This window comes from Manis javanica, chromosome 17 (genome assembly GCF_040802235.1).
Source record: "Manis javanica isolate MJ-LG chromosome 17, MJ_LKY, whole genome shotgun sequence".
Lineage (NCBI taxonomy): Eukaryota > Metazoa > Chordata > Mammalia > Pholidota > Manidae > Manis > Manis javanica.
In genome coordinates, this window is record NC_133172.1 from 1,106,327 (window position 1) to 1,362,599 (window position 256,273).

Consider the following 256,273-nt stretch of genomic DNA (forward strand, 5'->3'; position numbering starts at 1 on the left):
GTGACACTTTAACTTCTTCTTTGCCAATCTAGATTCCTTGTATTTCTTTGTTTTGTCTAATTGCTGTGGCTAGAACCTCCAGTACTATGTTGAATAACAGTGGAGACAGTGGGCATCCCTCTCTTGTTGCTGATCTCAGAGGAAAAGCTTTCAGCTTCTTGCTGTTCAGTACGATGTTGGCAGTGGGTTTATCATATATGGCCTTTATTATGTTGAAGTACTTGCCCTCCATACCCATTTTGCTGAGAGTTGTTGAATTTTGTCAAGTGCTTTTTCAACATGTATGGAGATGATCATGTGGTTTTTGTCCTTTTTGTTGATGTGGTGGATGATGTTGATGGATTTTCGATTGTTGTAGCATCCTTGCATCCCTGGGATGAATCCCACTTGGTCATTGAAGGGTCTCCACCAGTAAGATGGCAAACTTCTGGCTTCTCTTCGGGGTCCTCAGTTCCCGCCGGCGCCTCCTGAAGCCCAATCACCTCTCGCCCCCCTCCCAATCCCAGCACCTAGCCAACAGCCAACAGCCCCGTAGAAGTGACACCTCAATCAATTCATGCCCCTTCCTATATAACCCAGCACCTTTCCCTAATAAAGCGGAACTCTCCGGTGAATTGCTGCTATGTGTCGCTCCTTTCCTTTCAGTCATGGTGTATGATCGTTTGATATATTTTTGAATTCGGTTTGCTAATATTTTATTGAGTGTTTTTGCATCTACATTCATCAGGGACATTGGTCTGTAAGTTTCTTTTTTGGTGGGGTCTTTGCCTGGTTTTGGTATTAGGGTGATGTTGGCTTCATAGAATGAGTTTAGGAGTATTCCCTCCTCTTCTGTTTTTTGGAAAACCTTAAGGAGAATAGGTATTATGTCTTCACTGTATGTTTGATAAAATTCCGAGGTAAATCCGTCTGGCCACGCGGTTTTGTTCTTGGGTAGTTTTTTGATTACCGTTTCAATTTCTTTGCTCATAATTGGTTTGTTTAACTTTTGTGTTTCTTCCTTGGTCAGTCTTGGAAGGTTGTATTTTTCTGGGAAGTTGTTCATTTCTTCTGGGTTTTCCAGCTTGTTGGCATATAGGTTTTCATAGTCTTTAATCATTCTTTGTATTTCTGTGGAATCTGTCGTGACTTTTCCATTCTCATTTCTCATTCTGTTGATGTGTGTTGATTCTCCTTTTCTCTTAATAAGTTTGGCTAGACGCTTACTATTTTGTTTATTTTCTCAAAGAACCAGCTCTTGGTTTCATTGATTTTTTCTGTTGTTGTTTTTTTTTTTTTTTTTTTTTTTGAGAGGGCATCTCTCATATTTATTGATCAAATGGTTGTTAACAACAATAAAATTCAGTATAGGGGGGTCAACGCTCAATGTACAACCATTAATCCATCTCAAGCCTAATTCTTGTCAGTCTCCAATCTTCTGAAGCATAACAAACACGTTCTTACGTGGTGAACGAATTCTTACATAGTGAATAAATTCTTACATGGTGAACAGTACAAGGGCATTCATCACAGAAACTTTCGGTTTTGATCATGCATTATGACCTATAAACAATCAGGTCAAATATGAATATTCGTTTGATTTTTGTACTTGATTTATATGTTGATCCCACATTTCTCCTATTATTATTATTATTTTTATTTTTAATAAAATGCTGAAGTGGTAGGTAGATGCAAGATAAAGGTAGAAAACATAGTTTAGTGCTGTAAGAGGGCACATGTAGATGATCAGATGATCAGGTGTGTGCCTATGGACTAAGTATTAATCCAGGCTAGACAAGGGCAGCAAGACATCCACGGATGCAGAAGATTTCTCTCAAAGCAGGGGGGGTGAGGTTCTGAGCCTCACCTCTGTTGATCCCCAAATTCTCATCTGATGGCCCCCCTGCGACTGTGCCTGTCTTAGGTTGTTCCTCCCTTGAGGAATCTTACCCGTCTCTGGCTAATCAGTCATCTTCCGGGACCATACAGGGAAATGTAAAGTTGGTAAGTGAGAGAGAAGCCATATTGTTTGCAAAGGTTAGCTTTTTACTTCTTTGCAGATTTATGCCCTGTGGCTTCTATGCCCAGCACTTGTCTCGAGGTATCTTTACCACCTGGAGGAATTATGATACTCGGTAAATTTGATATGAGGCACGAATTCTATTTAAGGGTTGTAATTAGGAAGGAAGAAGAAAAGCTATAGATGTAGCATATGAAGGAAACATGGGAGGATTGATTATTTCTTTGACATATCTTCTTGTATAGTACCTTAAGTATGTATAGGTTTTAAACTACTAACTAATTAGCACACACATATTAACATAATAAGAATACGGTGACATAAACAAAGCAAATCTATAATTACCATCCATCTCCAGTGAAGCCAAGAAAACCATTTAGGCACCCTAGGCATTTGTGAAAATTTGTCTATGATATGATGTATATTGTCCAACTGTACTTGAACCATCAGACAAATTAAAGCAGCCCATTTCTGGGATCTGTTCACATCCCATATGTTCTTTTAACCATAGATAGTCTATAGTCATGAGATTTTGGAGCGCTACAACTTGCACCCCTCCCAACTCCTGGTTGAGTTCCAACAGTACAGATCCGGTCAAATTCGTTGTCTCACTGTATGCACATGCCAGCCTAGACATCTCCCTCCTCATTCCAATGGCAAGTCCAGGAGACGGTGGGCTGGATGCAGCCACAACCGCAGCATCGTCCGGATCCCTGTGGAGGCTTTTTGATGATCATCCCCCGGCACAAGTCCTCCAGAGAGTGCTGATGCCGGAAGCTCCTCCTCATATCGTATCTTAGTTCATTTTCTGGGTATCCAAGCTAGGCCTTGATCTTCTGCATAGAAACAAACAGACCCTTTGCCCACACTTTGACATGCCCTCTATACCACTGTGCAGAACTCATTGGAGGTCAGCACACAGTAACTGCTTTTTTTTTTTTTTTTTTTTAATTAAGAGAAAGGAATATTATCAGAAAAGAGTACCTCCATAGCTGATCATCTGACACCCTTTAAGTGATCAACATTAAGGATATTTAAAGCATGCGTTGATCTTTGATTTACCAATAGTTTTATCCTGTTAAGGAGTAATCCCCCTTTTCTTTCTTTCTTTTTTTTTTTTTTAAATTTTTAATCTACACTTACATGAAGAATACTATGTTTACTATGCTCTCCCCTATATCAGGTCCCCCCTAACAACCACATTACGGTTACTGTCCATCAGCTTAGCAAAATGTTGTAAAGTCACTACTTGTCCTCTCTGTGTTGTGCAGCCCACCCTCCGCTTTCTCCCTCCCCCCCATGCATGCTAATCTTAATACCCCACTTCTTCTTCCCCTCCCTTATCCCTCCCTGCCCACCCATCCTCCCCAGTTCCTTTCCCTTTGGTACCTGTTAGTCCATTTTTGGGTTCTGTAATTCCATTGCTGTTTCGTTCCTTCAGTTTTTCCTTTGTTCCTATACTCCTCAGATGAGTGAAATCATTTGGTATTTCTCTTTCTCCGCTTGGCTTATTTCACTGAGCATAATACTCTCCAGCTCCATCCATGTTGCTGCAAATGGTTGGATTTTTCCACTTCTTATGGCTGAGTAGTATTCCATTGTGTATATGTACCACATCTTCTTTATCCATTCATCTACCGATGGACATTTAGGTTGCTTCCAATTCTTGGCTATTGTAAATAGTGCTGCGATAAACATAGGAGTGCATGTGTCTTTCTCAAACTTGATTGCTGCATTCTTACGGTAAATTCCTAGGAGTGGAATTCCTGGGTCAAATGGTAGGTCTGTTTTGAGCATTTTGATGCACCTCCATACTGCTTTCCACAATGGTTGAACTAATTTACATTCCCACCAGCAGTGTAGGAGGGTTCCCCTTTCTCCACAGCCTCGCCAACATTTGTTGTTGTTTGTCTTTTGGATGGCAGCTATCCTTACTGGTGTGAGGTGATACCTCATTGTAGTTTTAATTTGCATTTCTCTGATAATTAGAGATGTGGAGCATCTTTTCATGTGTCTCTTGGCCATCTGTATTTCTTTTTTGGAGAACTGTCTGTTCAGTTCCTCTGCCCATTTTTTTATTGGGTTATTTGTTTTTCGTTTGTTGAGGCGTGTGAGCTCTTTATATATTCTGGACGTCAAGCCTTTATCAGATGTGTCATTTTCAAATATATTCTCCCATACTGTAGGGTTCCTTTTTGTTCTATTGATAGTGTCTTTCGCTGTACAGAAGCTTTCCAGCTTAATGTAGTCCCACTTGCTCATTTTTGCTGTTGTTTTCCTTGCCCGGGGACATATGTTCAAGAAGAGATCACTCATGTTTATGTCTAAGAGGTTTTTGCCTATGTTTATTTCCAAGAGTTTAATGGTTTCAAGACTTACATTCAGGTCTTTGATCCATTTTGAGTTTACCTTTGTATATGGGGTTAGACAATGGTCCAGTTTCATTCTCCTACAAGTAGCTGTTCCGTTTTGCCAGCACCATCTGTTGAAGAGACTGTCATTTTGCCATTGTATGTCCATGGCTCCTTTATCAAATATTAATTGACCATATATGTTTGGGTTAATTTCTGGGGTCTCTAATGTGTTCCACTTGTCTGTGGCTCTGTTCTTGTGCCAGAACCAAATTGTCTTGATTACTATGGCTTTGTAGTAGAGCTTGAAGTTGGGGAGTGAGATCCCCCCTACTTTATTCTTCTTTTTCAGGATTGCTTTGGCTATTTGGGGTCTTTGGTGTTTCCATATGAATTTTTGAATTATTTGTTCCAATTCATTGAAGAATGTTGCTGGTAATTTGAGAGGGATTGCATCAAATCTGTATATTGCTTTGGGCAGGATGGCCATTTTGACGATATTAATTCTTCCTAGCCATGAGCATGGGATGAGTTTCCATTTATTAGTGTCCCCTTTAATTTCTCTTAAGAGGGACTTGTAGTTTTCAGAGTATAAGTCTTTCACCTCTTTGGTTAGGTTTATTCCTAGGTATTTTACTCTTTTTGATGCAATGGTGAATGGAATTGTTTTCTTGATTTCTCTTTGTATTGATTTGTTGTTAGTGTATAGGAAAGCTACAGATTTCTGTGTGTTAATTTTGTATCCTGCAACTTTGCTGTATTCCGATATCAGTTCTAGTAGTTTTGGAGTGGAGTCTTTAGGGTTTTTTATGTACAGTATCATATCATCTGCAAATAGTGACAGTTTAACTTCTTCTTTACCAATCTGGATTCCTTGTATTTCTTTGTTTTGTCTGATTGCCATGGCTAGGACCTCCAGTACTATGTTAAATAACAGTGGGGAGAGTGGGCATCCCTGTCTGGTTCCCGATCTCAGAGGAAATGCTTTCAGCTTCTCGCTCTTCAGTATAATGCTGGCTGTGGGTTTATCATATATGGCCTTTATTATGTTGAGGTACTTGCCCTCTATTCCCATTTTGCTGAGAGTTTTTATCATGAATGAATGTTGAATTTTGTCAAATGCTTTTTCAGCATCTATGGAGATGATCATGTGATTTTTCCCTTTCTTTTTGTTGATGTGGTGGATGATGTTGATGGATTTTTGAATGTTGTACCATCCTTGCATCCCTGGGATGAACCCCACTTGGTCATGGTGTATGATCCTTTTGATATACTGTTGAATTCTGTTTGCTAATATTTTATTGAGTATTTTTGCATCTACATTCATCAGGGATATTGGTCTGTAATTTTCTTTTTTGGTGGGGTCTTTGCCTGGTTTTGGTATTAGGGTGATGTTGGCCTCATATAATGAGTGTGGGAGTATTCCCTCTTCTTCTATTTTGTGGAACACTTTAAGGAGAATGGGTATTATGTCTTCTCTGTGTGTCTGATAAAATTCCGAGGTAAATCTGTCCGGCCCCAGGGTTTTGTTCTTGGGTAGTTTTTTGATTACTGTTTCAATTTCTTTGCTCATAATTGGTTTGTTTAACTTTTGTGTTTCTTCCTTGGTCAGTCTTGGGAGGTTGTATTTTTCTAGGAAGTTGTCCATTTCTTCTAGGTTTTCCAGCTTGTTGGCATATAGGTTTTCATAGTAGTCTTTAATAATTCTTTATATTTCTGTGGAGTCTGTCGTGATTTTTCCATTCTCATTTCTGATTATGTTGATTTGTGTTGACTCTCTTTTTCTCTTAATAAGTTGGGCTAGAGGCTTATCTATTTTGTTTATTTTCTCAAAGAACCAGCTCTTGGTTTCTTTGATTTTTGCTAGTGTTTTATTCTTCTCAATTTTGTTTATTTCTTCTCTGATCTTTTTATGTCCCTCCTTCTGCTGACTTTAGGCCTCATTTGTTGTTCTTTTTCCAGTTTTAATAATTGTGATGTTAGACTATTCATTTGGGATTGTTCTTCCTTCTTCAACTGTGCTTGGATTGCTATATACTTTCCTCTTAAGACTGCTTTCTCTGCATCCCACAGAAGTTGGGGCTTAGTGTTGTTGTTATTTGTTTCTGTATATTCCTTGATCTCTATTTTGATTTGTTCATTGATCCATTGATTATTTTGTAGCATGTTGTTAAGACTCCATGTGTTTGTGAGCCTTTTTGTTTTCTTTGTAGAATTTATTTCTTCTTTCATACCTTTGTGGTCTGAAAAATTGGTTGGTAGAATTTTAATATTTTGGAATTTACTGAGGCTGTTTTTGTGAGCTAGTATGTGGTCTATTCTGGAGAATGTTCCATGTGCACTTGAGAAGAATGTATATCCTGTTGCTTTTGGATGTAGAGTTCTATAGATGTCTATTAGGTCCATCTGTTCTAGTGTGTTGTTCAGTGCCTGTGTGTCCTTACTTATTTTCTGCCCGGTGGATCTATCCTTTGGGGTGAGTGGTGTGTTGAAGTCTCCTACAATGAATGCATTGCAGTCTATTTCCCTCTTTAGTTCTGTTAGTATTTATTTCACATATGCTGGTGCTCCTGTATTGGGTGCATATATATTTAGAATGGTTATATCCTCTTGTTGGACTGAGCCCTTTATCATTATGTAGTATCCTTCTTTATCTCTTGTTACTTTATTTGTTTTGAAGTCTATTTTGTTTGATATTAGTACTGCAACCCCTGCTTTCTTCTCACTGTTGTTTGCCTGAAATATGTTTTTCCATCCCTTGACTTTTAGTCTATGCTTATCTTTGGGTTTAAGGTGAGTTTCTTGTAAGCAGCATATAGATGGGTCTTGCTTTTTCATCCATTCTATTACTCTATGTCTTTTGATTGGTGCATTAAGTCCATTTACATTTAGGGTGACTATTGAGAGATATGTACTTATTGCCATTGCAGGCTTTAGATTTGTGGTTACCAAAGGTTCAAGGTTAGCTTCTTTAGTATCTTACTGCCTAACTTAGCTCGCTTGTTGAGCTGTTATATACACTGTCTGGAGATTCTTTTCTTCTCTCCCTTATTATTCCTCCTCCTCCATTCTTCATATGTTGTGTGTTTTGTTCTGTGCTCTTTTTAGGGGTGCTCCCATCTAGAGCAGTCCCTGTAGGATGCCCTGTAGAGGGGGTTTGTGGGAAGCAAATTCCCTCAGCTTTTGCTTGTCTGGGAATTGTTTAGTCCCGCCATCATATTTAAATGATAGTCGTGCTGGATACAGTATCCTTGGTTCAATGCCCTTCTGTTTCATTGCATTAAGTATATCATGCCATTCTCTTCTGGACTGTAGGGTTTCTGTTGAGAAGTCTGATGTTAGTCTGATGGGTTTTCCTTTATAGGTGACCTTTTTCTCTCTAGCTGCCTTTAAAACTCTTTCCTTGTCCTTGATCCTTGCCATTTTAATTATTATGTGTCTTGGTGTTGTCCTCCTTGGATCCTTTCTGTTGGGAGTTCTGTGTAATTCCATGGTCTGTTCGATTATTTCCTCCCCCAGTTCGGGGAAATTTTCAGCAATTATTTCTTCAAAGAGACTTTCTATCCCGTTTCCTCTTTCTTCCTCTTCTGGTATCCCTATAATACGAATATTATTCCTTTTGTATTGGTCACATATTTCTCTTAGTTTTGTTTCATTCCTGGAGATCCTTTTATCTCTCTCTATGTCAGCTTCTATACGTTCCTGTTCTCTGGCTTCTATTCCTTCAATGGCCTCTTGCATCTTATCCATTCTGCTTATAAATCCTTCCAGGAATTGTTTCACTTCTGTGATCTCCTTCCTGACATCTGTGATTTCCCTCCGGACTTCATCCCACTGCTCTTGCATTTTTCTCTGCATCTCATCCCACTGCTCTTGCATTTTTCTCTGCATCTCATGCCATTGCTCTTGCATTTTTCTCTGCATCTCTGTCAGCATGTTCATGATTTTTATTTTGAATTCTTTTTCAGGAGGACTAGTTAGGTCTGTCTCCCTCTCAGGTGTTGTCTCTGTGATCTTTGTCTGCCTGTAGTTTTGCCTTTTCATGGTGATAGAGATAGTTTGCAGAGCTGGTACAAGTGACCGCTGGAAGAGCTTCCCTTCTTGTTGGTTTGTGGCCTTTTCCTGGGAGAATAGCGACCTCTAGTGGCTTGTGCTGGGCAGCTGTGTGCAGACAGGGCTTCTGCTTCCTGCCCTGTTGCTTTGGGGTTTATCTCCGCTGTTGCTGTGGGCTTGGCCTGGCTGGGGCTGTTCCTCCAAAATGGTGGAGCCCCGTTGGAGGGGGAGCGGCCGGGAGGCTATTTATCTCCATAAGGGGCCTCTGTGCTCCCTGCTGCCCAGGGGGTTAGAGTGCTCAGAGATCCCCAGATTCCCTGCCTCTGGTCTAAGTGACCTGTCCTGCCCCTTTAAGACTTCCAAAAAGCACTCTCCAAACCAAAACAACAACAGCAACAATGAGAGAGGGAACAGAAAGGAAAAAAAAAAAGGAAAAACACGCGATTTTTTTTTTTTTTTTTTTTTTGTCCTCAGGCGCTGGTCCCAGGCACCCGCTCACCGGTCCCGCCGCCCTGCCTCCCTAGCACCGGGGTCCCTGTCCCTTTAACGCTTCCAAAAAGCACTCGCCAAAAAGAGAGAAAAAAAGGGGAAAAACGCGCGATTTCCTCCGTCCTCAGGTGCCGTTCTTAGGCACCCGCCCACCGGTCCCACAGGGAAAAACTCGCGATATTCTTTGTCCTCAGGAGCCAGTCCCAGGCACCCGCTCACCAGTCCCGCAGGGAAAAACGTGGGATATTCTTTGTCCTCAGGCACCGGTCCCAGGCACCCGCTCACCAGTCCCGCCACCCTGCCTCCCTAGCACCGGGGTCCCTGTTCCTTTTAGGCTTCCAAAAAGCACTCGCAAAAAAGGGGAAAAACGGGCGATTTCCTCTGTCCTCAAGTGCCAGTCTCAGGCACCCGCCCCCCGGTCCCGCAGGGAAAAACATGGGATATTCTTTGTCGTCAAGCGCTGGTCCCAGGCACCCGCTCACCAGTCCCACCACCCTGCCTCCCTGGCACCGGGGTCCCTGTCCCTTTAAGGCTTCCAAAAAGCGCTCGCCAAAAAGAGAAAAAAAAGGGGGGAAAACGCGCGATTTCCTCCATCCTCAGGCGCCGGTCTCAGGCACCCGCCCGCTGGTCCCGCAGGGAGAAACGCAGGATATTCTTTGTCCTCAGGCGCCGGTCCCAGGCACCTGCTCACCGGTCCCGCCACCCTGCCTCCCTAGCAACGGGGGCCCGTCCCTTTAAGGCTTCCAAAAAGCACTCGCCGAAAAAAAAACCGCACCGGTTTCTTTCCACTCGCCGGGAGCCGGGGGCAGGGGCACTCGGGTCCCGCCGGGCCGGGGCTTGTATCTTACCCCCTTCGCAAGGCGCTGGGTTCTTGCAGGTGTTGATGTGGTCTGGATGTTGTCCTGTGTCCTGTGGTCTCTATTTTAGGAAGATTTTTCTTTGGTATATTTTCATAGCTCTATGTGTTTTTGGGAGGAGATTTCCACTGCTCTACTCACGCCGCCATCCTGGCTCCACCCCCTACTCTGTCTTTTGATTAGTGCTTTCAGTCCATTTACATTTAGGGTGATTATTGAAAGATATATACTTTTGCCATTGCAAGCTTTAGGTTCATAGTTACCAAAGGTTCAAGGTTAGCTTCTTTACTATCTTACTGTCTAACTTGACTCGCTTGTTGAGCTAATATAAACACTGTCTGGAGATTCTTTTCTTCTCTCCCTTCTTTTTCCTCCTCCCCCATTTTTCATATGTTGGGTGTTTTGTTCTGTGATCTTTTTAGGAGTACTCCCATTAAGGGCAGTCCCTCTAAGATACCGTGTAGAGGTGGTTTGTGGGAGGTAAATTCCCTCAGTTTTAACCATTTTTTAGTGGAGTCTTTAGCATTTTCTATATAGTGTCCTGTCACCTGCAAAAAGTGCCCATTTTACTCTTTCCTTTCCAATTTGTATGCCTTTTATTTCTTTTTCTTGACTAATTGCTCTGGCTAGGTCTTCTAATTCTACATTGAATAAAAGTGATGAGAGTGAGCATCTTTATCTTATTCCTGATCTGAGAGGAAAGGCCTTCAGCTTCTCCAGAGCAAGTTTGTCCCCATAGTTGCCAGTACAGTGAGAACTGCAAACCCACTGGTCTGTGAGGCTAGCTTGAGCAACAGGGTGACAGGGTAGTACCTGTGTGGTACCCCATGATTCACCTTATGGCAAAGAACACTTTAAGACAGCAGAGAGAAACTAACTCAAAAGATAGCCAAAATGTGTGAAAATGAGTAGCCTGATCCCCCAAGGATCCCAAACAACTAGGAACCAATAACAAAGCAGGTATCAACCTGAGAATGAAAAGCCATGAATCTCAACCTAAAGCATAGTTTAGACAAGTGCTGATTGCCACATCTTTGGGGACTTGACTTGCCCTTAACAGCAATGTACAAGGGACTTCTGTGTGTACCACACCTGGCGGAGGCTGGTGTCTGTGATGACAGGCAATGCAGACCATATCTCAGTGGGACTTCCACGATAGATTGTAACATGGCTTGTACAGTTAGCACTTCCAGTTTATTTTGTTCATATGTCCATTGAACGTTGATCAGAGAGACAGAGGCTCAACAGAAGTATGAGCTGATTGATCATAGACAGTGTGGAAGTTTCCTACAACCTCTCCTAATAGTATTTTACCTCCTTAATCTAAATTTCTCTGTAAAAATTAGTTTTCACTTCCTTTGATACTGGTTGAGGAAATTATACATCTCTCATGCTTAATTGTTTATGTTGCTCTATATCTGTCCCGTCATTTTCAACATTAAATGAATAGTTGCATGTCACACAAAGACCTTGAAAAGGATTCTTACCACATTTAATTATTTACTCTTCTGGAAGTTCATCACCAAATTTACACTTGCATTTTGGCATTTTTGTATTGAGTGTACACAAAAAGTAGATAATAGCAACTTCAGCAAGAAAAGAAAATATTGCCTTTTCAATCTCCAGAAGCACAGGAGGTTATCACAACTGCCCGTTCTTCAGGGTGACCTCTGAGGTCACAGGCCTCTGGCAACAGGCAAAAAATGTAGACCACAGTGCAGTCCTCCCTAGGAGGCCTTGGTAGCGACACAAACTAGGTAAAAACTGGAGCCCTCCATATTTGGCCGTCATCCTGTCCCTTCTGAGGCACCCAACATTTGGATCCCCATTAAAGCTGTTTATTGTTCAGGTTGGCAGCCTTATTACTTTTTCAAGTTACCCCAAACAGTTTAGAGAATTTCTAGGATTAAAACTGCCCAAAGACCATTATTATTGCACAAAGCAGTGCCATGTGTAGCAGGCGTTTGGTGACTTGGAAGATGGAAAACCCCATCACAAGCACTACCTGAGACAACTGTGTCTCTAAGAGTCAGTGCTTTTCTGCAAGCCGCCAGCAGAACCCAGACAGTGTTCTCAGAGGTAACACAGGGTCAGGTCCCTGCCCTAACTTGTCAGAGAGAAAGGACAAGACCCCACAAGAGCTCAGGATTCCCATGACTTCCTCCAACCAATGGGAGGGCACAAAGGTCAGCTTTGCTGAGCACACTAGGATGGTGACCAACACATAGTGTGTGGACCTGCCAGGTAATAGAGATAAAACAGCCTCTGTCACAGAAACTAACAGTATAAACCTGGCAAAGACCCTGGGTAGGTTACACATGCTCCCTACATCATTGAAATTTATGGAGATACTCAAGTGTGTGGTATCCAGATATAAGATTCAAGGAGGTGTGTCGGTCCCGGTTTCTGACCCGCAGGTATATATAGCTGAAAAAATTTCTTTAGCCCAGAGGAGAGGTAAACTGGAGTGCTGTCAGTTTTTATGGTGGCAGGAACGCCTAGTACTGCAAATGCTTGTCAAAGATGAGTAATAACATGATGAGATCATTTGCCTGTTAAAGCTGTGGCCCATGAAGTAGAAGAATAAGTGTCAATGGAAACATGATCATGTTTAAGAGCTCCAAATTCAGCAACAATAGTAACATCCACTTCCCATAGGGCATTAGAACGTGTTCCCCTGGGAACGGTGACAGCTTGTGAGGAGAATTAATTTGAGAACAGGTTGGACAAGAATTCGAGCTATTTTGAGCTTCAGATTCTGTGAAGAAAATCATTTCTGTAAGGTGAAGGAGGGAGCATGAGTCAGGTCGTGATAGCGTTGAGCTGGTGAGTAATTAACTAAAGAAAAAGCTTGTCTACTTTATCATTACAGTATGATAAAGGACCTGGTACATTAGAATGTGATCATGTATGCGTGATGAAAAAGGATGTAGACATTGATGGATACATGCCTGTAATTGAGAAAATAAAGTCTTAATAAGAGGTTGCACGGTGCCCAATGTCACGGTTTCTAATAGAGGAATGGAAAAGGTGGCATAAGCAGACTCAGTGCCAATGTTAAGAGGACGTGGAAAATCTTGCAGAGCTTCCAATACAGCATATAACTCATTTTGCTGTGCACAAGTGAAAGACGTTTGAAAAGTTTTTCACAAACCAGAACAAGTTGTATAGGCTGCTTTAAAAGATTTTGTACTATCTGTAAAAACAGGTAACAGTATTTAATAATGGATTAGGAGAAGTGTTTTGAGGAAGGATCCATTGATGATGCTGAAACAAGGAAAATAATTTACTCTTAGGGTAATGACAGTCAATATTTCCTAAAAAATCAGAAAGTGCAATTTGCCAATGAGTATTTTCTTGAAATATTTGCATAATAGTTTGTTTAGATAATGGAAGCATAATGGAGTGAGGGTCTTGACCAATCATCTATTTTACTTAGCCTCTGTCATCCTTTCAGGATAATGGAGGCCAGTTTGTCAATGTAAGATTGTAAGGAGGGTTTAGGTTGATATTACAAAAATATCCATTTTAACCAACCGTCACATTGACAGAGCAATCCTGTGGGAGAATGGGGAGTAAAGTAAATTAATAAGAGTAAGGGTTTGTAAAAGTCAGTTTTTGATAATCCAGCCTTTTGAGTGTGCTGTTCTATCCACTTGAGTTCTTCCTCAGCTTTTGAGGTTAAGTCTCTAGGACTATTAAGATCTGGGGGTCCTTTTAAGGAATTGAAAAGATGTTGTAATTTATAAGTAGGAATTCCTAATAATGGTCAGATCCAATTGATCTCCTAAGAGCTTTTGAAAATCATTTAAAGTTTTAAGATTATCTCTCCTTATTTGAATTTTTTGAGGGATTATTGAATTTTCCTCAATTTTATTCCCCAAATAATTCATTGGGTATTGTATTTGTATTCTATCTGGGATTATTTATAATCACCATTGTTTTAATCCAGTTTGTTTCACTGAGAATAATGTTGAGAGATAAAAGTTTAGGCAGGGCTATAAGAATATCATCCATATAATGAATGATATAAGCTGAGGGCCATTTATCCCGTATAGGCTGAAGAGCCCTGTTTAAGTTTACTAAATGGTAAGGCAGGCTTTCCAGCTGCTTGTATTTTTCCCCAGGCTTCTAGGCAACACAGACGTACTTGTGTTACTGCCGTGTCATCGTACCCAGCTTGTGTTTCTAACTGAAGCCAATCTCCTTGTCCTGCTAGTTGTTCAGCAGGTATAAGAACTGGAGGATTGGCATGCTGATTTCTCAAAGCTTGTGCTCATACCACCACATTTTAAATTGGAAAAATTCAGAACTCTAGACAAGTACGAGCCAATAAATCCTAATTGTGAGGAATCATCCTTCCGGGTTCTGCCAACCCCAAGGGACCCACAACATATGGAGAATTAGTACCATAAGAGGAAATAGCCTGTTTAAAGTCTTTCAATGTCTTGTAAGGAATAGGTGTGTAAAGTGCTTTGACCCCTCCTGGTGGAATATCAGGATCCTCACCTGGCCCCAAAGGAGTTAAATTAACTGGTGCTACTAAGGGTGTCAGGTGAGCATCTATATCACCCTCCCACTGGGCTTTACGTACTCCTGCCGCGAAGGCAGACGCAGCAGGAACAGAGGCTGCGGATTTTTCAGAAGAGGAACGAATAGAACTCTCATCGTCAGTCTCTGAAGAAGAGGAAGAGGAGGACGAGGAGTCAGACGCATGTGGGGATGAAGATCGCTTCCTTGATTTCACCACATCATCCAAGAGTTCTCACACTCGTGTGTGTCTGACTTGGTTTCAGACGGCGGGTAGTTTGCAAAGGCTGCAAGGCGAGTGATCAGATCACATAAACAGCGGACAGGCACAGGGATAACATCCCCTTCTGTGAGCCTTTTTAAAGCCTCTTAATACATTATCCCAATCAGCTTGTGTAAGGGTCCCCTGTGGTGGCAACCAGTGACAATACTTTCTAATATATTTATGAAGTTGAGCAAAGGCCTTTTTAGAAGTTTTCACTCCTGATGCTTTTAGGAGGGCACGCAGTAATTTTAAACAATCCTCCAGTTTAGCTGCTTCAGTTTCATTTTGGCCCATTATAGGGTCCCTGACGTCTCAATCCTGCCCCGACGCGTGTTTTCTTGGGAGCCTTAAGGGATCCACTATCGTTGGAGCTTTCCCCGCTCTGTGTTTTAAGGGGTGCCTGGAGTGGAGCTTCCCCACTCTGAGTTTCAACAGTCCCTGTTTGGGCGCCACTTGTCAGTCCCTCCCTGCTTCTGACCTGCAGATAAGGGAGGAGACGCTATGAGTTATTGAAGACCTGAAAGGACCAGAAAGGGGACTGAGGCGTAACAGCACAAGAGTGGTGCTGAGAGGGCACCTCTCATATTTATTGATCAAATGGTTGTTAACAATGATAAAATTCTGCATAGGGATCTCAATGCACAATCATCAAATCCAACTCTCAACAGTCTCCAATCTTCTGAAGCAGTGCGAACAAATTCTTACATAGGGAACAATGCAAGGGCACTCATACCACAGAAACTGTTTCTGTTTTGACCATGAATCATGGACTATAAAAAATCAAGTCAGATATAAGTATGCATATGACTTTTATACTTTATATGTGAATCCCACACAGGTGGCTTCTCACATCGGTTTTTCCCCAACAGTTACACTTAATACGGAAAGAGCAAATTCTCTATGAGTATCTAAGGCCTTTTCCAGTGCGAATTTTTGGTGTTGACAGGTCACATTTGCAGCTCAAGGATTTCCCACATTTACTGCAAGTGAGCTCTCCTGTGTTGAAGGAGGGCAGAACTCCGGCTAAAGGACTTACCACATTCATTGCACTGATAAGGCCTTTCTCCAGTGTGAACTGTCCTGTGTTGTATGAGGTGGGTTTTGTGCCTAAAGAATTTCCCACATTCACCACACTCATAAGGCCTTGCTCCAGTGTGTATTCTTTGGTGTTTAACAAGGGCAGAGTTCTGACTGAAAGATTTCCCACATTCAACACACTTATAAGGCCTTTCTCCAGTGTGAACTGTCCTGTGTTGAATGAGGTGGCTTTTCCAGCTAAAGAATTTTCCACATTCACCACACTCATAAGGCATTTCTCCAGTGTGAACTCTTCTGTGTTCAGTGAGGGAGTTTTTGCAGCTAAAGAATTTCCCACAGTCACCGCACTCATATGGCCTTTCTCCAGTGTGAACTCTCCTGTGTTGTGTGAGGCACGATTTGCGGCTAAAGAATTTCCCACATTCACCACACTCATAGGGCCTTTCTCCAGTGTGAACTGTCCTGTGTTGAATGAGAGACTTTTTGTGACGGAAGAATTTCCCACATTCACCACACTCATAAGGCCTTTCTCCAGTGTGAACTCTCCTGTGTCGAGTGAGGCAGGATTTGCGGCTAAAGAATTTCCCACATTCACCACACTCATAAGGCCTTTCTCCAGTGTGAACTGTCCTGTGTCGAATGAGGTGGCTTTTCCAGCTAAAGAATTTCCCACAGTCACCACACTCATATGGCCTTGCTCCAGTGTGAACTTCCTGGTGCTGAATAAGTTTGTATTTGCAGCTGAAGGCCTTTCCACAGTTGCTACATTCATCAAGACCATCTCCAGTGCAGACTCTCTGGTGGTGAAGTGTGTGAGGGTTGCTAAATACTTTCCTCCATTCAACCCACTTGTTACAACCTTTCCCACTGTTAAAGGACTCCCTATGCTTGATGCTGCCATGTGGTTTCTCACCATTGGGAGTGGCCCGGTGCTGCAGAAGGCCTGATAGAGCTGAGAAGTCCATTCCACCCTCCCCACAAGTGAAGGGCTTCCCCGACACATGGAATCTGCAGCTTGTCACAAGTGAGGCCCTCTCCATGTGTGCTTTGAAGATTTTCTCTCCACTGTCCCACTTTTGGTACTGGCAAAGGTTTGCACTGAACCATAAGCCTCTACATGTCCCACCCAAGTATGGTTTCTGTCCAGGATATGTTGCTTGGAGCTCAGTCAGGTGTAAAATCTCTTTCAAGACTGGGACACACTTCTCACAAGGATGGGTCTTCTCAGTCAATGGACCTGCCATGGAAGTCCTGGCATCTTCTACAGGAACACTCTGCTCAGAAGGTACCTCATCCTTTGCTCCACACCAACAACCTGAAGGCAGAGAAATGCTAATACGGTAAAGGTTAACACCAGTGGGAGGGAGAAGTCAACAAAAATGTGTGTGCCGTACACATACATTTAAATCAAAGAACGAATCCATGGGAATGTTTTCAAGGGCAGCAATCTGAAGGGAGGGCCGCTTTGCAGTAGAGGGCCTGTAAAGATCACAGAATAAGGGAGACGTTCTGGGATACAGGGCACACAAATATGGGTGTCACACAGGGAGCAAAGGCATGATGACTGACTCACTGCCTAACAACAGCCTTCAGCAGGGACCTTGTCAGCCAGGGACATGGCCATGCTATGCAGAAAGATGGCTGTGTCCAGGCACAGGGAAATACACTCAGAACTGAGTACATGGTGTTCAAGGAGTACTTAAAAATATGTGCATACAACACTCTGTGTGTGGATCACTGTGGGAGAACTGCAGACTGTACAGTACACAGGATAAGCGATACACGGAGGTCAGAAGCGTGGGGACAGCCAGGGACTGGAAGTCACAGTTGAAAGGACAAATTACGAAAATGTCAATGCTGCACAAGAAAGTGATGTGGCCAGTGGCACTTGCACCAAAACACTGGTGGACACATGGCAGGGCCCTGGCATGATGTGAACACAGCTATGATGTCATGCCCTCCCTCAGCTGGCATGCACCAGGGCCAGGCCTCCTGACACCATCTTGGCATGTCCACTCTGTGAAGTAACCAGGGCTCGCCCTGCACATTCAGCTGTGTGAGTAAATGGGACCTGAATGAAGCAAGTCCTCAGGGAAAGACAACACAGGTTAGTGGCCAGCACAGACCCAGAGCAACTCTGGAATCAGTAGAACACAGAAAGGAAAGACCTACTACAGTAAAATCTCAAAGTGCCGTCTTTCAAGAAAAGCCCACAGTGACCACGACATTGCTTTCAATTCCTAACACATGCAGTCAGGAGGAAATCCTTTAAGTTCTCATCCCAATAAAAAATTTTTTAACTCTGTACAGTGATGAATGTTAACGATTTACTGTGGTGAGGATTGTACAATATACACAAATATGGAATCGCTATGTTGTACACCTGAAACTAATACGATGTTATATGTCTCAATTAAAGGTCAACTTTAAAAAAAAAAAAGGAGGCAGAACATGGGGCAGAAGGTTCCAGGGATCTGGACAGTCACCTTGCCAGGGAGAAGGCAAGCTAGGGGACATCCATTAGGCTGCCTGCCAGACTGGGGACTCCCAGATCCTCGGCTGTGCACCTTGCAGGTGGTAGGGCTGCTTGAGGGGTGCACACAGCTTCGTGCTGGCAAACGTACCACATATTCCAAGGGAGTGGGGGAACTCAGCACAGACCATGGTCTGGCTGTGGAAAGGACAGAGCTGCCTCTGAGACGGGGAGGGACCAGTTAAGGACACTGGGAGGAATATGAAGGCCTTACCCAGGGACGCTGTAAGTGCAAAGATCTCCAGCATCACGTCGTGGTATAGGAACCGCTGTGCCTCATCAAGGAGGCCCCACTCCTCCTGGGAGAAGTAAATGGCCACGTCCTCAAAGGTCACAGAGCCCTGCGATAATGGGGACAGTTCACTCCATGATCAACTTTTCTCCTAGGACCCCAAGTTCACCCACTCATTCATTTGCCCTCTGCCCACCCTTCTCATTTCCCCATCTCAGAGGAGACATCAGGGCCTGGCACCACTGAAAAGCAGTCTCCTTCTGGGCCCGGCCTGCAGGGACATACTCCCTCCGGCCAGGCAGTCCTACTGCCTCCCACGTCATGCCTCTCAGACAGAGCCAGTGGGGCGGGCTCACACTTCACCCTTATATCCTCAATGCCACAGCACTCAGGCTGCCAGTTCACATCTCCCGGCCTGAACATCACTCTACCAATGTCTGTCTCATGGTTACTGCCTCTTCCCTGCCCTGCACCAAACGCACTGCCCTGTCCCTCCTACGTCAAACAGGACCTGGTAGCACCCCAGACCGCCAATGGTCCCCCTGGCCGTGGCAGTGCAGCGTGCCGCTCTAAAGGCTTCCTGCCGTGGCTCTAGTACTCGCCTCCACCTCAGCCTCCAGAAACACTTGTGGATCTCATACAACCAAGACCTTTTCCCACTTTTACTGCACTTGACCTCTCACCAGTCACAGCCTTCCTCTCTTCCTCACCCTCATTCCAAAAGCCAGTCCCAGAGGCTTTGCAGACCAGGTTCAGTTCTCCAGATGCCCATGTGTGCTGCTTAACTAACCCTCCTGCCTGACTCAAATTCCTGACACAACAAAATCTTGGTGGGCCCCCACCTCCTCCCCCAGCCACGAATAAGCAGGATGACTGACCTGTCATCTTGCCTCAGTTACTCCTATATAAGCCTCTACCTCTGTGTCACCAGCGCGCAATGCTCAGAAGCCTCAGCCACCTGCCAGATCACCCTTTCTTCCACGCTGTTCCCAGTGCCACTTCTCTCCTCTGTCTGTCATGTCTATCACCTCCACCAGGTGCCCAAGCATGAGACCCAACCTTCAGACTTCCTGGTCTGCTATTAACATCATCAGGATTATTCCACTAAATGTGACCCACAGTGCTGTGGATTGAATGTATGCATCCCCCTAAAATGCCAACGTTGAAGCCCTACTTCCGAGTACGATGTTATTTGGAGGTGGGGCCTCTGGGAAGTAATCAGGTTTAGATTAGGTCATAAGGGTGTGACCCTTAGGAGCAAAGGAAGACATCTGCTCATTCCACTTTGCTGGACCAAGGAAAGGCTATGTGAGGTTAAGGTGAGAAGGCAGGCATCTGTAAGACAGGAAGAGAGCCCCTAACCAGGAAACAAATCTCCCAGTGCTTCGATCTTGGACTTCCCAGAATTTTGCTTAGGTGGCCTGAGCTTAGACACACCGCTCCACCCTGGTCCGCAAACTATCCACCAATGTTTCATACCTGTGTGGCCAGCTACCCACTCTACTAATTTGTTCTTCAAAACATCTCACACACTCAACACATTGAAAACATCACTTATATCCTGAGCAAAAATTAATCATACTACAGGCTTCCACATCCCAGCTGATGGAGCTTCCATCTGTCCAATCATTGAACTTTTCCAAAAACCTTAGTCATCCCTGACTTCTCTCTTACCTTCTTAATGAGAAAATACAAGATCTACTAAGACAGGGAAAAAAAAAAGAATGATACAGAATTCAACCTTCTCTCCGACTTCCAATCCCAACAGGCCCACAGCGTCCACACCCTCTGGGCTGCCACAGTGGCCTCCTCCCGGGTCTTCCTGCCATTCTCCTCATACCTGCTGTCCGCTGTCCATGCTGCAGCCACAGGAAGCCTGGGAAGAGCTGGTCAGATCACCTCCCTCCTCTGCTCCAAAGCATTCCCGAGACCAGCAGAACACACACCAAGCTCTGAGGGAGCCACCCCAGTACTGAGTCCTGCCCCACTGTTCTGTGCTCATATGAGAAAGGGAGGGAAGGTTCCTTTGAACCGGCTCAGTCTCCCCCTCACGCACCTGCACACAGGCATGTGTACCCGGGGCATCCTCGCCCCACACCGCATTCCGCTGGCTGTCAGCAAGAGGGACCACTCTATGAAACCCTGACCCTGCCTGCGGACCTTGAGATTAGGATCTGCTCAGGGTCCCCAGGCCCAAGGCCTGGAAGGGTAAGAGTCCCAGGACACCACAGTTACAGAGTTCAAGAGCAGGATCAGGACCAGTACGTTCTGGAACACGCTGCAGGGTCCCAGTGCCGCTGTACTGGTAATAATCAGCGTGAAGAGGGACGTTCTGAGAGACGGGCGATCGTGAAACGCACCACGGGCTCCGGGCTTCCCCATTCCCTTGCCCACGCCTGGAGCCAGGCTCACCTTGGATGTGTGCCTCGTCTCCGCGTCTCGGTCCTCGGTGCGGACTTTTATTAGCTGTGTGGCACTGTACAAGGACTAAATACCCCTGTGCCTCTTATTATTTCCCCTTCCAGTCTGTTCCTCTGTGCGGCTTTTGATAAACCTTCAGAAGACCAGGTCAGCCGAGGCCTTTTCTGTTCACCACTCTCGATGGCTCCCAGCCGCCTTAAGAGGCTAGCCTGCCATTCCAGGCGCCACTCCCTCTCAGTTCTCTGTCCCCTAAGACGCACGACTGATCCCAGGTTTCCCGAGTGCCCCCGCCCGTAACCGGCCCCACGCGCCGTCCCAGCTGCGCTCAGAACAGGAGCCCCGCCCACGCGCGCCTTTCGTCCCGGGCCGGGGCCTGGGCGGCGGGCCGTGAGCAGGGAATCGCACTCGGGGCCCGAGGGTCACGGTCAGGGAGGCCCGGGGACGGGTAGGTACCTGAGGCGGGCCCCTCGGCGCAGCCGCCGCCATCGGACTCTGTGGGAGCAGCGGGGCCGCGCGCTGAGCACAGGAGGCGACCGGGGCGCAGCACGCGCGATCCCGGCCCTGCCGCGGGGCCCGCGGGCGACGTCGCCGGGCCTCACACTCGCCTCCCTGCGGCGGGGACCGCGCCTCTTCTCCCACCTTCCAACCCCGACAAGAGGCACAGCGTCAGTCACCCAGCGCACAGACCCAAACGCAACCAAAACGACCGCCCCGGGGAGGACGCCGGAAGCCCTTTCCGGACGCTAGGCGTCCCCCCGGAACTGCCCACCTCCGGAGCTTTCATTGGCTCACCACAACGGCGCCCAGCGCAGGCCCCTCTGGGTAATGTAGTTCTCATCTTTCTCCCAGCCTGCAAGTACGGCGCCCCTCACCCTGACCTGCAGGGTGAAAGGGCGCTGTAAGAGGTGCTGGGAGGCCGTGCTCCTATTCTCCAAGGGCAGGGGAAAGGCTTGGCTCCCCCTTAAGGCAGGTGCTCTGAGATTTGTGAGAAGTGTTGGCAACTGGTCACCCTGAAAGGACAAACCGGGTCCGATTCCATTTTCTTCTGTGCCCTCCGTCTTGAGTAATTAAGGCCCCGACATGACCCCTTTTCGGGAAGGTTCCCCACACCCGAGAAAGTTCTCATGCCCAAGAAAGTTTCTACGCAAACCTCCCCGACCAGTCAGCCAGGACACACAGCCTCCCCATCCAATCAGCTAGAGCCACGACCGTCACGCCACCAACTGCCCCTAGACCCCTATAAAAGCTTTGTGCTTTCGAAACTTGCACTCTCTGGCATCTCGCCGCTGTGTCCGTGCAGATAGGAGACTGAGCTCGAGTTAGCTCGAATAAAGGCTCTTTACTTTTGCATCGGACTCGGCTCCCTAGCAGTCTTTGGGGATCGCGAATCCTGGGCATATTTGGGGGCTCATCCGGGATCCCCAAGACCCAGAGGGACCCCGACCCGGAGAGTCTGGCAACAGTTGGTATTTGTTCGTTCCCTGTGTGTTTTGTGTGCCCGCTTCCTGTCTGTGCGTGAGCTCATTTGTGGAATCCTGGTACTGCCCGAAGCGGTCTATGTGGATGCACAGGTGGACCACGGGCTGGGGGCGCTGGAGGATTCGGAAGACGTTCAGATCTTACCTGGAGGGACGTGGAATCCCCTCAAAGGTCTGGGACGAGGCGGGTCGCTGCCTCCGGTCGGCGTGAGGCCCGTCGTGTAGGTTTCGGTTTTGCTTCCACGGAGTTGGAAGACTGCTTTCAAGGGCCCTCTGTTTGTCTGTTTCTGTGTTTTTCTGTTTTGTTTTGTGAATGTACTGGACGAACTTTATGGGACAGGCTCAGACCACTCCCCTAAGTATTATGATTGATCATTTAAAAGAAGTCAGGAGCACGTCTGGAAAAGGGAATGATTGTCGAATTCTCTATTCTCAGTTTCCACTGACACAACTATATGTTTTTCCATTTTGACCTCTTGATGTGATGTTTCTGCTTTATAGGCTTCCTAATATTAATAAACTCTGATCATGGTTAAAAAAAAAAAAGTCAGGAGAAGAGCTAGTAACCTCAGTGTAGAGGTCCGGATGGGTCGGTGGCGGACTTTTTGTTCTAGCCAGTAGCCAGCTTTAAATGTGGGATGGCCGCCAGAGGGAACCTTATCATTAAGTCTCAATCTATATGTTTGTGTGTCTAAGTGTGTAAATGAAAATATTTTTCTACCTCCAGGTCGCATTAATAAAAGCTGATTTAAAGAGAAGCGCTTGTAAAAATTGGGCATTCTAAAACTTCCAGAAAATTCTAATAAAAAATATTAAGCATTAATGCTAATTTAAGTTGAACTGAAACAAACGTCCTTATGGTTATCAGCTGCCTATGTTTACCTAAAGTCATTTAAGTTGATGTTATCTGCTAAATCTTTCAAGAATAAAATGCTTAGAGGCTTGACTTTGTCTAATATTTGTAAGAAAAATTTTAGCCAAAATAAGGAGGCGAAGAGAGGCAACAAAGGGCCTGGTAGTTTATTTGAGCGCCTCTCCCTGGTGATGTTGCGCCGTCTGAAACACAGGCCAGGGGAGACACGCCAGGTCAGGGAGGTGGGGGCTTATAAGGGGCTAGGAGGGGGAGGAGCGGGCAAGCGATCCTAGGGGGCGTGGAGAGGTATGATTGGCTAAAGGTGACATAATAAGACAACTAGAAACTTTTTTCCTTCCAAGAGGGAGGAGGCTGACATCCGAGTCTTAGTTGGCACATCAGAAGGATGGAATTCAGGAAGAGCTGTCCCCTTTCCGTATAAGGCACAGACCTTGGGGTCTGGTCTGCTCTCCCCCTATGGCATCTTGCTATTGTGTTTTCATGTCCTTGTTTTTCCTTCCTCCAGCCTAACAATATTCAGTAAAGGTTTTGTGGGTAATCCAGCATAGTTGTTAAGAATGTCTAAACTAAGTGTAGCAAGTGAACATCTTGATAGTAATTGTGTGTTAGTGTGTATACCTACCTACAGCCTGAACATCTATGTCATAACCTAAAACCTTAAAGTTTTGCTAAGTTAAGAAGATAGACTTTGTGCTTAGTGAGAGATTGTGCTGTAAAGCTCATGGTTACAGAAATTATAAAATGTGTTCATAAATTTGTCAATCTAAAGAATATTAGCTTAACGTTTACAATAACCTACTCAGTGTTCACTAAAAATTAAAGTTCCCAATGGTTTTAAGGTCTAATTAAAGCTACTTAAAGAAGAAAACATCTATACTTTCTGAAAAAGATGTGTGTTTTAATAAGAGAAAGTATAAAGAATGGAAATTCTTTTTGTTGAGGATAAAAGAAGGTAATTGTTCTAAAGTACAGCTGTTTATTTAGAGGGAGAACTCTAAATGTAAAAAGAAGGTTGCAGAAAGTTTGAGGAAAATTGATATAGTCATGCTATGTGAAATTAAAGCAAATAAGTCTCAATATCAAGTACAGAGCAAAAGTAGAATTCTTAGTTAAAAGAACAAAAATTTATTAGTCAACCATTAATGTTGAAAGATTACAAAGGGTTTTCTAATGTTTTTATCAAAAGTTTCTCATGCTTAAGATCTCAGTGAGTTGTCTGAGTATTTAAGATAATGAGATCTTAATATTAAAAAGACTAAAAGCTAAACTTTGCTAACTTTTCCTTATTTGCCTTTGAAATATTATGTTGTCATTCCAGTTAAATAAATAAGTATTGCTTCATGGCAACCTATAATCCTATTTAAGCAAGTGCCAAAAAAAAAAAAAATCAAATCCAAAAGGTACTTTTACCTTAAGTTAACTCTGATATTTTCCAGAGGGCCACTGGGACATGTCAGAAGAATTTTTTCTCATTGGAGAAAGTACTTGGCTAATTTGGCTTATTCATCTGATATATATTTACCTGTAAAGCACTGTCAAAGGGAATGATGCTAAACTTTATCACTGAATGTTTTATGTTACAGAAATATCCAAATTTTCTTATGTCAACTGTCTTATAGTACGCTCTCATCAGGTCTTTAACCATTGTTATTCGTAAGTCTTTTGTTATTTATAGTCACTTTTATTACTCTTAAGCTAGTAACTAGATTTCAGCAGAACAGGTATTAATTACATAGGATTAAGTAAACTAAGGAAGATGATTTTATGGCTTTTTGTTTCAAATGTTGTTGATAAAGTGTTTTAAGCTTTTTTCTTGTAAGCTGACAACAGTTTATTAAATGACTATCTTTATAAGCAGAATTGAAACTTTATCTTTCTGTCTACCTGATCCCTCCAGAATTTAAAAACCCTCAGTGACTATTTTTATATATTTCATGGCAGTATGTTTATTTGCATAAGTTCAATAAGAATCTGCGTTCCTTGTAAGAGGACCAATTGAAAACACAGGTTATATTACCAAGACTTTGACTGGAATGTTATACCTGAGAGACACATGCATAAACTCAGATATGAACAGCTTCAAGGAACTAAGGCTGACTTTATAAAGCCAACAAAGCCCCTTGGAAGAACTGGCCTGGTATCTTGCTTACAATGTTCACAGCAGCCTTACCACGTGAGTAAGGAAGGTGACTTCCTGGCAGGTGCAGGAACCTCAGGATGTCTTGGGGACCTCGAGAAGAGAGGAATTCACCCAGATCTACAGGTACTGCAGGCAAAACCTGATGACAAGTCTGGCTTGGCTGTCTGGCCTCAAGAGGCCTTTAAAAGTTCAATCTGAAATTCCTTACAAAAAGTTCCAGCAAAGCCCATTTAAAAGAGCCTATGTAATCAATTGCTCTTCTTGCTGCATTTATGCAAATAATTAAGCCAAGTGTTAATTATTTTCTTAATCTGGTTACTTCTAATAAAAATGAGGGTGATTTTAGAGAAAAGTATTGTTTCAATAATGCACTCTTATCCATAGTAAATCCTAATACTAGTCATTGGGACATAAACTAGATCCAGAATTCTAGCTTCTTCAAAATATCTGGCTATGATTTCCTAGAAGTTTTAGTTTTCTCCTGTCATTTCAATTAAAGTTTTACTATCTCTAGTTCTCATCTTCAACCATGCATTCTTAATCTCATCAAGTTTGTCCTTCCAGAACAGAAAATTCAACTCCAGATGTTGCTACTTAACCTAGTAACACGATTTCTTCTCTCGCCTAGAAACCAAAAAAAAAAAAAAAAAAAAAAAAAATGCAAATAGTAATAGAAATGGAACCTAGAGTAGAAGTACCCATCTTCCGAGGCCCTCTCTAACAACCACTGATGGAGACCTTACTGCGTCCCCTCTCAGCATGAAGCAGCCAGAGCAGCCGTCATCCCCTTTTTCTAGCAGCAGCTAGGGTCTCCATCTGTAGAGGGGGGAATGAGACAGGGACCGTGAGTGTAGACAGAACAGGGTGAGGGCCTCCAGAAAAAGCAAGGCAGGATATTTGCAGTCAGCAATGTAACTACATGCTAGGAAACGCCCCCCACTAAAACTATGTTGAACATTAAGCTCTAGAATCATTCTTCAGCAAGATCAGTTAATATTCCCCAGATAAAGAAGAGTAGCGCATGTTTTATTATTCAAATCATTTGTGATCCTGTATAAGATTCACTTTAGCATACTAAAAGGACCAAGCCTCTGTGCTGTCTTCCCTCCTTCAGATCTGATGAGGTAATTTTGCAAACTGAACAGCTAATTTAGCTGCAGACCGAGCTGTAGACGGTGTAGTGAAAGGCAGGATTCTTTAGCAAATAGGCAATATAATACCTCAGCCCACCTTAAGAGCTGAGCAGGCAGCCTTTTCATACGTTCCCAGACCAAAACACCAGTATCCCAGAGAAAAGTCAAGGCAGGACAAGACCTCAAATCCCTTACTCTCTCAAGCTCCACCCTCCTTCAATATGCAGATGATCTGTGACCTCTCGCCATCCTACTCCTGTTACTGACCCTCCGGCCCTGTATCATCAACAGGCTAGTCCAGTTTATCAGAGGCCGCCTAAGGGCTCTCTAACTGATAGTCCTCCGTGCTCAATACAAGCCCCTAGTAACAGAAGAAAGCCAAATAGCAATGCAGCCGGTCCCATGATTGGGCCTGTAAGCAACATGGCAAGGGAGGAATGAAAGAGCAAACCGGGACTGACTCCATTTTGTTCTGTGCCCTCCAGCGTGAGTAACTATGTCCCCGACATGACGCCTTTCTGGGAAAGATCCAGAGCCCAACAAAGTAACCATGCAAAGCTCCCCGACCAATCAGCCAAGACCTACAGCTTCGCCAGCCAATCAACTAGAACCATGACCATCACCCCACCAACTGCCCCTAGACCCCTATAAAACCTTTGTGCTTTTGAAACTCGCACTCTCTCTGGCATCTTGCCACTACGTCAGTGGAGATAGGAAATTGAGCTCAAGCTAGCTCAAATAAAGGCTCTTTGCTTTTGCATCGGACTCAGCTCCCTAGCAGTCTTTGGGGATCATGAACTCTGGGCATAACAACCCAAGGTTTTAGAGACATGATTTCAGACTTTGAAGTTTAGCAAGATTCCGGAGTCTAAACGTATTATTTCAGTTGCTGCCAATGATTATAGAGCCAAAAGCATATGTCATTCCATGGAATCATTCAAATATAAAATGTACCCACTCTTAGCTGGGACCTAATAAACATTTTCCTCTTCTCTTCCAGTGTAGCCCAAGATGTTAGAATCAGCTTTGTGAATTTCAGTATGTTGGGTAAAGAACAAAAGAAAAAGATGCCACACTGGGGCACGAGAGAGATGATAGAAAAGGGATGGTAGACTGCTCTAAGGCAGGAAGACAAAAGCGGAGCTCCGTTCCTGGTTCCTGCCTGTATAGCCACTGATTGTGTCCAACTCAGTGAGAAACAATGGTTTATAGTATTTCTTACTCCATATCCTTATATGCATTCCATTCCTTTGAGGAATCTGACAACTCTTTAAAAGAAGAGCCATTCAAGGAGGAAGTTAAACTGTCCCTGTTTGAAGATGACATGATATTGTACATAAAAACCTGAAAGAATCCACTCCAAAACTACTAGACCTAATATCTGAATTCAGCAAAGTTGCAGTATACAAAATTAATACACAGAAATCTGTGGCATTCCTACACACTAACAATCAACTAGCAGAGAGAGAAATCAGGAAAACAATTCCATTCACAATTGCATTAAAAAAAACACCTAGGAATTAATCTACAAAAAGGAGGTGAAAGACCTATCCTCTGAAAACTACAAGACACTCATGGGAGAAATTAAAGAAGATACCAATAAATGGAAACACATCCTGTGCTCATGGATAGGAAGAATTAATATTGTCAAAATGGCTATCCTGCCTAAAGCAATCTACAGATTCAATGCACAGCATTCTTCAATGAAGTAGAGTAAGTTGTCCTAAAATTCATATGGAACCACAAAAGACCTCAAGTAGCCAAAGCAATCCTAAGAAGGAAAAATAAAGCAAGGGAAATTACGCTCCTCAACTTCAAGCTCTACTACAAAAGCCACAGTAATCAAGAAAATTTGGTACTGGCACAAAAACACCCATAGACCAATGGAACAGACTGGAGAGCCCTGATATAAACCCAACCATATATGGTCAATTAACATATGATAAAGGAACCATGGACATACAATGGGAAAATGACAGCCTCTTCAACAGCTGGTGTTGGCAAAACTGGACAGGTATGCACAAGAGAATAAAACTGCATTATTGTTTAACCCCATAAACAAAAATAAACTAGAAATGGATTAAAGACTTGAATGTAAGTCATGAAACCATAAAGCTCTTAGAAGACAACATAGGCAAACATCTCCTGAATATAAGCATGAGCAACTTTTTCCTGGACCCATCTCCTCAAGAAAGGGAAACAAAAGCATAAACGAACTCATGGGACTACACCAAACTAAAAAGTTTTTGTACGGCAAAGGACATCATCAACAAAACAAAAAGGCATCCTACAGTATGGGAGGATATATTTGTAAATGATGTATCCAACAATGGCTTAACATCCAAAATATATAAAGAACTTACACACCTCAGCACCCAAAAAGCAAATAACCTGATTAACAAATGGGCAGAGGATCTGAACAGACACTTCTCCAAAGAAGAAATTCGGATGGCCAACAGGCACATGAAAAGATGCTCCATATCACTAATCATCAGGGAAATGCAAATTAAAACCACAATGAGGTATCACCTCACACCAGCAAGGATGGCCATCATCGAAAAGACTAAAAACAACAAACGTTGGTGAGGATGTGGAAAAAGGGGAACCATCCTACACTGCTGGTGGGAATGTAAGCTATTTCAACCATTGTGGAAAGCAAAATGGAGGTTCTTCAAAAAACTGAAAATAGAAATACCATTTGACCCGGGAATCCCACTCCTTGGAATATACCCAAAGAATACAACTTCTCAGATTCAAAAAGACAGATGCACCCCTATGTTCATCGCAGTACTTTTTACAATAGCCAAGAAATGGAAGCAACCCAGTTGTCCATCTGTAGATGAATGGATAAAGAAGTGGTACATATACACCATGGAATACTATTCAGCCATAAGAAAGAAACAAATCTACCATCTGCAACAACATGGATGGAGCTAGAGGGTATTATGCTCAGTGAAATAAGCCAGGCGGAGAAAGACAAATGCCAAATGATTTCCCTCATTTGTGGAGTATAACAACGAAGCAAAACTGAAGGAACAAAGTGGCAGCAGACTCAGAGACTCCAAGAATGAACTAGTGGTTACCAAAGGGGAGGGGTGTGGGAGGGCAGGTGGGGAGGGAGGGAGAAGGGAACTGAGGGGTATTATGTTTAGTGCACATGGTGTGGGGGATCACGGGGAGAACAGTGTAGCACACAGAAGGGACATAGTGGATCTCTGGCATCTTGCTGCACTGATGGACAGTGACTGCATTGGGATATGGGTGGGGACTTCATAATATGGGTGAATGTAGTAACCACATTGTTTTTTCATGTGAAATCTTCATAAGAGTGTATATCAATCATACCTTAATAAAAATTTTTAAAAAAAGGTAAGAAAAGAGCCAGTAATCAAAAGTCATTTTGGAATAGGAGAGTGTCTATAGTGTTCGCCTGTGCAAAGTGGACGACTGGAACCCTGAGATAAAGGTTTGGAACAAAAAGATCTCAACCATTTGATGGGAAGTGATAGTCATGGCAACTGAATTGCAGGGATAGACCATCTCTGTAGCGGGGAGTTTGTATCTTAGAAAAACATATGAAAATCAATGACAGCTGTTAATAATTATTACATAGTAATTCAAAGATAGTGGCTGGAGAGCTCTGGGAAAACATAAGGGTAAAAAAAATAAGTTAAAAATCTCAGGGAAAATTGAACAGGACATGCTGGAGTCTAGGAACAGAGAGGATTATGTAAGCAACGGCTATGCTGAAAGTTTGGCCACTCAGGATTATATCCTATAAATTTTGATTTTTTAAATTAATGAAAACATTGATTAATGTTTGTAGGTGTAGTTAAAAAGGACTTTTTAAGGTACAATAGCAAAAAGAAAGAAAATAGATGTGGATCTGTTTATTCAATTCTTTAATAAATATTCAATGAGCGGTGAGTTTCACGCACTACTGTAAGTGCATGAGACAAGTCAGGATATAAGAAAGACAAATCTACAAGTCTTAGAGTAAGGAAAACAGTAAATAGGAAAGAAGTGCTAAATTCAACGTAGACTATAGTAGGTAAGACGGAACAGAAGCTGCGGACGCCTCCTAGAGCCCCAGGATGAAGGTAAGCCAGGGTCTCGGGAGAGAATGCAGCGGGTACCCACCCTGCCCCAAGGGGTCCAGGCTGCTTCCTGCTGCCCCGTGATGCCCCGAGGCTATTGCGGCAGGTGTGCGGCAAAGGGCCGGCACCGGGGCCCTCCAGGCCCGGGGCTCACGCCTGCAGCTTCATCCGCACCCGGGGACCCGTCGGGGGCACCGAGCCCTGGGGTGTCCGCGGGCGGTGGGCTGGACGCGGGCCGGGCTGTGGTGGGCGCGGAGCAGGACCCCGTAACTTCCTGGGTCGCTGCAACGCATGGGCTGGGGACCTGCTCGCAACCCGGCGTGCCGGACCTCGGGGCGCCCTGGGTACCGGCGGGGGACGTCCCTGGGGGCCAGGGTGAGAGGCGTGGCTCGGCACCTCGCCGGGGGAGGGCAGCGCGGGCTCAGGGCCCGCGGCTGGGGATTCAGCCCGGCGGCGCGATCATGGAGGCCCGGTCGAGGTGCCGCGGCCTCCGGAACCCAGGGGCCTGCGGGCGCAGACCGGCCGCCTCCCTCCCCGCGGTGCCCAGTCCGCACTGTCCCCCATTACCCGCGGGCGCGGATCTCAGAGGCTCTGCTGCCCCGAAGCCAGTCGGCTCGCGGAGGACAGGAACGATCCAGGGTCCCTCGGGAAAAGGGGAGCAGTGGGACCCGGCGCTTTCGTCAGATTCTGGGCTTGACGGTCCGATGGAAAAGCACCCCGAGGGCGCCCTGCTACCCCTCGGTGAGGCCTCGCTGGGGCGTCCACGGCCCGACCCGGCTCTTCAGGGAGGGGCGCCCCGCTGGCGCTCGGGTTCTGGTACCGCCGCGCTGTGCCCCCTGCACGACCTGAGTCCGTTCCAGGCGCCCCACACGTGCGCTCTCGTCCCTGGGCGCGCCTCGCCCCGCCGTCGCCCCGCTGCTCTCAGCCGACACCCTGGTGTCCCCGTGCAGACTGCGGAGGCTGCTTCCGTGCCCGTATCCCACGACCTTTGGGGCCCACGCAGGGATTCCAGCCTCAGGTTCAGCCCCGGGCTCTGCATACGTGGAAGTGCAGAGAACAGCTGAACCCTCAAAGCTGCTTTAAGGTAGAAAGAAAAGCGTTTAAAGCCGGGGAGACCCTTCCAGGAGGAGAATTACTTGAGTTCGGGAAATTATCGTGTCAGGTGAATAAGACAGGAGGATGACCCCCAAATGATAGACTCTGGTCATACTACCCTGTCCCGGCCCGCGGGACGAATGTGGAGTGTGCCGGAGACACCTGCAGAAATGAGACAAGCCAGGGACACAAAGAATGACCAGCAAGACAGGATGTCTGATCAAGCTGGCAAAGTTTATTGTTTACAGGCTCAATTTATACAAGTAGCAAGTAAGGGGTGGGTCAGGAGATAATTGGACTTTAGGTGGCGCTGGCGGGGAGGTGTTTTCACACATCCTCAAGGTGTCCCTATTTTCAGAGTGAGGAGTCTTGGCTCATCTTCAAGGACAAGATATGTTCTTGTGAGCAGATAACTTCCAAGGACTGCACCGGTTGCTCTCAAGCTTGTGCTTTCCCATGCTGCGTTCAGACGTGGGGGAAGGGACACAGACCCGGCTCCCAACATCTCCCCCGTTTTTCTTATATTAAAACAGCCAGCCTAGCTCTGGCTGGGTCAAGGCCTGTGCCTGTCTTAGTTTAGAGGTCTTATACCTGGCCTCTGTTTCCAGGAGCTTGCCTCCTTTCGGAGTCGGCCTGGCATATTGTTCTTGCAGGTATATCCTCTTAATTACCCGACATTGACTACCCGTCTAGTTGCTGTTGTCTTAAGGCTGGGTTTTGTTTTTTGCAGGGTCTTTAATTTGTCACTTGGCTCTATCCTGTCTTCAGCTTCCCACATCTCCTCCTCTTCTTTTATAGGGCCCAGCTGGTGTGGCTGGGTCGAGGACTGTGCCTGTCTTAGGTTGCATGGTCAGGGACTACTCCTTACCCGTCATGGGGTCACAGCCCTCATGGCGGCTGTGCCCTGTCTTAGGTTGGTAGTAGTCTGCGCACATCGTCGCAGCCTTGTGGTGGCCGAGCACGATGGGATGGTGTGCGACCATGTCTTACCCGTCACTGACTACTAGCCTCGACTGGGGTGACGAAGGCCTTGGTGACAGGTTTGGGTGGCAGCACCAAACGTTTTTGGCTTTGGCTATCGTCACTTCTATGGTCGCTGAAAGAAGGAGGAGGAGGCCTCTTGATCGTCATCGTTACAGGCGAGCCTCGTAGTGGACTTGAATGGGTTTACTGACGAGGGTGTCAATTTGCTTTTTTATGAAGTTTGTTAAATGTTTGAGAGCCCAAGGGCCAAAAGACAAGAGCAATATTAATCCTATAAGGGGGCAGAGATCGGGCTGTATAACGTTTGGCCACCAGACGTCTGGTGAGGTTTGAGAGCGGGACCAGACAACGTCTCCTCTTTCAGACAGCACTGTCCAGGTGTAGTTCCAGGGGAAGTGCCGGGGCTTCATGGGTGGTGGTGCTGGCTGATGACTCAGAACTGCAGTCGTGATCAGGAGAACGAGGATTGTTGGCGACTGCATCTTGTCCGATGATGATGAATATTTCTCTACTTCCTGAAAGGCAAGGAAAAACTGTTCTCAGGGAAGATTCTCCTCCCTGGAATGTATTGGGTTATTATTAATGTGTTTTGAAGGGGTATTAATGGGTTTGACAAGGCGCTCAGGTAACCATCGAGGTCCATTTCCCTGTGTATCATATACACAGGCTTGGCCTCTACCCCAGATAAGAACTGGGTCGGGACCATGCCATTTAAAGGTTAGAGGATCTTTCCATAAGACTTCTGCAAATAGGTTTTTTGTCTCTTGGTGCCACAACCTGTCGGCAGCAGACCTGTTGTGGTTGTCTATTTGTAAAAAGTTAAGCGTGAATAGTGCATGATTAAGGAGGTTTCTTGGGGAGCCTTTTATAGGGTAAACAGTGTTGGTCTTCAGCTTATTAATTGTATTCTTTAGTGTCTGATGCGCTCGTTCGATTATTCCTTGCCCTTGGGGGTTGTAAGGGATACCTGTGATATGCTTGATTTGGAATTGATGGCAGAAATTTTGAAATGCTTGTGAAGTGTATCCAGGCCCATTATCTGTTTTAATAGTTTGAGGTTTACCAATCACAGTAATGCATTGGAGAACATGGGCTATGACATTTTTAGTGGCTTCACCACTATGGATGGTGGCAAATATAAAACCACTGTAGGTATCAATAGTTACATGAGTGTATTTAAGAGTTCCAAATTCAGGGATATGGGTGACATCTATTTGCCAGATTTCATTAGGGAGTAGGCCTCTCGGATTAACAACTAAATGAGGGAGGGGCAGTAAGGTTACACACCCTGGGCAGTCTTTAACAATTTGCCTAGCTTGTTCTCTGGTGAGTTTAAATAAAAAGTCGGAGAGTGTGAGCATTCACGTGGTGAAGAGCATGGTATTGACTAGCTTTGGTGACTGCATCGGTTGTAATGGAATATGTGAAGCGGGTATTTTTGTCTGCGAGGGCATTGCCTTGGGAAAGGGAACTAGGAAGGTCGGTGTGGGCTCGCAGATGTCCGATATAGAAAGGGGCTTGTGTGAGTAATATAAAGGTTTGGAGTTGTTGGAAGAGGGAAACAGCGTTGGTAGAGGGTTTAATATAAGGGACTATTTCTAGAATAGGAACTGAGTATGCTATGTAGGCACTGTCGGTATACAGATTAAAAGGGATTTGGCTCAACATTTTAAAAACTTGTAAGATAGCAAATAGTTCTACAAGTTGAGCTGATTTAAAGGGTGACTGAATACTGTAACTCTGTGAGTTTATAACATAGGCAGCAGTGCCAGAGGAGGAGCCATCAGAAAAAACAAGAGAGGCATTATCTAAAGGAGTGGATGAGGTTATTTTTGGAAAAATAAAGGGATGTAGTCGTGAGAATTGAAGGAGTTTATGTGAGGGACAGTGATTATGGGTTTTACCTTGGAAAGAAGCAAGGGATATAATCCAGTCATCCACATTCTGGGACAGCCAATCTGTTTGTTCTTTTGTATAAGGAATGATAAGCTGATCAGGGTCTCTGCCAAAATGCTGGCGGCTTTTTTTCTCTGCCTATTTTTATAATCTTTGCAACTAGGGAGGGGTATGTGATAAGAACTTTAGGTGGGGAGGAGGGCAAATGGATCCATAACAAAGGATTGTTTTGCCATAAAACTCCAGTGGGGGTGTGTGGCGTATTACAGATGATGAGAGCGAAGGGCCTGTCATAGGATAGGAACGTAGTGTGTTGTTGTTGTATAGCTGTTTCAACAATGTTTAAAGTTTCTTTTGCCTGGGTGGACAGTTTCCGAGGGGATGAGGGATTGGGGTCTCCTTGTAGTATATCAAAAAGAGGTTTTAACTCTCCAGTGGTTAGTTTAAGATAGGGTCTGAGCCAATTAATGTCTCCCAAGAACTTTTGGAAATCATTCAGTGTTTGTAAGTGTGATGTTTTTAATTGGATCTTCTGGGTAGTGATTTTGTTTGAGGTTAATTCAAAGCCAAGATAATAATAGGGATCTGTTAATTGAATTTTATTTGGAGCAATTTGGAGACCGAAAAAGTGAGACGGGTGGTCAATTCTTGGCTACATTTTGAGACTTCAGAGTTGGATGCTCCAGCCAGGAGGATATCATCCGTATAATGAATGATACAGATGGAAGGCCACTGGGGTCTGAGGGGATCTATGGCTTGGGCTACAAATTTTTGACACAGTGTGGGGCTGTTTGCCATACCTTGAGGGAGTACTTTCCACTGGTAGCGATGCATTGGCCCTTTAAAATTGGTGATGGGAATACTAAACGCGAAGCGTTCTCTATCTTGGGGATGGAGTGGAATGGTAAAGAAACAATCTTTAAGATCAATAATGATCTTGAAGTAATTAGCTGGGATGGCTATAGGAGAGGGGAGACCGGGTTGAAGGGCTCCCATCGAGAACATGGTTTTGTTGATTTCTCTGAGGTCTTGGAGGAGTCTCCAAGTTCCTAATTTCTTTTTAATTACAAATATAGGAGTGTTCCAAGGAGAGGTGGTGGGTTCTAAATGTCCAGCAGCTAATTGTTCCTGTACTAACTTGTTGGCTGCCGTAAGTTTTTCTTGAGTTAAAGGCCATTGATCTACCCAGACAGGAGAGTCTGATTTCCATTTTATTTTGTCTGCATGGGGTACAGGAAAGTCAATGGCCCTCACGGAAAATTTTCATTCCCTACTCCTAAACGGTCATTCTTGGGTAAGACAGTAAGAGGTTCTTTTATACCTTGGCTATTTTTTCCTAGGCCCTGGCCGGGCAGATAGCCTTGGTTAAGCATTTGTCGGGTGATTATATCATTCGGGCTAGCCATGACAAGTTTTAATTGTGATAAAATGTCACGTCCCCATAAATTGATGGGTAATCCAGCTACTATATAAGGTTGGACTTGTCCTGAGTTTCCTTCTTTATCTTTCCAGATTAAAATCTTAGAACTTTGTTTGGGGTTAGTGGATTGACCAATGCCTTTGAGATGGGTTACAGACGTACTGCAGGGCCAACTAGGAGGCCACTGTTGGGCTGACATCACTGTAGCGTCTGCTCCTGTATCAACTAATCCTTCAAAGGATTTGCCATCTAATTGTAGGGTTAGCAACGGCCTGTCGGCGGTGATTTGTTGTACCCAACAGGCATCAGAAGAGCCAAAAGCAGCATTTGGTCTGGAGCTCGTATTACAACTTTTACATGTTGACTCTAACGGGAGTGGCAGGAGTTGGGCTATTCGCTCTCCCTTAGATACGGATATTGGGCCCATTGGAGCAGAGGCTAGGAGGGTGATTTGTCCTGCATAATCGTTATCAACAACTCCTGGTATAATATGGAGGCCAACTAATGCAGGGCTTTTTCGTCCTAGAGTTAGACCAAAGGTGCTGGAGGGTAAGGGCCCATAGGTTTCTGTAGGGAGCAGCTGGATACCTTGGTCGGGTATTAATATTGTGTTGGTGGCGGAACAGAGGTCCAATCTTTTGCTTCTTGGGGTGACACAGGAGGGAGAACTGATGTCTGCGCAGGGAAGACTCGCTGTTGTTGGGCTTGGGGAACGAACCTGATAGCCCCTTGGTTCGTGCTCGGTGATGGGGCCAGGGGCTGGCCCCTCTGGGAGTTTCCCTGGAGCGGTGGGAGGGGTGTGCCTTCAATAGTTGTCCTGGAACGGCATTCTTTAGCCCAATGTAAACCGCGCCGGCATCGAGGGCAAACAGTTTTGGGGGGGGTGCTAAGTAGGTGAGACTGGATCCCTGTCGGACACTGGCGGGCAAAGTGTCCTGATTGCTTGCAATTAAAGCAAGTTTTTTGTTTATTGTTATCTATTTTAATGTCTTTTAGTGCCATTCCTATGGCTAATCCAATTGCATGAGAGGTACCTATGCCTGAGCAAAGTTTAATATAATCAGAGAGACTGCCTGAACGGTGAGGTCTTATGGTTGCTTGACAGGTCGGGTTAGCATTTTCATAAGCTAGGTGTTTAACAAAGGCACTTTCTGTTTCTCCTCCCCCGACTAGTCGCTCAGCAGCGTCTGTCAGGCGACTAATGAAGTCGCTGTAAGGCTGGTCAGGACCTTGGTGGATTTTTGCTAGGGAGGTAGTAGCGGAGCCTTTAGGAGGGAGGCGCCGCCAGGCTTTAAGGGCTGCGTTTTGGATTTGAGCTAAAAGGCCTGGGGGGAAGGCTGCTTGGGCTTCATTTGTTTCATAGGGGCTTCGCCCGAGCAGTTTATCTCTTGTCCATGCGCGTGAAGTTTTACTTTCACTATTGCGCTGCGCAATCTCACGGCAATTTTCTACAAAGTCAGTGCGCCATAAAACATACTCTCCTCCTGACAAGGCGGCTCGAGCTAGGGAAAGCCAGTCATTAGGAGTCAACCACCGGTCACTCAGGCTTTCAATTAAGGCTAATGTAAAAGGAGCTGTGGGGCCATAATTGGTAACAGCTTTTTTTTAAGTCTTTTAAGTGTTTAAGGTTAAGGCGGCGGTATTTCTGGGCTTTAGCTGGTTTTTCTATACCATCACCAGACTCTTCATTGTCTGAGGGCTCTCCCTCAGAACTCTGTTCTTGGTTTGGAATATCTGGGTCTTGGGAGTCTGGGGCGTTCTCGTCCTCGCTCTCCTCTCTGACTTTGGGGGGGGGGCGGTTTCTGGGCGGCGACCGCGGGTGAGCGGGCAATCACGAGTGATTGGGAAGGCTAGGATTGGGCTTTTAGGTTTCACTTTCTTTATGGGTTTGTTGGGGAGTGAGGGAGTCTGCATGGGGTTTAATGATGTTAGTTCGGCGTCAAGGGCTTTAATCTCTTTAATGAGCTGAACATGTTCACGTTTTTGTTGCAAAATGTCTTTAAGTGAAGAAACTTCTTTGGTTAGAGAAATTTTTGCTTGTCGGATGGGGTCAATTGAAAGGGGGAATTTGTGAAATGACTCTAGATCAGGGATTTGAAATATAGGAGCACGTAGAGGGGAAATAGATTTATATGGAGGGGGTCTGAAGCTATTATTAGAGGCACTATAAAGGGCTGGCGCCTTAAGGCGCCAGGGGTCTTCATTTGCATGATAGTGGACGGCTTGTTCTTCTAAGGACTCTTCATTGTTTATGTTTAAATGATTTGTTTGGTGTCTTAAAGACGTGAGTGAAGGATAGATATTTGGGATTTTAGGAGGATCAGGTTTATCGTGAGTGTCTGGAGATTTTATACTAGGTTGAGGTTTAGGAGATTCTTTAATAGGAGCGGTGGGGTCTTCAGAGATATCTACGGATACTGAAGGACAGACAGAGGGTGGTCGGGAGTTTTCCTTAAGGGCTATTTCTCCTGTTTTAATTATATCTTTAATGTCAGGATCTTGAGAATGAACCTCAAGCATGTCGTGAATAAGGTTCCAGTAAGAAAATGCTGAAACAGGGACTTTTTCAGGGCCAAAGGCCTGATAAAAGTCTTGGAGGGCATCACCAACTCTTTTCCAACATTTATGATTGATAGTGCCTTTGAGGGGAAACCAGGGGCAAGTCTCATGAATAAAGGAAAAAAATTGTCTAAGTTCTTTTCTTTTAACCCTTACTCCTCATGTCCTGAGGGACTCCTTGAGTCTGCTAAGAAATACCTCGTGGGAGTTCAGTGAGTTGCCCATTCGGACGGCTGGGATTTCAACTCTATGTAACTTGGAATTATACTAATGCAGCCGCAACCACGCCAATGTTCTGAACTACTGGAGGCACTCTCATCAGCTCAGGCGAGCCCTTGCTTACGTAGGACAGTCGGCAAGTATAATCCGCTTGCACGGACCCTCTAGGGCAGGGACTCTGTAGTCAGAGTCCCTTGTGCAGGCCCTAGAGGTGAACGACCAAGAGCCCAAAATAAGCACAAGGTTTTCAGAGAGGAACAACCAGAGAACAAAACAAGGAATAAATCGCGGCAGCAAACTAGAGGGAGGGGATCAGTGAGAACTCACAGGAGGTATTTAAGATGCTTGCTTGGGTGATGCGTCTACTCACCTCTCCGGGATCTGTATTACGGACGGGTGATCCGCAGTGATCCTCAACGCAGAGTCCACATCAGGTCAATACCTGTGTGATGACTCAGAAGAATGCCTGGCCAGGGCTTCCGAGCAGACGTTTCAGCAGGAGTCCCAGGGCCCCACGTTGGGCGCCAGTTGTCCCGGCCCGCGGGACGAACGTGGAGTGTGCCAGAGACGCCTGCAGAAATGAGACAAGCCAGGGACACAAAGAATGACCAGCAAGACAGGATGTCTGATCAAGCTGGCAAAGTTTATTGTTTACAGGCTCAATTTATACAAGTAGCAAGTAAGGGGTGGGTCAGGAGATAATTGGACCTTAGGTGGTGCTGGCGGGGAGGTGTTTTCACACATCCTCAAGGTGTCCCTATTTTCAGAGTGAGGAGTCTTGGCTCATCTTCAAGGACAAGATATGTTCTTGTGAGCAGATAACTTCCAAGGACTGCACCGGTTGCTCTCAAGCTTGTGCTTTCCCATGCTGCGTTCAGACGTGGGGGAAGGGACACAGACCCGGCTCCCAACACTACCCGGTCCCTCTGTGTCAAATTGCACGTGTCTGCTTCCTGCTGGAGATCTATTTTGCTATGTGCAGTCACTCACTGGAAGAAAGCCGGGTTCCCTGACCTCATCTGGGGGATGGAAGAGAGCGAGGCGGGAAGATGTGGGCCGCAAGCCTGAGTGGGATGGGCAGTGGGGAAGAGGAGCCAGGGAGCTTCTGGAGACCCAGGGAGCTTCACCGACTCTGGGATCCATCCACCTGGAGGCACCGGGGCAGAGCTCCACGGTCTGGGGGACACTGAGGAGGGAGCTGGTGCCTGGGGAGGACAAGAGGGGTTTACATGGGGCCTCAGTCCTGAGGTGTCTTGATGTGACGGTGCCCTGGTCTGAGGCATCCCTCTGCAGAGAAGCACCAAGCAGCTGCCTAAGACCAGTTGGCTGAGAATCCTGTCTGGGGCCTCAGCTTGCGTCCAGTGAGAAGTGCGAGGGTATAAAGGCAAAGGAGGAAGGAGTCCCCAAGGATGCCCACCCCCAGCTGAGTGAGGAAGATAAGCCCCGTTTCCCACTTGGCAGGAGCCGTCACGCCGGTTCTAAACGTTGGAGCCAGAGGAAGGGCAGCTCAGCAAACAAAAGGAAACATGTGATAAACTGAGGTACATCCAGGCGATGGCACGTGATCCGGGGCTAAACTGAACTGAGCTGTCAAGCCACGAACAAAGACACGGAGGAAACTTAAATGCATGTTCCCGAGTGAAAGAAGCCAATCAGCAAAGACTGCATGCTGCACGCGTCCACCCACATGGCATTCAGGAAAAGGCAAAACTGTGGAGGCAATAATAAGATCGGTGACTGCAAGGACTGTGGAGTCTGGGGAGGGAACGGACAGGCACAGCAAAGAGAGGCTTTAGGGCAGGGGAAATGAATATGCTATGTGCTGCATAACATCACAGTGATTGATGCACATGACCCATTACCTGTTTGTCCACCCGCAGGGTTGGCCCCATGAAGAGTGAACCCTGACTGTGGACTTGGGTTACTGTGATGGATCAAGGCAGGTTCCTCCTTGTAAAAAGTGTGCCGTCTGGTGAGTGAGGTTGATAATGGGGGAGGCTATCATGTGCTCTACTGGATCATTATTGTGCAAAACATGGACACTAGCATGTGCTGGAGAGAAAAATGGAGCATTAAATAAAACCAAGTTATGAAATTGTTTAGTTCATTTGAGGGTGTTACGTTCTACGGAAAATGGAGAAGAAAGCAGAGCATAGATGAGGAAAAGTTTAGTGGGCAAGGAAGGGTTGGGACATTAAATAGGTGATTCTGTGTTAGACTCAGAGGGAAGGTGATACTTAAAAATATTTTAAAGCAGTAGTGGCAGGTTCGATTCTCCCTGTGAAATCTCTAGATGCTCCTGTTTTCTCTTGCCTCAGTGCGTCTGGGTGATAGATGGGACCCACACTAGGGGACACTAATGAGTCAGTGGGAGGCTGGGGACCTGTCTGTTCTCGCTCCACAAAAGGAGAATATTTCAATACTGGAGCAGTGGGTGTGGCACTGGTGTAGGTTTTTGTAGACACTCTTTACTCTTGGACGATCTTTTCCCAGCTGTTTCTTCATGATGAGGTCAAATTATATTAGATTATGTTTAAACCTCTATTAAATACTGTATGTGCTATTTCTCTTTCAGGTAAGGTAGATACATGGATTGGTATTTCTAATCTTTTATTTTAATGCAATTTCAATTTACAGAAAAGTCTCAAGTAATGGAAAGAGCAAGTTGCTGCGCTCCTTACCCAGGCTCGCACCCACCTGCTCCTACTCTTCCCTCTTCTGTTCCTTCCCTTAATTCTTTTCCAGCTTTATTGAGACGTAATTGACATGCAACTTTGTGTACGTCTAAGGTGCACAATAGATGGTTTGATGCAGGCATATATTGTGAAATGAATAAAGTAGGGCTAGTCAACACCTCCGTCTCCCCACATAATTACCTGTGTGTGCGTGTGTGTGTGTGTGCGTGTGTGTGTGTGTGCGTGTGTGTGCGTGTGTGCGTGTGTGTGTGTGTGTGTGTGTGGTGAAGACACTTCAGATCTACTGTCTTAGTAACATTCACATATATAATACAACATTGTTCACTAGTCCCCACGCTGTACGTTAGATCCCCAGAGCTTTTTACCTTAAAACTGGAAGTTTGTGCCCTTTGGCCATCATCTCCCCATTCCCCATCCCTCAATCGATGGCTATTAGAATTCTCCTGTTTCTATGAGTTCAGCTCTTTCAGATTCCACATTTAAGTGAGATTATTATACAGTGTTTGCCCTTCTGCGTCTGCCAGATTTAACTTTGCATAATGCCCTCAAGGTCCATCCATGGTGTTGCAAATGGAAGGATTTCCTTCTTTCTCGTGGTTGAAACGTTTCCTATTATATTGTACATAGAACTCACATCTTCTTATCTGCTCTTCCACACAGGGACACTGGTTCTTGGCTCCTGCAAATAAAGCTGCCATGAACAAGACAGTACAGACATCTCTTTAGGACCCTCATTTCACTTCTTTGGACTTGTGCCCAGAGGTGGGATTGCCGGATCGCACGGCACCTCTATTTCAAATTTTTTGAGGAACCTGCAGAGTGTTTCCCACAGTGGCTGCACCCATTTCCATTCACGCCAACAGTTCGTAAAGGTTCTCTTTTCCTTTATTCTGCTTGGTACATTCTGGTGTTACGACCTCTATTACATTTTTCGTTTCATTCATTGTATTCTTCAGCTGTAGGGTTAGTGTTTTCTACTTGTTTGTTTTCCCCACAATTTCCATCTCTTTGCTAAAATTTTCACTTTCTTCCTATATTCTTTTCCTGATTTCATTGAATTGTCTTTCTGTGTATTCTTATAGCTCGTTGAGATTCTTTAAAATAGCTATTTGTAATTTTTTACTGTGCAAATCACACATCTCTGTATCTTTGGGGTCACTTACTAGAAAATTACTGTGTTCCTTTGTGGTGTCATGTTTCCTCGATCTTTCACGTTCCTTGGGGTCTTGCGTTGTTGCCGTTGCCGTCTCTTTGGAGGAGAGGCTACCTCTTCCGGTCCTTACTGAGTGACTTTGGGAGGGAATACCTTCTGTCAGCCCTAATAGTCGTTCTAAGGCTTCCTCAGACCTCCTGTGGACATGCCTGCGCCACTCTTTTGCTCTCTCTTGAGGCAGAATTCCTATGTTCGGATGCCTTCTTTCCAGCCTTCACAGCCGGGCCAAGGTGCCAATGGCCTCCCCTCTGCTTTCCTAAGTGTGGTGCTAAACACTCATTTGCAGTCTCCAGGCCCACAGTCCCAGCAGTCTCTCTGCTGCACCCACTAGCACCTGCAGAAGCTCACTCTTTCCGCCATCATGAGCACAGCGCACAGCGTGCACAACAGCCTGGCCGCGCGTGAGGGTGTGTATGGGTGGGGCACATGGATTGCTGAAGGTGCCCACAGGCCAGGTGAGGGGTTCCATGGGCAAGCACCCCAGCAACTCATAAGTGGCCTTCCTGATGGAGTCCAGATGCAGTAGGACCCACATGTCTCAGACATGTTCTCCTCTGAGCCTGTGCGGCCCACAGCTCGGTGCTCTGGCTGGGCTGAGAGAAATGGGCCTCTGTGTGCAGGCCAAGACCCGCACTGCTGGGGAGCCAGGTGCTCATGCACATGCGCTCGCTGTCCACCTCGTGGTGCTGAGCTGTGCCGCCTTTGGGGAGGGGTGACACAAGTAAAGTCAAACTGTTCCCGTTACTCTCCCCATTGAGTCCAATCTCAGATGTTTCTCTCCAGCAGCCCACTGGACTCCTGGCCTTCCACAAAGACACTCCTCTCCACGAGTGTTTGTAAATCGGTATTTTCCAGGGGCTCCCAGACCAGAATTGAGTGAGCTGGAGCCGGTTCAGGGGTCACAGTGGGACTGAGTTCTGCAAGCCTCTTCCCCAAGGCACTGGTGGCCCAGACTCTGGTTCCCTTGGCATAGGGTGCCGGTGATAGGATCAGAGCCAAACCAGGCAGCTGTCGAGTCTCCAGGGGTGTCGAGCTGCGTGTGAGTCTGTGTCCAGGACCATGGCTAGTGGGTCAGCTGCCCAGGTGCAGGCCTGTCTCCCCGAAACCGTTGCCCTCATTCACTGGCTGCTCTGGTCTCACAGTCTCCTGCCTGGATCCCGCAGTACCCACAGAGGCACTTTTGTCCATGGCTGGATGCCAGATTGTTGTTGAGGAGGCAGATACGGTCATTCTGCTGTATTGCTGATGTCACCCCTTCCTTTCCACTTATTTGAGGTTCTCATCCATGAAAGATTGTGTAATTCTTTTTATTAGGGCCTCTTTTTTAGAGCAGTTTTAGGTTTATGCAAAACTGAGAGGAAGGTACAGACATTTCCGGTACACGGCCATCCAGCAAGTGGAGGCCTGACAGCAGAGTGCTACTTTCGTTACAGTAGATGAACAAAATCCACCACCAAAATTCGTAGTTCACACTAGGGCTCACTCTTGGTCTTGTATATATTGTAAGTTTGACAAATATATGACGACATGTGTCCCCCATTGTGGCATGATGACACCACAGGCTCCCTGCCCTACAGGTCCTCTTTGTCCCGCATCTGCATCCCTCCTTCCCTCCCAACTCCTAGCAGCCACTGAGGCTTTACTCTCTCCACAGTTAATGCATTTTTCAGACTGTCGTATAGTTGACAGTTTTGTTCTTTCGCTTATTAATACACACTTAAGGTTTCTCCATGCCTTTTCCTGGCTTAATAGCTCAGCAACGATTCCGTAAACCTCTCTCAAGTGCTTAGCCTTTGATCTCAGTCACTATCTAGCAGTGGGATCGCTGAATCACATGGTAGGTACATGTTAACTACAGAAGAAAGTCCAACCACTTTTGCAAATTGCATATACCAATTTTCACTCCCACCGGCACTGTCTGCCTGTTCTACTTTCTCCACGTTCTCAGCTTTTGCTACTGTCGGTTTTCTTTTTAATTTTATACCTTCTATGGGGATGTCAATATCACCTAGTGACTTTAATATGCGCTTTCATAATGAATAATGATGTTGAGCTTATGGTTCATTTGAATATGTTCTGTCATGAAGTGTCTATATCTTCTGCATTATTTATTGCATTGTGCGTGTTTTGCTTTCTTCATATATTCTGCATACAACTGAACTATCAAAACTAAGATTTGAAAATATTTTCTGCCAGGCTGTGGCTTAATTTTCTGTTGTGTTGAGTGTCTTTGGAAGAGAACAGTTTAAATTTTTGATAAAATCTAATGTATCTAATTTTCTATAGAGTGGGGGATTTGGGTCCTATCTGGAAAATAATTACCTAACCCTGATACAGAAAGAGGCTTCTCCTATTTTTTTTCATCGAATGTCTTATATTTTTAAGTCTTACATTAAATCTAGGATCCTTTTCATTTCTTCAGGGTGGGAGCCCTCCAACCCCCCCTCCTTTTTGTTCTTCAGGCATTATCGCCTGGGCATCACTGCAGCTCTACAGCCTGGAATGATCAATAACTTCAGTAATGTCAAGATGGCCAGAATCTCTGGTTTATGCAAACATTTTGATAGATCGAGCACAGGTACATAGATAAATAAGCACAAATACATACAATTTGGAAAGGGGGGCGGCAGAGGCATTCGGCCAGTCTTGCCCTCCTGCTTTGTAGCTATGGCCCATCTCTTTCTCCTTTCGGTTGTATTCTCTGTAAAACGTCTCTCACTTCCTTTCACTCAACACGCCGACCTGTACAGCCTCCCCTCCCAGGTTTCAGGACACAGGCTTGCGCTGTGTGATGGATAAAGGTGAGCTCCGCTCTGAGCAGACACCTGGGGTCCGTGGTGGTCAGCTGCTGCCGTGTGAACGTGCGCACTGGCTGCTGGTCGTTCGGGGCGGGTCCTGTCGTGGCAAATGGAGTCTCTAGTGATGTGTCTCTACGTTTCCACCGTCAGTGGAAGGCTGTGCACCATAGTCTTCGTTCAGACCAGTGAAAGCCACAATTATCTTTCATTCATGGAAATGAAAATCTTTTGTAAAAATGGATGTGGAACTAGCACTGCGGGGTTATGGAATTAAGGAGTAACCAGCATTGTTCATAGTTTCAAAAGATAAATGTTACCTTGACGAGACCAGGTTTTAAAAGTGCGTTGATAGTCATTGTCATACTGATCCGACACCTCAGTGTCAGTGAAATCTCACAGCAGACTTTCCATTTTGGACGGCCTTCTTGTCTTGTTGGTTTCATCTAGTAGGTCGTGTCCACTGAACCTCGTGAACGTGGGGTCTGGTGATCTCCACGCCTGAGGGGCAGGGAGGGGCGCGGGGACCCGGGCGGGTCCGACCAGGCGACGGCGAGGGAGGCCCCGGCGGTAACAGGTCCCGAGGGCGGCGGCTTCGACACCAGCCTGACGGCCGGCGGGAGGCCGGGAGCCCCGTCAGGAGCCGCCCCACGATCCGGGGGGGAGCGCGGGCCCGGGCTGCGGGTCCGCGTGTGCGGGGCGAGCGGAGGTTTCGTGCCACACGCGAGCTGGCGGGGGAGGGTCCGCAGGCCCGGCCGGGGCGCCGCGCAGGGCGCTTCTCCTCAGACGCGGCCCCGCCCTCGGCCCCGCCCCTCCCTCGTCTCCTCGCGGCGCCGCTCGCGCCACGTGACTCGGGAGGCGAGGAGTGTGCGTGCGGACGCTCTTCCGCCGCCGCCACCCCGTGCCCGCGCCCGCTGTCGGCGCGGCGCCTCCCCTCCCCGAGGAGACCTGCGCGGCCCCGCCGGCTCTCGGCTGCGCGGGACGCCCCTCCGGGACCCCGGGCCGGCCCCACGCAGCCGGGGCCTCGTGCCCGCCGCGCTTGCAAGCCCCACGTCCGGGGACCGGGGAGGGCCCGCCGCGGGGCACCGGCTCGCTCGCATAGAGCTGGGCGGGAACTCGGGCCCCGACGCCGGTGCGCGTGTCCCGCGCGTGCGGATGTCGCCCCGTCTCGCTGCAGGAACTCGGTCGCCCGCTGTGGCCCCCGGGGTGTCCGGTGACAGGCGCGGCGGGCGGGGCTGGACGCAAAGCCCCTCCGGGATTCCCTCGGCAGGCGGGTTTCATCCGATCACGCCTGTAAATGCGTCACCGACCCCCGACCCTGTAAGCGGGCGGGACCCTGGGCAGGCGCCGCGGAGGAGCCCAGAGCAGCGGCGAGCCGCCCAGCCGCCCAGCCCTCGGCCCAGGCTCACCCAGTTTGACTTCAGTCTTCTTGACGAGGTGAGTTTCCAGCACGGAAGGAATATTTGCAGTATTGTGCTTACATTTCGTGCGTGTGCATGCGTATGCGGGCCTAGTTATCAGGAGAAAGTTCCCAGGTACAAAGACACAGGGCTTTTTCCAGACGAGGGGTATGGTCTAGTGTGACAGCTGTCCTGACTCCACGGGTTTGACGCTGTGGACTCGGTAAAGATCTGGCCCATTCTCCCGCGGAAGTGTTCGTATGGCCCTGCTGTCTTGTTAGTTTTATGTTCTAGTGATTGATTTTTGTGGCATCTTGTATCTGTTGGCTCACGGGTGGGGCGGGGCGGAAGCTCAGATGTAAAACGCACAGCTCTCTGGGAGACCCTCCCCGGTGCCTACCGTGTGCTGGGGTCTGTTCAGCACTTACACATTAACTCTGAGCTCCAGGGACAACTCTGGGGACTGGGTATGTTTAGAGTCCTGTATCACAGGTGGAGACCTCATGGGTAGTTTGTCCAAGTCAAACAGCTGCTTCCATATTGGAACACTGGCGGCCTGATTTTGAATTCTAAGGTCATAACCATTGTGAGTACATGTCTACAAGTGTGACCCATGTGGTCTGTGCTCCTGGTGCCCAGATGGAGAAGAGGTCATAAGATCTACAGAAAAAAATGCAGGCCAGCGTACCAGCCGTAACCCCTCAGCTGGGGCTGGAGGGGTGAGGGCAGGCCCAGGCAAGGAGGGCTGCGTGGGATCAGGAAGGACTTAGTACTTTTCCTTGATGGCAAGGGAAAGTAAAATGGGGTGTGACCTGAGAACATTAGCAGCATATTAAGGTCATATGGTAGTTTGTAATACATGGATTAGGAGAAGGATGGAAGATATTCAGTTTTCTCCTGTGAGGTTCTTCGGCTCATCTATTGATAGGATTAAGGTGGTTATTCTGATCAGACTGTCAGATGAGGTTGACACTAAATGTGAAGTACCAACTAACAGAAATCTATCCCTTTTTTTGGTTCATGTAATACTCCCCCAATTCCTCATCCCTTTTGTTTTACATTATGAATTTTAAAAAAATGCAAGTCCTTGAATTATTAAACATGTAAAATTGAAAAGGACACAAAAATAGACAAAAAATGTATTCTATCCTTTTTATTGAGGCATAGTTGACATACATTATATTAGTTTTAGATATACAATATATTAATTAAATATTTGTGTATATTGCAAAGTGACACCCCAGTAAATCTAGTTAATGTCTGTTGCCAAACTTAGTCACGGAATTTTCTCCTTGCAATGATACCTTTTAAGATTTACTCTCAGTAACTTTCAGGAGCGTGCTTGGTACTATTATTATTATTTTTTATTTTAATACCATTAATTTACAATTACTTAAACAAAAACATGGTTACTAGACTCCCCCTATTATCAAGACCCCCCCACATACCCCACTACAGTCACTGTCCATCAGTGTAGTAAGATGCTATAGAATCATTACTTGTCTTCTGTGTATATACTACCTTTCCGGTGTCCCCACAACCCTGCTACATTATGTCTGCTAATCATAATGCCCCTTTTCCCCCCTTATTCCTCCCTTCCCACCCATGCTCCCCAGTCCATTTCCCTTTGGTAACTGTTAGTCCATTACTGGGTTCTGTGAGTCTGCTTCTGTTTTGTTCCTTCCGTTTTTTCTGTGTTCTTATACTCCACATATGAGTGAAATCATTTGGTACTTGTCTTTCTCTGCCTGGCTTATTTCACTGAGCATAGTACCCTCCAGCTCCATCCATGTTGTCACAAATGGTAGGATTTGTTTTCTTCTTATGGCTGAATAATATTCCATCGTGTATATATACCACATCTTTATCCATTCATCTACTGATGGACAGTTAGGTTGCTTCCATTTCTTGGCTATTGTAAGCAGTGCTGTGAAAACATGTGATAAACTGGCTGCTGCAGTCTTAGGGTAAATTCCTGGAAGTGGAATTCCTGGGTCAAATGGTATTTCTATTTTTAGTTTTTTGAGGAACCTCCATACTGCTTTCCACAATGGTTGAAGTTGTTTACATTCCCACCAGCAGTGTGGGAGGGTTCCCCTTTCTCCACATCCTCACAGCATTTGTTGTTACATGTCATTGTCTTTTTAATTTGTTTTTAAATCTCAATTCCCTAACGACATATGCTGAGCATCTTTTTATATTCTAGTAACATTGTCCTTTGCAGAACAGACATTTTAAATTTTAATCAACTCCAGCTTACCGAGTTTTTCTTCATAAATTGTGATTTTGGTGTTGTATCTCAAAATTTACCACTAACCCTGACGTCACCTAGATTTTCTCCTATATTATGTCCTACGGTTTTAATAGTTTTGTATTTTATATATTTAGGTCTGTGAACCATTTTGAATGTATTTTTGTGAAAAGTGTAAATTCTGTGTAGACATTCAGGTTTTTTACATGTGGCTCTTCAGTTTTTCTAGCATCATAGTTGAAAAGACTCATTTCTCCATTGAATTGCTTTTGTTCCTTTGTTAGTAATAAGTGGATGATATTTGTGTGGATCTATTTCCAGACTCTGAGTTTCAGTTTTTCTCATCTGTTGAGATGACCATGTGGTGTGTTTTGTTTTGTTTTGTTGTTTTGGGGGGGTATTTTGTTGTTAATCATGTATTCTTTTCATAGGATATGTTTTATGGATTTAAATTCAGATGTTAAATCAATCTTGCATTCCCAGGACAAATCCCACTTGCTTATGGTGTGTTATTCTTTATATATGTTGCAGAACCAGATTTTCTGATAATTTTAAATATATTTTCTATCTCTATAGATAAGGGTTAATTGGTCTGTAGTTTTCATGTGTTGTCTCTATCTTACTTTGAGATCCAAGGTATCCTGACCTCATAGGAGGAGTTGGGATATGTGCCTTCACCTTTATTTTCTGGTAGAATTTGTGAAGATTAGTGACATTTCTTATGCTGTATGTTTGATAGAATTCCGTATGGAAGGCATCTGGGCCCGGGGTTTCTTTGTGGGAAGATTATCAATCATTTAGTATAGTTCCTATATAATTTAGTATAGTTTCTCCTTATGTCAGTTTTAATAATGTGTGACTTTTAAGGAACTTGTACACTTCATCCGAATTGTTTAAATTTGGGCTCACAGTGTTTCATTATGACACTTTCAGCTTCTGTAGGGTCAGAAGGCATACTTCCCCTCCTCTTGGTCGGTCTTTCTGAGTTGTCAGTTTTGGTTTTTTTGGAAAGAACTAGCTTTCCATCAATTTGTATAGTTTTTCTGTTTCCTATTTCAATGAATTTAGCTCTAAGCTTTATAAATACAGGCTGTTTATTCACTGTCACATGCATTTGGCAGAGACACAAAGGAAGCAGATGGGAATGCTTTACAATGGAAGCAAGGTTCCAGGTATGCGCTGAATAGAATACTGGCACCGGGAGGCTGAGTGGAGGCGGGGATCCTTTGTGACTCATTAGGGTACATGTGTGGCATTCTCTCATCGGCCCTAAGTAGGCAGAAATTAAGAAAGGTACCAATAGTTAAGCCTGTAACTGCGAACTTCTTAAAACATATTGTAGAAAGCTGAATATAGGATATTTAGGGCATCCTGACAAAGTAAATACAGGCATCAGGGCCAAATCATTAAATACAGGACATGTTCTTGAATTGCAGCCAGGTCAAGGCAGGATAAAGGCAGAGAGGCAGGCTTTGGGACACATACCTTATTAGGATCTCTGGGTGAATGCTTTGTGGTTCCTGGACAGAGGCCAAATTGGTCAATTCAAACAAAAAAGGGGTTTTGGTAAGCCCCAAGGAGGTCTCATCTCAGGGGCAGGGACATAAGACATACAGATGCTGGCAAGTGGGGGAGATTGTTGATCACAGGGCCTTTGGGAATTCCTGTCAGGAACTTACATTTGCTCGTGTCTCTGCAGGCTGCTTTGTAGGGTGTGTGCTTCCATTAGGGGGCGAGTATCTGATTAATGGGCCCTGCAGGCTGCTTGGCCGAACAAAATGGATGCTGAGGCAGCAGTACCATTGAGTGACTTTAATGTCTTGGAACTGAGAGGCACAGCATACATACCACGGAATCCCACATGAAACCATGGCACATACAAGAAGGGGGTTGGAGAATGCCTTTGTCTAAAGAGCCAGGAGTACCTAGGTGGGGACATTCCCTATTGGGTGGAAGTGAATACGTATGTTAAGGTTTGTTCTTGGTGTGTTGGTAGCATGGGTTTTGCGGTGCTGTGAAAACTGACTTGCAAGATAAAGAAGTACACGTCTTCTTTGTTTTGGCCTTGTGATAAATACAAAGACATCTCTAAGAAAACTCGGAACAGTCCTGTATACACAGCATCTGGCAACCCTATTCCCGTGTGTCCCATGCACCTGCTGTTTTGCCAGAAACCCAATAGGTGCCCACTAAGCATTTCTTGGATCAGTGAATATTGCAGCACAGCTTCCCTATTCAGTTTCACCATTCTGGCAAGTGTTTGAAAGTATCACCTCCTGAATGTGGCCAAGGTTCCAACAGAGCCCCAGGTTCAGCTTCATTCTTTGATTTGATTCTTTGATTCTTTGAGTTTGATTCTCTCTCTCAAACTTCATTGAGATCTTGTTTTTTTTTTTTTTTTGCTATGTCACAGGTATGTTTCCCTAGAACTATTTCCACTACTTCCTTTGAATAACTACATAATCATTATTAATACCTTTCAGTAATTGCAATTTCACAAATAATTTCAACTCCCTGTGGAGACACTTACTGTAATTTTAGGTGAAATAACAAGTCACTTCCCAGGAAGAAGATAGGATAGTGAAAATACCCCACCTTTGCACTGGGGACACAGTGCTTCCCTTGTACACATGCTCTATGAAAAGACCACATGCTGTCCTAGCAGAAGGTGGCCGGTGATAAGTCATTTTCTTTACAGTTTCAGATTCTTTAAATAATGAAAATTATCTCAGATACGGAGTAATATTTGAATAAATGTATTGCTCACTGGGTTTAAACACAATCACTGACTATACAGCCAATAAAGTTTTTCTGGGAACCAGAGGCACAATTTCACCCTTTCTACCTACTTCTGTGCCTCCTGTCATCCCGCCTCCCATCTTCCCACCCATAGCTCAGTCTGAAGTCTTTTCTTTCTTGTCCTCGGCTAAATATACTGAACCTCATTAAAATGACCCTAGAGCGTCAGTCTGTGTATTTTAAATGTAACAACTGATAGCTACGAGTGGACTAACAGTCATTATGATAAGGTGTGACCCTTTGCATGTGTAGCCTTTGGGAACTTGCTGCCCTTCATAGAATCTGCAATAACAGGTTCCTAACCTTTTCCTAGACTACTTTCCAAGAAATCTGAGTATGTCCCCTGTAAGACAAGCAAAGCCTCGCGCTGTCTTTGGAGCCATGTAATTCCATTTCCCTGAACTCCGACCTTTGCCTGCCACGCAGAAAGTCACGCTGACGTAGGTCTGTTACGGCTGCAGCAGAAACTACAATATCCAGCAGTCTCTGCGGTGCGCAACGGTGAGTGCCTGAGCCAATGAAGGCTTAGGAGTAGAGGGTAGCTTCCGTACGTGCCCTGTGTGTGGGCGGGACTTCTGGCGGTCCTTCCCTTTGTCGCTTCGGTTTCTCCGGGGTCGTTCACGGTTCAGGGCTTCCGGAGCTTCGTGGCACCGCGGTGACGCGGCGGAAGCGCGCTGCGAGAGGCTCTGTCCCTTCCGCGCAGGGGCGGCTGTGAGGCTGGACGGAGCCTGTGCTGCCGACGCGGCGCCCTCGCTCCGCCCGGCCGCCCGCCGCTCTCGGCCGCGCTCTGCGCACTGGCCGGGGGCGGAGGCGGTGCCCACAAACCGGCCCAGGTGGGTGCCGCGCCCCCCGAGCCCTCGCCCTCCCGACGCCCTCCTCCGGGGTGCAGCGCGCACCGAGGCGCCCGCCGAGTTCGCGCAGGCAGGCCCGTGCCCGGCGTGGAGCTCGCCCTCGTGAGGGGCCCCCGGTCCAGCCGTTCGTCCCGGGGGCGGCCTGTGCGGAGGCTCCGGGAGACCTGAGCCCTGTCTCCGGGGACAGGGTCCGGAGGAGGCTCGCCTGCCGCGTCAGCCGGAGCAGCTGGACTCCGTGGGAGGTTGTGAAGGGACAGCGGTGGGCGAGGAAGTTTAAAGTGGGTAAAAACAAGTCGGGAGTGGAGGCCGGTGAGGTCCCGAGGAGGCCCCAGGAGAATTGGGTAGGGGCTGGACCAGGGTGGGGGCGGCAGAGGGGAGATATGAGGAGACTGGATTCCTGCTGCATAGCATACAGTTGTTAAGCAAAAGTAGGGAGCGAACCAGTGTCCCGAGTTGTTTCTTCCCTGAATTTCTAAGTCTGGAGATGGGGAAGACACAGCACAAGTAGCAGGTTTCAGGGGGAAGATTAAGATTATTGGATTTTGGACATGTTGATTCCGAGTTGTATTAAGATAGAGATGTCACAAGGTGGAGGCATCGTATATGTAGCCGAACATAAAGGGGTCTGGAATTTGAGGACGGGGACACGTTAGAGCTACCGGAGGGGTGGAGGATGTGGACCGAACCAGAGCACGGCCTGGGGATCAGTTTGAGGAGGGGGTCTTAGACTGCGATTCCCGATGGGCCGTGTGGTGAGGGCAGGGTGTGCGGGGCGGGCGTTGGCGGACCTGGGACGGGAGGGACTCTGGCCTGCGGCTCCGAGAGGGAGGCCCCTCTAGGGGCTGAGGAGCTTCACTTCAGTGCATCCTGCCGTGTGCGCTGGTGTAGATTCTCTGTAGGCTCTTCACTAGCCGACCCCAGGGCCATTCGCTATGGAACAAGGGAAAGAAAGGTCTGCCAGGCTGGTGGAGTTGTTGGGCCTAGACCACGGCACTGTGGCTTCACCTCCATCGTTGAGGGCAAAAGAGAGGGCTCAGTGCTTCAGTCAGGGACCCCCAACAAGCTCTTTATTGAGGATTACTTAGCAGTCAGGCCTGGCTGCTGGTGGACCAGTAGCTTACCTGCCTTCTGAGCCCCCTCTTTACTACCTTAACAAAGTACGAAAAATTTACTGATAAAGCACTAATTAACCACTATTCCTGAGAGTATGTACACACAGGTAAACAATGAGAAACGAGCCTGTTTGATAAGTTAAATTTGTGCGAACATTTCACAATTGATTTGACATTAATTGACCTCTTATTTGCTTATGATATAAAGTTTTCTATGTGACATCTTTTGAAGTCTTAAAAAGCAGTGAAAGTAAGCACCCCAAATTTTAAAATCCTACCATTTCATTTGCTCTGAAAATATATTCTAAACTGTTGATCCTATGACAGTGGTAGCCCATACATAGCCTGTATCTCTTATATTTGGTGCCAATATGAGCCCTGTGAGCTTGGAAGCACTCTTCTTATCTTCAGCATTTTTTTTCTTAGGCCCTGGAAGGCTTAGTCCTTCTCCCCTAGTCACCCAGTTGGTGACCTGAAAACAGAAAAAACAAGGCAGCATTGTTTTCTGAAGGAGCTGAGCTTAGATCATCAGGCTGAGATCACTTTGCTCCGGGCAAGGCACTTGTGGGGTCCAGCTCAGCTTGTAGGATCCTGCCACAGTTACCCATTTTTCTCATTGCTTCTCTCTTCCTACAGGGTCTCATGGCAGTGGCTGAAATGCTCGTGGACCCAGTACAGGTGAGTGGAGAGTGTCCCACCTTTCACCCATCCCAAATATCACCCCAGTGGTTTCTACACCCAGGTGTATATACCCTAAGGGAATGGCAGTGCCGTGGCACTTCTGCCCTTCTCTCTCTCTTGAGTCTGAAGACTGTGCTTTTACCAAGCCTAGGATTCTATGTTTAGTCTGAGGTTATATGTGGAACAGTTACTATTTCTGACAATGATGGAGTCAGTTATGGCGGGGAGTCCACGCCACAGGATTCAAATGTTCAGATGCTCGCAGGTGAGGCCTAGCTAGGATGTTCAGGGAGCTGCAGGTCTTTCACATCTGATGGGAATGGGGAGGCAGTGGGGAATAGGGCTGCACAGATATCAGGCCTTGAATGATAGCCTAGGTCCTGGGCCTCTAATCTGAGATTGGTGGGAGTTAAGGAAGGTTTGAAGCAGAAGAGGGTGCTGGGACCTCTGCTGCAGGGTGGGAGGAGGCAGCTGAGGGTAGGGAGTGTGGGAGGGATTTCTTGCAGTATTCCAGGTGAGTGTGAGGTGGCTGCCCACGAATGCTGGCTGTGGAGGTGGAGGACTGCTTGCCTTCTGGGTGTGTCTGCACAAAGCTGCCCACATTTAGTGATGCAGTGAGGGTGCGGGCTAGGGGACGAGATGGGAGTCAGGGACGGCTCAGGACTTTTGACCTTCCCTGGAAGGATGGGGGTTCTATCCGTTGAGATGGGGAGGTCAACCATAGAGGGAATACTTCAGAGGAAAGAGGAGGCGGTCAGGTTTGTCCTCGCACAGATGTTCCAGAGACTCCAAGGGGCAGTGTCTGGTGGGCCCTTTTACGCAGAGGCCCAGAGTTCCAGGGATGGATTCATGTCTGAGACAGCCACAATGTAGCTGCCGGTGTGCAGCTGACATGAAACTAGGTCAGGTTTCGGAGGCAGCATCTCTGAGCTATGGTGTCCATGTCATTGTAGGACAAAGTATGGGAATGAAGGCTCTCTTGAATGGGCACCTGGGTGGAGGTGTGGTTATCAGAGAGACCCGCTGATGCAGCAGAGGTCCATGTGTTTGCATGTGACAGTGGGTATAGGAGTGGGGAAATCTTTAGAAGCAACAGTGGATGTGAGATGGATGGAGACGGGGGAGATGGGATCAGTGACGAGACTCACCAGACCTCTGGTGGGGGGGAGGGTGTGGGTGGCGATGTCAGTGCAGCTGAGCTTCAAGTGAGGAGAGGCGAGGTTCTGGCTGCATAAGGAACGGCTAAGTGCAGGGCAGAGGGGCAGGGGCCAAGGGCATGTGAGGTCCTTGCAAAGGAAGGGAGGTCGAGGATGATGCAAGAAACAGCCCTGGGGGGAGGTCTTCAAGGCAGGGCTTGGGGCTGGCCATGGCACTAGAGTACTTTGGTATTCAGGGGCAGCATTGGGGCTGAATTAGGAGCCAGGGGCATTTGCCATGCACTGCCTGGATTCCAGGTGCAGAGTGGCCCATTGGGGATGAAGGAAATGACTGTGGGGAGGCTGGGTGGGTCTGTGGAGTTGTCACTGTGGAGGGGTTGGTGTTGTGAGGGAGGAGTGAGTGCAGGGGAGGGAGAGTGTGAATGCTTGTCTCTAGGTCTGGCCCTGGGTGCTTCAGGGAGAAGGAGTCTGAGTTTGCTTGTCTTGAGAGTGAAGATGAGGGGGGACCCCAGGGAAACTGGCAGGGAACGGATAAGGCCCTGCATGCTAGGCGCACAGCCTGTGGACACCCCACATATTTTATGCTGTGTGCTGGACACAGTGATCAGGAGAAACAGGCACCCAAGCCACCAGGACCTGGTAACTCTTCCACAGCAGGAAGTCAGGGAGCAGAATGAGCAGGGGGATGTATGGGGGAGGATTGAAGGTCCTGGAGAGAGAAGTGCATCAATGACTGTACCCATGCAATTCTAGTTTATGGAGGTGAGTGATGACGTGCAAAAGCCAATGATGTTGACAGGGTTTTATTACTTAGATTTCTGAGGAAATGTAACACAAGGCTGTGAGGGGAAGCACTGGATTTGGTTAGGAGGCATGACACGAGCCAAAGGAAACCTTAGGTCAGAACCTGTTTTGGACTTTCCAAGTGAGATGCAGAGAGGGTAGGAAGAAAGACTTCAGGATAGCTAGTGTGTATAATTCCAGTGTGCCTGCGGTATAGGAGCTGTCCCTTGTTGTCTGGCACCTGGCCCAGGGCTGGTTTAAGGCAGGAGAAACACTGACTGTGTGAGAGTTAAGGAGTGGTCCACACTCTGGGCTCTGTATTACAGCTGAGCAATTGCAGATGGCCATGTAAACATTCCATTTGTTTTGCCCTGTAATTAATGGATGGCAAATAGATAAATACAGAATTGAAGGAAACATAATTAAAACAAGAAGCTGTTCATGAACCAAACTGTTCCAATTTCGGCAGAGACATGTGGTCTTTGAGGACGTGGCCGTACATTTCTCCCAGGAGGAGTGGGGCCTCCTAGATGAAGCTCAGAGACTCCTGTTCCATCATGTGATGCTGGAGAACTTTGTCCTTTTGTGCTCCTTAGGTAAGGCCTACCCTCCTACCCCAGTACCCTAGGCTGGGCTCTGTCTCCCTGGGACACCTCTGACCATCCCACAGTGCAACCAGAGGTCCTATTTCCTTTCCTGGTTCCCTGGCATATATGTGTTGTTGGTGCCAGGGCTGGGCTGTGGCCACTGACTGCCTGACCCCAAGCAGCCCACCCCTGCTGCTCTGAGGCCTGGCAAGACAGGGCTCAGGAGTCAAATCTTGAACTTTACCTGAGAGATCCCTCAGACCTGGCCTGTCTGTGGTAGGGTCACTCAGTTTAGATGTTCGGAACCTCGATGCCTCAGGCCTTCCTTCTTCCTCTTGCTGACATTTTTTGGGGACTGCTTGTGCCAGGAATTTCAGGCACCCAACGTGGTTACTAATTTTGGGGACCACTGGGTTATTTCCATAGTCTCTCCTATGAAGTTCTTAAAATTTTAGAGTGTTGGATGTCCTGTGTTGTGTGGCCACTCCTTTTCCTATCTTGCTTAGGACTGGCCTCTTCCAGGTGCCACATTAGTGCTTACCTTGGGCCATGGGGAAGATCCTGGGTGCCTGCTAGTGTGGACATTCCTACATCAATTGTAAGAGACACTCTAAAGTACACGGCCCTGGTGCCAGGGGGATGGGAAAAGAAGTGATGTCAGAGCTGAGTACCTGTCCTTTGTCCACTATTGTGTGATTCCAGGACCAGTAGCCACACCTCATTTCTACCTTTCTTCCCCATTTTCATTTCTGCTCCGACTTCTAGTCCCCTTTCTGCCACAGTCAGTCCATACCTATGTGGGCTTCAGCTCTCCCATCCTGTTTCATTGCTCCCTTTGCAGTGTCCTCTGCCATTTGACTTACACTTAAGATGTCATGAGGTTGCCATATTCCTTATATAGTCCTTGAACTGCAGCATCTCTGTTGTACTCAGCTATTTCTAGGTCTGAACACGACCTTCTGCTGAGTGCTCATGAATCGCCAGCAGCCATGGCCCTGTTGAAAGCCGTTTGCAAAGGAGTGACTTACAGACCTTGCCTCTCCTCCCCACACAGTGCCTGCTATGTTCTGAACGTTTATGCCTCCCCAGAGTTCATATGTTATGAGCCTCATGTCCTAGCAGCCCTTATGAATGGGTCTAGTGCTCTTATAAGAGAGACCACACAGAGTTTCCTAGCCCCCTCCACTATGTGAGGACACAATGAAACTCTGCAACCTAAAGAGGGCCCTCACCAGACCATGCTTGGACCCTGATCTTGGACTTCAACCTCTAGAACTATAAGAAATGAATTTCTATTGTTTATAAGCCTCCCTGTCGATGGCATTTTGTTAGAGCAGCCTGAATGGATCAAGTACTCTTCCTTGAGTCCTTAACCATTATGGGAGCTTGCCAGGCTGAGCTCTGCACAGCAGGCCTTCCTCTCACTGGCTCTTGTCCCCAGTGTCTGTCTGCAGTCCTGTGGACTTCTTAGTGGGAATAATATCCCATGGACCTCTCACCGTGAAGTCAGCAGGCACTTCACCAGCATTTCTCTGCTTATAGGTTCTTTGCATGGAGCCCAGGATGGGGAGCTACCTTGTGAGCAAGGTAATTCTCTAGCAGTGCCACAGGTCAGGACTCCAAAGCCAGATCCATCCATCCTGGAGGCTCATCCCTGTGATACATCTAGCCCACTCTTGACAGACATTTTGCACCTGGATGAGCATGATGGAACACACCCTGAGCAGTACACTTGTGGGACAAACCTGCACCAGCACCAAAAGGAGCAGATCAGAGACAAACTTTGCAGAAGTGATGAGAGGAGGCCTTCATTTGTGATGAACAGCAGTGTTCACATGGCAGAGCATACTTTCATATGCAGAGAAGGTGAGAAGGACTTCCCAGCCAGCACAGGCCTTCTCCAGTGCCTGGGCACTCACAGTGAGTTTAAGCCACAAAGGGACGCCAAGTGCAGGGAGGCCTTTGGAACTGGAGAGAATGATTATATGTGTACTCAGTGTGGGAAAGCCTTCAGCCAAAAACAGATTCTTGTTCAGCACCAGAAAATCCACACTGGAGTAAGGCCTTATGAGTGTAGCAGATGTGGGATGGCCTTCATTAGAAAATTCCATCTTGTTCAGCACCAGAAAACCCACACTGGAGAAAGGCCTTTTAAGTGCAATGAATGTGGGAAATTCTTTAGGTACAACTCCACACTCATTAGTCACCAGAAAGTTCATACTGGGTTAAGCCCTTATGAGTGCAGCAAATGTGGGGAATTCTTTAAGTATAATGCCAACTTCATGAAACATCAGAGAATTCATAATGGGGAAAGGCCTTATGAGTGCAGAGAATGTGGGAAATTCTTTAGGTACAACTACAGACTAGTAAGACATGAGAGAGTTCACACAGGAGAAAGGCCTTATAAATGCAGTGAGTGTGGAAAATTTTTCAGGTACAGCTCCACATTCATTAGACATCAGAGAGTTCACACTGCAGAAAGGCCTTATGAGTGCAGTGAATGTGGAAAATTCTTTAGGTACAATTCTACACTAATTAAACACCAGAGAGTTCACACCGGAGAAAGGCCGTATGAGTGCAGTGAATGTGGGAAATTCTTTCGGTATACCTCCACGCTCATTAGACATCAAAGAGTTCATACTGTAGAAAGGCCTTATGAGTGCAGCTTATGTGGGGAATTCTTTAGGTACAAGTCCAAGCTTATTAAACATTGGCAGAATCACACTGGAGAAAGACCTTACGAATGCAGTGAATGTGGGAAATCCTTTAGGTACCACTGCAGACTCATTAGACATAAGAGAGTTCACACTGGAGAAAGGCCTTATGAGTGTAGCGCATGTGGGAAATTCTTTCGGTACAACTCCAACCTCATTAAACATTGGAGAAATCACACTGGAGAGAGGCCTTATGACTGCAGTGTATGTGGGAAAGCCTTTAGCCACAAACATATACTTGTTGAGCATCAGAAAATCCACACTGGAGAAAGACCTTACAAGTGCAACAAATGTCAGAAGGCCTTCGTTAGAAAGTCCCACCTGGTTCATCACCAGAAAATCCACAATGAAGATAAGCCTATGTTTACCACGAATATGGGGGATTCTTTGGGTGCAACTCCATCCTGTTAATTAGAGTTCACACTGGTAATGGCCTTATGAGTGCAGAGAATATGCTAAGTCCTTTACCACTCCAAACTCATTACACTGGAGAGAAGCCTTAGGTGTTCACACTGGAATAGGGCCTAAATGAGTACAGTGAGTATGGGTAATTGTTTGGCTACAGTTCCCCACTCATTAGACATGAGGAGGACCTCACATTGGAGGAAGGCCTTCTGAGTGCAGTAAGTGTAGGAAAGTCCTAAAATGTAACTTCGGCCCCACTACACATCAGAGATTTTACAGTGGAGAATGACCTTGTGAGTGCAGCAAATATGGGCACATGTTCAGCTAAAACTCTCATTCAGCACCAAAAAGTTCACACCAGAGAGAGTACTGCAAATGAGGAAAGACTTCAGCCAAAAGTTTGCTCTAACTTATCCCTGGGAACTACTGTAATGTAGTTTTTTAATTAAAAATTTTGCATTTTTAATTGTATAAAATACATGTTAACGAAGTTTATCCTCTACCATTAATTGTACAGTTTACTGTTAAAAATCCACATATTTAGTTAGAACATTTGTGCAACTAATCTCCAGAATTCTTTCCATCTTGCAAAATGAAAACGCTATGCCCAGTGAACAATAGCTCTTCCCACCCACCCCCAACCAACCTGGCAATCATGTTTTACAGTCTGTCTCTATAAAGTCTACACTTCTGGTACTTTATACAAGTGGAGTCATACAATATGTCTTTTTGTGTCTTTGTGACTGGCTTATTTCACTTCACATAATTTCCTCATTTTGAAGCATTTGCCAGCATTTCTTTTTTATATGAGAAGGGATCAGAGTTGACCCGCCTAAGATATGGGGTAGGGTGCATGATGAGTCTATACAGCTTTGCCAGACGTTAATGATATTTCTAGAGGAAGAAGAGATCTAGATTTTATATGGAATCTTTTCCTTAACAGCCTTATTGAAGTATAAAATACATTAAACTGCACTTACTAAAAGTGTAAAATACAGTTTCATATATGTGTGTACAGTGGTACCATCGCTAACATAATAAACATATTTATTGCCCCTATAGTTTCTCTTGGCCCCTTCCTGTTCTCCCTCTCCCAACCCTACCCAATTTGTCATCCCCAAGTAGATATTTAGTTACATTTTCTAGAATTTTATATAAATGGCATCTTACAGTTACTCTTGAATGGTTGTTTTCACTAAGCTCATACATATATTTATAGTGTTAGCCATCTTGTGTGTACAAAAGCATGGCATCAAATTAGAGTAAGCAAGGCTTTGTTATGTATTAGAACTGCATTGTTTATAAACAACAAAGGTGCTTTTGTGTTCTGACAATCACTCAGAAAAAGTTGTTTAAAGTGGGAAAGTGATATTTAAACTAAGTAACTTAAAGTTTCATATGAATTCATTATCAATAAAAAATTTTGAACCATCTGCCTCATGCATAAAGAACAAGGTTCTGTTCCAAATCTTTGCACCTATTGAGCTAATCATGTGGTGGAGTCCACCCCCTCCCCATTCTTTTACTTTTACTTTTATATATAGTGTATCCCATTAATTGATTTTCAGAGGTTAAACCTTGCATTCCTGGGACAAATCCCATTCATCATGATGTATAATCCTTTACATATATTGTTCCATCTGATTTTCTTATGTTTTTTAAAATGTATTTTGTGTATATATTGATGAGGGATAATTGCTCTGTAAGTTTCTTGTGATGTCTCAGTCTTTGATATCAGGAATTCTGACTTCATAAAATGTGTTGGGATTTGCTTTGTTTGGACGAGTTCGTGAAGGATTAGAGATACTTCTCTTTTACATATTTGTTAACAGTACCTTCATGAAGGAATCGGGGCCTGAAATTTTCCTGTAGGAAGATATTTTAAAATATTACTGAGCATAGTTATTATATAGGTTTTCTACTTCTTTAGTCATTTTGACAATTTATATCTTTCTGGGACTTTGTGCATTTCAACTAAGTTGTCTTATTTTGGGGGATAAAGATTGTTCATATTATTCTCTTATAATACTTTTAATTTCTATAGCATCACTTGTGTCTTCCTGTCATTCCTGATCTCTTGACTTCTTATTTTGTCATCCTACCTAAAGTTGTCGGTTTTATTGATTTTTTGGAAGAACCAACTTTTTGATCCATCAAATTTTATATAGTTTTGGTTTTTCAATGGTTTTATTCTAGTCTTTCTTAATTGCCTTTCCTTTTGCTCTGAGGTTATTTAGTTTCATTTTTCGGCTAGAAAGCCTAGGCTATTGAAATCTTTCTTCTTTTGCAATATAGCTGTTTAAATCTGTAATTTTCCCTCTAAGTACTTAGTATTGCTGGGTCGCATTGATTTTGATGTGTGGGATTTTTATTTTCACCCAGTTAAAAATTTATGTTTTAAACTTTCCTTGTAATTCTTTTACCCATAGGTTGTTTGGTAACTTGTCATCTAACAAGTCTCTTCCTATTGCATTTGCATGGCTGGTATCACAGATCAGGGAGGGATGTTGTTCAGTCAAAAGTCCTAGTGTTTCAGTTGAGGGCTGCAAGGTGGGGGAAATCTGTGAGCTATTTGAAAACCTACCACCTATTTGATATGTTTACTGTGAAAAGTGACAGGGCTTAATGATCTATTGTGCAGACTATCTCCTGAATTCTTTTCATCTTGCAAAACTGAAACTCTACCTATTAAAGAACATCTCCCATTACTCCCTAGAAACCACTGTCTATTCTACTTTCTGTCTCTATGGACTTGAGGACCTCATCTATGAGCAGTCATATAGATATAGGACAAGCTTACTTCACTTACCATGACTTCAAGGTTCATTCATGTTGTAGCATATGTACAAATTTCCTTTCTTAAGGCTCAGTAATATTCCATTGTAAATATATGTCACATTTTCTTTATCCACTCATCCATCAGTAGACACTTGGGGTGCTTCCATATTTTGGCTACTGTGCATAATGTTACTATGAACATGGGTGTAGAATTGTCTTCAGTTTCAAGCTGCTCTCAGTTTGTGGAGGGGAGGGTTTATACCCAGAAGTGGAATTGCTGAATCATATGTAATTGTATCTTTAAAATTCAGGACCCACCATACTCTTCTCCATAGCAGCTGCTGCATTTTACCTACCTACCAGTATGCACCAGGTTCCAATTTCTCTACATCCTTGCCAACACTTCTTATTTTCTGTTTTCCTGATAGTAGCCACTCTTGTCCAATTGATTTTTCTTGGAAATGTCTCAGGTACAACTTTAAGTAGACTGTAATTTTCTAGTCTTTTTCGAACCTCAGGATTATTTTGGAAGAGGGATCCTGTAGTAACCTTTCCCAATCAGTACAGCCAGCTTTTGCCATTCAGGATCTAGCATTTGAGGTTCCTACCAACATATATAAAAGTTCTGTAACATGTAACTCTGGGTCATAAGCACCCTAAAAACATAAATTCCTCTATAAATATTTGTTGTGTTTATTTGGGTAAAGGGAAATCTTTAGTTACACCTGTTAATTCAACCTGGATCTAAAGCTTGAACTCTACAGTTGCCAGTGAAGGGTGGCAGAATACACCATTGCAAAAAATGTCACTTTGGCATAAGGATTATTTTAGACAGAAACTCAAAAGATGCAATTGAAAAGAAGCAGATGTAAAAAAATCTGCCCTCCCCCTTTTTGCCTAAAAGCAGGACAAGATATTGTAAAGGTGTCTCCCCCCCAACCAACCAGGAAGAACAGAAGTTAATCTCCAACAACCCAGCGGAGGAATCTTCATAACAAATTTACTAACTAGCCCTTATCATCTGTTAGTTCCTCTATATAGTTGTATCTGTCCATCCACAATTCAGCACCCTAGAAACTCAACGTGCTTCCCATTGTCTTGTCACTTCTTTGAGCAATTAAGGTGTTATGTAACCCCATGTTCTAACCACCCTTTGGAGTTACTCATTGCTGAGTGTTCCCCGGGGTATTCATGATGCACATGTTTATAGATCTGTTTGTTTTTCACTGGTTAGTTTGTCTTTTATCAGTACAGGGCCCTAGCAAAGAACCTCATAGAGGGAAAATGCCTATTTTCTTCCATTGTACCTACATTCCTGGCTCATGTATGGGATGCATCTTTAGAAAGAATGGCACTGTGAGATTTTAAGAGATGTTGGGAAAAAATAGGGGGTCTGTAAAAAAGGGAAGAATGAAGAGATGTGCAAGGAGAGAATTCAGAACGGTAAGGGGGAAGAAAGAGAGCTGAACACAGGAGGCAATGGAAGGACAAAGAGTTTACTAGTCCTTACTGGTCTAGTCCTTACTTAAGTTTGTTGAACTCATTCGCTTTGGCCAGCTAAACTTTTACTGAAACAGTTTTTGATTCAGAATGTCAATACTTGAGAAATCAGACCAATAAAAAATTGTTTTAATTCCTGCCCACTGGACCTGAGAAATATTTCTTTTCTTTACCAAGATACCTCTGACCTCTGAAATGAATTTTTTCCCACCAAAATGCTCTTCAGAGTGGCCATGGAAGGCCCAAATCATCCTTGGTGTAGTTGTGCCACTTAGAAATATCAGAGCAAAAATATTGTAATGAGAGTGCAGTCGTATGGGAGTTTTGCCTGGAAGAGGGGAGGATTTAGACTTAGGGGATGTGTGGGCTGGCAGTGGTCAGAAAAATGGTAATAATGCTGGTGGACCCTGGGCCTGGGTCTCCCTGGCCAATGGGTGGCCACCTTCCAAACTCAGGCCCAACAATCTCTGTCTCCCCACAGGTAGTAAACCTTAGAGAATGCTCTCTCTGCATCGATGCCTACTTTTCAGGACAAAAATAAATTGGAGGACAAAAGAAAGTAATAAGGAAACCTCATGCAGTTTTGCTGGTGGCTCCCAGCAAGGCTTGTCCAAGCAGATGCCTGTCCAGTGAGAACGGGAAAACCACAAGCCTGGGATGACAGTCTCTTGGGCTTAGGCCTGTGTTACCCTGGGATTCACTTTCTTATGACAAACAGCACTTTTAAGCATAAAACTGTTCCACAAAAGACTGCAAAAAAGTGATGAAAAGGAACGGCCTGATTTAAACAAGTATGTGAATCTAATGGGGACCCAAAATAAACAAGTTTGAGGACCAAACTGAGAATAAATAGCTAAGGGATTTTGAGTTGGGAAACAGAGCAGCATTCAGAACCGGTGATGACTGTGATGACTTACCATGTGTAAGTCCGGGGAGAGCAAATCCCGGGGCTAAATACCTATAAAAACCGAAATCAGAGGGAGAAATAAAGTTTAAAACCCATTTATTGCTTATAAACTGCAATCCAGGGCCGTCTCTCTCCTCTGCTCCTGACGAAGCAAGTAAGCAAGCCCCTCCTGTTAACCTTTCCTGTTCAGACACGCCCTTGGTTGCCTAGGTAATTACCCACTGACCCAGAGATGAACTCTCCACCCCTGAGGATATGCAAATGCACCAAAGCCCTGTGAGATACTCTGGAAATGTTACAATTTTACCCACAGCCCACCCCTCCAGAAATCTCGCCTTACAATCTACTCATTCCCCTTCTTCTGCAATCGTCCCTGGGTGAGAAAACTGGAGCATTGTGACCAGACTAATGACATTAGCAACAGCAATAAAATCATGACAATCTTCAAGCTGGAGGATTCAGCTAGGTTCAAAGTCCCATGCAGACTAAGTCCATAGCTAGTCATTCCATAGGCAGGCTGTAGCTGAGGGTTCAATCATCATGTGGCGGCTGCAGCCAGGGGGCACATTCAGGACAGGACTAGGAGAAAATAACCTTAAGGGTGATAAGATACATGTTTTGTGATAAGATGTATGTTTTAATGACACCAGCATGGGCAAATCTTGTCCATCAGGTAGGATACATGCAAGAGAGTGGTCTTGTGATAAAACAGTGGCAGGAATGGGATCTCGTCCTGGTCTAGTGTACCAAACTTTCACCCTCTCCCTGTGGGAGTTACAGATGGATTGATATATAGGGCTACGGGAGGTACATACACTGGCCATAAAGATAAAACTTCCTCACAAGATGCTCTTACCTCCAGGACGTTTTGGGTACAACACCATGATCTTTGGGGGCCATTCTGCTGTTATTCCAGGAATACACAGAGGAGACCAGCTTCCAGGCCTTTCTCCCAAGGTGCCAGAAGGGCAAGCCATTGCTGGTCCATGAGTCGAAATGTCCAGGGCCAGCTCCATTCAACAGTCTCCAGGGCTTAATGCAGTAGGGCTGGCAGCAGGATGTTGCTCTGCTGGCCATATCCTGGCTTCAACAGCTCTTCTTTGGTATCGACATACAACTGTATAGGAGAGGCAGCAAGGCGTGTGGGCATGACCTCAGGGCTCAAAGCTCCTTCACGTGGCTCCTCATTCAAACGCCGCAGCACCAACCAATGGTGACCTGACCAACCCCGTAGGCTATTGGTGTCCAACTTCAGGCCAGATTTCAATAAACCGTTGTACCTCTCTATCACACCTGCCTCAGTAGGATTATATGGTACATGAAATTTCCACTTTACTCCTAATTGCTGCACCCATTCTTGTAATGTACGTCCAGTAAAGTGGGTGCCTTGATCACTCTCAATCACCTCTGTCCGGCCACAGGCTGCAAAGAGGCGCTCTAGGCCCCTCTTGGTGGTTTGTTGATCTGCACGACTTGCAGGAAAAGCAACCAATAGTCCAGTAGCCATGTCCACACAAGTCACGGCACACCCATAGCCTTCTGACATGGGCAGAGGCCCAATATAGTCTATCTGCCACCTGACAAGGGGTATTGGCCCCCTTACTGTTGTCCCCTGTCGCTGTGGGACTTGGTGTAAGTCCCTCTTAGAGCGCACAAGGCACTCCTTCTGGGCTCTGCTGAGTTCTTCAGAGGCCAACGGCAAGCCCCACCAATGGGCTACAGCCCACATTGTCTTCTGCCCTGCGTGCAACAAAGGCTGGTACAGCCATGGGCCACATGACAGGCAGGTTTTCCTTCCAGTCAGCGCGCCTGGGTCAGTGAGTCCCCTTGCACGCGTGCCGACAGGCAATGGCACGCATAAATTGCTCTTCTGTTCAAATTGGATTCTGATTCTTAAAAACAATGGAAAATGTCCCAGATACGGAATAAGACATTTTATGAATTAAAATGCTTAGCAAGGCTGGAACACCACCAACTGACCACACAGAGAGGTGTTTTCTCTGGGTACAAGAGGCAGAGCGTCATACTTTCTACCTGCTCAGTGTCCTGACATCCCTCCTTCAATTTCCGTCTGGGTTTTTTCTTTCTTTCCCCCACCGAACCTCCTCTGCTCATAGAAAATGACTCAAAACTTCAGTCTCCACGTATCTGCAAAGCTGACGCAGGGTGTCAGTATGTTATGGTGCGTCCCTTTGGACGTATACTTTTGGGAACTTGTGCTCCCCGGAAAGATTGTGTCCATCCGGAAAGCCTGCTGTCACGTGTCCCGCACTGCACTGCGAAGATATCTGGGCACCTCACGCGAAGCCTCGCCGCGCCGGGAGGCCCGGGGCTGTTTCCCATCGGCCTCGTCCTCGCGTGGCCTCTGTAAGTCGCGAGTAACCCACGCGCTGGAGACGCGGCGGATAGGCGCGTGGGAAGCGCTGTTACGCAGCAGCCTCTGCGCACTGCGGCGGCGCGGAGCCAATGACAGACTAGCAGGGACGTGCACGTCGTACGCACCGCTGGGGCGGGATTTCCGGCGTCCCCTGGAGCTGGCCGCGTCGCTGGCTCCCGGCCTGTTCACGGGACCTAGGACCCCGGAACGCTGGCGGACCGCGCCGGGACGGAGCGGACAGCGCGAGGAGAGGCGTGGTCCGCGCTGCACAGAAGCGTGAGTTCCGACGGAGCCGGGCCAGGGGCGCGGCGCCCTCGTTCCCGGCCCGAGCTGCGCACCGGCCGGGGGTGGAAGCACGCCCGCGAGCCCGACTCAGGTGGGTGCTGCATCACCCGGGTCTCTTCGCCCGCCGCTCTCCCTCCCACTCTTGAAACCTACAGCCCTGATTGAGGGGCGCGTCCCCCGTCCAGGACAGATGGAGATGCGTGCGGGGTCCCCATTTCGGCCAGTTTCCTGAGTGGGGCACGTGTCCCTGGTCAGGGACTGTCCGAAGGCTTGCAGGTGCTGCTGCGTCTGAGTCTATGTGCTCAGGGAGGCGAGGGTCAGGAGTGGCCTTGCAGTGGCCGCCTGCGCAGCCGAGCTCCGTGGAAGGATGTGAAGGGAGGACAGAACGCGGCGGCACATGCCCAAAGGAGAAGTTTAACGAGGACAAATAGGCCGAGGAAGCCGCTCAGGGAGACCGGAGGGGCAGACACGGCGATACATTCCCAGAGGATTACGGTAAGGGCGGGGCCAGGGCAGGTCTGTAGGGGTGAGACAAGACTTCGGGTGGTTCGTAGAGTCGGCAGGATGTCCCACTGCGTCCGCATGGCTGGGAGCAAAAGGAGGGGGTGGAAAATCATCCCGAGTTGTTTCACCTGAACATCTAAGGAATGGAGAGGGAGACGTCAGCGCTGGGAACGGGACCCAGGGAGAAGATTCTGAGAGGTCTCAAGATGGAGATGTCAGAAAAGGGGGACATCACCTGAACAGATGGACTTGTAGGTCTGGAGGCCCAGGAAACTGGTCTGAAGCTTTCAAAACGGTGGGGGGTGTGGCCTGGACCAGGTCCCGGCCTGGTGATCAGACTGAAGAGGGAGAGTGTTAAGGCTGTCACTTCACACGGGCTCTGCGGGCAAGTAGGGAGGCTGAGACTGGAGGGCAGAGCCCAGATGGGTGTGCCTCCCTCACGGCCCCGCAGGGAGGGAGCGGTTCTGGTGGGGCGGAATTCTGGCCTGTGAATGTAGGAGGGAGGTCCGCGTGAGTGTAGGGAGGCGCTGAGCTGGTGTGGAGTCTTCCCACTGCGGGTGCTCAGGATCGCTTGTGACGAGGCAGAGGCCAGCTGGCTTAGTGGGGCGGCCGGTTAGGGGCGTCCCCTCCCACAGCCCTATGAGCAAGAGGGGTGATCCGCTGCCCAGTCAGGGCTCCTGCACCTCCCCTCCAGGGCACTGTGCTGCAGGCAGGCCTGGTTGCTAAAAGGACTCGCACCTGACCTGCCTGCTCACTGCCTCCCTGCAGCTCCTTAGGAATGCATGAAACGGTTATTGAGCTAAACACTCTTACTGTGTCCACATAGGTCGGCAATTCCAAATGAATGTATTGAGTCAAAGTTATCCGAACACTTAGTAATTGGTCTGAATGTTAATATTCCTTTAGGTACTTGGTTAGAAGTTGAAAAAATACACATGCCCGAATTTTTAGGACCCTACCATGCACTTTCCCTGAAAACATTTTCAAAACCATGGATCCTGTGGACAGTCCCAGCTGGTACACAGTGTGTCCTACTTACGCTTTGTGTCAGTACCAGCCGTGTGCATCGAGACCATTCTTGTTGCATTTTAGAGCCGAGGGCACTGAGGCTCAGGGAGGTTCAGCCCTTCTCCAGGGTCACAGAGCCAGTGAGATGCTGCACGGAGGTCTGGGGAGTTGAGTGTCGACCTTGAGGCCCAGATCGCTTTGCCGCGGGGCAAGGCAGGGCTGTCCAGCTCGGCTGTCGGCTCTGCCGTGGCTGCCCATTTCTCATGGCCTCTCTCTTCCCCAGGGTCCCTCAGTGGTGACAGAAATGCTGGTGGACTCTGCGCAGGTGAGTGGAGGGTGGCCCAGGCCCTCAGCCACCCTGACGGTCACCAGCTGGTTCCAGGCCCTCAGCGGGAGGAACGGTGATGTCCTGCGACTCCACCTCCTCTTCTCTGCACTTGGGGTCTGAAGACCCTGTGGTTGCACGAAGCCCAGGGTCCTGACCTCAGTCCTGGGTTACATGGAGCTCTTCCTGTTTCTGACAACAGGGGTACATTTGTGCGGTGTTCTGGGCGCAGGATCCAGAATGCTTCTGTAGTTGGAGGTGAGGCTGAGCTGGAATGTTCAGGGACGTCAAGTCTAGTGTATCTTCTGGGAGTACAAGCTGGCACGGGGTGGTAGGAGGGCGCGCGGATCAAGCCTGGAATGACAGCCTTAGGTTCTGGGCCTCTAAGCTGAGGGTGATGGGAGGCAATGTAATGTGATCCAAGTTTAATAGGCTGCCTCTGGCCCACGTGCGGGAGAAAATGAGGGGTCAGGGTGGAAGAAGGGAGGCCTGGGAGGGAGATCCTAGCCCAGAGGTGAGTGTGGCAGTGGCTGGATGGCCGTGGTGGCTCTGGTGGGGTCTGTTTCTAACTGGAAATGACCGTAGAGGGGGAGGGAGAGGGGCCTGGAAGCTGGATGCCAGCAGGTCAGGGCGGCCCCACGGACTCTGGCCTTGTTTGGAAGGATGGATGTCCCGCCAGTCAGCAGTAAGACGGGTCTTTAGAGCGAGCACGAGGGCTCGGGCGTCGGCCGTGTCCCAGCTGTCCCAGCCTCTGGAGTGGCCCTGCTCAGTCAGCGGTCGGACGGACAGGTCTGCAGCTCGGGGGGTGGCTTCGTGTTGGAGATGGCCGCAGGGCTGTGGGCTGGGTTTCGGAGGGGGCCTCTGTAGCTTCTGGTGGCGCTGCCCACAGGGAGCAGAGCAGGTGAAGGAAGGGGCCCAGGACCAGGTCTCTCGTTTGGGCATCTGGATGGTGGTGGTGTCCCCAAGGCGGCCGCTGGGGAAGCGTGGAGAAGTGTGTGGCTGTGAGGGGCCACCGCAAGCGGGGGTGGAGCAGGAAAGGCCTCCCAGAGGTGGTTGCCGCGGGCGTGAGGATGGCAGGAAGGTCGGGGTGTGTGTCGGTACCTCGCCCGTGACTCGCCAGCGATGTGGTGCCTCTTGGTGGGGCCCAGATTGTCTCATTCAGGCTGGCGGATTAGTTTGAGGGAAAATGGGATCAGCTACTGTTGCCAGGCCTGGGCAGAGGAGGGTGCTGGGGACTCAGTGCAAGTGGGCTTTAAGTGAGATGCAGGTGCTGAGAGCAAGGTCCCAACTGCTGAACACGTTCAACATAGAAGGGGGGGCAGGACAAGCACCGCGAGGGCCTCACAGGGGTTTGGGTATCTGCATTACAGCAGGACGCAGGGATAGGTGGGGAGACAAGCTCATCAGGGCTGGAGGCCACCCCGGGTGTGCAGGAATTCGGGCGTCTGGGGCAGGACGGGGGCAGGGTAGGGTGCTGGTCGCCTCTGCCGTGCACTGCCTGGGTTCCATACGCAGGGCAGCGTGTTCAGAGGCCCCAGAATGTCTGTGGCAGAGACCTGGGTGGCGAGGGAAGGCTGTGACAGTGGAGGGGCCGCAGACACGAGAGGTGCAGTCCGAAGAGGGGTGAGTGGGTAAGTTGACCGAGCGGGTGGCCCTCACTCTGGCCCCTTCAACAGATGACAGCTGTGTAAAAACAAGTCGGTGAGAAGACAGAACAAGAAGCTGCTCATGGACAGAACTGTCCCAACTTTCACAGGGCTCTGTGGTCTTTGAGGACGTGGCCATACAGTTCTCCCAGGAGGAGTGGAACCTCCTGGATGAGGCGCAGAGGCTCCTGTACCATCAGGTGATGCTGGAGAACTTTGTGCTCCTGGCCTCCCTGGGTAAGTGCCTCCCGCCTGCCCAGGTCCTGAGCTGGGCTCTGGTCTCATTTTCCCCGGGGATGCCCAGGCTTCCATGGATCCTGCTTCCAATCCTGGTTCCCTGGTGTCGTGCTGTCAGTTCCAGGGCTGGGCTGCGGGCACTGACTGCCTGTCCCCAGGCGGCCCACCCCTGCTGCGCTGAGGCCTCACAAGACAGGGCTCAGGACTCAGGACTCAGAAATCTTGAAATTTGCCTAAAAGATCTCATTGGCCCTGGCTGTCCCTGACTGGGTAACTCTGCCCCAGCACTTGGAACCTTGCACCCAAGGCCTTCCCCTCCCTGTCCTGACATGTTTTGGGACCCTCCTCTGCCGGGAATTTCAGGCACTGACCTGGTCACTACCATGGCGTGTTTTTTTTTATTTTATTTATTTATTTTTTTTGAAGAACATTATGTTTACTAGGCTCTCCCGTACCTCAAATCCCCCCCCACAAACCCCATTACAGTCACTGTCCATCAGCATAGCAAGACGCTGTAGAATCACTACTTGTCTTCTCTGTGTTGCAAAGCCCTCCCCTTTCCCCCACCCCTCCATGGGGTGTTGTTTTTAAAGGGCACTTTTGGGGTGTGGGTATCCTGGAGTGGGTCACTCTGGGCATGTGTTGGCCACTGCATTTTCCTGTCTTTCCCCCAAGACTGGCTTCTTCCAGGCCCAGGTGGTTGCCCACAGTGAGCCATAGAAAGGCCCCAGGTGCCTAGCAGGGTGGACGTTACTTCTCCACATCAGGAGAGGTTCAAAAGAATGTGGCCCTGGCACATGGGGGCTGGGAGAGGGTGAGATGTCAGCTGGGTTCCAGTCACACTGGGCATCTGTCCCTTGTCCACCACTGTATGATGCCAGGGGCAGCAGCCACACCTCATTTCTACCTTTTCTCTCCCATTGATATTTTGACTCTGATTTCTTGCCCCAGATCTCACCCATTCCCCTCCACTGCTCCCCGTGCAGGGCCCTCAGCACATAACCTACACGGAAGGTGGTGTGAGGTCTGTATGTATCCTTAAATAGTCCTCGCACACCAGCTTCCGTGTTGAAGCAGACATTTCTGGGTGTGGACACAGCCTCTCCTTAGTACTCACAAGTCAGCAGCAGCCAGGCCGTGTGGAAGCCCATCTGCAGAAGCCCGAGCTGGGGTCCCCACTGCTTCTGCCAGCACTGTGCCCCTTCCTCAGTCCCTCCCCATCGTCAGGGCTGAGCTCTGCACAACAGGCCTTCCCTCACTGGCTCTTGCCCCCAGCGCCTGTCTGCAGTCCTATGGGCTTCTTAGTGGGAATAATATCCCATGTCTCACCGTGAAGTCAGCAGGCACTTTACCAGCATTTCTCTGCTTAAAGGTTCTCCACATGGAGCCCAGGAATGGGAGGCGCCTTCGGAGCGAGGTGACTGTGCTGGAGTGCCACAGGTCAGGACTCCAAAGGCAGGTGCGTCCACCGAGGAGGCCCAGCCATATGATACATCCGGCCCACTCCGGACAGACATTTTGCAGGGGGCTGAGCACGATGGGACACAGCGTGCAGAAGGGCCACACACTCGGGGGGCACACCCGCGCCAGCACCGGAAGGAGCAGAGCAGGTGGAGCCCTTCCCTCATGGCAGGCCGCAGGGTCTGCATGGCAGAGAGGGGCTGGACGTGCGGGGAGGGTGGGGGGCGCTTTGCAGGCCTTCTGCCGCCCCTGGCCGCCTGCAGTATGGGGGAGCCACAGAGGGACATGGACTGTGGCGAGGCCTTTGAAAGTGGGCAAAGTGGTCACATGTGCAGCGAGTGTGGGGATCCCTGCTGCCCGAGACTGATGCTAGTTGAGCACCAGGAATTCCACACTGGAGAAGGACCTCATGAGTGGGGTGGCAGTGGGCCTTTCCTTAGGCACGACTCTGCCCTCACTCAACATTGGGAAAATCACAGTGGAGAAAAAGTTTTCAGGTGCAGCCAATATGAGAAATTCTTTAGGCACAACTCCACACTCACGAGCCATCAGAAAGTTCACTCCAAAGAAAAGCTGTATGAATGCAGTGAATGTGGGAAAACCTTTATGTACAGCTCCAGTCTCATTAAACACCGGAGAATCCACACTGGAGAGAGGCCTTATGAATGCAGAGAATGTGGGAAGTTCTTTAGGTACATCTCCAACCTTGTTACCCATCACAGAATTCACACTGGAGAGAGGCCTCATGCATGCAGCGAATGTGAGAAGGCCTTCATTAGACGGTCCCAACTCCTTCAGCATCAGAAAATGCACACAGGAGAATGGCCTTATAAGTGCAGCCAATGTGGGAAAGATTTCAACAAAATTATTCTTGTTGAGCGTCAGAAAATCCACACTGGAGAAAGGCCTTTTGAGTGCAGTAAATGTGAAAAGGCCTTCATCAGAAAGTCACCCCTCATTCAGCACCAGAAAGTTCACACTGAAGAGAGACTTTTTCAGCACTGTAAATGTGGGGAATTCTTTACACGAATGTCTGGACTTACTGAACACCTGAGATACCAAGGCCTCACGAGTGCAGCAAATGTGGGAAAGCCTTCATTAGAAAGGCCCACCTCACTCAGAGCCAGACGGTCCACACAGGGGAAAAGCCTTATGAATGAAGCAAATGTACCAAGTGTTTTAGGCACCAATCCAACGTCAGTAGACACCAGAGAGTTCACAGTGGAGAAAGTCTGTAAGTGCAGCAAATATGGGGGATTCATCAGGTACAACTCCAGCCTCGTGAAACCGCAGACACTTCACTGGAACAGAGCACTTAAGAGTCGCAACTGGTTCTTGATCAGAAAATCCACACTGAAGCTTTCTGAGCACCGTGAATGTGGGGTTACACAACTACACTATTACCTTATTAAATGCTGGAGAATTCATACCAGGTCAAGCCTTTATGAGTTCAGCAAATACAGCAAGGCCTTTGTTAAAAGTCTTGCCTCATTGGTCACCAGAACTCCACAGTGGAGGAAAGCTTTATGAATGCAGCTAGTGGGGAATTACCTAGGTCCATGCCAACTGTATTGAATACGCTTCAGAGACTCACTCACACTGGATATAGGCATCAAGAGCGAATACAAGGAAGGTAAAAAAGTCTAACAAGACTCCCACCTCATTCAGCACCACGGAAAGAGCTTGTGAGCACAGCAGCTGGGAAAGTTTTCAGCCACAGTTTTCTCTAAGTCAGCACTGGAAACTACGATATATATAGTTTTTTTTTTTTAAGTCATGGTAACACATCACATAAAATTTACCATCTTACCCATTTTTAACTGTAGTTCCATAATGTGACCTACATTCATACTGTGCAGTGAATAACCATAACTTTCCATCTTGTGAAACTGAAATCTGTTAAAACAACTTGACATTCTCCCCTTCCTCCATAACAACCACTGTTCTACTTGTGTCTTTATGAATTTTTCTACTGTAGGCCCCTCATAAGAAGAATCATAAAGTTTTTGTGGTTTTGAGACTTTTATAACATATAGCATATCCTAAGGGTTCATCTTTGTGGCTTCTGTCTGAATTGTCCTTCCGTCTTGATGCTGAATAATACTCCATTATATGTGCCACTTTTTTACTCAGCTGCCTACTGACACTGGGTTGCTTCTACCTTTTGACTTGTAAATAATGCTACCATGACATGAGTGTACAAATATTTCTTCAGTATCCTGCTTTCAGTTCTTTTTGTCTGTGTTCCAAGAAGTGAAATTGCTGGATCATGTGGTAATGCTATTTTTATTTTTTTGAGAAACTGTTTTCCATAATGGTGGCACTATTACACTTTCAGACCAGTTGTGCATGAGATTTACTTTTTTTTTTTTTTTTGGTAGTAGCTCTTCTAAGGGTGTATATCATCGTGGTTTTGATTTGCTTTTTTTTTTTTTTTAATTGAAGGGTAGTTGACACAGTATTACATTAGTTTCAGGTGTACAACACAGTGATTTAACATTTATATACATGATAATTCTAGGTACCAGCTATCACCATACCAAGTTGTTACAATATTTTGACTATATTCTTTATGCTATACATTATATCCCGGTTACTTATTTATTTTACAATTGGAAGTGTGTACTTTTTTTTTTTTTTTTTTGAGAGGGCATCTCTCATATTTATTGATCAAATGGCTGTTAACCACAATAAAATTCTGTATAGGGGGGGTCAATGCTCAATGCATAATCATTAATCCCCCCCAAGCCTAATTCTCGTCAGTCTCCAATCTTCTGAAGCACAACGAACAAGTTCTTACATGGAGAACAAATTCTTACATAGTGAATAAGTTACATGGTGAACATTACAAGGGCAGTCATCACAGAGGCTTTTGGTTTTGATCACGCATCATGGACTACAAACAGTCAGCTCAAATAGGAATATTCATTTGATTTTTATACTTGATTTATATGTGGATACCACATTTCTCTCATTATTATTTTTAATAAAATGCTGAAGTGGTAGGTAGATACAAGATAAAGGTAGAAAACATAGTTCAGTGTTGTAAGAGAGCAAATGTAGATGATCAGGCGTGTGCCTGTAGACTATGTGTTAATCCAAGCTAGTCAAGGGCCTTAAAACATCCACGGGTGCAGCAGATTTCTCTCAGAACGGGGGGGTGGGGGAGGGTTCTAAGCCTCACCTCTGCCGATCCCCATTTTCTCACCCGATGGCCCTGCTGCAACTTGATTTGCTTTCCTTCAAGTAGTATGGAGCACTCCTTTAGTGTCCATTTTTATATGTCTTTGAAGAAATATCTGTTCAGTCCTTTTGCCTCTGTGAATACTTGTTTTAATTGAGTTCTTTATTCTGGACATAAACATCCTATCAGGTATTTTGATTTGTAAATACTCTCTCCCATATTCTGTTGCATTTTCACTCTTGCTTTCTGCAGTTTTAATTTTTTTTGATGCAGTTTTAAATTTTGATATCTATGATTTATCAATTTTTAACTTGTATGTGCTGTTTTATGTCTAAGAAATCATTGTCAATGTCAGGGAGTTTTCTCCCTGTTTTCTTCTAAGTTAGGTAGTTTTAGATCTTATGTAGTTGATCCATTTTGAGGTCATTTTTCTATAATGATGTACTATCCAACTTCATTCTTTTGCATGTGGATATCCAGTTTTCCCTATGCATTTGTTCAAAGGGTGTTCTTTCCCTCTTGAGCTCCTTTACACTCAAGTCAAAATCATTTGACTGTATATGAGAGAGTTCATGTCTTTGCTCTTAATTCTGTGCCATTGGTGTGTGTCTAGTATCACAGTGTTTTTTGATGTAGTTTTAAAGCCTTGTCAAGAGGCCAGTCATGTCTTCTTTGGGAGCAGCTGATTAACCACATCCACCAAAACTTCCCTTATAGGGCTGTCACACTCTGGGCCACTATATACCTGTCCTGATCACCCCGGGGTTGGGTACTAGAAAACCAGGGACAGCTTCTGTGCCTTGGAACCTGAGAAATTATTCAATCCACGGGGCTCCCTGGAGAGCTAGCTGCTCCACTGAGCTCCAGCTTGCTGCTGCCCCTCACTGCAACCTCCTGCTGGGTCTGATTTCTTGTTCCTCCCTGTAAGTTACAGAGTGTTGCCTTTCATCTATCCAACTGGTGGTGTGTCGTGAACCCCCATCAAAAAAGAACTTGAAAATCTTATAAAGCATCTCCACACCCAGAAGGTGAGTGAGTGCTGGGCAGTCTTCAGCCATTAGCCTGTCCTCACTCAGCACCAGGAAGTTCCCACTGGAAATAAACCCTAGGAGTACAGGCGGTATGCCCTTTCCTTTTCAACACAGTAATGCAAACAGAGCTAAGCACTGGAGATGAGCCTGTGTGAGTGCAATAGCAGCCTGAAACTGCACCCCTATATGCAGACCTGCACACTAGGAAGGCAGCACTGCCATGGGTGGGGGGGGGGCTTTCATGAACTTATGTTGCACTTTCAGACCTGCCTGAGGCCCAGGGCCCTTGCCAGCTGTGTCACTGCCAGTGTCTCACAGAAGATATCCTCTACCAGCTGGCAAGGAACCATGGTGTGTATGTTTCACCGAGGTCTCTCAAGTGCTCAGGGAGAGCAGGTTGCTGTGCTCTCGCATAGCATCAGGGAATATGCATCAGGGTTGGCAAGACCTCGTCCCCTCCCCACTGACCAGCTTGGGTGTGGAGATTACCCAGCTTTCAGTAAGCAGATTCCATCTGGCTTCAACGGGGAGTTTACAGGGGTTTCTCTTCAGGGCATGATCATCTCGTGATGCATGTTGTGCATTTTCCAGCCCCCAGGTCACCCAACAAAGAAACTCCCTGCTCACCCTGCTGGCTTTGGTAACAAAAGATCTGATTCTTTAAGCTACATATACTCTTGGGCTTGTGTTTACAGTGTGGTTTGGATTCTGCCAGACTGAATGGGTAGAGTGGATTTTGTTGGGCCTCTACTTTGTGTGTTTCAAGGAACTGGGAGAATCATCAACAACCCTCAGTCCAGGTATGGCTCAGTCTGCGATGCTACACGAGGTCTGGAACTGCAGGTAGGGCATGCACCAAATCTTACACTCTGGATGCAGCTTGAGGATAGGGCTGTTTGCCTTGGCAATCTTCCTTGCATTTGACAGCAGCATGAATTTGGTCATTTGTACTCCGAAGGTGCTCCATATTCCCAGCACTGCTGCGGGATTTTAGCATGCTGGCAAAGCTGTCTGCTCTCTTTACACCATTTGACATCACCCTTCAATCTGGTGTTGGTCAGTGTACTCAAAAGCGATTTTGAAAAATAATAAACCATAATTTAGATAGCCATAACGAGACTAGCCAGGGTGACGGCTTGCACAGCTTCATTCCCTCACATCTCAGACTTCAGTGAGACCCTAACCTTGTTCCCATGGCCAAGAGCTATTTTGGTCACTAACTGCATTACTGTAATAATTGATTTCCATAATTGCAACATTTCACAAATACTTTTCTGAAACAATTTCCCATGCATTGTCATTGTAATTGCAGGTGAAATTCTATTTCCCAGCAAGAAAAAATCATGCCGTGGGGTTCAGATGCCCCTGAGACAGGGACTGTGGGTTTAGACAGAGTAGGGTGAGGTCCTCCAAAAGAAGCAAAACAGGATAATTACGGTCAGAACACTAGCAATGTGCATAGAAACTCCTACGAAACTGTGTGTTCAACATTAAGCAAAGTCAGTCACAAATTCTTTAAGATAGAAATAACACATTAGGAATATAGGCAATTTTCAGCGGGATTGGTTAAAATAAAGCAGCATTCAGGCTGGGGCCAATAATAACACCTCAGTTAAACCTAAAGAATATATAGCCCTAGACAACGCCCGACTACGGACTCTCCTGTCCCGTCCTGGCATGCGCCAGGGGCTCTGTCCTGTCACTTTATCTCCAAATGAAAGTCTCCCCTTGCTTTCCTACCTTGAGTGTTTGCAAAGTTCATTCTTCGACTCCATGAACAAGAAGACCCTCACCAGTAAGTTGGTCTTTTCAGATAGTTATTAGATTCCAAAAAAGAATACATGGAGTAAGAAGTATGCCTCAATCCCTCAGCCGGACATAATCAGTGGTTCTACCTTCTTCCGGAGAGAACCAGAGAGCGCGCTGTCCACCTGTTTCGTGCTGCCCTGTATCCTCCTCTCTGTCGCTGTGGCGTAAGGACCCTGTCTGGAGCCTGTTCTCTTGACCCCGACCTAACCCCGTGAAATAATACGATTGGTCCTAAAGCTTCAGTTTACAAGTATTTGAAGAGCAATAAGAATATCAGATCCCAGCTACGAGTAGACGCACGTGGATTCTGAGTGACAATATGGTACTCGTGCCCATTTGGTTTTGTGGCTTTGGGGTACAACAGTCCACAGCAATCTGGGTGATTTCCCTTTAAGAAGCGTGAAGCGGCGCCCCGTCCTCAGAGCATCGAGTCCTGCCGCAGCGCCCCTCACCTTCCTGCTCGGCCACTCCTGGGGATGAGGAGCCCGCAGAGCGTCAGAACTACGTTACCCGGAAGGCATTGCGCCGGCAGCACTGGGCCAATGAGGGCTCAGCAGAGGCATTTCCGGGCGAGACGACGGCGCCTGGGCGGGCCTTCCGGCGTTCTCTTCCGGCGGCATTTTGTGAACTTGGAAAGGCGGCGTGCGGCAGCCGTCGGAGTCCTGGGCCGGCCTGGGCGGGAGACCGCCGTGCCCGCTGCTCTGAGGCGGGTCGAAGGCTCGTGGCGGGCCCAGTGGGCATCACTCGGGCTTGCTCTGCTGCTGGGCCGGCCTGCGGACACGGAGCCTGGTACCTCTGCTCCCGGCCCCGCCCCGCCCACTGACTCCGGCGGGCTCCGTTTGAGGTAAAGGGCTGGGTCCTGCGGGCCCTCACACAGCTCTTCTTACTCGGCTTCCAAGCTTCATACTTTTGTTCTTTTGCATGTCCTCTTCATGTAAGTCTCCATTTATTTATATTTACCCCAGTCATTTTGGTCTTACAAATTGTGAAATATATGAAGGAAAGTGCAGAGAACTTAGAATGTGCAATTGAGTGGGAGATACTCGACGAACGTAATTTGATTCCGCCTGTTTTTAAACTTTACATTAATGAAATCATAAGGATTATGATGTGTTTTTACTTCGTTTGCACAGTATATCGTGCTTTTACCCATTTCGCGTCTATACATTTCATTCACTCATTTTTGCGATAGTATTCTGTGGTATGAGTAGGAGTGAACTGTCTGTTTTTGCGCATGTTTTCCGCACTAACATTGCTACTGTAGCTGCCATGTGTTCTGGGGAGTATAAGCACGCAGTTGTCCACCGTGTATATTAAAGATAGGAATTTTTTTACCAAGTAGTCAAAGGCTTAATGTATTTTATAATGTCATACTAATTTTGCAAAATTTTACCAGTCTATACACTCAGTAGTAGCTTACGATATTTACTCATTTCTGCAGTTTAACACAGCGATGTGTACCAGCCTTACCGAATTTTTGCAATATATGAGTTTTGCGTTTTTTTCCGATTACCATTTTCTAAAGTGTTTTGTTTGCCGTGTACGAACAAGTTAAGTAATCGGGTTTGTGTTTTTAAATCATTTACTTATCCTATATATCAACTTTTTTTAACAAGTGGTTTCATCAGCCTGTTTTCAATTGTGTGGCTTGCCGTTGCAGTTCTTATGATAATGGGAGCCCTTTATCTTTACTGTAGTTGGATTTATTGTATATCTTACATGTCTTTATTGCTTTGTTTATCTTTGGTTTGAGTAATCTGTGCTGTTATTGGTACTTTCTTATAACTTGTAAGAGATGTGACTTTTTGTGCATTAACAGAGGTGTAAATTTGTATTTTACCCCCAAACAATTTAAAAGCTGCCTTTTTAATTCTCTGTAACACCACTGCAGCCATAAAGCAAGCTCTGTAGTTTAACCCTAGTTCTGTGCGACTGTGCGAATAGCGCCCTGCTTCTTTATCTAGCTTTCTAATGTCATGATTCCTCTTAGAGTGAATGCTGTCATGTTGTATTTTAAAAAGATTTCTCTTTACTCTTCACTTATAACCTTGTGGTTTTTCAGAAATGGCTTTTTCTCCAATCCAAAGTACTAGGGGTTTTTACACTTGAATCTTACTAGCTTCTCCCTACTCAAAAAACTATTGTAGCAAACTCTCGTAGTCATTTGTACTGCAGCAACAGCAGTTAATACTGTTAAGAATGAAGATTGGGAGAGGGACGGGTGAAAAGTATTTTTATCAATGAAAAACAGATTTTCTTACTCTCTCCATACTTATTCACGGACCTCGCTGACTTGGTATCTTCTCTTATTTGAATATTTTCCAACCTGTTCATCCTGGTATTCATTATGTGGAAACATTTCTAAGGCATGTGCCAAGGTTTTTCTTTATTCTGAGTCTTTTAGCACTGTGAACATTCTGTTTATAATCCTGCACCCTTTTTTCTTGAGAAGTCTTTCATCTTCACTAGATAGGGTTTGGGTTTTCTCACTCTCTCATTTTTCGTATAATCAAGGTATGATCTGCCCATTTTTTCCCAGAAAAATAATATAACATTTAAAAAATTTACAGCCCAGTTCACCTCTATGGTACTTTTCTTCTGTATTATTGGCTGCATACTCTTTGATTACCTCTATCTTGGGACAGTTCTGTAATTGTTTCCATAGAGAAAATGGGAATATATTTTTTTATTATTATAGATAGTTAAGAAAGTGTTCATGGTCGCAAATATTGCCATGTAAATGTTTAGGATTGTTGCTAAACTCAGGAAAACTTTTTTTGTACGCATTTCAATGTTTTTTTAATTTATGAAGGTTTCACCTGAGCACCATTGTGGTTTCAGCATTCACCCATATTATCAGGTACCCCCTCCCACACTCCAGGGAGTCACTGTCTACCAGTGTAGTAAGATGCTGTAGTCATTACTTGTCTTCTCCATGCTGTACTGCCTTCCCCGTGACCTACCTATATTGTTAGTGCTAATCAAAATGCCCGTTAATGCCTTTCTCCCTCCTTTCCCAACCCCTCCCCTTTGATAACCCCTAGTCCCTTCTTGGAGTCTGTGAGTCTGCTGCTATTTTGTTCCTTCAGTTTTGCTTCGTTGTTATACTCCACAATGAGGGAAATCATTTGGTATTTGTCTTTCTCTGCCTGACTTATTTCACTGAACATAATACCCTCTAGCTCCATCCGTGTTGCTGCAAATGGTAGGATTTGTTTCTTTATTATGGCTGAATAGTATTCCATTGTGTATATGTACCACATCTTCTTTATCCATTCATCTACTGATGGACACTTAGGTTTCTTCCATATGGCTATTGTAAATACTGCTGCAATAATATAAGTGTGCATATGTCTTTTTGAATCTGAGAAGTTGTTTTCTTTGGGTAAATTCCTAGGAGTGGAATTCCCGGGTCAAATGGTATTTCTATTTTTAGTTTTTTGAGGAACTTCCATATTGCTTTCCACAATGGTTGAACTATTTTACATTCCCACCAGCAGTGTAGGAGGGTCCCCCTTTGTCTGCATCCTCGCCAGCATTTGTTGTTCTTTGTCTTTTCTATGTTGGCCATCCTAACTGGTGTGAGGTGATATCTCATTGTGATTGTAATTTGCATTTCCCTGATAATTAGCATTTTTTCATGTGCCTGTTGGCCATCTGAATTTCTTCTTTGGAGAAGTGTCTGTTCATATCCTCCGCCCATTTTTTAATAGGGTTATTTGCTTTTTGGTCATTGAGGCATGTGAGTTCTTCATATATTTTGGATGTTAACCCCTTGTTGGATATGTCATTTACAAAATATTCTCCCATACTGTAAGGATGCCTTTTTGTTCTGTTGATGGTGTCCTTTGCTGTACAGAAGCTTTTTAGCTTGATGTAGTCCCATTAATTCATTTTTGCTTTTATTTCCCTTGCCCGAGGAGATGTGTTTAGGAAAAAGGTTCTCATGTTTCTTCTATTCAAGAGATTTTTGCCTATGTTTTCTTTTAAGAGTTTTTATGGTTTCATGGCTTACATTCATGTCTTTGACCCATTTCGAGTTTACTTTTGTATGTGGAATTAGACAATGATCCAGTTTCATTCTCTGACATGTAGCTGTCCAGTTTTGCCAACACCAGCTGTTGAAGAGGCTGTCCTTTCCCCATTGTATGTCTATGGCTCCTTTATCATATATTAATTGACCATTTATTCTTGGGTTTATATCTGGGCTCTCTTTTCTGTTCCACTGGTCTTTGGGTCTGTTCTTGTGCCAGTACCAAATTGTCTTGATTACTATGCCTTTGTAGTAGAGCTTGAAGTTGGGGAGCATGATCCCCCCCTGCTTTATTCTTCTCAGGATTGCTTTGGCTGTTTGGGGTCTTGTGGTTCCATATGAATTTTAGAACTATATGTTCTAGTTCATTGGTATTTTTATAGAGATTGCATTGAATCTGTAGATTGCTTTAGGCAGTATGGCTATTTTGACAATATTAATTCTTCCTATCCATGAGCATGGGATGTCTTCTTTAGTTTTTCTAATGACAGGGTATAGGTCTTTCACTTCTTTGGTTAGGTTTATTCCTAGGTATTTTATTCTTTTTGATGCAGTTGTGAATGGCATTGTTTTCCTGATTTCTCTCTGCTAATTCATCATTAGTGTATAGGAATGCCACATATTCTGTGTATTAATTTTGTATCCTGCAACTTTACTGAATTCAGTTATGCTAGTTTTTTTTTTTGTTTTTTTTTTGGTGGAGTCTTTAGGGTTATGTGTAAATCTGCCATCTGCAAATAGAGTTTAAATTCTTCCTTACCTCTTTGGATGCCTTTTATCTCTGAGTTGTCTGACTTTTGTGGCTAGGATTTGAATAAAAATGGTGAGGGTTGTTTTCACTGTTAAGTATGATTGTTGGCTGTGGGTTTGTTATATATGGACTTTATTATGTTGAAATACTTGCCCTCTACACCCTTGTTAAGAGTTTTTATCATGAATGCATGTTGAATTTTGTCAAATGCTTTTTCCCCCTTTTGTTGATGTGGTGTGTGATGTTGATGGATTTTCAAATATTGTAACCTTCCTTGCATTCAAATCCCACTTGATCTTTCTGGTTTGCTGATATTTTGTTGAGGACTTTTGCATCTATGTTCATCAGAGTATTTGGCCTGTAATTTTCTTTTTTGTAATATCTTTGGAAGCATTCCCTCCTCTTTTACTTTTTGCAGTGCTTTAAGAAATGGGTATTTAGCTCTCTAAATGTTTTTCTCAAAGAACCATGGCCTGGTGAGGTAGGAAGCCCAAGAAAAGGATGAAGTTTTTTTAACCCAGGAAGCAGGGGGCTTCCCAGCATCGTGGCATTGTTGGAGTACAGTATAGAGATGCCAATGATATATCTCATCCTGACTCTGTAACCAGTTAACCCACAACACAAGGAAACACTGTTTTTCTTTAACCCTGTAGTAAAGGTATAGAAGACACGGCCCCATTGTGCTCGGGCTCAACCTTTGGGTATGAGTCCGCTGAACCAGTGCCGATACCAATAAAGCTGCTTCTCGCCCCATGTCTCAGGGTCCCAACTAGTTTGTAGTTCCCACAGTTCCTACAACTGGTTTCATTGATTTTTTTCTGTTGCTTTTTTTTTCTTTATTTCTGCTCTGCTCTTTATTATGTTCCCTACTGCAACTGACTTTGGATTTTCATTTGTTCTTTTTCTAGCTTCTTTGTGATTTTCGACTGTTCATTTTGGATTTCTTGTGGTAAGCCTGTTGCTACATACTTTCCTTGTAGGCCTTTGCTGTGTCCCACGGGCTGTTGAACTTGATTTCTGTTTTAATTTGTTCATTCTTATTTAGAAGGGTGTTGTTTGCGTCCAGGTGTTCTGTCCGTCTTTTTGTTTCCTTGTGGCAGCTATGGAGTTTTTGGAGCAGGAGAAAAGTGCTGATGTGACTCAGGTCTTTTCTAACAGGTTATGCCCTGGCTGCAGAGTTCAGAACAATAGGCTGGAGACAGAAAAGACCGCTAAGGAGGCCACTGCATCATCCAGTTGGACATAGTAGATGTGGAGGCAGGAGAAATACTGGGCTTCTGGGTTTGTTTTTAAAGTGGGACTGACCAGTTTTCTTCGTACAGGCTACTCGTTCAGTGAGACTGTTAGGATTTCAGTTTTTGGCTGTGCTGAGTAGTCTCCTGTGTTCCTGAGACTCTCTCAAGTGTAGTGCACGAGTGGCCAGCTGCACGTGCATGTCTAGGGAGGGCTTCAGGATGGAGACATTAGAAAATGTGGCATCTGGTGTATAAAAAGATGGACAAGAAATAACAGTGGTGACAGGGACGGTCGCAGCAAGCGGCAAGGTTTCACAGGGCAGTAACCATGGGTATAGACGCAGAGGCAGCGAGCACTGGAGGTGAGGGGAATATGAAGCCAGGCTGCTGCCAGTCACTGTTCTGGGTTTTGGGTGACTAAGGTTGAAGCTAGAAACAAGGCCAGGTGGAACGGACGCCTTCTGAGCAGGACTAAGTTGGAGGTGTGGGGGGTGCGAAGTGGGGCCTGGTCCACTTGCCAAACACGCTCTGGATCCATATGCAGAGGGTGTGTGAGAGACCAGAGAAATACCAGTTTTATGGGCCAAATATATGATGAAGATACGGACCAATGAGTAGGACTTTGAGAAAGGTTGTATCTGGGAGGCATGATGCAGGGCTCCCTGAGGCTGTCCTGCAGGAGGGATGGGGCTCTGCACGCCAGGCTTGGAGCTTAGATGATATCTGCCCCACCCTCCACTGTTGCTGAGGGTCAAACCCAGTGATGAAGGGCATGGGAGTGTTGTAACCTGTGGGGTCCCCAGGAGAGAGGCCACTTTTGGGGGCATAACTGTCCCCCATCATCCCAGGCCTCTCTGACCTTTGATGATGCGGCTGTGTACCTCTCCCAGGGGATGAAGCCCAGAGACTCCCTGCACTTGTTGCAGCCCCTGGGTAAGGCCCTCTCGCACCCCCAGCATCCGGGGCTGCTCTGCCCCCCCATTTTCCTGGGTGCCTACGGTGTCGTGTATACTATACCTCCTGTGTAAGTACTGTGAGCCCCTATACAATACCAGCACTGGAAGGTTTTACAGGTAAAAGAGACTAAGAATTTAGGCCGGTGGGTGCCATGTGCCTTGACAGCTCCTTAGGAACCACGCCCTTCTGCTCCAGCTTCCGCCCCTCCCGGATGACAGCTCCTGGGGCTCATGGGGTTGCAGGAGCCCAGCACGGTCCTGGTCATTATTTATAGGATGTTATTTCCCGAGGTTGTTTCGGGGTTGGTGCCTTAGACCTGGCATCTCGAGGTCCTGGGGTCCCGTGTAGTGCCCCTGGAGCTGGGGAGGACTGGCCCCTGGGGGTTGTCATGAGGGACCATGTGATGTTGGGTTAAGATCAGCAGGACCATGTCTTATGTCCAATACTGTTTTTAATGCAAATGCCCCTTGCTGTGTATGTCGTTTCCGTCCTCCCCACCCTGTCGTTTTGCTCACATCATTTCCACTCTTAGAAGTGACCCGGGTTCCACCACCTTTCTGTCTTCCACCACTGACGGTTCCCTGCTCCTCTCTCCAGGGTGGCCTACATACTTAATGTGTCGTGAAATCTGTACCTATCCTTAAAATAGTTCTTGAACACCAGTTCTCAGTGACAGTTCGATTTTGTTGGATTTTCTTGGCTCGGGCACACCCTTCCACCCTGTACATGTGGGTCCGGCAGGCCCCTGGACCCTGCCTCTCCTTGCCTGGTGACCTCCCTGTTCTGTGATACTCAGGCACAGCCCCGTTCCCTCCCTCGGCGTGCTGCCAGGCATCTGTTGTATTCCTTGGTGGGTCGGACACACCCTTTATGCTGAGGCTGCCTCCTCCCATGGTAGTCTGCATAGAAGTTCACCAGCATTTTTCTCTGCTTTCAGGTTGTTGGCACGGAGATGAGCCACCTTCTCAGCAGGATATGCCATGGGAGTATCTGTCTACCCAGAAGGCCTATTCCTGGAAGATGGGTAGACTGGGCACAGAAGATGATTTGCATCTTAGCTGAGGACCTGCACCAGCAAACCCTGGGCAGAAGCTGTGTGGAGCGTATGGGGAATCTCACAGGTTACCGGGAGCAGCACCGCAGAGAGAAACTCTTCAGAAAGGGCGGGACATGCCTCCTGCATGCAGAGCTGCCCAGTCAGTGTGTCAGAGGAGCCCTTCCCCTGCCAGGAGGTGGCTTTCCGCCGTGGCCCTCCAGCACCAGCCTGTCCACAGCTGAGGGTGCAGGACTGTCACTTTGGATCAGGCGCAGTGAATGCAGGGAAGCCTTGTCACATAGACTTCTCAGCACCAGCATCCACACTAGAGAAAGAGGCCCTATGAGTACAACGAATGTTGGAAAACCTTCAGCTACAACAAACCTACTGTCCAGCAGCAGCCAGCATAAGTGGATGTGGCTTGTGGCCTAAAGCTCCTGTTCTCAAACCACCGGAGTCCAGGCTGGAGCACGCACAGTGCAAGGGATGTAGGCGGTTGTTTCAGTCAGAGCTTCAGCCTCCCTGAACACCAGAGAATTCACACTAGTGTATGAGCACATTGAATGTGGAGAAAGGTCATGCTAGAGCATGTGGCCTCATGAGTGCAGTGACTGGGGGAAAAGCCTTCAGTCCAAGGTCTAAGCTCTTAGCTAAAGTTCACACTGGAGAAGGCCTCACTGGCCCTCACAGACTGATGCAGGTAGGTCACAAGCTGCATGTTTGACACAACCCGAGAGGGGCATCAACTTGAAGTTGACACCGTACAGTCCTAATGAGAGATTGTCTGTGAGCACAGGTTTCTCAGAGCTTCTAGAACTACACTGTACTGAACCTGCTCAGTCAGCTCGCCTTACATGGCAGCAGGCTTTCCGCGATAGACGCCACCTCCTCGGCTCAGTGTATAAGCTCTGCTGGCTGTCCCCTGCCCTCAGCCCTGGGGTGCTGTCATTCTCTCCCATCTGACTGGCCCCATAGCACTAGGATGGGCACCTAACAAGCCTTCTGACCAAGAGCCCAGCCTGCATTTTGCTGAGGTTCTAACCTTCCACAGCCACTTTGGTTTCATGAGTTGCTCATGATTTTATTAGCCTCCACGTCAACCTTTGTAGGAAGTATTTGGCTCAGTTTGGGGTGGTTTGTGCAATAAGGACCTTAATCATTAAAGCCATTTTTATCTTGGGGCTTCTAGTCAGCTGGTAATGTTGAAAACAGGTGGACTCTGCGAGGATAAAGAAGCGAACAAGCTCTCTCAGGCCTCACCTCAGTGAGAGATCGTGGCAGAGAAGTCACCAAGGTTTGCTGGAGCTAGACTGCAGAGTTTTGTATCTAATGGAAGCCAATTTGTGGGCCCAGAGGGTCCCCCTGAGAGGATTGTTGTAAGAACCACTGCTGTTTTAGAGAGGGCATATAAGCCATCTGGTGTCACTGATTCCTCTGGGCATCAGGTAGGGGGCCTAACACACCACAGGGGAATGTCTATCCTAAATTTGCATCCAGAAACGTCCCAATGACTGTTTAGGATAAAGCCTTTTGTCAAAATTCTCACACCCTGGCAAGCGTAAAGGTTAAGCTTTTACACCTCCAGTGGCATGCCAACTGGGGACTGAGAGTGGAAACACGTAGTCCAGACATGTGATTTTTGTGACTAGCAGAGTTCCTGGTAACTGAAATGGAAACCCTGTTAGCAGTGCTCACTGCTCCGTGCAGCAGGGCCTCCCTCCCCTCCAGAGTTAAAAGGCGAGATTGCTTTATAATTTTTCACATGCAGCTTTGCAATTTTAACATTGTAATTCCGGTACCCATTCTTGTATTTGTGGCCCTTCCTCCCTGAACTCCCAGGGCATTTGATTACTTTTTCAATATTCAGTTGGTGCTTTCTGGACTCTTGGTAATTGGAATCTTAGTCTGTTTACTGTATTTTTTTACTCACCTTTTGTGGGTACATAGTTTATTGAGAATCATCCAAAAAATGAAGATGTACTTCTTTTAATTCCCATAAAACACCTTTTGTTCCTCTAATCGACTAACCACTCCCATTTTTTAATGGGTTGGGGTTTTTGGTGTTCAGGTTCAACTAGCACCTATGACTGTAAGACTAGATTGTACTGTAATAGAAACATAGGCCACAACATAACTTTAGTCTCTATTAAAATTCCCCATGACTTTAAGGTGTAGACAGTTAATAAAAACACCTTTGTTTGTACTATTGTTTCCCATTTCCCCCTCATTAAATACTTAAACTGTGGCCAATTTCCCACAGAGAACATGATTAAGTCATCAAATGTGAATTTGGAAAGAGATGTGTGTGCAAGAGGTCGTGGCACCACCATTATAACCTGAGAAACACAGGAATTAGTAAAATAATTATGAAAGAAATGACTTTGAGTTTACTGTGCAATGAAGAGGTAAGTAAAAAAAATGCCAAAGTTGTCTAATGTTTGAACATCTGAAAGAATGGCTTGGCACCTGCCTGGCTCCTTGGGAGACAAGCCCTTGAAGCATTCTGCCTCTTTCGTGCCAGGGGGGCACTTTGGGCTGGGTGGTTTCCTGCTAACTGTCATTTATGGTGGATCCGCCACACAAGAGGCTCCTTGTATATATATATAGAGAGAGAGAGGACCAAGGCTTGGGTCTCACTGCCTTGGTCATCTGTGCTTCCTGCAGCATGTCGCACTGCCGAGAAGGAAGCTGACAGGAGCTCTCCTGGCCTCTGCCCAGACATTGTCCAGCCTGTGTCCTCACAATAGAACTTTGCCGAGTTCTGAGAGTTCTTGTGAAAACCTGAGCTGGTCTTGGGGATTGAAGAACTAAGACTACCTTTGTGTATACCTCACTTTAAAAATAAGGTGCACTGTTTGATGACAAAACCAAAAGTTCTTTTGTGTCATTTGTATGACTCATCCCCCTTCAAAAGGAATGTATTGGAAATGCCAGGAACCCAGCTCCTATATTTTTTCATCATATACCTAATTAGATGTGTTCTCTCACCACCACCCCCTTACACATAAACCCCCTGTGTCAATGTCATTTAACTTCTACAAAACAATTTTCAAAAAACCAGCAGTACTTTTTTCATAAAAAATTAGGGTCACACCTCCTGTTACCTACAGAAAACCTGCCTTAACTTTATATAGCTGCTGCACACAAATTACTGCCGCGACGGGGCACATGAGTGAAGTCCTTTCCCAGAGCTTTGGTCAGTTGCAGTGGGCTGGAGTATGGTTCCCAGTCATTAAAGCCCAACAGTGTAGCATCTTGCTTTGCGGGTCATTAAAATCAGCCTCCTCTGCAAATACTGCCTCCCTCTGCCAAGTACCATAAGGGCACCTGCAAGTACATCATTGGGCAAACAAAAGACACGCCCATCTCAGAACCCTGAATCGCAATAAACGGATGGTGCATGTCTTTTTGAATCTGGGATCTTGTTTTCTTCGGGTAAATTCCTAGGAGTGTAATGACTGGGTCAAGTGGTATTTCTATTTAAAATAAAGTTTTACCTCTATAACTTGGCCATTACCTATTATACACAATTTGAAGCATTCTAGATTAAAAATAACTTGATTCTCTCGGATAATGTATTTTATGTTGACCACTGTTGGCGAATCTCCACAAACGTAGAAAAGCTATTGAATTAGCACGAAAACAATGTGATGGACATCCCAACACAATACACCGGAGACAGTGTAGAGACGAGAGAAATCTCACCTTTTTCTTTGTTACACAGTTTACCCTAAACCTAACTGGTGATTTGACGTGGGGTCCTGTCTCCAAAGGAATAGAATCTCTCTTATCTGACAGGTAGGTTAATAACAATTAGAACCTGACGCCTAAATCCACCCCTCCTGGCATCTGGGAGCGCTCACCTTCCTCGACACCCGCTTTTCAAAGAGGTGGCACAGGACTCTTAAAAAGCCCTTCCAGTTGCTTCCGCGTCGGTATTAGATTCTGCATTAGCTACATGGAAAGTTATTCCCAACGTCTCCATAAACCTTATGGCTCATAAAGGCCAGACAGCCAAAAAGTTTCCCTCTTTCCTGCAAGTCGGCTTCCGTGGAGCGGGCAGGGTGTGGGCGCTCAGCGTGAGCAGGGGCAACGTGTACGCGCTTCGGGAAATGGGCACAGCGGACAGCCAGCCTCCTGGACAACCGTTGGCCGCTGGGACCAGCGCGGGGGCAGAATGGGCCCAGCAAGGGACCCGCGCCACACAGCCGCGAGGCACAACGGGGTGGTGCAGGGTTAACCTCCCAGCGGGGTTCAGGCAGGCGGAGCCCAGGTTAGAACGAGGCCCAGGGGCCCTCAGGGTACCGATGGCCACAGGCCTGCAACGCCCCTTAGATTCGCCCGGCTGTTTTCCCGATTAGCGGCGGAGCCGACCAGCCCCCGCGAAGGGCCGGGTTTTACTGCCTCCCCCGAGGAGCCGGAAGGTTTGCTGGCAGGGCGCCCGCCACAGCCCCGTGGGGGAAGCGGAGACACGCCACCGTTTTCGCCGTTGCCCAGGGCACCCACCTACCCGAGACAAGGAGCCCCGCGCGGACGCACAGCCCTGGGTGGCCCTCGCGGTGCATGCGGCTGGGAGCCCCGGCCTCGCGGCTCTCCGGGGGGCCAACCGCCCCCACTCCCGGGACGCACTAGGCGCCTGGGGGAGGGGGCGGAACGGCCCCCGGACTACGGCCGCTGCCGCGAGGCGGGCCTCGTCCACCGGGCGCTGCCACCCCATCCGCCTGCGCCGCGCAGGCTCCGCGCGTCCAGCCCTCCGGCAGCATCGTAGCCCAGGCCCCTCACCACGGATGGACTGCGGCGGCCAGAGGGGCGCGGGCGGGTGGCGTCCTTCGCATGGGCCGCTGCGCCCTCGGGATCTCGGGCGACGAGCCGGCGGCGCAGCGAGACGGGACGAGGCTGGCCGCTGGGGGTCACTGGTTCCTGCGCGCGGCCTCCAAGCCCTTGCGGTCCACGCGGTCGGGGGCGTGTGGCCGGGATAACACGCTGGCGCAGCGCTTCTTGCTGACGAGCAGGTGGGGAAAGTGGACCTCACGCTCCAGCAGCAGGGCCGGGGAAGGGGCCCGACAGCAAATCCGCAGCCTTCCGTCCCAGGGTCGCCGCCTAGGGCACAGGAGACCACCCAGGCCCATGGCAGCGTCGCCTAGCCCCCCATGGCGTTGGCGCCGGGGCCGTTCTCCATTGCATACTTGGACCCATCAGTTGCTTTGCTTTCCCAAGCATCTGGCACCCGAACCCGGTGACGCTCGAGGCAGGAAGGGCGGGGAGACGTGTTGGCGGACCACTGGGAACCCCCCAGGGAGTGCACACCCCGTGAGAGCCGAGGCTCCGAAGGCCCAGCACCCGACTCCAATGGGCCCCACAGCGCGGCGCCCCCCAGGTAGAGGCGGGGCAAGGCCCCGCACTCCCGGCACGCCCTCTGGGGGGGGCGCTGGATGGGAGGGAGGGCGAGGGGATCCCGTGACCCTGCCCCCCTCCTCCGGGCGTCACACCCCTCCCGCGCGCTCGCCTCTCTCGACCAGGGCCCGCACTGCCCGCCCCGCACGCTCTCCTGAACCGATCCTTCCCCAGCAGCAGCCTTGCTGGGACTCCCTAGTTCCTTCCGCCAACCTCCACCGTCCCTCTCCAACGACTTGGGCCAGCCGGTGGCGATCCAAGGGCCTCGCTGAGCCGTCCAACCAGCAGCAGTGATGGCGCAGTGTGTACAAAAACCCAACGGCTCACAGGCACACACCGGAGCACTGCAAGCCCCATCGGGAATGGGGTCAGCGGTTACCCGCGCCTGCCGGTAGGGAAGGCACACACACTCAGCCAGTCCGCGAGGCGCAGCAGCCCGAGACCTCGGAGGGCATCGTCTCAGACCCGGTGTCGTTCATCCTCGGTTAGCTGCACAGCACTCGTGCCTCAAGAGGTAGGGGGACATCGGCCATGCAAGGAACACAGAACTGCACAGGCCAGTGTCATTAGTTACCGGAAGTAACCAACCTTCTCTCCACCAAGTGCCATGACCACCGCGTGGGAATGCCCTCAGCGGTCGGCATCGTTTATGGCTAGAACTGGGGCATCTTGACGTCATCTCCAACCTCCTACTTTGGGCTGTGATTAACAAAAACATTCTCAGCAAATGCTTTCAATTCCCCCACTTATTGCACAAGTCCAAGTCTTCCACCAGTAGGTGCAAAATACCAAAGCGATAACCATCACCTCTTAATCATGACTTTATCACCCCCAAACCAACAAATTTGAACGGCAGTCCCCTCTTCCATCACTTCCGGCTGCAGTATCCAGGCAGCGAGGGCCTGCTTTTGAATAGTTTCCAAAGTAAATGCTTACAAGGCCACAAGGATAAGCCACAAAAACACGAGGACACCAAGAGACGAGGACAAGGGACAGGTAGGGGGCCACATCGTGGCAGACCATCCCCCAGGGTCAAACTACAAGCTTTCTCACTGTAGCAACGTACACCTTATTGGAGCTGTAATTACCGCAGCTGCTGGCATCAGATTTGCCCTCCAAGGATCCTTGATTAAAGGGGTCTCATTCCAATTGCAGGACTTCGGAAGAATCCTATTTTTTGTCACTACCTCTCCAGGTGAGGAGTGGTAAGATGTGATAAACTGTTTCTCCGACTTCTAGGCGGAATTGAATACTGATTACTGTCACCCGTTGTCACCATGGCAGGCACAGCAGCTACCGTCAGAAGTTGATAGGACGTTCGAATGAGCGGCACTCCCCGGGGAGCATGCCGCCGGGCCAGGTAGTCTAAGCCTGAGGCACTACACGGTAAAGCCACAGGCCCATGCGCACCTGGGTACGCCTGGCTCAGTCTTCGAGGCAAAGAACGACGGGAGAGCCTAGTATGCACGGAAACCAAGGCGCGGGCTGTGCATCTTGCAGGAGGTGGGCGGGAGCCACATTGGCCCCCCTGCAATCACGGGGCTGGGGGGTGAACCCCAGTCCCAGGGCAACCCACACTCGCGAAACTGACCGCCCAGGAGAACACACACACGGCAACACGGAGAGGCAGTGGCTGCACCCTCGCGCAGCCCCGACGGCCGTGCGGGAGCAGTTACTGGGCACGCGCGTGAACTGGAGAGGGGCCGAGGCCAGCCCCTGAAGCGGGGTGCAGGCGCGGAACCCACGCTGGCCAGGGGCGCCCCTCCTTCGAGCCCAGCGCGGCGGCGGCCAAGCCCCTCAGCCCTCACGCAAGGGCCGAATCGACAGCGGCGGACACCTAGAGCCACGGCGGACCCGGGAAGCGATACGAAGCGGACGTTGGCTCCGGGGTGGGAACCGCCAGGGCCAGCGGCAGACGGCTGCTGGCGGGTATAGGTGTCTGGTGGTGGGGAGGGGCCCTGGGCGCCGCGAGGGCTCGGGAAGCTTTAGTCTCCCCGCCGCTCACCAGGGCCCCCGGCGGCCACTGCCCGAGGGCTCCGGCAGAACGGCGGCAGGCCCCGCAGGCTCACGGAAGCCACCTGGCCTGGGTGCCTCCTCCAGGTTTCGCCCTGCCTCCACGGCCTCCGACATTTCGTGCGGCCTCACTGGGCTCCATGAGGGGCGAAAACCACCCGGAAGCGGCACCAGCCGTCGGGGCCGGTGCGACACCCACTCCGAGGCCGGTTCAGTCCCAGGCCGGACAGCACAGACGGCCGACCTAGCTCGGGCAGGAGAGGGTCGTCAGTAACTAGGCGGAGGCGCAGCCCAGGGCGGGGACCCAGAGGAACCCAGGAAAAGGCCTCAAGGCGGCCACGTCCTTGAACGGCCGTGTGATCCGCCCCCACAAACACCAGCGTGGCCACTTGGATGCCTTGCATGCGGCCAGCCTCGCCACCCTTGAGCCTCCCCCCTCCCCAGGAACCCCACAAGATCCCCGCCGTGGGGTCCAACCACTCATCCTTCCAGGGCGCTCTGAGCCACGTCCCTGGAGCGTTCCGGAGGCGGCCCGACGCGTGCGCCCCCGCTGGTGTCCGGGGCGCGAGCTGTCGGAGGGCCGCACGCGGCATGGGGCTTGGAACGGGCTCCTTGGTAGGAGTCGGAAAAGTCGGCCCTGTAGCGCTCCTCCCCCGCCCAAGGAGCAAAGGGGAACCCGGCGGGCAAATAATGGTGCCCGGCCCACCGCGGAGCCGAAGACCCTGCGAACCGGGAGGAAAACGTGCTTGCACGCGGTGGGTGGGAGCCGCACCCATGGCTGCGGTGCACGACCTGCACTTTGGAGTCCGTCCACTGGGCGCACTAGGGACGTCACTTTACGGAGGGCGCGTCTACCCAACCCAGCGCCCCGACGGGTGCTCGCCCTCGGGCTGGGACCTGTGCCCCACGCTGGACGCGTCGGTTTGCAGAGCAGCTTCGCATTCTTACTTGTCCCCTCACGCGTCCACGCCGCGCGGCAGTTTCCAAAGACGCTAGCGCCTGGTGTCTGACTTGTCCCACGGCCCACCGTGCAGGGCGCGCCCACCGGACACACTGTGCGCAGCTGGAAGAGGGGGCGACTCCCACGCGTCAGGGACGGGAGGGCTGCCAGGAATCGGGACGCCGCCGCGCTTGGCCTCAGGCACTCGGGGGTCGCACGGAAGACCAAGCGGCTGCAGCGCGCAGAGACGCCACTCCCCTGCGGAGAGCGGCTCACGGGGCAAGCGAGAAACGGACAAGGACCTGCAGTGCCCGAGGCCCCGGCCGGCCAGCGCCGTGAGGCCGAGGCTGGCAGAGCCAGGACGGCCGGGTCCCGCAGCCGTGCCGCCAGAGGGAAGGGTCAGGATGCGGGCAGAGCCAGGGGAACGCCCGTGGCTCGACCCGCGGAGCCGGGGCCGGACCTTGGGGGCGCGATCCCGCTACCCGGCTCCGGAGACCCTAAGGGCAGTCCGGAGAGAGCGGCCACCGGAAAGCCCGCGGGCGCAGCCCGTCTCCGTTCTGCGGGAGGCGCAGCCGGCAGCCCCGAGAAGACACCTGCGTGCCGGCAGTCTGTAGGGGGCTCCTCGGCGCGCCTGGGCGCCTGCGGGCAGTGCTCGGGGCGGGCGACCGGCCCACGGTGCTGGAGACTCCGCCCCGGTCGCCCAGGCGCAGGAGGGCCGGCGCAGGCCCCGGCGGCCCTCAGGCCGGAGACAAGCAGCCGGGCGTCCCGTCGCGACCGACCCCAGCGCTCGATTGCGAGTGTAAGGATCCCACCTCCTCCGCTGACCTCCGGGGAGTCTGTCGGCTGCCTACTCGGCTGCAAAAAATGTTAACTAAAGGCGGAACAAAACGCTGCTCCCGCGGCCTGGTAAGGCCGACGGGTCACGACGGCCTCCTGGGACCGCTGCCCAGCCCCCCAGCCCCCGTGCCGCGCCATCTCCGTCAGCCCTGGAGCTCCTGGGCAGGCCGGTCCACCCGGGAGCCGCAGGCGTTGAAGCGGCCCGAGGACGCCGTCTGCCGGAGGGCGGGCGGGACCGGTCAGCTGTGTGTCCAAATCGGAGCTTGGAAATACTCCCGCGGAGGCGCCCCCTCTCCAGGCGGCGCTGGACGCCCACGTCAGCCCCCGGCAGGAGTTCCACGGAGGGGCCTCGGCCCGCCCCCCAGGCTGCTGGGCGTCCAGGGGCCCCACAGACGGCGGGGCCGGTGCGGACTCCTCCCCTGCCGCAGCGCGGTTCGCTGTTGGGACAGAGAAAATTCCGTAGAGGACGGTGCCGGGACTCGGGAAAAAGGGGGAGAAGTTCGTGATACCTTCAGGTTCAATAATTTGCTAGAATGACTCACAGGACTCACTGAAAGTGGTATGCCTACAAGTCTAGTTTAGTTATAAAGAATACAACTCAGGAACAGCCGAATGAAAAGGATGTGTGGGGTAAGGGCCGGGACAGTCCTGATGTGGAGCACCCAGGACCTCCCCAAGGGAGTCAGGTCACCCGGGCCTCCTGCACATCAGCGTGTTCACCAGCCAGGCAGCTCCACCATGCTTTGGTGCCAAGAACTTTGATCGACGTCTCATTGCACAGGCATGATTGATTAGTTCACGGCCACATGACTGAACTTGGCCTCTAGCCCCCCTTCCCTCCCAGCAGGTCTGTCTGGCTGCTTCAAATTTCTAGTCATATGGTCTTTCTGATGACCAGTTCCCACCCTGAAGCTTTACAGGAGCCCATCATGGGTGCCTTATTAGCATAATACAGTCTCCTATGACTCCAGGAATTCCAAGATTTTTAAAGATCTGCATCAGGAACATGGTTCAAAAGGCAGATATTTCTTTATTATACTGTATCTTCTATTTAACATGCATTAAATTAATACACTTCAATTGTTCAATCTTACATTCCTGATTGGCTTAACAACTGAAAACATTAAATGTGCATCTATAGTGTGTGCGTGTGTGTGTAGCTAGATTTAATTTCCTACAATTTTGTTAAGGATTTTTTTTGCTTCCATGCTCATATTGGTCTTTAAACTTCTTTTAATATCACTACCCAGTTCTGCTATCAGGGCAATATTGGCTTCATAAAATTAGTTGGGAAGTGTTCTATATGTTATTAGTTTTTGGAAGAGCCTGACAGATACTTCATTATTTCTTAAGTATATGGTAGGATTCATTAGTGAAGCCACCTTTGCCTAAAGTTTTTAGTGAGGCTTTTTACATTAATATGCAGATTAACACTACTAGTGCTAAAAATACTAATTAAATGTTTTTATTGGACAAAGGACTTTTTAGATTATTTCTTCTTAAGTGAACCTGGTTAGTTGGAACTTTCAGTGAACCTTTGTCCTCCAAATTTCCATTTATTGGGAGTTGTTTAAAATAATCACACATTACTGTATGTTTTAGATGTATCTAGTGCTATATCCTCTTACCTTGCTCATATTTATAATAGGTGATTTGTCTTCTCTGTCTTTTCTGATGTGGTAGGAGATATCAATTTTCCTAATTTACTCAAGGTTTCTGCTTTAGAGGATTCACAGATTTCTTGAAAAAAATTTAAAATTATATGAAACTGATTCTCAACACACTGGACTTCAGGCACACAGTGACCTGAGAGAAAGCAAACAAATGATGTGAGCCACATGGCTGTCCCAGGGTACCGTGCAAAGAAATTCCCAGGCCCTAATGCAAGGATGGTGAGTGCAAAGACACCCCGAATCATGGAGACACTTTGGAGCCTGCACCTGCCACAGTGGCCAGTGACCACAGAGCTCGGTACAGGAGAAAGAACCCTTCAGAGATATACCGAGAGTCATCCTCTAGTGCTATGTAGAAGTCACCAGGGGCTGGGTTTAAAAAAAAAAAAAGGATTAGACAGCAATAATTCAAGGCGAATATGGAGAAGGGAAGAGTTCCTGTTCCAGTCAGCTTAAGTGAGAAATCTCACGAGGCATCAGCTGGCAAACACTGAATGGTTGGGTCTCAGTAGTGGGAGGGAAATTAGCCTTCAAATGAAGGCTGCAATAATTCCATCTACAAATGTTTAGAATCAAGATGCCAAAAGATCATATTGCTTCCAAGGACCTTAGCCATGTAACAGAAAAAAAATCATGAGTATCTACAGAAATGCAAGTATTTCTGCATACTCAGAAAAGCAAAATTAAGTGCTCACCATGTTAACAGTATCAGACAAGGTAGATTATTTGGAGCAAAGAATATTACTACAGATGAAGAGAGTCATTAAGAAAAACTACACACAGAAATAGGCAACTACAGTTTTAATTCAGAGATGTAACAATTCTCCTGAAATAGTTGATAGAGCCCCCACCAAAAAAAATAAGTAAGGATACAGAAATAGACATTATCAACTGTTTTAACATAGTTGATTTTTAGGCCCTCCATCAAACAATACAATATACACTCTCAAGTCAGCATGAAACATGAGATAGCCCTTAGTCAGGGCCATAAAGCAGGTCTCAATACATGTAAATAGTTCAAGTCATAATGTACTCCAACTACAATGGAAGTAGAAAGCAATTACCAGAAACATAAGGAAAACCCAAAGTATTTGAAAAGATACACTTCTAAAGAGAGCCATGTCTCAAAGGAAAAACTCAAAAGGAAACTGGAAAAGATTTTAAACTTAACTAAAGTGAAAACACAAAATATCAAGTTTTGTGGGAAGCAACTAAAGCAGTTCTTACAGGATAATTTTTAGTATTAAACAACTACATTTGGCAAAAAACAAAGATTTCAGGGGATCTCAGCTTCCACATTAAGAGTAGCAAGAGACATGAAATCCAAGAAAAGCAAAGGGCAATGATAGGATAAATTGAAAAAAAAAAGATACAGAAAAATCAGTGACACCAAGTACTGTAAGATCAACAAAATTGATAAACTTCTGTTCAAGAAAACTGATCAAAAAAAAAAAGAGACATATAGGCATTATCAGTATCAGGAACAAGGGAGATGGCATCACTACAGATTCTACAGGTACTAAAATAAGAAGTTTGAAAAATCTACTTAAATTAATGAACAGCCACCCTGAATGACACACACTGCCAGAGTTCATGCTAGAGAAAAAAAATAACTTCTGAAGATCTATATCCACTATGGAAATTTAATTTGTGGTTAGAAACCTTTCCATAAAATAAACTCCAGGCCCATCCACTTCACTAGTGAATTCCATGGAACATGAAGAAAGTATACCAATTCCTAATGATCTCTTCCAGGAAACAGAAGTGGAGGGAATACTTAACCTATAAAGCCAGCACAATGAGGATACCAACCAAACCCAGAAATTAAAGAAAATTAGAGCTCCATATTCCACAGGTACAAAAATCTTTAATAAGAAAAAATACAGCAAATAAAATGCAAGGGGTATTACCTCAAAGAGGCAAGGTTGGTTTCCCTTTTGGAAATTAGTCAATGTAATTCATCAAAGACTAAAAAAGTAAACAAGTATAAAAGAAAAACAACTAAGATTGCAGCCCCTAGGGTCCAAGACACCCTCCCACAAATCCTCGCCTTCCTGTATTCACACTGCTGTGGAGTCTCTTCCGTTGTGGACCAGGATTAGTCTATGTTTTGGGAATGTCAGAAATAATGGCCCATCACTTTCAGATTAAGGTTGTAATAGTGACGATCACTTTCTTTAGAACTGTTTCTCTAAAAGGGATACTTTCAGCAAATGGACTGATGAAAAGGAATGAACTAGTGATACACAGAATGATCACAAAACAATTCAGTTAAAGATGCCAGACAAATGAGTACATATTAAATCATCTTGCATACATATGTAAAAAATTCTAGGAAATGCAAACAAATCTATAGTGACAAAAAGCAAGATGAATGGCTGCTTGGGAATGGGTGAGGAGGTGGGGGAGCACAGTCACTCAGGAAACTTGGTTTCATAGTGCAAACATGTACTGAAACTTGTTAAGTTGTACTCAATAAATGTGTTTATTGCAGAAAATGCTTAGACTTATTGTTGTGACAGTGACTGTAGCCACAGACAGACATAGAGGAGTCCTGAGCATTTCTGTAAACCCTCATACATTTGTGGACAGACCTTTCAAAGATTCACACTCCAGTTTGCTACAGTCTCCCAAATCCCTATTAGAAAGTGTCACTGTACCACTCATGATTCCTACCTGGTCCTTGTAGGGGAGTGATATCCACCTGACAAATAATAGATTTTAGGGATGTTGGCAGGTCCCAGAGGGGTTAAGCTCTCCTCAAGAGGTCTGGGGAGTATGAAACATCCATGGGAACAAGGAACCCCATTGGTGCTGCTACCAGATACATCAGAAGGGGTCACACAACAAATGCCCACTGCTCTCAGGGTGATTCTGGTCAAAGGTCCATATTCTTTCCTAGGAGGCCTTGAGCAACAATGCAGGTCAGACTGAAAGTAGAATTAAGCTGCTCTTTGCCAGCCATTCTACCACCACCAAGGCATGACAGTTGGAGCACTCACAAAAGCCATTCAGCCCTTTGTAATGGCAGTTGTTCTCAACCCAATCCATAGTGAATAGAATCCCCAAGGTAAAAAGTAGCTTAAAAACTAAGGTGTTTGTTGCAAAACCAGAAAATAGGACGCAGGCAATTCCCAAGTTAGGTAACTTGGTGGCTGGAGAAATCTGTAAGTGCAACACAGTCCATGAAAAATGGAAACCTGCAAGTGGCCCATGGAGCAAGCGTTGCATCCTCCCCACCCAAACTGGTCATGTCCGTGCTTAAACCAGCTGTGGAGGGTGAGGCTAGAGAATGAGCATCTTCAGTGGGCTTAGGCGATTGATGAGTCCCTCTTAGGAATGGGGCAGAGGCATGCCTATGAAAGCATGTTGTGGTGACTTACGGCCCTGACACGAATAGATGGATGGCTTCTTTCAGAGACACTGGTAGTGAGAATTCTGGCAAGGGTCCTGGGTAGGTTACAAATTGCAATATTGCTCCAAAAAGCTCCCCACATAGCTGGCACTCATCACGAAGGCTACTCTCAGAATTTCTCTGGTGCCAGCCATTATGTTGAATGAGGAGACAACACACCCCTGCTATCTTAAGGCCTTTCTCCAGCGTGAACTTTCCAATGCCGGATGAGGGAAGCCCTCTGCCTGAAGGCCTTCCCACATTCACTGCACTTATATGGCCTTTCTCCAGTGTGGATTCTGTGGTGCTGGATAAGCACATGTTTGTGGCTAAAGGCTTTCCCACACTCACTGCACACATAGGGCTTTTCACCATTGTGAACTCTCTGGTGTGCAATGAGGTCAGAGCTTTGGCTAAAGAACTTCCCACATGCAATGCACTCATAAGGCCTTGCCCCAGTGTGAACACTCCAATGTTTAATGAGTCTGTATTTGTGACCAAAATATTTTCCACATTCACTGCACTCGTAAGGTCTTTCTCCAGTGTGGACACTCTCGTGCTGAACAAGTGTGGATTTGTGGCTGTAGGCTTTCCCACATTCACTGCACTTGTAAGGCCTTGCTCCAGTGTGGACTCTCTGGTGTACAATTAGGTTGGAGCTATGATTAAAAACTTTCCCACATATGCCACACTCATAAGGCATTTCACCAGTATGGATTCTCTGATGCTGAGCAAGTATGGGTTTGCGGCTGAAGGCTTTCCCACATTCGCTGCACTCATAAGGCCTCTCTCCAGTGTGGACTCTCTGGTGCTGGACAAGTGAGTCTTTGCGACTGAAGGCCTTCCCACATTCGCTGCACTCGTAATGTCTTTGTCCACTTTGAAAGGCCTCCACACACTTGGCGTTTCTGTGTGGCATCCACTTCCTGGGTGGGCAATGGTGCTGGAAGATACTCGAGCTAGTTGGGAAGTCCTTACAACTGTCCCCTGTCATAAAGGGCATCTCTAATGGTTGGACAGGGCAGCTATTCACAAGAAAGGCCCTGTCCTCCCTTCTACAGGGTTTCTCTCCATTGCGCTGCTTCTGGTGGTGAAGGTTTGAACTGAAACAGAATTGTGTCCCACATGCCCCAAATGTGTGTGGTTTCTGCCCAGAGTGTGTTCCCTGGTGCTCAGCCAAGAGCAAAATGTCTTTTAAGACCAGGCCACATGTCTGAGAGGGCTGGGCCTTCTGGGTAGAAGAGTCTGCCTTAGGAGTCCTGACCTGTGACAGTGTTACAGAAACGCTCTGCTGAAAAGGTATCTCCTTAGCCTCCATTCCATGCCAACGACCTGAAAGCAGACGAATGCTGGTGAGTACAGACTGACCCTGGTGGGAGGGACCAGCTTCATCACAAACATCTAACGGGACTAGGATCAAGGTCATAGGACTGCTGTCAGGACAAGGCCTGAGTTCAAGTTGAGTAAAGGGCTGCCATGCAGCAGGTAGCATCTGAAGGTTGCAGAATGGAGGCGACCTTGTAGGGAGCAGACACAGATGTGGGTATGGCCTGGAAGAGCCAGGGTCTCCAATGAAGCCATTCCCAAGCAGGTTTTAGTGAGGCCTTGGCTTCTGGGGACAGGTGAGGGCTGTGCAGAAGAATGAGTCCCTTAAACAGCTATGACTGAAGAGCTGGTAGTTGAGGACTATTTGAGGTTATATGCACACCTCATGACACAGTAAGTAGAGCCAACGCTAGAGAGCACTGCGGAGGGAGCAGCAGAGAGGACCAGGAGAGAGGCGGAAGCGGGGTGGGGGTGGGGGTGGGAACAGCCAGAGGCCAAAGAGCAGACAGAGCCTAAGACAGTGTGGAAAGAGGAAAGTAAAGACAGAAAGGAAGTGCAGACCGTGTGGCCTTGGCACTTGAACAACTGCGGGCACGGAGAGGTCACATAGTGATTGGAGCCCGTCCCTGGCACCACACCTCCCCCAGCTCCTGCTCACCAGGGCCACACCCACCCCGAGCCTCTCTGGTCACGGCTGGGGTCATGTCTGCCCAGTCAGACAGCCAGGGCTCGCTGCCGGGCGCCAGCGGGGAAATCCCACGGGGCGTGGAAGATGTATATCCTAAAAGGACAGGACAGGTAAGTAGCCAGTACTGGTCTGGGTAACCCATCCTTCAGAGAAGAAAATGAAGTATTACAGAAACAACCTTGAAGCAGGGTCTCTCGCAGGAACCTTCCGGTGGTCCCACCAAATAGTGACCATACTAGTTGCTGCAATTTCTGACACAGGAAGGCCACTGGAAATGTCAGCTAGAGGAAGGGGGGAAAGCTGGGGCGCCGGGGTGCCATGGGTCTGGAAGGGTCCCCGCCAGGGAGAGGACAAGCTGGCTGGGACCTACTGTGTCGTCACGATGCCTCACTACCCCTGTGTCCGTGCCAGCCTTCAGGGCAGCAGGCAGCCGGGAGGGCGGCAGTAAGCACGGCTCTGACACGGGAAGGGCCAGGCTGCCCCTGGGGGGGGAGGGGCAGAGCCCGGGTCCGGGGCACCGGAGAGCATGGGAGGGCCTTACCCAGCGAGGCCATAAGTGCCAAGTTCTCCAGCATCACCTCGCGGTACAGGAGCCTCTGGGCCTCATCCAGGAGCCCCCACTCCTCCCGGGAGAAGTACACGGCCACGTCCTCAAAGGTCACAGAGCCCTGCCACGACGGGGAGAGCCGAGTCTGTCAGCAGCCTCTGCGCATCGCGCCCCACACATCTCCCGGCTTCGCTTCTTCCTGACTTCTCCACTGAGGGGATGCCAGGACCAGGCGTCCGCTCTCTCCTCGGGGTCCCTGTGATCATTGTGTCCAGCCACGGCAACAGGCGGGCGGGCAGAAAGGCGCCCTCTAAGCCCTGCGCCTGGCCTGCAGGACTGCACCCCTCACTCCCCGCACCTGCTGGCCGGGGTTCGTGGGCTGCTGAGGTCTGGTTCACCAGACAGCCAAAGCTGGGCTCACCTTCCTCCCTCAAGCGCCCAGACCGGGGGCCCTCGGTTCATACCCTTTTCAACACGCACATCACTCCTTTGGATGTGGTCGCCTCGTAACTGGCTCTACACTGCGCCGCTGGCCTCCACCATCACGTTCCTGGCCCAGCTGCACTCCCGCTGTGGACGGGCAGACTCTCCCTCCTAATCCTGTCTACACTCCACCTTCCACCTGGAGGCGGAACCCCCTCACTAACATCGGTCCTGTGCCCAGCAGCTCACCTGACACGTCCACCCCACTCAGTGTTGTCTGGACATCTCAGACTCGGCCACAAATAAACTCCCAATGTCCACGACGTGCCTCTCTCAGCTGACAGAGCTTCTACTCTTCCAGCTGGTAAGACCCAAAACCTTGATGTCATCTCTTTCTCTCACATCAACAAGTCTGACTGAATCACTTTTCGCATCTGCCCAGCCACCCCTCTGGCCCATGCACTACCACCCTCACCTGGACTGTGGAAGCTGCTTCTCCCTGGCCGCCTCCTCTCCACCACGCTCCCTCAACCCTCATCACACACAGTCAATTCATCACTTGGCATCCAGAGGGTGCCTGTTAGCATGTGGATCAGATTACCTCCCTCCTCTGCTCCACCCCTACCACGGCTCCACCACCCTCAGAAGAGGAGCCTAGCTCGACCAGCTGACCTTTCCAGGCCTGACTCCTGCCCACCTGCTCTTGATTCCTACCAAACATGGTAGAGACCTGCAGTTTCTTGAAAACTCCCAACTCAATCTCATCTCCAAGTATTTGCACCTGCTGGTTCCTGTGCAACCAGCCTGGAACATATTCCACACCTTAAACCAATGGCTACCAGACATGGAAACCCTTCCACATAACCTCTGGCCTGGACTCAGAGCCCCAGCTTGGGGTTTCTCGGACTCCAGAGCTGGGAGAGTTCTAGGACACCACGATCCTGTAGGCTGTGGGGTGGGGATGGGGTCATTGAGCACAGACATCCCCTTTCACCTGCATAGTGCCTGAAATGGTTTCTGAGTTCTTGGGGGCCTGTGGGAAGAGGGAAACTGAGACAAGAAACCAGCAAGGGGCCCAAGGGCTCCTGCCTGTCCCCTGCTCCTGCCCTGCCACAAAGACACAGGCTGTCATCCTCTGCGCCTCAGTCCCCAAGGCCAACTACCAGCTGTTACCTGGGACTGGGTCTCAGTCTCCCTGTGCCTCTCTGTCCTCATCTCCCCAGCCCCACCCCAAGTCGGCTCTCCTCTGAGCAGCATACGGGTACTTTTATACCCCTCAGGTCCTGACCCTCCTCCGTTCAGAACCTTCCACGGCTCCCATCACCCTCGGGATGAAGACTGGCCTTCCAGGTGTCACTGCTTCTCAAACTCTCTGATCTTTTCAGACACCAAGAACCCTGAGTTTTCCGGACGCTCAGGCTGCGTGGCTCCTCCAAGCCTTTGCACAGCTGGAGCTCTGCCCCTAACGCCCCTCCGCATCCCATCATCCTGATGCCTGGAACAGGACCAGCCACGAGCGGGGCTGCCCCGTTGTCTGGACACAGGTGTCGGGGCTGCAGGAAGCCAAGGAGGCCGTCATTCGAGGATCCAGGATTCAAAGATGGGTGTCGGGGAGAAGCACCCACCTGCGTCGGGCCCAGGGGCGCGGCCGCCGCCATCAGAACCTGTGGAGATGAATCACAGGGCGACGAGGCGGGGACCCACGCTTTAGCGGCCGGGTCACGCGGGCCTGCCTCTGTTCGGGGGAGACAGCGCCTCCTCTCGCCCCTTCCCTCTCGGGTCACCTCGACTCTGACACCACGTCCCCGAGACTGTGCGGGCGGAGCAGAAGCAATCAAAATGTCCTCCCTAGACGGAAACAGAAGTCCCGCCCCGACGTCATCCGCACGAACGGAAACGCTCTTGACCTGGTATTTCATTGGCTCAGCGCCGCCGAGAACCCTGGGTAGTGTAGTTCCCAAGGCACCAAGATGGCGAGACGGAGCCCGCGTCACCTCTAGGGCAAAGGCCAAGCCTCGGAAGTAATGGAGCCCGGGAAGGCTTCTTACGTCCGGAGGGTTACGCGAAGTCTCGCTTACTCTTAAAGGAGCCTTACGCATGTATTGGGTGAATAAGAAATGTCTTATTTCAGGCTTCTTTACGCAAAGGTGCTCATCAAAAAGCGAAATAGACACATCATATGCTAACATCATTCAGATTTCTATAGCTGGAAGCTAATAAATATTATGTTATCAAATAGGCACATTGTGGATAAAATTGTAACATTTCCAGAATATCTCGCCGGGCTTTAAGTTCATTTGCATATCCTCAGGGGTGGAGAGAAGTTCATCTCCACGTCAGTGGGTAATTACCTGGGCAACCGAGGGCGTGTCTGAACCTGAGAGGTTAAGGGGAGGGGCTGGCTGGCCGGCTTCCTCCGGAGCAGCGGGGAGAGACGGCGCTGGACTGCAGTTTGTAAGCAATAACGGGTTTTAAACTCTCTCCCTTTGACTGATTTCGGTTTTTAGAGGCATGTTGTCCCAGGATTTCCTCTCCTCGGACTTACACACACATAGCCTGAAGCTCGAGTTAATTTCGTGAGCCTCAGCATGTTTGGTCGGGAACATGAGAGAAACGACTGCAGACACGACCATGGCTTGGAACTTGGAGCGGGACGTCGGGCACCGCTGAAACCCGTAGACGATTCCTGTGTCTCCGGTTACCTCGGAATGTATTTATACCGCCTGTATAACCAGTGATTGTGCAAACTCAGCGAGTAACACTTTAAAAAAATTTTTTTTTTACAGATAATCTTACTCTGTATACTGAGATGTATTAAGTTCCTTTTAGTTATCTTACAAATATGTGAAAAGAAAGGAGACTTAACAACTGTCATTTGGCCACTAGGGCAGCGAGAACCAGAAATAACCAAACAAAATTTCTATATACAGTAAATATGTCTTCTAAGAAAGTGTGACCTAAGACCTTTTGAGGCCAAAAATGATGAATGTACTGGAAAACAAACCCAGAGTAATGAAATGTTAAACATAAAATTCAAGTCTAAAGGAGGTTGATCCCAGATGAAAGATCTGAGATGAGAAAAGGAATGAGGACTGAGAGAAGTGCATCTTTTGATTAAAATAACTACTTATCTATGTAAAACATGACTGTATTTCCTTACGGAGTTAAAATGATGGAATTCCCAAGCATAACATCAGAACACATACATTTAGAGGAAGCTGATTGTTTATATTTAAATCCCTTATATTTCTAAGTGGGAAGTGAATGTATGTCTATCTCTGTACTCTAATGTATTTAATAAGTGTAAATTTTACCTTAAATATAATAAATGGAATCTGAGTGTATGTTTTTTCAAACTGGAAGAGGAAACATTTGGAATATAAATAATCAATAAAAAGGTGAAAACAATAGTAAAAGATATGGAGCAAATGGGGCAAAGCACAATGCAGGACACATTTAAGTCTAAATGAGCAGGGACTAGATGCGCAAACAAGCGATCTGTAATTTTTGATGGACCAGGACATTCTTCACAAGGGACTCTCTTTTCTTCAGTGAATATCCAGAGCGTACTTTAAATTTTCACTGAAGGCACAACTAACAGTCCATGATGTTTTCCACTAGCTCCTATCTGCAGGTGGGTAAGAAATCATGGCGGGATGAGGAATGTCCAGAGCTTGCTTTAGAGAAGCCAAGGCCTTATGCCAGCTGCTCACCCGGCCTTTGATCCAAACTGAATGGGCCAGGATGCCATCAGGAATCTGCAGGCAGCAACATTTCCTGGTTAGGAATGGGGATGGGGAAGGTAATGACTGGATACAGGGGCTACACCATGAGTGACTGTAATTATTAACAGGAAGTGGTATTAAGTATTTTCATACCCTGGACATGGCATTAAGACACTTAACACTGTGCCCTTTGACCTGCACGACAAGCCTTGTGTGGTAATTTGTTATCTGGAGTAATATGAAGGAACCTGAGGCTGCAGACGGCCATGATTTGCCCTCAGTCATGGCTGTTAAGTAGCTCAGCTGAGAGTGGAGCCCACAGAAGTATGACTTTAATCACTGCCCACCACGGTCTCTACTCCACCATCTATACCTGGCCCCCTTCCATATCAGAGAAATGAGGCCGTGGACTATTCAACTGCCCAGGTAACTGACAAACGGGCAGCCATGAGTCTTGCCTTTTCTTTGTCCTAGAAACAATAGCCTTCAGCTTTACTTATTCCCTAAACGTGTTTCTGGGCACTGACAAAAAATCAGAACAGGAAAGCCCTGCTGGCCCGCAGATAGCGAGGGTCTGAGGCGGGTAACTGTCGTTGCCTAAGCCCAGCCCCATCATTCCCACCACCCACACTTGCCCTCACCTCTGCTCCACAACACCGACTCCGCTGCCTTGGGCTGGCCCACCAGGAACACATCTCTGAACTGCACGACAGCCCTGCCCTGTCTCTGCCGTCGGTTCTTGCTCTGCTCCAGCCCCTTCTCCACACATCAAGCAGAAGGTGATTTCAAAATAAATAGGGTTCTGTTCGGCAAGTTCAGGTGGATGGGAAGCACGTTGGTGGCCAGAAGGATGAGGGCCTCAGCCCTCCCTGCTACCTGCTCTCCAGATTTCAGCCCCATTGAGTGTTAGCATCTTTCATACCTGACTTGGCCCCATCTGTGGTCGGTCTCATTGCGTGCCTATCTGGTGCCAAAATTCAGGGAGGCAAAGCAGCCCCTGCAGTCCGCACAGCGGACACGAGGCAGACGTCAGCACGCGGCGCGCGCTCTGCCCCAGCGCTCTCCCCAGGACTCCGGGGGCCCTCGTTCCTCTTCTTGAGGCAGACAGAACATCGGTGGCCTTCAGGAACAGGGCCGTGGATTTCACGGAGAAAGAGCGGCAGCTGGTTAGTCTGATCAACCACCTCTATAGCCCAGGTCTGGCAAATTTATTCAAACTGTCCAATCCTAGTCCTACCCAGTGTACCTACCTGCCTCCTTCCTTCCTTCCTGTGGCAATCCTCTTAATAAAGGTTCTGGGCCATTATTCCCCTCCTCTCCCTCCTGCCTCCTGACGCACTCTGCTCCTTCCCCATGAGGCCCCGCTCTGTGACTCCTGTTTCTAGAGATCTGAGTATGAACTACTGAGAAACATCAGTTCTGTGTCTGTCTTACCATACTTGTTTAAAACAAATCCCAGGTATGTTTTGAGAAAACAGATAATCATTTTACCTAAACTAAATGATTAGTTTTTTCTTTCCTCATTGATCAAGTTATATCAAATTCCATACCATATGAAGCTGTTTTAGTCTGCTGACATCATCCATTTGTCTATTCCTATGACAAATTTAATGCCTACACAGCCTTTTTTCCTTATTTTATAAACTGTCATACATTCAGTGGAGTGTTCATAAGAGATGTAAATTTTTTTCTTTTCTGAAGACCACACCTATAAAGCTATTACCCAGTGTAAACCAGAATATGTAATTATTTCTTGGGTGTCCTCTGTCCCTTTGTTCCCTTACATGTCCCTCTGACCCCCTAGAGCTCACCTGACATTTTGAGAATCATTCTCTTGATGACTTTATGGCTTTTCCATTCATCTATATTTTCCTAAATGACAGACTGTGTATTATTGCCAGATCCTAAATTTTCCATAGATTGTATCATGCATATGCATTTTGCTATGACTAGATTCTGCAACATGTAATACTCACAAATGATCATGGCATGGTTGTCAGCTCATTTTCACAGCTCACTGTAATCTGCTAAGTGAATAATCCAGAATCTACTTGGAGGAAGTGATACATCTCTTCCTGTGCTTGGCTTAAGGGCGAATTTCTCTGCACTTGCTCTCACATCTGTCAGGAGCGATCCCATGCTCTTAATTCCAATATTGATTCCTCTCCTTTCCAGAATCAGCATGTACTGAACACCTAGTTTCAGGAAATTTCAGGAAGGCGTGAATACATCATCTTTTATCCTAACGAGTCACTCCAAGGCGGTGACGGAGCCGGTCATTGCTTACAGAGCTCTGCAGCTCTGCCCACTCACAGCCTACAAATGACGGGGATGGAAGAATCAGGGAAACGAAGTTTGACACAAAAGACATGGAGTCAGCGGTCTAGGACAAAGGAGATGCTAGGAGTACACATACTAAACTGCTGGTCTATCTTTTATCAACAGCTGCCTGGGTTCACCAACAGTCCCGCAACCTTCCCACCGGCAGGGAGCGGGCTCTTTGTCTGGAAACAGAAGGGCAGTGGGTACACAGAGGAGGCAGAAATGCAGGGGAGAGAGCTACGGGGACAGGAGTGTTGGCTTTATGGGTTCGGGGCCAGTTCTGCTTGAACACCCATGTTGGGCCCAAAGCAAGGAGAGGGCGCAGAGGAGCATGGGGCGAGGGGGGAAGGTGATCAGCTGGGGACCCTGACTATCTCACCACCTACATCCAGAACTCAGTCTTGTCTTTTCCTTGCGCATCAGGCATTGCGTCACCACCGCTGCCTTTGACACTGGGTGGCAAGGGAAATTTGGTAATGTGTGACTGGTTCAGTCCATGAAAACCGCTTTACCGTGGCTCTCAAGCGCCTCTTTAAGTCCTTCAAGAGAGAGGAGACTGGAGCACCAGCTGCGCAGAGAAACCGGTCTCGCCCGCGTAAGATAAGGATGGTCTCTGCACGAGTCTGGGACAGTTCTCGACTCCGATTTCCCCTCCACCGCCGCCTGCGAAGCTCGGCCAACTTCTACGATGGGAACTACATTACCCAGAAGGCTCTGCGCCAGTCGCGCCGCAGCTCGGCCAATGGAAACGGACGTTTCCGCAAACGCGCAGCGCGCTGGGCGGGCCTTCCGGCGTAGCCGCAGGAGCGGTCGTTTCGGGGCCTGAGGCCGGCTCGTCTGACCTAGGGCTCCGGAGCGCTGGTTTGGGCTGGGGTGGCGAGAGTGGGCAGGCGCGGGAGATGGCCGGCGTCGGGGTCTGCGGCTCCGCAGCGGCCCAGTTCCGGTCGGGGCCGGGGATGTCCGGAGCCCGTCCTGGTCCTCGTCTGTGGACCCCGCGGCGCCCCCAGAGTCCGAAGGCGGCGGCCGCGCTCAGGGGCCGGGCTCAGGTACCCGCCCGTCCCTCCCGCCCTCAGCCATCCACCCTGGAGCCCCGAGTGCCCGGGCCCGGGACGGAGAGGCGCTCGTGGGCGGGGCCCCTGCTCTGAGCGCCGGCGTGGCGGCCCCCGAGGAGAGTTATGGGCGGGGGTCCCGCCTGTCCTGAGGCTGGAGGTGGGACTGGGGCTCTGAGTCTTAAACCTGAGGTTTGTCCCGTGTCTGCTGGAAACAGCTTGAGAGGGAACGAGTCACACATGGACAGGCAGACCGAGAGGCTGGGCCTTCATTCCGAGGGCGCTGGTGGGCTCGGAGGGCTGCGAATAGAGGAGGGCCTTGCTCTGTTTCGCAGAGGCACACTTTGGGGGACCCCAGGGGACTTGTCTGGCAGGAGAGTTAGGCTCTGCATGCCAGGCCCAGAGCTCACGTGACAGCTCTCTGCCCAGCTGCCTGTTGTTGCTGACGGCTGAACACAGTGATGAGAACCAGCGTCGGTGGCACCTGGGCCTGGCACCTCCTCCGAGGAGAGCTAGGGAGGAGGGTGGATGTTTGAGGGGATGCCCAAAGTCCTGGGGAAAGAGGCTGCCCATAAACTCAGCTGTTCCCCTCTTGATAGGGCCATGTGTCCTTTGAGGATGTGGCTGTCCACTTCTCCTGGGAGGAGTGGGGGCTCCTTGATGAGGCTCAGAGACGCCTGTACCGCGACGTGATGCTGGAGAACTTTGCACTGACGGTCTCCCTGGGTAAGACCCTTGCCCCAACTCCTGCATCCTGGGCTGTGCCTGCCCTTCCCCTTTTCCTGGCGGGCAGGTCTGTCCTTCCCAGAGTAGGACCACAGGCACCAATTCTTTCCTCGTGCCCTGGATCTGGTGTTGTGATAGCCTGTGTGCACTCCCACTTCTCTCCCTGAGCTTCTCCACGGTCGAGCGGGAAAGGGCTTGGGGATCAGGAATCTTGCAGTCAGCCTAGTGATCACACCCTCTTGGCCTCTCCCTGACCTGGTGAAGATGTGAGGATCCCTGGCAGTCCTGTGCCCAGGCCGTGCCCTCTTCCTCTGCATGTGTGGGACCTGCCTGTGCCAGGAACTGAAACAGCAACACAGCCACTCTTTGACTGGGTTGTTCACACAGGACCCTCCAGGGTGTTTTTTTTTTTTTTTTTTTGGTAACATTTAGTTTTATTTCCTGCGGTCTGTCGCTGGGTGGGTCACTTTGATCCACTTGTCTTTCCCTTAGGACTTGCATCTTCCAGGACCCATGGAATGACCCGCTTGGAGCAGTGGGGAGAGCCCTTCCCACTTGCCCGTGGAGTCATGCCTGCAGCCATGCCAAGAGGTACATGGTGGGAGGAGCTGGGAAGGTGTGAACTCAGGGATGCCTTCAAATCATACCGGGAGGCTTTCTAATGGGCCTGCATGTTTTGGTGCCAAGTTTGACTTCCATCTTTTCTTTCTTGCCCACTTGTCATGTCCACTCTTATTTCTGACCCAGGCTATCCCCCACCTCTCTATCCTCCACATCTCCCCTGGTCCTCTCCACGGCTGTCTCTGCAATGCTCTCCAACACTGGCCTTTTTTTGTATTTTATGGTCACTCACATGTGGCCACAAGGGGAAACACAGGAGAAGCCCAGAAAAAAACAAGGGTTTGTTCTGCTCAGCAGGTTCAGACAGACACTGCACGCTGAGAGGGAGGTCACGTGGGAGGAAGCGCCATGGAGTGGGCTCAACCAAGCAGCAGGAGCAAGGGCCTGGGGGCCAGTGCCTCTACTGGGGGCCAAGGGGAGCACACAAGAATGTGAGTGAGGGCGTTTCACTGTGACATTTCGATGTTACCAGGTCACAGAAGCACAGGAAAAGGGACTTGTGGCAGGGGCCAGCCTGATCACTGGTGCGCTTGGTCACCTGGGTGGGGTGCTCATGGCCTGTTTGTAGGGATGTTGAGGCAGCAGTAAAATAGAAAGTTTTAAAGAGTACAATACAGTTGATGTTGTGGCCTCTCAATATCATTAACAATACTAATTGGGATGGATGGCGCTTGCCACCAGGGTTGTGGAGATGTTAAAAGTGCCTCAAATAACTTGGTTGAAGGCAAGCTTTGACAAAGGTGACAACCTGGAGGAGCCCTACACAGGCAGCAGCCAGACATGGCACTTCATGGGGGAAAGCTGAGGAGAGGCCAGGCCCCTTTGGGTTTACAGGGATCCATTGGAAGCTTTGGGTTATGTCATAAGAGATTTTTTACCTCTGGGCCTGAAGCTGTCCAGAAGTTCCCTGAGGTCACCAACGCCTCCTTCCCTGGCTAGTAAACAGTCAGGAGGCCATCTTTCATCTATAACCATTTGGGCTCAGAGACTCACAGGCTTGTTGCCTGAGGACATGTTTTTGTTTCATGGAGGCTTTTGTATGTGAGCTGACGGCCGCCAAAAGGTGCTGGTTGGGAGTCATGGCATGGTTTTGTTTGACAAAGGCTGCTGTGCTGGCATCTACTGCAGCTATGGCAAGTCCTTTTAAGGGGGGAGTAAATATTGCCCTTTTTGTCCAGCGTCCTGGGTTAATGGAAAAAGGTACCCAGTGAGTAAAGAACTGGGGATCCCCATTGTAACCACTGCACACTGGGGCACAGTTTCATTGGCATTCAGCAGGGAAGAGCATGTAAGGTGTCAACCATGGGTTTGGGCCACAACAGAATCCAAAGCTGCCCTTATTTAAAGCACAATGTGCTAGTGAGGTTTTATCATGAGATGAAGGCCTTAACTTGAGGAACTGGTCAGGGTGGCTCCTGGGCACACGCTGTAGGCCTGTAGGGAGACTTGATTATAACATGCAGCCATCCTAGGTGAGTACAATTGGGAACAAAGGCAGGTGGGATAAGTGGACGAAGGTTTTGGGGGAACCCTGCCTGGGTCCTGGCAATACACATTGTGGGCAGTTGCTGGGCTGTTCAAATAACTCATAGACAACTCAGTAAATATATGTTGGGTTCCTTCAAAGGTAAAGATGAACTGGGGCTGTGACTGATGGGTAACAGGTGCACAATAAATATTGGTCAGCTCCACCACAGCAAAAGTCACTGGGCACCGTCTGAGTATCTTTAGTGAATTCAATCATGTTAAGTATTGGAACCTTGATGGGGGGTTATCTTGAACTTTGAGGTTCTGATGATCATTAGTTAAGTCCCACTCTTGGTCGAAGCCTTTAAGACTGGCCAGATAGGGCTGTTAAGAGGAGAATTTAGGAATAATCCCTCCTCCTTTTAGTAGGCCTTGAAGTACCAGCCTAAGGCCAGCAGGGCCTTGCTTCGGGCACTAATGGTTACTGCCTTCACCAGCAGGGACAGCCCCATGGCTTCTCTGCAGGACCAGCAGGGCCAGGGACCTTGGCTTGTTCCAGCATGGACACAGCATGCAGTGGCACCTCTATCTCTAATAGGAAAACTCAAAAGTGTAGCAGGTCAACCACGATGGGCAGCCATTTAATAAAGACGGTGGCAATATTGGGATCCAGGGCAATTTGTTTGCTGTGAATAGTTTTACCAACATTACCCTGCAGGTTAAAAGGGGCACCTCTGTTTACATTTGAATGGGTTGCATGGAGTGATGGAGTGATGATAACTTGGGCTCCTATATCTGGTAAAGCTAGAAAATGCCTATTTTTAGAGTTAAAGTGAATCACCAGAGTTTGTATGGATGATTGTCCCTGGGTGGTGTGACAAGGCCTGGGGACTGGATGAATCCCCATCGGAGGCCTTGGTAGTTGCCAGTTTGGGAACCAGAGGCACCCTCGAGTGTACTCAGAGGACTGGTTCCCAGAGCCGCCAGACCTGTGGGTAATGGATGAGGCTCTTTTAATTGTAATTTTAGGGTGACTTGCCTAGTAATTAGTTCATGAGGCACACTGATGTCTCAGTTGTCAATAATGGGGTGAGTCCAATCACCTGGAGACTGGGGGCACCAGCAAGCAATTGGGGAAAGAGCAGGCTGAATGGTAGTGGTGTAGGGGTACCTGCACGGCAGGAAGGGCTTGTGTTGTTAGAATTTTTAAGTCAGGATGGGTAGAGCCCTTGTAGCACAGCATATCAGTTCCATCACTGGCCTCCTGTTTGCCATGGGACATGCTGATAAACCTGATACCCGAAAGAACAACTAGACTGTGACAAAGGGGGCCTCCTCTGGGTCAAACGTGTTCAGGGTTCTGAATCCTGGACTCACTATTCAGAGAACCGGTAGATCCATTGAGGCATTCCAATATTTTCCAGAGGATCATGCAGGCTTCCTTGATAGCGTCCTCCTGGGCATCTCTAGGCCATGGAAATCCAAGTCAGTAATGGCAGGGCTTTTGAAATTGAGGAGTGGTAGAGGTTTTAGGTTCCTCATCTGAAGCATTTACAATTTCGTTAATATTTTTGGGCCTTGTCATGCCTGCCCCGGTGTTTGGGATGCCTTTTGTTTTGGGTGCCTTCAGCCTCGGGATGCCCTATGAGAACTGGACTTGGAGAGCCAACGGATCATTAAATTATTTTACTTAATCTCTGTAGTAATACCAGCAGCCACCCAAGACCACATTAAATGCTCTCGGTAACCCCTTTTCTGCATCTCTTTGAATGAAACCTTTCAGTACAGTTTGGATTTCTAGTGTGAAATTGTGAATCTGTTTCTGATTCCTTGTGATCTCCCATGTTCTTGACCTGCTGGCTCTGGAAAGAACTTGGGACGTTCCTTTCTGTGTTCCATCTTCACTGCAGCAGCCTCACTCCCTAGGATGACCTCAGCTGGGTTAGGGTCCATTTAGGAGAGCTTGGGGGGCTGGATCTACTTTGGGATTGCTTCTAGACTGTAGCAGCTGAATAGTAGGTGGCATGTTGACAGGCAGCAGCACTGCGTAGAGGCCTTAGTGTGGCAGAGGGGGTTCACCTTTCTTGAATGACTGGCAACATTGGGAGGTGATGGAATTAAATATGCCTGCTGAAATCCTGGGCCATAGATCTTGAGCCACTGATCTCCAGGGATGGGACCCACAATACTCATGCAATCAGGAGACAGTGCAACGGCGGTGGAGAAGGGGTTGCCATGGAGGACTTCTCTTGAAGGAGATGCGGCACCACAGGTTAGGATTGAGAGGGAATATGGACCAGAATGTGAGCATCAGGATGCTCCCATTCCTGGTGCCACCAGTCCACAGAAATTGTCTCCCAGTTACCCAGGCTTCATTTGTCAAGACATTTAATAAACCTGAACCTGATACCAGTGTTCCTTTGCTACCTGCAGGGAGGTCACCCTTCCATTCTCACCATCGATCCTGGTGGAGTTCCATAATGTTTCTAGCCGATTATGCCAGTCTGTCCCATGATCAGGGAGCAGCAAGAGAACCCTTCTTCCCTTTTTGAGTCAGAGCTGGCTTTCAGTGGACTCTTGGTATTCTAGGATGAGATCCACAGTTTAGGGTGAAAAGCTTCAGTAGTTACTGAGGCAACACAGAGCAGCTTAGAGCAGCCCACAGGAGCACCATGACATCGAGCCTCCCCAGATGGCAAAGCCCCACTGGGACAGCCAACTGGTAAACAGGCAGTTAAGGGGCATCTTCTAGTTCATCCCTCACCTGTGACTAGACTGTCCTGTTCACAGTGCCAGTCATTTTTTTATGCTCTTAGGTGCAGCCGCAAGAGGAGACAGAGGTGAGGTGCAGGAATAAACAAAATGTATTATATTCACAGGTCCCGGAGAGAAAGAGTCACTGCACACTGAAGGGGGGCCCTCTGAGGAGGAGCACCAAGGGAGCAGGCTCAACCAGGCAGGGGACAACTTGGGAACCACGGGCAGGTGCCTTTACTGTGAGTCAGGTGGGGTACACAAGAAAAGGAGTGAGGGAATTTCACTGGAGCATTTGAATGGCACTGGGTCCCAATCAGGAGGGGAGGAAGGGGGAGCTGTGGCAGGGGCCCGCCTCATCACTCTGGTGCCCCTGGCCGTGCCGTCCACAGCCTGTTTGAGGCAGCAGAATACAAAGCAGGCTTTCACTGAGTCCGTCGTGAGATGTGCACATATCCTGAGATAGTACTTGAACACCTGCTGTTCAGCTGCTTTGGGTTTTTCTGGGCCTGGACACATCCTTCTGCTCTGTTCCCATGTTGTCAGCAGCAGCACCTACTGAAAACCATTTGCAAGAGTGTTGGAGACCCTGCCTTTGCTCCCTGAGCCGTACCTGATCCTGTGTCCTTGCTGCTCACGAGGCCTCCCACCAATATGTGAGCTTGCCAGGTCCAGCTATGTGCAGCAGGCTCCTTCTCACCCTGATCTCAGGCTCCTCGTGGGTGTGTCAGATACGCATTTACAGGTGGGCTGCCTCCTCCCACCAAAATTTACATACACTTTAACATTTCTTGCTTTCAGGTTGTTGGCATGCAGTGACGGTTGAGGCGGCCCCTTCTGAGCAGTGTGTTTATGTAGAGGGAACGCTCAGAGAAAACCTTCACCACCACTACAACCAGCCCTATGGAGAGACACCCTTAAGAGAAGAGGCAGAGGAGGGTGACAAGGACTTCCCTAACAGCTCTGGGCTTCTCAAGAAACAGAGCAGAGGGGAGCCACACAGGACTACCAAAAGTGGGGAGGCCTTTCATCCTGGAAAAAGGCATTACAAATGCAGCAAATGTGAGAAAGCCTTTGGTCAGAAATACTTACTTGTTCAGCACCAGAGACTACACACTGGAGAGAAGCCTTATGAATGCAGTGAATGTGGGAAATTATTTAGCCATAAATCCAACCTTTTTATACACCAAATAGTTCACACTGGAGAAAGGCCTTATGGGTGTAGTGAATGTGGAAAATCCTTTAGTCGCAATGCTGACCTCGTTCAACACCACAGAGTTCACACTGGAGAAAAGCCATTTACATGCAGTGAATGTGGAAAAGCCTTCAGGCATAATTCTACACTTGTTCAACATCACAGAATCCATACTGGAGTAAGGCCTTATGAGTGCAATGAATGTGGGAAATTCTTTAGCTTTAACTCAAGTCTCATAAAACACCAGAGAGTTCACACTGGAGAAAGACCTTATAAGTGCAGTGAATGTGGGAAATTCTATAGCCACAGGTCAAGCCTTATTAATCATTGGAGAGTGCACACTGGAGAAAGGCCTTATGAGTGCAGTGAATGTGGGAAATTTTTTAGCCAAAGTTCTAGCCTCATGCAACACCGAAAAGTTCACACTGGAGAAAAGCCTTTTAAGTGCGATGAATGTGGAAGATTCTTCAGTGAGAATTCCAGTCTTGTTAAACATCAGAGGGTTCACACTGGTGCAAGACCTTATGAGTGCAGGGAATGTGGGAATTATTTTCGCCACAGCTCGAGCCTTGTTAAACATCGAAGGATTCACACTGGAGAGATGCCTTATGAGTGCAGCCATTGTGGGAAATCCTTTAGCCGGCGTTTCAACCTCACTCAACACCAGAAAGTTCACAGTGGAGAAAAGTCTTGAATGCAGCTAACTTGGAAAAGTCTACCAAAGCTGATTCAGCAACAAAACCTTCACAACCTTGTTAGGCCTTATGAAGTGATGATGAAGAAAGTCTTCAGCCAAAGGCTTAGCCTTCTTGGGCACCAGAAAGTTCAGACTGAGAAAAGCCTTAGGAGTGCAGGGCAGGTGCTGTCATCCTAAATTAAATTAATCTAACTTAAAACTCTGAAAGTAGCCTTTATGAAGGAGTCAGCAGTTGAACTTCATTCATTCAAATATGCACACTGGGGGCAGGAAGAGAATTGCTGACATAGTACCCCTCCTGAGAAGATAGCCCTGTGTTGGAGCTCCAGGGAGAAAGAGCCCTGCATTCTTTGCTGTATAGGTCTGGAATGGAGTTTTCATTTCTCTTCAGTTTGGAGGGAGGAAACAGGGAGTGGTCTTGGTTCAAATGCAACTGTCTCTTGCTGTTATTACTGAATATTAGATCTTCTTGAGTAAATATTTGTATTTTCTGTATACGTGTAGGACCATTTCCAGAGACTTTGAATTGTGTTTTTTAAATTTTTACCAATTTTAGTGGGAAGCAGGCCTGCAAAGCTCCTCACAGTAATGCTGGAAGTTGAGCCTAATTAACTTTTTAAAAACTTGCCAAATACACTCTAAAATGGTTATAATATTTCACTTTTGCTCCTGAAGCATATTAGATTTCCAGTTTCTTCATTTCCCTGCTGACCTTTGTAAGACATGGGCTATTCATGTTAGCCATTCCAGTAGGTGTTGTAAAGTATTTCATGGTGGTTTTAATTTGCATTTCCCTAAAGACTCACTGTTGAGCATTTTTTTGTGTGTTTGTTTGTGATCCATATATCTTCTTTTGGTGAATTTTGTGTTCATATTTTTTGCCTACTTTTAGAAAAATTAGTTTCTTACTGGTTTTGTGATTTGTTAGCACATTCTGGATACAAATTCCTTAATTTGATATATATTTTATCAATATTTTCTCAGTCTATAGCTTTGGTTCTCAGTTCTTAACACTCTCATAGAGCAGAATTTATTAATTTTCATGAAGTCCAATTTATCTGCTTGTTCTTTGTACATTTGGTACTGTTATTTTTTTCTCTTACAGTACTGTATCTTTGCCTGTAAATAAATGTCTTATCTGAGTATCCTATCAGAATCCAATGAATCCTTTTAAATATCCAGGCTTGTGAAGTCTTTGCAGATTTAAATATAAAGAACTCAATATATTTAGACATATTTAAATATATACATACCCCCTATCTCTTCTGATACAGCCTAGGAAGCAATGGGATTCCAGTAGCCATGAGCATATTTATGCCCAATTATTGGCTTATTAAAAACAGTTACAAAAAAAGAACTTATTGCATTCCTATATACTAACAAAAAATTAGAAAGAAATCAGAAAAACAACTCCATTTACAATTGCATCAAAAAGAATAAAATATGCAAGGAATAAACCTAGCCAAGGAGGCGAAAGACCTATACTCTGGAAACTACAAGATACTCATGAGAGGAATTAATGAAGACAAAAAAATGAATATCCATGCTCATGGATAGGAAGAATCAACATTGTCAAAATGGCTATCTGGCCCAAAGCAATTTACAGACTCAATGCAATCCCTATCAAAATACCTACAGCATCCTCCAATGAACTAGAGCAAATAGTTCTAAAATTCATATAGAACCACAATAGATCCCGAATAGCCAAAGCAATCCTGAGAAGAAAGAATAAAGCAGGGGGAATTATGCTCCCTGACTTCAAGCTCTACTACATAAGCCACAGTAATCAAGACAATTTGGTAGTGACACAAGAACAGAACCATGGATCAATGGAACAGAATAGAGAGCCCAGATATAAACCCAAACATATATGGCCAATTAGGAAATGATAATGGAGCCATGGATATACAATGGAGAAATGACAGCCTCTTCAACAATTGGTGTTGGCATAACTGGACAGCTACATGTAAGAGAATGAAACTGAATTATTGTCTAACTCCATATACAAAAGTAAACTCAAAATGGATAAAAAACCTGAATATAAGTCATGAAACCATAAAACATACAGGAAAAGATAGGCAAAAATCTTAAATGTAAACATGGGCAAGGGAAACAAAAGCAAAAATGAAAAAATGGAACTACATAAAACTAAAAAGCTTCTGTACAGCAAAGGACACCATCAGCAGAATGGAAAGTCATCCTACAGTATGGGAGAATATATTCGTGAACAACTTATCTGATAAGGGGTTAACATCTAAAATATATAAAGAGCTCACATGCTTCAATACCCAAAAAAACCAAACAACCCGATTAAAAAATGGGCAGAAGATATTAACAGACACTTCTCCAAAGAAATTCAGATAGCCAACAAGCACATGAAAGGATGCTCCACATTGCTAATCATGATGAAAATACAAATTAAAGCCACAATGAGATATCACCTCACACCAGTTAGGATGACCAGCATCCAAAAGACAAGAAACAATAAATGCTGGTGAGGATGTGGAGAAAGGGGAAATCCTCCTACACTATTGGTGGGAATGTAAATTAGTTCAACCATTGTGGAAAGCAATATGGAGATTCCTCAAAAAACTAAAAATAGAAATACCATCTGACCCAGTAATTCCACTACTAGGAATTTAGCCAAAGAAAACAAGATTCCTGATTCAGAAAGACATGCACTCCTATGTTTATCGCAGCACTGTTTACAACAGCCAAGATATGGAAGCAACCTAAGTGTCCATCAGTAGATGGATAAAGGAGATGTGGTACATATACACACAATGGAATGTTATTCAGCCATAAAAAGAAAAGAATAATCCTTCCATTTGAAACACATGGATGGAGCTAGAAGGTATAGTCAGTGAAATAAGCCAAGCAGAGAAAGACAAGTACCAAGTGACTTCACTCATTTGCAGAGCCCAATGTTTAAAGAATAAATGATACAATAATACATCCTGTCAAAAAATAGGAGGATCCAAAATTTTCCAACTCACTTTAAGAGGTCAAGGAAGATAGGCAGAGCAAGATGGCAACATGGGAAAATCCTGAACTGACCTCCTCCCACAGACAAAAGTTTATGGCTGCATACAGAACAATTCCCTCTGAAACAAAGGCTAGAAGGACCATATCAAGACAGGTAAGAAAGGCAGAGAACCATGCCCCTAGTGCAGTGACTCACAATCAGAAGGAATCTCATAAATATTGAAATTTCCCAAGGAGTGAGAGGATTGTGCCCTACTCCAGGTACCCCAACCCTTGGAACAAACTCAAACATCTGGGTTTTAAAACCAACAGGGCTTATGTCTAGGAGACCTAGAGGGCTTGTGTTTAGATTCACTTGCCCTGGGACCCAGCACAAAAACAGCAGTTTGGAAAGTGCCTAGGTCATAAGCAAAGGAGATTCTTTTGTTAAGGTGTCTGCTGGAGGGGCAGGTGCTTGCTGGAAGTCTGTCCAGGAACAGAGGCAGTGGTGGGCACTATTTTTATGTTCTTCTACCTACCTAGTGCTGACACTGATGGCACCATTTTTACACTCTCCTAACCTGCTAGCAAAAGTGGGTTTGCCCCCACCCACCATAGCCCTGCCTGAATGTCCCTGCAGACAAATGTGGAATGTGCATCCCACACAGCAGATATCTCAAATGCCTGGCTCTGGTGACTGGGGGTATAGCATTTCTGGGCCTGAAACAATCAGAGAGACAGTTCTTGGCAGGCTACCATCCCCAGAGCACTACAGAGCAGAGTGAAATGCACCCCCATGTTCCCGAGAAAAAGACTATTTACTTGTCCTCAAGCATCAGCCTGGGGGGCAGGCTACAGGTTTATTATACATCTAGAGGCTATAGAAGTACTCTCAGGAAACAAAAGCCAGAGGATGCCATTTTTATGCTCTTCTTTGGCCTTGCTACAGTTCATGGGTACCTCTTGTAAGGGAGCTCACACATTTGTCCTGGAGCCCCAACTTTTGCAGCTGTCACCGAGGGGCACCTCCAGATTGCCTGATCTGGAGGTCAGTAGGGTTTATGACTGCAATCTCATAAGACTTGCATACCTTAAAAACTGCTGCCTGAGGGTCTGGCATCCAGACACCCTCTAAATTAGATAATGATTGAGATCCCTCCCTCTTGAACACTCACAGGGCTTGGCATACCCTCTACAACAGGGTACTGTCAAGAATAAATCAGGCTGCTTAGACAATCACAAGGATTCAAGAGAAAACTAAGAGTTAGAGTAAGTTTAAACAAGGTTCATCTATACAAGGTCACTCCTTCAAGACTGGGAGAGAGAGGTGTTGTGCCTAATATGTAGTAACATACAGTCAAGCAAAATGAAGCAGAGGAATATGTTCCAAATGAAAGAACAATATAAAACCCAAGAAAAATACCTTAATGAACTGAAAATAAGGAATTCACCTTATCGAGAGTTCAAAATAATGGCCATAAAGATACTGAATGGAAAGCTGAATGGATGAACACAGTTGACAACTTCAGGAAAGAGAAAGAAAATACAAGAAAGTACCACACCAAACCACAGAGCTGAAGAATACAAAAATTGAACTGAAAAATATACTAGAGGGGTTCAACAACAGCCTACATGAAGCAGAAGAAACAATCAATGATATGGAAGACAGAACAGTGAAACTTACCCAAACAGAGCAACAAAAGAAGAAATAATTTTTAGAAGTGAAGATAGTTTATGGGACACATGGGACAACATCAAGTGGAATAACATTCACACTACAGGCATCCCAGAAGAAGAGTGAGAGAAAGGGGCAGAAAGGTCATTTCAAGAAATATTTGTAGACTTCCCCAAATTGAGGAAGGAAACAAATATCCAGATCCAGTAAGTCCAGGGTTCCAAACAAGATGGATCCACACCAAGACACATAATTAAATGTCCAGAGTTAAAGACAAAGAGAGAATCTTAAAAGCAGCAAGAAAAAAACCAACTTTTTAAGTATAAAGTAAGCATCATAAGAGTTATCAGAGTTTTTAGCAGAAACTTCACAGGCAGGCAGGGAGTGGCATGACAAATTCAAAGGGCTGAAAGGAAAAAACTTCCAATCACAAATATTCTTCCTGGCAAGGTTATCATTCAGAACTGAAGATTAGATAAAAGTTTTCTAGATAAGCAAGAGCTAAAGGAATTCATCACCATAAAACCAGCCCTATAAGAAATGTTATGTAACATTCTAATATCTTTAATATAAAAAGGGTACTAATTAGTAACAAAAACAACAAAAAACAGGTAAGTAAGAAGCTGAGGTAGCTATTCTTGTATCAGAAAAAAACAGACTTTAAAAATCAAATACTGTAATAAAAGAAAAATACAGGCATTACATAATGATAAAGGGATCAATCCAATAAGATAAAAATATTTGTAAGTATTTATGTAACCAACAGGAGCACCTCAATATGTAAACCAAATATTAACAGACCTAAAGGGAGTAATTGACAGCAATACAGTAATGACTTTAATACCCCACTTGTATCAATGGATAGTTTGTCCAGATAGAAAATCATAAGTAAACAGTGTCAAATGACACTTTAGACCAAATGGACTTAATAGATATACACAGAACATTCCATCCCAAAGCAGCAGAATATACATTCTTCATGTAGCACATTCTCCAAAATAGGTAATATTTTAGGCCACAAAGCAAGTATCAAAAAATTTAAGAAGATGAAAATTGTATCAAACATTTTTTCTGAACACAATGGTTATGAAACTAGAAATCAGTGACAGGAAGAAACCTGGAGAAATCACAAATATGTGAAGGTTAAACAACATGCTACTGACCAACCAATGGGTTAATGAAGAAATCAAAGGAGAAATTTAAAAAAAATACCTGAGACAAATAAAAATGGAAATATACCAAAATCTATATATATGGGATTATCAAAAGCAGTCCTGAGTCAATTTATGATAAAGGTGTGCCTCAAGAAACAAGAAAAATCTCAATTTTAATTTCACACCTAGAGGTGTGGAATGAACTAGAAAAAAGCAAACCCCAAAGGGAGAAGAGAGGAAATAACAAAGATTAGAGCCAGAATAAATGAAATAGAGAATAAAAAGACAATAGAAAAGGTCAATAAAACTAAGACCTATTTCTCTAAAAGTATAAAGTTGACAAACCTTCAGCTAGACTAAGAAAAAAAGAGGGCTCCAATGAATAAAATCAGAAAGAAAGATAAGTTACAATTGATAGCAAAGAAATATCATAGGTCATAAGCAACATAAGAGATGCTATAAGTAATTATACACCAACAAATCAGGCAACCTCAAAAAATGGATACATTCCTAGAAGTATACAATCTTCCATGACTGACTCATGAAGAAACAGAAAATCTGAATAGGCCAATTAGGAAGGAGATTGAATCAGTAATAAAAAAAAAACTCCCAAAAAGCAAAAGTCAAGGTCCAAATGGCTTTATTGGTGAATTCCACCAAACATTCAAAGATGTAATACCTATTCTTTGGAAATTCTTCCAAAAAACTAAAAAGTAGGAAGTGCTTTCAAACTCATTTTACAAGGCCAGCATTAATTAACCTGATACCAGATAAGAGAAGGACACCACAAAATAAATCAGAGGCCAATACCCTTGAACATAAATGCAGAAATCCTCAGTAAAATATTAGCAAATTGAATTCAACAACAAATTAAAAAGATAATACACCATGATCAATTGGGATTTATTCCAGGGATGCCAGGATGGTTCAGCACCTGTAGGTCAATCAGTGTGATACAACACATTAACAAAATGAAGGATAAAAATCATATGATCATTTCAATAGATGCAGAAAAAGCATTTGACAAAACACCCATTTATAAGAATCTCAACAAATCTCTCAGAACATACTTCAACATAATAAAGGCCATGTGTGATAAGCCCCCAGTTAATATCATACTCAATGGGGAAAAGCTGAAAGCCTTAAGACCAGGAAAAAGATAAGGATGGTTACATGGACTCAACACTTTTATTCAACACAGTATTGGAAGTCCCAGCCAGAGCAACCGGAAAAAAGAAAGAAAGGGCATCTAAATTGGAAAGGAAGAAGTAAAACTATCACTATTTATGGATAATATTTTATGTATGTAAAATCCAAAAGACATCACCAAAAAAAAAAGTTAGAATAAATGAATTCAATAAATCTGCAGAGTACATCAGTATGCACAAATCTGTTGTGTGTTTATACACTTAAGAATAAAATGCAGAAAGAGGAATTAACAATCTCATTTACAATTGCATCAAAAACAATTAAATATCTACAAATAAATTTAACCAAGGAGGTGAAAGACATGAACACTGAAAACTATTAAGACTTTGATGACAGAAATCGAAGACACAAATAAATGGAAAGAAACTCCATGCTCATGGATTATTAGAAGAATTAATATTAAAATGTCCATATTACCAAAGGAATCTACAGATTCAATGCAATCCCTATCAAGCTTCCACTGGCATTTTCCACAGAATTAGAACAAAGAATTCTAAAATTTGTATGGAACCACAAAAATTCTGAATAGCCAAAGCAATCTTGAGAGGTCAGGACAAAGCTGGAGACATCATGCTCCTTGGTTTCAAACTATATTATGAATCTACAGTAACCAAAACAGTATGATATTATCGTAAAAAGACACAGATCAATGAAACAGAATAGAGAGACCAAAAATAAACCCATGCATATAAGATTAATTAACATACCACAAAAGAGGCAAGAATATACAATGGGGAAATGACAGTCTCTTCAATAAATGGTGCAAAAACTGCACAGCCATCTGCAAAAGAATGAAACTAGACCACTATCTTACACCATACACAAAAATTAATTCAAAATGGCTTAATGAAAGACCTGACACCAGAAAACTGTAGAAGAAAATATAGGCAGTAAACTTAACAACATCAATCTTGGTGATGATTTTTGGACCTGACTCCAAACACAGGGCAACAAAAGCAAAAATAAACAGAGCTCCATTAAACTAAAAAGCTTTTTTGCACAGCAAGGAAACCATCAACAAAGTGTGTGTGTGTGTGTGTGTGTGTGTGTGTGTGTGTGTGTGTGTGTGTGTGTGTGTGTGTGTGTGTGTGTGTGTGTGTGTGTGTGTCTGTGTGTGTGTGAATGTGTGAATTCTAACTCTATCTGCCTAGAGATAGCAGCAGAGTCCCCAGATGCCAGTGGCAAGCCCCAGGCTGTTACCTGTGCTTCTGACCAACCAGCTACAGATTGACAGTTCCCAGAACCGCCCCCTTAGATTTGATTAATTTGTTAGAACAGCTCACAGAACTCAGGAAAACACCTTTTACCAGTTTAATACAAGATACTATAAAGGATACAAGTTAACAGCCAAATGAAGAGATACATAGGGCAAGTTCCCAAAATGGAGACACACTATCCTCCTGTAGCTTGGGGCCTGGCTCAGGGGCATGTGGAAGCTTTCTGGTTCCCTAAGGTCTCTCTGACAGAGAAGGAGAAGCCAAGAGAGCAGTTTTGGCTCTCGGGTTTTTGTAAGGGCTTTCTTGCATAGTAATGATTGACTAAATCATTGGCCATTGGCTGATTCAACCTCCAGCCCCTGCCCCTGGGTGGGGGTCCAAGAGTCTCTCATTAACATGACAAGACAGCTGTTTCACCTTTAAGGCTCTGAAGTGTTTTCAGGACCTGTGGATGAAGACCAAATATACCTAGGAAATATATAACTCATTCTATCACAGGGGTGGACATAAAAAAATGAATTCAAAAAATTCATTATAAAAAAAACAATTAAAATGTGGGCGGAGGACTTAAGACTCTTTTTCCAAAAAAGACATACAGATGGTCAGGAACCACATGAAAAGATGCTCCACATCACTAACCATCAGGGAAACGGAAATAAAAGCAATGAGATATTACCTCACATCAGTCATAATGGCTATTATGAAAAAGAAAAGAAATAACAAGTCTTGGTAAGGATGTAGAAAAAGGGAACCCTTGTGGACTACTGGTGGGAATGTAAATTGGTGCAGCTACTATGGAAAACAGTATAGAGGTTCCTCAAAAGATTGAAAACAGAACTACCAGATCCAGCAATTCCACTTCTGGGTATTTAACTAAAGAAAATACTAACTCAAGAAGATATGTTTATGAAGCATTATTTACAGTAACCAGGATATGGAAACAATCTAAGGATCCATTAATGGATGAATAGATAAAAGATGTGTACACACACACTGGAATACTGCTCAGCCATTAAAAAGGAAATCCTGCTGTTTGTGACATGGATAGACCTTGAAGGAAGTATTATGGTAAGTGAAATAAGTCAGAGAAAGACAAATACTATATGACCTCACTTATATGTGGAATTTTAAAAAGTATAAAAAGAAAAAAATGAACCCATAAATACAGAGAGCAGATTGGTGGTTTCTAGAAGCAGGGTTGAGGGGATAGGAGGGTGAAGGTACAAACTTCCAGTTATAAAATAGGTAAGTCATGGGGATGTAAGGTACAGCATGGTTACTATAGTTAATAATACTATATTGTATATTTTAAAGTTGTTAAAAAAGTAGATAAGTTCCCATTACAAGAAAAAAAAATGTAACTGTATGGTGATGGATGCTAACCAGACTTACTGTGATCATTTTGCAATATAAAAATATAAAATCATTTTTACTTGGCACTAATGTAATGTTATATGTCAAGCATATCTCAAAAAAGATATAAAGATAAGAAGAAAACAAATCCTACCATTTGCAACAACATGGATGGAGCTAGAGGGTATTATGCTCAGTGAAATAAGCCAAGTGGAGAAAGACAAGTATGAAATGATTTCACTCACCTGTGGAATATAAGAACAAAGGAAAAACTGAAGGAACAAAACAGCAGCAGAATCACAGAACCCAAGAATGGACTAACAGTTACCAAAGGGAAGGGGACTGGGGAGAATGGGTGGGAAGGGAGGGAGAAGGTAGGGGAAGAAGAAAGGGAGCCTTACAATTAGCATGTATAATGGGGGGGGTATGGGGAGGGCTGTGCAACACAGAGAAGACAAGTAGTGATTTTACAGCATTTCACTACGCTGATGGACAGTGACTAATGGGGTATGTGGGGGGGACTTGGTGAAGGAGGGAGCCTAGTAAAGATAATGTTCCTCATGTAATTGTGGATTAATGATACCAAAAAAAAGATAAAAAGATAAGAATAGACTTGTAATTTACTCATCCATAATGATTATCTACATTTAAAAAAAGAAAAGCACATTATTACAGCTGATAAGGGAAACCCAGCTCACTGGATACACGTACTATATATAATCAACACATATATTCAATATAAAAGTAAATTCATTCTCTACACCAGGAACAAAAAATTTTTAAATGCAGTTAAATAAAATATGCCATTTAAAATAGCAACAAAACATGAAAAATTACAAGTAAATCAGATAAAACGTGACCGTGTGTTTTAGACTGTTGATACTGTCATAGTGTACTTGCTTGTGTTGATTTATAATACATAATTCATAATTGTGTAATTATCTCCTAATTATTTTGAATAAGATTGTTATCCAAATAAAACTTTGTCAACATCAGGAACTGTGAGTCCTGTTTGTTGCACTATCATATTCAGTAGTGTGCAATACTAAGACATTTAAGAAATGAAGCTATTGAGAAGATTAAAAAAAAAAAGCCAATAAAGCTGATAGCAAAGCTTAATGAGTACAAGGAAAACAATTACCTAACTATAGTTCTCACTAATACAAGTGGAAAAAATTATTAAAATATATAGCAAATCAAACCCAGAAAAGAAAGTAAAAATATTAAAATGAGTTACTGGATTTTGTCAAAGAAAATAGGGCTGGTTGAACACAAAAGGAACAATCAACCATCACCCTCCGTCTGTTCTCTGTGCAGCCAGAGCCTGTAGAGACCCGAGTCAGGACCTCCTTCCTCAGCTCTAAACCTTCTGTGGCTCCCACTACCCTCAGAACAGACGCCCAGCTCCCTGCGTGCCATTCAGGGCTGACTGCTGGCCCCCTGCTCTTCAGGCGCAACATACAAGCATAGACCTGAGGTTTCATGAATATTCCCAGGTCAGTACCTCACCCAGGCACATGTAAACGGCAGTGCTCCTGCCTGGAAACCCTACTTCACCCAGAACTTGGAAAGCATTCCTTATAATCCCTGGTCTTGATTAAGGACTTGGGCCGAGAGTGATTCTCATCGGTGATTCCAAACTCGAGGGCAGGTGGGGAGCCTTGCAAGAACATCCTCTGTATTGCAGCCCTGACAGTGGCATAAGGGTGCCAGGGCCGGGCACCCCGAGGCCCGTCCACTCACCGGCGCAGGCCCCGCGAACAAGGTGGCGACAGGGGGTTTCCCTCGGGTTCAGCTGACTCCCCACGCCCGGCCTTGGTGCGAGTGTGACCTCGGCTGACCCACACTCCGAGCCCGTTTCCCTCGTGTGAAGGGCACACGAGGCTCAGGAGGCCGCCGCCGGGCGCCGAGGAGAGCGAGAGCGGGCGCGGGGGCGGCTCGGGCCGGGCGCGGACGCGCATGCTCTCCTTGCTCCCCTCCTCTGTGACGTCGCCAGGAGCCCCGCCCCCGCAGGCCCCAGGAGACGCCTCCCCCCGGGGTTGTCCCAGGAGGCGCCCGGCCCCCCTCGCGCGGCACGGCCCCCTGGGTCCGCGCCGGGTTTCCGGGGCCGCCTGGGCCCGGCCACATCCGACGGGTCCCGCACGGGGACCTCCGCCTGTGCGACCTTACGAGGCCAGTCACCTCAGCCTCTGAGATGCTCAGGGAAAAATATAATTTAAAAACGTGGTATAAAATCGGTCCTGGGGATGTAATAAATGTACAGCATGGTGACTGCGGTCAACACTGTATTAAAAACAACGAAAAGATTTTAAAAATAGGCAAGAAGATACAAGTTGCTTGTGGCATCTTTGTGCACTAACATTAAACGGTGCTCTGATTCATTGGTTCCCAAACCAGTACCAGCAGCAGCACCTGGGAATTTGTTAAAGACGCACTTACAAGGACCCCACCCCACCATCAGTCCTTGAACCTGCAGCTCCCAAAACAGCACTAAATCCTGGGGAAGTGTGGCAACTGAAATCACTGAGGCTCAAGGAGATATCCCCCCAGAGGAGCACAAATGAGTCAACGAAAGACAAAATGTCACCATCTCTTCTGCCTATATTCCCATTGCCCCAAAGCCCTTTCCATGCCCCATGGAAGGTAAGCTGGGTGTCCATAAAGAGCAAACAGGACTGGAGAACATTCTAGTACCATCCTGCATCAAGTGTCCATTTTATTATTTCTACTATACCCTCAGCACTATACTCTAACAGTGATAACCCAAAATCCCGTGCCTTCGTCGCCACATTGGCCTTTCTGTCCCTACCTCGGCAGAAAGCCTACAAAGTCAGTCACTCCACGACTCAGTGAAACGGCAGTCAAGGATCTGAAGAGAAAACCCTGTCTACCTAAATTTCTAGGAGCAGGAAAACTGTCTTTCAAGATAGAGTATGAAATATGACTATTTCAAACCCAAAATGATAAATTTAATGGAAGATTTAACACACAGAAAATGAAATCCTAGAGGTTATAGTTAAGGACTTTGGACAGTGATTCCAGGTGACATACTTGCAATGACAGAAGTAATAAGGACCCAAGAGGGGAATGCGTATATGGATCAATACAACTGCTCAATTGATTGACTGCAAATAATTATTTGCATTAAACACAAATATTCCCTCATGGAATTCAAATAATGAAATTAACATGTACAGTCTCAACATATATACTGAGATAGAACATATTGGTTAATCTTCTACGACCCTTATATTGCCTGGGAATAAGGAAAAAGTAAAACTGTGATATATTGTTTTAAGTGTTGATAAAACTTAGCTTAAACAATAATTAACAGAATCAGAGTATATACTTTCCAAACTAGAATAATGAAAATCTGGATTGTTAAAATATGGATTATAGAAAGTTCTTTGTTTTTTTTAAGGACCATAAAAAGAAATAAGGTATAGAAATTCACAAAATTAGAAGACACCCAAATATATGGACCATTACATTAAATGGGTATGGAATAAATTAGCAGTCAGTACTGTTTAAATACCTACAAGGGATTTAATTTTCATCAATAAATTTAAAGTCCAAACTTTGAGCTTCCATTCATAGCACAACTAACATTCCATGGCATTCTCAGCCACTCCACCTACACCAGTAGAAAAGAAACCGGGGGGTGTAGGAAATGTTGGCTTAGCTGGTGGTGAACCAATAACTTATGCCGAAGGTCACAAGAACCCATGATCAAGCTTCTTAAGGCCTAAAATCATCTGAAATGTCACTGAGGCCTGTAGCGTATTTTTACCAGCAAACACCATCAGCACATCTGGTGGGGAAGGAATAGGATGGCACAAAGGGGTAACATGCCAGTAACAGTCATTTTAATAACTCACATTTAAGTCATATCCACATACCAAAACCATGACAAGCGTTTCCCAACACCACCCTTTAACCCGCACAACCACCTGCTGAGGTGGGTCCGTCAGCACTCTTGTTTCACAGATGATGAAGCTTAGGATTCCGGTGGCTATTTGGTTGCCCAGTTTACAGGGGAGGAAACCAAGCACCCAAAAGTTCCCTGAGTTGGCCTGTGTTATGAGCACCAATTAAGTAGGACAGCAGAGAATGGTGCCCACAGTAATGCGGGTCTCATCACTGCCCCACACGACCTCCTGCCCCAAGCCATGCAATCTGCACAGGGCTGGGGCCCCTTCCGGGTCAGACAAGGCAGGCCAGGGGAAGTCCACCTGCCCACGCAACCATCACGGGGACAAGGAGCCGTTCTGCCTTGTGTCCAAGAAAGGGAGCCTTTAGCTCCACTGGGGCAACACGCTTGTTAGGTGCTGATCAAGAAAACAACATAAAGACAGACTATGTTATGTTGGACAGACATCCATGGATGCAGAAGATTCTCTCTTGAGGACAGGGTGGGGGCATGTCATCCTGTGGGGCTCACCCTGTCATCCCATTGTGCCCACAGCCTGCCGGCTCTGCCCCCCAACACGTCCTAGACCATCATCTCCCCCTCATTCCAATGCCGTCAGCCTGGGCGGCCCACTGCCATTGCACTCCCAGACAGCCCATGGCCTCATCCCTGTCTCCCACATCAGTTCTTGACACACCCCTGTCCATTCTCCATGCAAATATCAAAGGGAGACAGACAGATAAGATCATGTGACTGTCCCACCAACTCCCTTTCCCAGCCTCTCAGAGCAGTCAGAATAAAATCCGTTTCTCATGGTGGCCTGCAGAGCCCTGTGCATCTGGCCTACCCCCTCCACCGTGCTGCCTACCAGACACACTGGTCCTCAGCTCCTTCCTCCCACTGGCCCAGCTCCTGCCTGCCTCGTAGTCTTGGTACTCGATGTTCCTTTGCCAGGAGTCCTCTTCTCCATCTCCGAACATGGCTGGGCTGCTCCTCATCGGTCGGCATGCTACCACCCTTTGCATGCTGTCTGCGCCTCTCTCCAGGCTTTACTGTTCAAAATATGGTTTCCCACTCTTAAACATGAGAGGCCTGGGGAGGAGTGCCATGACCAGGGTTACCCCGCTGGTGATGGGCACAGCTCGGAAGTGCTGGAATTCCAGTTGTCCCCGGAACCCAGTGCTTGGCCGCCTGACCACCTTCCTGAGGCACACCTGTCCTTCATGCCTGTGCTGACCGTGTCCTTCATTATGCCTCATGGGACCACAGGCATATTGTCATGGCAGCAGAGTTGCTACACCACATTCTGTGTTATCAAGTGTGTTTCCCATTCCAGCCAGCAAGGCCAAGTCTCAGTTACCCATGTAGCTCCATGACACAGACCTCATGTGTGTGTGGGAATAACAGATGAAGGATGGGACTTTCACCACTCCTGCCCATCATACCGGAGTATAGGAGGCCCCTCTCAACACAAAGAATGAGGTGGAGAGACGTGGATCATGAGGAAAGAGGGTCCTTTATCCCCTGGAATGTACATCACTCCTGCTTCAGGGCAGACCAAGGCCAGGTGTCTGTGTGGGTCACGTAACAGCAAGAGCTCTCAGGGCAAGAAGGCCCCTCTGGGGAGAACCAAGTCAGGCTTCAGGAGAGGCTGGCCTCCAGTCTCCACGGTGCAGCAGCTCAACTGGAGGGACAGTAATGCCACAGCCATACACGGACTGTGTGCACGAGGGAGGACAGAGCTTCTCTTGGGTACAAAATCACACATGCTGGTGGCATGGTTCCTCTGGCCAAATGATCTGCCACAACAGTTACCTTAGAAAGGCCTGAGCCCAGCATGATTTCTCTGATGCTGACTGAGGCCTGCCATCTGGGAAAAGGCCTTCCCACATCTCTTACACTTGTAGGATTTTACTCCACCCTGAATCTTTTGACAGGCAGTGAGGGGTGAGCTGCAGCCATAGGCCTTCCCACACTCACTGCACTTGTAGGGCTTCTCCCTAGAGTGACACCTCATGTGTCGAGTTATGGAGTGGCTGTCACAGAAGGCTTTCCCACATTCTTTGCACTCAAAGGGCTTTTCTCCGGTGTGAATCTGCTGGTGCCCTGTGAGGTGAGACCTGAGGCTGAGGGCCTTCCTGCACTCACTGCACTCATAGGGCCTCTGACCATGTGGATCACTGGTGTTCCAAGAGGTGTGACCTGCGGCTGAAAGGTTTCTCACACTCGCTGCACTCATATGGCTTCTTCCCAGCATGATGCTGTGCGATGCTGTAGTGTCTGGTGAGGTCTGCCGTGTTGCCAAAGGCCTTCCCACACATTTTGCACTTACAGGGTTTTACTCTTGTGAGAATCTGCTGATGCTGAAGAAGGCAGTGATTTGTGGTAAACCATTTTCCACATTCCTTGCATTTATAGTTCTTCCCTCCATGAATCAGGGGGTCTTTCCTTGACCGGCATGATTCACACTCACAGATGGTGCTTCCTGCAGAGATTCGTTCCTGTAAATCCTTTTAGCACAGACTGTCACCTGTTCCTAAATCACCCTATTCAGGGCCTGTCTCCCCAGGGAGGGTTTCCTTATATGGGGGACCATCCCAGTCCTCAAGTGCCCTCCCTGTTTCTCTGATGGTCCTTCTTGTCCCCTGGTCAGTGAACACCCTCCAGATGAGGCAGGCTGAAAAGCAGTCGGCTCCGTGGTCTTGGTTTCTGCTTTGTCACCTGAAGGGAATCCAATGGATACAAAAGTATCCCATGAGCGATGCCAACACAGAAGAAACGACAATCAACAAACCAGTGGGGAAAGGAAGGCGGAAGTGGTGCCACCGTACCTGCTGGGGTTCACAACTCTGACAATGACGCTTGTATTATTTTTCTGGTCCTTGGATTTTTGACACCTTTAAAGGGACAACCCTGAGGAGAATGTGGGGCAGGGGCCAGAGGGGCCAGAGAGGAGTTACTTCCTCACTGTGCAGAGGGGTGAGAAGTGATGACACCACACATGCTGTTTGTTCCAAGACAGGACGTCGCATGGTGCTACAAGAACAGGGAAGGGGGCAACCTAACCTGCCCAGTGAAAGGGAGAGGATGTCAGGAAAGGCTTCCCAGAAGAGGCATCTTGAGATCCAGTCCTAACGAAGCAGAATGAGTTTATCAGATACAGAAAGTGAGAGGTCGCTGCAGTGGAAGGAGATCGTGTACAAAGGTGCAGAGGCAAGAGAGAGGGCTGGGTGCCCAGGGAGCTGCAGGGCAGGAGAGGGTGGCGGGGGCGGAGGCAGGGAGGCGGGCAGGGTGCTGAGTCCCGGGGTTTGGCTGCGTAGCAGTGAGCACAGCCACTGCCAATCCCAGGTCAGGGCCCACAAGGCTGAGGATGAGTAGAATCGGGGCTTGGGGGTATATTAATCTACCATGCCCGGGGAACAGCCAGGAAGGACCATAAAACAGACAAGACCTAGATGGAGAAATCTGGAAGGTTTACTCCAAGATATTAAAGAAAATCTGTACAATGGGAGAAAGTAGTTGCAGTGTCGTCAATTCTCCTCAAATCTGTCTATAAGTTAGTTACTAGTCCAGACAACAGGGCTTTCCATGAAACTTGACAATCTGATTCGTAGAATTTATGTGGAAGAGTGAGTAAGGGGCATGGATATCACTGAAAAAAAAGACAAAACAAGAGGGGACTTGCCCTCCCAGGTTTTAGGGCTATGATGAAATTACAGACATGAAGACAGTATGGTATGGGCACAGACATGAGAAAAACTGGCAACAGAAAATAACAGTGCTCAGAAACAGACTCCTGAATACACAGAGCTTTCATAAGCAGCGGAGGTGGCCCAACAGATCAGTGGGAAATAGAAGAATTATATAACAAATTACTAAGAAACTGGTTTCCCCCACAGGAAAAGGTTGACTGCATTTCTACCTCACAGTGTACACAAAATTAATTCCAGATGCATTACAACTTAAATGACAGAAGTCAAATTTAAACACTTTTTACGTAAGCAATAGAAGGATCAGCATCTTTTTTACCTTGGTGCAGGAAACAATTTCCTAGCAAGACATGAAAAGCAGTAATCTTAAAACAAAAGATAAACTGATCTGACTACACAAAGTAAGAATTTCTTTTAATCATAACATACTTCAAGGAAAGGAAGACAAGCTACATTCTGGTAGAATACAACTACAGCACATATAAGAGGTAAGAGATTTTTAGTATCAGGAATTTACAAAAGAAATCTGACAAATCAAAAAGAGAAATTAACCAATTTAAAAGAAAAATGGGAAAAAAATAATGAACTGATGTTAATAAGAGACACATGCGGCGACTAAACAAATGAAGAGTTGCTCAACTTCCTTGGCAATGAAGGGCTGCAAGACAAAACTACAGTGAGATACTCTTCTTTACCCATTAGATTTAAAAAAAGTAAGAAGCCTGGCTTGAGGGACCTGAGAAACAGGCCTCCGCTTCTGCAGTGAGAGTCCGGTCGCTGGCTGAGACCACGGAGGCCAGGAGCATGGTGACGCTTGGAATCAGGTGAGTGGCTGGGCCACTGGTGCAGGAGCCCCAGCTGGGCAGAGCCCAGGGCATGTCAGCATCACGCAGACAAGAGATGACGGGAGGGCTGGAGCCGGGGAGGGGGGTGGGGATGCTGGAGAGACAGGGGCAATGAGGCAGGGGCACGACTCAGGGACAAAGGTACTGCAGTGTTGTACAAACTTGGTTCCAGCCTCCTCAGCCCCTTGGGTGGCAGGGCCGTCCACTAAAACTGGTGTCTGTGGGGAAGTCCCAGAAGTGCCCATGGAACCTGAGAGGCAGCAGTGCCCTCCTGGAGTGTGGGCTGCAGTGGCCCCCACTGACTGGCTCTTGGTCATGCACCCAGGTGGGCACCCTGGGAGAAGCCTCCCTGCACCCTCTGCCACCTTTGTCTGGGCTTCAGCATGGAGCTCCATTCTTGTTTGGTGGTAGGATACCCTGCAGGTGGAGATGGGGGGCAAAGGTGTTTTCTGAAGACAAAAAAGAACCTGTCCACAGAGTGTGGTGTTCAGACAGGAAGATTCCAGAATGACGTTGCTCCTGTGCATGCAAAAAAAAATGGTGACCTAGGGCTAGGAGCCAAGATGCTGGTGTGAATAGAGCAGTGGAAATCTCCTCCCAAAACCACATATATTTTTGAAAATACAACAAATACAACTATTCCTAAAGGAGAGACCAGAAGACACAGAACAACAGCCAGACTACATCCACACCTGCAAGAACCCAGCACCTCACGAAGCAGGTAAGATACAAGCCATGGCCCAGTGGGACCCGATCGCCCCTCACCCCAGCCCCCAGCAGGAGGAGAGGAGTTGGAGCGGGGAGTGAGAGGGAGCCCAGGACTGCTAAACACCCAGCTGTAGCCATCTGCACCAGAGCGCAGACACAGTGCATGCGTGGGGTGCTGGAAACCAGGGAAACAGGACAGTAAGACGTGTGAGTGCGTCCCCATAACTGGCAACCCTGGAACAAAGCAAAGCGAGTGCTTTTTGAAAGTCTTAAAGGGACAGAGACCCCACCGCTAGACAGAAGCATCCCGGGACACTTAGCCCAGCTGCTGGGAATCCCAGGGAACTCTGGGCACCCTAATGCCCTGGGAGGCAAGGCAGCTCAGAGGCCCCTCATGGAGATAAACAACCCCCTGGCCGTTTCCCCTCTGACGTGGCTGCGCCGTATCAGAGTAGCAGCCCGAGGCAGGCCACGCCAACAGCAACCGCGGAGCTAAACTCCATAGCGGCCGGGCAAGAATCAGAAGCCCTATCTGTGCACAGCTGTTCAGCACAAGCCACTAGAGGTCGCTGTACTCCTAGTAGAGGAAAGCCACAAACCAACAAGAAGGGACGTTCTCCCAGCCGTCACTTGCACCAGCTCTGCAAACTATCTTTATCGCCATGAAAAGGCAGAATAATTTGATACAGACCAAAATCACAACCCCTGAGAAGGAGGTAGACCTAACCAGTCTTCCTGAAAAAGAATTCAAAATGAAAATCATAAACATGCTGGCGGAGCTGCAGAGAAATATACAAGAACTAAAAGATGATGTCCTGAGATTACAGAAATGAAACAATCTCTGGAAGGATTTATGAACAGAATGGATAAGATGCAAGAGGCCATTGATGGAATATAAACCATAGAACAGGAACACATAGAAGCTGATGCAGAGAGAGATAAAAGGATCTCCAGGAATGAAAGAATATTAAGAGAACTGTGTAACCAATCCAAAAGGAACAATATCCACATTATAGGGGTACCACAAAAAGAAGAGAGAGAAAAAGGGATAGAAAGTGTCTTTGAAGAAATTATTGCTGAAAACTTCACCAACCTGGGAGAGGAAATAATCGAACAGACCACGTAAATACACAGAACTCCCAACAGAAGGGACCCAAAGAGGACAACACCAAGACACATAATAATTAAAATGGCAAAGATCAAGGACAAGGACAGAGTATTAAAGGCAGCGACAGAGAGAAAAAAAGGTCACCTACAAAGGAAAACCCACCAGGCTATCAGCAGACTTCTCAACGGAAACCTTACAGGCCAGAAGAGAATGGCATGATATATTTAATGCAATGAAACAGAAGGGCCTTGAACCAAGGATACTGTATCCAGCATGATTATCATTTAAATATGAAGGAGGGATTAAACAATTCCCAGACAAGCAAAAGTGGAGGGAATTTGCCTCCCACAAACCACCTCTACAGGGTATTTTAGAGGGACTGCTTTAGATGGGAACACCCCTAAAAAGAGCACAGAACAAAACACCCAACATATGAAGAATGGAGGAGGAGGAATAAGAAGGGAGAGAAATAATCATCAGACTGTGTATATAATAGCTCAATAAGTGAGTTAAGTTAGACAGTAAGATAGTAAAGAAGCTAACCTTGAACCATTGGTAACCAAGAATCTAAAGCCTGCAATGGGAATAAGTAAATATCTTTCAATAATCACCTTAAATGTAAATGGACTGAATGCACCAATCAAAAGACACAGAGTAATAGAATGGATAAAAAAGCAAGACCCATCTATATGGTGCTTACAAGAGACTCACCTCAAACCCAAAGACAGGCACAGAGTAAAAGTCAAGGGATGGAAAAAGATTTTTCATGCAAACAACAGAGAGAAAAAAGCAGGTGTTACAATACTAGTATCAGACAAAATAGACTTCAAAACAAAGAAAGTAACAAGAGATAAAGAAGGACATTACATAATGATAAAGGGCTCAGTCCAACCAGAGGATGTAACCATTATAAATATATATGCACCCAATACAGGAGCACCAGCATATGTGAAACAAATAGTAATAGAATTAAAGGAGGAAATAGAATGCAATGCATTCATTTTGGGAGACTTCAACACACCACTCACCCCAAAGGACAGATCCACCAGACAGAAAATAAGTAAGGACACAGAGGCATTGAACAACACACTAGAACAGATGGACCTAATAGACATCTACAGAACTCTACATCCAAAAGCAACAGGATACACATTCTTCTCAAGTGCGCATGGAACATTCTCCAGAATAGACCACATACTAGGCCACAAAAAAGAATTTGATCCAAAATAAAGTCTGAGCAAATCAATATTTAATAGTTAGACATAATAGGCAATCATTTTCATTTGCCATTTTTGGTCATTAGTGAGACAAGCATGCTGAGTTTTCTTTCTTTTAAATAAATATAATCTGTTCCTATACATTATGAGCATATTTTTCGTTGCTAACCTGATTAATATCAGTACCAAGAGGTTATTGGTAGTTTCCTCTTTTATATATTCTGTATTTAAATATTTTCTTTAGGTTTCATTTTAATTTGTTTGTGGTAAATTTCTAATTTCACTACTTCAAATTTATGAAATCAAATGCCTTCTGGTCTGTGCTACATGTGGTGATGATTTGTCCTACCCCACATTGGAAAAAGCCACCAGGATATTTTTACTAAGAGGATCTGTCATTAAAAAAAAAAAAATTAGATCCAGTATGTTTATTTCCTAAAACACTCTAATGTGCCAGATGAAAGCTTACCTTTTTTTCAATTAATACTCAATCTTAATGCTGTACATTCAGTAATTTTCTTCCTATTGTCTTAAGTTCACAATGAGTTTTTCCTAAACATCTAAATACAAATCTACTAAAGAGTTCTATAACACATGCCATACATAGGGTCTATTAATAAATACTGCCCCCAAGATAAGGGACACAGAAAAATAATTGGTATCTCTCCTGTCCTCAGCATTACTCCATAGGGACAATTTTGTGTGGTGGCAAGAAAAAAAATAATACACATATATGCATTAGACAGGAAGAACTAAAGCGTGTCAGAGTGGTGCCATCCATCCATCCTGACGTGGACCGCCTGCTCACGTAACATCCCTACCCGTGTGTCTCCTCACCCACACCCTGCTCCTGCTCTGTTCTCTTTTCTATAAAGCCTGTCACCTTCTAACATACTATGCAACTTACTAAGTTAGGAACACTTCTGACTGTTCCCCTCACCCAGAATGTAAGTTTTTTGAGAACAAAGTCATTTTGATGTTTTGTGCATGTTCATCTCAAATACCTAGCAAAGTGCCAGACACACATAAAATCATTTCTTGGAGCACTGAATGTCACCTTAACTTTCTTACCCATTTCTGCATTCTGTTGCCTGTCCTATCTTCACTAATTCACTACCTTCCCTTCAGGTTCAAGTTCCCTAAGTGCTGTCAAGTATGGAAAAGAGACATAATCAGTGGAAAAGGTGATTAAGAGTCCAGCTAAGCCCCATGCTCAGCTTCCTTCCCTTTTCAGATTCAGTGTACTGTTCACCTAGATGGTAGGCTCCCTCCCTGCACAAGGGCAGGACTCATGTCTGTCACCCAGGTGCCCCACCACCCGGTGAGCGGTCATGTAGGACAAGGATGGAGGTCTCCTGACATCACGCAATCACAGCAGCGAGAACATAGTGTGACTCTGCACCGATCACGTGAGTGAAGACTGTAAGGAAAGAACTGAAAGTTGAGGGAACAAACCCTAGTGTTCCCTTCATCCAATGGAAATCCTGTCCCTTCAGTTGGGACAAACTGGGGCCCAGGTCCCAGGCATGGGAAGAACACTTTGATGAGACCCAAGCTGTTTCCAGAGGGGTTTCTCCAACTCTCTTGGACCCAGTGGCCCAGCCACAGCTACAGGACATAGACACCACGCACCCTCCAGACAGGATGGAGGAGCCAACTCCTCAGTGAATTCTCTTTCCAAAAGAACAGAAAAGGATGCACACCATCCTGAAAACTAAAAAAAATTAGGTGCATGCCCACCCTGAAGATGTGACACGGGTGTGTAGCCTTAACAGTCTCAGAGCAAGACTCCAAGTCAGGAAATGATAGCTTTCTATGCAATTAATTTTTAAACCTGAGTTCTCACTGATTATCTTGTACAGCTTAAAAATTAGTCTCAAAAGAAAATCGCACAGCATGAATTTCAAATGACCGCATCCAACGCCAGCACCAAGGGAGTAAGTCCGTGGTGGCGACTGTAAAGCCCACACAAACTTGACCCCATGCGTAAATATACAGATTCTTTATTTGTAACACAACTTCACACAACCATTTATAAGATCAGACAATGTGAATCCTGTTCCACATTTGTCTTTCGTAGTTTATCATGCATTTACTTCAGCTGTGCATGTAGTTTTCCTGGTTTCGACTATGATTCAATGCCTTGACAACTGCTGAGGGGAGTCCTCTGCACAGGATTAAAGAACCCGAGAAACTCCAGTCAGAGGAAAGAGGCGGGACCCACCTGAGGGGGCCCTGCACATACAAGGTGATCACCATACTGCCACGGGAAAATAGAACAAGTAGAATGGAATTAAGAACGAACATTGGGTATTTAAAACCACGTGAACAGAGTATAAAAATTTAAGTGTTAAGGCGAGTACATCTCCAATGAGGCTACCTCCCTGTGGGCCTTCTCTCCTTAGCTATGGAAGGTGAGTGTCACGTGATGTCATTTTCAGTATTCTGATTCCCTGTAAGTCCACGTATCCCCTGTCACGCCTCACATTTCTCACAGACTACGCTCCTTACGGGTGGACATGTTTGGGACAAAGGCTTCCAACAGTGTTCATTGGGCTGCCCTCACTGCCCAAGTTCCCCAACACAGGACATCAGGGAACACGTAAACAAATGAACAGAGGGCTGAGAGCCACTTACCTGTCAGACATCTCCCCACTAGAAAATAATCCATGTGGCACGAAAACCTGAGGTTGTGCAGGCATTTTTTTTCCCATTTATAGTCCTATCTCCATCCCTTCCTCCTCCTCCACTTTTCTCTTGAAAATAAGGCTGAGGTGCCTTTCTGAGTGTAAAGCAAGCGGGAGCCCTGTGGCTGAAGGCTTTCACCAGGAAGCAGGAGTCACTGTCTCTTGCGCACCTTCTCACAGGTACAGTAAGACCTGAGTTGGTCCAACTACAATGATTCCTTAGGTGACAGAGGTGGTGATCTGTCACAGGTCTCAGCAGTGACAATTATGCAGTTCCTCCTCGTTATGGATACATGGGTGGCAGGTAAGGTCTTCCTTCTGGCCGAGGACTGTTCTGAGTCGCTGCACTCTGAGTTGCTTCCCCAAAGGCTCTGTGACGTGCATGAGGTGGGCCCACTGGGGACGCGCCTTCCGCACGTCCCAGGATGAGCCCTGCGATGGGAAGCCGGGGCTGGGAAGAAGCTTCTCTCCGACAGGATGATTTGTGTTCTAAGAGCCAGTGATGAAGCTCTGCAGCTTTCTTGCACTGACCAGGTCTCCCCTCACTGTGGGAAGAGCAGGCGAGGCCCTCCACGCTCACGGCTCGCTCAGGGGTGGGCCCGCTGGTGCTGAAGGAGGTGGGATCGGCGCTTGAAGGCCTTCCCGCACGCTGGGCACTGGTGCGGCGCCTCAGCCGTGTGGACGACAGCATGCTGCGTGAGATAGGTGCTCCGGTGGAAGGCCTTGCCGCACTGGCCGCACGTGTAGGGCCGCTCCCCGGTGTGCGTGCGCTGGTGCTGCGCCAGTTCGGAGCTGCACCGGAAGGCCTTGCCGCACTGGCTGCACTCGCAGGGCTTCTCCCCCGTGTGGGTGACGGAGTGCTGCAGCAGATGCGCTCGGTCACCGAACGACTTCCCACACTGTGCGCACTCAAAGGGCTTTTCTCCGCTGTGGGTCCTGTTATGCCGGATGAACGTGGAGCGGTGGCTGAAGGCCTTGCCGCAATGGCCGCACGCATAGGGCTTCTCCCCGGTGTGAACTGGCTCATGCTGGGCCAGGTAGGACCTGCGCCTGAAGGCCTTCCCGCACTCAGGGCACCGGTAGGGCTTGTCCCCCGAGTGGATGAGGCAGTGCCGCGTGAGCGTGGAGCTCTGGCTGAAGGCTTTCCCACACACATCGCACGCGTAAGGCTTCATTCCGGTGTGCACCCGCTGGTGCCGGGCAAGGTACCACTTCCTGGTAAAGCCTCGCCCACACTGCCTGCACTTGTAGACGTTGCTCGCGCCATGAATCCCGGTGCCTTTTCCCTGTCCTCCTGGGTCACATTCCCGGAGGTCGCTTCCCTGTGAGACTCTGTCCTGTGATACCCTGGAGTACAGACAGTCACCTGCCCCTGAGCTGCCGTCCTCGGGCCTCACTTCCCCAGGGGAGGCCTCCTTGCGGACGTCTGTCCCAGGCCTCGGCTCCCCCTTCTGCACCTCCACAAGCCCTTCCTGATCCCCAGCCTGCCCCAAACAGGAGCCCCCTGCAGATCCTGGCTCCAGGCTCCCGGGCAGCAAGCCTCCCTCAGACAAAACCTGCAAGTCTCTGGTCCCAAGTTGTGCTCTGTCACCTGAAAAGAATCCGATATAAAAAGGGGGCTTTCAGTGATGCACAGGGAAGAAACAGTCCACACTGCAGTGGGGAATAGGGTGAAAACAGCGTCTCTGACATCTGCTGGGTCCATCTTTACAACCCAGCTTTCCTGTCACTTCTACGGTCGTTTCATGCTTGAAACCATTCCAGGGAAAGTCAGAGGGCAGGTGGACCACGGGACAGAGGAGCCGGAGTACAGACGCTCTCGGCCCCTAGCAGGGCAGGGAGGGGAATTCTGACTTCCCTGTCTGGGGGCATCTGCCCCAAGAACACGATGAGGGCAGAAAGAAGGAGCAGCCGACGAGGCTGGGGGAAAAGAGGCAACGTCCCAGGGGACGAGGGTTATGGAGAGTCGGTGCCGACAGGAGGGGAGGGGACGGCACAGCCCTGGCAGGGGCTGGGGTCACGAGGGGAGGGAGCTGACGCTGAAGGTGCGGCCACACCTGGGGAGAATGGAGGAGGAAGGGCAGGGACACATGGGGCTGAGTGGGAAAAAGAGGTGAGCTGTGGCTCTGGGGGCGGCCTGGGCAAGGGGAAGCCAGAGGGCAGGGGCAAAAACCACGGCCTTGCTCTGCCTGTCCAGTGCGCTGAGCTCGGGTGGGTTTCTTTATTTCTAAAGTCACCATTTCCACATATGAGAAAGGAGGACACTTGGTTTCTCAGGGTGCTGTGAGGGTTAAAGGAGAAAATGCCCATAAAGCGCTCAGCAGGGTTCTTGACGTGTGTTTAGTGAATTGTGGGTCACCATCCTTGTTTGCGAGGGTTAGTTTTTTTTGTCAGCTCGGCTAGGCTACTGTGCTGTTTGGTCAGACATCACTCCAGACGTTGCTATGATTTATTTTTTGGTGAACTGGCAGAATGAGAAAAGCAGACAGTCCTTCACAAGGTGAGTGCGCCTCCGCCAAGCAACTGAGGACCTTAAAGGAAAAGACTCACATCCCTGGAGGGAAGGAGCTCTGGCCGCAGACTCAGGCTGCAACAGCAACTCCTCCGGCGTACGACCTGCCTGTGGACGTCAAGCAGTTCCGCCCTCACGATCGTGTGGGCCCCTTCCTCAGTGTCACACGGGCGGCTGGCTCCGACTTCCCGGAGAGCCCTGAGCTGCTGCACTGGGCGAGCAGGCGACAGCAATGGCCCCGACACGGAAAGGCCATCTGTTCTACAAGCCCAGGGGGAAGCGGCCTCAGCACGAACCGACCTGCTGACACCTTACTTCTAGCCTCCAGATCTGCGAGAAATAAATTTCTGGTGTTTGAAGCACCACCGCCCCCAACACAAAAACAACAACAAAACCACCTCACAGTGATAGTGAACATGGTGGCCAGCACTGCAGGACGAGCAGCTGACAGGCAGGGGCACCAGGAGCCTGCCAGGGCCCTGGAAGTACCCTAAAGGCTGACTGCGCTGGAGGGCACTTCAACTAATACATGTGCAAAAATTTGAGCAGGACCCTTAAGGTTTGTGCACGTTATAATATACTTCCAGTGTGAAAAAAATTAAGGAGATTTTAACAAAAACACCGTAAGTCAAGTGCACATGGATTTTTTAAAAATGAGGCAACTCTTTCAAGAAACGTGGCTTCATGAGTGGAGGGGACGTTCGTGCTGGGCTGCTGTGGATCTAAAGGCCCAGGACCCATTTTACTTTTCCCCAAGCATAAGTGACGTGAGCCTATGTGGAGAGAGAAGATGGATACACGAGTCGGAGGAAAGTGAAGAAGCAGGTTCCCAGAGAAGACAGAGGCGCCATGCGGGGCCAGTGGGGGAAACAGGACAAGAGGTCAGGGGGAAGACGTGTTCCTCAGAGGAAAAGGGAAGCCACAGCTGCGGGGCACAGATGGGCCAGCACAGGCTCGGGAGCAAGCAGCAGAGGCACGCAGCGTTCGTTTTTAACGTGATGCTGATTCTGTGCTGAGTCGGCAGTGACTGAGGAAGCCGTGATGACTTAGACCAGGTCGGAGTGGGTGCAGCGGCTGGTGCAGGGTACCGAGCTGCACAGGGGCACGGAGATGTGGGCAGGCAGGGTGGGAGGCTCCGGCATCATCCATGCAAACGACAGCGAGAGCCGGGCCAGGTGCTGGTGGAGCTCCTCAGGGTGGCGGGCGAGGCAGGCTCCGGAGACACAGCATCTGATGGGCAGGACCAGGGGTATGCGGACGGGGGTGGGACGGAGACGGAGACACTGAGGTGCTGCTGCCTATGGGGTGTCCTGCCTCCTAACTGGCTGGGGTGGCAGGACGTTCTATGAACTGAGTTGGGGGAGGAGCATACATGGTCAAGGAGCTTGGTGCCCTGGACAGCGAAGTGAGCTGTGGGATGAAGAAGACGGGGGTGGCATGTGGGACAGATGGCTGGGGTGGGGATGCTGGCCAAAGATGGACGTGCGCTGGCTGAAAAGCCTGAAGGGCATGGAGAGGGGCACCTGCGACTCCCCAGACGGCTCACTCAGAGGCACACCTGTGGCTGGAGAGGCCAAGCATCGTGGTGTTTGTCAGGGCAAGAGGGGCAGGAAGATACAGGGCAAGGGGCAGCTACTGCGTGTCTTATGGACAAACAGGACGGATGGACGGTGAAGGTGGGAAAGAGTGGGGGGTCACACGACAGGAAACATGAAAATACCAAGGACAAGGAAGGCCCCTTTCCTGAGTCCAGAAAGAAACAGGTGATGTCACTGTCACTAAGGATGGACGTAATTACGTGGACACACCAAGAGCGAACGTTGTGAGCCCTTCCTACTGGCCAGGCACTGTCCTAAGCAGCCTGCTGCGTTACGGCATTACAACTGCCAATGACCCCATCACACAGAGACTGTGTCACTGACTCTGACCGTAGGCGGAATTCAGCAAGCTGCGCTGAAGACCAGGCCCACGGGCTCTTTCCCTGGGCACAGACCTAAGCCACATTCCCCAGGCCTGAGGCCCCAGGGGTGGCCGAATGCCTAGATCCTGTCATGGAACACGTGGAGTCAAGTTCACATCATGTGCAACTGCACGCGTCCCCCCACCAGCCGGATGGTTCCAGAGCAACCCGAAAGCTACACGCTGACATTAGAAGGTGCCCAGGTCTCTAAACAATGGTGATCAGCGGATGTGCATCCCTGGACATGACAGAGGAGCAGCCAGAAGCCCCAGGAGCTCAGCGTCTCTCTGCTCGCAGGCTGGCGGCTGCCACGGCCCCACCCGACCAGCTGCTGGCTTGTACCTGGGGAGGTGCTTCGGGCGAGGAGGTCCCTCCTCACTGGCCACAGCTGCTGCCCACGCTCCAGCAGGTGGGTCAGCTCAGGTTTGGGAATCGGATGCCATATTTATGGAGAAAAAAACAACATGGGTATTTTGATGAAATCAATGAAACCCTTCCATCCTGTCTAGGGTGTCAGAACTGCTCCCAAAGTAAAGAAAACGTTCATTTGTGACCCACAAACCAAGCGCCCAAACCCCACTCTTGGACCTCACGTGAGGTAGCAGGTGGCACTGCCTGCCGACCCACCACTGCCCCTGAAGGTCATCGGTGGGAGCCAGAGCGCACGGGGCGTGCACGACGCTCACACGCGGCCCTGGGACCCCGGGGTGGGGGGCGCCTCCTTCCGGAAGTTCTGTAATTGATCCACGTGGCTGGTTTCAAACGCCCTGCGCTTCAGGAACACCTGGGGATGCCTGATTTCAGTCTCCACGGGCAGAAACAGAAGGTCTCGGATTGAAGGTGAGGCCTCGGCATTCGGGAAGTCTCCCTGAGGACAGACAACTCCCGGTGGAGGCCAGTCAGCACCAGGGAAGTGGCAGCCCTGATCACCAGAAGGGGGGCAGAGGCGGGCTGGGCGCTCTGCGGGGGAAGCCTTCACCGAAGTGCGGGGCAGCCCGCAGCCCCTGCAGCCCGAGGAGCAGGCAGACGCCTGGCCCAGAGGACCTTCCCGCGGCTGGTGACGAACCCGCGCTGCTCCGCCCGCTGGCCCCACTTGGGCCTCTCTGAGGTGAGGCGGAGAATTTCCTTCGGGGAAGCCAGTTCCAGTCGGTTTTCTCTTCCACGCAGCCGCATTCGTCTCAGCGGAGGCGGGAGGGTTCTGGGGACAAGTCCGGTGATGGGGGCAGCAGGGCCTACCAACCTCTCCTCTGGCCGGTTCTGCTCCACAGCCGAGGGTTTGTTCAGACAAGTGTCAGTCACAGTCCCCGCGCTCTGCCTGTCACCTGCCCAGCACTGGGCTCAGGGAGCGGAGGCAGGCAGAGTGCGACAGGCATTCTTCGGTCCCTGTCACTCAGGGTCTTTCCTGGGGCTGATTCCTCCTCCTGGAAGCCCCCTCCCCGCTGGCTCACAGCCTTCGAGTTCCCAGCTCCAACGTCCTTCCCTGAGATGCCTTTTTTGAAGCACTCATGACCGGCTTTAACCTGAAGCCCCTTTAGTTTTCTTTCGACAACTCATCACAATTCATCTAAGAATGGACACCTACCTTCCCCACTAAACTCAGGCTCATGGGTGTGCACAGCATACGGCATGAGCCACCGTTACTGATGGCTTCTCCTTGACCCAAGTCACCTTTTTTCTTAAAATTTTATTCTAAAAGGAAGCCCTGTTTTGCTTTCGTAAAAGAGAAAAGTCACTTTCAGTTCTGACAAATGGAAGGTTACTGTTAAAACACAACAATGAAAGAAAAAAAAACACCATTAAAGTCCCAGCAAGCTCATGCACACTGCCCAGGGCTGGGAGCTGGAGGCCGTGCCCACCGCGACGAGAGGAACTGGTCAAAAGGAAGGAGCACGGAGTCCTATGCAGTGATCCGAGACGTTCTCTTGACGATCAGCATCCCAGACCGAGCACGTAAAAGGACTGGCTTATTGGGGCACCACATGTGGCTCCGACATTCCTGCGGGCTTCTGACTCCTGCCCTGGCAAGGATCGTGGCCCAAGCCTCAGGAATCCTGTGGTGATGACGACAAGACACCAGGGCAGTTTTCCCTGACCCTGCTGTTCAGGTGACATCGGTGACAAATACCATGTGGAGCAGGCATGACTCACCGTCTCGAGAGCGGCCCTTAGCCCACGACCCTGCTCCAGGACTGTGGTACACATGACACGACCAGGCAGGGCCAGCTTCCCCCCTGTGGTATCTGGAATAAGGATTCAGACTGAGGTTGCAGCGTGCTGGGCCCTGGGGTGAGGCCTTCTGTTCAGAGGGACACTGTCTCAATCCCACTGATACCCGACACACACAAAGGGTGACCAGGCAGGAGGAAAAGGGACCAGGAAACTATGGGCTCCGGGGAAGGGCAGGTGGCTCCTCCGATCCTGACAGCCAGGAACCAGGGGTCCCGCACAGGGGTGTGAGGCGATCCCTTACCCAGGGACGCCAGGAGCCCACACGTCTCCAGCATCACCTCCTGGTACAGGGTCCTCTGGGTCGGCCCAGCTGCCCCCACTCCTCCCGGGAAAAGGTCACGACCACATCCTCGAAGGTCACGGACACCTGGAAAGTCAAACGGAGTAAGTGGTGTTGCCTTGTGCTGTTGGATAGGATCAGAGCCTGTCACTCAGTCACTGCTGAAGGTGCAGAGACCCAGGCCCAGGCCCCGATCACCGAGGCCAAGCTCCGTGCTGGGCCTGAAGGGGAGGACGCAGCCTTTGGACATAATGCAACTGTGGCTAAGAGCAAAACCTCCCTTGGGGAAGCCACTGGAGATGGTGCAGTGTGTCCCCACGAGGATTGGGGGGAGATGGTGAGTGTTCTTTGACATCAGAGGGACGGGGATATGGCCGTGATGGTCCCAACAACGAGAGCAGGAGCAGCAGGCAAACGGTCCTGGACCCCGCGTACCAGCCAGCTGAGGGCTCACACGCCGGGGAATGGACTGCACATGCCCAGCTCTGCAGTTAAGATGCCCAGGGACAGAATCAAGACTCCTGAGTCTGCCACTTCCCAGCTGTGTGGCCGAGGGGAGGACATCACGTCATTTCTCTAAGGCTTGATTTCTGCAGCCACCCCAGAACCGTCACTTAACCAGGAAGAGAAAAAGTTCACGTGGCAGACCCTGGAGCCCCAGGCCCACGAGCATTCGGTGTACTCTGTTTCACCAATCCTCCCACAGTGCACGAGGTTAATGCCATCATCAACTGCACCTGGGCTCAGGCAGCTCTAGAAAGTCACCCACAATCCCAATTTTAAGGAGAAGAGATGGTATCTGAACAACCCAAGGAAAGATGGCCAAGAGTTGCCAGAAGAATGGAAGGTGGGGGTCAGGGGCACCTACGAGGGGACACCTATGCACAGGAAGGATGTGGTGAGACCTGGGGACAGGGCACCGGACGACGGGAAGGCCCAAGGGAAAGCCTGACGAGCGGGCGGCGGGGCTGGGTGAGCAAGCGGTGGAGGACAGCAGCGCAGGCCCAGTGGGGGGCCCCTGACGGGTGCCCCGCTCAGTCACTCAGCTGTTCACCGAGGGCCTTTCACGGGCCCAGGCTGTCCCCGGTCTCAGCACAGAGGGACAACAGGCGCTTGTGATCCGGGGCTGGAAACAGATCCTAAACCAGCAAGGGGGCCCCAGAGATGACAAAAACAAGAAAATAGAGCAAGGAGACGAAAGAGATTGTGGCCCACTGCAGATGTGGTGACAGGGGAGGCTACTGTCGGGACAGCACACTGGGCCGAGACTGCAGTAAACAGAGGAGGGGGCCATGCGGCTGCGATGTTAACCGATGTGACAAGCCCTGACGATGAACAGGGCTGGTAAGGCTGACCGGGGTGACTGCCGGGGCGTGACCCAGGGCCTCCTGCGCGTTCGTGTCCCAAAGGACACCACACTCCTGCACACCGTCATCACCGACCATCTGAATGCTCTTCCTTTTCAAATATAACTGCATGTCTTAAACAACACAGACTCACTGCTGTCATTGGGGATCTGAGAGTCAGACGCCCCGGCGGCCTTGGCTCCCAGCCTGCCCTGCTGCCTTTGCCGTCCTAGCATAGCAGCAACTCAAAAACGCTACTCCTGCCTCTCGGCCGCCAGCATTTAAGTGTGTACAGGAAGGAGGGCAGGGAGCCCCGAGGAGCAGCCTGCCGCCGGGGTGAGCCCCGAAGCTCAGCACAGGTCCAGGGGCGTGTCCATGCCAGCCCTTCCCACACCTTGCTGGACACCCGCCGACACACATCAACCGTGCATCCTTCCCAGTTCCCCAGACTAGGACAAAGGAATTCGTATTGCTGTACTGAATTAAAATGTCAACATTCCTATTTTATACCAAAGAAAACAGCAGCCCAGAGCAGCAGGGAGACTTACAGAGAGAAAATTTTATTTGCAATATAAATAAACCAGGTCCCACTTGCTGATTCAGTAAATGAATATATATATCCGTGTCTGTGTACATACTATGTAGAGTCACACAAATTTTCCGTCAGAAAATTAAAGCAAAAACTGTCCGCCCTTTTTACACACGCTCATTTACACAAGTCTGATACATCTTACTGGGTTTTCCTTCCTAAATGTAAAAAAGAGAGGAGATCTATGTACAGCAAGGAAGCATTTTTGTCAGTTTCTCAACTGTGGCAAGATTTTAATCCGCTGCGCTAAATAATCCCTAAAAATCACCCGAGGCGGTAAAATGCAGTGGGAGGGGATTTTCCTCCTTGGGCCCCGGCGCAGTCCTGACACCTGGACGCTGAAGAAGGATCAAAACAGGAGTCGGGTTACAGAAATCCGAGGTTTTGCTGTGGACCCTGGGGCTGGGGTGCGGGTGGGGGTCAGACCTCTCAGCCCACAGACCTCACAGCGCCTGCACGCGCGCATCCTCGCCCCCTCCGCCCCTGCCCTCGATTTGAAATGGGCGCGTTTGCTGGTAGTAGAAAGCAGGCATGGGCGAGACGAGCGCCCGGCAGGCTTCCACGGACCAGGAGCTGGAGTGGCGGCTGAGCCACAGCCACAGCCGACGGTGCGAGGCAGGGCTTGGGCGCCCCGTCTGAGTTGCCGCGGCCTCGGCAAGGGGCGCAGCCGGACCCCAGTGATGTCGGCGAACCCTGGGCCTCCTCCCTGAGGACCGCCCCGCGCGCACGGCGTTGTGTTCGGGGGGCCCTGGGGCCACACACCTCGCCCCTCCACACAGAATCCCGCCGGCCGTCAGGAACGGGGCCCTCCCCCACGGGACCCCTGACCTGGATTCCGCACCCGGAGCCGAGGTGACCCCATCCTGGCGCTCCGAGAAACGGCCGGGAGAAGGTAAGGCGAAGGGTCGAAGGTCACCGTCCTCCCGCACGTCCGGGCGGCGGGGCCGCGACGCTGGGGGTCCGAGAGCGGGAGGCGCGGGGACCGTCCACTCACCTGCGCCGGGTCCAAGGGCGCCGCCATCAGACCTGTGGCGAGCGGGGCCGCACGGGGGCGCCCGGGGGCTCAGCGACCCCACCCAGAACCCGCGGAGGCGCAGGTGGGGCCTCCCCGCCGTTCCGCCCTGCTCCGAACGACCGGCAGCCGAGAACTCAGCGCCACTGTGGAGGAATCGCGCCCCACGCCGTAACGCTTCCGCCTGGCGACGCCGGAAATCCCGCCTCTACCAACGGGACCGGAACGCCCCCTTTCCTGTGATGTCGCCCTCTCGGTGCACACCGGGTAATGTAGTTTCTCTCCTGCGTCTGGCCAGGCTGGGGAGCGCTCCCCCTTGTAGGAGATAAAGGTCTGGAGGCCAGGAAAGAGCTGACAAAGGTGTGGGGAGGCCCCAGGGAAGGAGAGGCAAGGGACACTCTCCAGGGGAAGCACCCAAATTTCCCGGTTGTGTTTTCTGCATCTTGTTATTTCAGATGATCCCAATGGAACAAGTGGGCACACTGTATTGTGAGTTTTAAAATTTTCTTTTAAAACCTGTGAGCGCCTCTCAGGTGACCAGGTGCACCGGTGTGGAAAGGCTGGCCCCTGACACAAGTTCACCTTCTTTCCTCGCCTGTGACCCAGTGACATCCAATGCCCAGGGCCTGTGTACCTCCCCTGATTCCCAGTAAAGGCCAGACTTGCCTAGAGGTCCTCCCTCTCCCTGGGCGCTGCGGAGTGATGGGGAGGATTATTCTCTCCAAGCCATGCTGTCTGCATTGCCACATCCACTACAGGAAGACTGTGTGATTGCGTGTGTGTGATGGAAATAAATGAAGACCAGAAATGAGTACAAGCAAGGGCTATAAGGTATTTATTCAGACCTTGCCACAGCAAGAGTCAGTCACTGTCGCTTGCATTTGTCAGACAGGGGAGTGGAAAATTTATTATGAAAACAAGGAGCGCCTCAGGAATGCGCTGGTGGAGGCCCTTACCAGGGACCGCTGGAGGCAGAAAACAAGCAGTGAGGCAATCCTGCAGGATCAGTTAAGGAAGCATATTCGGCTTTCTCCAGCTGGTCTTAAGTTGGGAGCTGGGGGTGGGGAGGGAACTTCATGGAAATCAATGCTTATTCACCAGGTCCTGCCCATTGTGCGTTGACTGCTGCAGAACTTCTGGGTCAAAGTTGTGTTTTCAGATATGGGCTGGCCACTGACAGTTTGTATATTCACTCTGTGTGTCTGTGTGTGTGACTGACACACAAGGCCCTGGGGAATCCCTATGTCACGTCTTTCTCACAAATCTCTGTGCACTATTGGTGTGTTTGTGTGGCCACAACTGCTGTGATATACAGATCGTCCTGCAGCACAGGTCCTGGGTGTTTTGCATGTGTTGCTTGGGTGTCTCATGTCAGTTTTTTCTGTTCTGGATGGAGCATACACACGTGTCCAGGCTGTGGTGAGGTGTCAGTTTCGCATGACAGTCTCACAGGTTGTGCTGCAGTGACACTACCACACACCAAAATACCCTCTCCTACTCTGCTGGAGACATGGACAACACACGGCAACTGAAATGCCTGAGATGCCAGGGTGGTTTGCAGTGTGCTAGCAAAACGCTACCACACTGGGTGGGTTTCCAGGTGTGTCCCTATCACACACTTATCCACCAGGACCAGACCTCAATCATCCATCTCATTAATTTATATCCAGTGTAGAGGAAACATGGTGGTGGGGGGAGTGCCAAGCATGTTAAACAGCTTCAAACGGGCTCCCGATGTCCTGAGAATGAAGTTAAAAACTTAATAGCCTCGCCTCGCTATTCCAGAAGCAGTGGCTCCGGGCCGGTCGCGCCTCTGACTTCCCAAACTGTCCTTCTGCCTGTAACACTTCCACTCCTCGTCACAACGGCTGTCAGATACGGGGGCCCACCACTGGCCGCCCCGCTGCTCTGGACACTGGGATCGGGGCTGGATACACGTGAGCAGGCGCCCCGCACTCGGGGCCTTAGGGTCTGGGCAGGGCACACGGGGTAAGGGCGCCGAGGGAGCCTCACCCGAGCCGGGTCCCTCAGCCGGACGCCGCCGTCGGACTCTGTGGGCGCGGCGGGGTCCCAAGTGCCGGCTGCACGTGACGAGACCCGGGCACGCCCGCTACCCGCCGCCGCTGACGCTCAGACCGGCCGCTGTGCGGTGCGACGACCCCTCCCCGATCGCCTCCCAGCCGTCGTCACATGGGGTCGGGCGCCGCGTTCATCACGGACTCGTTCCGCGTCAGGGCGCAGAGCCTCCAGAACCACAGCCTCCGGCGCGGGGCGTCCCTGCCGGCCCTCGGGTCCGAACGCCCAATCGCCCTGTCGTGGGTGCCTATTGGTCGCTGCCTCGGGCCCTTTGCATTATGGGTAAGGTAGTTCCCAGCCTTCTCCGCGGGGCGCACATATGACAGGAAGCCGGAGCCCAGAGGCTGTCCCGCAGGGGTGCGGTAAGGGGCCGGCGCCGGGGCCCTCCAGCCCCGGGACTCAGGCCGGCAGCCCCGCCGCACAAGGGGATCCTCCGGCGGCACCGAGCCCTGGGGTGGGCGCGGGCGGTGGGACGGGAGGACCTGGATGTCGTGGGCGCAGAGTTGGCCCTCGGGGCGCAGTGGGTCCTGGCGGGGGTACGCCTGGGGCCCCGGGGGAGAGGCGTGGCACGGCTCCTCGCCGGTGGAGGGCAGTGCGGACTCGGGGGCCGCGGCTAAGGATTCAGCCCCGCGGCGCGGCCATGGAGGCCCCGTCGAGGTGCCGAGGCCCTCGGAGCCCAGGGACCTGTGGGCCCAGCACGGCCTCCTTCCTCTCCGCGGCGCCCATGCCGCGCTGTCCCCCATCACCCGCTGCCGCGGATCTCAGAGGCTCTGCTGTCCCGAAGCCAGTCGGCTCGCGGAGGACAGGAACGATCCACGCCCTTCGTTAAAAGGGGAGCCGTGGGAGCCGGCGCATTCGTCAGATTACGGGCTTGATGGTCCGATGGAAAAGCACCCCGAGGGCGCCCTGCTACCCCTCGATGAGGCCTCGCTGGGGCGTCCACAGCCCGATCCGGCTCTTCAGGGAGGGGCGCCCCCCTGGCGCTCGGGTTCTGGTACCGCCGCGCTGTGCCCCCTGCACCACCTGAGTCCGTTCCAGGCGCCCCACACGTGCGCTCTCGTCCCTGGGCGCGCCTCGCCCCGCCGTCGCACCGCTGCTCTCAGCCGACACCCTGGTGTCCCCGTGCAGACTGCGAAGGCTGCTTCCGTGCCCGTATCCCACGACCTTTGGGGTCCACGCAGGGATTCCAGCCTCAGGTTCAGCCCCGGGCTGTGCGTACGTGGAAGTGCACAGAACAGCTGAACCCTCAAAGCTGCTTTAAGGTAGAAAGAATAGCGTTTAAAGACGGGGAGAACCTTCCAGGAGGAGAATGACTTGAGTTCGGGAAATTATCGTGCCCCCGCGATACTGCGAGCACCCCCCTCCTCCCCCTCACTGTCCTTCTGTCGTCCGAGCGGATGACCCGCTCTGCTGCTCCAGGCCGGCGGCTGGCGGGCACCTCGAAGCCTTTGTCTACGGGCTTCCCAGCGTTCAGCCCCTTCCTGCTCATTTGCAGGAAGGCTGACGTATCTCGCCTTTGTTTACGTGCCAGACGAAGAAAATATTTTTCCTAACTTGATTGTGACCATAAGACTGTTCTCCCCAGGATATTTAATCATTTCTCTCATGTGTTAATATTTAACAGTCTAATAATTTTCAGTCTTGATATAAGTTTATTATTCTATGTAAAGGTGAGTAGTTAGGTCCTGGAAATCACAATCCTAATAAGAATGCGTTGAATATTTTTGTGTTTCTGGAAATATTACATTGTTTTAGCTACATCAGTGGAAAAATTCACGACATTTTGAAATAGCTTTGAGTTTCGAAATCTGGGGAAACCTGTCAGTTTGGGTATTTTTGGTGTGTGTGTGTGTATATATGTATATATATATGAGTAAAATTTTATATAATATTGTATTTGTCACCTTTATAATTTTCAAGTGTACAATTCAGTAGCATTAGATAAATCTGCAATGTTGTCCGTCTACCCCCACTATCTATTTGCAAAACTATTTAGGAACGCAAAGATAAACTGTGTAATCATTAGTCAGTAACTCCCCATGTGCCCCTCACTCCAGCCCCTAGCAGCTTCCGACCTACTGCCTGTCTTTATGGGTTTGCTTATTCCCCCTATTTCTTACAAGTGGGACCCTACCACATCTATTCTTCTGTGTCTGGCTTGCACCTCTTAGCACAATCTTTCAAGGTCCATCCATCTGTGATACACGTGAGAGCTTATTGCTTCTTATGGCTGAATAACAGTCTGGTGATTGGGCACGCCACATACTGCTTTTCTATTCATCTGTTGACAGACACTTGGCTGTTTCCACTTTTTGGGCGTTCTGATTAATGCTGCTTTGAACATGTGCGGGCGTGTATTTGAGTCCGATTTCAATTTTGGGGGGTTTACGCCCAGGAATGGAGCTTCTTGGTCAGATGACATATCCGTGATAAATGTTTTCACGAGCTGCTAAAGCGTTCCATGGCTCCACTGCCTATCACACTGGGGTGTTTAACATTCACAAAAAAATCATACGAGGGTTCCACCTTCTCCAAATCCTCAGCAATACTTGTCATTTGCTCTTTTGAAAACGTCATCCTGGTAGATGTGGGTTGGCACCTCACTGTGGTTGTGAGTTGAATTTCACTGATGACCAGTGATGCTGACATCTCGAGTCACACCGGAGACCCACTGCTCCCCTTTTCCCGAGGGACCCTGGATCGTTCCTGTCCTTCGCGAGCCGACTGGCTTCGGGGTAGCAGAGCCTCTGAAATCCGCGGCCGCGGGTAATGGGGGACAGTGCGGGCTAGGCACCGCGGGGAGGGAGGCGGTCGGTCTGGGCCCGCAGGCCCCTGGGTTACGGAGTCCACGGCACCTCGACCGGGCCTCCATGACCGCGCCGCTGGGATGAATCCCCAGCCGCGGTCCCCGTGTCCGCGCTGCCCTCCCCCGGCGAGATGCCGAGCCACGCGTCTCACCCCGGCCCCCAGGACGCCCCCCGCCGGTACCCAGGGCGCCCCGAGGTCCGGCACGCCGGGTTGCGAGCAGGTCCCCAGCCCTTGCGTTGCAGCGTCCCAGGCAGTTCCGGGGTCCTGCTCTGCGCCCACCACAGCCCGGCCCGCGTCCGCCCCACCGCCCCCGTACACCCCAGGGCTCGGTGCCGCCGACGGGTCCCTGTGTGCGAATGAACCTGCAGGCGTGAGCCCCGGGCCTGGAGGGCCCCGGTGCCGGCCCTTTGCCGCACACCTGCCGCAATAGCCTCGGGGCATCACGGGGCAGCAGGAAGCAGCCTGGACCCCTTGGGGCGGGGTGGCTACCCGCTGCATTCTCTCCCGAGACCCGCGCTTACCTTCATCCTGGGGCTCTAGGAGGCGTCCGCAGCTTCTGTTCTGTCTTACTACTATAGTCTACGTTGAATTTAGCACTTCTTTCCTATTTACTGTGTTTCCTTAAATACTCTAAGACTTGTAGGTTTGTCTTTCTTATATCCTGACTTGTCTCATAAACTTACAGTAGTGCGTGAAACTCACCGCTCATTGAATATTTATTAAAAAATTGAATAAACAGATCCACATCTATTTTATTTTTTACCGTTACATCTACCTTACAAAGTCCTTTTTAACTACACCTACAAACATTAATCAATGCTCTCATAAATTTAAAAAAATCAAATTTATAGAGTATAATCCTGAGTGGCCAAATTTTCACCATAGCCATTGCTTACATAATCCTCATTTCCTAGTTTCCAGTATGTCCTGTTCAACTTTCCCTTAGATTTTTAACTTAATTTTTTATGCTTATGTTTTCCTAGAGCTCTCCAGCCACTATCTTTGAATTACTATGTAATCATTATTAACAGCTGTCATTGATTTTCATTTCATACGTTTTTCTGAGATACAAACTCCCCAATACAGACATGATCTCTCCCTGCAATTCAGTTGCCATGACTATCACTTCCAATCAAATGGTTGAGATCTTTTTGTTCCAAACCTTTTATCTCACGGTTGCAGTCGTCCACTTTGCACAGGCGAACAGTATAGACATGTCCTATTCCAACGTGGCATTGGGTTAATGGCTCTTCTTTTATAGACTTGCCAGATTCCTCAAAGTAACGGAATGCATCTAAGGATATGGAGTAAGAAATACTATAGAGATAAACCGTTGTTCCTCACTGAGTTGGACACAATCAGTGGCTTTACAGGCAGGAACCAGGAACAGAGCTCCGCTTTTGTCTTCCTGCTTTAGAGCAGTCCACCATCCCTTTCCTATCGTTTTTGTCCTGTCCCAGTGTGGTGTCTTACTCTTTTGTTCTTTACCGAACATACTGAAATTCACAAAGCTGAGTCTAACGTGTCGGGCTACACCGGAAGAGAAGAGGAAAATGATTATTAGGTTCCAGCTGAGAGTGGGCACATTTTATATTTGAATGATTCCACGCAATGACATATGCTTTTGGCTCTATAATCATTGGCAGCAACTGAAATAATACGTTTAGACTCCGGAATCTTGCTGAACTTCAAAGTCTGAAATCACGTCTCTAAAACCTTGGGTCACCAGCTGCAGACACTTCTCAGAAATCTGAGAACACCCGCCTTAAGGAGGAGTCAAGCATTTCCCCTGCCCTTGGAGAATAGGAGCGCGGACTCACAGCACCTCTTCCAGCGCCCTTTCACCCTGTAGGAACAGGTGAGGGGCGTCCTACTTCTAGGCTTGGCGAACGGTGGGAACTACTTTACCCAGAGGGGCTTGCGGTGGGCGCCGTTGTGGTGAGCCAATAAAAGCTCAGGAGATGGGCAGTTCCGGGAGCACGCAAAACGACCGAGCGCGGCTTCCGGCGTCCTCCCCGGGGCGGTCGTTTCGGGGGCGTCTGGGTCTGTGCGCTGGGTGACTGACGCCGTACCTCCGGGTCGGGGTTGAGAACGTCCGAGAAGACGCGCGGTCCCCGCCGCAGGGAGGCGAGTGTGAGGCCCGCGACGTCGCCCGCGGGCCCCGCGGCAGGGCCGGGATCGCGCGTGCTGCGCCCAGGTCGCCTCCTGTGCTCTGCGCGCGGCCCCGCTGCTCCCACAGAGTCCAATGGCGGCGGCTGCGCCGAGGGGCCCGCCTCAGGTACCTACCCGTCCCCGGGCCTCCCTGCCCGTGACCCTCGGGCCCCGAGTGCGATTCCCTGCTCACGGCCCGCCGCCCAGGCCCCGGGCCCGGGACGAAAGGCGCGCGTGGGCGGGGCTCCTGTTCTGAGCGCAGCTGGGACGGCGCGTGGGGCCGGTTACGGGCGGGGGCACTCGGGAAACCTGGGATCAGTCGTGCGTCTTAGGGGACAGAGAACTGAGAGGGAGTGGCGCCTGGAATGGCAGGCTAGCCTCTTAAGGCGGCTGGGAGCCATCGAGAGTGGTGAACAGAAAAGGCCTCGGCTGACCTGGTCTTCTGAAGGTTTATCAAAAGCCGCACAGAGGAACAGACTGGAAGGGGAAATAATAAGAGGCACAGGGGTATTTAGTCCTTGTACAGTGCCACACAGCTAATAAAAGTCCGCACCGAGGACCGAGACGCGGAGACGAGGCAGACATCCAAGGTGAGCCTGGCTCCAGGCGTGGGCAAGGGAATGGGGAAGCCCGGAGCCCGTGGTGCGTTTCACGATCGCCCGTCTCTCAGAACGTCCCTCTTCACGCTGATTATTACCAGTACAGCGGCACTGGGACCCTGCAGCGTGTTCCAGAACGTACTGGTCCTGATCCTGCTCTTGAACTCTGTAACTGTGGTGTCCTGGGACTCTTACCCTTCCAGGCCTTGGGCCTGGGGACCCTGAGCAGATCCTAATCTCAAGGTCCGCAGGCAGGGTCGGGGTTTCATAGAGTGGTCCCTCTTGCTGACAGCCAGCGGAATGAGGTGTGGGGCGAGGATGCCCCGGGTACACATGCCTGTGTGCAGGTGCGTGAGGGGGAGACTGAGCCGGTTCAAAGGAACCTTCCCTCCCTCTCTCATATGAGCACAGAACAGTGGGGCAGGACTCAGTACTGGGGTGGCTCCCTCAGAGCTTGGTGTGTGTTCTGCTGGTCTCGGGAATGCTTTGGAGCAGAGGAGGGAGGTGATCTGACTAGCTCTTCCCAGGCGTCCTGTGGCTGCAGCATGGACAGCGGACAGCAGGTATGAGGAGAATGGCAGGAAGACCCGGGAGGAGGCCACTGCGGCAGCCCAGAGGGTGTGGACGCTGCGGGCCAGTTGGGGGGATTGGAAGTCGGAGAGAAGGTCGAATTCTGTATCATTCTTTTTTTTTTCCTGTCTTAGTAGATCTTGTATTTTGTCATTAAGAAGGTAAGAGAGAAGTCAGGGATGACTAAGGTTATTGGAAAAGTTCAATGACTGTTTGGGTGGAAGCCTGTAGTATGATTAATTTTTGCTCAGGATATAAGTGATGGTTTCACTGTGTTGAGTGTGTGCGATGTTTTGAAGAACAAATTAGTAGAGTGGGTAGCTGGCCAGACAGGTATGAAAAATTGGTGGATAGTTTGCGGACCAGGGTGGAGCGGTGTGTCTAAGCTCAGGCCACCTAAGCAAAATTCCTGGGAAGTCCAAGATCGAAGCACTGGGAGATTTGTTTCCTGGTGAGGGGCTCTCTTCCTGTCTTACAGATGCCTGCCTTCTCACCTTAACCTCACATAGCCTTTCCTTGGCCCAGCAAAGTGGAATGAGCAGATGTCTTCCTTTGCTCCTAAGGGTCACACCCTTATGACCTAATCTAAACCTGATTACTTCCCAGAGGCCCCACCTCCAAATAACATCGTACTAGGAAGTAGGCCTTCAACGTTGGCATTTTAGGGGGATGCATACATTCAGTCCACAGCACTGTGGGTCACATTTCGTGGAATAATCCTGATGATGTTAATAGCAGACCAGGAAGTCTGAAGGTTGGGTCTCATGCTTGGGCACCTGGTGGAGGTGATAGACATGACAGACAGAGGAGAGAAGTGGCACTGGGAACAGCGTGGAGGAGACGGTGATCTGGCAGGTGGCTGAGGCTTCTGAGCATTGCGCGCTGCTGACACACAGGTAGAGCCTTATATAGGAGTAACTGAGGCAAGATGACAGGTCAGTCATCCTGCTTATTCATGGCTGGGGGAGGTGGTGGGGGCCACCAGGATTTTGTTGTGTCAGGAATTTGAGTCGGGCAGGAGGGTTAGTTAAGCAGCACACATGGGCATCTGGAGAACTGAACCTGGGCTGCAAAGCCTCTGGGACTGGGTTTTGGAATGAGGGTGAGGAAGAGAGGAAGGCTGTGACTGGTGAGAAATCAAGTGCAGTACAAGTGGGAAAAGGTCTTGGTTCTATGAGATGCACAAGTGTTTGTGGGGGGCTGAGGTGGAGGCGAGTAATAGAGCCACAGCAGGAAGCCTTTAGAGCGGCACGCTGCACTGCCACGGCCAGGGGGACCATTGGCGGTCTGGGGTGCTACCAGGTCCTGTTTGACGTAGGAGGGACAGGGCAGTGCGTTTGGTGCAGGGCAGGGAAGAGGCAGTAACCATGAGACAGACATTGGTAGAGTGATGTCCAGGCCGGGAGATGTGAACTGGCGGCCTGAGTGCTCTGGCATTGAGGATATAAGTGTGAAGTGTGAGCCCGACCCATTGGCTCTGTCTGAGAGGCATGACGGGGGAGACTGTAGGACTGCCTGGCCGGAGGGAGTATGTCCCTGCAGGCCGGGCCCAGAGCTTCGGTGCTGCCTGCCTGCCTGCCTGCTGTTGCTGTGGTTGGATACGGGGATGAAAGGGCCCAGGAGGAGACTGCTTGTCAGTGGTGCCAGACCCTGATGTCTCCTCTGAGATGGGGAAATGAGGAGGGTGAGCAGAGGGCAAATGAATGAGTGGGTGAACGTGGGGTCCTAGGAGAAAAGTTGATCATGGAGTGAACTGTCCCCATTATCGCAGGGCTCTGTGACCTTTGAGGACGTGGCCATTTACTTCTCCCAGGAGGAGTGGGGCCTCCTTGATGAGGCACAGCGGTTCCTATACCACGACGTGATGCTGGAGATCTTTGCACTTACAGCGTCCCTGGGTAAGGCCTTCATATTCCTCCCAGTGTCCTTAACTGGTCCCTCCCCGTCTCAGAGGCAGCTCTGTCCTTTCCACAGCCAGACCATGGTCTGTGCTGACTTCCCCCACTCCCTTGGAATGTGTGCTATGGGTGCCAGCACGAAGCCTTGTGCACCCCTCAAGCAGCCCTACCACCTGCAAGGTGCACAGCCGAGGATCTGGGAGTCCCAAGTCTGGCAGGCAGCCTAATGGATGTCCCCTAGCTTGCCTTCTCCCTGGCAAGGTGACTGTCCAGATCCCTGGAACCTTCTGCCCCATGTTCTGCCTCCTCCTGTTTTTTTTTTAAAGTTGACCTTTAATTGAGACATATAACATCGTATTAGTTTCAGGTGTACAACATAGTGATTCTATATTTGTATATATTGTACAATACTCACCACAGTAAATCGTTAACATTCATCACTGTACAGAGCCAAAAATTTTTTTATTCGGATGAGAACTTAAAGGATTTCCTCCTGACTGCATGTGATAGGAATTGAAAGCAATATCGTGGTCACTGTGGGCTTTTCTTGAAAGACGGCACTTTGAGATTTTACTGTAATGGGTCTTTCCTTTCTGTGCTCTGCTGATTCCAGAGTTGCTCTGGGTCTGTGCTGGCCACAACCTGTGTTGTCTTTCCCTGAGGACTTGCTTCATTCAGGTCCCATGTACTCACACAGCCGGATGTGCAGGGCGAGCCCTGGTTACTTCACAGAGTGGACATGCCAAGATGGTGTCAGGAGGCCTGGCCCTGGTGCATGCCAGCTGAGGGAAGGCATGACATCATAGCTGTGTTCACATCATGCCAGGACCCTGCCATGTGTCCACCAGTGTTTTGGTGCGAGTGCCACTGGCCACATCACTTTCTTGTGCATAATTGACTTTTTTGTAATTTCTCCTTTCAACTGTGACTTCCAGTCCCTGGCTGTCCCCACGCTTCTGACCTCCGTGTATCGCTTATCCTGTCTGCTGTACAGTCTGCAGTTCTCCCACAGTGATCCACACACAGAGTGTTGTATGCACATATTTTTAGGTACTCCTTGAACACCATGTACTCAGTTCTGAGTGTATTTCCCTGTGCCTGGACACAGCCATCCTGCATAGCATGGCCATGTCCCTGGCTGACAAGGTCCCTGCTGAAGGCTGTTGTTAGGCAGTGAGTCAGTCATCCTTCCTTTGCTCCGTGTGTGACACCCATATTTGTGTGCCCTGTATCCCAGAACGTCTCCCTTATTCTGTGATCTTTAGAGGCCCTCTACTGCAAAGCGGCCCTCCCTTCAGATTGCTGCCCATGAAAACATTCCCATGGATTCGTTCTTTGATTTAAATGTATGTGTACGGCACACACATTTTTGTTGACTTCTCCCTCCCACTGACGTTAACCTTTACCGTATTAGCATTTCTCTGCCTTCAGATTGTTTGTGTGGAGCAAAGGATGAGTTGCCTTCTGAGCAGAGTGTTCCTGTAGAAGATGCCAGGACTTCCATGGCAGGTCCATTGACTGAGAAGACCCATCCTTGTGAGAAGTGTGTCCCAGTCTTGAAAGATATTTTACACCTGACTGAGCTCCAAGCAACATATCCTGGACAGAAACCATACTTGGGTGGGATATCTAGAGGCTTATGGTTCAGTGCAAACCTTTGCCAGTACCAAAAGTGTGACAGTGGAGAGAAAATCTTCAAAGTACACATGGACAGGGACTCACTTGTGACAAGCTGCAGATTCCATGTGTCGGGGAAGCCCTTCACTTGTGGGGAGGGTGGAATGGACTTCTCAGCTCTATCAGGCCTTCTGCAGCACCGGGCCACTCCCAATGGTGAGAAACCACATGGCAGCATCAAGCATAGGGAGTCCTTTAACAGTGGGAAAGGTTGTAACAAGTGGGTTGAATGGAGGAAAGTATTTAGCAACCCTCACACACTTCACCACCAGAGAGTCTGCACTGGAGATGGTCTTGATGAATGTAGCAACTATGAAAAAGCCTTCCGCTGCAAATACAAAGTTATTCAGCACCAGGAAGTTCACACTGGAGCAAGGCCATATGAGTGTGGTGAATGTGGGAAATTCTTTACCCACAAAACCGCCCTCACTTTACACAGGAGAGTTCACACTGGAGAAAGGCCTTATGAGTGTGGTGAATGTGGGAAATTCTTCAGCCGCAAAAGCCACCTCTTTCGACACAGGACAGTTCACACTGGAGAGAGACCTTATGGGTGTGGTGAATGTGGGAAATTCTTTAGTCGCAAATCCTGCCTCACTGAACACAGGAGAGTTCACACTGGAGAAAGGCCTTATGAATGTGGTGAATGTGGGAAATTCTTCAGCCGCAAAAGCTGCCTCACTCAACACAGGAGAGTTCACACTGGAGAAAGGCCTTATGAGTGTGGTGAATGTGGGAAATTCTTTAGCTACAAAGCCTCCCTCATTCAACACAGGACACTTCATACTGGAGAAAGGCTTTATAAGTTTATTGAATGTGGGAAATCTTTCAGTGAGAACTCTGTCCTTGTTCAACACCAAAGAATTCACACTGGAGCAAGGCCTTATGAGTGTGGTGAATGTGGGAAATTCTTTACCCATAAAACCGGCCTCACTCGACACAGGAGGGTTCACACTGGAGAAAGGCCTTACAAGTGTGGTGAATGTGGGAAACTCTTTAGCCTCAATACCTGCCTCTCTAGACACAGGAGAGTTCACACTGGAGAAAGGCCTTACGAGTGTGGTGAATGTGGGAAGTTGTTTAGCTACAAAGTCTCCCTCATTCGACACAGGACAGTTCACACTGGAGAAAGGCCTTATCAATGCAATGAATGTGGTAAATCCTTTAGCCGGAGTTCTGCCCTCCTTCAACACAGGAGAGCTCACTTGCAGTAAATGTGGGAAATCCTTGAGTTGAAAATCTGACCTGTCAACACCAAAAATTCACACTGGAAAAGGCCTTAGATACTCAAAGAGAATTTGCTCTTTCCGTATTAAGTGTACCTGTTTGGGGAAAAACCTCTGTGAGAAACCACCTGTGTGGGATTCACATATACAGTATAACAGTCATGTGAGTACTTCCATCTGACTTGATTTTTTATAGTTCATGATTTGTGGTCAAAACAGAAACAGTTTCTGTGGTATGAGTGCCCTTGCATTGTTCCCTATGTAAGAACTTGTTCGCTATGCTTCAGAAGATTGGAGACTGTTGAGAGTTGGATTTGATGCTTCTGCACTGAGTTCCCTATACAGAATTTTATCATTGTTAACCATTTGATCAATAAATATGAGAGGTCCCCTCTCAGCACCACTCTTGTGCTGTTATGCCTTCAGTCCCTTTTCTGTTCCTTTCAGGTCTTCACTAACTCATTGTTCTCCTCCCTTATCTGTGGGTCAGAAGCAGGGAGGGACCGACAAGTGGCGCCCAAACAGGGACTATTGAAAATCAGAGCGGGGCCAGGTGAAACTCAGAGTGGGGAAGCTCCGCTCCGGGCACCCCTTAAAACGCACAGTGGGGAAAGCTCCGACGATCGTGGACCCCTTAAGGCTCCCAAGAAAACACGCGTAGGGTCAGGATTGAGACGTTAGGGACCCTATAATGGGCCAAAATGAAACTGAAGCAGCTATACTGGAGGATTGTTTAAAATTACTCCATGCCTTCCTAAAAGTATCAGGAGTGAAAACTTCTAAAAAGGACTTTGCTCAACTTCATAAATATATTAGAAAGTATTGTCACTGGTTGCCACCACAGGGGACCCTTACACAAGCTGATTGGGATAATGTATTAAGAGGCTTTAAAAAGGCTCACAGAAGGGGATGTTATCCCTGTGCCTGTCCGGTGTTTATGTGATCTGATCACTCGCCTTGCAGCCTTTGCAAACGCCCCCCCCTCCCGTCTGAAACCAAGTCAGACACACGAGTGTGAGAACTCTTGGATGATGTGGTGAAATCAAGGAAGCGATCTTCATCCCCACATGCATCTGACTCCTCGTCCTCCTCTTCCTCTTCTTCAGAGACTGACGATGAGAGTTCTATTCGTTCCTCTTCTGAAAAATCCGTAGCCTCTGTTCCTGCTGCGTCTGCCTTCGCGGCAGGAGTACGTAAAGCCCAGTGGGAGGGTGATATAGATGCTTACCTGACACCCTTAGTAGCACCAGTTAATTTAACTCCTTTGGGGCCAGGTGAGGATCCTGATATTCCACCAGGAGGGGTCAAAGCACTTTACACACCTATTCCTTACAAGACATTAAAAGACTTTAAACAGGCTATTTCCTCTTATGGTACTAATTCTCCATATGTTGTGGGTCCCTTGGGGTTGGCAGAATAGGAAAGGATGATTCTCATGATTGGGATTTATTGGCTTATACTTGTCTAGACTCTTCTGAATTTTTACAATTTAAAATGTGGTGGTATGAGCACAAGCTTTGAGAAATCAGCATGCCAATCCTCCAGTTCTTATACCTGCTGAACAACTAGCAGGACAAGGAGATTGGCTTCAGTTAGAAACACAAGCTGGGTACGATGACACGGCAGTAACACAAGTACGTCTGTGTTGCCTAGAAGCCTAGGGAAAAATACAAGCAGCTGGAAAGCGTGCCTTACCATTTAGTAAAATTAAACAGGGCTCTTCAGCCTATATGGAATAAATGGCCCTCAGCTTATATCATTCATTATATGGATGATATTCTTATAGCTCTGCCTAAGCATTTCTCTTTGAACAATTTCTCAGTGAAACAAACTGGATTAACACAATGGCGATTAGAAATAATCCCAGATAGAATACAAATACAATACCCAATGAATTATTTGGGGAACAAAATTGAGGAAAATTCAATAATCACTCAAAAAATTCAAATAAGGAGAGATCATCTTAGAACTTTAAATGATTTTCAAAAGCTCTTAGGAGATATCAATTGGATCTGACCATTATTAGGAATTCCTACTTATAAATTACAACATCTTTTCAATTCCTTAAAAGGACCCCCAGATCTTAGTAGCCCTAGATACTTAACCTCAAAAGCTGAGGAAGAACTGAAGTGGATAGAACAACACACACAAAAGGCTCGATTATCAAAAATTGACTTATACAAACCCTTCCTCTTATTAATTTACTTTACTCCCCATTCTCCCACAGGATTGCTCTATCAATGTGACGGTTGGTTAAAATGGGTATTTTTGCAGTATCAAACTAAACCCTCCTTACAACCTTACATTGACAAAGTAGCCTCCATTATCCTGAAAGGACGACAGAGACTAAGACAGATGACTGGTCAAGACCCTCACTCCATTGTTCTTCCATTATCTAAACAAAATATTGTGCAAATATTTCAAGAAAATACTCATTCGTTGCACTTTCTGATATTTTTAGGAAATATTGACTGTCATTACCCTAAGAATAAATTATTTTCCTTGTTTCAGCGCCATGAATAGATCCTTCCTCAAAAAAGTCCTAATCCATTATGAAATACTGTTACCTGTTTGACAGATGGTACAAAATCTTTTAAAGCAGCCTATACAACTTGTTCTGGTTTGTGAAAAACGTCAAACGTCTTTCACTTGCGCACAGCAAAATGAGTTATATGCTGTATTGGAAGCTCTGCAAGATTTTCCAGGTCCTCTTAACATTGTCACTGACTCTGCTTATGCTGCCTTTATGTTCCTCTATTAGACACCGTGACATTGGGCACAGTACAATCTCCTACTAACACTTTATTTTCTCAATTACAGGCATGTATCCATCAACATCTACTTCCTTTTTCCTCACTCATACATGACCACATTCTAATTTACCAGGTCCTTTATCATACTGTAAAGACAAAGTAGAGAAGCTTGTTTCTTTGGTTAATTACTCAGCAGCTCAACGCTATCACGACCTGACTCATGCTCCCTCCTTCACTTTTCAGACACGTTTTTCACTCTCTGAATCTGAAGCTCAAAATAGCTTGAATTCTTGGCCAACCTGTTCTCAAATTAATTCTCACAAGCTGGAACCGTTCCCAGGGGAACATGTCCTAATGCCCTCTGGCAAATGGATGTTCCTATTGTTCCTGAATTTTGGAGCTCTTAAACATATTCATGTTTCCATTTACACTTATTCTTCTGCTTCCTGGGCCACAGCTTTAATAGGCAAACGATCTCATCATGTTATTACTCATCTTTTACAAGCGTTTGCAGTACTAGGCATTCCTGCCACCATAAAAACTGACAACACTCCAGTTTACCTCTCCTCTGTGCTAAAGAAATTTTTTCAGCTATATATATCTGTGGGTCAGAAGCAGGGACCGACACACCTGCTTGAATCTTATATCTGGATACCACACACTTGAGTATCTCCATAAATTTCAATGATGTAGGGAGCATGTGTAACCAACCCAGGGTCTTTGCAAGGTTTATACTGTTAGTTTCTGTGACAGAAGCTGTTTTATCTCTATTACCTGGCAGGTCCACACACTATGTGTTGGTCACCATCCTAGTGTGCTCAGCAAAGCTGACCTTTGTGCCCTCCCATTGGTTGGAGGAAGTCATGGGAATCCTGAGCTCTTGTGGGGTCTTGTCCTTTCTCTCTGACAAGTTAGGGCAGGGATCTGACCCTGTGTTACCTCTGAGAACACTGTCTGGGTTCTGCTGGCGGCTTGCAGAAAAGCACTGACTCTTAGAGACACAGTTGTCTCAGGTAGTGCTTGTGATGGGGTTTTCCATCTTCCAAGTCACCAAACCAGAAACTGCCTGTTACACATGGCACTGCTTTGTGCAATAATAATGGTCTTTGGGCACTTTGAATCCTGGAAATTCTCTAAACTGTGTGGGGTAATTTGAAAAAGTAATAAGGCTGCCAACCTGAACAATAAACAGCTTTCATGGGGATCCAAATGTTGGGTGCCTCAGAAGGGACAGGATGACGGCCAAATATGGAGGGCTCCAGTTTTTACCTAGTTTGTGTCGCTACCAAGGCCTCCTAGGGAAGACTGCACTGTGGTCTACATTTTTTGCCTGTTGCCAGAGGCCTGTGACCTCAGAGGTCACCCTGAAGAACGGGCAGTTGTGACAACCTCCTGTGCTTCTGGAGATTGAAAAGGCAATATTTTCTTTTCTTGCTGAAGTTGCTATTATCTACTTTTTGTGTACACTCAATACAAAAATGCCAAAATGCAAGTGTAAATTTGGTGATGAACTTCCAGAAGAGTAAATAATTAAATGTGGTAAGAATCCTTTTCAAGGTCTTTGTGTGACATGCAACTATTCATTTAATGTTGAAAATGACGGGACAGATATAGAGCAACATAAACAATTAAGCATGAGAGATGTATAATTTCCTCAACCAGTATCAAAGCAAGTGAAAACTAATTTTTACAGAGAAATTTAGATTAAGGAGGTAAAATACTATTAGGAGAGGTTGTAGGAAACTTCCACACTGTCTATGATCAATCAGCTCATACTTCTGTTGAGCCTCTGTCTCTCTGATCAACGTTCAATGGACACAAGAACAAAATAATCTGGAAGTGCCAACTGTAGAAGCCACGTTACAGTCTATCGTGGAAGTCCCACTGAGATATGGTCTGCATTGCCTGTCACCACAGACCCCAGCCTCCACCAGGTGTGGTACTCACAGAAGTCCCTTGTACCTTGCTGTTAAGGGCAAGTCAAGTCCCCAAAGATGTGGCAATCAGCACTTGTCTAAACATTGATTTGCGTTGAGATTCATGGCTTTTCATTCTCAGATTGATACCTGTTTTGTTATTGGTTCCAAGATGTTTGGGATCCTTTGGGGATCAGGCTACCCATTTTCAAACATTTTGGCTATCTTATGAGTTATTGTTTTTCTGAGCTGTCTTAAAGTGTTCTTTGCCATAAGTGGAACCATGGGGTAAAGCACAGGTACTGCCCTGTCAGCCTGTTCCTCAAGCTAGCCTCACAGACCAGTGGGTTTGCATTTCTCACTCTACTGGCAACTATGGGGACAAACTTGCTCTTAAGAAGCTGAAGGCCTTTCCTCTCAGATCAGGAAGAAGATAAAGATGCTCACCCTCATCACTTTTATTCAATACAGAATTGGAAGACCTAGCCAGAGCAATTAGTCAAGAAAAAGAAATTAAAGGCATACAAATTGGAAAGAAAAGAGTAAAATGGTCACTTTTTGCAGGAGACATGACACTATATAGAAAATCCTAAAGACTCACACAAAAATGGTTAGAAGTGAGGGAATTTGCCTCCCACAAACCACCTCTGCACGGTATTTTAGAGGAACTGCTTCAGATGGGAGTGACCCTAAAAAGAGCACAGATGAAAACACCCAACATATGAAAAATGGAGGAGGAGGAATAGGAAGGGAGAGAAATAAAGAAGGATCAGACAGTGTTTATAATAGCTCAATAAGCGAGTCAAGGTAGACAGTAAGATACTAAAGAAGCTAACCTTGAACCTTTGGTAACCACGAATCTAAAGCCTACAATGGCAATAAGTACATATCTTTCAATAGTCACCCTAAATGTAAATGGACTGAATGCACCAATCAAAAGACACAGAGTAATAGAATGGATAAAAAAGCATGTCCCATCTATATGCTCATTACAAGAAACTCACCTGAAACCCAAAAACATGGACAGACTAAAAGTCAAGGTATGGAAAAAGATATTTCATGCAAACAACAGGGACAAAACAGGTGTGGTAGTACTAGTATCAGACAAAATAGACTTCAAAACAAAGACAGTAACAAGAGATAAAGAAGGATATAACATAATCTTAAAGGGCTCAGTCCAACAAGAGGATATAACCATTATATATATGCATCCAACACAGGAGCACCAACATTTGTGAAACAAATACTACCAGAATTAAAGGAGGAAATAGAATGCAATGCATTCATTTTAGGAGACTTCAACACACCACTCACTCAAAAGGATACATCCACCAGACAAAAAATAAGTAAGGACACAGAGGCACTGAACAACACACTAGAACAGGTGGACCTAATAGACATCTACAGCACTCTACATCCAAAAGCAACAGGATGTACATTCTTCTCGAGTACACATGGAACAGTCTCCAGAAGAGACCACATACTAGGTCACAAAGAGAGTCTCAGTAAGTTCAAAAAGATTGAAATCCTACCAACCAACTTCTCAGACCACAAAGGTATAAAATTAGAAATTGTACAAACAAAGCAAAAAGGCTCACAAACGCATGGAGTCTTAACAACATGCTCCTAAATAATCAATGGATCAATGACCAAATTAAAATAGAAATCAAGCAATATATAGAAACAAATGACAACAACAACACAAAGCCCCAAACATCTGTGGGATGCAGTCCAACAGTCTTTAGAGGAAAGCATATAGCAATCCAGGCATATTTAAAGAAAAAAGAACAATCCCAAAAGAATAGTCTAACATCACAATTCTTGAAATTGGAAAGAGAAGAACAAATGAGGACTAAAGTCAGCAGAAGGAGGGATGTAATAAGCATGAGGGAAGAAATCAATAAAATTGGGAAGAATAAAACAATAGAAAAAAATCAATGAAACCGAGTTGCTTCTTTTAGAAAATAAACAAAATAGATAAGCCTCTAGCCAGACTAATTAGTAGAAAAAGAGAATCAACACACATCAACAGAATCAGAAACGAGAGAGGAAAAATCACTATGGACCCCACAGAAATACAAAGAATTATTAGAGAATACTATGAAAACCTATATGCTAACAAGCTGGGAAACCTAGAATAAATGGGCCACATCCTAGAAAAATACAACCTTCCAAGACTGGCCCAGAAAGAAACAGAAAATCTAAACAGACCAAGGAGCAACGAAATTGAAGTGGTAATCAAAAAACTACCCAAGAACAAATCACCCGCACCAGATGGATTTACCTCAGAATTTTATCAGACCTACAGAGAAGACATAATACCCATCCTCCTTAAAGTTATCCAAAAAACAGAAGAGGAGTGAATACTCCCAAACTCATTCCAGGAAGCCAACATCACCCTAAAAACAGGAAACACCCCACCAAAAAAGAAAACTACAGACCAATATCCCTTATGAACGTAGATGCAAAAATACTGAACAAAATATTCACAAACCGAATCGAAAAATATATCAAAAGGATCATACACCATGACCAAGAGGGATTCATCCCAGGGACGAAAGGATGGTACAACATTCGAAAATCCATCAGCATCATCCACCACATCAACAAAAAGGACAAAAATCACATGATCATCTCCATAGATGCTGAAAAGGCATTCAACAAAATTCAACATCCATTCATGATAAAAACTCTCAATAAAATGGGCATAGAGGGCAAGTACCACAACATAATAAAGGCCATATATGAGAAACCCACAGCTAACATCATACTGAACAGCAAGAAGCTGAAAGCTTTTCCTCTGAGATCAGCAACAAGACGGATGCCCACTCTCTCCACTGTTATTCAACATAGTACTGGAGGTTCTAGCCACAGCAATTAGACAAAACAAAGAAATACAAGGAATCCAGATTGGTAAAGAAGAAGTTAAACTGTCACTCTTTACAGATGACATGATATTGTACATAAAAAACCCTAAAGACTCCACTCCAAAACTACTAGAACTGATATCGTAATTCAGCAAAGTTGCAAGAGACAAAATTAATACACAGAAATCTGTGGCTTTCCTATACACTAACAATGAACTAATAGAAAGAGAAATCAGGACAGTAATTCCATTCACAATAGCATCAAAAAGAATGTAATACCTAGGAATAAACCTAACCAAGGAAGTGAAAGACGTATACCGTGAAAACTATAAGACACTCTTAAAAGAAATTAAAGAAGTCACTAACAAATGGAAACTCATCCAATGCTCCTGGCTAGGAAGAATTAATATCGGCAAAGTGACCATCCTGCCAAAAACAATATACAGATTCGATGCAATACCTATGAAATTCCCAACAGCATTCTTCAACGAACTGGAACAAATAGTGCAAAAATCCATATGGAAACACAAAATACCTCGAATAGCCAAAGAAAACCTGAGAAGGAAGAACAAAATGGGGAGGATCTCGCTCCCCAATGTCTAGCTCTACTACAAAGCCACAGTAATCAAGACAATTTGGTACTGGCACAAGAGCAGAGCCACAGAGCACTGGAACAGAATAGAGACTGTAAACATTAACCCAAACATATATGGTCAATTAATATATGATAAAGGAGCCATGGACATACAATGGGGCAATGACAGTCTCTTCAACAGATGGTGCTGGCAAAACTGGACAGCTACATGTAAAAGAATGAAACTGGATCACTGCCTAACCCCATACACAAAAGTAAATTGGAAATGGATCAAGACTTCAATGTAAGTCATGAAACCATAAAACTCTTAGGAAAAAACACAGGCGAAAATCTCTTAGACATAAACATGAGTGTCCTCTTCTTGAACATACCTCCCCAGGCAAGGGAAACAAAAGTAAAAATGAACAAGTGGGAGTATATCAAGCTGAAAAGCTTCTGTACAGCAAAGGACACCATCAGTAGAACAAAAAGGTACCCTACAGTATGGGAGAATATATTCGTAAATGACAGATCCGATAAAGGATTGACATCCAAGATATGTAAAGAGCTCACGCACCTCAACAAACAAAAAGCAAATAATCCAATTAAAACATGTGCAATGGAGCTGAACAGACAGTTCTCCAAAGCAGAAATTCAGATGGCCAACAGACACATGAAAAGATGCTCCACATCGCTTGTCATCAGAGAAATGCAAATTAAAACCACAATGAGATATCACCTCACACCAGTAAGGATTGCCACCATCCAAAAGACAAACAACAACAAATGTTGCTGAGGTTGCGGAGAAAGGGGAACCCTCCTACACTGCTGGTGGGAATGCAAATTAGTTCAACCATCATGGAAAGCAGTATGGAGGTTCCTCAAAAATCTCAAAATAGAAATACCACTTGACCCAGGAATTCCACTTTTAGGAATTTACGCAAGGAATGTAGCACTCCAGTTTGAAAAAGACAGCTTTTTTGTATGTTTATTGTAGCATTATTTACAATAGCCAAGAAATGGAAGCAACCTAAGTGTCCATCAGTAGACGAATGGATAAAGAAGAGGTGGTACATATACACAATGGAATATTACTCAGCCATAAGGAAAAAACAGATCCTACCATTTGCACATGGAGGGAGTTAGAGAGTATTATGCTCAGGGAAACAAGCCAGGCAGAGAAAGACAAGTACAAAATTATTTCACTCATCTGTGGAGTATAAGAACAAAGAAAAACTGAAGAAACAAAACAGCAGCAGAATCACACAACCCAAGAATGGACTAACACTTACCAAAGGGAAAGAGTCTGGGGAGATTGGGAGGGGAGGGAGGGGAAGAATAAAGAGGGCATTCTGATTAGCATGTATAGTGTGTGGGGGGGCACGGAGAGGGCTGTGCAACACAGAGAACACAAGTAGTGATTTTACAGCATCTTACTATGCAGATGAACAGTGATTATGAAGGGGTATGTGGGGGGAGTTGGTGAAGGGGCAGCCTGGCAAACATAATATTCTTCATGTAATTGTAGATTAATGACACAAAAAAAATCTGTGAAAATCTGACACTTGCATTTTTGGCATCTTTGAATTTTCAGGCTAAAGGAGTCCCAATTTTAAATGATTTTTGATTGATTATAGTTTGTGATAGTGAAAAAATATGTAAAATTTAAATAATAAGAATTTGATCCAAAATAAAGTCTGAGCAAATCAATATGTAATAGTTAAACATAATAGGCAATCATTTTCATTTGCCATTTTTGGTCATTAGTGAGAAAAGCATGCTGAGTTTTCTTTCTTTTAAATAAATATAATCTGTTCCTATACATTATGAGCATATTTTTCATTCCTAATCTGATTAATATCAGTACCAGGGATTATTGGTAGTTTCCTCTTTTTTATATTCTGTATTTAAATATTTTCTTTAGGTTTCATTTTAATTTGCTTCTGGCAAATTTCTGATTTCACTACTTTGAATTTATGAAATCACATGCCTTCTGGTCTGTGCGACATGTGGTGATGATTTGTCCTACCCCTCATTGTAACAACCCACCAGTACGTTTTTACTAAGAGGATCTGTCATTTAAAAAAATTTTAGATCTAGTATGTTTATTTCCTAAACCACTCTAATGTGCCACATGAAAGCTTACCTTTTTTCAATTAATACTCAATTATCTTAATGCTGTACATTCAGTAATTTTCTTGCTATTGTCTTAAGTTCACAATGAGTTTTTCCTAAACATCTAAATACAAATCTACTAAAGAGTTCTATAACACATGCCATACATAGGATCTATTAATAAATATTGCCCTCAAGATAAGGGACACAAAAATAATTGGTATCTCTCCTGTCCTCAGCATTACTCCATAGGGAAAATTACATGTTGTGGCAAGAAAAAAAAATAATACACATATATGCATTAGACAGGAAGAACTAAAATGTGTCAGAGTGGTGCCATCCATCCATCCTGATGTGGACCGCCTGCTCACGTAAAGTCCCTACCCGTGTGTCTCCTCACCCACACCCTGCTCCTGCTCTGTTCTCTTTTCTATAAAGCCTGTCACCTTCTAACATACTATGCAACTTACTAAGTTAGGAACACTTCTGACTGTTCCCCTCACCCAGAATGTAAGGTTTTTGAGAACAAATTCATTTTGATGTTTTGTGCATGTTCATCTCAAATACCTAGCAAAGTGCGAGACACACATAAAATCATTTCTTGGAGCACTGAATGTCACCTTACCTTTCTTACCCATTTGTGCATTCTGTTGCCTGCCCTCCCTTCAGATTCAAGTTCCCTAAGTGCTGTCAAGTATGGAAGAGAGACATAATCAGTGGAAAAGGTGATTAAGAGTTCAGCTAAGCCCCATGCTCAGCTTCCTTCCCTTTTCAGATTCAGTGTACTGTTCACCTAGATGGTAGGCTCCCTCCCTGCACAAGGGCAGGACTCATGTCTGTCACCCAGGTGCCCCACCACCCGGTGAGCGGTCATGTAGGACAAGGATGGAGGTCTCCTGACATCACGCAATCACAGCAGCAAGAACATAGTGTGACCCTGCACCGATCATGTGAGTGAAGACTGTAAGGAAAGAACTGGAAGTTGAGGGAACAAACCCTAGTGTTCCCTTCATCCAATGGAAATCCTGTCCCTTCAGTTGGGACAAACTGGGGCCCCTGGGAAGAACACTTTGATGAGACCCAAGCTGTTTCCAGAGGGGTTTCTCCAACTCTCTTGGACCCACTGGCCCAGCCACAGCTACAGGACATACACACCATGCTCCCTCCAGATAGGATGGAGGAGGCAGGTCCTCAGTCAATTCTCTATCCCAATGAACAGAAAAGGATGCACACTATCCTGAAAATAGGTGCATGCCCACCCTGAAGATGTGACACAGGTGTATAGTCTTAACAGGCTATGAGCAAGACTCCAAGTCAGGAAATGATAGCTTTCTATGTAAGTAATTCTTAAACCTGAGTTCTCACTGACTATCTTGTAAAGCTTAAAAATTAGTCTCAAAAGGGGAGCCAAGATGGTGGCGTGAGTAGAGCAGCGGAAATCTCCTCCCAAAACCACATATATTTTTGAAAATACAACAAAGACAACTCTTTCTAAAAGAGAGACCAGAAGACAAAGGACAACATCCAGACCACATCCGCTCCTGCGAGAACCCAGCGCCTTGTGAAGGGGGTAATATACAAGCTCCTGCCCTGCTGGACCTGAGCGCCCCACACCCCAGCCACGGGCGAGAGGAGAGGAGTTGGACCGGGTAGGGAGAGGGAGCCCAGGACTGCTAAATAGCCAGCCCTAGCCATCCGCGCCAGAGCGCAGACACCGTGCATGCGCGGGCTCCTGGATAATAGGGAAACAGGACAGTAAGACCTGTGAGCAGGTCCCCACTGCCGGTGCCATGGGGACAAAGAAAAGCGAGTGCTTTTCGGGAGTCTTAAAGGGACAAGGACCCCATGGCTGGACGGAATCGTCCTGGGACACTCAGTCCAGCAGCATGGAATCTGGGGAACTGTGGGCAAGCTAACCCCCTGGGCAGCAGGGAGCATGGAGGCCCCTCATGGAGATAAATAGCCTCCCTGCCGATTCTCCTGCAACGTGGCTCCACCATATCGATGTAGCAAACGGAGGCAGGCCACGCACCCAGCTACCGCGGAGATAAACTCCATAGCAGCCGGGCAAGAATCAGAGGCCCTGTCTGCATGCAGGTGCTCAGCACAAGCCACTAGAGGTCGCTGTTCTCCCAGGAGAGGAAGGCCACAAACCACGAAGAAGGGAAGTTCTTCCAGCCATCACTCGTACCAGCTCTGCAAACTATCTCTATCACCATGAAAAGGCAAAATTTCAGGCAGACAAACATAACAGAGACATCACCTGAGAAGGAGACAGACCTAACGAATCTTCCTGAAAAAGAATTCAAAATAAAAATCATAAACATGCTGACGGAAATGCAGAGAAATATACAAGAGCTAAGGGGTGAACTCCGGAGGGACATTACAGACATCCGGAGAGAGACTACAGAAGTGAAACAAACTCTGGAAGGATTTATAAGCAGAATGGATAAGATGCAAGAGGCTACTGATGGAATAGAAACCAGAGAACAGGAACGCATAGAAGCTGACACAGAGAGAGATAAAAGGATCTCCAGGAATTAAACAATATTAGGAGAACTGTGTGACCAGTCCAAAAGGAACAATATCCGTATTATAGGGGTACCAGAAGAAGAAGAGAGAGTAAAAGGGATAGAAAGTGTCTTTGAAGAAATAATTACTGAAAACTTCAAAAAACTGGGACAGGAAATAATCGAACAGACCACGTAAATACACAGAACTCCCAAGAGAAAGGACCTAAGGAGGACAACACCAAGAAATGTAATAATTAAAATGGCAAAGATCAAGGACAAGGAAAGAGTGTTAAAGGGAGCTAGAGAGAAAAAGGTCACCTATAAAGGAAAACCCATCAGGCTATCATCATACTTCTCAACAGAAACCTTACAGACCAGAAGAGAATGGCATGATATATTTAATGCAATGAAACAGAAAGGCCTTGAACCAAGGATACTGTATCCAGCACGATTATCATTTAAATATGAAGGAGGGATTAAACAATTCCCAGACAAGCAAAAGTTGAGGGAATTTGCCTCCCACAAAGCACCTCTGCAGGGTATTTTAGAAGGAATGTTCTGGACGGGAGCATTCCTAAGACAAAACAGATGTCACCAGAGAAAATAAAATCACAGCAAAAAAAAGCAGACCAACCAAATACTAACTAAAAGCAAAAAAATAAATCAACTACCCACTAAAAACAGTTAAAGGAAACAGGAAAGACCACAGAATAAAACAACCAACATATAAAGAATGGATGAGGAGGAATAAGAAGGGAGAGAAGAAAAGAATCTCCAGACAGTGTATATAACAGCTCAATAAGTGAGCTAAGTTAGGCAGTAAGATACTAAAGAAGCTAACTTTCAACCTTTGGTAACCATGAATCCAAAGCCTGCAATGGCAATAAGTACATATATTTCAACAGTCACCCTAAGTGTAAATGGACTGAATGCACAAATCGAAAGACACAGAGTAATAGAATGGATAAAAAAGCAAGACCCATCTACATGCTGCTTACAAGAAACTCACCTCAAACCCAAAGACATGCACAGACTAAAACTCAAGGGATGGAAAAACGTATTTCAGGCAAATAACAGAGAGAAGAAAGCAGGGGTTGCAGTAGTAGTATCAGACAAAATAGACTTCAAAACAAAGAAAGTAATAAGAGATAAAGAAGGACATTACATAATGATAAAGGGCACAGTCCAACAAGAGGGTATAACCATTCGAAATATATATGCACCCAACACAGGAGCACCAGCATATGTGAAACAAATACTAACAGAAGTAAAGGAAGAAATAGAATGCAATGCATTCATTTCGGAAGACTTCAACATGCCACTGTCCCCAAAGGATAGATCCACTGGGCAGAAAGTAAGTAAGGACACGGAGGCACTGAACAACACACTAGAACAGATGGACCTAATAGACATCTATAGAACTGTACATCCAAAAGCAACAGGATACACATTCTTCTCAAGTGCACATGGAACATTCTCCAGAAGGGACCACATACTAGCTCACAAAAAGAGCCTCAGTAAATTCCAAAAGATTGAAATTCTACCAACCAACTTTTCTGACCACAGAGGCATAAAACTAGAAATAAATTCTACAAAGAAAACAAAAAGACTCACAAACACATGGAGGCTTAACAACATGCTACTAAATAATCAGTGGATCGATGACCAAATTAAAATGGAGATCCAGTAATATATGGAAACAAATGACAACAACACAAAGCCCCAACTTTTGTGGGACTCAGCGAAAGCAGTCTTAAGAGGAAAGTATATAGTGATCCAGGCACACTTAAAGAAGGAATAACAATCCCAAATGAATAGTCTAACAACACAATTATCGAAACTGGAAAGAGAAGAACACATGAGGCCTAAAGTCAGCAGAAGGAGGGACATAATAAAGATGAGAGAAGAAATAAACAAAATTGAGAAGAATAAAACAACAGAAAAAATCAATGAAACCAAGAGCTGATTCTTTGAGAAAATAAACAAAATAGATAAGCGTCTAGCCAAACTTATTAAGAGAAAAGGAGAATCAACACACATCAACAGAATCAGAAATGAGAATGGAAAAGTCACGACAGACTACACAGAAATACAAAGAATGATTAAAGTCTACTATGAAAACCTATATGCCAACAAGCTGGAAAACCCAGAAGAAATGGACAACTTCCCAGAAAAATACAACCTTCCAAGACTGACCAAGGAAGAAACACAAAAGTTAAAAAACCAATTATGAGCAAATAAATTGAACCGGTAATAAAAAAACTACCGAAGAACAAAATCCACGGGCCAGACGGATTTACCTCGGAATTTTATCAAACATACAGTGAAGACATAATACCTATTCTCCTTAAGGTTTTCCAAAAAATAGAAGAGGAGGGAATACTCCTAAACTCATTCTATGAAGCCAACATCACCCGCATACCAAAACCAGGCAAAGACCCCACCAAAAAAGAAAATTACAGACCAATGTTCCTGATGAATGTAGATGCAAAAACACTCAATAAAATATTAGCAAACCAAATTCAAAAATATATCAAACGATCATACACCATGACCAAGTGGGATTCCTCCCAGGGATGCAAGGATGGTACAACATTCGAAAATCCATCAACATGATCCACCACATCAACAAAAAGAAGGACAAAAACCACATGATCATCTCCATACATGTTGAAAAAGCACTTGAAAAAATTCAACATCCATTCATGATAAAAACTCTCAGCAAAATGGGTATGGAGGGCAAGTACCTCAACATAATAAAGGCCATATATGATAAACCCACAGCCAACATCATACTGAACAGCAAGAAGCTGAAAGCTTTTCCTCTGAGATCGGGAACCAGACATGGATGCCCACTCTCTCCACTGTTATTCGACATAGTACTGGAGGTCCTAGCCATGGCAATCAGACAAAACAAAGAAATACAAGGAATCCAGATTGGCAAAGAAGAAGTTAAACTGTCACTATTTGCAGATGACATGACATAGTACATAAAAAACCCTAAAGACAACACTCCAAAACGACTAAAACTGATACTGGAATACAGCAAAATAGCAGGATACAAACTTAACATGGAAATCTGTAGCTTTCCTATACACTAACAATGAACCAATAGAAAGAGAAATCAGGAAAACAACTCCATTCACAATCGCATCAAAAAGACTAAAATACCTAGGAAGAAACCTAACCGATGAAGTGAAAGACCTATATCCTGAAAACTACAAGACACTCTTAAGAGAAATTAAAGGGGACACTAACAAATGGAAATTCATCCCATGCTCTTGGCTAGGAAGAATTAATATCATCAAAATGGCCATCCTGCCCAAAGCAATATAGAGATTTGATGCCATCCATATCAAATTACCAGCAACATTCTTCAAAGAACTGGAACAAATAGTTCAAAAATTCATATGGAAACACCAAAGACCCCGAATAGCCAAAGCAATACTGAGAAGGAAGAATAAATTGGGTTCGGGGGGAATCTCACTCCCTAACTTCAAGGTCTACTACAAAGCCACAGTAATCAAGACAGTTTGGTACTGGCACAAGAGCAGAGCCACAGACCACTGTAACAGAATAGTGACTCCAAACATTAACCCAAACATACATGGTCAATTAATATATGATAAAGGAGCCATGGACATACAATGGGGAAATGACAGTCTCTTCAACAGATGGTGCTGGCAAAACTGGACAGCTACATGTAAGGGAATGAAACTGGATCACTGCCTAACCCCATACACAGAAGTAAACTCGAAATGGATCAAAGACTTGAACGTAAGTCATGAAACCATAAAACTCTTAGGAAAAAACACAGGCGAAAATCTCTTAGACATAAACATGAGTGACCTCTTCTTGAACATACCTCCCCAGGCAAGGGAAACAAAAGTAAAAATGAACAAGTGGAACTATATCAGGATGAAAAGCTTCTGTACAGCAAAGGACACAATCAGTAGAACAAAAAGGTACCCTACAGTATGGGAGAATATATTCGTAAATGACAGATCCGATAAAGGATTGACATCCAAGATATGTAAAGAGCTCACGCACCTCAACAAACAAAAAGCAAATAATCCAATTAAAACATGGGCAATGGAGCTGAACAGACAGTTCTCCAAAGCAGAAATTCAGATGAGCAACAGACACATGAAAAGATGCTCCACATCGCTTGTCATCAGAGAAATGCAAATTAAAACCACAATGAGATATCACCTCACACCAGTAAGGATTGCCACCATCCAAAAGACAAACAACAACAAATGTTGCTGAGGTTGCGGAGAAAGGGGAATCTTCCTACACTGCTGGTGGGAATGCAAATTAGTTCAACCATTGTGGAAAACAGTATGGAGGATCCTCAAAAATCTCAAAATAGAAATACCACTTCACCCAGGAATTCCACTTCTAGGAATTTACCCAAGGAATGTAGCACTCCAGTTTAAAAAAGACAGGTGCACCCCTATGTTTATCGCAGCACTATTTACAATAGCCAAGAAATGGAAGCAACCTAAGTGTCCATCAGTAGACAAATGGATAAAGAAGATGTGGAACATATACACAATGGAATATTACTCAGCCATATGGAAAAAACAGATCCTATCATTTGCAACAACATGGATGAAGCTAGAGAGTATTATGCTCAGGGAAACAAGCCAGGCAGAGAAAGACAAGTACCAAATTATTTCACTCATCTGTGGAGTATCAGAACAAAGAATAACTGAAGAAACAAAACAGCAGCAGAATCACAGAACCCAAGAATGGACTAACCGTTACCAAAGGGAAAGAGTCTGGGGAGACTGGGAGGGGAGGGACGTATAAGGGCGGGAAAGAAGAAGGAGGGCATTACGATTAGCATGTATAGTATGTGGGGGGCACAGAGAGGGCTATGCAACACAGAGAACACAAGTAGTGATTTTACAGCATCTTACTATGCAGATGGACAGTGACGGTGAAGGGATATGTGGTGGGGACTTCGTGAAGGGGGGAGCCGAGCAAACATAATATTCTTCATGTAATTGTAGATTAATGACACAAAAAAAATCTGTGAAAAATCTGACACTTGCATTTTTGGCATCTTTGAATTTTCAGGCTAAAGGAGTCCCAATTTTAAATCATTTTTGATTAATTATAGTTTGTGACAGTGAAAATATAGGTAAAATTTAAATCATAAGAATTTGATCCAAAATAAAGTCTGAGCAAATCAATATGTAATAGTTAAACATAATAGGCAATCATTTTCATTTGCCATTTTTGGTCATTAGTGAGAGAAGCATGCTGAGTTTTCTTTCTTTTAAATAAATATAATCTGTTCCTATACATTATGAGCATATTTTTCGTTCCTAACCTGATTAATATCAGTATCAGGGATTATTGGTAGTCTCCTCTTTTTTATATTCTGTATTTAAATATTTTCTTTAGGTTTCATTTTAATTTGCTGGTGGCAAATTTCTAATGCCTTCTGGTCTGTGCGACATGCAGTGATGATTTATCCTAAGCCACATTGTAAAAACCTACCAGGATATTTTTACTAAGAGGATCTGTCATTCAAAAAAATTTTAGATCTAGTATGTTTATTTCCTAAACCACTCTAATGTGCCAGATGAAAGCTCACCTTTTTTCAATTAATACTCAATTATCTTAATGCTGTACATTCAGTAATTTTCTTGCTATTGTCTTAAGGTCACAATGAGTTTTTCCTAAACATCTAAATACAAATCTACAAAAGAGTTCTATAACACATGCCATACATAGGATCTATTAATAAATATTGCCCCTAAAGATAAGGGACACAGAAAAATAATTGGTATCTCTCCTGTCCTCAGCATTACTCCATAGGGACAATTTAGTGTGGTGGCAAGAAAAAAAATGATACACATATATACATTAGACATGAAGAACTAAAACGAGTCAGAGTGGTGCCATCCATCCATCCTGACGTGGACCGCCTGCTCACGTAACGTCCCTACCCGTGTGTCTCCTCACCCACACCCTGCTCCTGCTCTGTTCTCTTTTCTATAAAGCCTGTCACCTTCTAACATACTATGCAACTTACTAAGTTAGGAACACTTCTGACTGTTCCCCTCACCCAGAATGTAAGTTTTTTGAGAACAAAGTCATTTTGATGTTTTGTACATGTTCATCTCAAATACCTAGCAAAGTGCGAGACACACATAAAATCATTTCTTGGAGCACTGAATGTCACCTTACCTTTCTTACCCATTTCTGCATTCTGTTGCCTGTCCTATCTTCACTAATTCACTGCCCTCCCTTCAAATTCAAGTTCCCTAACTGTTGTCAAGAATGGAAAAATGACATAATCAGTGGAAAAGGTGATTAAGAGTTCAGCTAAGCCCCATGCTCAGCTTCCTTCCCTTTTCAGATTCAGTGTACTCTTCACCTAGATGGTAGGCTCCCTCCCTGCACAAGGGCAGGACTCATGTTTGTTACCCAGGAGCCCCACCACCCGGTGAGCGGTCATGTAGGACAAGGATGGAGGTCTCCTGACACCACGCAATCACAGCAGCGAGAACAGTGTGACCCTGCACCGATCATGTGAGTGAAGACTGTAAGGAAAGAACTGGAAGTTGAGGGAACAAACCCTAGTGTTCCCTTCATCCAATGGAAATCCTGTCCCTTCAGTTGGGACAAACTGGGGCCCCGGTCCCAGGCATGGGAAGAACACTTTGATGAGACCCAAGATGTTTCCAGAGGGGTTTCTCCAACTCTCTTGGACCCTGTGGCCCAGCCACAGCTACAGGACATACACACCACGCTCCCTCCAGACAGGATGAAGGAGGCAGGTCCTCAGACAATACTATTTTTCCCAAGGAACAGAGAAGGATGCACACCATCCTGAAAACTAACAAAAAATAGGTGCATGCCCACCCTGAAGATGTGACAGGGGTGTGAAGTCTTAACAGGCGCTGAGCAAGACTCCAAGTTAGGAAATGATAGCTTTCTATGCAATTAATTCTTAAACCTGAGTTCTCACTGACTATCTTGTAAAGCTTAAAAATTAGTCTCAAAAGGGAAGCCAAGATTGTGGCGTGAGTAGAGCAGTGGAAATCTCCTCCCAAAACCACATATATTTTTGAAAATACAACAAAGACAACTCTTCCTAAAAGAGAGACCAGAAGGCAAAGGACAACATCCAGACCACATCCACACCTGCGAGAACCCAGCACATCGCGAAGGGGGTAAGATACAAGCCCCAGCCCGGCTGGACCCAAGCGCCCCACACCCCAGCCCCGGGTGAGAGGAGAGGAGTTGGACTGGGTAGGTAGAGGGAGCCCAGGACTGCTAAATAGCCAGCCCTAGCCATCCGCACCAGAGCACAGACACCGTGCATGCGTGGGGTCCTGGATAATAGGGAAACAGGACAGTAAGACCTGTGAGCAGGTCGCCACTGCCGGTGCCGTGGGGACAAAGAAAAGCGAGTGCTTTTTGGGAGTCTTAAAGGAACAGGGACCCCATGGCTGGACGGAATTTTCCTGGGACACTCAGTCCAGCAGAAGGGAATCTGGGGAACTCTGGGCACTCTAAACCACTGGGCAGCAGGGAGCGTGGAGGCCCCTCATGGAGATAAATAGCCTCCCTGCCGATCCTCCTGCAACGCGGCTCCACCATATAGATGTAGCAAGCCGAGGCAGGTCACGCACCCAGCTACCGCAGAGATAAACTCCATAGCACCCGGGCAAGGATCAGAAGCCCCGTCTGAATGCAGGTGCCCAGCACAAGCCACTAGATGTCGCTGTTCTCCCAGGAGAGGAAGGCCACAAACCACCAAGAAGGGAAGTTCTTCCAGCCGTCACTCGTACCAGCTCTGCGAACTATCTCTATCGCCATGAAAAGGTAAAATTTCAGGCAGACAAACATAACAGAGACATCACCTGAGAAGGAGACAGACCTAACGAATCTTCCTGAAAAAGAATTCAAAATAAAAATCATAAACATGCTGACGGAAATGCAGAGAAATATACAAGAGCTAAGGGGTGAACTCCGAACAGAGATTACAGACATCCGGAGAGAGATTACAGACGTCTGGAAGGAGACTACAGAAGTAAAACAAACTCTGGAAGGATTTATAAGCAGAATGGATAAGATGCAAGAGTCTACTGATGGAATAGAAACCAGAGAACAGGAACACATAGAAGCTGACACAGAGAGAGATAAAAGGATCTCCAGGAATAAAACAATATTAGGAGAACTGTGTGACCACTCCAAAAGGAACAATATCCGTATTATAGGGGTACCAGAAGAAGAAGAGAGACTAAAAGGGATAGAAAGTGACTTTGAAGAAATAATTGCTGAAAACTTCACCAGAGTGGGAGAGGAAATAATCGAACAGACCACTTAAATACACAGAACTCCCAACAGAAAGGACCTAAGGAGGACAACACCAAGAAATGTAATAATTAAAATGGCAAAGATCAAGGACAAGGAAAGAGTTTTAAAGGGAGCTAGAGAGAAAAAGGTCACCTATAAAGGAAAACCCATCAGGCTATCATCATACTTCTCAACAGAAACCTTACAGGCCAGCAGAGAATGGCATGATATATTTAAAGCAATGAAACAGAAAGGCTTGAAGCAAGGATACTGTATCCAGCACGATTATGATTTAAATATGAAGGAGGGATTAAACAATTCCCAGACAAGCAAAAGTTGAGGGAATTTGCCTCCCACAAAGCACCTCTACAGGGTATTTTAGAAGGACTGTTCTAGACGGGAGCATTCCTTAGACAAAACAGATGTCACCAGAGAAAATAAAATCACAGCAAAAAAAGGAGACCAACCAAATACTAACTAAACGCAAAAAAATAAATCAACTACCCACTAAAAACAGTTAAAGGAAACAGGAAAGACCACAGAATAAAACAACCAACATATAAGGAATGGAGGAGGAGGAATAAGAAGGGCAAGGAGAAAAGAATCTCCAGATAGTGTATAGAACAGCTCAATAAGTGAGCTAAGTTAGGCAGTAAGAAACTAAAGAAGCTATACTTGAACCTTTGGTAACCACGAATCCAAAGCCTGCAATGGCAATAAGTACATATCTTTCAACAGTCACCCTAAATGTAAATGGACTGAATGCACATATCAAAAGACACAGAGTAACAGAAAGGATAAAAAAGCAAGACCCATCGATATGCTGCTTACAAGAAACTCACCTCAAACCCAAAGACATGCACAGACTAAAACTTAAGGGATGGAAAAACATATTTCAGGCAAACAACAGAGAGAAGAAAGCAGGAGTTGCAGTAGTAGTATCAGACAAAATAGACTTCAAAACAAAGAAAGTAACAAGAGATAAAGAAGGACATTACATAATGATAAAGGGCACAGTCCAACAAGAGGGTATAACCATTCGAAATATATATGCACCCAACACAGGAGCACCAGCATATGTGAAACAAATACTAACAGAACTAAAGGGGGAAATAGAATGCAATGCATTCATTTCGGAAGACTTCAACATGCCACTGTCCCCAAAGGATAGATCCACTGGGCAGAAAGTAAGTAAGGACACAGAGGCACTGAACAACACACTAGAACAGATGGACCTAATAGACATCTATAGAACTCTACATCCAAAAGCAACAGGATATACATTCTTCTCAAGTGCACATGGAACATTCTCCAGAATAGACCACATACTAGCTCACAAAAACAGCCTCAGTAAATTCCAAAATATTGAAATTCTACCAACCAATTTTTCAGATCACAAAGGTATGAAAGTAGAAATAAATTCTACAAAGAAAACAAAAAGGCTCACAAACACATGGAGGCTTAACAACATGCTACTAAATAATCAATGGATCAATGAACAAATCAAAATAGACATCAAGGAATATACAGAAACAAATGACAACAACAACACCAAGCCCCAAATTCTGTGGGATGTAGCGAAAGCAGTCTTAAGAGGAAAGTATATAGCAATCCAGGCACACTTAAAGAAGGAAGAACAATCCCAAATGAATAGTCTAACATCAAAATTATCAAAACTGGAAAAAGAAGAACAAATGAGGCCTAAAGTCAGCAGAAGGAGGGACATAATAAAGATCAGAGAAGAAATAAACAAAATTGAGAAGAATAAAACAATAGCAAAAATCAACGAAACCAAGAGCTGGTTCTTCGAGAAAATAAACAAAATAGATAAGCCTCTAGCCCAACTTATTAAGAGAAAAAGAGAATCAACACAAATCAACATAATCAGAAATGAGAATGGAAAAATCACGACAGACTCCACAGAAATACAAAGAATTATTAAAGACTACTATGAAAACCTATATGCCAACAAGCTGGAAAACCTAGAAGAAATGGACAACTTCCTAGAAAAATACAACCTCCCAAGACTGACCAAGGAAGAAACACAAAAGTTAAACAAACCAATTACGAGCAAAGAAATTGAAACAGTAATCAAAAAACTACCCAAGAACAAAACCCCGAGGCCGGACAGATTTACCTCGGAATTTTATCAGACACACAGAGAAGACATAATACCCATTCTCCTTAAAGTGTTACACAAAATAGAAGAAGAGGGAATACTCCCAAACTCATTCTATGAAGCCAACATCACCCTGATACCAAAACCAGGCAAAGACCCCACCAAAAAAGAAAATTACAGACCAATATCCCTGATGAATGTAGATGCAAAACTACTCAATAAAATATTAGCAAACAGAATTCAACAGTATATCACAAGGATCATACACCATGACCAAGTGGGGTTCATCCCAGGGATGCAAGGATGGTACAACATTCAAAAATCCATCAACATCATCCACCACATCAACAAAAAGAAAGGGAAAAACCACATGATCATCTCCATAGATGCTGAAAAAGCATTTGACAAAATTCAACATCCATTCATGATAAAAACTCTCAGCAAAATGGGAATAGAGGGCAAGTACCTCAACATAATAAAGGCCATATATGATAAACCCACAGCCAGCATTATACTGAACAGCGAGAAGCTGAAAGCATTTCCTCTGAGATCAGGAACCAGACAGGGATGCCCACTCTCCCCACTGTTATTTAACATAGTACTGGAGGTCCTAGCCATGGCAATCAGACAAAACAAAGAAATACAAGGAATCCAGATTGGTAACGAAGAAGTTAAACTGTCACTATTTGCAGATGATATGATACTGTACATAAAAAATCCTAAAGACTCCACTCCAAAACTACTAGAACTGATATCAGAATACAGCAAAGTTGCAGGATACAAAATTAACACACAGAAATCTGTGGCTTTCCTATAAACTAACAATGAATCAATAGAAAGAGAAATCAGGAAAACAATTCCATTCACCATTGCATCAAAAAGAATAAAATACCTAGGAATAAACCTAACCAAAGAAGTGAAAGACTTATACTCTGAAAACTACAAGTCACTCTTAAGAGAAATTAAAGGGGACACTAATAAATGGAAACTCATCCCATGCTCATGGCTAGGAAGAATTAATATCGTCAAAATGGCCATCCTGCCCAAAGCAATATACAGATTTGATGCAATCCCTCTCAAATTACCAGCAACATTCTTCAATGAATTGGAACAGATAATTCAAAAATTCATATGGAAACACCAAAGACCCCGAATAGCCAAAGCAATCCTGAAAAAGAAGAATAAAGTAGGGGGGATCTCACTCCCCCACTTCAAGCTCTATTACAAAGCCATAGTAATCAAGACAATTTGGTACTGGCACAAGAACAGAGCCACAGACCAGTGGAACAGATCAGAGACCCCAGAAATTAACCCAAACATATATGGTCAATTAATATTTGAAAAAGGACCCATGGACATACAATGGGGAAATGACAGTCTCTTCAACAGATGGTGCTGGCAAAACTGGACAGCTACACGTAAGAGAATGAAACTGGAGCATTGTCTAACCCCATACACAAAAGTAAATTCAAAATGGATCAAAGACTTGAATGTAACTCTTGAAACCATAAAACTCTTAGAAAAAAACATAGGCAAAAATCTCTTAGACATAAACATGAGTGACCTCTTCTTGAACATATCTCCATGGGCAAGGAAAACAAAAGCAAAAGTGAACAAGTGGGACTATATTAAGCTGAAAAGCTTCTGTACAGCAAAAGACAACATAAATAGAACAAAAAGGTACCTTACAGTATGGGAGAATATATTTGTAAATGACAGATCTGATAAAGGCTTGACATCCAAAATATATGAAGAGCTCACCCACCTCAACAAACAAAAAACAAATAATCCAATTAAAAAATGGGCAGAGGAACTAAACAGACAGTTCTCCAAAAAAGAAATTCAGATGGCCAACAGACACATGAAAAGATGCTCCATATCACTTGTCTTCAGAGAAGTGCAGATTAAAACCACAATGAGATATCACCTCACACTAGTAAAGATAGCTACCATCCAAAAGACAAACAACAACAAATGTTGGTGAGGTTATGGAGAAAGGGGAACATTCCTACACTGCTGGTGAGAATGTAAATTAGTTCAACCATTGTGGAAAGCAGTATGGAGGTTCCTCCAAACGCTCAAAATAGACTTACCATTTGACCCAGGAATTCCACCCCTAGGAATGCAGCACTCCAGTTTGAAAAAGACAGATGCACTCCTATGTTTATCGCAGCACTATTTACAATAGCCAAGAATTGGAAGCAACCTCCATCAGTAGACGAATGGATAAAGAAGATGTGGTATATATACACAATGGAATATTACTCACCCATAAGAAGAAAACAAATCCTACCATTTGTAATAACACGGATGTAGCTAGAGGGTATTATGCTCAGTGAAATAAGCCAAGCAGAGAAAGAGAAATACCGAATGATTTCACTCCTCTATCGACTATAAGAACAAAGGAAAAACTGAAGGAAGAAAACACAGAACCCAAGAATGGACTAACAGATACCAAAGGGAAAGGGACTGGGGAGGATGGGTGGGTAAGGAGGGATAAAGGTTGGGGAGAAGAAAGGGGGTATTATAATTAGTATACCTAATGTCGGGGGTGGGAGAAAGGGGAGGGCTGTGCAACAAAGAGAAGACAAGTCGTGATTCTACAACATTTTGCTATGCTGATGGACAGTGACTGTAATGGGGTTTGGGGGTAGGACTTGATATAGGGGAAAGCCTAGTAAACATAACATTTTTCACGTAATTGTAGATTAATGAAAACAAAAAGAAAAGAAAAAGGGGGATTACTCCCTGATAGGATAAAACTAACTGCAAATCAACGATTAATGCATGTTTTACATATCCTTAATTCTGATCTTTTAAAGGGTGTCAGATGATCAGCTATGGAAGTACATTTTTCTGATAATATTCCTTTATCTTAAAAAAAAAAAGCAGTTCCTCTGTGGTGATATCCAATAGGTTCTTCACAATGGTATAAAGGTCATATCAAAGTGTGGGCAAAGGGTTTGTTTGTGTTTATACAGAGGATCAAAGCCTAATTTGGCTACCCAGAAAATGAATTAAGATATGATATGAAGAACTTCCAATATCAACATAATCTGGAAGAGTCATTCCAGAAGATGATCATCAAAAAACTTCTACAAAGATCCTGGCACTGTTGCAGTTGTAGCTGCATTCATCCAACTGCTTCCTGGACTTGTCATTGGAATGAAGAGGGAGATATCTAAGCTGGCCTGTGCATACAGTAAAACAACAAATTTGACTGGATCTATATTGTTGGAACTCAACCAAGAATTAGGAGAAGTGCAAGTTGCAGTGCTCCAAAATTGTACGACTATAGACTATCTACTGTTAAAAGAACATATGGGATGTGAACATTTCCCAGGAATGTGCTGTTTTAATTTGTCTGATTTTTCTCAAACTATTCAAATTCAGTTAGACAATATCCATCATATCATTGGTAAGTTTTCACAAATGCCTAGGATACCTAACTGGTTTTCTTGGTTTCACTGGAGATGGCTGGTAACTGTAGGTCTGCTTTTGTTATGTAGCTGTATTCCTATTATGTTATGTGTGTATGCAATTTAATAAGTAGTTTAAAACCTACACATGCTTATGTTACTCTAGAAGAAGTTATGTCAAAGAAATAATCAATCTTCCCATGTTTTCTTCCGTCTGCTACTTCTATAGCTTTTCTTCTTCCTTCCTAATTACAACCATTTAGTAGAATTCATGCCTCATATTGAAAATCACCGAGTATCATAATTCTTCCAAGTGGTAAAGACACCTCAAGACAAATGCTGGGCATAGAAGCCACAGGGCATAAATCTGTAAAGAAGTAAAAAGCTAACCTTTTCAAACAATATTGCTTCTCTCCCACTAACCAACTTTACATTTCCCTGTATGGCCCTAGAAGATGACTGGTTAGCCAGAGACGGGTAAGATTCCTCAAGGGAGGAACAACCTAAGACAGGCACAGTCGCAGGGGGGCCATCAGGTGAGAAATTGGGGATCAACAGAGATGAGGCTTAGAACCTCAACAACACCCTGTTTTGAGAGAAATCTTCTGCATCCGTGGATGTTTTGTTGCCCACGTCTAGCTTGGATTAATACTTAGTCTATAAGGCACAGACCTGATCATCTACATTTGCCCTCTTACAGCACTGAATTGTGTTTTCTACCTTTATCTTGCATCTACCTACCACTTCAGCATTTTATTAAAAAAGAAAATAAGGGAGAAATGTGGGCTTCATATATAAATCAAGTATAAAAATCAAATGAATAATCATATCTGACTTGATTGTTTACAGTTCATGATGTGTGATCAAATGAAAGTTTCTGTGATATGACTTCCTTTGTACTGTTCACCATGTAAGAACTTGTTCACCGTGTAAGAACTTGTTCGTTAAGCTTCAGAAGATTGGAGACTGTTGAGAATTAGGCTTGGGGTTGATTAATGATTGTGCATTGAGTCCCTTATACAGAATTTTATTGTTGTTAACAGCCATTTGATCAATAAATATGAGATGCCCTCTCAAATAAATAAATAAATATATAAATAAATAAATACAAGAAATGCCCTCTCAAAAAAATCTTAGTCTCAAAAGAAATTCCCACAGTATGAATTTCAAATGACTGCATCGTACATGAAGACCAAGGGAGTAAATCCATGGTGGCGACTGTAAAGTCAGCACAAACTTGACCCCATGCCTAAATATCCAGATTATTCATTTGTAACACAACTTCACACAACCATTTTTAAGGTCAGGCAATGAGAATCCTATTCCACATTTGTCTTCCATAGTTTATCATGCATTTACTTCAGCTGTGCATGTAGCTTTCCTAGTTTCGGCTATGATTCAATGCCTTGACGACTGCTGAGGGGAGTCCTCTGCACAGGATTAAAGTCCTTCATAAGGTGAGCGGGCCTCCTCCAAGCAAATGAGGGCCTGAAGGAAAAGACTCACATCCCTGGAGGGAAGGAGCTCTGGCCGCAGACTCAGGCTGCAACAGCAACTCCTCCAGCATACGGACTGCCTGTGGACGTCAAGCAGTTCCGCCCTCACGATTGTGTGGGCCCCTTCCTCAGTGTCACACGGGCGGCTGGCTACGACTTCCCGGAGAGCCCTGAGCTGCTGCACTGGGCGAGCAGGCGACAACAATGGCCCCGACACGGACAGGCCATCTGTTCTACAAGCCCAGGGGGAAGGGGCCTCAGCACGAACCGACCTGCTGACACCTTACTTCTAGCCTCCAGATCTGCGAGAAAATTAATTTCTGGTGTTTAAAGCATCACCGCCCCCAAAACAAAAAGAACAACAAAACCAACTCATAGTGATAGTGAACATGGTGGTCAGCACTGCAGGACGAGCAGCTGACAGGCAGGGGCACCAGGAGCCTGCCAGGGCCCTGGAAGCACCCTAAAGCCTGACTGCGCTGGAGGGCACTTCAACTAATACATGTGCAAAAATTTAAGCAGAACCCTATAGGTTTGTGCACGTTATAATATACTTCCAGCATAAAAAAAATTATGGAGATTTTAACAAAAACACTGTAAGTCAAGTGCACATGTAATTTTTAAAAATGAGGCAACTCTTTCAAGAAACGTGGCTTCATGAGTGGAGGGGACGTTCGTGCTGGGCTGCTGTGGATCTAACGGCCCAGGACCCATTTTACTTTTCCCCAAGCATAAGTGACGTGAGCCTATGTGGAGAGAGAAGATGGATACACGAGTCGGAGGAAAGTGAAGAAGCAGGTTCCCAGAGAAGACAGAGGCGCCATGCGGGGCCAGTGGGGGAAACAGGCCAAGAGGTCAGGGGGAAGACGTGTTCCTCAGAGGAAAAGGGAAGCCACAGCTGCGGGGCACAGATGGGCCAGCACAGGCTCGGGAGCAAGCAGCAGAGGCACGCAGCGTTCGTTTTTAACGTTATGCTGATTCTGTGCTGAGTCGGCAGTGACTGAGGAAGCCGTGATGACTTTGACCAGGTCGGAGTGGGTGCAGCGGCTGGTGCAGGGTACCGAGCTGCACAGGGGCACGGAGATGTGGGCAGGCAGGGTGGGAGGATCCAGCATCATCCAGGCAAAAGACGGCGAGAGCCGGGCCAGGTGCTGGTGCAGCTCCTGAGCGTGGCGGGCGAGGCAGGCTCGGGAGACACAGCATCTGATGGGCAGGACCAGGGGTATGCGGACGGGGGCGGGACAGAGACGGAGACACTGAGGTGCTGCTGCCTGTGGGGTGTCCTGCCTTCTAACTGGCTGGGGTGGCAGGACGTTCTCTGAACTGGGCTGGGGGAGGAGCGTATGTGGTCAAGCAGCTTGGTACCCCGGACAGCGAAGTGAGCTGTGGGATGAAGGAGACGGGGGTGGCATCTGGGACAGACGGTTGGGGTGGAGGTGCTGACTGAAGACGCGCGCGCGCTGGCTGAAAAGCCTGAAGGGCACAGAGAGGCGCACCTGCGACTCCCCAGACAGCTCACTCAGAGGCACACCTGTGGCTGGAGAGGCCAAGCATCCTGGTGTTTGTCAGGGCAAGAGGGGCAGGAAGATACAGGGCAAGGAGTTGTTTCTGCATGTCTGACAGACAAACAGGACGGATGGATGGCGAAGGTGGGGAAGAGTGGGGGTCACACGACACCACACATGAAAATACCAAGGAGAAGCAAGGCCCCTTTTCCTCAGTCCAGAAAGGAACGGGTGATGTCACTGTCACTCATGATGGACATAATTACGTGGACACACCAAGAGCAAACGTTGTGAGCCCTTCCTACTGGCCAGGCACTGTCCTAAGCAGCCTGCTGCGTTACGGCATTACAACTGCCAATGACCCCATCACACAGAGACTATGTCACTGACTGACCGTAGGCGGAATACAGCAAGCTGCGCTGAAGACCAGGCCCACGGGCTCTTTCCCTGGGCACAGACCTAAGCCACATTCCCCAGGCCTGAGGCCCCAGGGGTGGCCAAATGCCTAGATCCTGTCATGGAACACGTGGAGTCAAGTTCACATCATGTGCAACTGCAGGCGTCCCCCCACCAGCCGGATGGTTCCAGAGCAACCCGAAAGCTACACGCTGACATTAGAAGGTGCCCAGGTCTCTAAACAATGGTGATCAGCGCATGTGCATCCCTGGACATGACAGAGGAGCAGCCAGAAGCCCCAGGAGCTCAGAGTCTCTCTGCTCGCAGGCTGGCGGCTGCCACGGCCCCACCCGACCAGCTGCTGGCTTGTACCTGGGGAGGTGCTTCGGGCGAGGAGGTCCCTCCTCACTGGCCACAGCTGCTGCCCACGCTCCAGCAGGTGGGTCAGCTCAGGTTTGGGAACCGGATGCCCTATTGATGGAGAAAGAAACAACATGGGTGTTTTGATGAAAACAGCAAAACCATTCCATTCTGTCTGGGGTGTCAGAGCTGCTCCAGAGGTAAAGAAAATGCTCATTTGTGACCCAGAAACCAAGCCCCAAACCCCACTCTTGGACTGCACGTGAGGTAGCAGGTGGCACTGCCTGCCGACCCACCACTGCCCCTGAAGGTCATCGGTGGGAGCCAGAGCGCACGGGGTGTGCACGACGCTCACACGCGGCCCTGGGTCCCCGGGGCAGGGGGGCGCCTCCTCCCGGAAGTTCGGTAATTGATCCACGTGGCTGGTTTCAAACGCCCTGCGCTTCAGGAACACCTGGGGATGCCTGATTTCAGTCTCCACGGGCAGAAACAGAAGGTCTCGCATTGAAGGTGAGGCCTCGGCATTCGGGAAGTCTCCCTGAGGACAGAGAACTCCCGGTGGAGGCCAGTCAGCACCAGGGAAGTGGCAGCTCTGATCAGCAGAAGCGGGGGCAGAGGCGGGCTGGGCGCTCTGCAGGGGAAGCCTTCACCGAAGTGCGGGGCAGCCCGCAGCCCCTGCAGCCCGAGGAGCAGGCAGACGCCTGGCCCAGAGGACCTTCCCGCGGCTGGTGACGAACCCGCGCTGCTCCGCCCGCCAGCCCCGCGGCGCCACTTGGGCCTCTCTAAGGTGAGGCGGAGAATTTCCTTCGGGGAAGCCAGTTCCAGTCGGTTTTCTCTTCCACGCAGCCGCATTCGTCTCAGCGGAGGCGGGAGGGTTCTGGGGACAAGTCCGGTGATGGGGGCAGCAGGGCCTACCAACCTCTCCTCTGGCCGGTTCTGCTCCACAGCCGAGGGTTTGTTCAGACAGGTGTCAGTCACAGTCCCCGCGCTCTGCCTGTCACCTGCCCAGCACTGGGCTCAGGGAGCGGAGGCAGGCAGAGTGCGACAGGCATTCTTCGGTCCCTGTCACCTCAGGGCCTTTCCTGGGGCTGATTCCTGCACCTGGAAGCCCCCTCCCCGCTGGCTCACAGCCTTCGAGTTCCCAGCTCCAACGTCCTTCCCTGAGATGCCTTTTTTGAAGCACTCATGACCGGCTTTCACCTGAAGCCCCTTTAGTTTTCTTTCGACAACTCATCACAATTCATCTAAGAATGGACACCTACCTTCCCCACTAAACTCAGGCTCATGGGTGTGCACAGCATACGGCATGAGCCACCGTCACTGATGGCTTCTCCTTGACCCAAGTCCCCTTTTTTCTTAAAATTTTATTCTAAAAGGAAGCCCTGTTTTGCTTTTGTAAAAGAGAAAAGTCACTTTCAGTTCTGACAAATGGAAGGTTACTGTTAAAACACAACAATGAAACAAAAAAAAACACCATTAAAGTCCCAGCAAGCTCATGCACACTGCCCAGGGCTGGGAGCTGGAGGCCGCGCCCACCGCGACGAGGAACTGGTCAAAAGGAAGGAGCACGGAGTCCTATGCAGTGATCCGAGACGTTCTCTTGACGATCAGCATCCCAGACCGAGCAGGTAAAAGGACTGGCTTTTTGGGGTACCACCTGTGGCTCCGACATTTCTGCGTGCCTTCTGACTCCTGCCCTGGCAAGGATCGTGACCCAGGCCTCAGGAATCCTGTGATGACGACGAGACACCAGGGCAGTTTTCCCTGACCCTGCTGTTCAGGGGACACCGGTGACAAATACCATGTGGAGCCTGCCAGACTCACCGTCTCAGAGCGGCCCATAGCCCACGACCCTGCTCCAGGACTGTGGGACACGTGACACGACCACGGAGGGCCAGCTTCCCCCCTGTGGCATCTGGAATAAGGATTCAGACTGAGGTTGCAGCGTGCTGGGCCCTGGGGTGAGGCCTTGTGTTCAGAGGGACACTGTCTCAATCCCACTGACACCCGACACACACACAGGGAGACAGGCAGGAGGAAAAGGGACCAGGAAACTACGGGCTCCGGGGAAGGGCAGGTGGCTCCTCTGATCCTGACAGCCAGGAGCCAGGGGTTCCGCACAGGAATGTGAGGCGATCCCTTCCCCAGGGACGCCAGGAGCCCACACGTCTCCAGCATCACCTCCTGGTACAGGGTCCTCTGGGTCGGGCCCAGCTGCCCCCACTCCTCCCGGGAAAAGGTCACGGCTATATCCACGAAGGTCACGGACCCCTGGAAAGTCAAACGGAGGAAGTGGTGTTGCCTTGTGCTGTTGGATGCGATCAGAGCCTGTCACTCAGTCACTGGTGAAGGTGCAGAGACCCAGGCCCAGGCCCCGATCACACAGGCCAAGCTCCGTGCTGGGCTCGAAGGGGAGGACGCAGCATTTGGACATAATGCGACTGTGGCTAAGAGCAAAACCTCCCTTGGGGAAGCCACCGAGATGGTGCAGTGTGTCCCCACGAGGATTGGGGGGAGATGGTGAGTGTTCTGTGACGTCAGAGGGACGGGGATATGGCCGTGATGGTCCCAACAACGAGAGCAGGAGCAGCAGGCAAACGGTCCCGGACCCCGCGTACCAGCCAGCTGAGGGCTCACACGCCGGGGAATGGACTGCACATGCCCAGCTCTGCAGTTAAGATGCCCAGGGACAGAATCAAGACTCCTGAGTCTGCCACTTCCCAGCTGTGTGGCCGTGGGGAGGACATCACGTCATTTCTCTGAGGCTAGATTTCTGCAGCAACCCCAGAACCGTCACTTCACCAGGAAGAGAAAACGTTCACATGGCAGACCCTGGAGCCCCAGGCCCACGAGCATTCGGTGTACTCTGTTTCACCAATCCTCCCACAGTGCACGAGGTTAATGCCATCATCACCTGCACCTGGGCTCAGGCAGCTCTAGAAAGTTACCCACAATCCCAATTTTAAGGAGCAGAGATGGTATCTGAACAACCCAAGGAAAGATGGCACAGAGTTGCCAGAAGAATGGAAGGTGGGGGTCAGGGGCACCTACGAGGGGACACCTATGCACAGGAAGGACGTGGTGAGACCTGGGGAAAGGGCACCAGATGACGGGAAGGCCAAGGGCAAAGGCGGCCGACCGGGCCGCGGGGCTGGGTAAGCAAGTGGTGGAGGACAGCAGCGCAGGCCCAGTGGGGGGCCCCTGACGGTTGCCCCGCTCAGTCACTCAGTTCTTCACCGAGGGCCTTTCACCACCCCAGGCTGTTCCCGGTCTCGGCACAGAGGGACAACAGGCGCTTGTGATCCGGGGCTGGAAACAGATCCTACACCAGCAAGGGGGCCCCAGAGATGACAAAAACAAGAAAATAGAGCAAGGAGACGAAAGAGATTGTGGCCCACTGCAGATGTGGTGACAGGGGAGGCTACTGTCGGGACGGCACACTGGGCCGAGACTGCAGTAAACGGAGGAGGGGGCCATGCGGCTGCGATGTTAACCGATGTGACAATCCCTGACGATGAACAGGGCTGGTAAGGCTGACCGGGGTGACTGCCGGGGCGTGACCCAGGGCCTCCTGCGCGTTCGTGTCCCAAAGGACACCACACTCCTGCACACCGTCATCACCGACCATCTGAATGCTCTTCCTTTTCAAATATAACTGCATGTCTTAAACAACACAGACCCACTGCTGTCACTGGGGATCTGAGAGTCAGACGCCCCGGCGGCCTTGGCTCCCAGCCTGCCCTGCGGCCTTTGCCGTCCTAGCATAGCAGCAACTCAAAAACGCTACTCCTGCCTCTAGGCCGCCAGCCTTTAAGTGTGTACAGGAAGGAGGGCAGGGAGCCCCGAGGAGCAGCCTGCCGCCGGGGTGAGCCCCCAAGCTCAGCACAGGTCCAGGGGCGTGTCCATGCCAGCCCTTCCCAGACCTTGCTGGACACCCGCCGACACACATCAACCGTGCATCCTTCCCAGTTCCCCAGACTAGGACAAAGGAATTCGTATTGCTATACGGAATTAAAAAGTCAAATTCCTATTTTATACCAAAGAAAACAGCAGCCCAGGGCAGCAGGGAGACTTAAAGAGAGAAAAATTTATTTGCAATGTAAATAAACAAGGTCCCTGTCGCTGGTTCGGTAAATGAGTATCGTGTGTGTGTGTATGTAGTATGTAGACTCACAAATCTTCCTTCCTAAAATCAAAGCAAAAACTGTCCGCCCTTTTTTCACACGCTCATTTACACAAGTCAGATGCATCTTTTCGGGTTTTCCTTCTCAAAAGTAAAACAGAGAGGAGAAGTATGTACAGCGAGGAAGCATTTTGTCAGTTTCTCAATTGTTTCAAGATTTTAATCCGCTGCGCTAAATAATCCCTAAAAACCGCCCCAGGCGGTAAAATGCAGTGGGTGGGGATTTTCCTCCTTGGGCCCCGGCGCAGTCCTGACACCTGGACGCTGAAGAAGGATCGAAACAGGAGTCGGGTTACAGAAATCCGAGGTTTTGCTGTGGACCCTGGGGCTGGGGTGCGGGGGGGGGGTCAGACCTCTCAGCCCACAGACCTCACAGCGCCTGCACGCGCGCATCCTCGCCCCCTCCGCCCCTGCCCTCGATTTGAAATGGGCGCGTTTGCTGGTAGTAGAAAGCAGGCATGGGCGAGACGAGCGCCCGGCAGGCTTCCACGGACCAGGAGCTGGAGTGGCAGCTGAGCCACAGCCACAGCCGACGGTGCGAGGCAGGGCTTGGGCGCCCCGTCTGAGTTGCCGCGGCCTCGGCAAGGGGCGCAGCCGGACCCCAGTGATGTCGGCGAACCCTGGGCCTCCTCCCTGAGGACCGCCCCGCGCGCACGGCGTTGTGTTCGGGGGGCCCTGGGGCCACACACCTCGCCCCTCCACACAGAATCCCGCCGGCCGTCAGGAACGGGGCCCTCCCCCACGGGACCCCTGACCTGGATTCCGCACCCGGAGCCGAGGTGACCCCATCCTGGCGCTCCGAGAAACGGCCGGGAGAAGGTAAGGCGAAGGGTCGAAGGTCACCGTCCTCCCGCACGTCCGGGCGGCGGGGCCGCGACGCTGGGGGTCCGAGAGCGGGAGGCGCGGGGACGGTCCACTCACCTGCGCCGGGTCCAAGGGCGCCGCCATCAGACCTGTGGCGAGCGGGGCCGCACGGGGGCGCCCGGGGGGTCAGCGACCCCACCGAGAACCCGCGGAGGCGCAGGTGGGGCCTCCCCGCCGTTCCGCCCTGCTCCGAACGACCGGCAGCCGAGAACTCAGCGCCACTGTGGAGGAATCGCGCCCAACGCCGTAAACGCTTCCGCCTGGCGACGCCGGAAATCCCGCCTCTACCAACGGGACCGGAACGCCCCTTTCCTGTGATGTCACCCTCACCGAGCACACCGGGTAATGTAGTTTCCGTTATGCGTCTCGCCAGGCTGGGGAGCGCTGCCCCTCGTAGGAGCCAAAGGTCTGGAGGCCAGGAAAGAGCTGACAAAGGTGTGGGGAGGCTCCAGGGAAGGAGAGGCAAGGGACACTCTCCAGGGGAAGCACCCAAATTTCCCGGTTGTGTTTTCTGCATCTTGTTATTTCAGATGATCCCAATGGAACACGTGGGCACACTGTATTGTGAGTTTTAAAATTTTCTTTTAAAACCTGTGAGCGCCTCTCAGGTGACCAGGTGCACCGGTGTGGAAAGGCTGGCCCCTGACACAAGTTCACCTTCTTTCCTCGCCTGTGACCCAGTGACATCCAATGCCCAGGGCCTGTGTACCTCCCCTGATTCCCAGTAAAGGCCAGACTTGCCTAGAGGTCCTCCCTCTCCCTGGGCGCTGCGGAGTGATGGGGAGGATTATTCTCTCCAAGCCATGCTGTCTGCATTGCCACATCCACTACAGGAAGACTGTGTGATTGCGTGTGTGTGATGGAAATAAATGAAGACCAGAAATGAGTACAAGCAAGGGCTATAAGGTATTTATTCAGACCTTGCCACAGCAAGAGTCAGTCACTGTCGCTTGCATTTGTCAGACAGGGGAGTGGAAAATTTATTATGAAAACAAGGAGCGCCTCAGGAATGCGCTGGTGGAGGCCCTTACCAGGGACCGCTCGAGGCAGAAAAAAAGCAGTGAGGCAATCCTGCAGGATCAGTTAAGGAAGCATATTCGGCTTTCTCCAGCTGGTCATAAGTTGGAAGCTAGGGGAGGAGGGAACTTCAGGGAAATTAATGCTTATTCACCAGGTCCTGCCCATTGTGGGTTGACTGCTGCAGAACTTCTGGGTCAAAGTTGTGTTTTCAGATATGGTCTGGCCACTGACAGTTTGTATATTCAGTCTGTGTGTATGTGTGTGTGACTGACACACAAGGCGCTGGGGAATCCCTATGTCACGTCTTTCTCACAAATCTCTGTGCACTATTGGTGTGTTTGTGTGGCCACAACTGCTGTGATATACAGATCGTCCTGTAGCACCGGTCCTGGGTGTTTTGCATGTGTTGCTTGGGTGTCTCATGTCAGACTTTTTTCTCTTCTGGATGGAGCATACATATGTGTCCAGGCTGTGGTGAGGTGTCAGTTTCACATGACAGTCTCACAGGTTGTGTTGCAGTGACACTACCACACACAAAAATACCCTCTCCTACACTGCTGGAGACATGGACAAGACACGGCAACTGAAATGCCTGTGATGCCAGGGTGGTTTGCAGTGTACTAGCAAAATGCTACCACACTGGGTGGGTTTCCAGGTGTGTCCCTATCACACACTTATCCACCAGGACCAGACCTCAATCATCCATCTCATTAATTAATATCCAGTATAGAGGAAACATGGTGGTGGGGGGAGTGCCAAGTATGTTAAACAGCTTCAAACAGATGCAAAAAACAAATCCAGACCATAGCCAGTTCTGATGGGCAAATGACTAAGCAACTCAATAAATAAATAAATGGTCCAAAAATTAAAAAGTGGAGTGACATTTATATGTCACTGTGACCTATCAAACACATATATCAAACGTGTTATAGATCCATTTTGGATTTGATTGCCTTAAGGAACAAACATGTTTTGGGGAACACTTAGCACTGACAATATATTTTTATGACTCTTCAAATATTTTTGTTGAAAAGTTACTATGTTTTGGAAATGCATTCTGAAGGGATTAAGCATTGAATGACAAATGTTGGGATTATAAATAAAATTATCCAGCAATATGCATGGGGATGTATGTAACAAGAATGGCCATGAATTGACCAGTACTGATAGAAGACTGGATGGCTCATGGGGCTTCGTAACATGCTCCTTTTGTGTATATATCTGAAAATGCACATTATAAAGGGTAGAATATGTCCTATCAATTTTATGTTAGGATTAAAAAAGGCAGAGGAAACTTTTGGTTTCAGTGGTTCAAGCAGTATCAAAACACAAATTATATATTTTAAATGTGCAGAATTTATTATAAGACTATTACACTTCAATAAAACTACTTTTTAAAGTAGATGTAATAAGTACTCAAAGGTTGTCACTTCCAAATTACTTTACAGTGTTGTACTCTTCTTTCTATTGCTGAGGTTATCTGTTGCTATGGTAGCAGAAGGGTGGGAACAGAAGTGTCCCACTGCACACCTCTTCCCAAATCCATGTTCAGTCCAACTTGAAATTGGCTAGGATGGGAGTATGTACACTGCAGAAATTCACAAACACTACAACACAGATTATTTTATTGGAAGGCTGGATTTAAGAAAGTGATGGTCAGTAAGTTAATTGTAGATTATGCTAAAAAGCATGTAGCCTCTGTGAATGTTATACTGTGAATAGCAGCAGAAAATGAGAAAATATTCTTACAGTATTCAAAAACAATACTTCCATTTAGCAATGGCTTTGTCACATATGTCTTCATTAGTGAAAGGGAAAATGTCACCCAACATCTATTTTAAAATAAGCAAATGGGATTAATGATCATATTATTAAACAAGCTAAACAAGTAGCAGATGAAAACGTCAAAAAAGCTAAATTTCACGAAACATCACAGAACTGCAATTCAAACCACATGGAGATGCTATTGCACCCCTATGAAAACAGCTAAAATGAAAAAGAATAGCAAAACCACCAACCAGGCATTGGCACATGGTGGATGAACACGAGGTCTCATAAACTGCTGGTGGGAACACAGATGAGCACAGGCAGCTTAGAGCACAGTTGGCAGTTTCTTCAATTCTCATACATCCACCAACTCTATAAAGTATTGGCAGAAGAGAAATTCATATAAAGAATTATATGCCTACATTCACTGCAGCTTTATTTCTAACAAAACCAAATGAAACAACCCAAATTCCCCTTAACAGATGAGCAGGTAAACCAATAGTGGCACAAGCACAGAGAAGAACATTACTCGACAGTAAAATAATGAACTATTCATATAAGCAACATCAATGATCTCTAATTAGTGTAAAAAATATCAGAAAAAAGTAAAAACACTGTGATTCGATTCATGTAAAATTCTAGACCCTGCAAACAAATTTATTGTTAAAGAAAGTAAACCACTGGGCTCCTGTAGGACTGGAGAGGACAGAGAGAATATAAAAGGGCATGAGGTATAAATAATGGACATATTCAATATCAACATTATGATGGTTTCAACAGGTTTATATGTGTGGCAACATTTTTCAAATTGTCCACCTTAAATATGTATGTCAATAATGTTTCTGAAAAATAGTTCAAATTAAAAAATCTGAATCTCCCACTCTTTTTGGAAACTAGGTTTCACAACCCAATACTAACTCCACTGTATTTTTCCTTATTCCCTGGTAAGGGTAGCCCTGAATCAGTGCAGGGGATGGCAAGCTATGGATGCTGTTCCAATTTGGCACATCAAAAACACAGGCTGGATCACAAAAGCCACACCCCTGCACAACAAGCTCTCCATTCTCTGCCCGTATTCATCTGCGTTCACAGCAATGGATTTGAAATGACAGCCCAGAAAGAATGGGAATTCACATTTCTGTGACAATGACTTCAACTGCACTCCTGCACTCAAGAGTTCACAGCTCTGAGGGTCCTGTGATTCCCCGCAGCCAAAGGCACGGGGACATCTACAGATGTACTCAGAACAGGCACATCCCATCTAATTTGCTGCAGGCTCCTCCACTGTTTACTAATCACACCCAGGATTCCAGTACCAATTATAGTTGAAACCTGGCTCTCATGCTATGAGGGGCAATACCACTCTACGGAATTATGCCCGCCAGGACACTTGGCTCCTTTGTAGGACCTGGTGAACAGCTTCCCCTCCAGTACTGGGCACTATGTGACACTCTCTGGGAACAAGACAACAACTTCATGACATTCCGAAAGGCTCTAGAGCTGCCAAAACAAGTGACACCTCCGAAGGGTGACCTTTGGTCTCACGACATATGGAGGCATCCAGGCCACAAATGAGAACCATCCTAGGTCTTTGGCAGCAATGCAAATTAGGCCAAAACTGAAATGAGAGCTGTCATGCAGCTCCTGCTGATGTGCTAACATGGGGCCCCCACAAAAGCTGTCCTTCCCCTCATATAAACAGAGCCCAGTTATGTTTTCCACCCACCTAAAACAGTAAATACCACCCCCAAGATTAAAGGTAGATTAAATAAGACATTTATTACTGCATGTGCCCAGAGCGATGTGAGGCACACAGTTACCAGTTGGTGACTTGGAGGCTAGAAAAATCAAATACAAGTGCTATGTGAAATCAACAATTTCCAATTTCCATGCAGAACGCCCTACGGGCAAGCCTCTACCAGAGCCCACTTGTAGCCCAAACTGGATCATGTTCGTCCTTAATAAGGAAAGGGAAATTACTGTTAGGTCACAGACTACTCAAGATTTCCACTAGAGATTGGGTGAGAACACAGATGTCTGCCTTGCCTTAGCACATCACGGTGACTGATGCCCACTATGCAAGGTGGTCGAGGTGAGATAGCTTCTACCAGCAAGACTGGCAGTGATAGAAGCCTGGCAAGAGCCCTGTGGGGTTCATGATGTGCAATACAGCTCCGGTAAGCCTCACATATGCCTGGAACACATGGGTAACGTCATGCCTCCAGACGTTTTTTGAAGCATGAGGCTCCACTTCAGGTAGATGGCCCCCTCACAGAAGCTGCTTAGAGCTGTCACAGGTGAACAAGAAGACAGGGCATTTCCTTAAGTCCAAGACTCTTCTCAAGTTTGGACTTTCTGGTCGAAACATGACACACTGGAGTGAAAGGTTTCCTGTATTTCATGCACTCATGGGGTCTCTCCACGGTGTGAAATTTTTGGAACTTCATGGAAGTTAAGACTGGAACGTTCGCTAAAGGATTTGCCACATTTGATGCATTCATAAGGCCTTTCTCCAGTGTGAACTACCTGATGTTGAATGAGGACAGACTTTTGTCTAAAAGACTTTCCACATTGGCCACACTCATAGGGCTTTGCTGCCGTGTGAATACTGCAGTGCTGAATAAGGCTGGTGCTCCTACTAAAGGATTTCCCACATTCACCACACTTATAAGGCCTTTCTCCGGTGTGAATTCTTTGGTGCTTAGTGAAGCTGGCTCTCCTGCTAAAGCATTTCCCACACTGGCCACATTCAAAAGGTCTTATTCTACTGTGAATTCGCTGGGGTTCAACAAGGCGATACCTTTATTAAAAGACTTCCACATTCAGCACATTCATAAGGCCTTTCTCCAGTGTGACGTCTGTTATGTCGATCGAGCTTAGACTTGGATCCACAGGCTGTCCCACATTCTCCACATTCATAAAGCCTTTCACTAGTGTGAACTCTCTGGTGTCTAATGAGGGTGGCTCTTTGGCTAAAGGATTTTGCACACTGCATACACACATAAGGCCTTGCTGTGGTATGAATTCTTCAGTGTTGCATGAGGGTGAAACTTTGTCTAAAGAATTTTCCACATTCAGTATACTCATAAGGCTTCTCTCCAGTGTGAGTTCTCTGGTGTCACACAAGATTGGATCTGCACCCAAAGGCTTTCCCACATTCTTCACACTCATAAGGCCTTTCTCCACTATGAATTCTGCAGTGTTCAATGAGGTTGCAGCATTGGCTAAAGGATTTCCCACGTTCAATACACTTATAAGGCCTTTCTCCAGTGTGAACTCTCTGGTGTATAATGAGAGTGGCTCTTTGCCTGCAAGACTTCCACATTCACTGCACTCATAAGGTCTTTCCCCAGTGTGGACCTTTTGAACTTGAACAAGTGAGTATTTGCAGTGGAAGGCTATCCCATATTTCTAGATTCATAAGCCCTTTTTGTAGTGCAGCCTCTCAGATGATAAAGAAAACTGTGTTTGTGACTAGAAGCGTTCCCATATTCACATGACTTGCAATGACTTTTTCCACCATGAAAGGCCCCCGCACACTTGGTGCTTTTGTTTAGCTTATCATCATAGGGGATGACGTGGAGCTGGAGAAGACTCAGTGTGGTTGGGGTCTCCTTTTCAACCTTCCTACAGGTGAGGGGATTTCCTGACGCACGGAATATGCAGCTCCTTACAAAGGAGGGCCTCTCCGCATTTCTTTTCTCTGGGCTGTAAAGCTTCTGAACCTGGTGTAGATTTTGATGTGCCCCAACCACGTATGCTTTTTGCCCAGGTAGATTACAGAGGTACAAAATGTCTTTCAGGATTGGGACACACTTCTCACAGGGGTGAGTGTTCCGGATGGATAGACCTACCTTTGGAATCCCGACCTGTGACAAAGCTTGTATAGACACACTCTGTTCAAAAGGTGTCTCTTCATTCTCTATTCCATGCCAAGAAACTGAAAGAATAGAAACACTGATGAATCATGCTGACTATGGTAGAAGAGTATTAATCATTCTTTACTAAAATTTTGTGTAATGCAATGTTTTGGCATCTTAACCTTGATGGCTGAGGAGACAGTGACTTGAGCAACACTATAAACCAAATGGAACTAACAGACATATTGTTATTTCCATGGAACAGCAGCACAATACACTACTCAAGAGTTCAGGGAGAATTCTCCAGGACAGGTCATATAGTATGCTACAAAACAAGTCTTAACAAATTTAAGAAAACTATAATCATATCAGGTGTCTTTTCTGACAAAACTTTGATGAAAGTAGAAATTAATAACATTAGAAGAATTGGGAAATTCACAAATGTGTGGACTTTAAACAACACATTCTTCAACAACCAATGGGTCAAAATGAAACCAAAAGGGAAATAAGAAATGTCTTGACACAAATGAAAATGATAATACCATATAGCAAAACTTATGGAATCCAACAAGAATGGTTCTAAGAGGGAAGGTTATAGCAGATACTTACCTACATTAAGAAAAAGTGAAAGCTCTTAAATGAACACAACTACCTCCCTAAGGCAAAGAACTAAAAAAGAACAAACTAAATCCAATGTCAGTATAAAAACAAAGCAAAACTGAAGGAACAAAGCAGCAGCAGACTCACAGACTCTGAGAAGGGACTGGTGGTTACCAAAGGGAAAGGGATGGGGAGGGTGCGTAGGTGGGGAGGGAGGGAGAAGGGGATTAAGGGGCACGATAATTCACAATCACTATATAGGAAGGTCACTGGGAAGGCAGTACACATGGAGAAGAATGTAATGACTCCACAGCATCTCACTACACGGATAGTCAGGAACTGCAATGCGGAGGTGAGGACTTGATAATATGGGTGAATGATGAAACAGCGATGTTGTTCATGTGAAACCTTCATGAGATTGTATATCAGTGATACTTTAATTAAAAAAAAGAAAAACTCTCAAAAAACTAAGTCCAATGTTAGCAGAAGGATGGAAATAATAAAGATTAAAGTGGGAATAAAATAGACTAGAAAAACAATAGAGAAGATCAAAATTAAGAGATTTTGTTGAAAAAGATTAAATTGACAATCCTTTACGTAGACTAATTTAAAAATGACTCAAATAAATAAAAGTATAACTAAAAGATCAGACATATCATTTATACCACAGAAATACAAGGATCATAAGAGACTACTATGGGCAATTGTACATCAATAAGTTGCATAACCCTGAAGAAATGGACAGATTCCCAAAAATATACAACCTACCAAAAAATCATGAGGAAGTAGAACATCTGAACACGTCAGTACCAAGTAACGACACTGCATCAGTGATAGAAAACCTCCCAAAAAAAGAAAATTCCAGGATACGATGGCTTCCCTGATGAATTCCATGAAACATATAATGTCAATCCTACTCACATTCTTGCAAAAAACTGGAGGGTTAAACACATCCAAACTCATTTTACAAGGTCAGCATTACCCACACACCAAGGCCAGATAAGGAAAACACAACAAAGAAAATTACAGGCCCAAATCCCTGATGAACATAGAATGCAAAATCCTCAATGAAAGACTCGTAAATGAAATTCAGCAGCAGAATAAAAGGACCACACACCATGTCCAACTGAGATTTATCCATGGGATGAAAAGGTAGTTCAACAAATGCAAGTCAACAAATGTGATACACAGTAACAGAATGAAGGGTAAAATCATATGATTATGAAGTACATACAGAAAAATCATGTGACAAAATTCAATATCTTTTCATGACTAAAAAATTGACAACGAATTAGGTATATAAGGAATATACCTGAACATGATAAAGCCCATGTATGACAAGCACACAACCAACATCATACTCAATGGTGAAAAGCTGAAAGTTTTTCACTAAGATCAGGAACAAGTCAGGATAACTACTCTTGCCACTTGTGGTCAACACAATACTGGAAGTCCTAGCCAGAGTAATCAGGCAAGAAAAATAAATAACAGGTATCTGAATCAGAAAGGAAGAAATAAAATTATCTCTGTTTGTAGATGACATAATATTATATACAGAAAACCCTAAAGACTACACCAAAAACCTGTTAAAATAAATCAGTAAAGTTGCAGGATACAAAATCAACATACAAAAGTCAGTTGCTCTTCTATACACTAACAATGGACTATCCAAAAAAGAAATTAAGAACCAATCCCTTTTAAAACAGCATCAAAAAGAATAAACTGTTAAGGAATAAATTTAACCAAGGAGGTAAAAGATCTCTACACTGAAAAGCATAAAATGTTGATGAAAGAAATTTAAAAAGACATTAATAAATGAAAATATAACCTCTGTTCATAGATTAGAAGAATTACTGTTAAAATGTCAATGCTACCCAAAGCAATCTACAGATCCAGTGCAATCATGTTCAAAGTTCCAATGACATTTTTCACAGAAGCAGAAAAAGCAATCCTAAAATTTATATGGAACCATGAAACACACTGAATAACCAAGGCATTCTTGAACAAGAACAAAGCTTCAGGCATCACATCTCCCAGTTTCAAATTATATTACAAAGCTACAGTAATGAAAACAGCATGGCACTGGCATAAAAGCAGACACGTAGACCAACAGAGCAGAATGGAGAGCCCACAGATAAACCCACAAATACATGGTCAACTGATCTTTGACAAGGGGTGTTTGCAAAGGCTAGGTAAACAGGGAAGTGACGGCTGAAGACTACAAAGTTTCAGTTAGCAAGATGAATAAGTTCTTGAGATGCATTGGAGAGCAGTGTGTACAGCTGACAGTACTGTACAGTACAGTACTCCCCCTTATCTGCAGGGGATATGCTCCAAGGCTCCTAGTGGATACAACACCCGAAACCACAGAGAGTAATGAACCCTACATACACTATGTCTTTTCCCTGAAGTACATATTAATGATAAAGTTTAATTTATAAATTAGGCTAACCTAGGGATTAAGAATTAGTAATAAAATAAAATATAATGGATTATAACAATATTATATGATTTTAGAATTATAATATACTGTAAAAAAGTTCTGCGGATGTGCTCTCTCTCTCTCACAATGTCCTACTGTACTATACTCACCCTTCTTCTTGTGATGAGATGATAAAATGCCTACGTGATGAGACGAAGTGACGGGAATGACATAAGCATTATGGGGTAGTGTTAGGCTACTGCTGACCTTCTAATAGTAGGTCAGAGGAGGATCGTCTGCTTCCAAACTGCAGTTCATCATGGGTAACTGAAACCACAGAAAGCAAAACTATGAACAGTGGGGGAAACTACTGTACACTTGAAATTTGCTAAGAGGGAGTGTTAAGTGTCCTTACCACATGCAAACACACACACACATAGTAATGCTGATAATAATAATAAAGGAGTGAGAAGAAACTTTGGGAGGTGAGAGATGTGTCTATGGCCTTGATGGTTGGTGATGGTTTTATGGGTGTATACTTATCCCCAGGCCCATCAAGTTGTATCCATGAAATATGCACAGCCTTTTACATGTCAATCATTTATCACTAAAGAGGTACAAAGAGAAATAAATGAATAAATACCTTTTAACATTTACTAAACAGCACCAATAGCCAAACTTCATAAACTTAATCATTACCAAGGCTCAAATTATACCTGCGGATCCCACTGCCCGTACACTCTGCACCCCTACACTCTCAGGAAAGTGACTACATATAGATCAGAGAAGAATGGGTGTGCCTCGTTTAGACTGTACCCTTTCCTAAATTTCCCAATGTCACAGCACCCTTTACCCAAAAGTACCCACACTGGGCACAGATGGTCTAATATGACAAATAATAAATTTAAATTAACATTAAGTCTTTGACACAAATTGGCTTAATAAAATGGAATACCACAGACCCTAAATGTAAAATAGTTTACATGACCTGATGTAAGTTAAAACAGGGCTTTGAAGCATTAAAACTTATTCTATAACATCTAATAAATAAAGGGTGATGATCCTCACCACTTCGTTGTTCTACGGCCAAATGGTGCCTGTTTTTACACCTGGAAAAATAAGAGGTGCTTTCTGGCCAGTTACCACAACCTTAATGCTGTGGTGCCATCCATTACGACCCCATATCCATTATCCGTATAATTACGATTACCGACTCAATTGGGTTGGAACACAAGGTGCCACAGACCTGGACACAGTCATTCTGCCAGGGGGAAGGCGAACCAGGTGGGATGCGTCAGGCTAACAGCAACACATCTGGAGCCCAGGACCTTCCCAGCATGTTTGGAGTGAGAGGACTCAGGGCTTTTTAAGGTGGTGAACACAGCTCAGCGCTCTCCCCGCGGCACATACGCAAGGAGGTGAGGAAGACAGCAGAGCCCAGGGTCTCGCTATGGAAAGGGCAGAGTTGCCTTGGGAATTAAAGAATAGAAAGAGACCAGGTGCTGGAGTGAGGTGAGGGCCTTACCCAGCGAGGCCATAAGTGCCAAGTTCTCCAGCATCACCTCGCGGTACAGGAGCCTCTGGGCCTCAGCAAGGAGCCCCCACTCCTCCCCGGATAAGGAAACGGCCACGTCCTCAAAGGTCACACAGCCCTGCCAAGATGGGGAAAGATCATTCCATGATCAACCTCTCTCCTAGGACCCCAAATTCATCTCCCCAGACGTTCATTCCCTGCTCACCTTCCTTTCAATGTCTGCCCCTTAGAGGACATACCAGGCCCCGAGGCCACACACACCTGCTTCTGCCTCGGGGTATAATGGCCACTGAGTGTCCCACAGCAATGGGCATGCGGACAAGGGCACACCATCTCCGTCCTGAGCCTGGCTTTAGGGCACACACCGCCTAGTCAGGAAATTCCCCGAAAGTTACCCGGATCATGGGCTCCCAGACACAACCTACGCGGGCGTGCCCTTCACCCCGAGGTGCTCCCGGTCACGGCTTAGGGCCTGAAGTGCTCACTCTCTCCTCATGCTACACCGCGTCTCTCTGCTACCGTCTCACCCCACAACCACTACCCTCCTGCCCAGATCAGAGGCACAGCCCTGGTCTCCCCGTATGTTGCCCAGCATAGGGCAACCAGACGATGCCTGGCAGATTCAAACAGGATCCAATCCTGCCTAGATGTCCGAAGACTCCAGCGGCCAAGGGGACGAAACCTGCTTGGCAGGCCTCGCTGCCCAGTTCTGCCCCTGTCTGGACCTCAGCTGGCAGGAACCGCCTGCAGACCTGAGACCCCCATGGCTCTCTTGCACGTGTGCCGCACGTGCTGTCCCCCACCAGTGTCTTCCTGTCTCCATCTGATCACCATTCAAAGAACGGCCCCAGAGCTCCTCCACCTCAGGCCCAGGGACTCGCCCAGGTGCTGACTTGTGCCTCTGCTAATGTAACAGCCTCACTGGAACACCCAACACACCTCAGAAGTCACGACAAAATCCTGGTGACTCCCACATGTGAATAAGCACCAGTCTGGGCTTCAGTGTCATCTTGTCTCAATTACCCCTGGGTTTCCACATTCCCCGCATGATTTCCAGGGAAGCCTTGGACACCTGCCAGACCATTCGCTTTCCCACAACCTCCCCACAGCCACTTCTCTTCCTCGGCTGTTTTGGGGATGCCACCCACCCCTCCCAGGTGTCCAGGCAAGGGACCCAGTGCCAGTCCGTCCCTTTCCCTTGGTGGGCTGCTAATACTAATGTCATGATGACCAGAAGACCCTCTTAATATGACCCACAGTCACACCTGGTATAGATACTGGAATTCCCTGGAAAAGTTCAGCCCTGCCTCCTACAAATAACACATGCTGTTTTCTATGTCTGGAACAATCTTACACTTAATTGTATTGGTTGCCAGCAATAGGAATCATATAGACTCCAGCCTGGATTTCCAACCCTGCGTTTAGGTTTCTACACACTCCAGGCTCATGGACTGCAAGAGTGACAGTCAGAGAGTCGCTGAACACAATCTCAGAGAGAAAGGGTGGGGCCAGGCGCACTGAGGGCCTGGTAAATGTCCTCCACTCACCTGTGTACAGTCCATAAGTGTCGCTGCAGTCACGGGAATGTGTGGAAAGACGGGGGTCATTAGAGGGACAGAACATGGCCGGGCTTCATAGGCTCAGGCCTCCCTGACCAGCCCTGGAGCCAGGTGACCTGGGATGGCAGCATTATTGCTGAACCTCAGTCCTCCGCTGAGTCTTACAGCTGTGAGGCCCCGGACAAGGACTCAACCTCCCTTCGTCTCAGTGTTATCACCCCCTCTCCAGTCTGTCCCAACTATGAGCAACTTTTGGAAAACTTTGAAAAGCGTAACTGAGATCATGCACCCCTTCCTTTCACAACCCTCGGTGGCTCCCGATGTCCTGAGAATGAAGTTAAAACCTTAATAGCCTCGCCTCGCTATTCCAGAAGCAGTGGCCCCGGGCCGGTCGCGCCTCTGACTTCCCAAACTGTCCTTCTGCCTGTAACACTTCCACTCCTCGTCACAACGGCTGTCAGATACGGGGGCCCACCCCTGGCCGCCCCGCTGCTCTGGACACTGGGATCGGGGCTGGATACACGTGAGCAGGCGCCCCGCACTCGGGGCCTTAGGGTCTGGGCAGGGCACACGGGGTAAGGGCGCCGAGGGCCCGGAGGAGGAGCCTCACCCGAGCCGGGTCCCTCAGCCGGACGCCGCCGTCGGACTCTGTGGGCGCGGCGGGGTCCCAAGTGCCGGCTGCACGTGACGAGACCCGGGCACGCCCGCTACCCGCCGCCGCTGACGCTCAGACCGGCCGCTGTGCGGTGCGACGACCCCTCCCCGATCGCCTCCCAGCCGTCGTCACATGGGGCCGGGCGCCGCGTTCATCACGGACTCGTTCCTCGTCAGGGCGCAGAGCCTCCAGAACCACAGCCTCCGGCGCGGGGCGTCCCTGCCGGCCCTCGGGTCCGAACGCGCAATCGCGCTGTCGTGGGTGCCTATTGGTCGCTGCCTCGGGCCCTTTGCATTATGGGTAAGGTAGTTCCCAGCCTTCTCCGCGGGGCGCACATATGCCAGGAAGCCGGAGCCCAGAGGCTGTCCCGCAGGGGTGTGGTAAGGGGCCCTCCAGCCCCGGGACTCAGGCCGGCAGCCCCGCCGCACACGGGGATCCTCCGGCGGCACCGAGCCCTGGGGTGGCCGCGGGCGGTGGGCCGGGCTGTGGTGGGCGCGGAGCTGGCCCTCGGGGTGCCCTTGATCCCGGCGGGGGGCGCCCCTGGGGCCCGGGGGAAGAGGCGTGGCTCGGCGACTCGCCGGGGGGAGGGTAGCGCGGAATCTGGGGCCGCGGCTAGTGATTAAGCCCCGAGGCGCGGCCAGGGAGGCCCGGTCGAGGTGCGCGATCCCAGGAGCCCAAGGGCCTCCGTGCCCAGCGCGGCCACCTCCCTCCCCGCGGCGCCCATGCCGCGCTGTCCCCCATCACCCGCGGACGCGGATCTCAGAGGCTCTACTGCCCCGAAGCCAGTCGGCTCGCGGAGGACGGGAACGATCCAGGGTCTCTCGGGAAAAGGGGAGCAGTGGGACCCGGCGCTTTCGTCAGGTTCCGGGCTTGATGGTCCGATGGAAAAGCACCCCGAGGGCGCCCTGCTACCCCTCGGTGAGGCCTCGCTGGGGCGTCCACGGCCCGGCCCGGCTCTTCAGGGAGGGGCCCCCCCTGGCCGCTCGGGTTCTGCTACCGCCGCGCTGTGCCCCCTGCACGACCTGAGTCCGTTCCAGGCGCCCCACACGTGCGCTCTCGTCCCTGGGCGCGCCTCGCCCCGCCGTCGCCCCGCTGCTCTCAGCCGACACCCTGGTGTCCCCGTGCAGACTGCGAAGGCTGCTTCCGTGCCCGTATCCCACGACCTTTGGGGTCCACGCAGGGATTCCAGCCTCAGGTTCAGCCCCGGGCTCTGAGTACGTGGAAGTGCAGAGAACAGCTGAACCCTCAAAGCTGCTTTAAGGTAGAAAGAAAAGCGTTTAAAGACGGGGAGACCCTTCCAGGAGGAGAATTACTTGAGTTCGGGAAGTTATCGTGCCCCCGCGGCCCTGCGAGCACCCCCCCTCCTCCCCCTCACTGTCCTTCTGTCGTCCGAGCGGATGACCCGCTCTGCTGCTACAGGCCGGCGGCTGGCGCGCACCTGGAAGCCTTTGTCTTCGGGCTTCCCAGCGTTCAGCCCCTTCCTGCTCATTTGCAGGGAGGCTCGCGTCTCTCGCCTTTGTTTACTTGCCAGACGAAGAAAATATTTTTCCTAACTTGATTGTGACCATAAGACTGATCTCCCCAGGAAATTTTATCATTTCTCTCATCTGTTAATATTTAACACAGTAATAATTTTCAGTCTTCATATAAGTTTATAATTCTGTGTAAAATTGAGTAGTTAGGTCCTGGAAATCACAATCCTAATAAAAATGTGTTGAATATGTATGTGTTTATGGAAATATTACATTGTTTTAGCTACATCAGTGGAAAAATTCACGATATTTTGAAATAGCTTTGAGTTTCGGGATTGAGGAAAACTGTCAGTTTGGGTGTTTTTCGTGTGACTTTGTGTATATATATATGTATATGAGTAAAATTTTATGTAATATTGTATTTGTCATTTTTATAATTTTCAAGTATACAATTCAGTAGCATTAGGTAAATCTGCAATGTTGTACGTCTACCCCCACTATCTATTTTTTTTTTTTTTTTTTTTTTTTTTGAGAGGGCATCTCTCATATTTATTGATCAAATGGTTGTTAACAACAATAAAATTCAGTATAGGGGGGTCAATGCTCAATGTACAATCATTAATCCATCTCAAGCCTAATTCTCGTCAGTCTCCAATCTTCTGAAGCATAACGAACAAGTTCTTACATGGTGAACGAATTCTTACAGAGTGAATAAATTCTTACATGGTGAACAGTACAAGGGCATTCATCACAGAAACTTTCGGTTTTGATCATGCAATATGACCTATAAACCATCAGGTCAAATATGAATATTCATTTGATTTTTGTACTTGATTTATATGTTGATCCCACATTTCTCCTATTATTATTATTATTTTTATTTTTAATAAAATGCTGAAGTGGTAGGTAGATGCAAGATAAAGGTAGAAAACATAGTTTAGTGCTGTAAGAAGGCAAATGTAGATGATCAGATGATCAGGTGTGTGCCTATGGACTAAGTATTAATCCAGGCTAGACAAGGGCAGCAAGACATCCACGGATGCAGAAGATTTCTCTCAAAGCAGGGGGGGTGAGGTTCTGAGCCTCACCTCTGTTGATCCCCAAATTCTCACCTGATGGCCCCCCTGCGACTGTGCCTGTCTTAGGTTGTTCCTCCCTTGAGGAATCTTACCCGTCTCTGGCTAACCAGTCATCTTCCGGGGCCATACAGGGAAATGTAAAGTTGGTAAGTGAGAGAGAAGCCATATTGTTTGCAAAGGTTAGCTTTTAACTTCTTTGCAGATTTATGCCCTGTGGCTTCTATGCCCAGCACTTGTCTCGAGGTATCTTTACCACCTGGAGGAATTATGATACTCGGTAAATTCGATATGAGGCACGAATTCTATTTAAGGTTTGTAATTAGGAAGGAAGAAGAAAAGCTATAGATGTAGCATATGAAGGAAACTTGGGAGGATTGATTATTTCTTTGACATATCTTCTTGTATAGTACCTTAAGTATGTACAGGTTTTAAACTACTAACTAATTTGCACACACATATTAACATAATAGGAATACGGTGACATAAACAAAGCAAATCTATAATTACCAGCCATCTCCAGTGAAGCCAAGAAAACCATTTAGGCACCCTAGGCATTTGTGAAAATTTATCTATGATATGATGGATATTTTCGAACTGTACTTGAACCATCAGACAAATTAAAGCAGCCCATTTCTGGGATCTGTTCACATCCCATATGTTCTTTTAACCATAGATAGTCTATAGTCATGAGATTTTGGGGTGCTACAACTTGCACCCCTCCCAACTCCTGGTTGAGTTCCAACAGTACAGATCCAGTCAAATTCGTTGTCTCACTGTATGCACATGCCAGCCTAGACATCTCCCTCCTCCTTCTTATGGCAAGTCCAGGAGACGGTGGGCTGGATGCAGCCACAACCGCAGCATCGTCCGGATCCCTGTGGAGGCTTTTTGATGATCATCCCCCGGCACGAGTCCTCCAGAGAGTGCTGATGCCGGAAGCTCCTCCTCATATCGTATCTTAGTTCATTTTCTGGGTATCCAAGCTAGGCCTTGATCTTCTGCCTAGAAACAAACAGACCCTTTGCCCACACTTTGACATGCCCTCTATACCACTGTGCAGAACTCATTGGAGGTCAGCACACAGTAACTGCTTTTTTTTTTTTTTTTTTTAATTAAGAGAAAGGAATATTATCAGAAAAGAGTACCTCCATAGCTGATCATCTGACACCCTTTAAGTGATCAACATTAAGGATATTTAAAGCATGCGTTGATCTTTGATTTACCAATAGTTTTATCCTGTTAAGGAGTAATCCCCCTTTTCTTTCTTTCTTTCTTTTTTTTTTTTTAAATTTTTAATCTACACTTACCTGAAGAATACTATGATTACTATGCTCTCCCCTATATCAGGTCCCCCCTAACAACCACATTACGGTTACTGTCCATCAGCTTAGCAAAATGTGGTAGAGTCACTACTTGTCCTCTCTGTGTTGTGCAGCCCACCCTCCCCTTTCTCCCTCCCCCCCATGCATGCTAATCTTAATACCCCCCTTCTTCTTCCCCCCCCTTATCCCTCCCTGCCCACCCATCCTCCCCAGTTCCTTTCCCTTTGGTACCTGTTAGTCCATTTTTGGGTTCTGTAATTCTGCTGCTGTTTTGTTCCTTCAGTTTTTCCTTTGTTCCTATACTCCTCAGATGAGTGAAATCATTTGGTATTTCTCTTTCTCCGCTTGGCTTATTTCACTGAGCATAATACTCTCCAGCTCCATCCATGTTGCTGCAAATGGTTGGATTTTTCCACTTCTTATGGCTGAGTAGTATTCCATTGTGTATATGTACCACATCTTCTTTATCCATTCATCTACAGATGGACATTTAGGTTGCTTCCAATTCTTGGCTATTGTAAATAGTGCTGCGATAAACATAGGAGTGCATCTGTCTTTCTCAAACTTGATTGCTGCGTTCTTAGGGTAAATTCCTAGGAGTGGAATTCCTGGGTCAAATGGTAGGTCTGTTTTGAGCATTTTGATGCACCTCCATACTGCTTTCCACAATGGTTGAACTAATTTACATTCCCACCAGCAGTGTAGGAGGGTTCCCCTTTCTTCACAGCCTCGCCAACATTTGTTGTTGTTTGTCTTTTGGATGGCAGCTATCCTTACTGGTGTGAGGTGATACCTCATTGTAGTTTTAATTTGCATTTCTCTGATAATTAGCGATGTGGAGCATCTTTTCATGTGTCTCTTGGCCATCTGTATTTCTTTTTTGGAGAACTGTCTGTTCAGTTCCTCTGCCCATTTTTTAATTGGGTTATTTGTTTTTTGTTTGTTGAGGCGTGTGAGCTCTTTATATATTCTGGACGTCAAGCCTTTATCAGATCTGTCATTTTCAAATATATTCTCCCATACTGTAGGGTTCCTTTTTGTTCTATTGATGGTGTCTTTCGCTGTACAGAAGCTTTTCAGCTTAATGTAGTCCCACTTGCTCATTTTTGCTGTTGTTTTCCTTGCCCGGGGAGATATGTTCAAGAAGAGATCACTCATGTTTATGTCTAAGAGGTTTTTGCCTATGTTTTTTTCCAAGAGTTTAATGGTTTCGTGACTTACATTCAGGTCTTTGATCCATTTTGAGTTTACCTTTGTATATGGGGTTAGACAATGGTCCAGTTTCATTCTCCTACATGTAGCTGTCCAGTTTTGCCAGCACCATCTGTTGAAGAGACTGTCATTTTGCCATTGTATGTCCATGGCTCCTTTATCAAATATTAATTGACCATATATGTTTGGGTTAATTTCTGGGGTCTCTAATCTGTTCCACTGGTCTGTGGCTCTGTTCTTGTGCCAGTACCAAATTGTCTTGATTACTATGGCTTTGTAGTAGAGCTTGAAGTTGGGGAGTGAGATCCCCCCTACTTTATTCTTCTTTTTCAGGATTGCTTTGGCTATTCGGGGTCTTTGGTGTTTCCATACCCCCACTATCTATTTGCAAAACTATTTAGGAACGCAAAGATAAACTGTGTAATCATTAGTCAGTAACTCCCCATGTGCCCCTCACTCCAGCCCCTAGCAGCTTCCGACCTACTGCCTGTCTTTATGGGTTTGCTTATTCCCCCTATTTCTTACAAGTGGGACCCTACCACGTCTATTCTTCTGTGTCTGGCTTGCACCTCTTAGCACAATGTTTCAAGGTCCATCCATCTGTGATACACGTGAGAGCTTATTGCTTCTTATGGCTGAATAACAGTCTGGTGATTGGGCACGCCGCATACTGCTTTTCTATTCATCTGTTGACAGACACTTGGCTGTTTCCACTTTTTGGGCGTTCTGATTAATGCTGCTTTGAACATGTACAAGCGTGTATTAGAGTCGGATTTCAATTTTGGGGGGTTTACGCCCAGGAATGGAGTTGCTTGGTCAGATGACATATCCGTGGTAAATGTTTTCACGAGCTGCTAAACCGTTCATGCTGCTCCACTGCCTATCACACTGGGGCGTTTGACATTCACAAAAAAAACATACGAGGGTTCCACCTTCTCCAAATCCTCAGCAATACTTGTCATTGTCCCTTTCGAAAACGTCACCCTGGTAGATGTGGGTTGGCATCTCACTGTGGTTTTGAGTTGAATTTCACTGATGACCAGTGATGCTGACATCTCGAGTCACACCCGGGACCCACTGCTCCTCTTTTCCCGAGCGACCCTGGATCGTTCCTGTTCTCCGCGAGCCGACTGGCTTCGGAGTAGCAGAGCCTCTGAGATCCGCGCCCGCTGTTAATGGGGAACAGTGCGGGCTGGGCACCGCGGGGAGGGAGGTGGTCGGTCTGGGCCCGCAGGCCTCTGGGTTCCGGAGGCCGCATCACCTCGACCGGGCCTCCATGATCGCGCCGCTGGCTGAATCCCCAGCCGCGATCCCCGTGTCCGCGCTGCCCTCCCCCGGCGAGGTGCCGAGCCACGCGTCTCACCCCGGCCCCCAGGGACGCCCCCCGCCGGTACCCAGGGCGCCCCGAGGTCCGGCACGCCGGGTTGCGAGCAGGTCCCCAGCCCTTGCGTTGCAGCGACCCAGGCCGACCCGGGGTCTTGCTACGCGCCCACCACAGCCCGGCCCGCGTCCGGCCCACCCCCCGCGGCCACCCCAGGGCTCGGTGCCGCCGACGGGTCCCCGAGTGCGGGTGAAGCTGCAGGCGTGAGCCCCGGGCCTGGAGGGCCCCGGTACCCGCCCTTTGCCGCACACCTGCCGCAATAGCCTCGGGGCATCACGGGCAGCAGGAAGCAGCCTAGACCCCTTGGGGCAGGGTGGGTACCCGCTGCATTCTCTCCCGACACCCGGGCTTAGCTTCATCCTGGGGCTCTAGGAGGCGTCCGCAGCTTCTGTTCTATCTTACCTACTATAGTGTACGTTGAATTTAGCACTTCTTTCCTATTTACTGTGTTTCCTTAAATACTCTAAGACTTGTAGGTTTGTCATTCTTATATCCTAAGTTGTCTCATGCACTTACAGTAGTGCGTGAAACTCACCGCTCATTGAATATTTATTAAATAATTGAATAAACAGATCCACATCTATTTTACTTCTTTTTAGTTACATCTACCTTACAAAGTCCTTTTTAACTACACCTACAAACATTAATCAATGCTTTCATAATTTAAAAAAATCAAATTTATAGAATATACCCCCGAGTAGCAAACGTTCACCATAGCTATTGCTTACATAATCCTCTTTTCCTAGTTTCCAGCATGTCCTGTTCAATTTTCCCTTAGATTTTTAACTTATGTTTTTATGCTTATGCTTTCCTAGAACTCTCCACACACTATCTTTGAATTACTATGTAATCATTAACAGCTGTCATTGATTTTCATTTCATACGTTTTTCTGAGATACAAACTCCCCGATACATACATGATCTATCCCTGCAATTCAGTTGCCATGATTATCACTTCCCATCAAATGGTTGAGATCTTTTTGTTCCAAACCTTTATCTCACGGTTGCACTCGTCCACTTTGCACAGGCGAACACTATAGACACTGTCCTCTTCCAACGTGGCATTGGGTTAATGGCTCTTCTTTTATACAGTTGCCAAATTCCTGAAAGTAACGGAATGTATCTAAGGATATGGAGTAAGAAATACTATAGAGATAAACCGTTGTTCCTCACTGAGTTGGACACAATCAGTGGCTTTACAGGCAGGAACCGGGAACAGAGCTCCGCTTTTGTCTTCCTGCTTTAGAGCAGTCTACCATCCCTTTCCTATCGTTTTTGTCCTGTCCCAGTGTGGTGTCTTATTCTTTTGTTCTTTACCTAACATACTGAAATTCACAAAGCTGATTCTAACGTGTCTGGCTACACTTGAAGAGAAGAGGAAAATGATTATTAGGTTCCAGCTGAGAGTGGGCACATTTTATATTTGAATGATTCCACGGAATGACATATGCTTTTGGCTCTATAATCATTGGCAGCAACTGAAATAATACGTTTGGACTCCGGAATCTTGCTGAACTTTAACGTCTGTAATCACGTCTCTAAAACCTTGGGTCACCAGGTGCAGACACTTCTCAGAAATCTGACAACACCCGCCTTAAGGAGGAGTCAAGCCTTTCCCCTGCCCTTGGAGAATAGGAGCGCGGACTCACAGCACCTCTTCCAGCGCCCTTTCACCCTGTAGGAACAGGTGAGGGGCGTCCTACTTCTAGGCTTGGCGAACGGTGGGAACTACTTTACCCAGAGGGGCTTGCGGTGGGCGCCGTTGTGGTGAGCCAATGAAAGCTCAGGAGATGGGCAGTTCCGGGAGCACGCAAAACAACCGTGAGCGGCTTCCGGCGTCCTCCCCGGGGCGTTCGTTTCGGGGGCGTCTGGGTCTGTGCGCTGGGTGACTGACGCCGTACCTCCGGCTCGGGGTTGAGAACGTCCGAGAAGAGGCGCGGTCCCCGCCGCAGGGAGGCGAGTGTGAGGCCCGCGACGTCGCCCGCGGGCCCCGCGGCAGGGCCGGGATCGCGCGTGCTGCGCCCGGGTCGCCTCCTGTGCTCTGCGCGCGGCCCCGCTGCTTCCACAGAGTCCGATGGCGGCGCCTGCGCCGAGGGGCCCGCCTCAGGTACCTGCCCGTCCCCGGGCCTCCCGCCCGCACCTACCCACCCACCCTCGGGCCCCGAGTGCGGGGCGCTGCTCACGGCCGCCGCCCAGGCCCCGGGCCCGGGACGAAAGGCGCGCGTGGGCGGGGCTCCTGTTCTGAGCGCAGCTGGGACGGCGCGTGGGGCCGGTTACGGGCGGGGGCACTCGGGAAACCTGGGATCAGTCGTGCGTCTTAGGGGACAGAGAACTGAGAGGGAGTGGCGCCTGGAATGGCAGGCTAGCCTCTTAAGGCGGCTGGGAGCCATCGAGAGTGGTGAACAGAAAAGGCCTCGGCTGACCTGGTCTTCTGAAGGTTTATCAAAAGCCGCACAGAGGAACAGACTGGAAGGGGAAATAATAAGAGGCACAGGGGTATTCAGTCCTTGTACAGTGCCACACAGCTAATAAAAGTCCGCACCGAGGACCGAGACGCGGAGACGAGGCAGACATCCAAGGTGAGCCTGGCTCCAGGCGTGGGCAAGGGAATGGGGAAGCCCGGAGCCCGTGGTGCGTTTCACGATCGCCCGTCTCTCAGAACGTCCCTCTTCACGCTGATTATTACCAGTACAGCGGCACTGGGACCCTGCAGCGTGTTCCAGAACGTACTGGTCCTGATCCTGCTCTTGACCTCTGTAACTGTGGTGTCCTGGGACTCTTATCCTTCAGGCCTTGGGCCTGGGGACCCTGAGCAGATCCTAATCTCAAGGTCCGCAGGCAGGGTCGGGGTTTCATAGAGTGGTCCCTCTTGCTGACAGCCAGCGGAATGAGGTGTGGGGCGAGGATGCCCCGGGTACACATGCCTGTGTGCAGGTGCGTGAGGGGGAGACTGAGCCGGTTCAAAGGAACCTTCCCTCCCTCTCTCATATGAGCACAGAACAGTGGGGCAGGACTCAGTACTGGGGTGGCTCCCTCAGAGCTTGGTGTGTGTTCTGCTGGTCTGGGGAATGCTTTGGAGCAGAGGAGGGAGGTGATCTGACCAGCTCTTCCCAGGCTTCCTGTGGCTGCAGCATGGACAGCGGACAGCAGGTATGAGGAGAATGGCAGGAAGACCCGGGAGGAGGCCACTGCGGCAGCCCAGAGGGTGTGGACGCTGTGGGCCGGTTGGGGGGATTGGAAGTCGGAGAGAAGGTCGAATTCTGTATCATTCTTTTTTTCCCTGTCTTAGTAGATCTTGTATTTTCTCATTAAGAAGGTAAGAGAGAAGTCAGGGATGACTAAGGTTTTTGGAAAAGTTCAATAACTGTTCGGGTGGAAGCCTGTAGTATGATTAATTTTTGCTCAGGATATAAGTGATGTTTTCAATGTGATGAGTGTGTGAGATGTTTTGAAGAACAAATTAGTAGAGTGGGTAGCTGGCTACACAGGTATGAAAAATTGGTGGATAGTATGCGGACCAGGGTGGAGCGGTGTGTCTAAGCTCAGGCCACCTAAGCAAAATTCCTGGGAAGTCCAAGATCGAAGCACTGGGAGATTTGTTTCCTGGTGAGGGGCTCTCTTCCTGTCTTACAGATGCCTGCCTTCTCACCTTAACCTCACATAGCCTTTCCTTGGCCCAGCAAAGTGGAATGAGCAGATGTCTTCCTTTGCTCCTAAGGGTCACACCCTTATGACCTAATCTAAACCTGATTACTTCCCAGAGGCCCCACCTCCAAATAACATCGTACTCGAAAGTAGGGCTTCAACGTTGGCATTTTAGGGGGATGCATACATTCAATCCACAGCACTGTGGGTCACATTTAGTGGAATAATCCTGATGATGTTAATAGGAGACCAGGAAGTCTGAAGGTTGGGTCTCATGCTTGGGCACCTGGTGGAGGTGATAGACATGACAGACAGAGGAGAGAAGTGGCACTGGGAACAGCGTGGGAGAGAGGGTGAACTGGCAGGTGGCTGAGGCTTCTCAGCATTGCGCGCTGCTGACACAGAGGTAGAGGCTTATATAGGAGTAACCGAGGCAAGATGACAGGACAGTCATCCTGCTTATTCGTGGCTGGGGGAGGGGGTGGGGGCCACCAGGATTTTGTTGTGTCAGGAATTTAAGTCAGGCAGGAGGGTTAGTTAAGCAGCACACATGGGCGTCTGGAGAACTGAACCTGGGCTGCAAAGCCTCTGAGACTGGCTTTTGGAATGAGGGTGAGGAAGAGAGGAAGGCTGTGACTGGTGAGAAGTCAAGTGCAGTAAAAGTGGGAAAAGGTCTTGACTGTATGAGATCCACAAGTGGTTCTGGTGGGCTGAGGTCGAGGCGAGTACTAGAACCACGGCAGGAAGCCTTTAGAGCGGCACACTGCACTGCCACGGCCAGGGGGACCATTGGCGGTCTGGGGTGCTACCAGGTCCTGTTTGACGTAGGAGGGACAGGGCAGTGCGTTTGGTGCAGGACAGGGAACAGGCAGTAACCATGAGACAGACATTGGTAGAGTGATGTCCAGGCCGGGAGATGTGAACTGGCGGCCTGAGTGCTGTGGCATTGAGGATATAAGGGTGAAGTGTGAGCCCGACCCATTGCCTCTGTCTGAGAGGCATGACGGGGGAGACTGTAGGACTGCCTGGCCGGAGGGAGTATGTCCCTGCAGGCCGGGCCCAGAGCTTCCGTGCTGCCTGCCTGCCTGCCTGCTGTTGCTGTGGTTGGACACGGGGATGAAAGGGCCTAGGAGGAGACTGCTTATCAGTGATGCCAGGCCCTGATGTCTCCTCTGAGATGGGGAAATGAGAAGAAGGGTGAGCAGAGGGCAAATGAATGAGTGGGTGAACGTGGGGTCCTAGGAGAAAAGTTGATCATGGAGTGAACTGTCCCCATTATCGCAGGGCTCTGTGACCTTTGAGGACGTGGCCATTTACTTCTCCCAGGAGGAGTGGGAGCTCCTTGATGAGGCACAGCGGTTCCTATACCACGACGTGATGCTGGAGATCTTTGCACTTACAGCGTCCCTGGGTAAGGCCTTCATATTCCTCCCAGTGTCCTTAACTGGTCCCTCCCCATCTCAGAGGCAGCTCTGTCCTTTCCACAGCCAGACCATGGTCTGTGCTGACTTCCCCCACTCCCTTGGAATATGTGCTACGGGTGCCAGCATGAAGCTGTGTGCACCCCTCAAGCAGCCCTACCACCTGCAAGGTGCACAGCCGAGGATCTGGGAGTCCCAAGTCTGGCAGGCAGCCTAATGGATGTCCCCTACCTTGCCTTCTCCCTGGCAAGGTGACTGTCCAGATCCCTGGAACCTTCTGCCCCATGTTCTGCCTCCTTTTTTTTAAAGTTGACCTTTAATTGAGACATATAACATCGTATTAGTTTCAGGTGTACAACATAGCGATTCCATATTTGTATATATTACACAATGCTCACCAGAGTAAATCGTTACCATTCATCCTGTACAGAGTCAAAAAATTTTTTTTATTGGGATGAGAACTTAAAGGATTTCCTCCTGACTGCATGTGTTAGGAATTGAAAGCAATGTCGTGGTCACTGTGGGCTTTTCTTGAAAGACTGCACTTTGAGATTTTTCTGTAATGGGTCTTTCCTTTCTGTGTTCTGCTGATTCCAGAGTTGCTCTGAGTCTGTGCTGGCCACTCACCTGTGTTGTCTTTCCCTGAGGACTTGGGACTTGCTTCATTCAGGTCCCATGTACTCACATAGCTGGAGGTGCAGGGCGAGCCCTGGTTACTTCACAGAGTGGACATGCCAAGATGGTGTCCGGAGGCCTGGCCCTGGTGCATGCCAGCTGAGGGAGGGCATGACATCATAGCTGTGTTCACATCATGCCAGGACCCTGCCATGTGTCCACCAGTGTTTTGGTGCAAGTGCCACTGGCCACATCACTTTCTTGTGCATAATTGACATTTTCATAATTTGTCCTTTCAACTGTGACTTCCAGTCCCTGGCTGTCACCACACTTCTGACCTCCGTGTATTGCTTATGCTGTCTACTGTACAGTCTGCAGTTCTCCCACAGTGATCCACACACACAGTGTAGTATGCACATATTTTGAAGTACTCCTTGAACACCATGTACTCACTTCTGAGTGTATTTCCCTGTGCCTGGACACAGCCATCTTTCTGCATAGCATGGCCATGTCCCTGGCTGACAAGGTCCCTGCTGAAGGCTGTTGTTAGGCAGTGAGTCAGTCATCATGCGTTTGCTCCCTGTGTGACACCCATATTTGTGTGCCCTGTATCCCAGAAGGTCTCCCTTATTCTGTGATCTTTCTACGCCCTCTACTGCAAAGCGGCCCTCCCTTCAGATTGCTGCCCATGAAAACATTCCCATGGATTCATTCTTTGATTTAAATGTATGTGTACGGCACACACATTTTTGTTGACTTCTCCCTCCCACTGGCGTTAACCTTTACCGTATTAGCATTTCTCTGCCTTCAGGTTGTTGGTGTGGAGCAAAGGATGAGGTGCCTTCTGAGCAGAGTTTTCCTGTAGAAGATGCCAGGACTTCCATGGCAGGTCCATTGACTGAGAAGACCCATCCTTGTGAGAAGTGTGTCCCAGTCTTGAAAGAGATTTTACACCTGACCGAGCTCCAAGCAACATATCCTGGACAGAAACCATACTTGGGTGGGACATGTAGAGGCTTATGGTTCAGTGCAAACCTTTGCCAGTACCAAAAGTGTGACAGTGGAGAGAAAATCTTCAAAGTACACATGGACAGGGCCTCACTTGTGACAAGCTGCAGATTCCATGTGTCGGGGAAGCCCTTCACTTGTGGGGAGGGTGCAAAGGACTTTTCAGCTCTATCAGGCCTTCTGCAGCACCAGGCCACTCCCAATGGTGAGAAGCCACATGGCAGCATCAAGCATAGGGAGTCCTTTAATAGTGGGAAAAGTGACAAGTGGGTTGAATGCAGGAAAGTATTTAGCAACCCTCACACACTTCACCACGAGAGAGTCTGCACTGGAGATGGTCTTGATGAAGGTAGCAACTCTGAAAAAGCCTTCCGCTGCAAATACAAACTTATTCAGCACCAGGAAGTTCACACTGGAGCAAGGCCATATGAGTGTGGTGAATGTGGGAAATTCTTTAGGTATAAAAAAACCCTCACTGAACACAGAAGAGTTCACACTGGAGAAAGGCCTTATAAGTGTGGTGAATGTGGGAAATTCTTTAGCTGTGAAAGCAAACTCATTCGACACAGGACAGTTCACACTGGAGAAAGGCCTTATGAGTGTGGTGAATGTGGGAAATTCTTTAGCCGCAAATCCTGCCTCACTCGACACAGGAGCGTTCACACTGGAGAAAGGCCTTATGAGTGTGGTGAATGTGGGAAATTCTTCCGTCAGAAAAAGTCTCTCATTCAACACAGGAGACTTCACACTGGAGAAAGGCCTTATCAGTGTGGTGAATGTGGGAAATTCTTTAACCGTAAAACCTGCCTCACTCAACACAGGAGAGTTCACACTGGAGAAAGGCCTTACGAGTGTGGTGAATGTGGGAAATTCTTTAGCCTCAAAACCTGCCTCACTCAACACAGGAGAGTTCACACTGGAGAAAGGCCTTATGAGTGTGGTGAATGTGGGAAATCGTTTAGCTACAAAGCCTCCCTCATTCAACACAGGACACTTCATACTGGAGAAAGGCCTTATAAGTGTGTTGAATGTGGGAAATTGTTTAGCTACAAAACCTCCCTCATTCAACACAGGACACTTCATACTGGAGAAAAGCCTTATAAGTGTGGTGAATGTGGGAAATCGTTTAGCTACAAAGCCTCCCTCATTCAACACAGTACAGTTCATACTGGAGAAAGGCCTTATAAGTGTGGTGAATGTGGGAAATGTTTCAGGGAGAAGTCTGTCCTTGTTGAACACCAAAGAATTCATACTGGTGCAAGGCCTTATGAGTGTGGTGAATGTGGGAAATTCTTTACCCACAAAACCGGCCTCACTCTACATAGGAGAGTTCACACTGGAGAAAGGCCTTATGAGTGTGGTGAATGTGGGAAACTCTTCAGCCGCAAAAGCAACCTCTTTCGACACAGGACAGTTCACACTGGAGAAAGACCTTATGAGTGTGGTGAATGTGGGAAATTCTTTAGCCGCAAATCCTGCCTCACTGAACACAAGAGAGTTCACACTGGAGAAAGGCCTTACGAGTGTGGTGAATGTGGGAAATTCTTTAGCCTCAAAACCTGCCTGACTCAACACAGGAAAATTCACACTGGAGAAAGGCCTTATGAGTGTGGTGAATGTGGGAGATCGTTTAGCTACAAAGCCTCTCTCATTCGACACAGGACAGTTCACACTGGAGAAAGGCCTTATCAATGCAATGAATGTGGTAAGTCCTTTAGCCGGAGTTCTGCCCTCCTTCAACACAGGAGAGCTCACTTGCAGTAAATGTGGGACATCCTTGAGTTGAAAATCTGACCTGTCAATACCAAAAATTCACACTGGAAAAGGCCTTAGATACTCAAAGAGAATTTGCTCTTTCCGTATTAAGTGTAATGGGGAAAAACCTCTGTGAGAAGCCACCTGTGTGAGATTCACATATAAACTATAAAAGTCATATGAATACTTATAACTGACTTGATTTTTTATAGTTCATGATTCGTGGTCAAAACAGAAAGTTTCTGTGGTATGAGTGCCCTTGCATTCTTCCCTATGTAAGAACTTGTTCGCTATGCTTCAGAAGATTGGAGACTGTTGAGAGATGGATTTGATGATTGTGCATTGAGTGCCCTATGCAGAATTTTATCATTGTTAACAACCATTTGATCAATAAATATGAGAGGTGCCCTCTCAGCACCACTCTTGTGCTGTTACGCCTTCAGTGCCCTGGCTGGTCCTTTCAGGTCTTCAATAACTCATCACATCTCCCTTATCTGTGGGTCAGAAGCAGGGAGGGACCGACAAGTGGCGCCCAAACAGGGACTGTTAAAACTCAGAGAGGGGCCAGTAGAAACTCAGAGTGGGGAAGCTCTGCTCCGGGCACCCCTTAAAATGCAGAGCGGGGGAATCTCCGACTATAGTGGACCCCTTAAAGCTCCCAAGAAAACACGTGTAGGGGCAGGATTGAGACATCAGGGACCCTATAATGGGCCAAAATGAAACTGAAGCAGCTAAACTGGAGGATTGTTTAAAATTACTGCGTGCCCTCCTAAAAGCATCAGGAGTGAAAACTTCTAAAAAGGCCTTTGCTCAACTTCATAAATATATTAGAAAGTATTGTCACTGGTTGCCACCACAGGGGACCCTTACACAAGCTGATTGGGATAATGTATTAAGAGGCTTTAAAAAGGCTCACAGAAGGGGATGTTATCCCTGTGCCTGTCCGCTGTTTATGTGATCTGATCACTCGCCTTGCAGCCTTTGCAAACTACCCGCCGTCTGAAACCAAGTCAGACACACGAGTGTGAGAACTCTTGGATGATGTGGTGAAATCAAGGAAGCGATCTTCATCCCCACATGCGTCTGACTCCTCGTCCTCCTCTTCCTCTTCTTCAGAGACTGACGATGAGAGTTCTATTCGTTCCTCTTCTGAAAAATCCGCAGCCTCTGTTCCTGCTGCGTCTGCCTTCGCGGCAGGAGTACGTAGAGCCCAGTGGGAGGGTGATATAGATGCTTACCTGACACCCTTAGTAGCACCAGTTAATTTAACTCCTTTTGGGGCCAGGTGAGGATCCTGATTTTCTGCCAGGAGGGGTCAAAGCACTTTACACACCTATTCCTTACAAGACATTAAAAGACTTTAAACAGGCTATTTCCTCTTATGGTACTAATTCTCCATATGTTGTGGGTCCCTTGGGGTTGGCAGAACCCGGAAGGATGATTCCTCATGATTGGGATTTATTGGCTCGTACTTGTCTGGACTCTTCTGAATTTTTCCAATTTAAAATGTGGTGGTATGAGCACAAGCTTTGAGAAATCAGCATGCCAATCCTCCAGTTCTTATACCTGCTGAACAACTAGCAGGACAAGGAGATTGGCTTCTGTTAGAAAGACAAGCTGGGTACGATGACACGGCAGTAACACAAGTACGTCTGTGTTGCCTAAAAGCCTAGGGAAAAATACAAGCAGCTGGAAAGCCTGCCTTACCATTTAGTAAACTTAAACAGGGCTCTTCAGCCTATACGGGATAAATGGCCCTCAGCTTATATCATTCATTATATGGATGATATTCTCATAGCCCTGCCTAAACTTTTATCTCTCAACATTATTCTCAGTGAAACAAACTGGATTAACACAACGGCGATTACAAATAATCCCAGATAGAATACAAATACAATACCCAATGAATTATTTGTGGAACAAAATTCAGGAAAATTCAATAATCACTCAAAAAATTCAAATAAGGAGAGATCATCTTAGAACTTTAAATGATTTTCAAAAGCTCTTAGGAGATATCAATTGGATCTGACCATTATTAGGAATTCCTACTTATAAATTACAACATCTTTTCAATTCCTTAAAAGGACCCCCAGATCTTAGTAGTCCTAGAGATTTAACCTCAAAAGCTGAGGAAGAACTCAAGTGGATAGAACAACACACTCAAAAGGCTCGATTATCAAAAATTGACTTACACAACCCCTTACTCTTATTAATTTACTTTAATCCCCATTCTCCCACAGGATTGCTCTGTCAATGTGACGGTTGGTTAAAATGGGTATTTTTGCAGTATCAAACAACCCTCCTTACAACCTTACATTGACAAAGTAGCCTCCATTATCCTGAAATGACGACACAGACTAAGATATGACTGGTCAAGACCCTCACTCCATTATTCTTCCATTATCTAAACAAAATATTATGCAAATATTTCAAGAAAATACTCATTGGCAGATTGCACTTTCTGATTTTTTAGGAAATTTTGACTGTCATTACCCTAAGAAATTATTTTCCTTTTTTCAGTGTCATCAATGGATCCTTCCTCAAAACACTTCTCCTAATCCATTATTAAATACTGTTACCTGTTTGACAGATGGTTCAAAATCTTTTAAAGCAGCCTATGCAACTTGTTCTGGTTTGTGAAAAACTTCAAACGTCTTTCACTTGTGCACAGCAAAATGAGTTATATGCTGTATTGGAAGCTCTGCAAGATTTTCCACATCCTCTTAACATTGTCACTGACTCTGCTTATGCTGCCTTTCTGTTCCTCTATTAGAAACCATGACATTGGGCACCATAAAATCTCCTACTAACACTTTATTTTCTCAATTACAGGCATGTATCCATCAACATCTACTTCCTTTTTCCTCACTCATACATGACCACATTCTAATTTACCAGGTCCTTTATCATACTGTAAAGACAAAGTAGACAAGCTTGTTTCTTTGGTTAATTACTCAGCAGCTCAACGCTATCACGACCTGACTCATGCTCCCTCCTTTAACTTAGAGACACGTTTTTCACTCTCTGAATCTGAAGCTCAAAATAGCTTGAATTCTTGGCCAACCTGTTCTCAAATTAATTCTCCTCACAAGCTGGAACCGTTCCCAGGGGAACACGTCCTAATGCCCTCTGGCAAATGGATGTTCCTATTGTTCCTGAATTTGGAGCTCTTAAACACATTCATGTTTCCATCGACACTTACTCTTCTGCTTCGTGGGCCACAGCTTTAACAGGCAAACGATCTCATCATGTTATTACTCATCTTTTACAAGCATTTGCAGTACTAGGCATTCCTGCCACCATAAAAACTGACAGCACTCCAGTTTACCTCTCCTCTGTGCTAAAGAAACTTTTTCAGCTATATATACCTGCGGGTCAGAAGCAGGGACCGACACACCTGCTTGAATCTTATATCTGGATACCACACACTTGAGCATCTCCATAAATTTCAATGATGTAGGGAGCATGTGTAACCTACCCAGGGTCTTTGCCAGGTTTATACTGTTAGTTTCTGTGACAGAAGCTGTTTTATCTCTATTACCTGGCAGGTCCACACACTATGTGTTGGTCACCATCCTAGTGTGCTCAGCAAAGCTGACCTTTGTGCCCTCCCATTGGTTGGAGGAAGTCATGGGAATCCTGAGCTCTTGTGGGGTCTTGTCCTTTCTCTCTGACAAGTTAGGGCAGGGACCTGACCCTGTGTTACCTCTGAGAACACTGTCTGGGTTCTGCTGGCGGCTTGCAGAAAAGCACTGACTCTTAGAGACACAGTTGTCTCAGGTAGTGCTTGTGATGGGGTTTTCCATCTTCCAAGTCACCAAACCAGAAACTGCCTGTTACACATGGCACTGCTTTGTGCAATAATAATGGTCTTTGGGCACTTTTAATCCTAGAAATTCTCTAAACTGTTTGGGGTAACTTGAAAAAGTAATAAGGCTGCCAACCTGAACAATAAACAGCTTTAATGGGGATCCAAATGTTGGGTGCCTCAGAAGGGACAGGATGACGGCCAAATATGGAGGGCTCCAGTTTTTACCTAGTTTGTGTCGCTACCAAGGCCTCCTAGGGAGGACTGCACTGTGGTCTACATTTTTTGCCTGTTGCCAGAGGCCTGTGACCTCAGAGGTCACCCTGAAGAACGGGCAGTTGTGACAACCTCCTGTGCTTCTGGAGATTGAAAAGGCAATATTTTCTTTTCTTGCTGAAGTTGCTATTATCTACTTTTTGTGTACACTCAATACAAAAATGCCAAAATGCAAGTGTAAATTTGGTGATGAACTTCCAGAAGAGTAAATAATTAAATGTGGTAAGAATCCTTTTCAAGGTCTTTGTGTGACATGCAACTATTCATTTAATGTTGAAAATGACGGGACAGATATAGAGCAACATAAACAATTAAGCATGAGAGATGTATAATTTCCTCAACCAGTATCAAAGCAAGTGAAAACTAATTTTTACAGAGAAATTTAGATTAAGGAGGTAAAATACTATTAGGAGAGGTTGTAGGAAACTTCCACACTGTCTATGATCAATCAGCTCATACTTCTGTTGAGCCTCTGTCTCTCTGATCAACGTTCAATGGACACAAGAACAAAATAAACTGGAAGTGCCAACTGTAGAAGCCACGTTACAGTCTATCGTGGAAGTCCCACTGAGATATGGTCTGCATTGCCTGTCACCATAGACCCTAGCCTCCGCTAGGTGTGGTACCCACAGAAGTCCCTTGTGTCTTGCTGTTAAGGGCAAGTCAAGTCCCCAAAGATGTGGCAATCAGCACTTGTCTAAACAATGCTTTGTGTTGAGATTCATGGCTTTTCATTCTCAGGTTGATACCTGTTTTGTTATTGGTTCCTAGATGTTTGGGATCCTTGGGGGATCAGGCTACCCATTTTCACACATTTTGGCTGTCTTTTGAGTTAGTTTCACTCTGCTGTCTTAAAGTGTTCTTTGCCATAAGTGGAATCATTGGGTAAAACACAGGTACTGCCCTGTCAGCCTGTTGCTCAAGCTAGCCTCACAGACCAGTGGGTTTGCAGTTCTCACTCTACTGGCAACTATGGGGACAAACTTGCTCTGGAGAAGCTGAAGGCCTTTCCTCTCAGATCAGGAAGAAGATAAAGATGCTCACTCATCACTTTTATTCAATACAGAATTGGAAGACCTAGCCAAAGCAATTAGTCAAGAAAAAGAAATTAAAGGCATACAAATTGGAAAGAAAAGAGTGAAATGGTCACTTTTTGCAGGAGACATGACACTACATACAAAATCCTAAAGACTCCGCAGAAAAATGGTTAGAATTGAGGGAATTTGCCTCCCACAAACCACCTCTACATGGTATTTTAGAGGAACTGCTCTAGATGGGAGTGACCCTAAAAAGAGCACAGATGAAAACACCCAACATACGAAAAAAGGAGGAGGAGGAATAAGAAGGGAGAGAAATAAAGAAGGATCAGACAATGTTCATAACAGCTCAATAAGCGAGTCACGTTAGACAGTAAGATACTAAAGAAGCTAACCTTGAATCTTTGGTAACCAAAAATCTAAAGCGTGCAATGGCAATAAGTACATATCTTTCAACAGTCACCCCAAATGTAAATGGACTGAATGCACCAATCAAAAGACACACAGTAATAGAATGGATAAAAAAGCAAGTCCCATCTATATGCTGCTTACAAGAAACTCACCTCAAACCCAAAAACATGCACAGACTAACAGTCAAGGGATGGAAAAAGATATTTCATGCAAACAACAGGGAGAAAAAAGCAGGTTTTGTAGTACTAGTATCAGACAAAATAGACTACAAAACAAAGAAAGTAACAAGAGATAGAGAAGGATATAACACAATCATAAAGGGCTCAGACAAACAAGAGGATATAACCATTATAAATATATACACACCGAACACAGGAGCACCAACATTTGTGAAACAAATACTACCAGAATTAAAGGAGGAAATAGAATGCAATGCATTCATTTTAGGAGACTTCAACACACCACTCACTCCAAAGGATACATCCACCAGACAAAAAATAAGTAAGGACACAGAGGCACTGAACAACACACTAGAACAGGTGGACCTAATAGACATCTACAGCACTCTACATCCAAAAGCAACAGGATGTACATTCTTCTCAAGTACACATGGAACAGTCTCCAGAAGAGACCACATACTAGGTCACAAAGAGAGTCTCAGTAAGATCAAAAAGATTGAAATCCTACCAACCAACTTCTCAGACCACAAAGGTATAAAATTAGAAATTGTACAAACAAAGCAAAAAGGCTCACAAACGCATGGAGACTTAACAACATGCTCCTAAATAATCAATGGATCAATGACCAAATTAAAATAGAGATCAAGCAATATATAGAAACAAATGGCAACAACAACACAAAGCCCCATCTTCTGTGGGATGCAGTCCAACAGTCTTTAGAGGAAAGTATATAGCAATTCAGGCATATTTAAAGAAAAAAGAACAATCCCAAAAGAATAGTCTAACATCACAATTCTTGAAATTGGAAATAGAAGAACAAATGAGGACTAAAGTCAGGGCAAGGAGGGATGTAATAAGCATGAGGGAAGAAATCAATAAAATTGGGAAGAATAAAACAATAGAAAAAAATCAATGAAACCAAGAGCTGCTTCTTTTAGAAAATAAACAAAATAGATAATCCTCTAGCCAGACTAAATAGGAGAAAAAGAGAATCAACACACATCAACAGAATCAGAAACGAGAGAGGAAAAATCACTATGGACCCCACAGAAATACAAAGAATTATTAGAGAATAGTATGAAAACCTATATGCTAACAAGCTGGGAAACCTAGAATAAATGGGCCACATCCTAGAAAAATACAACCTTCAAAGACTGGCCCAGAAAGAAACAGAAAATCTAAACAGACCAACTATGAGCAACGAAATTGAAGCGGTAATCAAAAAACTACCCAAGAACAAATCACCCGCACCAGATGGATTTACCTCAGAATTTTATCAGACCTACAGAGAAGACATAATACCCATCCTCCTTAAAGTTATCCAAAAAACAGAAGAGGAGGGAATACTCCCAAACTCATTCCAGGAAGCCAACATCACCCTAAAAACAAGAAACACCCCACCAAAAAAGAAAACTACAGACTAATATCCCTTATGAACGTAGATGCAAAAATACTGAACAAAATATTCACAAACCGAATCCAAAAATATATCAAAAGGATCATACACCATGACCAAGAGGGATTCATCCCAGGGACGAAAGGATGGTACAATATTCGAAAATCCATCAGCATCATCCACCACATCAACAAAAAGGACAAAAACCACATGATCTTCTCCATAGATGCTGAAAAAGCATTCAACAAAATTCAACATCCATTCATGATAAAAACTCTCAATAAAATGGGCATAGAGGGCAAGTACCTCAACATAATAAAGGCCATATATGAGAAACCCACAGCCAACATCATACTGAATAGCAAGAAGCTGAAAGCTTTTCCTCTGAGATCGGGAACAAGACAGGGATGCCCACTCTCTCCACTGTTATTCAACATAGTACTGGAGGTTCTAGCCACAGCAATTAGACAAAACAAAGAAATACAAGGAATCCAGATTGGTAAAGAAGAAGTTAAACTGTCACTATTTACAGATGACATGATATTGTACATAAAAAACCATAAAACTCCACTCCAAAACTACTAGAACTGATATCGTAATTCAGCAAAGTTGCAGGAGACAAAATTAATACACAGAAATCTGTGGCTTTCCTATACACTAACAATGAACTAATAGAAAGAGAAATCGGGACAGTAATTCCATTCACAATAGCATCAAAAAGAATGTAATACCTAGGAATAAACCTAACCAAGGAAGTGAAAGACGTATACCGTGAAAACTATAAGACACTCTTAAAAGAAATTAAAGAAGTCACTAACAAATGGAAACTCATCCAATGCTCCTGGCTAGGAAGAATTAATATCGGCAAAGTGACCATCCTGCCAAAAACAATATACAGATTCGATGCAATACCTATGAAATTCCCAACAGCATTCTTCAACAAACTGGAACAAATAGTTCAAAAATCCATACGGAACCACAAAAGACCTCGAATAGCCAAAACAATATTGAGAAGGAAGAATAAATTTGGGTGGGGGGAATCTCACTTCCTAACTTCAAGGTCTACTACAAAGCCACAGTAATCAAGACAATTTGATACTGCCACAAGAGCAGAGGCACAGACCAATGGAACAGAATAGAGACTCCAAACATTAACCCAAACATACATGGTCAATTAATATATGATAAAGAAGCCATGGACATACAATGGGGAAATGACAGTCTCTTCAACAGATGGTGCTGGCAAAACTGGACAGCTCAATGTAAGGGAATGAAACTGGATCACTGCCTAACCCCATACACAGAAGTAAACTCTAAATGGATCAAAGACTTGAACGTAAGTCATGAAACCATAAAACTCTTAGGAAAAAACACAGGCAAAAATCTCTTAGACATAAACATGAGTGTCCTCTTCTTGAACATACCTCCCCAGGCAAGGGAAACAAAAGTAAAAATAAACAAGTGGGACTATATCAGGATGAAAAGCTTCTGTACAGCAAAGGACACCATCAGTAGAACAAAAAGGTACCCTACAGTATGGGAGAATATATTCATAAATGACAGATCCGATAAAGGATTGACATGCAAGATATGCAAAGAGCTCACACACCACAACAAAAAGCAAATAATCCAATTAAAACATGGGCAATGGAGCTGAACAGACAGTTCTCCAAAGCAGAAATTCAGATGAGCAACAGACACATGAAAAGATGCTCCACATCGCTTGTCATCAGAGAAATGCAAATTAAAACCACAATGAGATATCACCTCACACCAGTAAGGATTGCTACCATCCAAAAGACAAACAACAACAAATGTTGCTGAGGTTGCGGAGAAAGGGGCATCTTCCTACACTGCTGGTGGGAATGCAAATTAGTTCAACCATTGTGGAAAACAGTATGGAGGTTCCTCAAAAATCTCAAACTAGAAATACCACTTGACCCAGGAATTCCACTTCTAGGAATTTACCCAAGGAATATAGCACTCCAGTTTAAAAAAGACAGGTGCACCCCTATGTTTATCGCAGCACTATTTACAATAGCCAAGAAATGGAAGCAACCTAAGTGTCCATCAGTAGATGAATGGATAAAGAAGATGTGGAACATATACACAATGGAATATTACTCAGCCATAAGGAAAAAACAGAGCCTACCATTTGCAACAACATGGATGAAGCTAGAGAGTATTATGCTCAGGGAAACAAGCCAGGGAGAGAAAGACAAGTACCAAATTATTTCACTCATCTGTGGAGTATAACAACAGAGTAACACTGAAGGAATGAAACAGCAGCAGAATCACAGAACCCAAGAATGGACTAACCATTACCAAAGGGAAAGAGTCTGGGGAGACTGGGAGGGGAGGGACGTATAAGGGGCGGGAAAGAAGAAGGAGGGCATTACGATTAGCATGTATAGTATGTGGGGGGCACAGAGAGGGCTATGCAACACAGAGAACACAAGTAGTGATTTTACAGCATCTTATGCAGATGGACAGTGACGGTGAAGGGGTATGTGGTGGGGACTTCGTGAAGAGGGGAGCCTAGCAAACATAATATTCTTCATGTAACTGTAGATTAATAACACAAAAAAAATCTGAAAAATCTGACACTTGCATTTTTGGCATCTTTGAATTTTCAGGCTAAAGGATTCCCAATTTTAAATCATTTTTGATTGATTATAGTTTGTGACAGTGAAAATATAGGTAAAATTTAAATCATAAGAATTTGATCCAAAATAAAGTCTGAGCAAATCAATATGTAATAGTTAAACATAATAGGCAATCATTTTCATTTGCCATTTTTGGTCATTAGTGAGAGAAGCATCCTGAGTTTTCTTTCTTTTAAATAAATATAATCTGTTCCTATACATTATGAGCATATTTTTCATTCCTAACCTGATTAATATCAGTACCAGGGATTATTGGTAGTTTCCTCTTTTTTATATTCTGTATTTAAATATTTTCTTTAGGTTTCATTTTAATTTGCTGGTGGCAAATTTCTAATTTGACCACTTTGAATTTATGAAATCACATGCCTTCTGGTCTGTGCGACATGTAGTGATGATTTATCCTAACCCACATTGTAAAAACCTACCAGGATATTTTTACTAAGAGGATCTGTCATTTAAAAAAATTTTAGATCTACTATGTTTATTTCCTAAACCACTCTAATGTGCCAGATGAAAGCTCACTTTTTTTCAATTAATACTCAATTATCTTAATGCTGTACATTCAGTAATTTTCTTGCTATTGTCTTAAGTTCACAATGAGTTTTTCCTAAACATCTAAATACAAATCTACAAAAGAGTTCTATAACACATGCCATACATAGGATCTATTAATAAATATTGCCCCTAAAGATAAGGGACAGAGAAAAATAATTGGTATCTCTCCTGTCCTCAGTATTACTCCATAGGGACAATTTAGTGTGGTGGCAAGAAAAAAATGATACACATATATGCATTAGACGGGAAGAACTGAAACGTGTCAGAGTGGTGCCATCCATCCATCCTGACGTGGACCGCCTGCTCACGTAACGTCCCTACCCGTGTGTCTCCTCACCAACACCCTACTCCTGCTCTGTTCTCTTTTCTATAAAGCCTGTCAGCTTCTAACATACTATGCAACTTAGTATGTTAGGAACACTTCTGACTGTTCCCCTCACCCAGAATGTAAGTTTTTTGAGAACAAAGTCATTTTGATGTTTTCTGCATGTTCATTTCAAATACCTAGCAAAGTGCCAGACACACACAAAATCATTTCTTGGAGCACTGCATATCACCGTAACTTTCTTACCCATTTGTGCATTCTGTTGCCTGTCCTATCTTCACTAATTCACTGCCCTCCCTTCATGTTCAAGTTCCCTAACTGTTGTCAAGATTGGAAAAATGACATAATCAGTGGAAAAGGTGATTAAGAGTTCAGCTAAGCCCCATGCTCAGCTTCCTTCCCTTTTCAGATTCAGTGTACTGTTCACCTAGATGGTAGGCTCCCTCCCTGCACAAGGGCAGGACTCATGTCTGTCACCCAGGTGCCTCACCACCCGGTGATCGGTCATGTAGGACAAGGATGGAGGTCTCCTGACATCACGCAATCACAGCAGCAAGAACAAAGTGTGACCCTGCACCGATCATGTGAGTGAAGACTGTAAGGAAAGAACTGGAAGTTGAGGGAACAAACCCTAGTGTTCCCTTCATCCAATGGAAATCCTGTCCCTTCAGTTGGTACAAACTGGGGCCCCTGGGAAGAACACTTTGATGAGACCCAAGCTGTTTCCAGAGGGGTTTCTCCAACTCTCTTGGACCCAGTGGCCCAGCCACAGCTACAGGACATACACACCACGCTCCCTCCAGACAGGATGAAGGAGGCAGGTCCTCAGTCAATTCTCTTTCCCAAGGAACAGAGAAGGATGCACACCATCCTGAAAACTAACAAAAAATAGGTGCATGCCCACCCTGAAGATGTGACAGGGGTGTGTAGTCTTAACAGGCGCTCAGCAAGACTCCAAGTCAGGAAATGATACCTTTCTATGCAATTAATTCTTAAGCCTGAGTTCTCACTGACTATCTTGTAAAGCTTAAAAATTAGTCTCAAAAGGGGAGCCAAGATGGTGGCGTGAGAAGAGCAGTGGAAATCTCCTCCCAAAACCACATATATTTTTGAAAATACAACAAAGACAACTCTTCCTAAAAGAGAGACCAGAAGACAAAGGACAACATCCAGACCACATCCACACCTGCGAGAACCCAGTGCCTCATGAAGGGGGTAAGATACAAGCCCCGGCCTGGCTGGACCTAAGCGCCCCACACCCAAGCCCCAGGCGAGAGGAGAGGAGTTGGACCGGGGAGGGGGAGGGAGCCCAGGACTGCTAAATAGCCAGCCCTAGCCATCCGCACCAGAGCGCAGACACCGTGCATGCGTGGGGTCCTGGATAATAGGGAAACAGGACAGTAAGACCTGTGAGCAGGTCCCCACTGCCGGTGCCGTGGGGACAAAGAAAAGCGAGTGCTTTTTGGGAGTCTTAAAGGGACAGGGACCCCATGACTGGACAGAATCGTCCTGGGACACTCAGTCCAGCTGCAGGGAATCTGGGGAACTCTGGGCACTCTAACCCCCTGGGCAGCAGGGAGCGTGGAGGCCCCTCATGGAGATAAATAGCCTCCCGGCCGATCCTCCTGCAACGCGGCTCCATCATATCGACGTAGCAAGCCGAGGCAGGCCACGCACTCAGCTACTGGGCAGAAAGTAAGTAAGGACACAGAGGCACTGAACAACACACTAGAACAGATGGACCTAATAGGCATCTATAGAACTCTACATCCAAAAGCAACAGGATATACATTCTTCTCAAGTGCACATGGAACATTCTCCAGAATAGACCACATACTAGCTCACAAAAAGAGCCTCAGTAAATTCCAAAATATTGAAATTCTACCAACCAATTTTTCAGACCACAAAGGTATAAAAGTAGAAATAAATTCTACAAAGAAAACAAAAAGGCTCACAAACACATGGAGGCTTAACAACATGCTACTAATAATAATCAATGGATCAATGAACAAATCAAAATAGAGATCAAGGAATATATAGAAACAAATGACAACAACAACACTAAGCCCCAACTTCTATGAGATGCAGCAAAAGCAGTCTTAAAAGGAAAGTATATAGCGATCCAGGCACACCTGAAGAAGGAAGAACAATCCCAAATGAATAGTCTAACATCACAACTATCGAAACTGGAAAAAGAAGAACAAATGAGGCCTAAAGTCAGCAGAAGGAGGGACATAATAAAGATCAGAGAAGAAATAAACAAAATTGAGAAGAATAAAACAATAGCAAAAATCAAAGAAACCAAGAGCTGGTTCTTCGAGAAAATAAACAAAATAGATAAGCCTCTAGCCCAACTTATTAAGAGAAAAAGAGAGTCAACACAAATCAACATAATCAGAAATGAGAATGGAAAAATCACGACAGACTCCACAGAAATATAAAGAATTATTAAAGACTACTATGAAAACCTATATGCCAACAAGCTGGAAAACCTAGAAGAAATGGACAACTTCCTAGAAAAATACAACCTCCCAAGACTGACCAAGGAAGAAACACAAAAGTTAAACAAACCAATTATGAGCAAAGAAATTGAAACGGTAATCAAAAAACTACCCGAGAACAAAACCCCGGGGCCAGACGGATTTACCTCGGAATTTTATCAGACACACAGAGAAGACATAATACCCATTCTCCTTAAAGTGTTCCAAAAAATAGAAGAAGAGGGAATACTCCCAAACTCATTCAATGAAGCCAACATCACCCTGATACCAAAACCAGGCAAAGACCCCACCATAAAAGAAAATTACAGACCAATGTCCCTGATGAACGTAGATGCAAAAACACTCAATAAAATATTAGCAAACCGAATTCAAAAATATATCAAATGATCATACACCATGACCAAGTGGGATTAATCCCAGGGATGCAAGGATGGTACAACATTCGAAAATCCATCAACATGATCCACCACATCAACAAAAAGAAGGACAAAAACCACATGATCATCTCCATAGATGTTGAGAAAGCACTTGACAAAATTCAACATCCATTGATGATAAAAACTCTCAGCAAAATGGGTATGGAGGGTAAGTACCTCAACATAATAAAGGCCATATATGATAAACCCACAGTCAACATCATACTGAACAGCAAGAAGCTGAAAGCTTTTCCTCTGAGATCAGCAACAAGACAGGGAAGCCCACTCTCTCCACTGTTATTCAACATAGTACTGGAGGTTCCAGCCACAGCAATTAGACAAGACAAAGAAATATAAGGAATCCAGATTGGTAAAGAAGAAGTTAAACTGTCACTATTTGCAGATGACATGACATAGTACATAAAAAACCCTAAAGACAACACTCCAAAACGACTAAAACTGATATTGGAATACAGCAAAATTGCAGGATACAAACTTAACACATGGAAATCTGTGGCTTTCCCATACACTAACAATGAACCAATAGAAAGAGAAATCAGGAAAACAACTCCATTCACAATCGCATCAAAAAGACTAAAATACCTAGGAAGAAACCTAACCAAAGAAGTGAAAGACCTATATCTTGAAAACTACAAGACACTCTTAAGAGAAATTAAAGGGGACACTAGCAAATGGAAATTCATCCCATGCTCTTGGCTAGGAAGAATTAATATCGTCAAAATGGCCATCCTGCCCAAAGCAATATACAGATTTCATGCAATCCCTATCAAATTACCAGCAACATTCTTCAAAGAAGTGGAACAAATATTTCAAAAATTCATATGGAAACACCAAAGAGCACGAATAGCCAAAGCAATCCTGAGAAGGAAGCATAAAGTGGTGGGGATCTCACTCCCCAACTTCAAGCTCTACTAGAAAGCCACAGTAATCAAGACAATTTGGTACTGGCACAAGAAGAGAGCCACAGACCAGTGGAACAGATTAGAGACTCCAGACATTAACCCAAACATATATGGTCAATTAATATTTGATAAAGGAGCCATGGACATACAATGGGGAAATGACAGTCTCTTCAACAGATGGTGCTGGCAAAACTGGACAGCTACATGTAAGAGAATGAAACTAGACCATTGTCTAACCCCATACACAAAAGTAAATTCGAAATGGACCAAAGACTTGAATGTAACTCATGAAACCATAAAACTCTTAGAAAAAAACATAGGCAAAAATCTCTTAGACATAAACATGAGTGACCTCTTCTTGAACATATCTCCCCGGGCAAGGAAAACAAAAGCAATAGTGAAGAAGTGGGACTATATTAAGCTGAAAAGCTTCTGTACAGCAAAAGACACCATCAATAGAACAAAAAGGTACCTTACAGTATGGGAGAACATATTTGTAAATGACAGATCCGATAAAGGCTTGACATCCAAAATATATAAAGAGCTCACCCACCTCAACAAACAAAAAACAAATAATCCAATTAAAAAATGGGCAGAGGAACTGAACAGACAGTTCTCCAAAAAAGAAATTCAGATGGCCAAGAGACACATGAAAAAATGCTCCACATCGCTCGTCATCAGAGAAGTGCAAATTAAGACCACAATGAGATATCACCTCACACCAGTAAGGATGGCAACCATCCAAAAGACAAACAACAACATATGTTGGCGAGGTTGTGGAGAAAGGGGAACCTTCCTACACTGCTGGTGAGAATGTAAATTAGTTCAACCATTGTGGAAAGCAGTATGGAGGTTCCTCAAAATGCTCAAAATAGACTTACCATTTGACCCAGGAATTCCACTCCCAGGAATTTATGCTAGGAATGCAGCACTCCAGTTTGAAAAAGTCAGATGCACTCCCATGTCTATCGCAGCACTATTTACAATAGCCAAGAATGGAAGCAACCTAAGTGTCCATCAGTAGACGAATGGATAAAGAAGATGTGGTATATATACACAATGGAATATTATTCACCCATAAGAAGAAAACAAATCCTAACATTTGTATCAACATGGATGTACCTAGAGGGTATTATGCTCAGTGAAATAAGCCAAGCGGAGAAAGAGAAATACCAAATGATTTCACTCATCTGTCGCGTATAGGAACAAAGGAAAAACTGAAGGAACAAAACACAGAACCCAAGAATGGACTAACAGCTACCAAAGGAAAAGGGGCTGGGGCGGATGGGTGGGTAGGGAGGGACAAGGGTTGGGGAGAAGAAAGGGGTTATTATGATTAGCATGCCTAATGTGGGGGGTGGGAGAAAGGGGAGGGCTGTGCAACACAGAGAAGACAAGTAGTGATTCCAGAACATTTTGATATGCTGATGGACAGTGACTGTAACGGAGTTTGGGGGTAGGACTTGATATAGGGGAATGCGTAGTAAAGATAGTATTTTTCATGTAATTGTAGATTAATGAAAATAAAAAGGAGAAAGGGGGATTACTCCCTGATAGGATAAAACTAACTGCAAATCAACAATTAATGCATGTTTTACATATCCTTAATTCTGATCTTTTAAAGGGTGTCAGATGATCAGCTATGGAAGTACATTTTTCTGATAATATTCCTTTACCTTTAAAAAAAAAAGCAGTTCTTGTGTGGTGATATCCAATAGCATCTTCACAATGGTATAAAGGTCATATCAAAGTTTGGGAAAGGGTTTGTTTTTGTTTTATACAGAGGATCAAAGCCTAATTTGGCTACCCAGAAAATGAATTAAGATATGATATGAAGAACTTCCAATATCAACATAATCTGGAAGAGTCATTCCAGAAGATGATCATCAAAAAACTTCTACAAAGATCCTGGCACTGTTGCAGTTGTAGCTGCATTCATCCCACTGCTTCCTGGACTTGTCATTGGAATGAAGAGGGAGATATCTAAGCTGGCCTGTGCATACAGTAAAACAACAAATTTGACTGGATCTATATTGTTGGAACTCAACCAAGAATTAGGAGAAGTGCAAGTTGCAGTGCTCCAAAATTGTACGACTATAGACTATCTACTGTTAAAAGAACATATGGGATGTGAACAGTTCCCAGGAATGTGTTGTTTTAATTTGTCTGATTTTTCTCAAACTATTCAAATTCAGTTAGACAATATCCATCATATCATTGATAAGTTTTCACAAGTGCCTAGGGTACCTAACTGGTTTTCTTGGTTTCACTGCATATTGCTGGAAATTGTAAGCCTGTTTTTGTTATGCAGCTGTATTCCTATTATGTTAATGTGTGTACATAATTTTTAAGTAGTTTAAAACCTACACATGGTTATGTTACTCTACAAGAAGATATGTCAAAGAAATAATCAATTACCCATGTTTTCTTCCGTCTGCTACTTCTATAGCTTTTCTTCTTCCTTCCTAATTACGACCCTTTAGTAGAATTCATGCCTCATATTGAAAATCACCGAGTATCATAATTCTTCCAAGTGGTAAAGACACCTCAAGACAAATGCTGGGCATAGAAGCCGCAGGGCATAAATCTGCAAAGAAGTAAAAACCTACCTTTTCAAACAATATTGCTTCTCTCCCACTAACCAACTTTACGTTTCCCTGTATGGCCCTAGAAGATGACTGGTTAGCCAGAGACGGGTAAGATTCCTCAAGGGAGGAACAACCTAAGACAGGAACAGCTGCAGGGGGGCCATCAGGTGAGAAATTGGGAATCAAAAGAGATGAGGCTTAGAATCTCACCCCCAACCCTGTTTTGAGAGAAATCTTCTGCATCAGTGGATGTTTTGTTGCCCACGTCTTGCTTGGATTAATAGTCTATAGGCACAGACCTGATCATCTACATTTGCCCTCTTACAGCACTGAATTGTGTTTTCTACATTTATCTTGCATCTACCTACCACTTCAGCATTTTATTTAAAAAAAATAAGGGAGAAATGTGGGATTCATATATAAATCAAGTATAAAAATCAAATGAATAATATCTGACTTGATTGTTTACAGTTCATGATGTGTGATAAAATGAAAGTTTCTGTGATATGACTTCCCTTGTACTGTTCACCGTGTAAGAACTTGTTCGTTATGCTTCAGAAGATTGGAGACTGCTGAGAATTAGGCTTGGGGTTGATTAATGATTGTGCATTGAGTCGCTTATACAGAATTTTATTATTGTTAACAGCCATTTGATCAATTAATATGAGATGCCCTCTCAAATAAATAAATATATAAATGAATAAATACAAGAGATGCCCTCTCAAAAAAAATATTAGTCTCAAAAGCAAATCCCACAGTATGAATTTCAAATGACTGCATCGTATGCGAACAACAAGGGAGTAAATCCACGGTGGCTACTGTAAAGTCAACACAAACTTGACCCCACGCCTAAATATCCAGATTCTTCATTTGTAACACAACTTCACACAACCATTTATAACATCAGACAATGAGAATCCTGTTCCACATTTGTCTTCCATAGTTTATCATGCATTTACTTCAGCTGTGTATGTAGCTTTCCTGGTTTCAGCTATGATTCAATGCCTTGACGACTGCTGAGGGGAGTCCTCTGCACAGGATTAAAGTCCTTCATAAGGTGAGCGGGCCTCCTCCAAGCAAATGAGGGCCTGAAGGAAAAGACTCACATCCCTGGAGGGAAGGAGCTCTGGCCGCAGACTCAGGCTGCAACAGCAACTCCTCCAGCGTACGGCCTGCCTGTGGACGTCAAGCAGTTCCGCCCTCACGATCGTGTGGGCCCCTTCCTCAGTGTCACACGGGCGGCTGGCTCCGACTTCCCGGAGAGCCCTGAGCTGCTGCACTGGGCGAGCAGGCGACAGCAATGGCCCCGACACGGAAAGGCCATCTGTTCTACAAGCCCAGGGGGAAGGGGCCTCAGCACGAACCGACCTGCTGACACCTTACTTCTAGCCTCCAGATCTGCGAGAAAATTAATTTCTGGTGTTTGAAGCACCACCGCCCCGAAACAAAAACAACAACAAAACCAACTCACAGTGACAGTGAACATGGTGGCCAGCACTGGAGAACGAGCAGCTGACAGGCAAGGGCACCAGGAGCCTGCCAGGGCCCTGGAAGCACCCTAAAGGCTGACTGCGCTGGAGGGAACTTCAACTAATACATGTGCAAAAATTTAAGCAGAACCCTTAAGGTTTGTGCACGTGATAATATACTTCCAGCGTAAAAAAAATTAAGGAGATTTTAACAAAAACACTGTAAGTCAAGTGCACATGTAACTTTTAAAAATGAGGCAACTCTTTCAAGAAACGTGGCTTCATGAGTGGAGGGGACGTTCGTGCTGGGCTGCTGTGGATCTAACGGCCCAGGACCCATTTTACTTTTCCCCAAGCATAAGTGACGTGAGCCTATGTGGAGAGAGAAGATGGATACACGAGTCGGAGGAAAGTGAAGAAGCAGGTTCCCAGAGAAGACAGAGGCGCCATGCGGGGCCAGTGGGGGAAACAGGACAAGAGGTCAGGGGGAAGACGTGTTCCTCAGAGGAAAAGGGAAGCCACAGCTGCGGGGCACAGATGGGCCAGCACAGGCTCGGGAGCAAGCAGCAGAGGCACGCAGCGTTCGTTTTTAACGTGATGCTGATTCTGTGCTGAGTCGGCAGTGACTGAGGAAGCCGTGATGACTTAGACCGGTCGGAGTGGGTGCAGCGGCTGGTGCAGGGTACCGAGCTGCACAGGGGCACGGAGATGTGGGGAGGTAGGGTGGGAGGCTCTGGCATATTCCAGGCAAAAGACGGCGAGAGCCGGGCCAGGTGCTGGTGGAGCTCCTGAGTGTGGTGAGTGAGGCAGGCTCGGAAGACACAGCATCTGATGGGCAGGACCAGGGGGAGGGGGACGGGGGCGGGACGGAGACGGAGACACTGAGGTGCTGCTGCCTGTGGGGTGTCCTGCCTCCTAACTGGCTGGGGTGGCAGGACGTTCTATGAACTGAGTTGGGGGAGGAGTGTACATGGTCAAGGAGCTTGGTGCCCCGGACAGCGAAGTGAGCTGTGGGATGCAGGAGACGGGGGTGGCATCTGGGACAGATGGCTGGGGTGGGGGTGCTGGCCAAAGATGCACGCGTGCTGGCTGAAAAGCCTGAAGGGCACGGAGAGGGGCACCTGCGACTCCCCAGACGGCTCACTCAGAGGCACACCTATGGCTGGAGAGCCTAAGAATCATGGTGTTTGTCAGGGCAAGAGGGGCAGGAAGATACAGGGCACGGGGCAGCTACTGCGTGTCTTATGGACAACAGGACGGATGGACGGTGAAGGTGGGAAAGAGTGGGGGGTCACACGACAGGAAACATGAAAATACCAAGGACAAGGAAGGCCCCTTTCCTGAGTCCAGAAACACGTGATGTCACTGTCACTAATGATGGACGTAATTACGTGGACACACCAAGAGCGAACGTTGTGAGCCCTTCCTAGTGGCCAGGCACTGTCCTAAGCAGCCTGCTGCGTTACGGCATTACAACTGCCAATGACCCCATCACACAGAGACTGTGTCACTGACTCTGACCGTAGGGGGAATACAGCAAGCTGCGCTGAAGACCAGGCCCACGGGCTCTTTCCCTGGGCACAGACCTAAGCCACATTCCCCAGGCCTGAGGCCCCAGGGGTGGCCGAATGCCTAGATCCTGTCATGGAACACGTGGAGTCAAGTTCACATCATGTGCAACTGCAGGCGTCCCCCCACCAGCCGGATGGTTCCAGAGCAACCCAAAAGCTACACGCTGACATTAGAAGGTGCCCAGGTCTCTAAACAATGGTGATCAGCGGATGTGCATCCCTCGGCATGACAGAGGAGCAGCCAGAAGCCCCAGGAGCTCAGAGTCTCTCTGCTCGCAGGCTGGCGGCTGCCACGGCCCCACCCGACCAGCTGCTGGCTTGTACCTGGGGAGGTGCTTCGGGCGAGGAGGTCCCTCCTCACTGGCCACAGCTGCTGCCCACGCTCCAGCAGGTGGGTCAGCTCAGGTTTGGGAACCGGATGCCCTATTGATGGAGAAAGAAACAACATGGGTGTTTTGATGAAATCAATGAAACCCTTCCATTCTGCCTGGGTTGACAGAACTGCTCCCAAAGTAAAGAAAATGTTCATTTGTGACGCAGAAACCAAGCGCCCAAACCCCACTCTTGGACTGCACGTGAGGTAGCAGGTGGCACTGCCTGCCGACCCACCACTGCCCCTGAAGGTCATCGGTGGGAGCCAGAGCGCACGGGGTGTGCACAACGCTCACACGCGGCCCTGGGTCCATGGGGTGGGGGGCGCCTCCTCCCGGAAGTTCGGTAATTGATCCACGTGGCTGGTTTCAAACGCCCTGCGCTTCAGGAACACCTGGGGATGCCTGATTTCAGTCTCCACGGGCAGAAACAGAAGGTCTCGCATTGAAGGTGAGGCCTCGGCATTCGGGAAGTCTCCCTGAGGACAGAGAACTCCCGGTGGAGGCCGGTCAGCACCAGGGAAGTGGCAGCCCTGATCACCAGAAGCGGGGGCAGATGCGGGCTGGGCGCTCTGCAGGGGAAGCCTTCACCGAAGTGCGGGGCAGCCCGCAGCCCCTGCAGCCCGAGGAGCAGTCAGACGCCTGGCCCAGAGGACCTTCCCGCGGCTGGTGACGAACCCACGCTGCTCCGCCCGCCAGCCCCGCGGCGCCACTTGGGCCTCTCTGAGGTGAGGCGGAGAATTTCCTTCGGGGAAGCCAGTTCCAGTCGGTTTTCTCTTCCACGCAGCCGCATTCGTCTCAGCGGAGGCGGGAGGGTTCTGGGGACAAGTCCGGTGATGGGGGCAGCAGGGCCTACCAACCTCTCCTCTGGCCGGTTCTGCTCCACAGCCCAGGGTTTGCTCAGACAGGTGTCAGTCACAGTCCCCGCGCTGTGCCTGCCCCCTACCAGCACTGGGCTCAGGGATCGGAGGCAGGCAGAGTGCGACAGGCATTCTTCGGTCCCTGTCACCTCAGGGCCTTTCCTGGGGCTGATTCCTGCACCTGGAAGCCCCCTCCCCGCTGGCTCACAGCCTTCGAGTTCCCAGCTCCAACGTCCTTCCCTGAGATGCCTTTTTTGAAGCACTCATGACCGGCTTTAACCTGAAGCCCCTTTAGATTTCTTTCGACAACTCATCACAATTCATCTAAGAATGGACACCTACCTTCCCCACTAAACTCAGGCTGATGGGTGTGCACAGCATACGGCATGAGCCACCGTCACTGATGGCTTCTCCTTGACCCAAGTCACCTTTTTTCTTAAAATTTTATTCTAAAAGGGAGCCCTGTTTTGCTTTCGTAAAAGAGAAAAGTCACTTCAGTTCTGACAAATGGAAGGTTATTGTTAAAACACAACAATGAAACAAAAAAAAACACCATTAAAGTCCCAGCAAGCTCCTGCACACTGCTCAGGGCTGGGAGCTGGAGGCCGCGCCCACCGCGACGAGGAACTGGTCAAAAGGAAGGAGCACGGAGTCCTATGCAGTGATCTGAGACGTTCTCTTGACGATCAGCATCCCAGACCGAGCAGGTAAAAGGACTGGCTTTTTGGGGCACCACCTGTGGCTCCGACATTTCTGCGTGCGTTCTGACTCCTGCCCTGGCAAGGATCGTGGCCCAGGCCTCAGGAATCCTGTGGTGATGACGACGAGACACTAGGGCAGTTTTCCCTGACCCTGCTGTTCAGGGGACACCGGTGACAAATACCATGTGGAGCCTGCATGACTCACCGTCTCAGATCGGCCCATAGCCCACGCCCCTGCTCCAGAACTGTGGGACACGTGACACGACCAGGCAGGGCCAGCTTGCCCCCTGTGGCATCTGGAATAAGGATTCAGACTGAGGTTGCAGCGTGCTGGGCCCTGGGGTGAGGCCTTGTGTTCGGAGGGACACTGTCTCAATCCCACTGACACCCGACACACACACAGGGAGACAGGCAGGAGGAAAAGGGACCAGGAAACGAGGGGCTCTGGGGGAGGGCAGGTGGCTCCTCCGATCCTGACAGCCAGGAACCAGGGGTTCCGCACAGGGGTGAGAGGCGATCCCTTACATAGGGACGCCACGAGCCCACACGTCTGCAGCATCACCTCCTGGTACAGGGTCCACTGGGTCGGGCCCAGCTGCCCCCACTCCTCCCGGGAAAAGGTCATGGCCACATCCTGGAAGGTCACTGACACCTGGAAAGTCAAACGGAGGAAGTGGTGTTGCCTTGTGCTGTTGGATGGGATCAGAGCCTGTCACTCAGTCACTGCTGAAGGTGCAGAGACCCAGGCCCAGGCCCGGATCACCGAGGCCAAGCTCCGTGCTGGGCTCGAAGGGGAGGACGCAGCCTTTCGACATAATGCGACTGTGGCTAAGAGCAAAACCTCCCCTGGGGAAGCCACCGGAGATGGTGCAGTGTGTCCCCACGAGGATTGGGGGGAGATGGTGAGTGTTCTGTGATGTCCGAGGGACGGGGATATGGCCGTGATGGTCCCAACAACAAGAGCAGGAGCAGCAAGCGAACAGCCCCAGGCCCACGAGCACTCGGTGTACTCTGTGAGTTTCACCAATCCTCCCACAGTGCACGAGGTTAATGCCATCACCACCTCCACCTGGGCTCAGGCAGCTCTAGAAAGTCACCCACAATCCCAATTTTAAGGAGCAGAGATGGTATCTGAACAACCCAAGGAAAGATGGCACAGAGTTGCCAGAGGATGGGAAGGTGGGGGTCAGGGGCACCTACAAGGGGACACCTATGCACAGGAAGGACGTGGTGAGACCTGGGGACAGGGCACCGGACGACGGGAAGGCCAAGGGCAAAAGCTGCCGAGCGGGTTGCGGGGCTGGGTGAGCAAGCGGTGGAGGACAGCAGCGCAGGCCCAGTGGGGGGCCCCTGACGGGTGCCCAGCTCAGTCACTCAGCTGTTCACCGAGGGCCTTTCACCAGCCCAGGCTGTTCCCGGTCTCGGCACAGAGGGACAACAGGCGCTTGTGATCCGGGGCTGGAAACAGATCCTAAACCAGCAAGGGGGCCCCAGAGATGACAAAAACAAGAAAACAGAGCAAGGAGACGAAAGAGATTGTGGCCCACTGCAGATGTGGTGACAGGGGAGGCTACTGTCGGGACGGCACACTGGGCCGAGACTGCAGTAAACGGAGGAGGGGGCCATGCGGCTGCGATGTTAACCAATGTGATAAGCCCTGACGATGAACAGGGCTGGTAAGGCTGACCGGGGTGACTGCCGGGGCGTGACCCAGGGCCTCCTGAGCGTTCGTGTCCCAAAGGACACCACACTCCTGCACACCGTCATCACCGACCATCTGAATGCTCTTCCTTTTCAAATATAACTGCATGTCTTAAACAACACAGACCCACTGCTGTCACTGGGGATCTGAGAGTCAGACGCCCCGGCGGCCTTGGCTCCCAGCCTGCCCTGCTGTCTTTGTCGTCCTAGCATAGCAGCAACTCAAAAACGCTACTCCTGCCTCTAGGCCGCCAGCCTTTAAGTGTGTACAGGAAGGAGGGCAGGGAGCCCCGAGGAGCAGCCTGCCGCCGGGGTGAGCCCCCAAGCTCAGCACAGGTCCAGGGGCGTGTCCATGCCAGCCCTTCCCAGACCTTGCTGGACACCCGCCGACACACATCAACCGTGCATCCTTCCCAGTTCCCCAGACTAGGACAAAGGAATTCGTATTGCTGTACGGAATTAAAATGTCAACATTCCTATTTTATACCAAAGAAAACAGCAGCCCAGGTCAGCAGGGAGACTTAAAGAGAGAAAAATTTATTTGCAATGTAAATAAACAAGGTCCCTGTCGCTGGTTCGGTAAATGAGTATCGTGTGTGTGTGTGTATGTAGTATGTAGACTCACAAATCTTCCTTCCTAAAATCAAAGCAAAAACTGTCCGCCCTTTTTTCACACGCTCATTTACACAAGTCAGATGCATCTTTTCGGGTTTTCCTTCTTAAAACTAAAACAGAGAGGAGAAGTATGTACAGCGAGGAAGCATTTTGTCAGTTTCTCAATTGTTGCAAGATTTTAATCCGCTGCGCTAAATAATCCCTAAAAACCGCCCCAGGCGGTAAAATGCAGTGGGTGGGGATTTTCCTCCTTGGGCCCCGGCGCAGTCCTGACACCGGGGCGCTGAAGAAGGATCGAAACACGAGTCGCGTTACAGAAATCCGAGGTTTTGCTGTGGACCCTGGGGCTGGGGTGCGGGGGGGTCAGACCTCTCAGCCCACAGACCTCACAGCGCCTGCACGCGCGCATCCTCGCCCCCTCCGCCCCCGCCCTCGATTTGAAATGGGCGCGTTTGCTGGTAGTAGAAAGCAGGCATGGGCGAGACGAGCGCCCGGCAGGCTTCCACGGACCAGGAGCTGGAGTGGCGGCTGAGCCACAGCCACAGCCGACGGTGCGAGGCAGGGCTTGGGCGCCCCGTCTGAGTTGCCGCGGCCTCGGCAAGGGGCGCAGCCGGACCCCAGTGATGTCGGCGAACCCTGGGCCTCCTCCCTGAGGACCGCCCCGCGCGCACGGCCTTGTGTTCGGGGGGCCCTGGGGCCACACACCTCGCCCCTCCACACAGAATCCCGCCGGCCGTCAGGAACGGGGCCCTCCCCCACGGGACCCCTGACCTGGATTCCGCACCCGGAGCCGAGGTGACCCCATCCTGGCGCTCCGAGAAACGGCCGGGAGAAGGGAAGGCGAAGGGTCGAAGGTCACCGTCCTCCCGCACGTCCGGGCGGCGGGACCGCGACGCTGGGGGTCCGAGAGTGGGAGGCGCGGGGACCGTCCACTCACCTGCGCCGGGTCCAAGGGCGCCGCCATCAGACCTGTGGCGAGCGGGGCCGCACGGGGGCGCCCGGGGGCTCAGCGACCCCACCCAGAACCCGCGGAGGCGCAGGTGGGGCCTCCCCGCCGTTCCGCCCTGCTCCGAACGACCGGCAGCCGAGAACTCAGCGCCACTGTGGAGGAATCGCGCCCCACGCCGTAACGCTTCCGCCTGGCGACGCCGGAAATCCCGCCTCTACCATCGGGACCGGAACGCCCCCTTTCCTGTGATGTCGCCCTCTCGGTGCACACCGGGTAATGTAGTTTCTCTCCTGCGTCTGGCCAGGCTGGGGAGCGCTGCCCCTCGTAGGAGATAAAGGTCTGGAGGCCAGGAACGAGCTGACAAAGGTGTGGGGAGGCCCCAGGGAAGGAGAGGCAAGGGACACTCTCCAGGGGAAGCACCCAAATTTCCCGGTTGTGTTTTCTGCATCTTGTTATTTCAGATGATCCCAATGGAACACGTGCGCACACTGTATTGTGAGTTTTAAAATTTCTTTTAAAACCTGTGAGCGCCTCTCAGGTGACCAGGTGCACCGGTGTGGAAAGGCTGGCCCCTGACACAAGTTCACCTTCTTTCCTCCCCTGTGACCCAGTGACATCCAATGCCCAGGGCCTGTGTACCTCCCCTGATTCCCAGTAAAGGCCAGACTTGCCTAGAGGTCCTCCCTCTCCCTGGGCGCTGTGGAGTGATGGGGAGGATTATTCTCTCCAAGCCATGCTGTCTGCATTGCCACATCCACTACAGGAAGACTGTGTGATTGCGTGTGTGTGATGGAAATAAATGAAGACCAGAAATGAGTACAAGCAAGGGCTATAAGGTATTTATTCAGACCTTGCCACAGCAAGAGTCAGTCACTGTCGCTTGCATTTGTCAGACAGGGGAGTGGAAAATTTATTATGAAAACAAGGAGCGCCTCAGGAATGCGCTGGTGGAGGCCCTTACCAGGGGAGCGCTGGAGGCAGAAAACAAGCGGTGTGGCAAACCTGCAGGATCAGTTAAGGAAGCATATTCGGCTTTCTCCAGCTGGTCTTAAGTTGGAAGCTGGGGGTGGGGAGGGAACTTCATGGAAATCAAAGCTTATTCACCAGGTCCTGCCCATTGTGCGTTGACTGCTGCAGAACTTCTGGGTCAAAGTTGTGTTTTCAGATATGGTCTGGCCACTGACAGTTTGTATATTCAGTCTGTGTGTCTGTGTGTGTGACTGACACACAAGGCCCTGGGGAATCCCTATGTCACGTCTTTCTCACAAATCTCTGTGCACTATTGGTGTGTTTGTGTGGCCACAACTGCTGTGATATACAGATCGTCCTGTAGCACAGGTCCTGGGTGTTCCGCATGTGTTGCTTGGGTGTCTCATGTCAGTTTTTTCTGTTCTGGATGGAGCATACACACGTGTCCAGCATACACACGTGGTGAGGTGTCAGTTTCGCATGACAGTCTCACAGGTTGTGCTGCAAGTGACACTACCACACACCAAAGTACCCTCTCCTACTCTGCTGGAGGCATGGACAACACAGGGCAACTGAAATTCCTGTGATCACAGGGTGGTTTGCAG

At 47.2% G+C, this 256,273-nt stretch overlaps 11 protein-coding genes, 2 long non-coding RNA genes and 1 pseudogene across 59 annotated transcripts; 7 read left to right on the plus strand and 7 right to left on the minus strand.

Annotated features, from left to right (window-relative positions):
* Nucleotides 1-15,090: 15,090 nt before the first annotated feature.
* Nucleotides 15,091-22,512, minus strand: LOC140847200 (uncharacterized). Of its 8 annotated transcripts, XM_073226749.1 has the most exons (6): nucleotides 22,392-22,432; nucleotides 21,561-21,646; nucleotides 21,222-21,407; nucleotides 20,188-20,223; nucleotides 18,330-18,456; nucleotides 15,091-16,897 (listed from the first exon to the last, which is right to left on the minus strand). In XM_073226749.1, exons 3-6 carry the CDS (start codon nucleotides 21,252-21,254, stop codon nucleotides 15,522-15,524), a joined length of 1,572 nt encoding a protein of 523 aa, XP_073082850.1. In that variant the 5' UTR covers nucleotides 21,255-21,407; nucleotides 21,561-21,646; nucleotides 22,392-22,432; the 3' UTR covers nucleotides 15,091-15,521. The 8 variants fall into 8 exon arrangements, with proteins under 8 accessions (XP_073082850.1, XP_073082854.1, XP_073082851.1 ...); XM_073226753.1 differs by lacking the exons at nucleotides 20,188-20,223; nucleotides 21,222-21,407; nucleotides 21,561-21,646 and having other exon boundaries at nucleotides 22,392-22,512; XM_073226750.1 differs by lacking the exons at nucleotides 20,188-20,223; nucleotides 21,561-21,646; nucleotides 22,392-22,432 and having other exon boundaries at nucleotides 21,222-21,507.
* Nucleotides 21,663-28,762, plus strand: LOC140847209 (uncharacterized). 2 transcript variants are annotated; one of them, XR_012126956.1, is made up of 2 exons: nucleotides 21,663-22,467; nucleotides 26,879-28,762. It is a non-coding gene; the product is annotated as an uncharacterized lncRNA (long non-coding RNA). The 2 variants fall into 2 exon arrangements; XR_012126957.1 differs by having other exon boundaries at nucleotides 21,663-22,418.
* A 17,740-nt stretch (nucleotides 28,763-46,502) lies between these two features.
* Nucleotides 46,503-65,224, plus strand: LOC108392441 (zinc finger protein 547-like). 5 transcript variants are annotated; one of them, XM_073226734.1, is made up of 5 exons: nucleotides 46,503-46,804; nucleotides 52,131-52,318; nucleotides 54,417-54,458; nucleotides 56,871-56,997; nucleotides 58,531-64,524. In XM_073226734.1, exons 3-5 carry the CDS (start codon nucleotides 54,423-54,425, stop codon nucleotides 60,111-60,113), a joined length of 1,746 nt encoding a protein of 581 aa, XP_073082835.1. In that variant the 5' UTR covers nucleotides 46,503-46,804; nucleotides 52,131-52,318; nucleotides 54,417-54,422; the 3' UTR covers nucleotides 60,114-64,524. The 5 variants fall into 5 exon arrangements, with proteins under 5 accessions (XP_073082835.1, XP_073082833.1, XP_073082838.1 ...); XM_073226737.1 differs by lacking the exons at nucleotides 46,503-46,804; nucleotides 52,131-52,318 and adding exons at nucleotides 52,389-52,650; nucleotides 64,867-65,224 and having other exon boundaries at nucleotides 58,531-58,854; XM_073226732.1 differs by lacking the exons at nucleotides 46,503-46,804; nucleotides 52,131-52,318 and adding an exon at nucleotides 52,388-52,650.
* Nucleotides 65,225-68,123: 2,899 nt separating this feature from the next.
* Nucleotides 68,124-79,669, plus strand: LOC140842996 (uncharacterized). The gene is made up of 4 exons (XM_017652687.3): nucleotides 68,124-68,449; nucleotides 69,750-69,791; nucleotides 71,548-71,674; nucleotides 73,047-79,669. Exons 2-4 carry the CDS (start codon nucleotides 69,771-69,773, stop codon nucleotides 74,663-74,665), a joined length of 1,767 nt encoding a protein of 588 aa, XP_017508176.3. The 5' UTR covers nucleotides 68,124-68,449; nucleotides 69,750-69,770; the 3' UTR covers nucleotides 74,666-79,669.
* Nucleotides 79,670-79,700: 31 nt separating this feature from the next.
* On the plus strand, nucleotides 79,701-92,501 carry LOC118967419 (uncharacterized). Of its 2 annotated transcripts, XR_005054438.2 has the most exons (3): nucleotides 79,707-80,003; nucleotides 87,073-89,576; nucleotides 89,836-92,501. It is a non-coding gene; the product is annotated as an uncharacterized lncRNA (long non-coding RNA). The 2 variants fall into 2 exon arrangements; XR_012126958.1 differs by lacking the exon at nucleotides 89,836-92,501 and having other exon boundaries at nucleotides 79,701-80,003; nucleotides 87,073-88,352.
* Nucleotides 92,502-99,875: 7,374 nt separating this feature from the next.
* ZNF772 (zinc finger protein 772) lies at nucleotides 99,876-106,277 on the minus strand. Of its 8 annotated transcripts, XM_073226742.1 has the most exons (5): nucleotides 106,032-106,276; nucleotides 104,656-104,767; nucleotides 103,978-104,104; nucleotides 103,407-103,529; nucleotides 99,876-102,754 (listed from the first exon to the last, which is right to left on the minus strand). In XM_073226742.1, exons 3-5 carry the CDS (start codon nucleotides 104,009-104,011, stop codon nucleotides 101,613-101,615), a joined length of 1,299 nt encoding a protein of 432 aa, XP_073082843.1. In that variant the 5' UTR covers nucleotides 104,012-104,104; nucleotides 104,656-104,767; nucleotides 106,032-106,276; the 3' UTR covers nucleotides 99,876-101,612. The 8 variants fall into 8 exon arrangements, with proteins under 8 accessions (XP_073082843.1, XP_073082841.1, XP_073082840.1 ...); XM_073226740.1 differs by lacking the exon at nucleotides 104,656-104,767 and having other exon boundaries at nucleotides 103,422-103,529; nucleotides 106,032-106,277; XM_073226739.1 differs by lacking the exon at nucleotides 104,656-104,767.
* Nucleotides 106,278-111,247: 4,970 nt separating this feature from the next.
* LOC108405464 (zinc finger protein 419-like) lies at nucleotides 111,248-120,107 on the plus strand. 6 transcript variants are annotated; one of them, XM_036993030.2, is made up of 6 exons: nucleotides 111,248-111,499; nucleotides 112,102-112,228; nucleotides 112,721-112,819; nucleotides 117,196-117,312; nucleotides 117,620-117,726; nucleotides 117,872-118,011. In XM_036993030.2, the coding sequence occupies exons 1-5, from the start codon at nucleotides 111,353-111,355 to the stop codon at nucleotides 117,685-117,687; spliced, it is 558 nt and encodes a 185-aa protein (XP_036848925.2). In that variant the 5' UTR covers nucleotides 111,248-111,352; the 3' UTR covers nucleotides 117,688-117,726; nucleotides 117,872-118,011. The 6 variants fall into 6 exon arrangements, with proteins under 6 accessions (XP_036848925.2, XP_036848923.2, XP_036848926.1 ...); XM_036993028.2 differs by lacking the exon at nucleotides 117,620-117,726 and having other exon boundaries at nucleotides 117,872-120,107; XM_036993031.2 differs by lacking the exon at nucleotides 117,196-117,312 and having other exon boundaries at nucleotides 117,617-117,726.
* LOC108405467 (zinc finger protein 550) lies at nucleotides 117,490-153,345 on the minus strand. Its single transcript, XM_073226796.1, is given in 7 exon segments — nucleotides 117,490-117,628; nucleotides 130,278-135,165; nucleotides 142,670-144,310; nucleotides 147,534-147,632; nucleotides 149,662-149,724; nucleotides 149,727-149,787; nucleotides 152,630-153,345. Coding segments are annotated over 5 exon segments (1,254 nt in total). The 5' UTR covers nucleotides 152,657-153,345; the 3' UTR covers nucleotides 117,490-117,628; nucleotides 130,278-135,165; nucleotides 142,670-143,306.
* Nucleotides 153,346-153,466: 121 nt separating this feature from the next.
* LOC140847205 (uncharacterized) lies at nucleotides 153,467-155,496 on the minus strand. Of its 2 annotated transcripts, none has more exons than XM_073226787.1 (2): nucleotides 154,661-155,496; nucleotides 153,467-153,701 (listed from the first exon to the last, which is right to left on the minus strand). In XM_073226787.1, the coding sequence occupies exon 1, from the start codon at nucleotides 155,464-155,466 to the stop codon at nucleotides 154,834-154,836; it is 633 nt and encodes a 210-aa protein (XP_073082888.1). In that variant the 5' UTR covers nucleotides 155,467-155,496; the 3' UTR covers nucleotides 153,467-153,701; nucleotides 154,661-154,833. The 2 variants fall into 2 exon arrangements, with proteins under 2 accessions (XP_073082888.1, XP_073082887.1); XM_073226786.1 differs by having other exon boundaries at nucleotides 153,467-153,643; nucleotides 154,583-155,496.
* Nucleotides 155,497-159,549: 4,053 nt separating this feature from the next.
* LOC108409019 (uncharacterized) lies at nucleotides 159,550-166,055 on the plus strand. Of its 7 annotated transcripts, none has more exons than XM_073226729.1 (3): nucleotides 159,550-159,809; nucleotides 162,623-162,749; nucleotides 164,181-166,055. In XM_073226729.1, exons 1-3 carry the CDS (start codon nucleotides 159,777-159,779, stop codon nucleotides 165,638-165,640), a joined length of 1,620 nt encoding a protein of 539 aa, XP_073082830.1. In that variant the 5' UTR covers nucleotides 159,550-159,776; the 3' UTR covers nucleotides 165,641-166,055. The 7 variants fall into 7 exon arrangements, with proteins under 7 accessions (XP_073082830.1, XP_073082831.1, XP_073082832.1 ...); XM_073226730.1 differs by having other exon boundaries at nucleotides 159,551-160,272; XM_073226728.1 differs by having other exon boundaries at nucleotides 159,670-160,844.
* Nucleotides 166,056-189,568: 23,513 nt separating this feature from the next.
* Nucleotides 189,569-201,319, minus strand: LOC140847206 (uncharacterized). Of its 4 annotated transcripts, XR_012126953.1 has the most exons (4): nucleotides 201,112-201,319; nucleotides 196,304-198,278; nucleotides 196,020-196,118; nucleotides 189,577-194,048 (listed from the first exon to the last, which is right to left on the minus strand). XR_012126953.1 is itself a non-coding variant. In XM_073226794.1 (3 exons), the coding sequence occupies exons 1-3, from the start codon at nucleotides 201,136-201,138 to the stop codon at nucleotides 194,861-194,863; spliced, it is 381 nt and encodes a 126-aa protein (XP_073082895.1). In that variant the 5' UTR covers nucleotides 201,139-201,314; the 3' UTR covers nucleotides 189,586-194,860. The 4 variants fall into 4 exon arrangements, 1 of the variants encoding a protein (XP_073082895.1); XM_073226794.1 differs by lacking the exon at nucleotides 196,304-198,278 and having other exon boundaries at nucleotides 189,586-194,949; nucleotides 200,946-201,314; XR_012126952.1 differs by having other exon boundaries at nucleotides 189,589-196,118; nucleotides 197,482-198,278; nucleotides 201,112-201,250.
* A 2,533-nt stretch (nucleotides 201,320-203,852) lies between these two features.
* Nucleotides 203,853-215,211, minus strand: LOC140843027 (uncharacterized; annotated as a pseudogene).
* Nucleotides 215,212-222,748: 7,537 nt separating this feature from the next.
* On the plus strand, nucleotides 222,749-229,815 carry LOC140843061 (uncharacterized). Of its 4 annotated transcripts, none has more exons than XM_073226688.1 (3): nucleotides 222,749-223,044; nucleotides 225,867-225,993; nucleotides 227,430-229,815. In XM_073226688.1, exons 1-3 carry the CDS (start codon nucleotides 223,012-223,014, stop codon nucleotides 229,388-229,390), a joined length of 2,121 nt encoding a protein of 706 aa, XP_073082789.1. In that variant the 5' UTR covers nucleotides 222,749-223,011; the 3' UTR covers nucleotides 229,391-229,815. The 4 variants fall into 4 exon arrangements, with proteins under 4 accessions (XP_073082789.1, XP_073082791.1, XP_073082792.1 ...); XM_073226690.1 differs by having other exon boundaries at nucleotides 222,750-224,142; XM_073226691.1 differs by having other exon boundaries at nucleotides 222,750-223,516.
* A 17,261-nt stretch (nucleotides 229,816-247,076) lies between these two features.
* LOC140843035 (zinc finger protein 550-like) lies at nucleotides 247,077-254,905 on the minus strand. 9 transcript variants are annotated; one of them, XR_012126949.1, is made up of 6 exons: nucleotides 254,688-254,905; nucleotides 252,809-252,905; nucleotides 251,997-252,086; nucleotides 251,640-251,730; nucleotides 250,112-251,542; nucleotides 247,077-249,925 (listed from the first exon to the last, which is right to left on the minus strand). XR_012126949.1 is itself a non-coding variant. In XM_073226791.1 (5 exons), the coding sequence occupies exons 1-4, from the start codon at nucleotides 254,712-254,714 to the stop codon at nucleotides 251,365-251,367; spliced, it is 423 nt and encodes a 140-aa protein (XP_073082892.1). In that variant the 5' UTR covers nucleotides 254,715-254,905; the 3' UTR covers nucleotides 247,077-249,925; nucleotides 250,112-251,364. The 9 variants fall into 9 exon arrangements, 5 of the variants coding, with proteins under 5 accessions (XP_073082892.1, XP_073082894.1, XP_073082891.1 ...); XM_073226791.1 differs by lacking the exon at nucleotides 252,809-252,905 and having other exon boundaries at nucleotides 251,960-252,086; XM_073226793.1 differs by lacking the exons at nucleotides 250,112-251,542; nucleotides 252,809-252,905 and having other exon boundaries at nucleotides 247,077-247,860; nucleotides 249,827-249,925; nucleotides 254,522-254,905.
* Between the last annotated feature and the right edge of the window lie 1,368 nt (nucleotides 254,906-256,273).

What these genes read in the sequence shown, in the direction of transcription:
- LOC140847200 (XM_073226747.1), bottom strand. Translation starts at nt 20,349, where the DNA reads ATGAGCACAGAACAGTGGGGCAGGACTCAGTACTGGGGTGGCTCCCTC. An exon ending in GCATGGACAGCGGACAGCAG is followed by an intron (nt 18,457 to 20,187) that starts GTATGAGGAGAA and finishes CCATTATCGCAG; the next exon opens with GGCTCTGTGACCTTTGAGGA. An exon ending in TGCACTTACAGCGTCCCTGG is followed by an intron (nt 16,898 to 18,329) that starts GTAAGGCCTTCA and finishes CTCTGCCTTCAG; the next exon opens with GTTGTTGGTGTGGAGCAAAG.
- LOC108392441 (XM_073226734.1), top strand. Translation starts at nt 54,423, where the DNA reads ATGGCAGTGGCTGAAATGCTCGTGGACCCAGTACAG. An exon ending in TGCTCGTGGACCCAGTACAG is followed by an intron (nt 54,459 to 56,870) that starts GTGAGTGGAGAG and finishes CAATTTCGGCAG; the next exon opens with AGACATGTGGTCTTTGAGGA. An exon ending in TGTCCTTTTGTGCTCCTTAG is followed by an intron (nt 56,998 to 58,530) that starts GTAAGGCCTACC and finishes CTCTGCTTATAG; the next exon opens with GTTCTTTGCATGGAGCCCAG.
- LOC140842996 (XM_017652687.3), top strand. Translation starts at nt 69,771, where the DNA reads ATGCTGGTGGACTCTGCGCAG. An exon ending in TGCTGGTGGACTCTGCGCAG is followed by an intron (nt 69,792 to 71,547) that starts GTGAGTGGAGGG and finishes CAACTTTCACAG; the next exon opens with GGCTCTGTGGTCTTTGAGGA. An exon ending in TGTGCTCCTGGCCTCCCTGG is followed by an intron (nt 71,675 to 73,046) that starts GTAAGTGCCTCC and finishes CTCTGCTTAAAG; the next exon opens with GTTCTCCACATGGAGCCCAG.
- ZNF772 (XM_073226739.1), bottom strand. Translation starts at nt 106,064, where the DNA reads ATGGCGGCGGCCGCGCCCCTGGGCCCGACGCAG. An exon ending in CGCCCCTGGGCCCGACGCAG is followed by an intron (nt 104,105 to 106,031) that starts GTGGGTGCTTCT and finishes CCGTCGTGGCAG; the next exon opens with GGCTCTGTGACCTTTGAGGA. An exon ending in TCGGGGTGGGTGTGGCCCTG is followed by an intron (nt 102,755 to 103,406) that starts GTGAGCAGGAGC and finishes GTCTGCTTTCAG; the next exon opens with GTCGTTGGCATGGAATGGAG.
- LOC108405464 (XM_036993028.2), top strand. Translation starts at nt 111,353, where the DNA reads ATGGCCGGCGTCGGGGTCTGCGGCTCCGCAGCGGCCCAGTTCCGGTCG. An exon ending in CGCTCAGGGGCCGGGCTCAG is followed by an intron (nt 111,500 to 112,101) that starts GTACCCGCCCGT and finishes CCCTCTTGATAG; the next exon opens with GGCCATGTGTCCTTTGAGGA. An exon ending in CACGGGCAGGTGCCTTTACT is followed by an intron (nt 117,313 to 117,871) that starts GTGAGTCAGGTG and finishes TCTTGCTTTCAG; the next exon opens with GTTGTTGGCATGCAGTGACG.
- LOC140847205 (XM_073226787.1), bottom strand. Translation starts at nt 155,466, where the DNA reads ATGGGGGACAGCGCGGCATGGGCGCCGCGGAGAGGAAGGAGGCCGTGC.
- LOC108409019 (XM_073226728.1), top strand. Translation starts at nt 160,683, where the DNA reads ATGAGCACAGAACAGTGGGGCAGGACTCAGTACTGGGGTGGCTCCCTC. An exon ending in GCATGGACAGCGGACAGCAG is followed by an intron (nt 160,845 to 162,622) that starts GTATGAGGAGAA and finishes CCATTATCGCAG; the next exon opens with GGCTCTGTGACCTTTGAGGA. An exon ending in TGCACTTACAGCGTCCCTGG is followed by an intron (nt 162,750 to 164,180) that starts GTAAGGCCTTCA and finishes CTCTGCCTTCAG; the next exon opens with ATTGTTTGTGTGGAGCAAAG.
- LOC140847206 (XM_073226794.1), bottom strand. Translation starts at nt 201,138, where the DNA reads ATGGCGGCGCCCTTGGACCCGGCGCAGGTGAGTGGACCGTCCCCGCGC. An exon ending in GCTCCGGGTGCGGAATCCAG is followed by an intron (nt 196,119 to 200,945) that starts GTCAGGGGTCCC and finishes CTCCATCAATAG; the next exon opens with GGCATCCGGTTCCCAAACCT. An exon ending in CGCCCGAAGCACCTCCCCAG is followed by an intron (nt 194,950 to 196,019) that starts GTACAAGCCAGC and finishes CCTGCCCATCAG; the next exon opens with ATGCTGTGTCTCCCGAGCCT.
- LOC140843061 (XM_073226688.1), top strand. Translation starts at nt 223,012, where the DNA reads ATGGCGGCGCCTGCGCCGAGGGGCCCGCCTCAG. An exon ending in CGCCGAGGGGCCCGCCTCAG is followed by an intron (nt 223,045 to 225,866) that starts GTACCTGCCCGT and finishes CCATTATCGCAG; the next exon opens with GGCTCTGTGACCTTTGAGGA. An exon ending in TGCACTTACAGCGTCCCTGG is followed by an intron (nt 225,994 to 227,429) that starts GTAAGGCCTTCA and finishes CTCTGCCTTCAG; the next exon opens with GTTGTTGGTGTGGAGCAAAG.
- LOC140843035 (XM_073226790.1), bottom strand. Translation starts at nt 254,714, where the DNA reads ATGGCGGCGCCCTTGGACCCGGCGCAGGTGAGTGGACGGTCCCCGCGC. An exon ending in GCTCCGGGTGCGGAATCCAG is followed by an intron (nt 252,087 to 254,521) that starts GTCAGGGGTCCC and finishes TTGACTTTCCAG; the next exon opens with GTGTCAGTGACCTTCCAGGA. An exon ending in TGGGCTCGTGGCGTCCCTAT is followed by an intron (nt 251,731 to 251,959) that starts GTAAGGGATCGC and finishes TCCTTATTCCAG; the next exon opens with ATGCCACAGGGGGCAAGCTG.